The sequence below is a fragment of the Felis catus genome, chromosome X (genome assembly GCF_018350175.1).
Source record: "Felis catus isolate Fca126 chromosome X, F.catus_Fca126_mat1.0, whole genome shotgun sequence".
Classification (NCBI taxonomy): Eukaryota; Metazoa; Chordata; class Mammalia; order Carnivora; family Felidae; genus Felis; species Felis catus.
In genome coordinates this window covers 60,690,141-60,978,498 of record NC_058386.1, presented here as the reverse complement: position 1 = coordinate 60,978,498, position 288,358 = coordinate 60,690,141, and the positions used below count along the sequence as shown (strand labels likewise).

Sequence of the window (288,358 nt, the reverse complement as noted above, 5' to 3'; positions counted from 1 at the left end):
GAGCCGTCAGCCCAGAGCCCGACGCGGGGCTCGAACCCACGGACCGCGAGATCGTGACCTGGCTGAAGTCGGACGCTTAACCGACTGCACCACCCAGGCGCCCCTCCATGTATTTTTTTAAAATTTCTTCCTTTATTTCCTGGCTGACCCATTCACTGTTTAGTAGAATGTTGTGCAACCTCCATAATTTGTGGTCTTTCCATTTTTTTTCTTGTTGTTGATCAAGTTTCATAGCATTGTGGTCAGAAAATATGCATGGTATGATCTCAATCTCTGTACTTGTTGAGGCCTGTTTGGTGACCTTGTATGTGATCTATTCTGAGAATGTCCCATGTGCACTTGAAAAAAAATGTGTATTCTGTTTTAGGATGGAATGTTCTGAATATATCTGTTAAGTTTATCTGGTTCAGTGTGTCACTCAAAGCCACTGTTTCTTGTTGATTTTCTGCTTATATGATCTGTCCATTGATGTAAGTGGGAAGTTACACTCCCCTACTATTACTGTATTATTGTCAATGAGTTACTTTATGTTTATTATTGTTTTATATATTTGGGTGTCTCAAGTTGAGTGCATAAAAATTTGCAATTATTAGATCTTCTTGGATTGTCCCTTTTATTATCATATAGTGCCCTTCTTCATCTTGTTACAGTTTTTGTTTTAAAGTCTACTTTGTCTGATATAAGTATTGCTACTCTGGCTTTCTTTTGATGTCCATTTCCATGATAAATATTTCTCCATCCCCTCACTTTCAATCCGCAGGTGTCTTTATGTATAAAATGAATCTCTTGTAGGCAACAGATAGATGGCTCTCGTTTTTTTTAATCCATTCTGACACCCTGTGTCTTTTGATTGAAGTGTTTAGTCCATTTACAATGAGAGTAATTATTGATATATATGTATTTAGTGCTATCTTAGTACTTGTTTTGTGTTGTTTCTGAACCTTTCTCTACTCCTTTCTGGTTTTTGTCACTTTTGGTCTTTATTTCTCACTCAAAGAGTTCCCTTTAAAATTTCTTGCAGGGCTGGTTTAGTGGTCACAAACGCCTTTAGTTTTTGTCTGGGAAACTCCGTATCTCTCCTTCTATTCTGAATGATAGCCTTGCTGGATAGAGTATTCTTGGCTGAGATTGTTCTCTTTCAGCACTTTGTCTATATCTTGCCACTCTCTTTTGACCTGAAATGTTTCTGTTAAGAAATCTGCAGCTAGCCTCATGGATCTTCCCTTGTAAGTTAGGGACATTTTTTTTTTTGCCAGCCTTTCATTTTTATAGATGAAAAAATGTGGGCTCAAGAGAGGTAATTTACCTATAGTCACACAGTAATGTTCACCATTGTATTTCCAGTAACTAGCACAATGTAGACTCTTAATAAGTATTTGCTGTATGCATATCTAAATAAAGGAATAAGAGAATGATAAAGCTTAGAGAAACAAGGACTTCTCATCCTGAGTCCTACATTTTCTCACTTTTGCATGGCCTCCTCATATTTTGCAGAACAAGAGTAAGTGTTCTTCTATTATAGCACTAAATATTTAGATTATTCATAATAAATAACTTTTTGGCAATTTGAAGCTCATCCTCCTCTGTTATCTGAATGAAGACACGGAGTATACCCCACTACTTTCGAGTGTGTGTGTGTGTTTTACTTGTTTTCTTTTTTTTAATTTTACTTTTTATTTTAAAAAATTTACATCCAAATTAGTTAGCATATAGTGAAACAATGAATTCAGGAGTAGATTCCTTAATGCCCCTTACCCATTTAGCCCATAGCCCCTCCCACAACCCTTCCAGCAACCCTCAGTTTGTTCTCCATATTTACGAGTCTCTTCTGTTTTGTCCCCCTCCCTATTTTTATATTATTTTTGTTCTCCTTCCCTTATGTTCATCTGTTTTGTCTCTTAAAGTCCTCATATGAGTGAAGTCATATGATTTTTGTCTTTCTCTGACTGACTAATTTCATTTAGCATAATACCCTCCAGTTCCATTCGCGTAGTTGCGAATGGCAAGATTTCATTCTTTTTAATTGCCGAGTAACACTCCATTGTATATATACTACTTCTTCTTTATCCATTCATCCATCGATGGACATTTGGGCTCTTTTTATTTTGATGAGGTCCCAATAGTTCATTTTTGCTTTTGTTTCCCTTGCCTCCAGAGACGTGTTGAGTAAGAAGTTTCTGTGACCAAGATCAGAGAAGCTTTTGCCTGCTTTCTCCTTGAGGATTTTGATGGCTTACTGTCTTACATTGAGGTCTTTCATCCATTTTGAGTTTATTTTTGCATATGGTGTAAGAAAGTGGTCCAGGTTCATTCTTCATCATGTCGCTGTCCACTTTTCCCAGCACCACTTGCTTCAGAGACTGTCTTTATTCCATTGGCTGTTCTTTCCTGCTTTGTCAAAGATTAGTTGGCCATAAGTTTGTGGGTCCATTTCTGGGTTCTCTATTCTGTTCCACTGATCTGAGTGTCTGTTCTTGTGCCAGTACCATAATGCCTTGATGATTACAGCTTTGTAGCATAGCTTGAAGTCCGGGATTGTGATGCCTCCTGCTTTGATTTTCTTTTTCAAGATTGCTTTGGCTATTCGGAGTCTTTTCTGGTTCCAAACAAATTACTGGGAATTCAGTCTGCAGACCCTGCCAAGTCTGTCTATACTTAAGATTCCATCTCCAGTAAATTCTAATGCAATGCCTTTAAGATATTTCCAGGGACTAAGATTTGAAGTGAACAAAAATGTAATAAATGAATCATAGTTAACAGTACTAAATAGAGAAGATTTTACTTAACATTTTCTACGTATAATCTTGGGAAGGAGAGGAGTTTAAACTAGAGGAGATTAGAGTGGGGATTAGAAAACCTACATTACAGTCCTCTTTCTACTATTTGTTGTTGAGGGACTTTGGAAATATGACTTTATTGCATACTCTGGATAATGTCTATCTCTTTGTACCTGAATAAATGACATAAGAGGGTGAAACTATATGTGAAAATATATTGAATTCCTTAATATAAAAAGTTGAATGTCACAGCTAGCCTTAAGAATAAAGCTGTCTTGAATGGCTAAATTTAACAACTCACAAAACAACAGATGTTGGCAAGCATGCAGAGATAGGGGAACCCTCTTAGACTGTTGGTTGGAATGGAAACTGGTACAGCCACTCTGGAAAACAGTATGGAAATTTCTCAAAAAGTTAAAAGTAAAACTACCCTCTGACCCAGCAATTGCACTACTAGATGTTTTTAATTTTTTTAAAATATTTATTTATTTTTGAGAAAGAGACAGAGTGCAAGCAGGGGAGGGGCAGAGAGAGAGGAAGACACAGAATCCAAAGCAGTCTTTGGCTCTGAACTGTCAGCACAGAGCCCAACGTTGGGCCGAACACGTGAACTGCGAGATCATGATCTGAGCAGAAGTCAGATGCTCAATCAGCTGAGCCACCCAGGCGCCCCTGCACTACTAGGTATTTATCCAAAAGATACAAAAATACTGATTCAAAGGGACACATACACCCCAATGTTTATAACATCACAATCAACAATAGCCAATAGTGTGTATATATTGCACACACACACACACACACACACACACACTGGAATAATACTTGGCCATCAAAAACAATGAATTCTTGCCATTTGCAACAATGTGGATGTAACTAGAGTCTATTATGCTAACACCTAAGTCAAAGAAAATCAAATATCACATGATTGCACTCATATGTGAAATTTAAGAAACAAAACAGATGAACATAGGGAGAAGGAAGGAAAAATAAAATAAGATAAAAACACAGAGGGAGGCAGACCATAAGAGAGTCTTAAATATAGAAAACAAACAGAGTTGCTGGAGGGAGGGTGGGTGGGGGGATGGGCCCAATGGGTAATGTCCATTAAGGAGGGCACTTGTGATGAGCACTTGGTGTTAAATGTAAGTGATGAATCACTAAATTCTACTCCTGAAACCAATACTACACTATATGTTAACTAACTTGAATTTAAATAACATCTTGGAAGAAAAAAAGAATAAAGTGGTCTTTTATTTTCCAATCCAACATACCCCATTTATACTCATTCACACATTTTGAGAACTGTTAAAATAAACAAAGTGAACACCTGAAACTGATATGACACTATATGTTAAGTAGCTGGAATTTAAATAAAAACTTAGCAAGAATAACTAAATAATGTGTAACATTTAAGGCATGTTACAATCCATGGACTCTAACAATAAAGTCAGGTGGTCCAATAAAAAAAAAACATGGATTTTTTTTTATTACCTCTACTAAGGCACCAGTTATCCTTCTAGTTAGTTACTCAAGCTTGTACTCATTGTGATTTTTTTCCTTATCTATGTCATACTAGACTGTAAGCTCCTAAATAGCAGTGACCAAATTGCCCACTTTTGTATCTCCCACAGCATCTATTAAGGCCCTTGCATAAGGTTTAGTAAATGTGTATTAAATGAAAATAGATTCTTAGTGTAACATTGGTGGTAGAGCTTCTCACCTTTTAATTCTTGTAGTAGCCTTTGAGTTCACCTTCAGTGAACAAATAAAGCTCTGAACAGATTTTTCTATTCCTGTAATTCTCTTTCCAGCTTGTTCTCCCTATTACTCAGTCATCAGACTTTGACTCTTAAATATAGAGAACAACTGAGGGTTGCTGGAGGGGTTGTGGGTGAGGAATGGGCTAAATGGGCAAGGGGCTTTAAGGAAGACACTTGTTGGGATGAGCATTGATTGTTATATGTAGGGATGAATAATCACTGGATTCTACTCCTGAAATCATTATTGCACGATATGATAACTAACTTGGATGTAAATTAAAAAAAAAGAAAAAATAAGAAAAAGAAGTCATCAGACTTTTATTATCATAGATTGAGCTAAGAATGTGCACTAAAATGATATTTGGCCTTTGTAGTGAAAAATTATTATTAAGAAGTGAGCCGAAGTTTAGACATGTGTCTTAGGAAGATAACTCCAATAATATTGGGGGATGGTGGTAAAATGCACTGGTAAGGAGATGAAAGCACTTCTTGAGTTTCCCTTGAAACTTTTATCTTACATTTGTAAACAGTGAGACCACTTTGGAGACTAACATGGTACTTTAGGGAAAAATGATGGGGAACTGAACTAGGGAAGTAGCAGTGGGGTTGGGGAGAAGTGGGGAAACTCAAGAGAGATTCTGGAGCTAGAATAACCAGGACTTAGTGGCATTTTAGATGTAGGAAGTGAAGGAGAGAGAAGAGTATCAAGGATTCTGACCTTGAGCAGGTGAATGGTCCAGTTATTCACTGAGATAGATAACTCAGGAGGAGGAGCTAGTTTAGGGTGGTGAAGGAAAAAAGATGAATTCCCTTTCAAACATGTTATAACTGTGCTGATGGAAAACATCCAAGGAGGTAGTACCATTTACCTGCTTGTACAAAATACTCATTTTAAACTATCACAGGTGTATGACTATCTAATCTTCAACTTTAAAATGTTGTAAACTTTCTAAGTTTTCTTGTGTCTTCCAGTGTCTTACAGTCCATAGAGTCAGGAAGATACTTTTCATATGTTACCCCAAATTACTCTGATGTATTTTAAACCTATTCCCTACCTACTGTTGCTAGAATCCAAGAACAGATGCTCTGTCATCCTCCTTATAGTCTCTTTTCACATTTTCAAAGAAATCCAAATACATGCATACACGAAATCCTGTCCATCCCTCTGTAAAACATCCATGATCATTCTGTTAGGAAATTATTTCTTCATCTCTGAAATTTCATAGTCATGTGTACCATTAACATGACACTAAACCACTGTTACTTTTATATTTCTATATTTCTTTTTTGTATACGTCTTATCTCCCGTAATAAACTGTAGCCTCTTTGAAGGCAGAAATATGTATCCCCCATAGCATCTGCCATATTTGTGAAAGTTCATTGATCTATAAGATAGCATAGCACAATGCTTTACACATAGTAGGTGCTCAAAAACACTTGTCTAATGAATGATACCCCAACTTCAACCTTCATTTGGTAAAACCAGCCCCATAGAACCTATTTCCTACATGGTATATTCTCACTGCACTCCTTGTTGTCATTAAGCACATTATGACATGGTCATATAAGACCCAGATATTAGACTTTACCCAGAAGACTTTATCAGCAGATATTTAAGCCCTCTTGGTTACAGTTTTTAAATCCAAGAGTGGTGTGTAAATGTCTAATTCAGGTTTCTAAGAGAGTAGAACTTAAATTTTCTCACGAAACTACCTTACAAATGTGCAAGGTGATGGATGTGATGATTGACTAGATGATGGTGGGGATCCTTTCACAGCGTGTGTGTGTGTTTGTGTGTATAATGACAATGTATATTTTAAATATATTAAAATTTTATTTATCAATTGTACCTCATTAAATCTGACAAAAACAAAGGCATTTAAGATAATTAAATAAAGTATAAGGGCACCTAGGTGGCTCAGTTGGTTAAGTGTCCAACTCCTAGTTTCAGCTCAGGTCATGATCTCACAGGTTCATGAGTTTGAGTCCTGCATTAGGCTCTGCTGACAGTGCAGAGTCTCCTTGGGATTCTCTCTCCCTGTCTCTCTGCCCCTCCACCCTCCCCTGTTCACACCATTTCTGTTTCTCTCAAATATAAATAAATAAACTTTAAAAAGAGCACATAGTGTCTTTTCCTAATCAAAACACTTTTCTGGCCTCCCCTTTCATCACTCAGGCAAAACAGAAGCATTTACGAGTTCTGAATATTGTGAACTGGCTGCCTATCAAAGCACTACATTGTGGATAGTTCAATTCACTCTTCTTATTCTCTGCAACTACCCACCCATTAGCTAACAAGTCAAAGCTACAAGCTCCAGTACTCAATTCCCCTACTTCTTTGTCTTGACTGAGAAATGATAGTTCAGTTAGTTATCCATGCCATTCTTTTTATTTTTTGACTCTGCTCAGAAGTCCCTGTTGATACCTACTAAAAGATTTGAAGTAGGTCTTCAAATAAAGAGAAGGGGGAGGGAGTGGTGAAGTGGGATGTATACACCTTGGCCATGGATTTTCTCTCTTAGAAAAAGTAATCTGGGTTTCTTCAGTCTTCACAAATATGTGCATCAAACCAAAAAACTAACCAGTTTTATTTCCTTTACAGTGACCAGCCTTATCTAAACCAGCAGGTCCTTCTAATGAGAGGATCAAAGTTTGAGATCTCTGCATAGTTTTAGTCTTTGAAATAAATTATTTTATTTTATTTTATTTTATTTTATTTTATTTTATTTAAATTCAGTTAGTTAAGATATAGTGTAGTATTGGTTTCAGGAGTAGAATTTAGAATTTAGTGATTCATCACTTACATATAACACCCAGTGCCTTCCTTAATGTCCATTACCCAAGGGGCCCATCTCCCCACCCTCTTTCCCTCCAGCAACCCTTAGTTTGTTCTCTGTATTTTATATTCTCTTATGGTTTGCCTCCTTCTATGATTTATCTTATTGTATTTTTCCTTCCCTTCACCTATGTTCATCTGTTGTGTTTCTTGAATTCCACATCTGAGTGAAATCATGTGATATTTGACTTTCTCTGAAAGACTTATGTTGCTTAACATAATAAACTCTAGTTCCATCCATGTTGTTGCAAATGGCAAGAATTTATTATTTTAGATGTCTGAGTAATATTCCATTGTACATATGTATATATGTACATATATTACATAGGTACATACACTATATATATACATATATTACATATGTACATATACTATATATATATATATATATATATATATATATATATATATATAAGCCACTTCTTTTTCTTTTAAAGGGATGACATTTATTCATTTTCCAAATGTTACACTAAAACCATGTGGAAATGAATGGTTTTAGCAGTTAGAAAAAAAGTACAAATCTGTGATTTGGAGGGGGAAAAGAAGACAACAGAAGTTGTTTCACATTACAGACCTCCCTGCCACACCCCAAAGCCTAATACTTGCTTACCAAGTCAAAAAAGAGACACAGTCGATTCACAAGCTGGAGGTTTGAATTTTAGTAAGACATTTATAAAAACCTAGACAGGGGCAGTGTCCTCCCCAGCCCAGGTGCCACTAGGCACAGCACAAGAGACTAAAAACTCAATGGGGGTGGAGGGGGAGGCTGGACCCTCAGGGTTTGGGAGTGTAGGTACTCCACATCTGGCTTAGGGATTTGGGGAAAAGAGTACACAAAACCTACTTGGAAAAGAATTGGGGAAGAAAACCAGCAATTGCCTTCTGTAGGGGTGGGGACAGGAGAGGTAACGCCAGGGACAGGAGCATTTCACATCACTAACTTAACTTGGGAAACTGCAAGGGACCATCTTCAACTGACCTTAAGAGAAAGGCCAAATGGAGGATGGGAGAATCCACAGGAGGGAAAAGGAGAGGGAACGTGGATGGGAGGGGGCAACAGCCCCTTCCTTTCTTGGCAGAGGAAGGCAGCCAGGGCACCAGGTCCAGGCAGTGACCTCACAGGGACAGCACAATTTTTGCAGCTTAGAGCTCACCTACCTGTCCTCACCCAGCTACTCATTCTGCTCACTGGTGGGTGTAGGGCCACTATCTGGCCCCAAGGGAGTATATGGCTCTGTAGGCCCTGCCTCTTTTTCTGTGTCTCCTCCTTTGGAGGCAACACCAGCCTCTGCCCCTTTGGCCTGGGGCTCCTGGTCCTTTCCTGAGCTGTGCCTTTCTTGCCACAGGCACTGATCTCCCCCTGCTCCTGCTCTTCCTCTTTGGGTGAGGAGTCATGTATCACCCCCACCCTCATTCCCATTTCTCTTGAAGGACAGACCACTCAATTTGAAAGACTTCTTGAAAGAGAATTTCTTCTTCTTCTTGGGGGTCTCCTTGGTGGGGGCATCCCCCTTGACCTTAACGCCCTGGCTAGGGGGTGCTGGCTCAATGGCATCGCCAGTGGCCCCTGGCTGCCTCCTCTATTCCGTTCATGGAGGGCGATTCCCCTTCGCCCTTGGGGGGATAAGTTTCCATTGCTTTTCACGTGGCCATTCTCCTGTCACTTTACCTTAGCAGGGGAAGTGCCAGCTGCCTCCTTGGTGGTCACCTTGCCCCAGGGAGCCTTGGAACTCTGGCCGCCCATGATGGGGGTCTGCTGGGGTCGCCCGGAGCCGTCCCCCCTTCCCCTTGTGCTGCAGTGGATAGTTCAGCCGGGTTGGCCTGGCTGGCAAAGGGGTGACGCTTGCACCTGAGGGGGAAGGGTATGGGGGTGAACAGAGCTTCACCCCCCTTTCCACCTCAGGACCCGCTAGCTGTGCCCACCGACCTGTGCCAGAATCTATACCACATCTACTTTATCCATTCATCATTGATGGACATTTGGGCTTGTTGCATAATTTGGCTATTGGTGATAGCACTGCTATAAACAATGGGGTGTTGTTTTTTGTGTTTTTTTGTATTGTTTGGATAAATACCTAGTAATGCAATTGCTGGGTCATAGGGTAGTCCCATTTTCCATTTTTTGAGGAACCTCCATACTGTTTTCCAGAGTGGCTACACCAGTTTGTATTCCCACCAATAGTGTAAGAAGGTTCCCCTTTCTCCACATCCTTGCCAACATCTGTTGTTTGCTGAGTTGTTAATTTTAGCCATTCTGAGAGGTGTGACGTGGTATCCCATTGTGGTTTTGATTTGTATTTCTCTGCTGATGAGTGATTTTGAGCATCTTTTCATGTGTCTGTTAGTCATCTGGATGTTTTCATGGAAAAGTGTCTATTCATATCCTCTGCCCATTTCTTCACTGGATTATTTGTTTTTGGGGTGTTGAGTTTGATAACGACTTTATAAATTTTGGATGCTATCCCTTTACTTGATATGTCATTTGCAAATATCTTCTCTCATTCCGTTGGTTGCTGTTTAGTTTTGTTGGTTGTTTGCTGTGCAGAAGCTTTTGATTTTGATGAGGTCCCAATGTTCATTTTTATTTTTGTTTCCCTTGCCTCTGTAGACATGTTAAGTAAGAAGTTGCTGCAGCCAAGATCAAAGAGGTTGCTGCCTGTTTTGTCCTGTAGGGCTTTGGTGGTTTCCTATCTTACATTTAGGTCTTTTATCTATTTTGAATTTATTTTTGTGTATGGTATAAAAAAGGGTTCCAGGTTCATTCTTCTGCGTGTCGCTGTCCATTTTCCACAACACCATTTGCTAAAGAGACTGTCTTATTTCCATTGGATAGTCTTTCCTGCTTTGTTGAAGACTAGTTTGCCATACATTTGTGGGTCCATTTTCGGGTTCTCTATTTTATTCTATTGATATATGTGCCTGTTTTTGTGCCAGTACCATACTATCTTGATGATTCCAGGTTTGTAATACAGCTTGAAGTCCGGAATTGTGATGCCTCCAGGTTTGGTTTTCTTTTTCAACATTACTTTGGCTACTCGTGGTCTTTTCTGGTTCCACACAAATTTTAGCATTGTTTTTCTTAGCTCTGTGAAGAGTGCTCATGTCATTTTGATAGGGAGTGCATTCTATATGTATATTGCTTTGGGAAGTATCGACATTTTAACAATATTTGTTTTTTTTAATCCATGAGCATGGAATATTTTTCCATATCTTTGTGTCTTCTTCAATTTCTTTCATAAACATTCTATAGTTTTAAGCATACAGATCTTTTACCTCCTTTAGTTAGGGTTATTCCTAGGTATCTTATGGTTTTTGGTGCAATTGTAAATGGGATTGATTCCTTGATATCTTTTTTTGCTGCTTCATTATTGGTGTATAGTAATGCAACAGATTTCTGAATGTTGATTTTATAACCTGGGACTTTGCTGAATTCATGTATCAGTTCTAGCAGGTTTTGATGGACTCTTTCAGGTTTCCCACGTACAGTATCATGTCATCCATGAAGAGTGAAAGTTTGACTTCTTCCTTGCCAAATTGTATGCCTTTTAGTTCTTTTTGTTGTCTGATAGCTGAAGCTAGGACTTCCAGTTTTATTGTTGAACAACAATGATGAGAGTGGACATCCTTGTCGTGTTCCTGATCTTAGGGGGAACGCTCTCAGTTTTTCCCCATTGTGGATGATATTAGTTGTGGGTTTTTCATATATAGACATTATAATGTTGAGGTATGCTCCTTCTATCCCTACTTCCTTGAGAGTTTTTTTCAAGAAAGAATGCTGTATTTTGTCAAACACTTTTTCTGCATATATTGAGCAGATCATATGGTTTTTATTCTTTCTCTTATTGATGTGGTGTATAACGTTGATTTGCAGATATTGAACCACCCTTGTGACCCAGGAATAAATCTCATTTGATCATGGTGAATAATTTTTTAATGTATTTTTGGATTCAATTTTTTAGTATCTTGTTGAGAATTCTTGCATCCATGTTTAAAAAGAAGTTGGTCCGTCATTCTCCTTTTTAGTGGGGCCTTTGTCTGGTTTTGCAATCAGGGTAGTACGGCCTCATAGAATGAGATTGGAAGTTTTCCTTCCATTTATGTTTTTTGGAATGGTTTCAAAAGAATAGGTATTAACTTTTCTTTAAATATCTGGTAGAATTCCCCTGGGAAGCCATGAGGCTCTGGACTCTTCTTTGTGGGGAGATATTTGATTACTGATTCAATACTTTTCCTGGTTATGTGTCTGTTCAAATTTTCTATTTCTTCCTGTTTTAGTTTTGGTGGTTTATATGTTTCTAAGAATTCATCCATTTCTTCCAGATTGTCCAAATTGTTGGCATATAATTTCTCATAATATTCTCTTATGATTGTTTGTATTTCTGTGGTGTTGGTTGTGATCTCTCCTCTTTCACTAATGATTTTATTTATTTGTGTCCTTTCCTTTTTTTTTATCAATTGGCTAAGGGCTTATCAATTTTGTTAATTCTTTAAAGAAACAGCTCCTAGTTTCACTGATCTGTGTTTTTTTAAAATTTCAATATCATTGATTTCTGCTCTAATCTTTATTATTTCCCTTCTTCCGCTTGTTTTGGGCTTTGTTTGTTGTTCTTTTTCCAGCTCCTTTACGTCTAAGATTAATTTATGTATTTGAGACCTTTCTTCTTTAGGAAGGGCCTGGATTGCTATATGCTTCCTTCTTATGACCACCTGCATCCCAGTCTGCATCCTGGAGTTTTTGGACTGTCATATTTTCATTTTTATTGGCTTTCATGTACCTATTTATTTCCTCTTTAATTTCTTGGTTAACCCATACATTCTTTAGTAGGATGTTCTTTAACTTCCAAGTATTTGTGGTCTTTCCAATTTTTTTTCTTGTCGTTGTTTTCAACTTTCATAGCATTATGGTCCGAAAATATGCATGGCATGATATCAATCTTTTTGTACTTGTTGAGGGCTGATTTGTGACCCATTATCTGATCTATTCTGGAGAATATTTCATGTGCACTTGAGAAGAAAGTGCATTCTGCTGCTCTATGATGAAATGTTCTGAAGATATCTGTAAAGTCCATCTGCTTTGATGTGTTATTCAAAGCCATTGCTTCCTTGTTGATTTTCTGCTTAGATGATCTGTCTATTGCTGTTAGCAGGGTGTTAAAGTCCTTACTATTTTTGTATTATTATCAAAGACTTTTTTATGTTTGTTATTAATTGATTTATATATTTGGGTTCTTCCAAGTTGGGAGCTTAAATATTTACAATTGTTAGATCTTGATGGATAAACCCCTTAATTATTATATAATGCCCTTCTTCATCTCTAGTTACAGTCTTGTTTTTAAATCTTGTTTGTCTGTCAATATACAGGTGACTTTAGGTCTAAAATGAGTCTCTTGTAGGCAGCATATAGATGGATCTTGTTTTTTTATTCATTCTGATATTCTATGTCTTTTGATTGGAGCATTTAGTCCATTTACATTCAGAGTGATTATTGAAAGGTATTAATTTCATGACATTGTGTTGCCTGTAAAGTAGGAGTTTCTGGTGATGTTCTCTGGTCCTTTCTAGTCTTTGTTGCTTTGGGGTTTGTTTTTGTTTGTTTGTTAGTTTTGTTTTTTTGTTTGTTTTCTCCACTCAAAGAATTCCCCTTAATATTTCTTGCAGGGCAGGTTTAGTGGTCATGAACTCCTTTAGTGATTGTTTGTCTGGGAAACTCTTTTATCTCTTCTATTCTGAATGACAGCATTGCTTGACAAAGAATTCTTGGATGCATATTTTTCTGATTCAACACATTGAATATATCCTCCACTCCTTTCTGGTCTGCCGAGTTTCTGTGGACAGATCGACTGTGAACCTGACCTGTCTTCCCTTGTAGGTTAAGGACTTTTTACCCTTTGCTGCTTTCATGATTCTTTCCCTGTGTTTTGTGGATTTGATATTATGGTATGCCTTTGTGACGGTCAGCTTTTGTTGAATTTAATTGGAGTTCTCTGTACTTCTTGAATTTTGATGGCTGTGCCCTTCCGCAGATTAGGGAAGTCTTCAGTTATAATTTGCTCACATAAACTTTCTGTCCCTTTTTATCACTCTTCATCTTCTCGGGACCCTATGATATGAATGTTATTCCTCTTTAGTAAGTTGCTGAATTCTCTAACTCTTGTATCATAATATTTTGCCTTTGTTTCCTTCTCTTCAGGTTCATTAATTTCCATAATTTTATCTTCTATATTACTATTCTATATTCTATATTACTGATGTACTACTGATTCATCCACCATCACCATCATGCCATCCATCCATTTGATATTGCATGTTGGTTATAACATTTAATTTTGGCCTGACTGGGTTTTAGTTCTTTTGTCTGTGCTGAAGGTGATTCTCTGGTGTCTTCTATGCTTTTTTCAACCCAACCTAGTATTCTTTTTTATTTTATTTTATTATCTATTTTTTAAAAAAATTACATAAAAATTAGCATATAGTGAAACAGTGAATTCAGGAGTAGATTCCTTAATGCCCCTTACCCATTTAGCCCATCTCCCCTCCCACAACCCTTCCAGCAACCCTCAGTTTGTTCTCCATATTTACGAGTCTCTTCTGTTTTGTCCCCCTCCCTATTTTTATATTATTTTTGTTCTCCTTCCCTTATGTTCATCTGTTTTGTCTCTTAAAGTCCTCACATGAGTGAAGTCATATGATTTTTGTCTTTCTCTGACTAATTTCACTTAGCATAATACCCTCCAGTTCCATCCGCGTAGTTGCAAATGGCAAGATTTCATTCTTTTTGATTGCTGAGTAATACTCTATTGTATATATATACCACTTCTTCTTTATCCATTCATCCATCGATGGACATTTGGACTCTTTCCATACTTTGGCTATTGTTTATAGTGCTGCTATAAACATAGGGGTGCATGTGTCCCTTTGAAACAGGACACCTGTATCCCGTGGGTAAGTGCCTAGTATGCAATGACTGGGTCGTAGGGTAGTTCTATTTTTAGTTTTTTGAGGAACCTCCATATTGTTTTCCAGAATGGCTGCACCAGCTTCCATTCCCACCAACAATGCAAAAGAGACCCTCTTTCTCCATATCCTCACCAACATCTGTTGTTGCCTGAGTTGTTAATGTTAGCCATTCTAACAGGTGTGAGGTGGTATCTCATTGTGGTTTTGATTTGTATTTCCCTGATGATGAGTGAAGTCGAGCATTTTTTCATGTGTCGGTTGGCCATCTGGATGTCTTCCTTGGAGAAGTGTTTATTCGTGTCTTGTGCCCATTTCTTCACTGGATTATTAGTTTTTTGGGTGTTGAGGTTGATAAGTTATTTATAGATTTTGGATACTAACCCTTTATCTGCTATGTCATTTGCAAATATCTTCTCCCATTCTGTCGGTTGCCTTTTAGTTTTGCTGATTGTTTCCTTTGCTGTGCAGAAGCTTTTTATTTTGATGAGGTCCCAATAATTCATTTTTGCTTTTGTTTCCCTTGCCTCTGGAGACATGTTAAGAAATTGCTGTGACCAAGGTCAAAGAGGTTTTTGCCTGATTTCTCCTTGAGGATTTTGATGGCTTGCTGTCTTACATTGAGATCTTTCATCCATTTTGAGTTTATTTTTGTGTATGGTTTAAGAAAGTGGTCCAGGTTCATTTTTCTGTATGTCGCTGTCCACTTTTCCCAGCACCACTTGCTGCAGAGACTGTGTTTATTCCATTGGATATTCTTTCATGCTTTGTCAAATATTAGTTGGCCATACGTTTGTGGGTCCATTTCTGGGTTCTCTATTCTGTTCCATTGATCTATGTGTCTGGTTTTGGGCCAGTACCATACTGTCTTGATGATTACAGCTTTGTAGTATAGCTTGAAGTCTGGGATTGTGATGCCTCCTGCTGTGTTTTTTTCAAGATTGTCTTGGCTGTTCAGGGTCTTTTCTGGTTCCATACAAATTTTAGGATTATTTGTTCTAGCTCTGTGAAGAATGCTGGTGTTATTTTGATAGGGGTTGCATTGAATATGTAGATTACTTTGGGTAGTATCGACATTTTCACAATATTTATTCTTCCTATCCAGGAGCATGGAATCTTTTTCCATTTTTTTTGTGTCTTCTTCAATTTCTTTCATCATCTTTCTATAGTTTTCAGTGTATAGATTTTTCACCTATTTGGTTAGATTTATTGCTAGTTTTTTATGGTTTTTTGTGCAACTGTAAATGGGACTGATTCCTTGATTTCTCTTTCTGTCGCTTCATTGTTGGTGTATAGGAATGCAACTGATTTCTGTGCATTGATTTTATATCCTGCAAGTTTGCTGAATTCATGAACCAGTTCTAGCAGTTTTTTTGGTGGAATGTTTTGGGTGTTCCATATAGAGTATCATGTCATCTGCAAAGAGTGAAAATATGACCTCCTCCTGGCCAATTTGGATGTCTTTTATTTCTTTGTGTTGTCTGATTGCAGAGGCTAAGACTTCTAATACTATGTTGAATAACAGTGGTGAGAGTGGACATCTCTGTCTTGTTCCTGACCTTAGGGGGAAAGCTCTCAGTTTTTCCCCATTAAGAATGATATTAGTGTTGGGTCATTCATATATAGCTTTTATATCTTGAGGTATTCTCCTTCTATCCCTACTTTCTTGAGGTTTTTATCAGGAAAGGATGCTGTATTTTGTCAAATTCTTTCTCTGCATCTATTGAGAGAATCATACGGTTCTTGTCCTTTCCTTTATTGATGTAGTGAATCACGTTAATTGTTTTGCGGATATTGAACCAGCCCTGCATCCCAGGTATAAATCCCGCTTGGTCATGGTGAATACTTTTTTAAATGTATTTTGGATCCAGTTGGCTAGTATCTTGTGGAGGATTTTTGCATCCATGTTCATCAGGGAAATTGGTCTATAGTTCTCCTTTTTACTGGGGTCTCTGTCTGGTTTTGGAATCAAGGTAATGCTGGCTTCATAGAAAGAGTTTGGAGTATTTCCTTCCATTTCTATTTTTTGGAACACCTTCAAGAGAATAGGAGTTAACTCTTCCTTAAATATTTAATAGAATTCCCCTGGAAAGCCATCTGGCCCTGGACTCTTGTGTTTTGGGAGATTTTTGATTACTAATTCGATTTCCTTACTGGTTATGGGTCTGTTCAAATTTTCTATTTCTTCCTGTTTCAATTTTGGTAGTGTATATGTTTCTAGGAATTCGTCCATTTCTTCCAGATTGCCCATTTTATTGGCATATAATTGCTCATAATATTGTCTTATTATTGTTTTTATTTCTGTTGTGTTGGTTGTGATCTCTCCTCTTTCATTCTTGATTTTATTTGGGTTCTTTCCTTTTTCTTTTTGATCAAACTGGCTAGTGGTTTATCAATTTTGTTAATTCTTTCAAAGAACCAGCTTCTGGTTTCATTGATCTGTTATACTGTTTTTTTTTTTTTTTTTGGTTTTGATAGCATTAATTTCTGCTCTGATCTTTATTATTTCCTGTCTTCTGCTGGTTTTGGGCTTTATTTGCTGTTCTTTTTCCAGTTCCTTTTTCCAGTGCCTTAACGCGTAAGTTTAGGTTGTATATCTGAGTTCTTTCTTCTTTAGGAAGGCCTGGATTGCTATACTTTCCTCTTATGACTGTCTTTGCTGTGTCCCAGAGGTTTTGGGTTGAGGTGTTATCATTTTCATTGACTTCCATATACTTTTTAATTTCCTCTTTAAATACTTGGTTAGCCCATTCATTCTTTGGTAGGATGTTCTTCAGTCTCCAAGTATTTGTTACCTTTCCAAATGTTTTCTTGTGGTTGATTTCGAGTTTCATAGTGTTGTAGTCTGAAAATATGCACGGTATGATCTCAATCTTTTTGTAGTTACTTAGGGCTGATTTGTGTCCCAGTATATGGTATATTCTGGAGAACGTTCCATGTGCACTGAGAAGAATGTGTATTCTGCTGCTTTAGGATGAAATGTTCTGAATATAGCTGTTAAGTCCATCTGGTCCAGTGTGTCATTCAAAACCATTGTTTCCTTGTTGATTTTTTGATTAGATGATCTGTCCATTGCTGTGAGTGGAGTGTTGAAGTCTCTTACTATTATGGTATTACAATCAATGAGTTTGTGATTAATTGATTTATATATTTGGGTGCTGCCACATTTGGCTCATAAATGTTTACAATTGTTAGGTCTTCTTGGTATAGACCCCTTGATTATGATATAATGCCCTTCTGCATTTCTTTATACAGTCTTTATTTTAAAGTCTAGATTGTCTGATATAAGTATGGCTACTCTGGCTTTCTTTGGTTGACCATTAGCATGATAGATGGTTCTCCATCCCCTTATTTTCAATCTGAAGGTGTCTTTAGGTCTAAAGTGGTTCTCTTGTAAGCAGCATATAGATGGATCTTGTTTTCTTCTCCATTCTGTTACCCTATGTATTTTGATTGGAGCATTGAGTCCATTGATGTTTAAAGTGAGTACTGAAATATAAGAATTTATTGCCATTCTGATGCTTGTAGAGTCGGAATTTCTGGTGGTGTTCTCTGGGGATTTCTAATCTTTTGTTGCTTTTGGTTTATATATATATATTTTTTTTTTTTCATCTTTTCTCCCCTCAGAGAGTCCCCTTTAAAATTTTTTTCAGGGCTGGCTTAGTGGTCACAAACTCCTTTAAGTTTTGTTTGGGAAACTTTTTATCTCTCCTATTTTGAATGACAGCCTTGCTGGATAAAGAATTCTTGGCTGCATATTTTTCTGATTCAGTACACTGAATATATCCCACCACTCCTTTCTGGCCTGCCAAGTTTCTGTGGATTGGTCTGCTGCAAACCTGATCTGTCTTCCCTTGTAGGTTAGGGACTTTTTTTCCCTTGCTGCTTTCATGATTCTCTTCTTGCCTGAGTATTTTGTGAATTTGACTATGATATGCCTTGTTGATGGTTGGTTTTGTTGAATCTAAAGGGGGCCCTCTGTGCTTCCTGGATTTTCTGTGTCTTTCCCCAGGTTAGGAAAGTTTTCTGGTAGGATTTGGTCACATAACCCTTCTACCCCTATTTCTCTCTCTTCCTTTTCTGGAACCCCTATTATTCTGATGTTGTTCCTTTTTAATGAGTCACTGATTTCTCTAATTCTTAAATCGTGCTCTTTTACCTTAATCTCCCTCTTTTTTTCTGCTTTGTTATTCTCTATAATTTGTCCTCTATATGGCTGAATCTCTGTTCTGCCTACTCCATCCTTGCCACCACTGCATCCATCCATGATTGCAGCTCAGTTATAGCATTTTTAATTTCATTCTGGCTATTTTTTAGTTCTTTTATCTATGCATAAAGGGATTCTAATCTATTTTCGACTCCAGCTAGTATTCTTATTATCATGATTTTAAATTCTGGTTCACACATCTTGCTTGTATCTGTGTTGGCTAAATCCCTGGCTGTCTTTTCTTTGTGCTCTTACTTTTGGGGTGAATTGATTTGTTTTGTCATTTTGAGGCAAGAAAAAGACTTAATGAGGTAGGAAAATTGAAAGAAAAAATTAAAATTAAAGAAATATTGAAATTAAATATTAAAAAGACACACACACACAAATCGAATAGATGATGCTAGATCCTAGGTGTGTTTTGGTCTGGGTCTTGAGAGTGGTTTGACAGATTAGGAAAAAAAAGGTGGGGGGAAGGAAATCGTTTGAGAATTTGAAAAAATGAATACACTGAAGTAGACTAAAATGAGATGATGGGGGTAAAATGGAATTTGAAAAAATTTACACAACATAAAGAATGCAGTAGAAAAAAATAAAAATATTTTTACTAAAAATTAAAATAAATGAATTTTGTCATTTTCTGTATTTAAGAAAAAAGAAATGAAAAAGAGAAAAAAAGATTTAAAAAAAGAAAAAATCATTTGAAATTTGAAGAAGTGAATACACTGTAGTAGACTAAAATAAAACGATGGAAGTAAAAAATAGAATTTGAAAACATTTACATAACAGCAAAAAATATGGTAATAAAAATTAAAGAAAAATATTTTTAATAGAAATTGAAGGTAAAAATGAAATTTTTCTCTTTCTGCACTGAACAAAAAGAAACGAAAAAGAGAAAAAAAAGAAAAGAAAGAAAGAAAAAAAGGAAATTGAGAATTTGAAAAGGTGAGTACACTGAAGTAGACTAAAATGATGGACGTAAAGTAGAATTTGAAAAAATTTACACAAAAGTAAAAAGTATAGTAATAAAAATTAAAGAAAGATATTTTTAATAAAAATTGAGAAAATAAAAATGATTTTTTTTCTCTTTCTGTATTCAAGAAAAAGAATTGTAACAGAGAAAAAGGAAAAAGAAAAAAAAAAGAAAGAAAAGTGAATAGATGAACCTGCTAACAGATTGAAGTAGGACTGAAATTGCTTCATTTTCCCCTAGAAGTCAGTCTATGTAGCTCTTTATAGTTCATAAATTAAGCCGGTGGTGAAACTTGTGTTCTTGAAGAGCAAAGTTGGCCCAGTTGGGCGGGGCTCAGTGTAACAGCTCCGCTCTCCACTAGATGGCATTGCTAGCCTACTGGGGTGGATTGTTGTGGGGCTCAAAGGTGTGTATGTGCATGTGCGGGAGCAGTGAAAATGGTGCCACCCAGCCACGCAGTCTGTTCTCCTGGATCAACAATCATGCACCTGTCCTCTGTCTTCAGCTCTTGTCCACTCCCCACTTCTTCACTCTCCATGACCAGGCCCCAGGGAGCACCTCTCTCCCAAGTCTTGTCTCAGATGCGGCCGTTTTCCCTGGCCCCTACTTCCATGGGACTGTGGCTTTGACCCGTTCCACCCCTCTGCAGGAGGGTCTCACCAAGCAATGGCCAAATGAGCAATGGCCAAATATCGGCTGCATCCAGGTATGCCTGCTGGACCCTGTTGTTGCTGGTGCCCTGAGACTGTGGCCAGGTGCCAGCTCGTCCCAGAAAATGTTTGTGAGACAGTGTAGCAGCAGCATCTCAGGGATCATGGAAAATCACAACACACACCTGGCACCAGGCTTCACCCTTAATGACCTCATCCCAGCACCAGCGAATGTGGCCACCTTCTGGGGTCTGCTGGGACCAGGTGGCTTCAATAGTCTCTACCAAATGTCCTTCCAGCAACCGTTTTTCCCTGTGTGGCCGAGAACCTCCCAGACCCCACTCTGTCCCTGGAGATTCGCCCTTCCCACTAGAGCACCTCAAAGTATCGAGCTGCGGAGTTGCAGCCTTTGTGCTCCCCTTGTTTACAGTCTTAATGGAATTTAAACCCTCTCCTTTCTCCTTTCTCCCTTTTTAGTTTAGTTCCTGCGGCTGTTTCCAATTTTCCACTTTCTCTCCAGGTGCTTTTGGGAAGGGTTGATTTTCCCGTATTCTCCCCCCTCCTTAGTCTCCATCCTCTCTCTGCCCTCAAAAGTGGTTCCCTACCTTTTGGGGCTTCTTGCTCCCCAAGTTCAGCTCTCCATGCTGCATACCTGCTGAATTCTGTGGTTCAGGTTTTGCAGATTGTTGTGTTAATCCTCCAAGCAGTTTTCTAGGTGTGTAGGATGGTTCATTGTTGGTCTGGCTCCCCAAGCTAGTATTCTTATAATTGTGGTTTTAAATTCTAGTTGCGACATCTTACTTATATCTATGTTGATTAAAATCCCTGGCCATCACTTCTCCTGTTCTTTCTTTTGGGGTGAATTCCTCCATTTAGTCATTTTGGAGGAAGAAAAAAAATTAACACAATTAAAAAAATTAAAATTAAAAATTTTTAAACAAAACAAAATCAGATAAAGGAGGATAGATCATAGGTTTGTTTTGATCTGCTTGTTAAGAGAAGCTTGATAGAAGAGCAAGTAGAATTAAAAAAAGAAATTTAAAATTAAAAAATTTTAAATAATGGAGTAGAATAAATTAAACAAAATAAAATAGAATTAAAAAAATTCCTCTTTATCCAGGAAAGAAAAATAAAAGAAAAAAAAACAGGATAAACAAAAAAGCAAGGAAAATAAACAACCTAACAAAAAGAAACCCAAATGAAGCTAGATCCAGTTTGTCCTAGAGCTGAAAGTTTGTAGCCATCTATGATCCATAGACTAAGCAGGTGGAAGGGATTTGTTCTGGTACTCTGGGGAAGAAACTTGCTGCTCTATTTCTCAGGCCAATTTGCCCTAGGGGAGATGTGCTTGGAGGGCATAGGTGGATGGGGTTTGGTGTAAAGGCTCTGTTTTCCACTTGGTGGCACTGCTTAGCTCACTGGGGTTGATCAGTCAGGTTGGCTAGAGGTGAAAATTACTTCACTCTGCTCTCTAGTCTTCAAAGAAGGCATTTCGTGCCCTCACAGGCTCATGATCAATCACTCTTCCTTTGCCTCAGACTTTAGTCTGCTCCCTGCATTTACCCTGTGTCCAAGTTGTCTGTGTCCAATTGCCAGGTGGAGATTCCCTGCAGAGTTTTATTGTTATGGGCTGTGTTTCAAAACCCTATACTTCAGAAACCCACCCGCAGCTGGGACCCATACTGATCCTCTGGGGGAGGGTCTCATTGATCAATGGCCAGGTACCAACTTGTCCCAGAAAATGTTCATGCAACCTCGAAGCAGCAGAGACTCAGAATTCATGGTAAATTGCAACACACAGCCAGTGCCAGGTTTTGCTGCCCTTAGCCAGTGTCTTTGTTCCCATACCAGTAAACATGGCAGATCTCTGGGGCCTGCCAGGACTTTTGTCAGCAGAGAGGCCCTATTGCCTTTACCAAATGCACTCCAAGCTGGAGAACCACTTCTTCCTTCCCATGCAGCACGGGGGCGCCTCAGACTGATGCCCACTGCTGGGTATTTGCCCTACTTTCTCACTGGAACACCACCAGGCACTGAGGTCCAAACTTCAGACTCTGTGTTCTACTATTTATAAAAACAAAACCAAAAACAAAAACAAGACAAAACACTGGTGTTATTGAAACCTCTCCTTTTTCCCCATCATTGGTTTTGGGGAACAGATTTCTTGTCCATTCCCCTGCGAGTGTTTACACTTTCTGTTTCTCTCCAGCTACTTTCTTTTTTTTTAATTGCAGCTTTTATTATTACTAACATTATTTTTTTTTGACTTTTTAAAAATATAATTTATTGTCAAATTGGCTTACATACAACACCCACTGCTCATCCCAACAAGTGCCCTCCTCAATGTCCATCACCCACTTTCCCCTCTCTCCCACCCCCCATCAACCCTCAGTTCTCTGTATTTAAGAGTCTTTTATGGTTTGCCTTTTTCCCTCTTTGTAACTATTTTTTTCCTCTTACCTTCCCCCATGGTCTTCTGTTAAGTTTTTCAAGATCCACATATGACTCAGCAATAGCACTCCTCGGAATTTACCCAAGGGATGCAGGAGTGCTGATGCATAGGGGCACATGTACCCCTATGTTTATAGCAGTGCTTTCAACAATAGCCAAATTATGGAAAGAGTCTCCAGCTACTTTCAAAGGGAATGCTTTTCTTGTGTGATCCCAACACACTGCATTCTCCCCCCTTTCTCTTTCTCTCTCTGTCCTCTCCATGAAAACAGCTCCCTACCCTCTGTGGCACCATGGCTTTTCTCTCTCCCAGTTCACCTCTCCGTACCATGTACTTGCCAAGATCTCTCTCAAATTATGCATATTGCTGTGTTAACCCTCAGATTAATTTACTAGGTGTTCATAATGGTTTGATGTAGATCTAGTTGTGTTTCAAGGATGAGACAAACTCAGGATGCCCATACTACTCTGCCATCTTAACTCCTCTTGCAGTTTCACTTTTGGTGGTTTCAGTTACACTTAGTCAACTGTGGTCTGGAAGCAGATGATCCTACTTCTGACACATCAGAAAGTCAGTAGTTGTCTAATGCACTTTGTCACAATGCCTACATATTCACTTCATCTCACCATGTAGGTATTTAATCATCTCACATCATCACAAGGAGTACAGTACAATATTTTGAAAGTGAGAGAGATCACATTCACATAACTTTTTTATAGTATATTGTTATAATTGTTCCATTTTATTATTAGTTATTGTTGATAATCTCTCATTGTGTCTAATTTGTAAATTATACTTTATCATAGGTATGTATGTGTAAGAAAAAAATAGTATATATAGGGTTCAGTACTATCTACAGTTTCAGGCATCCACTGGGGGTTTTAGCACATATCCCCCATGGATAAGGGCACACTACTATATTCTGCTGTTTTATGAAGTGTTCCATATGTGTATGTGTCTGTTAGGTCTAGTTGGTTTATAGTGTTGCTTAAGTCCCCTATAAGCATACCTTATTTTATTGTACTTTGCTTTACTGTGTTTCATAGATATCAAGGTCTTCTTACAAATTGAAAGTCTGTGGCAACCCTTCATCAAACAAATCTATTAGCACCATTTTCCAACAACATTTTCTCACTTTGTGTCTCTGTGTCACATTTTAGTAATTCTCACAATATTTCAAACTTTTTCATTATTATTATATTTGTTATGGTGGTCTGTGGTTAGTTATTGACTTGCTGAAAGCTCAGATAGTGATTAGCATTTTTAAGCAATGAGGTATTTTTTCATTAAGATATGTACATATTTTAGAAATAATGCTATTGCACAGTTGATAGACCACAGTATAGTGTAAACATAACTTTTATATGCACTGGGAAACCAAAAAATAAACTTGACTCACTTTATTGTGATATTTACTTTATTGTGGTGGTCTGGAACCAAACTCACAATATTTCCAAAGTATGCCTGTATTTACTTATTATGCTATGTCTAGTTGTTCTATCCATTGTCGAATGTGGAGTATTAAAGTCTTCAACAACTATTGTAGAAATGTTTATTTTTCCCTTCAATTGTGTCAATTTTTGGTTCATATATTTAAGGTCTCTTTTTTTAGATGTATGTATATTTATAATTGTTGTATCTACTTGATTAATAGATTGATCTTTCATCATCATATATTATCCTTCTTTGTCTCCTGTAACAGTTTTTCACTTAAAGTCTATTTTATCTGATATCACTAAGGCCACCCCAGATCTCTTTTGGTTACTATTTGCCTAAGATACCTTTTTCTGTTTTTTTTTTCTACTTTAAACCTATTCGTATCTTTGGACCTAAAGTGAGTTTCTTGTAGGCAGCATATATTTGGCTCATGTTTCTTCATTCCCTCTTCCAATCTCTCTTTTAAACTAGGAAGTTTAATTTATTGATATTTAAAGTGGCTACTGATAAGGAAAGACGTACTTCAGCCATGTTTTTATTTGTTTTCTGTGTGTTAATACCTTTTTTATTCCTTAATTTCAACATTACTGCCTTATTTTGTGTTCAATTAATTTTTATGTTGTAATGTTTTATTCTCTTCTCTTTTCCTTTTCTGTACTTTTAAAGCTTTTAATGGTTACCATGAGGATTCCAATTAAAATCTTAAATTTATAGCAATCTACTTTGAATTAATACCAACGTTATACAGTCTTATACAAAATTCTCCTTCTATACGGCTTTTCCCCTCTCCATTTATTTTGTTATTGTGATAAATTACACTATAAAGTTTATGGTTAACATTAAATTACACTATAAAGTTTATGCTTAACATTATGTTATCCTCATTAACTTTGATTTATGATTATTGTTTTATGCATTTTCTTTTCAATCATATAGGGAAAAAATTCAGTTTTAACTGAAGTATAATGCCCACACTCAAATCTTGGATAGCGTGTCTATATCCTAAATAGCACCTTGCACATTCAAGGCACTGTTAAGTAACATAGTGTCCTCATCTAGAATAGAGTTGTCAGAACTCTAAATTCTTAGCACATTTCATATTGGTCTTAATAGCTTGTTTAGATTTTCTGAAAGTACTAAAGTTGTGTTCCTGACCTTTCTGTCATAGAAAATTATATTTGCATAGCTTCTTGGGATACGTGACCAACTTATCCAACACAGGTTGAGTGCAATGAGCTTAAGGGTTCATGTCATCCCATCATGGTTCATGGCCATGTGTTCATGGCACATCAATTGAGAAGTTAGGCTATGCTTCATTCAGCCTCCATTCTGGATGGAGAATCACTCACTCAAGGGAGATTTAAAAAATGTAGTATGTCATGTTGTAGGTAAGATTATAAAATGTTCCCCCAAGATTTCCTTCTCACTGGTGTGTATGCCCTGCATAATCCCCAGCACTGTGAAGATGATGCATTTTATGCTTATGATTAGGTTATGTCCTGTGGCACAGTTGATCTTAAAATAGGGAGATTATGTAGTGGGATTATCCTAATCACATGAATAATTTAAAAGAGTTTTAAATTATAAAGAGTTTTCTCCAAAGAGGAAGTCAGAAAGATAAACTCCAGGTGGTCTTGAATAAAGCAAACACCAATTTTGTGAGCTGCCATTGGAGAGGGACAGCCTGTAGTAGCAGAGCATTCTTCAGCCAACAGCTAGCAGGAAAATAGACTTCTACAGTTGCAAGGAAATGAACTTTCCAACAACCTGAATGAGCTTGGAAGCAAATTCTTCACTAGAGTCTCCAAAAAAGAATGAAGTCCGGCCAACACCATAATTTTAGCTTTGTGAGACTCTGAGCAGAGAACACTGCTGCACCATGTCTGAACTTCGATAGAACTGTGAGTTAATAAATGGATGTTGTTTTCAGCAGCCACGTTTATGGCAATTTGTTACACAGCCATAGAAAACCCATATATTTCTTTTCCCTGATGAATTCAGATTTACAGAGAAGACCATCTTAGAGACAAATGTGTGAGATCATTCACTTTAACTCTGTGTGCTGCTCTGGTTACTTTCTGGGAGTTTGTAATAAGATAATTTAACAAGGCTTTATGCTACTACTATTTTACTGCTATCAGAATCTCATCTGAAGGATAAGAATATTACTGAATCATTTACCAATCAATTGTGGATAAAATGTTAGATGGGAAACTGTAACTGAGTGGATGACTATATACTGTTGGGGGGTGTGAATACTTGCTGGAAGAAAGGAAAAGATGGAATAACCATCCTGTGAGTAACAGGAAATACATTGATACCTACCATGTAGACTTGGAGGGTGAGTCAAGGGGTCTGGGAAGTTGTATTAGCCAATACCTCGAGAATGAAGCACAGTATTTAGGGAAACAAAATAAGGCATGGGATATGGCTTAAGCGTCTTATAAGCAAATTAACTAGTGTGAAATTAGAAACAAGTTCTTCAAAATTTTGTGTGTGTGTGTGTGTGTGCTGTACTTCTTTATTTTCCTTGTGTTCTTCCTTCGCATTTTTTCAAATCTTTTAAAAATTTCAGCCTTTTGCAACTGTGCTAAGAGAAACCAAGGAAAGAAGAAGTTGTTCACACTTTTGCCAGATATTTAATGAGAAAATAGTGTTCAACTGGAGGCCAAGCATGGTGGTTGGAGCTGGAAGACAAGCTTCAGGAGAGTATTTCCTCATAGAAGCTACTTCAGAGAGATTAAAATTTAGTTCAAATTGAATGCTCCTTGGGGATGCCTAACTGGCTCAGTAGGAAGATCATAAAACTCTTGATCAGGGTCATGGCTTTAAGCCCCATATTGGGTGTAGAGATTACTAAAATTAATTAATTAATTAATTAATTAATTAAAAAATTGAACATTCCTGATATGACTGACTATAAAAAAGTAGTACAAGGGAGCTTCTTTCTTGTGATAATACAGTTTTGTATTTTGATGGGGGTGGTAGTTACATGTGATAAAACTTCATCAAAAAATACCCAAATGAATATATGAATGCATATAAAATCTGATGAAATCTGAATAAGGTCTATGGTTTACATAATAGTATATTACCAATGTCAATTTCCTGGTTTTTATAATGTACTACGGTCATATAAAATATTATCATTGTGGAAATCTGGGTAAAGAGTACATGGAAATTATTACTTTTGCAATTTCTCATGTGCCTTCATTTATTTCAAATTTAAAACTGTTTAATTGAAAAACAGAACTGAACACCCTTAGATTTCTGGCACCTTACCAGAAATTACTTCCTGAAATTGCTATCCTGATCCAGACTATGGATCATGGGAAAGAGATTTTATGAAGTGTTAACAACCATGAGACACCTGCTAAACCCTGGCCCCACAACAGAATCACAAAACACCTGGAAATTAGAGGCTCTGCCTCAGGCTTCTCTGTCAATATCAGGGCTGTAAACATATTCTGAAGAAATACCAACCATGTCTCTCAATCCTCTAACTCACTCTCCACCTTCCATCCCTAAACCAGCTCTCCTATGGGAATTAATACCCAAAAGTGAGAGGCAGAAGATGCTAAGGAAAGGTCAATAACATTGTTACTGAGCTGATTGCAAGAAAAACCCTCAGGCCTCTGATTTACATGTCATGCACCACATGACTTTGCTTATTGTCACCTCTCTTCTAATCATCAATGTGACTTAATAATATGAGGCACTGTCCCAAAGGCTAGTGCTTGACAGAGAAACAATGAAAGACTCAAAGAGCAAAGGCTCTGTCTGCACTAAGCAGCTGTTCATCAAGGCTACATCCTTCCTGAGAGAATTCAGGCTCCTAACATGTTAGCTTCCTGTTTTACCATAAGAACGCACCAGTTTTTGTAGATGTCTTCATTTTCTTCCGTCTTCTCTCCCTTTATATATTTTTGTAAAAATCCATCCTTGCTCTTCTTCAAAATCCAGGCTCAAAGAGCCTCAATGACCACATCATTCACCCTGGCTTAAAGCAAAGGGAAATGACAATTTTTAAACGAGGACAGAAGTGATATAATATATAAGAACGTTTTGTCTAGGCTAGTACTGGTGTAAGGTAGTTTTTAAAAAAAAGCTTGAGTTCTAAACTTAACCAGATGGAAATGTGCCTGCTGAGAATTGGACCTAATTCAGAAAAGGTTGTTAGCCAATAGACAAACTAATTTAGACCAGCATATGCCAAAAATGGTCAATCAAGTTGTCCCAAGTGTGACTCCCCCATAGCAGATGCCACTGTCTCTCTGAAGGCTTTCGAGTGTCATCTTTTAACATGGAGGTGGGTTTTTATGTGTACACATAGACATAAATAAAACCTTGGCCTGTAGCTACTCTTCGTTTTATTGCATTATGACCCTACCACTCTATCAGCAAAGAGCATTAGCTCTCTTTTAGGAATTTTAAATGAACACAGATTTTTCAAATCAAACAGAAGCTATGAACATACACAATCCAAGCAAATGTCTTCACTTGTATCTTTTCATGTTCCTCTATTGTAAAAACAACAGAAATCTGAAACTGTACTTGTCCATACTGTCATCACCTAATAAAAGTCAGTCTTTTCATTTTCCCATATTACTTTTCATTCCTTGCCATTTTGTTTATCCAATTTTGACATTTTAACTTTTCTTTAATATAAACTAAAAATGAAAACTTTCCCTCCTAAAAATAGGCACACACTGGAAGGGCTCTGCTTTCCCAAACCTGGACAATAAAGGGATACCCAAAATGCAATAATGACCTTTTTGGTACTTATTGGTTCAAGAAGCCCTTTCATATCCATTGTCTCATTACATTCTTATGACAAACTTGCAAGGCAGGTAGGACTCTAGAAACTGACAAAAGGTAGGTTCTCTTGTCAGTCCTTCTCCCTGACTAAACCAGAATACAAGCTTCCAAGGTAGGCCAGTGCAAAGAGCTTCAGAAGCATAGAGGAGGTTGAGGCCATTTCTAAGTGAGGTAAATGACATTTGAGCAGAGTACTAAAAGGGGGGTAACATTTGGATCTGGAGAGAGGCCAAAGGACAGAATAGAAGGAAACACAGCCAAGACAACAAATTAGGAAAGCATGTAACATATTCAGCAAGCTGTTTGCTGGAGTACAAGATACATAAAGACAAATCATAGGAAACAAGGCTGAAGAGATAGGTGACAGCCAGATCATGGAGGGCCTTGAATGCCATATTTAAAAGTTTCATTTGTTTTCAGTAGATGAAATGTTTTTTTGAAGTAAAGTATGCCAAGGATTCCTTGTGTTATTTAGGTTCTGTTGCTCTCTAATCAAGTGACCTTGGGCAAGTTAACCTCTCTGTGCTTCAGTTTCCTCATTTGTAAAATGGGTATAATAGCAATTCCTAGTCCAGAGAATAACTGTAAAGATTAAGTGAGATAATGCATGTAAAGCACTTAGGACAGTGCCTGGCACAAAGGAAGCATTCTGTAAATTCTAGATGTTATTATTGTAACAATTCATCATCATAATCAGGCTCTGTTTCCTCAACTGTAAAACGAGATAATTGGACTATTTAATTTCTAAATCCCCTTGACATCTTCAACACTATTATCATCATCTTCTTGCTCCCTCCTATACTTGTTATAGGGATGGTGAGAATTTAGGCTTTTTATAAAGAGAGAGAGGTTAGAAGTGATCACGAGGCCCTTACATATTTCATCCAGATGAGTAAACAGCAAGTGGTTAGGAGAGAACCTGCAGGCTTCCTTTGGGATAATCACAACTCCTCTGTGATAAAGAACATAATCAGTTTGGATGAGAAGTCCCAATAATCGTTAGATCCCCTGGGTTGAAGAAGACCAGCTTCCTCTCAAAAACAAAACAACTATCCAACCCACAGGCACACAATTATGTAGATTATTATGCACTTTCACATTTGAGGCTCACATCAACTCTCTGAGATTATCACTATCTTTATTTCTAGACTATGAGAAAATAAATGTATAGAGAAAGGAATGACTCTCCCAAGGTCACACAGCTGGTTAGTGGTAGAGTCAGCACTCAAACCCAGGTCTACAATATTGTCTTTGTCCTTACCACTACAGATCACCATCTCCACTACATCAATTAGAGATCTAGAAACCTGTTAATTTGCCCAATTTCATTCAAAGAGGTGGACTGAGCCTTCCAGAGAAAATGGCAGCCCATTTGGCTCTCTGTGGAAATACCAATAACAATTTGTAACACCAGCACTTTGTGGGAAAGCAATTGAAACAATTACAAAAGAAAAATGAGATCTTTGACTTATATGAGAAATTTCTGCCCTTCCTCATCTGTATGGAAAATTGAAGGTGGACCTAAGCTCTGTTTTCATTGAGAACAAGTAGATGGTAACAAGATTCTGGACCTTTAGTTAAGATACATGGACTAATGATTTAAATGAATAAAGAATCTGCTATGTCAAGAGATAATGTTTCAAGATATTAAGAGAAATTGACCACAATTTGTGTTAATCTGTTTGCACTAAGCACATTGGGCCTTGCATTAAAGTTGTGTTTTCTTACCTCATCTACTGCAAAGTAAGCTCCTCATGAGCAAAGAGTGCATCTTTCTTATCTGGGTCCTTGTGGTAGGAATTTGCCTTAGACTTTGAATATTATAGACACTAGATAAATAACTACTTGTTCAGTGAATCAATCCGTTCTTTCATTGGTTATAAACTAAGCCAATGATTCTCATCCTGTTATTTATTTTTGTGAAGTGAAATGGAAAAGCTATCTTGTATTCTCCCATAATGAAAAGTCATAGAATGAAATTAAGTTTGTAAATCTAAGTGAACAGCTAAAATCACTAGCAACCTTCATTAGTCAACACGTGTGATCTTTAAAAGTTACAATAGTTAGTACCAGAAAGATGGTGGGGTAGGAGGACCCTAAGTTTACCTTGCCCCATATTAACAACTATTTATCTGTATGTACATGCTAATTGTTAAAAAGATATGTGCAGGGATAATGCCATATAAATGATACAATAATAATAAAAAGTTGACTTAAAAAACAACTAGTTATCACTCATATCTGAGTCAGTAAACTTGAAAGCAATCTGAAGACTGCCAGAATAAACCCCACAAATAAATGTAAAGAAGAAGCCACATCAGAGAGGTTAGGAAAATCAGAAACTGTGGTCGGGAGCTGCCCACGGGAGGGAGGGAGGTGTGGCCACGGAGAGGGAAAAGCACCAGGGAGCCCACACAGGGAAATGAATCCCCATAACATCTGGCCTTGAAAACTGGAGGGGCTCAATTCCATGAGTTTGTATAACCAGCAGAGGTACTTGGAGCCTGGAGCTTTACAAGTCGGCTAACTCAGCATTGAGTGATAGCAGGGTCAGTCCCTTAAAGAAAGAAGAGGCCATAGAGAGGAAACATACAATTGACAGTTTGCACAATGCCTGGGGCAAATGGGAAGGAGATCTGTTTATAAGGATTTCAGAGCCTGTTGGGGGACTTCTTCAGGAACCAGGAGCTGGCAGGCACTATTTTCCTCCCACTGCCCCCCAACATAAACACAGAGTCATCTGTGGGAAGGTGGCACTGCACAGACATTTCCTACCTAACCTGCTAGCAGTGTGCCCAGACCATGAGTTCTCCCAAGGACTTGCCACTCTAACCTGTTGGCCTTGGCCCAGAGCTCAGCACCAATTTAACCCTGAGCAGGCCTCACACAGCTGCCACCTCTGTACTGTGATCCAGTGGCCATCACAATTCAGGGGATCCAGCCTAGAACTAAGAGCCCAGCTCAAATTTTGCTAATGCCATGTGGATCCCATACCCTCACCTTGCACACAAACACTGCACACCCCCAGCTGCCATTGTGCTCCACAACCAGAGACAACCTGTGTTCCTGTCTGCTGCCATAGACCTTGTCCCTGGCCACTGCTGCTAACCCATGCCATGCCACACCACCAGCCATTGCCATACTTTGGGGAGATCTGGGCTAGGATTAGGAGCTCAGTGCATATTTTGCTAACATGCTCTTCCCAACCACAAGTCCCTACTTGCCACCTCACTCTGCACCAAGCATCTGCACTCACAGACACTATGTGCCACACCTAGCCACTATGTGCCTCTGGCTACTAGGGCAGCCTCCCTCCTTGCCCTCAGCCACTGAAGCTAATGCACTCCACACCCCCTGGCCCCCGCCATGCTTTCAGGAATCCAGCTAGGGCTAGCAGCTTAGTGAAAATTTTGCTAACACCTCTGCCCTGCCCCTGAGCCCTCCTTCTGCCATGATCCCTCACAGCTGGTATGATTTGGCCTAACACCACAGAGAGAAAGCATAGTCACCACAACAGTCAGAGAATCAGTGCAGATGTCTGTACTTAAAGGAAAAGTGACTCAGACAAAATAGCAGGACATAACACACATAGGAGACTCCCTGAAGTGTTAGTTTCTGGTGAATAGGGGACACTCCATTGCAGGGCACTACAGGGCCTTTTCTTCATAGAGCCACTCTCGATTTTCAAAATCAGAAGACATAGCTGACTTTCCTAAAACACAGAAACAGACACAGAGAGGTAGACAAAATGAAGAGACAGAGGAATTTGTCTCAAATGAAAGAACATAACAAAATCACAGCAGGAGATCTAAGCCAAACAAAGTAGTATGCTTGATAGAGAATTTAAAGTCATGATCATAAAAATACTCACTGGACTTCAGAAAAGGATGAAAGATGTTGATGAGATACTTGGCAAAGAGATAAAAAATAACATGTCAGAAATGAAGAACTCAACAAAATTAAAAATACAATAGATGGTATAAATAGTAGGCTACAGGAAGCAGAGGAACATACCAGTGACATAGAGAATAGAGTATTGAAAAGCAATCAAGCAGAACAGGTGAGAGACAAATACTTCATAGTGAGAATAGATTTAGAGAACTCAGTGACTCAATCAAGCATAATAACATTTGCATTATAGGGTTCTCAGAAGGAGAAGAGGGAGAAGGTGGGGCAGAAAATATATTTGAAGAAATAATAGCTGAAAACTTCTCTAATGTGGGGAAAGGAACAAGGATCCAGATTCAGGAAACAGAGATTCCCCCAACAAACCCAACCTAGAGGTGTCCACACCAAAACACATAATAATTAAGATGGCAAAAAAAAAATAGTGATAAACAAAAAGTGTTAAAGGTTGCAAAAGAAAAGAAGACAGTGACACACAAAGGAAATGCCATAAGGCTATAAGGATATTTCAGCAGAAACATTGTAGGCCAGAAGGGAGTGGCATGATATATTCAAAATGCTGAAAGGCAAAAATCTGCAGCCAAGAATACCCTATCCAGCAAGGCTAAAATTCAGAATAGAAAGAGAGATAGAGTTTCTCAGATAAACAAACTAAAGGGGTCCATGACCACTAAACCAGCTTTATAAGAAATATTAAAGGGGACTCTTTGAGTAGAAAGGAAAGACCACACTTGAGAGTATAAAAGATAAAAAAAAAATACAAAAGCAGTAAAAATAAGTATTTCTGTAAAAATAAGTCCAGGGATTCATATAATAAAAAGATGCAAAATAACATACCAATTATCTCAAACATGGAAGGGAGAGCAGTAAAGAATGAATTCAACATTAAGTGACCATCAGCTTAATATAGATTGTTATATGCAGAAGATGGAATTTAAGAAACAAAACATATGAACATGGTGGAGAAGGAAGAGAGAGGCAAACCATATAATAGACTCTTAAATATAAACAGACTGAGGGTTGTTGGAGGGGACGTAGGTGGAGGGATGAGTTAAATGGGTGATGGTTATTAGGGCGAGCACTTGTGATGAGCACTGCATGTTGTATGTAAGTGATGAATCACTAAATTCTACTCCTGAAATTACACTATATGTTAACTAACTGGAATTTACATAGAAACTTGAAACAAACAAAACCGGAATGGTAACCACAAATCAAAAAAAAAAAAAAAAAAACAGTAATAGATATGCAAAAACTAAAGAGTAAGGAACCCAAATATATCATTAAAGAATAACAACAAACCATGAAAGAAAGAATGGAAAGGATCATAGAAAAGCTACAAAAAAAGCTACAAAATAAGAAATAAAATGACAATAAATACATATCGATAATCACTTTGAATGTAAATGGACTAAATACTCCAATGAAAAGACATAGGGTGCCAGAGTGAATTAAAAAAAAAAAAGACCTATCCATATGCTGCAAACAAGAGACGCATTTCAGACCTAAAAATACAGTCAGATTGAAAGTCAAGGTATGGAGCAATATTTACCATAAATACGGATGTCAAAAGTAGCAATACTTATATAGAATGAAATAGACTTTAAAACAAACACTGTATGTAACAAAAGATAAAAAAGGACACTATATAAAATAAAGGGGGGTGCCTGGGTAGCTCTGTCAGTTAATAGTCTGACTCTTGATTTTGGCTCAGGGCATGATCTCATGGTTCATGGTCTCAAGCCCCACGTTGGGCTCTGTGCTGACAGTGTGGAGTCTGCTTAGTATTCTCTCTATCCATGTCTCTCTGCTCCTCCCCCACTCACTCATGTGCACTCTAAAAATAAATAAACTCAAAAAAATAAAGGGACAATCAGACAAGAAGATCTAACAATTGTAAATGTATATGCATGCAACATGAGAGCACCTAAATACATGAAACAGATAATAACAAACATAAAGGAACTAATCGATAATAATACAATAATAGTAGGGGACTTTAACACGCCACTTACATCAATGGGCAGATCTTCTAAATAGAACATCAAAAAAGAAACAGTAGCTTTGAATGACACACTGGACCAGATGGTTTTAACAGATATGTTCAGAACATTCCATCCTAAAACAGCAGAATACACATTCTTTTCAAGTGCACATGGAGCATTCTACAGAATAGATTACATATAAGGCCACAAAACCAGCCTCAACAAATTCAAAAATATCGAAGTTATATCATGCATCTTTTATGACCACAATGCTATCAAACTAGAAGTCAACCACAAGAAAAAACCTGGAAAGACCACAAATACATGGAAGTTAAATAACATGCTGCTAAACAGTGAGTGGGTCAACGAAGAAATTAAAGAAGAATTCAAAAAGTACATGGAAACAAATAAAAATGAAACAGTGGTTCAAAACCTTTGGGAGGCAGAAAAAATGGTTCTAAGAGGGGAATTTATACCATTATAGGCCTATCTCAAGAGCAAGAAAAATCTCAAACAACCTAACTGTACACTTAAAGGAGATAAAAAAAACAATAAAGAAAACTCCAAAACAGCAGAAAAATGAAATGATAAAGATTAATATGACAGCAGAGCAGGAGGACCTTAAGCACACCTCATCCCAAGAATACAATTAGATAACTATAAAATCATCCTAAATACTCCAGAAATTTACTTGAAGACTGGCAGAACGAACTCCACAACTTATAAGGTAGAGAAGATGCCACATTGAAGAAAGTAAGAAGCATGGAGAAGCAGTTTGGAAGAGAAACAAATCATGGCCACTGTAGTGGGGAAGGAACCACAGTTGCAGAGAATGAGAGACAGACTAGCACACAGGGACCCCACACAGGGAAGACGAACCCCCATAGCAATTGGTTTGGAGGGTGAGATGGGCTGAATGTCCTGAGTTTGTACAACCAATGGGGCTTATATCCTGGAGTTTAAAGGTCAGTGGGCTTGGCTCAGAGAGAGCCTAGAGAGCATTGCACTGCTCTTAGAGAGAAAGCAAGGCAAACAGCCTGCAGACATACAGTGTGGAAACAGAAATCTGAAGAATGTCTGGAGTACACAGTGGGGAGGTTTTTTTTTTTTTTTTCTGTCCTTGGAGAGTGTTCCAAAGAGGCAGCATTCATGAAGATACCCCTTCCAGAACAAAGAAACTGGCTTGCACCATCTCCTTCCCTTGCCTATTAGTATGTACAGGACCACATGTGGGAACCAGTGAAGCATGGACACTGGATACCTAACTTGCTTACGCCCAGCTCTGCCTTTGCACTCTGGAGGAAACATATTTCCCAGTTACCCTTCTCAGTGTTGCGGGCTTCCTACCCCAGAAGACCAGCTCAAATCTCAGCCCACACTGTGTCTTCTAACCTGAGAATTTTTCAGGGCCTCCATTACAGTGGCAGTGGTGACAGGTCTCATTTCACAAGCAGACCAGAGCATGCATAGCTAAAATTGGCCGTTTACTGGCCAGGGACCAAATATTGCCCATTACAGGCAAAGAGAGCATCTGCAGATGAATAGCCTGAAGGATAAAGTGTCCAGGACACAACAGCAGAGTACATGCAGCACATATTTGAGACACTCCCTGAAGTGACAGACCCTTGGGAACAGGGGACACTACACTGCAAGGCACTACTGTACCTATTCTTTGTAAGGCAATACCTTCAAGAGCAGAAGACATAGCTGATTTTTCTAACACAGAGAAGCAGGAACAGAGACTTAGACGAAATGAGACAACAGAGGAAATTGTCCCGGATGAAAGAACAAGACAGTGCCGTGGCCAGAGATATAAGTGAGACAGATATAAGTAACATTTCTGATACAGGATTTAAAGAAATAATCATAAAGATACTTGCTGAACTTGAGGAAGAATGGAAGGCAAGAGTGAGACCATTAACATAAAGATAAGGAATAACGGGAATTTGCACAGGCACTCCCCCCGACCCACAGAAGCCAGGCTTGCAAGCTCAGTCTACAAGCAGCCAGGTCTTGGGAAAGGCTTACTAAGGCCCGTGAACCTAGTTTTGTACCAGGAAGGATGAGGCGCAGGAGGGATAGGGGGACAGAGGACACCCGTCTGGCGGCCGACCGAAGGTTAGAGGCGGTGCAGCCTCAGGTGGGGCTAAGAAATGGAACCATCTCGTTTTCAGCGAAAGACACAGATCAAGGTTCAAATCCAGACTTCAGGAAGGCCTTTTCCATCTGGAAAGTGAAGGGGGACTCTCCCTTTACTCTGCAGGAATAAAAGAATTTAAGAATGTGAAAAAAAAAAAGATAAGGAATAACACAGTAGAGAAAAAGAGTTCAAAAATGAAATCAGAAACATGCTTGATAGAATGGACAGGAGGCTAAGAAGCAGAGGAGCAAATCAATGACCTAGAAGACAAAAATGATGGAAAGTAATCAAGCTGAACAAAAGAGAAAAAAAGAATTATACAAAACAAGAATAGACTTAGACAACTCAATGACTCCATCAAATGTAATAAAATTTGTATTATAGGAGTCCAAGAAGGAGAGAAAAAAGGGCAGAACTTTTATTTGAGGAGATAATAGCTGAAAACTTTCCTAATCTGTGGAAAGAAAAAATTCCAGGTGCTAGAGGCACACACAACTCCCATCAAAATCAGCAAAAGCAGGCCAACACCAACATATATTGTAATCAAATTTGCAAAATATAGAGTAAGAAAAAAATCTTAAAAGCAGCAAGACAAAAAAGTCACTTATTTATAATGAAAACACATAAGGGTAGTTGGAGATTTGTCAACAGAAACTTGGCAGACCAAAAGGGAGTGGCATGATACATTCAAAGTGCTGAATGGGAAACATCTACAGTCAAGAATCTTCTATACATCAAGGTGGTCATTGAGAATAAAGGAGAGATAAAGAGTTTTCCAGACTAACAAACTAAAGGAGTTCATGACCACTAAACTAGCTCTGCAAGAAATATTAAAAGGGACTCTTTGAGTGGACAGGAGAAACCAAAAGTGACAGTAGAGAGGTAGGAAACCCAAAAGCAGTAGAAATGAACATTTCTGTAAAATGGAAAAATGTAGTAATAAAGAAAAAAAATTAGAGCAGCAAGACAAAAGAAGACAGTTACATACAAAGGAACCCCATAAGGCTATCAGCAGATTTTTCAGCAGAAACCTGGCAAGCCAGAAGGGAGTATCATGATACATTCAAAATGATGAAGGAGAAAATTCTGCACCCAAAAATATTCTATCTAGCAAGGCTAACATTCTGAATAGAAGGACAGATAAAGAATTTCCCAGACAAACAAAATTAAAGGAGCTCATGACCACTAATCCAGCTCTAGAGGAAATATTAAAGGGGACTCAGTGAGTGAAAAGGAAAGACCAAAAGTGACAGTATGAAGGTAGGAAACACAAAAGAAGTATAAATAAATATTTCTGTAAACAATTAGTCAAGAGACTCACAAAATAAAATGATGTAAAATGTCACAACATATACCTAAAACGTGGGGAGGAAAGGAGTAAAGAATAGGTTCAAACATAAATGACCATCAACTTAATATAGACTGCTATATGTAGATGTTACATACAAAACTAACGGTAACCACAAGTCAAAAACCACTAAAAATATGCAAAGAATAAAGAGAAAGAAATCAAAATATACGACTATAGAAACCCAACAAACCATGAAAAAGACAAAGACAAGAAAGGATAGAGAAAATCTTCAGAAAAAAACATAAAACAAGTAATAAAATGGCAATAAACACACACACATAAATATGTATATATATACACACACACATATATGTATTTATATGTATATATATACACACATACATGTATATGTGTATATATACACACACACATGTGTATATATGTATATATATAATTACTTTGAATGTAAATGCCCTAAATGCTTAAATCAAAAGACATAGGGTGACTGAGTGGATTAAAAACAAGACCTATCCATATGGTACCTACAAGAAATTCGTTTTAGACCCAAAGACACCTGCAGATTGAAAGTAAGGGTATGGAGAAATATTTACCATAAAAACCATGTCAAAAAAAGCCAGAATAGCAAAATTTATATCAGAAAAACTAGACTTTAAAATGAATACTGTAATGAGAAACAAAAAAGGACAATATATAATAATAAAACGGACACACAACAAGAAGATCTAACAATTGTAAATATTTACACACCCAACATGAGAGCACCCAAATACATAAAAAGATAATAACAAACATGAAAGAACTATTTTATAACAATGCGATAATAGTAGGGGACTTTAACAGTCCACTTACATCAATAGACAGATCTAAATAGAACATCAACAAGGAAACAGTTGCTTTCAATGACACACTAGACCAGATGGTTTTAACAGATATATTCAGAACATTCCATCTTTAAAAGAGCAGAATACACATTATTTTCAATGCACATGGAGCAGTCTCCAGAATAGATCACATATAAGGCCACAAAACCAGCCTCAACAAACTCAAAAATATTGAAGTTATATCATACATCTTTTCTGACCACAATGCTATCAAACTAGAAGTGAACCACAAGAAAAAAATCTGGAAAGAACACAGATACATGGAGGCTAAATAACATGCTACTAAACAGTGAATGGGTCAACCAAGAAATTAAAGAAAAATTGAAAAAGTACATGGGGGAACAAATAAAAATGAAAACACAATGGTCCAAAACCTTTGGGATACAGAAAAAGTGGTTCTAAGAGGGAAGCTTATACCGATACAGACCTCTCTCAAGAGTAAGAAAAATCTCAGGTACACAGCCTAACCTTACAGCTAAAGGAAATAGAAAAAGAACAACAAACGAAACCTAAAAGCAGAAGGAAGGAGATAATAAAGATAAGAGCAGAAATAAATGATATAGAAACTGAAAAACACAATAGAACAGATTAATAAAACCAGGTGCTCGTTCTTTGAAAAAAAATCAATAAAATTGATAAACTTATATCCAGACTTATCAAGAAAAAAGAGAAAGGACTCCAATGAATAAAAGTACAAATGAGAGAGGAGGAATAACAACCAGCACCACAGAAACACAATTATAAGAGAATAGTATGAGAAACTGTATGTCAACAAATTGGACAATATAGAAGAAATGTATTAATTCTCAGAAACATATAAATGACCAAATTGAAATAAAAAGAAATAGCAAATTTGAATAGACCAATAACCAGCAATGAAATTGAGTCAGTAATAAAAAATCTCCCCCTTCCCCACAAAAGTCTAGGTCCAAATGGCTTCACGGGTGAATTGTACCAAACATTTAAGGAAGAGTTAATACCCATTATTCTCAAACTGTTCCAAAAAATGGAAAACTTCCAAATTCATTATATGAAGTCAGAATTGTTTGGATACCAAAACTGGATAAAGATACCACTAAAATAGAGAACTACAGGCCAATATGCTTGATGAACAGAGATGCAAAACTGCTCAAGAAAATACTAGCAAGTTGAATTGAACAATACATTAAAAAATCATTCACCATGATCAAGTGGGATTTAATCTGGGTTTCAAGGGTGTTTCAATATTCATTAATCAATGTGATACACCACATCAATAAGAGAAAGGATAAGAACCATATGACTATTTCAATAGATGCCAAAAAAGTATTTGACAAAGTACAACATGCATTCATGATGAAAATCCTCAACAAAATGGAAGGAACACACCTCAACATAAGAAAGGCTATATATGAAAAACCCACAGCTAACATCATCCTCATTGGGGAAAACTTGAGAGATTTTCCCCTAAGGTCAGGAACAAGGCAATGAAGTCCACTCTTACACCACTTCTATTCAACATAGTACTGGGAGTCCTAGTCACAGCAATCAGACAGCAAAAAGAAATAAAAGTCATCCAAATCAGTAGTGAAGAAGCAAAACTTTCACTATTTGCAGATGACATGTTACTATATATAGAAAATCCAAAGGACTACACACAAAACTGCCAGTACATGAATTCAGTAAAGTCATAGGATACAAAATCAAATAACAGAAATCTGTTGCACTTCTATACACTAATAATGAAGCAGCAGAAAGAGAAAATAAAAAAATCAATGCCATTTACAATTGCACCAAAACCCGTAAGATACCTAGGAATGAATCTAGCCAAAGAGGTAAAAGATATGTATTCTGCGAATTATAAAACAATGATGAAAGAAATTGAAGATGACACAGAGAAATGGGAACACATTACATGCTGATGAATTGGAAGAAAAAATATTGTTAAAATGTCTATACTGTCCAAGTAATCTTCACATTTAGTGCAATCCCCAACAAAATACCAACAGTATTTTTCACGGAGCTAGAGTAAGCAATTCTGAAATTTGTATGGAACCGCTGAAGACTCCCAATAGCCAAAGCAACCTGGAAAAAGAAAAGCAGAGCTGGAGGCATCACAATTCTGGTCTTCAACTTATATTACAAAGCTGTAGTGATGAAAGCAGTATGGTACTGGCACAAAAATAGACACATAAGTTAATAGAACAGAATAGAAAACCCAGAAATGAATCCACAACTATATGGTCAATTAATCTTTGACAAAGCAGGGAAGAATATCCAATGGGAAAAGGACAGTCTCTTGAATAACTGGTGTTGAGAAAACTGGACAGCCACATGCAAAAGAAAGAAACTGGACCACTTTGTTACACCATACATGAAAATGAATTCAAAATGGATTAAAGACCTAAGTGTGAGACCTCACACAGTAAAAATCCTAGAAGAGAACACCAGGAGTAACCTATTTGACCTCAGCTGTAGCAACTTTTTTTATATAAAGGTCCCCTGAGGCAAGTGAAACAAAAGCAAAAATGAACTGTTGGGACTACATCAAAATAAAAAGCTTCTGCACTGGGAAGGAAACAAAAAAAGTGAAAGGCAACCTACAGAATGGAAGAAGATATGTCATATCCACTGAAGGGTTAGTATCCAAAATACATAAAGATCTTATAGAACTCAACATCCAAAAAGCAAATAACCCAATTAAAAGGTGGGTAGAAGGCATAAACTGAAATTTCTTCAAAGAAGACATCCAGATGGCCAACAGTCACATGAAAGATGCTCATCATTACTTATCATCAGGGAAATGAAAATCAAAACTTCAATGACATATCATTTCACACCTGTCAGAATGGCTAAAATAAAAAACACAAGAAACAACAGGTGTTGTTGAAGATGTGGAAAAATGGGAACCCTCTTGCACTGTTGTTGGGAAAGCAAACTGGTGCAGCCACTGTGGAAAAGAGTATGGAACTACCTCAAAAAGTCAAAAATAGAACTATCCTACAATCCAGTAATTGGGTTACTGGGTATTTACCCAAAGAATACAGTAACACTAATTCAAAGGGATACATGCACCCCTATGTTTATAACAGCATTATTTACAATAGCCAAATTATGGAACAAGCCCAGCTGTCCACGGACAGATGAATGGATAAAGAAGATGTGGTATATACATACAATGTAATTATATATATATATATATATATATATATATATATATATGTATACACACACACACTGTAATATTATTCAGTCATAAAAAGAATGAAATCTGGCCATGTGCAATGACATGGATGGGGTTAGAGAGTATAATTCTAAGCAAAATAAGTTAGTCAAGGAAAGACAAATACCATATGATTTAACTCATATGTGGAATTTAAGAAACAAATGAGCAAATATATTCTCCCATTCTGTTGGTTGCTTTTAGTTTTGATGATTGTTTACTTTGCTGAAAGGGTTAGTATCCAAAATCTATAGAGAACTTATCAAACTCAACACCAAAAAAACAAATAATCCAGTGAAGAAATGGGCAAGAGACATGAATAGACACTTCTCCAAAGAAGACATCCAGATGGCCAACCAACACATGAAAAAATGCACAACATCACTCATCATCAGGAAAATACAAATCAAAACCACAATGAGATGTCACCTCACACCTGTCAGAATGGCTAACATTAACAACTCAGGCAACAAGAGATGTTGGCGATGATGCGGAGAAAGAGGATCTCTTTTGCGTTGGTGGTGGGAATGCAAGCTGGTGAAGCCACTCTGGAAAACCACTCTTGGGCTCAGGTCTGGAAAACAGTATGGAGGTTCCTCAAAAAACTAAAAATAGAACTACCCTATGATACAGCAATTGCACTACTAGGTATTTATCCAAGGGATACAGGTGTGCTGTTTCGAAGGGACACATGCACCCCCATGTTTATAGCAGCACTATTGACAATAGCCAAAGTATGGGAAGAGCCCAAATGTCCATCGATGGATGAATGGATAAAGAAGATGTGGTATATATATATATACAATGAAGTATCACTGGGCAATCAAAAAGAATGAAATCGTGCCATTTGCAACTACGTATATGGAACTGGAGGCTATTTATGCTAAGTGAAAATAGTCAGAGAAAGACAAATATCATATGACTTCACTCATATGAGGACTTTAAGAGACAAAACAGATGAACATAAGGGAAGGGAAACAAAAATAATATAAAAACAGGGAAGGGGACAAAACATAAGAGACTCTGAAATATTGAGAACAAACAGAGGGTTACTGGGAGGGCGGATGGGGTAAATGGGTAAGGGGCATTAAGGAATCTACTCCTGAAATCATTGTTGCACTATATGCTAACTAATTTGGATGTAAATTAAAAAAAATAAAATTAATTAAAAAATAAACAAATGAACCTTCATAAGCTTTTTACGTGCAATGAGAAAGAATGAAATATGGCCCTTTGTAGCAACGTGGATGGAACTGGAGAGTGTTATGTTAAGTGAAATAAGTCATACAGGGAAAGACAGATACCATATGTTTTCACTCTTATGTGGATCCTGAGAAACCTAACAGAAGTCTATGGGGGAGGGGAAGAAAAAAAAAGAGGTTAGAGAGGGAGAGAGCCAAAGCATAAGAGACTCTTAAAAACTGAGAACAAACTGAGGGTTGATGGGGGGTGGGAGGGAGGGGAGGGTGGGTGATAGGTATTGAGGAGGGCACCTTTTGGGATGAGCACTGGGTGTTGTATGGAAACCAATTTGACAATAAATTTCATATTAAAAAAATAAATGAGCAAAGCGTAAAAAGAGAGAGAGGCAAACCAAGAAACAGACTATAAACTATAGAGAACAAACTGATGCTTGTCAGAGGGGAGGAGGGTCAGGGGATGGGTTAAGGGGAGGAGAGTCAGGGGATGGATGAAATTGGCGATGGGGATTAAGGAGTACACATGTTGTGATGAGTACTGGGTGATGTATGGAATCGTTGAATCAGTATACTATACAACTGAAACTAATATAGCACTATATGTTAACTCTAGTGGAATTAAAACGTAAAAATTAAAAAAAAATAAAATCACTTATATCTTTAAAAGATAAATAAAAGTTACAGTAGCCAGGTTTGGAAGAAGCCAAGTGTCCATCAATAGATGAATGGATAAGGAGATGTTATATACATCCATAATATATATGTTATACAAAAAGAATGAGATCATGACATTTCCAACAAAATGCATAGACCTAGAAGTGAAATATGTTAGGCTGAGAAAGACAAATACCATGTGATTTCACTCACATGGGGAATTTTTAAAAACAAATAACAAACAAAAAGCAGAATCAGATCTACAAATATGGAAAGCAAACTGATGGTTGCCAGAGGGGAGGGGAATGGAGGGATGAACAAAATGAATGAAGGGTAGTGGAAGATCCTGAAGGCTTCCAGTTATGGAATGAATAACTCACAGGAATGAAAAGCACAGCATAGGGAATATAGTCAATGATATTGTAGTAGTGTTATATGGTGACAGATTGTAGTCACACTTGTAAGCATAGCATTACATATAGAGAAGTTGAATCACTACGTTGCACACCTGAAATTAATGTAACATCGTGTGTCAACTATATTGAAAAACAAACAAACAAATAATAAAAATTCCTAGTCTTTTATGTAAAGACCAAATCAAAGTTTCATGGAGAAGTTAAAAAGCAATTAAGATATTTTTTAATCGAGGTGTGCCTGGGTGGCTCAGTTGGTTAAGTGTCCAACTTAGGCTCAGGTCATGATCCCATGGTTCATAGGTTTGAGCCCCACGTCAGGCTCTGTGCTGAAAGCTTAGAGCCTGGAGCTGCTTTGGTTTCTGTGTCTCCTTCTCTCTCTGCCCCTCCTCCACTCGTGCTCTGTTTCTTTCTCTCTCTCTCTCTCTGAAAAGTAAACATGAAAATGATATTTGTAATTGAAAAACTCTACGTAGTGCAAAATTCAAGCAACTCTAGATGTTCATTTGTAGGCTGCACTCTAATAATAACAACCATTATTGATCACTTAGAAGAATGTTATCTCACTAATACTTATTAGAATGTATTTTGTATCTGGTAAAACTGAACTTCAGGTAGTTCAAGATGCTTGCCCATGGTCACCAGGGATCTAAAACCCCAAAACCAAAACTGACTGATACTAGTCAGTGACCTTGACTACTTATGTTATATTCCTCTCAAATCCTTGCTAGAGATTTTCTACATGTGAGGGAAAGCCATCATGTGGGAAAATTGGTCCTAAAAGAAATAATGAGATAAAGAATGATCTTTAAAGAAAAATGTATTCTGATTGTATCAAAAGAGATAACTTTAAATTATAAGCAGTTAAAAAATTATTGATTAAATAGAAACCAGTTGTTTGTTACTTTATTTTCTTTTTTAAATATGAAATTTATTGTCAAATTTGTTTCCATACAACACACAGTGCTCATCCCAACAGGTGCCCTCCTCAATACCCATCACTCACCCTCCCCTCCTTCCCACCCCTCATCAACCCTCAGTTTATTCTCAGTTTTTAAGAGTCTCTTATGGTTTGGCTCCCTCCCTCTCTAACTTTTTTTTTCCTTTCCCTCCCCCATGGTCTTCTGTTAAGTTTCTCACAACGGAACGGGAAAAGTTGTTTGTTATTTTAAAAGGACACTTACTAAAGGTAATTACTTACTGATTTTATGTTTATTTTTCCGGTGCAGGGTACTATTTGTACTTTTTGATTTGTATTGAGAATTGTTAATACTTTTCCAGAAAATGAACTCACCCTCCCCTTAACTGTCATTTTAAAAGAGTTATTGCATTCTTTTTTTAAATGTTTATTTAATTTTGAGAGAGAGAGACACACAGAGTATGAGTTGGGGAGGGGCAGAATCCGAAACAGGATCCAGGCTCTGAGCTGTCAGCACAGAGCCCAATGCGGGGCTCACTAACTGTGAGATCACTACCTGAGCCAAAGCCACCCAGGTTCCCCAAGAGTTCTTGCATTCTTGAGTGTGTGCTTTTTAATTTATCATTTGGTCCCAATTCTTCCCATTATGGAAGGCTGTTGAAAATGTGATTTTATAGGGATTGCATTAAATCTGTAAATTTCTTTGGGTAGTATGGACATTTTAAAAATATATGTTCTTCCAATCTATGATAATAGAACACCTTTCCATTTCTTTGGGTCATCTTCAATTTCTTTTATCAATGTTTTATAGTTTTCAGAGTACAGATCTTTCACCTCCTTGATTAAGTTTATTCCCAGGTATTTTATTCTTTTTGATGCAATTATAAATGGGATTGTTTTCTTAATTTCTTTTTCTGCTACTTCATTATTAGTGTATAGAAATTCAACAGATTTCTGTATATTAATTTTTTATCCTGCAACTTTACTGAATTTATTTATCAGTTCTAGCCATTTTTTTTGGAGTTCTTGGGGTTTTCTATATATAGTATCATGTCATTTGCAAATAGTGGAAGTTTTACTACTTTCTTACCAATTTGAATTCTCTTATTTTTTTCTTGTTTGATTGCTGTGGCTAGGACTTCCAGTACTATGTTGAATAAAAGTGGTAAGTATGTATGTACATCCTTGTCCTTGTTCCTGATCTTAAAGGAAAAGCTCTCAGATTTTCACCAAAAAGTATGATGTTGGCTGTGGGTTTTTCATATATGGCCTTTATAATGTTGAGGTATGCTCCCCCAGATCTATTATGTTGAAAGTTATCATGAATGAATGTTATACTTTGTCAAATGCTTTTTCTGCATCTAGTTAGATGATCATATGTTTTTTTATCCTTTCTCTTGTTGATGTGATGTATCATGTTGATAGATATGACAATATTGAATCACACTTTCATCCTTGGAATAAATCCCACTTGATCATGGTGAATGATTTTTTAAATGTATTGTTGGATTAGATATACTCATATTTTTTGAGGATTTTTACACCTATGTTCATCAGAGATATTGGCCTACAGTTTTATTTTTTGTAGTGACTTTATCTGGTTTTGGTATCAGGGTAATGCTGGTGGGAATGTCAATTGATGCAGCCTGTGGAAAATAGTATTGAGATTCCTCAAAAAATTAAAAGTAGAATTACCAAATAATCCAGTAATTCTACTACTGGATATTTACCCAAAGAAAATAAAATCACTAATTTGAAAAGATATGTTTATTGCAGCATGAGTACAGTTTCCAAGGTATAGAAGCAATCCAAATATACATCCATAGATGAATGGATTAAAAAGGTGTACACACACACACACACACACACACACGTGCGTGCTCACAATGGAATATTACTCAGCCATAAAAAATGGAAATCTTGCCATTTGCAATAACATGTATGGAGCTAGAGTGTATAATGCTAAGTGAAATATGTAACTCAGAGAAAGACAAATACCATCTGATTTCACTCATATGTGGAATTAAAGAAACAAAACAAATTAACAAGCAAGGAAATTGAGAAACAAACAGACTTTTAAATACAGAGAACAAATTGGTGGTTGCTCGATGGGAGGTTGGGGGGATGGGTGAAATAGATAAAGGTGATTAAGAGTACATTTATATTGATGAGTACTGAGAAAGGGATAGAATTGTTGGATCACTGTATTGTACACCTGAAACTTATGTAACACTATGTTAATTGCACCTCAATTAAAAAAAAAGAAAAGAAAATGTGATTTGATTCACAAATGTGCTTTGTCGTAAGGAAGATTTTATTTAAAGTAAATATACTTAAATCAAAAGTAAGGAAGACTTGATTTTATAGAACCATGAAATATTGGCATTGGAAGGGAAACTAGAGGTCGCTGAGAACAACTCTGTATCTGACTCATGAATCAAATTATTAACTACAACATCTCTGACATTTTTCTTGGAAAAGTATTTTCTTACTGTTTGCTGTAGCCTTAATGCAGGTTCTTAAACTCAGCATAGATTCAGGTTTAATTTTAGAAGTTACATTCTAACACACTTTAGAGCAGTGTATCATTTTTTCACTCTTTTCAGATTAATTCTGCATCTATATGAGGAAACTAAATAATCATTTTTTTAATTTGCCAAAACAAATTAAAGTAGGTGCTTGTGGGGTCATTGGAAGGCAAATAATTTACTACTCAGCATGGATATTGTTAAGTTATTTTTGGCCAAACTATTTTTAAAAAGAATTAAGATGTTTTATTTTAACAAAAACAACCAACTCATTCTGGAATATTTTCCTTTGCTAAACCATATATATTTATTTTAACAAAACATGAATATGAACTCTCAAATTATTTACTTAGTGATATGTCTGTCTATTTAACTATAATTTTAAATAAAAATCAAATCCCTTTCCATCCATAAAAAATTTTATGTAAAGAACTTAGTTTTCATTCTCAACTTTCTATTTGTGCGCTTGAAAGATTAATATTATTTTTTATATTTTTCAAAATTCTTCTCAAAAATGAAAATGTCTAATGGGAGAAAATAATCCTTCTTTACCTGTATAAGAAGCTTTCTGGTATTAAAACCCAGATCCATCACTGTGAACATCTGAATTCAGGTATTTACGAGCTTTCTATTCATTTGCCTATGTGACTTTGCTGAAAGCCTTAACAGTAAGACTGTATCATTGAAGGATTGATCATTGACAAATATTTTTTGAGTGCCTTCTTTGTACCCAGTGCTGTGCTAGAGGCTCAGGACATAAGATAATTCCAACCCAGATCCAATCCCTACCATTGAATTCAATTGGGGAGCCAGAGATATTAAAAAAGCAATTATAATGCAATGTGCTATCACAGAGGATTGTACACAACATAGAGAACAAATTGACTACCTCTGCCTTAGGAAATCAAGGAAGTCTTCACAAAAGAACTGACTTATGAGTTCAACTGATACGTAAGTAGGAATTCTCCAAGCAGAGATAGTGGGAAGATCATTCCAAGCACAGGGAATAAGACGTACAAAAGCATGGAAGTATGAAGAAGCATGGTATACTAGGAAAAAAAATTTTAAAGGTTAATATGCCTGGAGGGTACATGTGTGGTAATTAAGTGGTAGGATATGAGATTCAAAGGATGCACTAGATGTAGTTTGCGAAGAACACTGAATGCTAAAGATGTAAGGATGCTTTTCCTGTCAGCAGTGAAATATTATTAATGGTTTTCAACAAGGAAATGATAGGATGAGTTTTGTAATTTTCAAGAAGATCACACCAGCTGTGATATGAAAGATTAAATAGGGTGAACAGGACTTAAAGTAGTGAAAATGGTTATGTTTCTACAGTAGTCCAGAATAAGGGCTTGACCTAGAAGAGTGGCAGGAGAAAAAGGGAAGGGAACATACCCAATAGAGATTTCTGAGGTAGAATGGATATGGATAAGGGAGAGAAAGGAGACAAGGATGACTCAGATTTCCAGGGTACAGGGTGGAATTGTAGGGATGGTAGCAAGTTCAGTTTGAAATGCCTGTAGGATAGCTATGTAGAGAGGGCATGTTCTGTATTTATTTAGTTCAGAAATATATTCCAGATAATGTCATGGCCGATATTGGCTAGAAATTTATATCAGATTCTGTCTTTTAGTTTTGGCTAGGACCAATCATTGATACTTTTCTGAGAGAGAGCGCCACATGTTCTAGTGTGAAGGTACTTTGTAAGCCTTTGCGACTTGTTGATTTGCTAAGAAAACTTTTCTAAGCTGTTTTACTATCATTTTACTATCATTTCTATTTCACATGAATCTCAGAATGCACATAGATTGGTTTTTCCAGTGCCTATTGGATAAGTACCTGTTTTCTAGCCCAGGCCTTGTGCTAGATGCTGGGGCTACCAGGATGACTGAGATTTAGTTTCAGCCCCTTCAATTCTCAGGGCCTGATGAGAAATATATAGAAGCCTTTCTGGTATTCCCTCAAACATTAAGTCAATTCCCTGTTCTTCTGGAGTTTAGCCCAAATTTAGGAGAAGGTGGGTAAGTTTTGAAAAGAAGAGATGATTGTCTTTCTAACTTAAGGTCATATTAACATGAAATTCTCACAGAAACTTCAACTTCATCAGCCTTTGCTTTACAATTTTACCACAAGAAATGGACTATTGGTTTGTACTTAGAAATGTTTGTGTCATATGCCAACAAATTGGACAACCTGGAAGAAATGGACAAATTCCTAAACACCCACACTCTTTCAAAACTCAATCAGGAGGAAATAGAAAGCTTGAACAGACCCATAACCAGCGAAGAAATTGAATTGGTTATCAAAAATCTCCCAACAAATAAGAGTCCAGGACCAGATGGCTTCCCAGGGGAGTTCTACCAGACATTTAAAGCAGAGATAATACCTATCCTTCTCAAGCTATTCCAAGAAATAGAAGGGGAAGGAAACTTCCAGACTCATTCTATGAAGCCAGTATTACTTTGATTCCTAAACCAGACAGAGACCCAGTAAAAAAAGAGAACTACAGGCCAATATCCCTGATGAATATGGATGCAAAAATTCTCAATAAGATACTAGCATAATCGAATTAACGGCATATAAAAAGAATTATTCACCATGGCCAAGTGGGATTCATTCCTGGGATGCAGGGCTGGTTCAACATTGGCAAATCAATCAACGTGATACATCACATTAACAAAAAAAAAGAGAAGAACCATATGATCCTGTCAATCGATGCAGAAAAGGCCTTTGACAAAATCCAGCACCATTTCTTAATAAAAACCCTTGAGAAAGTCGGGATAGAAGGAACATACTTAAAGATCATAAAAGCCATTTATGAAAAGCCCACAGCTAACATCATCCTCAACGGGGAAAAACTGAGAGCTTTTTCCCTGAGATCAGGAACATGACAGGGATGCCCACTCTCACCGCTGTTGTTTAACATAGTGCTGGAAGTTCTAGCATCAGCAATCAGACAATAAAACGAAATCAAAGGCATCAAAATTGGCAAAGATGAAGTCAAGCTTTCGCTTTTTGCAGATGACATGATATTATACATGGAAAATCCGATAGACTCCACCAAAAGTCTGCTAGAACTGGTACATGAATTTAGCAAAGTTGCAGGATACAAAATCAATGTACAGAAATCAGTTGCATTCTTTTTTTTTAATATATGAAATTGATTGTCAAATTGGTTTCCATACAACACCCAGTGCTCATCCCAAAAGGTGCCCTCCTCAATACCCATCACCCCCCCTCCCCTCCTTCCCACCCCCCATCAACCATCAGTTTGTTCTCAGTTTTTAACAGTCTCTTATGCTTTGGCTCTCTCCTACTCTAACCTCTTTTTTTTTCTTCCCCTCCCCCATGGGTTTCTGTTAAGTTTCTCAGGATCCACATAAGAGTGAAAATATATGGCATCTGTCTTTCTCTGTATGGCTTATTTCACTTAGCATCACACTCTCCAGTTCCATCCACGTTGCTACAAAGGGCCATATTTCGTTCTTTCTCATTGCCATGTAGTACTCCATTGTGTATATAAACCACAATTTCTTTATCCATTCATCAGCTGATGGACATTTAGGCTCTTTCCACAATTTGGCTATTGTTGAGAGTGCTGCTATAAACATTGGGGTACAAGTGGCCCTATGCATCAGTACTCCTGTATCCCTTGGATAAATTCCTAGCAGTGCTATTGCTGGTCATAGGGTAGGTCTATTTTTAATTTTTTGAGGAACCTCCACACTGTTTTCCAGAGCGGCTGCACCAGTTTGCATTCCCAACAGTGCAAGAGGGTTCCCATTTCTCCACATCCTCTCCAGCATCTATAGTCTCCTGATTTGTTCATTTTGGCCACTCTGATGGCCTGAGGTGATATCTGAGTGTGGTTTTGATTTGTATTTCCCTGATGAGGAGCGACGTTGAGCATCTTTTCATGTGCCTGTTGGCCATCCGGATGTCTTCTTTAGAGAAGTGTTTATTCATATTTTCTGCCCATTTCTTCACTGGGTTATTTGTTTTTCGGGTGTGGAGTTTGGTGAGCTCTTTATAGATTTTGGATACTAGCCCTTAGTATGATATGTCATTTGCAAATATCTTTTCCCATTCCGTTGGTTGCCTTTTAGTTTTGTTGGTGTTTCCTTTGCTGTGCAGGAGCTTTTTATCTTCATAAGGTCCCAGTAATTCATTTTTGCTTTTAATTCCCTTGCCTTTGGGGATGTGTCAAGTAAGAGATTGCTACGGCTGAGGTCAGAGAGGTCTTTTCCTGCTTTCTCCTCTAGGGTTTTTGATGGTTTCCTGTCTCACCTTCAGGTCCTTTATCCATTTTGAGTTTATTTTTGTGAATGGTGTGAGAAAGTGGTCTAGTTTCAACCTTCTGCATGTTGCTGTCCAGTTCTCCCAGCACCACTTGTTAAAGGACTGTCTTTTTTCCATTGGATGTTCTTTCCTGCTTTGTCAAAGATGAGTTGGCCATACATTTGTGGGTCTAGTTCTGGGGTTTCTATTTTATTCCATTGGCCTATGCGTCTGTTTTTGTGCCAATACCATGCTGTCTTGATGACAGCTTTGTAGTAGAGGCTAAAGTCTGGGATTGTGATGCCTCCTGCTTTGGCCTTCTTCTTCAAAATTACTTTGGCTATTCGGGGCCTTTTGTGGTTCCATATGAATTTTAGAATTGCTTGTTCTAGCTTCGAGAAGAATGCTGGTGCAATTTTGATTGGGATTGCATTGAATGTGTAGTTAACTTTGGGTAGTATTGACATTTTGACAATATTTATTCTTCCAATCCATATGCAGGGAATGTCTATCCATTTCTTTAAATCTTCTTCAATTACCTTCATAAGCTTTCTATAGTTTTCAGCATACAGATCTTTTACATCTTTGGTTAGATTGATTCCTAGGTATTTTATGCTTCTTGGTGCAATTGTGAATGGGATCAGTTTCTTTATTTGTCTTTCTGTTGCTTCATTGTTAGTGTATAAGAATGCAACTGATTTCTGTACATTGATTTTGTATCCTGCAACTTTGCTAAATTCATGTACCAGTTCTAGCAGACTTTTGGTGGAGTCTATCGGATTTTCCATGTATAATATCATGTCATCTGCAAAAAGCGAAAGCTTGACTTCATCTTTGCCAATTTTGATGCCTTTGATTTCGTTTTATTGTCTGATTGCTGATGCTAGAACTTCCAGCACTATGTTAAACAACAGCGGTGAGAGTGGGCATCCCTGTCATGTTCCTGATCTCAGGGAAAAAGCTCTCAGTTTTTCCCCGTTGAGGATGATGTTAGCTGTGGGCTTTTCATAAATGGCTTTTATGATCTTTAAGTATGTTCCTTCTATCCCGACTTTCTCAAGGGTTTTTATTAAGAAATGGTGCTGGATTTTGTCAAAGGCCTTTTCTGCATCGATTGACAGGATCATATGGTTCTTATCTTTTCTTTTATTAATGTGATGTATCATGTTGATTGGTTTGCGACTGTTGAACCAGCCCTGCATCCCACGAATGAATCCCACTTGATCATGGTGAATCATTCTTTTATATGCCATTGAATTCGATTATGCTAGTATCTTATTGAGAATTTTTGCATCCATATTCATCAGGGATATTGGCCTGTAGTTTTCTTTTTTTACTGGGTGTCTGTCTGGTTTAGGAATCAAAGTAATACTGGCTTCATAGAATGAGTCTGGAAGTTTCCTTCCCTTTCTATTTCTTGGAATAGCTTGAGAAGGATAGGTATTATCTCTGCTTTAAATGTCTGGTAGAACTCCCCTGGGAAGCCATCTGGTCCTGGACTCTTATTTGTTGGGAGATTTTTGATAACCGATTCAATTTCTTCGCTGGTTATGGGTCTGTTCAAGCTTTCTATTTCCTCCTGATTGAGTTTTGGAAGAGTGTGGGTGTTCAGGAATTTGTTGATTTCTTCCAGGTTGTCCAGTTTGTTGGCATATAATTTTTCATAGTATTCCCTGATAATTGTTTGTATCTCTGATGGATTGGTTGTAATAATTCCATTTTCATTCATGATTTTATCTATTTGGGTCATCTCCCTTTTCTTTTTGAGAAGCCTGGCTAGAGGTTTGTCAATTTTGTTTATTTTTTCAAAAAACCAACTCTTGGTTTCGTTGATCTGCTCTACAGTTTTTTTTAGATTCTATATTGTTTATTTCTGCTCTGATCTTTATTATTTCTCTTCTTCTGCTGGGTTTAGGCTGCCTTTGCTATTCTGCTTCTAGTTCCTTTAGGTGTTCTGTTAGATTTTGTATTTGGGATTTTTCTTGTTTCTTGAGATAGGCCTGGATTGCAATGTATTTTCCTCTCAGGACTGCCTTCGCTGCGTCCCAAAGTGTTTGGATTGTTGTATTTTCATTTTCGTTCGTTTCCATATATATTATAATTTCTTCTCTAATTGCTTGGTTGAGCCACTCATTCTCTCCATACTTTTGGAGGTTTTCCAGACTTTTTCCTGTGGTTGATTTCAAGCTTCATAGCATTGTGGTCTGAAAGTATGCATGGTATGATTTCAATTCTTGTATACTTATGAAGGGCTGTTTTGTGACCCAGTATATGATCTATCTTGGAGAATGTTCCATGTGCACTCGAGAAGAAAGTATATTCTGTTGCTTTGGGATGCAGATTTGTAAATATATCTGTCAAGTCCATCTGATCCAATGTCTCATTCAGGGCCCTTGTTTCTTTTTTTTTTAAATTTTTTTTTTTTTCAACGTTTATTTATTTTTGGGACAGAGAGAGACAGAGCATGAACGGGGGAGGGGCAGAGAGAGGGAGACACAGAATCGGAAACAGGCTCCAGGCTCTGAGCCATCAGCCCAGAGCCTGACGCGGGGCTCGAACCCACGGACCGCGAGATCGTGACCTGGCTGAAGTCGGACGCTTAACCGACTGCGCCACCCAGGCGCCCCAAGGGCCCTTGTTTCTTTATTGACCGTGCGTCTAGATGATCTATCCATTTCTGTAAGGGGAGTGTTAAAGTCCCCTGCAATTACCACATTCTTATCAATAAGGTTGCTTATGTTTGTGAATAAATATTTTATATATTTGGGGGCTCTGGTTTTCGGCGCATAGACATTTATAATTGTTAGCTCTTCCTGATGGATAGACCCTGCAATTATTATATAATGCCCTTCTTCATCTCTTGTTACAGCCTTTAATTTAAAGTCTAGTTTGTCTGATATAAGTATGGCTACTCCAGCTTTCTTTTGGCCTCCAGTAGCATGATAAATAGTTCTCCATCCCCTCACTCTCAATCTAAAGGTGTCCTCAGATCTAAAATGAGTCTCTTGTAGACAGCAAATAGATGGGTCTTGTTTTTTTTATCCATTCTGATACCCTATGTCTTTTGGTTGGTGCATTTAATCCATTTACATTCAGTGTTATTATAGAGAGATACGGGTTTAGAGTCATTGTGATGTCTGTATGTTTTATGCTTGTAGCGATGTCTCTGGTACTTTGTCTCACAGGATACCCCTTAGGATCTCTTGTAGGGCTGGTTTAGTGGTGACAAATTCCTTCAGTTTTTGTTTGTTTGGGAAGACCTTTATCTCTCCTTCTATTCTAAATGACAGACTTGCTGGATAAAGGATTCTCGGCTGCATAATTTTTCTGTTTAATACATTGAAGACCTCGTGCCAATCCTTTCTGGCCTGCCAAGTTTCAAAAGAGAGATCAGTCACGAGTCTTATAGGTCTACCTTTATAAGTTAGGGCACATTTATCCCTTTCTGCTTTCAGAATTTTCTCTTTATCCTTGTATTTTGCCAGTTTGACTATGATATGTCATGCAGAAGATTGATTCAAGTTACGTCTGAAGGGAGTTCTCTGTGCCTCTTGGATTTCAATGCCTTTTTCCTTCCCCAGTTCAAGGAAGTTCTCAGGTATTATTTCTTCAAGTACCCCTTCAGCACCTTTCCCTCTCTCTTCCTCCTCTGGAATACCAATTATGCGTAGATTATTTCTTTTTAGTGTATCACTTAGTTCTCTAATTTTCCCCTCATTCTCCTGGATTTTTTTATCTCTCTTTTTCTCAGCTTCCTCTTTTTCCATAACTTTATCTTCTAGTTCACCTATTCTCTCCTCTGCCTCTTCAATCCGAGCCATCGTTGTTTCCATTTTGTTTTGCATTTCGTTTATTCAGCTCCTCCTGACTGTTCCTGAGTCCCTTGATCTCTGTAGCAAGACATTCTCTGCTGTCCTGTATACTGTTTTCAAGCCCAGCGATTAATTTTATGACTATTATTCTAAATTCACTTTCTGTTATATTATTTAAATCCTTTTTGATCAGTTCCTTAGCTGTTGTTATTTCCTGGAGATTCTTCTGAGGGGAATTCTTCCTTTTGGTCATTTTGGATAGTCCCTGGAGTGGTGCGGACCTGCAGGGCACTTCCCCTGTGCTGTGGTGTATAACTGGAGCTGGTGGGTTGAGTCTCAGTCAGACCTGACGTGTGCCCCCAGCCCACCGGTGGGGCCACAGTCAGACTGGTGTGTGCCTTCTCTTCCCCTCTCCTAGGGGCAAGATTCACTGTGGGGTGGCGTGGCAGGCTGGGCTACTTGCACACTGCTAGGCTTGTGGAGCTGGGGATCTGGCGTATTAGCTGGCGTGGGTAGGCAAGGTGCAGGGGGGGCAGGAGGGGCAGGCTTAGCTCGCTTCTCCTTACGTGATCCACTTCAGGAGGGGCCCTGTGGCAGCGGGAGGGAGTCAGACCCGCTGCTGGAGGGGTGGCTCTGCAGAAGCACCATGTTGGGTGTTTGCGCTGAGCAAGCAAGTTCCCTGGCAGGAACTGGTTCCCTTTGGGATTTTGGCTGCGGGGTGGGCGAGGGAGATGGCGCTGGTGAGCGCCTTTGTTCCCCGCCAAACTGAGCTCTGTCGTCAGGGGGCTCAGCAGCTCTCCCTCCCTTTGTCCTCCAGCCTTCCCGCTTTCCGAGCAGAGCTGTTAACTTATGACCTCCCAGATGCTAAGCAAGTCCCGCTTGCTGTCGGAACACACTCCATCTGGCCCCTCCGCTTTTGCAAGCCAGACTAGGGGCTATGCTTGGCTGACGGGCCGCCCCTCCGCCCAGGCTCCCTCCTGCCAGTCCATGGAGCTAGTACTGCCTCGCCGCCCTTCCTACCCTCTTCCGTGGGCCTTTCATCTGTGCTTGGCTCCGGAGACTCCGTTCTGCTAGTTTCTGATGGTTTTCTGGGTCAGTTAGGCAGGTGTAGGCGAAATCTAAGTGATCAGCAGGATGCGCAGTGAGCCCAGCGTCCTCCTAAGCAGCCATCTTCCGGTCCCCTCTGGGTGAACAGAATTTTAATTACTATGGCTAAAATACCAAGGTCATTAAAGCACTTAATTTTTACCAAATTGATTACATATGTTTTCTCACATGTGTACTTTATTTATTTTTCTTTTTGTGTGAATAATGGAAAACCTCAAAACAAAGAGGGCTTCATGAATGTGCGTGCTGAAGCGTGACTTAGGTATTGTACTTGTTCTTATACAAAGTAGTATCTCTTTTTTTCCTTTCTTTATAAAAATAATATTGAGTTTTGCATATTTTTATTTTTTTCTTGGAGTTTTTATTTAATCTCATTTGATGCAAAAAATGCCTTTCGCAAAACCTAATACCTTTTCATGTTAAAAAAAAAACTCAAGAAACTAGGAATAGGAGGGAACTTCCTCAATGTGTTAAAAAACCATATATAAAAAAATCCACAGCTAACATTATATTCAATTATGCAAGACTATAAGCTTTTCTCCTAAGATCAGAAACAAGACAAGAATGCCCATATCCACTATTTCTTTTCAACATTGTATTGGGAGTGCTAAGAAAAGCATTTAGATGAAAGAAAGAAAGAGAAGAAAGAAAGAAAGAAAGAGAAAGAAGCAAGCATCAAAATTGGAAAGGAAAAAGTAACACTATTCCTATTGATAGATGACATGATCTTATATCTCAAAAACCCTCAAAAATCCACAAAAAAACCCTATTGAGTTAATAAACAAATTCAGCAAAGTTACAGGATACAAAATCAAGCACAAAATCACTAATATTTCTATACCATAGCAATGAGCAATCCAAAAATGAAATTAGGAAAACAATTCCATTTATAATAGCATCAAAAATAATAACATAATTAGGAATATATCTAAAAATAGAAGAATAAAACTTATATACTAAAAACTACTAAAATTGTTATAAGAAATTTTATTTTATTTTTTTTAACGTTTATTTATTTTTGAGACAGAGAGAGACAGAGCATGAACAGGGGAGGGGCAGAGAGAGGGAGACACAGAATCTGAAACAGGCTCCAGGCTCTGAGCTGTCAGCACAGTGCCCGACGCGGGGCTCAAACTCACGGACCGTGAGATCATGACCTGAGCCGAAGTCGGATGTTTAACCGACCAAGCCACCCAGGTGCCTCAATTATAAGAAATTTTAAAAGACCTAAAAAAATAAAAAGACATCCCCTGTTTCTAGATTGAAAGACTTAATATTGCTAAAATGACAATACTCCCACATTGATCTACAAGTCCCTACAAAAATCCCAGCTGAATTACTTTTCTTTCTTTCTTTCTTTCTTTCTTTCTTTCTTTCTCCAAATTTTAATTTAAATTCCAGTTAGTTGACACACAGTGCAATATTAGTTTCAGGTGTAGAATTTAGTGATTCATCAACATCCAGTGCTCATTAGAACAAGCGCCCTCCTTAATACCCATAAAGATAGAATGGGTTAAATAAACCCATACCCCTGCCCACCTCCCCTCTGGTGACCATCAGTTCTCTATAGTTTAAGGTCTGTTTATTGGTTTGCCTTTCATTTTCCCCCATTATGTTCATTGCTTTATTTCTTAAATTCTACATATGAGTAAAAACCATATGGTGTTTGTCTTTCTCTGACTGATTTCGCTTAGCATAATACATTCTACCTCCATCCACATCATTGAAAATGGCAAGATTCCATTCTTTATATGGGTAATATTGCACACACACACATATATATATATATATATATATATCTCACATCTTTATCCATTCATTAGTCGATGGACATTTGGGCTCTTTCCATAGTTTGGCTATAGTTGTTCATGCTTGTATAAACATCAGTATGATTGGGGTGCCTGGGTGGCTTGGTGGGTTAAGCGTCCGACTTTGGCTCAGGTCATGATTTCAGTGTCCATGAGTTCGAGCCCCGCGTCGGGCTCTGTGCTGACAGCTCAGAGCCTGGAGCCTGTTTCAGATTCTGTGTCTCCCTCTCTCTCTGCCCTCCCCTGTTCATGCTCTGTCTCTCTCTGTCTCAAAAATAAACGTTTAAAAAAAATAAATAAACATCAGTATGATTGTATCCTTTTGAAACTGTATTTTTGTATTCTTTGGGTAAATACCTAGTAATGCAATCCCTGGATCATAGAATAGTTCTATTTTTAACTTTTTTAAGAACTTCCATACTGTTTTCTAGAGTGGCTGCCCCAGTTTTCTTTTCCACCAGAAATGCAAGAGGGTTCCCCATTCTCCGCATTCTCACTAAAATTGGTTGTTTCCTGAGTTGTTGATTTTAGCGATTCTGACTGACATAAGGTGATATCTCATTGTAGTTTTGATTTGCATTTCCCTGATGACGAATGATGTTGAAATTTTCATGTGTCTGTTAGCCATCTGGATGTTATCTTTGGAAAAATGTCTATTAATGTCTTCTGCCCATTTTGTAACTGGATTATTTATTTTTGGGTGTTGAATTTTATAAGTTCTTTATATATTTTGGATACTAACCCTTTATCTGATATGTCATTCCAAGTATCTTTTCTTAGTGTACAGGCTACCTTTTAGTTTTGTTAGTTGTTTCCTTTCTTGTGAAGAAGCTATTTATTTTGATGATATCCCTATGGTTTATTTTTGCTTTTGTTTCCCTTTCCTCAGGAGACAAATCTAGTAATGTTTCTATGGCCGATGTCAAGGAAATTACTGCCTATGTTCTCGTCCAGGATTTTGATGGTTTCCGTCTCACAATTAGGTCTTTCATCCATTTTGAATTAATTTTTGTGTATGGTGTAAGAAAGTGGTACAGTTTTATTCTTTTGCATGTTCCTATCCAGTTTTCCCAGCACCATTTGTTGAAAAGGCTTTTTTCCATTGGATATTCTTTCCTGCTTTGTCCAAAATTAATTGCGTTTATAGCTGTAGGCTCATTTTTAGGTTTTCTATTGTGCTCCATTGATCTATGTGTCTGTTTCTGTACCAGTACTTTACTGTCTTGATCACTACAGCTTTGTAATATAACTTGTGTCTGGAATTGTGATGCCTCCAGCTTCATTTTTCTTCTTCAAGATTGTTTTCACAATTCTTGGTCTTTTGTGGTTCCATACAAATTTTAGGATTGTTTGTTCTAGCTCTGTGAAAAGTGCTGGTGGTATTTTGATAGGGTTTGCATTACATGTGTAGATTGTTTGGGTAGTATAGATATTTCAACAATATTTGTTCTTTCAGCTCATGAGCATGAAATATTTTCCTATTTCTTTGTGTTATCTTCAGTTTCTTTCATTAGTGTTTTGTAGTTTTCAGAGTATAGATCTTTTATCTCGCAGCTGAATTCCTTACAAAATTGACAAGCTGGTCATAAAACTCATATGGAAGTTCAATGGATGAAGAATAACCATAACATTCTTTAAAGAGAACAAAGTTGGAGGATTCACACTTCCCAATCTAAAAACATACTGAAAAAGTATATTGATCAAGACTATGGTGTTGGTTTAAGCATAGAAATATATATCAGTTCAATACAATTGAGTGTCCAAAAAAACCATACATTTATATTCACTTGCTTTTCAACAAGTATGCCAAGACAATGCAATGGGGTAGAGGAAGAATAATGTTTTCAACCTATGGTACTGGAACAACTGGATATCTATCTGCCAAAGACCTAAGTTGGACACATACCTCACACCCCATAAAAATATTAAGTCAATGTTGGTCAGAGACCCAAAAGTAAGTGCTAAAATTATAAAACTCTTAGATGAAAACAATTGGTGATTTATATGGGGGCTGACAACATTGACGCCATCTTTGGCCCTCAATCTTATTCATGCTTGTGCAATGATATCCCTTGGGGCTATGTGTTTTAGGCCCCTTGGAGGTTGATGTATGTCTTGGAGTGGAATATGGGAAAGCTTGTTTTGACCTTCCCTAAAAAAGGTGCTACTTTTGGGGCGCCTGGGTGGCTCAGTTGGTTGAGTGGCCGACTTCAGCTCAGGTCATGATCTCGCGGTCTGTGAGTTTGAGCCCCACGTCAGGCTCTGTGCTGGCCGCTCAGAGCCTGGAGCCTGCTTTGGATTCTGTGTCTCTCTCTCTCTCTGCTCCTCCCCTGCTTGTGCTCTATCTCTGTCTCTCAAAAATAAATAAATGTTAAAAAATTAAAAAAAAGAAGGTGCCACTTTATATAACTAGTAGAGATAGCTGGTGCACAGATGGCACCACTTTATTTTTCTTTTCTTTCAATATATGAAGTTTATGGTCAAATTGGTTTCCATACAACACCCAGTGCTCATCCCAAAGGGTGCCCTCCTCAATACCCATCACCCACCCTCCCCTCCCTCCCACCCCCCATCAACCCTCAGTTTGTTCTCAGTTTTTAACAGTCTCTTATGCTTTGGTTCTCTTCCACTCTAACCTCTTTTTTTTTCCTTCCCCTCCCCCATGGGTTTCTGTTAAGTTTCCCAGGATCCACATAAGACTGAAAACATACGGTATCTGTCTTTCTCTGTATGGCTTATTTCACTTAGCATCACACTCTCCAGTTCCATCCACGTTGCTACAAAGGGCCATATTTCATTCTTTCTCATTGCCACGTAGTACTCCATTGTGTATATAAACCACAATTTTTTTATCCATTCATCAGTTGATGGACATTTAGGCTCTTTCCATAATTTGGCTATTGTTGAGAGTGCTGCTATAAACATTGGGGTACAAGTGCCCCTATGCATCAGTACTCCTGTATCCCTTGGATAAATTCCTAGCAGTGCTATTGCTGGGTCATAAGGTAGGTCTATTTTTAATTTTCTGAGGAACCTCCACACTGTTTTCCAGAGTGGCTGCACCAATTTGCATTCCCACCAACAGTGCAAGAGGGTTCCCGTTTCTCTACATCCTCTCCAGCATCTATAGTCTCCTGATTTGTTCATTTTGGCGACTCTGACTGGCGTGAGGTGATATCTGAGTGTGGTTTTGATTTGTATTTCCCTGATGAGGAGCAACGTTGAGCATCTTTTCATGTGGCACCACTTTAGATAACTCTCCTTTCACCTCACCCCAGTACCCCTCACTCTATAAAAGCTGTAGATTAAAATCCAGACTGGGGGGAGAATAGCTGTGTGGCACTTGGATCCTTTGTTTGCCCATCTCCCCAGTCAGTATGTTACCCTGAATAAAACTGTGTAAACAATATGGAGTAGCTTCCTTCATTTTTCTGTTGTAAAGTGCCTTCTGCGTCTAGAGGATACTTTTCTGTCCCTCAGTCACCTTTGAACATGTCCTTGGATTAGACGTCAGTATGTGAGATATGACATAAAAAGCACAGGTGATGAAAGAAAAATAGATAGTTGGACTTCATCAAAATTAAAATCTTTGTGCTTCAAAAAATATTAAGAAAGTAAAATGATAACCCAATGATTGGGAGAAAATATTTGCAAGCCGCATTTTTACCAATTGACTTTTACATGGACTATATAGAGAACTCTTACAACTCAATAATAAAAGACATATAACTCAATTAAAAATGGGAAAAGAACCTGAATATACTTTTTTCCCCAAAGAAGATATACAAATTGCCAATAAGCACATTAAAGTTTGCTCAAATCATTAGGTAAATGCAAATAAAGACCACAATGGTATACCATCACACACCCCATAGGAAGACATAACAAGTGTTGGTGAGAATGTAGAAAAATTGAAAATCTCATACATTGTTGGTGGGAATGTAAAATAGTACAGTTTCTTTGGAAAACAGTCTGGCAGTCACTCCAAAGATAAAACATAGAATTTCTACATAACCCAGAAATCCCACCCTTAGGCATATACACAGGAAAATGAAAACAAAAACTTGTATAGTAATGTTCATAGCAGCATTATTTATAGTAGCCAAAAAAATGGAAACAATCCAAATGTCCACCAGTTGATGAATGGATAAATAATATATGGTATATCTATACAATGGAATATGATTTATCAATAAAAAAGAATGAAATTTTGATGTGAGGTACAACATGGATGAACCTTGAAAACATTATAGTAAGTAAAAGAAAGAAGTCACAATGTTGTATGACTCATTTAGTTATATAAAGTATTCAGAATAGGTAAATCTATAGAGCCAGAAAATAGTGGTTGCCTGGGTTTAGGGAGGTTGGAGGAAATGGAAGGTTACTGCTAATGGGTACAAGGTTTCTTGTTTCTTTTATGGGTAATGACAATGTTCTAAAATTGATTACACAACTCTGTCAATATACCAAAACCATTGAGGTGAGTCTGGGAAGATGGTGGAGTATGAGGATCTTAAGCTTACCTCATGGCATGGATACAACTAGATAACACTCACATCTGTGTGAACAGTCCAAAAAATGACCCAAAGACTAGAAGAACAAACTCCATAATTAAAGGTAGAGAAGAAACCAGACTGAGGAATGTAGAAAGGACAGAAATACAGTTCTGGAGTGCAGGAAACTGTGGCCATCTTAAGTCTGGAGTGAGCCAGGGGCATGGTGAAGGGTGAGAAACAGACTATCACACTGGGAAGCCTACACAGGGAAGATAAATCCCCATAACATTTGGCTTTAAAAGCAAGAGGGGCCAAATTTTGTGAGTTCTTACAACCAACAGGATTTAAAGCCTGGAATTTGAAAAATCAGTGGGCTTGGCTCTAGGAGAGCCAAGAGGGCATTAGGAAGTTGAGTACCCTCCCTTAACAAGACAGCATGCCAAATAGCCCATGCAGATACAGCATGGATACAGCATTCAGGAAAAGCCCTGGGGCACAAGGGAGGGAAAATTATTTATTAATCTCAGACTATGGCCTGGAGAGGCAGAGATCCCAGGAAGACCCCTCCAGGAACAAAGGATGTGACAGAGGCACCATCTCCCTACCCTACTCCCCAGCATAAGCACAAGGCCACCTGCAGGAACTAGTGCAGTGCCAACACTTGCTTACACCATGCCCTGCCCCCACTGGCTTCAGTGGATCTACTCTTTCCAGTTACTCTTGCCTCAGTCTTGTTGCTGCAGTTTCCCTCCCCTAGAAGATCATCTCAAATCCCACCAACACTGTTTCTTCCCACCCAGAGCTTCAGTTTCAGAGGCAGTGGTAGCAGGTCTCATTATGCAGGCAAGCCATCACACACCTTGTTAAAATGTGCCACACCCAGCTGGGGACCAAACACTGCCCACAAACAGGCAAAGAAAGCCTCTGCAGATGCCTGGGCTGAAGGAAAAATTGGCCAGGACAAAACAGCAGGGCACATGCAACACACATAGGAGAGATTCCCTGAAGTACCAGGCCCTGGGGAACAGGAAGCACTGCACTGCAGGGCACTACAGAACTTATTCCTCATAAAGCCATTACCTTCAAGAGCAAGAGACATAGCTGGATTTCTTAACAGAGAGAAACAGACATAAAGAATTAGACAAAATGAAGAGACAGAGGGATGTGTCCCGAGTGAAAGAACAGGACAAAAACCACAGCAAGAGATCTAAGTGAAATGTATGTGAGTAATATGCCTGAGAGATCATTTAAAGAGATGATCATAAGGATACTCACTGGATATGAGAAAAGTGGAGGACATCAATGAGACCCTTAACAAAGAGATGAAAAAGAACCAAGGAGAGATAAAAAACACAATAAATGAAATTTAAAATACACTTGATAGAATAAATAGCATGCTAGAGGAAGCCCAGGAATGAATTAATGACCTGGAAGACAGAGTAATGGAAAGTAATCAAACTGAGCAAATGAAAGAAAGGGATTATACAAAATGAGAATAGACTTAAGGAACTCAGTGACTCCATCAAGTGTAATAACATTCACATTACAGGGATCCTAGAAGAAGAAGACAGAGGAAAGGGAGAATAAAATTTATTTGAAGAAATAATGGCTGAAAACTGTCCTAATCTAGGAAAGGAAACAGATATTCAGAGCTCAGAGTCACAGAGATATCCCAACAAAATCAACCCAAGGAGGTCTACACCAAGACACACAGTAATTAAAATGGCAAAAAGTAGGGATAAGGAAAAATTTTTTAAAGCAGCAATAAAAAAGACAGTTACATACAAGGAAACTCCATAAAGCAATCATGGGATTTTTCAGCAGAAACATTGCAGGCCAGAAAGGAGCAGTAAGATATATTCAAAGTGCTGAAAGTCAAAACTCTGCAGCCAATAATACCCTATCGGGCAAGTCTATTATTCAAAGTAGGAGAGATAAGAATTTTTCAGACAAAAAACATACTAAAGGAGCTCATGACCACTAAACCAGCCCTAAAAGAAATATTAAAGGGGACTTTATGAGTAAAAAGGAAAGACCATAATTGGTATGAAAATTAGGAAACACAAAAACAATACAAATAAGTATATCTGTAAAAATCAGTCAAGAGATTAAAAAAATAAAATGCTGTAAAATATGACACCATATACCTAAAATGTGGGGATGAGAGTAATAAAGAGTGGGTTCAAACTTAAGGAATCATCAACTGACTATAGACTACTATATGCAGAAGGTATTATGGACAAACCTAATGGTAACCACAAACCAAAAACCAGCAATAGATATGCAAATAATAAAAAGAAAGGAATCCAAGTATATAAATAAAGAATGCCAACAAACCATGAAAGAAGGCAAGAGAAGAAAGGAAACCACAAAACAAGTAGCAAAATGGCAATAAATAATACCTGTCAATAACTACCATGAAATAAATGGACTAAATGCTCCAGTCAAAATACATAAGGTGACAGAGAGGAAAAAAAAGACCCATCCATATGTTGCATACAAGAGTCTCATTTCAAGAAATTTTTATGTCCAACATGGGGCAAAAACTCACAATCAAGAGATCAAGAGTCACATGCTCTACTGACTGAGCCAGCCAGGCACCTCTAGAGACTCATTTCAGATCTAAATCCACCTGCAAGTTGAAAGTAAGGGGATAGAGAAATATTTATCATGAAAGTAAATGTGAAAAGAAAGCCAGGATAGTAACACTTATATCTGATAAAACAGACATTAAAACAAATACTGTAACAAGAGACAAGGAAGGACACCATGTGATAATAAAGCAGGCAAACCAACAAGAATACATAACGATTGTAAATATTTATGCACTCAGTGGGAGTACCCAAATACATAAAACAATTAATAACAAACATAAGGAAACTAATTGATACTAATACAAAAATGGTAGGGAACTCTAACACCCAACTTACATCAATGGACAAATCAACCAAACAGAAAATGAACAAGGAGACAGTTGCTTTGAATGACACACTGGACCAGGTGGAATTTCAGAACATTCCATCCTAAAACATCAGAATACATATTCTTTTCAAATGCACATGAACGTTCTCTAGAATAGAGCACACATTAAGCCACAAAATGAGCCTCAATAAATTCAAAAAGATCAAAGTCATACCATGGGTCTTTATGATCACAACACTATGAAGCTAGAAATCAAACATGAGAAAAAAAAATCTGGAAAGACCACAAATAATGGAAGCTAAATAACATGCTACTACAAAATGAATGGGTCAACAAAGAAATAAAAAAGTACATAGAAACAAAAATGAAAACACAATTGCCCAAAATCTTTGGGATGCAGCAAAGGTGATTCTAAGAGGGAAGTTTATAGCAATACAGGTCTACTTCAAGAGGCAAGAAAAAGCTCAAATAAACAACCTATCCTTACACCTAAAGGACCTAGAAAAATAATAAGAAACAAAACCTAAAACGAGAAGAAGATGGAAATCATAAAGATTAGGACAGAAATCCAATGAAATAGAAACTAAAGAAACAATAGAACAGATCATTGAAACCAGAAGCTTATTCTTTGAAAAGTTCAGCAAAAGTGACAAATCTGTAGCTAGACTTATTGAGACAGGGAGAGAGAGGAGGGAGAGGGAGAGAGAGAACTCAAAGAAAATCACAAATGAGAGAGGAGAAATAACAACCAACACCACAGAAATACAAACAATTGTAACAGAATATTATGAAAAAGTATATGCCAACAAATTAGACAACCTACAAGAAATGGATAAATTCCTAGAAGCATAAATTACCAAAGCTGAAGCAAGTAGAAATAGAAAATTTGAACACACCTATTACCAGCAATGAAATTTAGTCAATAATCAAAAATCTCCCAACAAAGAAAAGTCCAGGACCAGATGACTTCACAGGTCCATTCTACCAAACATTTAAAGAAGAGTTAATATCTATACTTCTCAAACTATTCCAAAAAATAAAAAGGAAAGGAAAACTCACAAATTCATCCTATAAAGCCAGAATTGCCCTGATACCAAAACTAGATAAAGACATCACAAATTCCTGATGAACATAGATGCAAAATCCTCAATAAAATACTAGCAAACCAAGTCCAACAGTACATTAAAGAAATCACTCACGAATAAGTGGGATTTATTTCTGGGTTGCAAGAGTGGTTCAATATTCACAAATCAATCAATGTAATACATCACATCAAAAAGGGAATGGATAAAAACCATATGATCATCTCAATAGATGTAGAAAAAGCATTTGACAAAGTACAGCATCCATTCATGATAAAAACCCTTAACATGAGGGAGCAAACCTCAACATAATAAAGGCCTTATATGAAAAACACACAGTGAACATCATACTCAATGAGGAAAAACTTAGAGCTTTTCCTCCAAGGTGAGGAATGAGACAGGGATGTCCACTCACAACTTTTATTCAAAATAGTAATGGAAGTCTATCTACAGCAATTGGAAAACAAAAAGAAATAAAAGGCATCCAAATTGATAAAGAAGAAGTAAAACTCATTATTTGCAGATGCCGTAATGCTATATATACAAAACCCTAAAGACATCACCAAAAAACTAATTGGACTGATAAATGAATTCAATAAAATTGCAGGATACAAATTCATTGTACAGAAATCTGTTGCATTTTAATACACTAATGATGAAGCAGCAGAAAGATAAATTAAGAAAAAAAGTCCTTTTACAGTTGTACCAAAATAATGAAATACCTAGGAATAAACCTAACCAAAGGAGTGAAAGACCTGTACTCTGAAAACTATAAAACATTGTTGAAGAAATTGAAGATCACACAAAGAAATGGAAAGGCATTCCATGATTACAGATTGGAAGAACAAATATTGTTAAAATGTATATACTACCCAAAACAAGATACACATTTAATGCAATCCCTATCAAAATACCAACAACATTTTTCACAGTAATAAAACAAACAATCCTAAAATTTGTATGGAACCATAAAAGACCCTGAATAGCCAAAGTAATCTTGTAAAAGAAAAAACAAAACTGGAGGGATCACAATTCCAGTCTTTAATTTATATTACAAAGCTGTTGTAATCAAAATGGTATGGTAATGATACAAAAACAGACAAATAGATCAATGGAACAGACTAGAAAACCCAGAAATACACCCACAGTTATATGGTCAATTAATCTTCGACAAAGGAGGAAAGAATATACAATGTGAAAAATAAAGTGTCTTCAACAAATAGTGTTGGGAAAACCTGACAGCTACACGCAAAAGAATGAAACTTTGTTACACCATACACAAAAATAAATTCAAAATAGATTAAAGACTTAAATGTGAGACATAAAACCATAAAAATCCTAGAAGAGAACACAGGCAGTATGTTTCTAATATGAGCTGTACCAACATTTTTCTAGATATGTCTCCTGAGGCAAGGGAAATAAAGCAGAAGTAAACTATTGAGACTACATCAAAACAAAAAGCTTCTGCACAGCAAAGGAAACAATCAACAAAACTAAAATGTAACCAACTAAATGGAAGAAGATATTTGCAAGTGACATATCCAATAAAGGGTTAGTATCCAAAATGTATAAAAAACTAATATAATTCAACACCCCAGCAACAAATAATCCAATTTACAAAATGGACAGGAAACTTGAACAGACATATCTTCAAGGAATACATGATCATGGCCAACAGACACATGAATAGATGCTCAACATCAGTCATCATGAAGGAAATGCAAATCAAAAGTACAGTGAGATATTACCTCTCTCCTGTCAGAATGGCTAAAATAAAAAACACAAGAAACAATAGGTGTTGGTGAGGATGTGGAGAAAAAGGAACTCTTGTACACTGTTGGTGGGAATGCAAACTGGTGCAGCCACTCTGGAAAACACTGTGGATGTTCCTCAAGCAGTTAAAAATAGAACTAAACTATGACCTAGTAATTGCACAACGGGATATTTGTCCCCAAAATACAAGAACACTAATTCAAAGGGACACATGCACCCCTATGTTTATTGCAGCATTATCTACAATAGCCACATTATGGAAGCAGTCCAAGTATATATTGATACATGAATGGATAAAGAAGAAGTGGTATATATATACAATGGAATATTACTCAGTCATTAAAACGAATGAAATCTTTCCATTTACAACAACATGGATGGAGCTAGACAGTATAATGCTAAATGAAATAAGTCAGTCAGAGACAAATACCATATTATTTCCCTCATTATGTGGAATTTAAGAAAGAAAAAAAAATGAACAAAGGAAAAAAAGAGAGTAAAGCAAACTAAGAAACAGACTTAACTATAGAGAACAAACTGATGGTTGCCAGAGCGGAAGGGTTGGAGGGATGGGTTAAATAGGTGATGGGGATTAAGGAGTGCACTTGTCATGATGAGCACCTGGTGATGTATGGAATTGTTGAATCACTATATTGTATATCTGACACTAACATAACACTGTATGTTAGTTATACTGGAATTAAAATTAAAAATAAAATCATTGAATTGTACACTTTAAAATAGTGAAATGTTTGCTATATATATTATGTCTCAGCTAAGCTTCTTTAAATATATAAAAAAATAAACTATAACCAGTTGAAAGCATGGGGAGAGAGAGATGTGATGATGCTGAAAATTGCTGGAGTGACTGGGGCACCCGAGGCAGGTGATAACAGGACAGGGAATATCCTAGAGTTGGCAAAATAAATGCTATAAAGTAATTCCATAAAGTAAATTCATGGGCAGGGACTAGAATAGTGTAAACTAATTATGTCCAAGTGTTGCCAGGCAATGTGCTTACAAACACAGTCCTCTCAGTGGAATCTTGTTTTCCACCATTTTCTTTTTCCTATGGTACATACCTGAAGAACTCTGGTATTCCGGAGCTGCTATAGCCACTTCTGCCACTGGTGCCACCACTGCTACCACTGCTGGTGTACAACTAGCCATGGTGCTAGCACCAGGAGTTGATGTATGTTAAGGGCCTTATTTTCTGCACCATGTACCTTCCTTCTTTGAGCCAGTATATGCCTCCACTTTTGGGCTACATTTAACAAGAAAGTTCCCAAAGCAGGGCTGCCTTATGTTTCTTATATCTGATCTGTTTTTGGCAAAAGAGCTGTCACTGTTTTTCCTCCTGTCACACACTTTAAAAATCAGATCTTGAGTGTCCCAAGATCTGGGCCAAAGAACACGCTAAGTAGTAGACACTGCAACCAGAGCTCTATTCAGTTTTACCTTTCTCTCTCATGCTATTGATCCAGGCTTGTGGACGTCCATTCTTTTTTTCCTTCAGCTGAATTCTTTTTCAGAAGACTTATCAATCTCTCATCAAAATAGATCCCTAAAGAGATTACCCCATCAGTCCTCTATATATGTTGAATCCTATGCTAAAGGATATGTGCTTAAGCTAAGACCTCTGCTCCATCCCATAAATGGTACAACTTTTATTCAATAATTCATACATTATTTCCTAAACACCTATTATGTGCCAGGTTCTATTCTAGATACTGAGGATATAATGGTGAACACAATGCAATCCCTGTTCTCATGAAGCTTCTGTCTGGAGGGGAATAGAAAATAAACAAAACATTATATAAATTGTTCTTTAATTGCATTTGTGACCTATAGGAAAAATATAGGCTGCTGTGACAAGATTTGATAGTAGGATCCAAACAACACAAAGGTGGCAGGAAAGTATACTTGAGGTAATGATATTTCTATTGCATCCTGGAGCCTGTGGAGGAGTTAATCAGGTGAAGGAGTTTGAAGAAGGGAGATGAGCTTTGCAGACAAAGGGAGCAACATTCATCATTCATCCATCTGTCCATTCCTTTATTCATTCATTCAGCAAGTATTTATTGAACACCTACCATGTATGAGGCATTGTTACAGGTGCTGAGGATTCAATAGTATAGGAAAAGCCACCAAATAAAATATGTGTTATCATGTTGCCTACATTCTAATAGAACAGAGAACAAAAATAAACAACACAAATATGTAAAATAATTAGTATATTAGATGGGAAATGCTATGGAGATCAAAAAGCAATGAAGCATGGGACATCTGGCTTGCTCAGTCAGTAGAGCATACAACTCTTGATCTCTAGGTCATTAGTTTAAGCCCCATGTTGGGTGTAGAGCTTACTTAAAAATCATTTTAGGGGCTCCTGGGTGGTTCAGTCAGTTAATCGTCTGACTTCAGCTCAGGTCATGACCTCCCAGTTTGTGGGTTTGAGAACTACATGGGCTCCAGAGCCTGGAGCCTGTTTCGGATTCTGTGTCTCCCTCTCTCTGCCCCTCTACCCCTCATGCTCTGTCTCTCTCTCAAAAATAAATAACCATTAATTTTTTTTTTTAAAAAAGAAGCAATGCAGCATGACTGGGAGTGCTTTGAATAAGTATTGGGGAAGGAGGTGGATGCAGATCTAAGGTAGGGAGGTTCCTACTACTTTCCAGAGGCTGAAAGTAGGCAAGCATGGCTGTGAGATGAAGAGTGAATGCTTATACTGCATTCTTCTATTTATATGGCATTTTGTTTTCATGTACAATTCATACACTGCCCAGTGTTGTCTAGTCCTTGCCAACACAGCATAATTGACCCTTATTCACCAAAAGCTCTTGATTCAGTGTGTTTTGGGGACAGTTTCCATGGGGACATATCTTTAACTTTATAATGGATAATTAGAGAATTAGGATTCTCTTTAGAGAAATATGTTTTTAGTCAACTTTGCTGGGTTGCAAACGCATTTGTGGAAATTAATATTTTAGAGCTTTAAATTTTAGCTGATTAGGCCATACACACTTGAAAGCACGTTGGCAGAATGACCAAATGTGCAAACCAAGATAATTCTGACTTCTGGGGAGGACAATATTCAGACTTTTGCAAAGCAGGGAAGTGGTGGGTCTGGCTTTCACAGGTGATATGTAGTTGAATGTTTAGAAGTCAGGTCTCCTCTAATACATAATCAAGTCAAAGTCCATCAGCATGTTTGTGTAGAATGAGTCTAAACTGCATTTCTAGAATGAGTTTCTGACACATTTGACACATTGCATGGCATTAAAAAAACACTGAGAAATAATGTAGGTATTGGGGTTCAAGGTGGAGAGAAATGGAGACTTTATGCTGGTAAGCAAATACACCTTTTAGTCTGGGCTTTGTCACTTACTACCTATAGACAAGTCACTTACTACCTTTGAACAAGGCTGAACCTCAGTTTTACCATTGTAAAATTAGAATGGGAATATATCTTTCACAGGATGCTGTGAGAAATAAATGAGATGATGAATGTGGAAAGTATTTTAGGATAGCAATAGCTAATTTTTATTGAGGTATTAGTATCTGCCAGGAACAATTTTAAGCATCTGACATATATTAACTCATTTGATACTCACAACAACCTGAGGAAATTGGTATTATTATTATTTTTCCAACTTTACAGTTGGGGAAACTGGAGCTCAAAAATGTTAATTGATTTACTCAAGGTCACACAGAAAACCAGGATTAAAACTCCGGAAGCCATGCTCCTAACTTTCATACTATACTTCCTGGGTAGCAATTAAAAGACTGATGGAGTTAATTACTCAGAAGGAGGATATGAAATCTGGCTATTAAATAGCAGAAATAGGGTTCAAACCTTGGTCCATCTACAAAGTCTGTGCTTTTTTCACCGTGCAACCTCCTGACAGCACATAATAATAGTAGCTAGAATTTGTTGACTGCCTATTTACCAAGCACTTTATGCCTACCTAATTTTAATAAGATAAATAACCCTACAATGTAGATATTATCCTCATCTGACAGGTGAGGAAAATGAGCGTCAGAGTCCAAAGTCCCACCACTCAGAGTTTTAATCTACATCTGCTTCACACCAGAAATTATATCAACTGTACCTTGCTATTATTGTCGCAAAGTGTAAAGGGTACATCTGGTCATTTTCAGCACATGACAAGAAGCATCAGCTGTATGCTTTGGGTAATTCAATTGATATTATTTTATATGAGGATGGTGCCAATTAAACTAACTCCTACAGGGCACCTTTTGGGATGAGCACTGGGTGTTGTATGGAAACCAATTTGACAATAAATTTCATATATTAAAAAAAATAAACTAACTCCTACAACATCCATCACCTAATTTAAGGTGGCATATCTGCTTATTTCTGATATCTCCTTCCCTTCTAGCTTTTTCTCTCCCTTGAATCTTTCCCTCCTTGTCTTCTTTTTCCTTCCTCCCTACTCTCTTTTTTTCTCTTCCTGTTTCCTCCTCCAACCCTTTCCCCATCTTTAGGGCCATTTGGGTTCAGGCAGGGAGACATGAGGGCATCTTCTGTGAGATAAGTTGTCTTCAGGGTTACACCAACCCTGGAACTGAAACATTAATAGGGAAAAGCCTGGAAATTGGCCCAGCCTCATCAGATTTTTGATGAATACGTTGACTAAGCCAGGCTCAAAAAAGAACCGACTGAGGGGTGCCTGCGTAGTTCAGTTGGTTAAGCGTCCAAATTTGGCTCAGGTCATGATCTCACAGTTTGTGGGTTTGAGCCCCACATCGGATTCTCTGCTGTCAGCACAGAGCCCGCTTCAGATCTTCTGTCTGTCTCCCTCTCTCTCTGCCCCTCCCCTGTTCATGCTCTGTCTCTCCCTCTCACAAAAATAAACAAACATTACAAAAAAAAACCCATTCTTTGTAGACATTCATTAGGAACATTCATCTATGGGGCCATGGCTGGTCAAAAAGTATACATAAAAACATCAGATCATTCACTTAGACAATTTATTCTTCAAATGTAAGTGCTTATCACTGTCTGAAGAATAGACAAAGAGAGGGAAGTAAGTTCCCTGCCTTCAAGGAATTTAGAAGTTCTAAGTTCATCGTGGGAGCAGACACATGCTCAAATAGTTATAATACATGGAGATAAGTGCTTTAATAGAGAATTATACTAGGTGTCATAAGAACCCAGAGTAAACAGCCAATTATTTTTTGGGGGAAGAAGGAAGAGTCAGGGAAGGTTTCAATAAGGAGGTGGCATTTAAGTTAGACCTTGACAGGTGAGCACCAGAGAAGGAGGGAAGGACATGCCAGGAAGAACAAAAAACTTGTGCAAAGGCATGGAAGCGTGAAACAACATGCAGCTTCTGGGCACAGCAAGTAGTTCAGTATTTCTGGTAAGTATTCAACTTCATGACTTATCAACTATGTGACTGGGCTAAGTCACCTGCCCCTCTTGGCTTATTTCCTCCCCTATTAAATGGTAAGAATAAAATAATCATTTTATACACACTATGTATCAAATGAAATGGTTAACGTGGAATTCTGGCATCATGTGGAGGTATGAATTTAGTAATTCTTTTCAATATTTAAAGGCTATGTTAAAGTAGATGTGAAGTAACTTCATAAATTATAAAGCACCATACATGTGTGCACTGGTAATACTATAAATCTTATGGACCAAAACTACAGCACTGCAGGAAAGCTAAAGAGTTTAGTTTTCAGCCACCTGGCTCCAGTCCCTCCCTTGGTTAGTTTGGTGCAAGGATTCCTCCCTCCATCTGCTCATCCCCCATAGCTACTTTTTACATTAGTTTATGTGGGAGAATATGTGAGCAAGACGATTTTCCTGTACCCACTCCCCATCCTATTCTTAGCTCCTTATCTTTTTGTCTCTGGGCCTCAAAAGGGAACATATATCCTTCAATTTTCCCCTCCTTACTCCACTCTCCCCTACTTCATTCCAGGAGTTTCAGGAAACCTTTAACATTCATATTTTTCAAGAATTTTAATTCCAACATCTGGGACCCTGGATTGTCATTTCCAAAATCCTATTCACAATGTCTCCCATGGTGGGTGGGTAGTGTGTGTCTAAAAGACATCATCAAATAGACCTGGTGGTCTACCTTAACCTCTTAGGACTTCAATATGAAGAATTGAGTTACTTTCGTGTTTAAAGTGTTGGTGGTTAGAATGTGGAAATTAGACATGTTTTATTTTGATCCATGAAATGGGCAGGGTATATGTTCCCTGGGTAATTAGTAATGTATCATAGGAAACCCAAAGAAAATAGATGTTTCCAAAAAAAATGGCAAGCTTTCCTGGCTGAGTCATGGTTCTAAGTTCTATTTAGGCAATGGACTCTCGGACCTATCCTTAGCAATATTTCATTAGTCATACCTGTCTGCAGATGATTATATCTGGCTCCATAAATGTCATATGTGTGTATGTTTCCTTTCTGGATAGACCCTACACTTATAAAGGGCACTACCTATATCTTGTCTATTTATGGATCTCTGTGTCATGCCCTAGCTTAATGTGTGGCCCATAAGCGCTCGGTTAATTAAATGAATTAATTAATAAATGATAAAAAATTTGCTAAGGGAAACAGGATAGCTTGACTTGGGAATTCTCAAGAAATCCTTGCTGTTTGAACTATAATACTACAGGGAGTTACAATTTCCTCTTGGTGATAGGGGAACCAATACTTTCTCAGAGACAGGCACTTATTCTATCTACATCATAACTCTGATGGTTAGGTAGTACGTTGTTGCCCCCAGCCTACCTTCCACAGCTACTTCCCTTTATCCTGGAAGTGAAAGGCAAATCAACTGTTTTGAAATTTCAACAATAACTAACTGAATGCCTAATATATGTCACGCCCTGGGATAAGCAACAGGTTACACAGAGATGAATAAGACACAGTCCCTGGCATTGAAGAATATGCCCTCTTATCAGAGAGACAGACTTGTATTCACACACTTATAATATAGAAAACAGAATGCACTGTGTAAATTCAAAAGAAAGTGATATTAATTCAGTCTTGGAGGCTGTAGTGGATTGAATGGTGGCCTCCCAAAATATATGTCCAAGTTCTAATGTCTGGTATCTGTGAATGTAAATTTATCTGGAAAAGGGGCTTTTGCAGATGTAATTAAGTAATGGACCTCAAAATGACATCATCCTGGATTAACCAGATAAGATCTAAATCCAATGACAAGTGTCCATATAAGAAGATGAATAATGGATGGGCACCTGAATGGCTCAGTTGGTTAAGTGTCTGACTCTTTTTTTTTTTTTAATTTTTTTTCAACGTTTTTTATTTATTTTTTTGGGACAGAGAGAGACAGAGCATGAACGGGGGAGGGGCAGAGAGAGAGGGAGACACGGAATCAGAAACAGGCTCCAGGCTCCGAGCCATCAGCCCAGAGCCTGACGTGGGGCTCGAACTCACGGACCGCGAGATGGTGACCTGGCTGAAGTCGGACGCTTAACCGACTGCACCACCCAGGCGCCCCTAAGTGTCTGACTCTTGAGTTTGGCTCAGGTCATGATCTCAAGGTTTGTGAGATCAAGCCTTGCATGGGGCTCTGCATTGACAGTGTGGGGCCTGCTTGGGATTCTCTCCGTCCCTCCCTCTCTCTGCCCTTCCCCTGATTCTCTCTCTCTCTCTCTCTCTCTCTCTCTCTCTCAAAACAAATAAATAAACTTTACAAAAAGAAGATGAACAATAGAGATACGGTCAAGAAGGTCATGTGAAGATGGAGGCAGAAATATTAGTTATGCTGTTACAAGCCAAGAAATATCAGGAGCTACCAGAAGTTGGAAGAGGCAAGGAAGGATCCTCTCCTAGAGCCCTGAGGGGAGCATGGCCCAACTGACACCTTGATTTCAGACTTCTGGGCTCCAGAACTGGGAAAAAATAAATGTATGTTGTTTTAAGCCATCAAGTTTATGGTAATTTGTTGCAACAATCCTAGGGAAATAATACAGGAAGATTAAAGAAAGACCTTAGAAAGGATATGACACTTTAACTAGACTTTATTTATTTTTTTTTAATTTTTTTTCAACGTTTATTTATTTTTGCGACAGAGAGAGACAGAGCATGAACGGGGGAGGGGCAGAGAGAGAGGGAGACACAGAATCGCAAACAGGCTCCAGGCTCTGAGCCATCAGCCCAGAGCCTGACGCGGGGCTCGAACTCCCGGACCGCGAGATCGTGACCTGGCTGAAGTCGGACGTTTAACCGACTGTGCCACCCAGGCGCCCCGACACTTTAACTAGACTTTAAAGGAAGAAGGATTTTGAGGTGCAAAGGAGCTCAGGCTGAGGGCACAGCATGAGCAAAGACATGGAGATATAAAATGGAGAGTGTCCATGTGTTTGGAGTGCCAGCTATGTAGAGCAGTAAAGGTATTTGGACTGTTTCATGATTATTAGTTTAGGGATTTAGACATTTTGTTATTCAGAGTTTAGGGAGCCATTGAAGATTTTGAAGGTTTGAAGTAACAAGAGAGAATGCCCTGTTATTTAACAAAGCTGAGGGCACACATTGACTGCTAAGAACAAATAGCCACAGTGGGTAGTGTGTTGATTCCATTTTCTAGATGCCAATGGACTGGTTTGTGTGTAGCCAAAAAAAAAGTGCTCAGGGAGTATTTGTGTTAGATGAATGGGAACATCTCTTTTCTTGACTTGTTCTGCATTTACTCTTTTTTTTTTAAGTAGGCTCCATAACATAGGGAACATACCCATGAACTTGAGATCAAGACCCTAGCCTAGATCAAGAGTCAGATGCTCAAAGAACTGAACCACCCAGGTGCCCCCACCCTTTACTCCTTTGAAACAAATCCTCCATACTGTGCAGGATCTGCTTAGAGGCTGCATAATCTCTAGAGCAATGTTCTTGGGGATTTGGCATGATTGCCTATATGGTTGGACCTAAAGAAGCTAGTTCAGGGAAAGACAGGCCTTGAACCCAGCCAGAGATTTTGTTTCCTTTCTAAAGTAATTTTCTTTCACTCTCCTTTTAGTTTTATTATTTTTCTAAGGTCTGAGCCAGTCATTACTCTCCACATTATACTATCACCATCACCATCATCACCACCATTATCAAAATTAACAGCAGGGGCAGCAGCTATTAACAGGGCAAAAGGAGAATATCATGGGAACTGTTAATGTAGATAGAAGAAATTTCACAATTTCCCCATCAATAACTTAGGAAGCTTCCTGCAGAAAGGGAGATTTTAGAAACTTCTGGAGTACATGCACAGACATATTTATTATATGCCGCTATATTCCAAGTCTTTTGTCAGGTGTTTTTATACACCTTAACTCATGAATTTCTCACAAGTTCTCTGTGAGGTAGAGATTATTATTATTATTATTAGCCTCTTTTTACAGATGAGATTATGGCTTTGAGAAAACTCAGTAAACCACCCAGGACCACATCAGTAAGGGACAGAACCCAAGGTCATGTGATTCCAAGTCCAGTGTTCTTTTTACTACAGTACAGCTTACCCTGCTTACCTCTACTTGGGTTGGTGGGGGCGTAAGATGAGGTACACTCTTGAGGTATTGAATTTTATATGAAGAGGAGTCTTTTAAGGTCCTTTCCTTAAAGGAAAAGAAATAACAATGTTCAAGAAACTCTGGACCAGATGTTTCGAGGGCTAGTTGAGCTTGATCTGTCTGGGTCTCCTCACTCTAGGACTACTGTTCAAACCATGAGACTACATTGCAATTTCCAACAGTGTACATTTGATAGTTTTAATACATACCTCCCACACTGAATAAGACTTGTGAGTCTGTGCCTGAGAAAGCTCACACTGCAGGGAATTCTGGGTGGTGCTTAAGCCAGGGAAACCCAAAACCCATATTCAAGACACTATCCACCTAATGGCAGTGCCATCTGGGCACCCAGCTGCATGATGGAGAGGTGAATTTCACTGTGAGATCTGGTTAAAGAAGTCTGCTGATCTCTGTCCAAGGTCCTTCCCTGAGTCTGGACACACTTCCTCATGGCCCATGTTTCCACTCTTATCTTGCTCAGGACCTTCTCAGTGCCGCCATGCCACAAACATTTGGCCTGTGGCTTCATCTAGGGCTTCTCCAGTGGCCCTTGGCAACTGAGGATGGAAATTATTTTCTCCAGACCTCAATTCCCTAGCTTCGATTCACTCATCCTGTCTTAACATGTTTCAAAGGCTCACCCTGAGAGAGAAAGTGCTCAGTGACAGAAGCTGTTTCTGCCTAGGCTGGCTTTGAACACAACAAAGGCACATGAGCATGCTGGGAAAGTTGGATCAGGATGCCCCAGACACTCTTGATTGGAACCAACACTTTGTTCATTTTACCTCAATTGGTGGTCTCAGCTGTTGCAACTCAGCTCTACCACCACAGGTAGTGAGTAGTCATGACTTCAACCAACAAATTTTGTTTGTTTGTTTTAAGGCTTAAGGAAGCAGGCTTCAAGGGGGGGGATTTGCAGTGGGACATTGTCTTTAAATACATTGCCATGACAAAACAGCATGATGTATGTGAAAGTTCATAATTCATATATGTTCCTCATTGCTATTATCTGAACCCAAAGATACAGTGCCTCATCTAGCTAGCTAGCTAGTATGTGGCCATGACCTGAATTTTCCACATTTCTAAAGTTGAGAGCAAGAATCCAAAGATAAAATATCCTAGAGTTCCAAAACTTCCCAGTATGGCCCCATTCAACCCATCCAAATTTGGAAACTGGAGTGATCCCTGGCTCAAGCCACATTATATATGTCACTAATTCTCAACTACATTGCTCACCATACTGTGTCATACTCAGCTCATACTCTTCCCCATGCTCAATATACTCTTCTCCTCACTGCCTATCATAGTTATATTTCTCCCTCTGGCCCACCACACCTGGTGCATGCCAGGGCACCCCAAATTCCTTTGGTCTGCTAAGCAAAGTGTCTCTGAATTATTCTCACCTCTCACTGAGCCCTAATTATGCACAGCCTGGATATTGCTTTCCTGTGTTTCCATCCCTAGGCTAATATACTATAGGGTCCTTTTAGGTAATAATATGCCTTTAATTGTCTCTGTTTTCTCCTCCTGAGACCTAATACAGGGCCCTAGTCAAACACTAGCTAAATAATTCATAGAATGAGGATTTCCCTTGCCCCTCTTAGGGCTGATGAATGAAAAAAATTAAATACCTTTCTATTGTCAAGAGGGAGAGAGCTATGGTTTTCTAATGACATTTAGGACAAAGAAGGGTAACTTGTTGGTTCCATTTTATTTAATGGGAGCCCTCAATGTTCTGGGTGCTGCCCCTGAAATAAGAGAAACAACAATGCTGGTTTCAAATCTGGATCCCCTGAGTTCTTTTGGGCCATTATTTGGAATTCACCAAGGAAAGGTGCCATAAAGTCCCAGCCAGGTGTGATTATGACCATTGTTACATAGTCTCTGGACACAATAGTGGTACATTATGTGAAAAACAATATGGTAGTTTCTTTCCTTGTATACATTCATGATACTGTGATAATGTGACTCTGTCATTTACCTTGTTTCCCGGTTTGAAATAAGTAGAGCATAAATTTGAGCTGAAAAATATGCTATATCTGTCCTCAACATTATAAAAAGAAACTCCTTGGGTCCATCTCCAGGATGGCAACATCTCTTATGTCCCCCAAATATCCAGACACTATCGTTCCCTTCACTGAGAACAGGCTGAATTTTGGGACTCTTAGGAAGTATGGAAGGCTGAAAACCACAATGCCCTTGACACTTGGTTGGTATCTGAAAGGCTGTGGCCATTTTGGATACCAGTTCCGGAGGCTAAGAATTATCCAGAAATGTAAAATGGAAGTAATGGAGGAGTTAAAAGTTTTCTTCAAAGAGAAACTCCAGAAAATATTCTTTAAACTTTGTTATCAAGCTTTAATAGCTTATGAATAAAGAGATTATTCTCTCAATTCCCCCCATGGAAAAACTGAGGGTCAGAAAGTTTCAGTGATTTGCTACATATCACAAGTTTGCCAATGGAAAAATTAAGACCAAACCCCAAGGTTCTAGGTCGTAGTCTCATAGGCTTTCATTACCCTAATTTGCCCCAATGGACATGCTATAATGGACTGTTAAATAGCAGGGACCAATTGTTCCCAAATGGCACCTTCTTGCATTGAGGCCTCACAGTGATTCCTGTGATCTATCTTACAGGGAGAATAATTATAGAAAAGATCTTTTGTTACTGTTTTAGTCAATAAAATCCCAGGGAAAGGGATGGTGTTGGCCAAGACAGCTATCTTGACCTGAGTTTACTGTAGACAAAGCAAAGAATGTAGTGAAAATCTGATCATTGCCTTTATGTTGAGTGCCTCTGTTGTGCTAGGTACTGTGCTTAGACATGGGCACCAAAGCTAAATGTACCTGCTCTCCTCAACAAGATACTAGCCAACTGGATCCAAAAATACATTAAAAGAATTATTCACCATGACCAAGTGGGATTTATACCTGGGATGCAGAGAGCTGGTTCAACATCCTCAAAACAATCAACGTGATACATCACATCAATAAAAGAAAGGACAAGAACTACATGATCCTCTCAATAGATGCAGAGAAAGCATTTGACAAAATACAACATCTTTTCTTGATAAAAACTGTCAAGAAAGTAGGGATAGGAGGATCATATCTCAAGATCATAAAAGCCATATATAAAAGACCCACCGCTAATATCATCCTCAATGGGGAAAAACTGAGAGCTTTCCCCCTAAGGTCAGGAACAAGACAGGGATGTCTACTCTCATAACTGTATTGGAAACCTTAGCCTCAACAATCAGACAACACAAAGGAATAAACGTCATCCAAGTTGGCCAGGAGGAGGTCAAACTTTCACTCTTCGCAGATGACATGATACTCTATATGGAACACCCAAAAGATTCCACCAAAAAACTGCTAGAACTGATCCATGAATTCAGCAAAGTAACAGCAAATCAATGCACAGAAATCAGTTCCATTCCTATACACCAACAATGAAGCAACAGAAAGAGAAATCAAGGAATCAATCCCATTTACAACTGCACCAAAAACCATAAAATACCTAGGAATAAATCTAACCAAAGAGGTGAAAAATCTATACACTGAAAGCTATAGAAAGCTTATCAAAGAAATTGAAGAAGACACACAAAAAAAAATGGGAAAATATTCCATGCTCCTGGATAGGAAGAACAAACATTGTCAAAATGTCAATACTACTCAAAGCAATCTACATATTCAATGCAATCCTTATCAAAATAACACCAGCATTTTTCACAGAGATAGAACAAACAATCCTAAAATTTGTATGGAACCAGAAAAGACCCCAAATAGCCAAAGCAATCTTGAAAAAGAAAACCAAAGCAGGAGGCATCACAATCCCAGACTTCAAGCTATATTACAAAGCTGTAATCGTCAAGGCAGTATGGTACTGGCACAAAAAGAGACACTCAGATCAATGCAACACAATAGAGAACCCAGAAATGCACCCACAAACGTATGGCAAACTAATCTTTGACAAAGCAGGAAAGAATATCCAATGGAATAAAAACAGTTTCTTCAACAAGTGGTGCTGGGAAATTTGGACAGCGACATGCTGAAGAACGAACCTGGACCACTTTCTTACACCATACACAAAAATAAACTCAAAATGGATGAAAGACCTCAATGTAAGACAGGAAGCCATTAAAATCCTTGCGGAGAAAGCAGCCAAAACCTCTCTGACCTTGGCCGCAGCAACTTCTTACTCAACACATCTCTGGAGGCAAGGGAAACAAAAGCAAAAATGAACTATTGGGACCTCATCAAATAAAAAAGCTTCTGCACAGCGAAGGAAACAATCGGCAAAACTAAAAGGCAACCAACAAAATGGGAGAAGATATTTGCAAACGACATATCAGATAAAGGGTTAGTATCCAAAATCTATAAAGAACTTAGCCTCTGGAACTGGTATCCAAAATGGCCACAGCCTTTCAGATACCAACCAAGTATCAAGGGCATTGTGGTTTTCAGCCTTCCATACTTCCTAAGAGTCCCACAATTCAGCCTGTTCTCAGTGAAGGGAGCAATAGTGTCTGGAAATTTGGGGGGCATAAGAGAAGCTGCCATCCTGGAGATGGATCCAGGAGATGGGTGGCTCAGTTGGTTGAGCGTCCGACTTCAGCTCAGGTCATGATCTCACAGTTCGTGGGTTCGAGCCCCGCATCGGGCTCTGTGTTGACAGCTCGGAGCCTGGAGCCTGCTTGGGATTCTGTGTCTCCCTCTCTCTCTGACCCTTCCCCGCTCATTTTCTGTCTCTCTCTGTCTCTCAAAAATGAATAAACGTTACAAAAAAATTAAAAAAAATAAAGCAGGCAAAAACCTCTTTGACCTCGGTTGCAGCAACTTCTCAGTCAACACATCTCTGGAGGCAAGAGAAACAAAAACAAAAATGAACTATTGGGATCTCATCAAAATAAAAACTTCTGCACACCAAAGAAACACTCAACAAAACTAAAAGGCAACCGACAGAATGGGAGAAGATATTTGCAAATGACATATCAGATAAAGGGTTAGTATCCAAAATCTATAAAGAACTTATCAAACTCAACACCCAAAAAACAAATAATCCAGTGAAGAAATGGGCAAAAGACATGAATAGACACTTCTCCAAAGAAGACATCCAGATGACCAACTGACACATGAAAAAATGCTCAACATCACTCATCATCAGGGAAATGCAAATCAAAACCACAATGAGATACCACCTTACACCTGTCAGAATGGCTAACATTAACAACTCACGCAACAACAGATGTTGGCGAGGATGTAGAGAAAGAGGGTCTCTTTTGCATTGTTGGTGGGAATGCAAGCTGGTGCAGCCACTCTGGAAAATAGTATGGAGGTTCCTCAAAAAACTGAAAATAGAGCTACACTACGACCCAGCAATTGCACTACTAGGTATTTATCCAAGGGATACAGGTGTGTTGTTTCGAAGGGACACATGCACCCCCATGTTTATAGCAGCACTATTGACAATAGCCAAAGTATGGGAAAAGCCCAAATGTCCATCGATGGATGAATGGATAAAGAAGATGTGGTGTATATATACAATGGAGTATCACTGAGCAATCAAAAAGAATGAAATCTTGCCATTTGCAATTACGTGGATGGAACTAGAGGGTATTATGCTAAGTGAAATTAGTCAGATAAAGACAAATATCATATGACTCACTCATAGGACTTTGAGACAAAACAGATGAACATAAGGGAAGGGAAACAAAAATAATATAAAAACAGGGAGGGGGACAAAACATAAGAGACTCTTAAATATAGAGAACAAACAGAGGGTTGCTGGAGGGGTTGTGGGAGGGGGGATGGGCTAAATGGGTAAGGGGCATTAAGGAATCTACTCTTGAAATCATTGTTGCACTATATTCTAAATAACTTGGATGTAAATTAAAAAATAAATTAATTAAAAAAAAGTTCCTGCTCTCAAGTGAAATCAATATCTTGAAGAGATATCTGCACGTCTGTGTTCATTGCGGCAGTAATAACCAAGGTATGGAAACAACTTAAGTATCTGTAGATGGATAAATGGATAAATAAAATATTACACACACAGATGGAGAGAGAGAGAGACATATTATTCAGTTTTAAAAAGAAGGGAATATTGCCATTCGTGACATGCATAAAGCTAGAAGATACTATAGGGTAATAAAATAGACACAGAAAGATGAATACTGCATGATCTCACTTATGTGTAGAATGTGAAAAAGTGGAATTCATAAAAACAGAATAGGATGGTGTTTGCTGTCAGCTTGGGGTAGGGCAAAAGGGGAGCTATTGGTCAAAGGGTATAAAGTTTCAGTTATGCAGGATGAGTATGTTTGGAAGATCTAAAGTACAGCATGGTAACTATAGTTAAAAGTACTGTATTTTACTTGAAATTTGCTAAGAGAAATTATCTTAAGATAATATATAACTATGTGAGATCATGGATGTGTAATTAGCTTGATGATGGTATCCATTTCAAAATGTATACATATATCAAAACGTCACAATGTACACCTTAAATATAAACAAAATTTTTTTGTAAATTAAAAAGTACCTGCTCTCCTCCCTTTAAGTGAGTAGTCTAGAAGGGGAATAATATACATAAGTAGACAGTGTTAGTATCATATGCTTGGTGTGGTAATTAAGGTAAACCCAGGTTGTAATAGGAGAAGAGAGGAAGACACCTAGGCTAGACTACAGGTAGAGATAGGCCCTCAAAAGTTTTCCTGAAGTGACTACAACTAACAACAGTGCCTTGCCCATTGAACGCCCTCAATAAAAGTTATCTATTATTACTATGGCAGTAGACCATATTCCTACCCTCAAGGAACTCACAGTCTAGCATGGAGAAAGTACCAACACCTAACTATAATAATATGTAATTTGTGCTCAATAGTCTGTTGGAGAAAACAAGAACAGATAATAGCTCACATTCAATGAATGTTACCTGTTCATCAAGCACTGTTCAAAGGATATCATATATATTCCTTCATTTAGTTCCCACAACAACCCTATGTTTAATTCCATTTCCTCAATTATAGATGAGTGCTAAGTAGTCACATGTAAGGTGCTAAGTAGTCACATGTAAGGGAAAAAACTGCAGCCCCTGATACATGAAATCTGGCTTGGCACTCACAGGTAGGCCATGTTGTTTCCCTGCTGGACATAAACAATCTCACAAAATACCAACATCAGACAAGGTTACTCTGAGAACATGATAAATAGAGACAAAACAAGGACACCTCATAATGTAATCTAAGCACAAACAGAAACAAGGTCACTATACCATGCACAAAATCTTTTCCCTACTTGGGTATACCCTTCTTATAGGTAATATTTATTAAGATGCCCAATCATAAAAAGAATTCAAGGAATCCATCCCATTTACAATTGCATCAAAACCAATAAGATACCTAGGAATAATCCTAGTCAAAGACATAAAAGATGCGTACTCTGAAAACTATAGAACACTTATGAAAGAAATTGAAGAGGACACAAATAAATGGGAAGACATTTCATGCTAATGGATTGGAACAACAAATATTGTTAAAATGTCTATACTACCTAAAGCAATCTACATGTGTAAGGCTATCCCTATCAAAATATCACCAGCATTTTTCACAGAGCCAGAACAAACAATCTTAAAATTTGTATGGAACCACAATAAACCCCAAATAGCCAAACAATCCTGAAAAAGAAAAGCAAAACTGGAGGCATCACGATTTTGGACTTCAAGCTATATTATAAAGCTGTTGGATCAAGACAGTATGGTACTGACACAAAAACAGACACATAAATCAGGGGAACAAATAGAAAACCCAAAAAAGAACCCACAACTATTTGGTCAACTAACCTTCAACAAAGCAGGAAAGAATATTCAATGGAAAAAAGACAGTCTTTTCAGCAAATGGTGCTGGGAAAACTGGACAGCAACATGCAGTAGAAGGAAACTGGATCACTTTATTACACCATACACAAAAATAAATTCAAAATGGATATAAGACTTAAATGTGGTTGAGAACATCATCAAAATCCTTCAACCTCGGCTGTAGCAACCTCTTACTAGACATGTCTCTAGAGGCAAGGGAAACAAAAGCTTCATCAAGATAAAAAGCTTCTGCACAGCAGAGGAAACAATCAACAAAACTAAAAGGCAGACTATGGAATGGGAGAAGATATTTACAAATGACATATCTGATAAAGAATCTACACAGATCAATAAAGAACTTATAAAATGAAACACCCAGAAAACAAATAATCCAGTTACAAAATGGGGAGAAGATATGAATAAACATTTTTCCAAAACCATCCAGATGGCTAACGGGCACATGAAAAGATGCTCAGCATCAGCTATCACCAGGGAAATACAAATTAAAACCATGATGAGATACCACCTCACATCTGTCAGAATGGCTAAAATTAACAACACAGGAAACAACAGATGTTGGCAAAGGATGTGGATAAAAGGGAGCCCTCTTACACTCTTGGTGGGAATGCAAACTGGTGCAGCCACTCTGGAAAACAGTATTGCGTTCTTCAAAAAGTTAAAAATAGAACTACCCTATGACTCAGCAAATGCACTACTAGGTATTTACCCAAAGGATACAAAAATACATATTTGAAGGGGTACATGCACCCTGATGTTTATAGCAATATAATCAACAATATCCAAACCATAGAAAAAGTGCAAATGTCCATCGACTGATGAATGGATAAAGAAGATGTGGTATATATACAATGGAATATTACTCAGTCATCAAAAAGATTGAAATCTCGTCATTCACAATGATGTGGTTGGAACTAGTGTATTATGCTAAGCCAAATAAGCCATTCAGAGAAAGAAAAATAACATATGATTTCACTCATATGTGGAATTTAAGAAACAAAACATATGAACATATGGGGAAAAAAAGAAAGAAGGATACAAACTAAAAGGGACTTAACTATAGAGAATAAACCAAGGGTTTCTGAAGGGGAGGTAGGTGGGGGGGGTGGGTTAAATGGGTGATGGGCATTAAGGAGGGCACTTGTTATGATGAGCACTGGGTGTTATATATAAGTGATGAATCACTGAATTCTACTCCTGAAACCAAGATTCCATTATATGTTAACTAACTATAATTTAAATAAAAATTTGAAAAAAAAAGATTCCCAATCATAGAATTGCCCTTGCTTGCTGACAACATTTAATACAGCATGAATCTCTACTTTCTAAGACTCTCCCCTAAATTACCCAACCAAAGCCCAAAGCCTAGATTCCTTTCTACCATCCTTTTACTATGACACCCCATGTCCTTATTGTATTTGTCTGCTAGGGCTGCCATAACAAAATACCACAGGATGAGTGGCTTCAACAACAGAGATTTATATATTTTCTCACAGTTCTGGAAGCTAGAAGTCCAATATAAAGGTATTGGTACATGCAGTTTCTCCTCCAACTTCTCTCTTTGGCTTGCAGATGGCTGCCTTTTCACTGTGTCCTCACATGGTCTTTTCTCTGTTTGCATATGCCGCTGGTGTCTCTTTATGTGTACATATTTTCTCTTCTTATGAAAGAACATAAGTCAGATTGAATTTGGGCCCATCGTAATTACCTCATTTTAACTTAATCACCTCTTCAAAAGTCCTACCTTCATATACAGTCACATTCTGAGGTATTGGAGGTTAGAGCTTCAAGATATGAATTTGAGAGGGGAAACAGTTCAACCCCTAATATCTCTGATGTACATTCTCCCTCACTGTAACAAGTAATAAACCTAACTTTTTCAACTGAGGGTGTGTACCCGGTAGTCTTTGGATGGGGAGCATTGACACAAATTATAACTGGTAACTAATAAGCAACTAACTTAAAATTTTTTAATGTTTATTTTTGAGAAAGGAGAGAGAGAGAGAGCGCGCGATCAGGGGAGGGACAGAGAGAGGGGGGACAGAGGATTCGAAGCAGGCGCCCCTAAGTGACTAACTTTAAGAAAGAAGAATAGTGTACTTCATTAATATAGGTGAAAACAATGCTTTCCAACAATGGGAAAAGAGCAATTCATTGTAGCACTTGAGATCCATCCAATACCATGGTGTAGCATTTCACATGTTGAATATTATTTGTTTGTTTTTGTTTTTGAGGGCAGAAGCCAAATCCTTTTTTTCTTCATATTTATCCCAGTGCCTGAAAGAAGCAAATGTATTTGCATAGTGCTTGATAAATAAGATGCAAGATAAAGGTTTTGTTTCTTTTCTCAAGTTGTCTGTATCTAACTTCTTTGTGACTCAATTTTCTCACTTGTAAAATGGGAGTAATAAAATTGTTAGGATTAAGTAAAATAATTTGCACAGTATCTGGCACATAGTAACGACTCAGTGAGTGTCAATTATCTAAGGATGGGCTATTATTTATGGATGAGTTTCATAGATATGAAATGAGAGGGGGGGAGAGGATAAGAATGTTCCAGGGAGGCGGAATGGCAGAAACCAAGGCATGGAGATGACAAATTATAAAAAGGCCCTCAATGCCCAGCCACTTTACTGCTCAGCAATGAAAGACCCATGGAGAGTGCATGAAACTTGATAAGGAAACCCATATTTTGTTGACAGTGGGATATCTACAACATTTGCCTCTTGTACTTTGTTAGGGACAGAGAAATCTCCGTCCCCCCTCCCCCCCTCCAACCTGTGCTGTTTCTGGAGAGGGGTTGTGTCACAGGCCATAGAAACTCTGTTGAGGGTAACAGTGAGAAGTTGCACACATCCAGTCTCAAAGCCTGAGCAGTGGCAGCAAAATGAGGCTGCAGCTGTGGCAGTAGACAAACCTGAAATCGGGCCCTGACTGACTGGTGAGGCTGTGCTTTAGCAATGGGCTGCTGCAACAAGTGCACACAAAGTAGCTTAGTTTTACCCCTTCTGTTCTAGCACCAACATTTCCCTCTCTTGCCCTGGCTCCTAGTGGTGATGGTTCAGAGGCTCAGGCCCAGCTTTACATCCAGGGTTCCAGAGTGCTAAATAGTCCCTTCTAAAGTTGCTCTACAATCCTTTGCCATTTCCTGTTGGGTTCCCAGGAATTCTGAAGGGTAATGATCACCTAAGGGATTTCTCAACGACCGCAGTCAGGTAGATTACTCTTCCTTCCTGGGGCTTATTCATGTTCCCTTCTCTCCTTTATTCCAGAAAACGCCCTTCTCCAATTCTCTGGGGAATGGCCCTTCATCCAATCCTTCATGACCCACCCCCCTGGGGGCCTAGGCTCTGAAGTTAAGGGTAGGTAGAGATTGAATGGTTAGATGCTTGGTGGAGGAAGCCATTGGACTCTTCTTCCCCAAACTTCAGAGCGCCCCTCTCTGTACACATAACTGCTCTAAAAGATGTGGGAGAGTGGTGTCCAGCTGTGAGTATGCCTAGGGAAGAACTCGCCACGGGCGCGGTGCACTAGGCTAGCTGCAAGAATGTGAGTGGGGGGCGGGGTGGGGTGGGGAAGGGGGGTGCGCGCCCTTTATGACAGGTGGCCGCGCAGTGCGCGCTCCCGGGCGCCTGAGGGGAGGGAGGGACAGACGGACAGAGTGGGAGGGGGGTACATGGGGAAGGGACCGTAGACAAGGTAGAGAGAGCAGGATGGAAAGGGAAGGCTGTGGTGGGGAAGGGAGATGGGGGTAGAACGCAGCCAGCAAGAACAACCGTTTTGGAGGAAACAATAGCAGGGGCAATAGCGATGGTGGCAGCTGAGGCAGTCCCACTCTGGGCACCTTTCTGAATGGGCAGAGGCATCTCAGGGAGAAGAGGAGACCAGGCAGCGCCCGCCAAGGCTCTGAGAAAAGCAGCGGAGGGAGGGGAAGGAGGAGGAGGAGGAGGAGAAAGGGGAGGAGGAGGGGGGACGAGGCAGGGGGAGAACCCGGGAAGGAAAACCAGTAGCATCAGCATCAGCATCAGCAGCCGCCACCGCCACACCAGTAGCAGTAGCAGTAGCGGCAGTAGCAGCATTTAGCAATAGCTTTAACGACTACAGCGACAGTAGCAGCCGCCCTCCTTCTCTCTCCCTCCCGCGGACCGCCGCAGCCACCGCACTGAGAGGGCTCCAGCGCCGCACGCGCAGCCGGCTGCTGAGATAGTCCCGGCCGGAGCGAGCGGTGGTACACCCGAAACACAGACCCCGGGAGCAGCCCATAGTCACTGAGGCGCTGAGTTTCAGGGCCAGAGCCTGACAGCTCTGACTCCATCTAGCACCGCGGCGGCGGCGGCGGCGGTGGCGCCTGAGGGACACAGGCGCGTTCACCTGGCGGGCCTGGCGCATGGAGCTGAGGCAGAGGCGGCGGCGGCGGCGGCAGCAGTAGCAGCGGCGGCGGCGACGGCGGCGGCTAGAGCAGCTGCGGCGACAGCGACAGCCCTGCCTTGACTGCGACCGCGCTAGTTCCAGCGCCCGCTGCCTGAGCCCGCCAGCGACTTGCGCCTCTTCAGGCGGCCTGTGAGGTGAGTACCAGCGTTGCCATCCAGCTCCCTGGCCTTCTCGCAGGCTCCCTGGCTGGCTCGAGGTGGAGGTGGCAAGGGGTGGAACGAATTGGGAGCAGCCGAGCCAAAAGAGGAGGAAGGGAAAACGGAAGGGAGGACCTCTGTGTGAGAATGGCGTACATGTGTGTGTTTGTATACGAGGGAGCGAGGCAGCAAGGGCGAGAGATCTCGGCCAACCCTGACAGGCACTGCAATCTAGGAAAGGCCTCTGTGCTCGCGCCGGGAGAGGGGGGAGGGGAAGCGAGCGGGCCAGAGCCGTGGCGCTCGCACGCACGCAGCCGGGCATCGGAGACTGCAGTGTGCCGTCTTCTTTCGGGCTGGTGCCGAAGAGATCCTGGCCAGGAAACTGGCACCAAGACCACACGCTTCCGTGCGAGCGGGAAAACCCACGCGGCGGCCGCGACTGGGAGCTAGGGCCAAAGCGGCAGAGGTGCGAAGTACGGTCGCCAGCGCCCCCTACACGCTTGGGGCTCCCCTGCCAACCACAGAGCGCTCCCCAGCACACACCGCCCGACCAAGGGCCGCGGGCGGGCTTATGTTGGGGGTCCTAAAGAGCCTCGCCTAGCTTGTCACCTTTGCAAACATTGGCCCTCGGCCCCTTCCCGCTTTCGCTGGCAATCGAATTGACACTATCCTGCGCGGCTTCTGGTGCTTCGCTCTGCCGCGCCCCTCTGCATAGGTCCGCTTGGGTCTGGCACACCCGGTGGGGCGGGAGGCCGCGAGCCTGAGTGAGGAGCCGGCCCGCTCTGGGAAAGTATGGAAATCGCGCCGCTGAGTTGGCGCCGTTCTGCTGAGGAATCCAGTGGTTTCAGCATGACTGCTTCTCTGTCTGATTCGTGAGGGACCGAATCACTCGCGCAAGGTTTCCAATCTTTTTCGAAGTTAAAAAAAAAAAATTGGCCTCTCCATCTCAACATCGACATACTTGATTTTTTTGTCGAGCTTCTGATTGCGTTTTGGAATCAGTAGGTTTCATATTTTGCTTTTGGGTTTTGGCTCCCAGCATATTGTTGAATTCTGTGCACAGCATAGTACTTAGCTATGTGGCCTTTTCCTAACGTTCCATTTTCTAGACTCTTATCTGAAGAGACATGATTTGTGTGTAGGGCTGCTAGGGCTGTTTTTTAAAAGCATCAAAAGCCTGTCAACCAGTCATTTGAATATCTCCACGGTTGTTTTTGGTGGAGGAGCAGAGTGTTCAGATAGTTCCTGAAATATTTTGTTTGGTGAGAAAAGGTGTTCCAATAGTCTTCTCTGAACTATAGAAACAGTTTAGGTTTCAGGGGACGAATATGCCTTACATCTTTTACAAATAGGGTGCCATAACCAAACATTTTATTTACAGCAGTGACGTTCTCATGACTGAGGAGAATTTACACTTATTTAAAATATATTTTTAGAAGGGAACAGAAAAGCCCTAAGTAACTGTCATTTTACATATTAACAGGGAAACTGGCTAATCAAATAAAACTGGCTGAGTGTCTGAAACTATCCCAGTGAAATATGTGGCTGTGAATATAATTAACCATCTGTCTAGTGAGCAATTTAAATTTGGGCTGGTACATTTTTATTACAGTGTCTAATTTCTGGAAGACTTGTACATTTTACCCAACAGTAACAACAAAAACGTATTTGCTTACTAGGTCAAAGACTTACTTGTGTGGTGGTGGGATTTCCCTTCCTCCCCGCCCCCCCCCCCCCCCCATCTTTCTTAAAGTCTTCACACTCCTTGATCTGGGAGGTCAAAATGAGCCTCTTGCTTTTCCAAATGGTATATTTCAATAGAAGAACTCAAACTGGTAGCTAGTGATTAGACATTTTTGTTTCTCAGAAATACCTTCCAATATTTTACCTTCCACAGAATCTAGAAAGATTGCATGCATTTGAGTTGAACAAAATATAATTTTTATGCACATGTGTTCAGATGGAGTAGGGTGATTCAACAAAATTTAAGACTTGAAATTTGACTCTATTTACTTCCTTTTATTCTAATTACACACTTGCTGTCCCCTAGCTGTCCCAGCCACCTTCCACACTTCACAAATACACACTCACACACATAAAATCATGTCCTTTTGTCCTTAAAGCCAGTTTCTTAGGTTAACAGTATTCAGATCTGTGATTTTAACAATATGTTGAGAAACTGTTTTTTTTTTTTTTTTTTTTTTTTTGGAAATCAAGAGTGTAAAATAGAATAACATGAAAGGACATTGTACATATTTAAAAATTTTTCCCTATGATGTGATTTTAACTAGAAATTTGTTACTAGGAAAAAAAGGAATAGATTTTGGGTGGAGATGAAATGGCCCTAGGAAGATTAAATTTAAAATAGCTGTTGTTAACAGAACAGAATAAAAATGAACCACTGATTGATTGTGCAGTGGACTAGAGAAAGTCATTTAAAGGAAAATACTTTTAAAACAAATATTTGGCTAAATAATAGCTTTGATTAATGGGTAACAATTATGTAAGCACATGGTAGAATTTGACATCTGTCAAGTCTGTTAAATAAATCAACCTGTTCAGTGAATAAATCTTTGATGCATCAATGCTTTTTAAAACACACAAGCGCACATGCACACGCAAACCTATAACACCCTGTTGTCAAAGTCAAACAAGAGCAGAACACTGTCACTTTTTCTCTGTTTCACTGCCTCTTTTCTCTCTTTTTCATTTTTTCACGATCTTCTGATTATCTGTAAAGTACCCAGTGAGCAGAGAACTTAAGATATGATGGTGTTGCCTTAGTAGTGGGAGAAAAGAGATGAGGAAAATGATAGTGCTGGAATTTAAACACTCAAAAACGAGCTCATGGATTTCTGACACAATCACCATGGAGGTCTCGGTTTTTCCAAAGTATTTACTTAACCAAGTGGGACTAGCTTAACCAAAAAGCATTCACTAATTACAGTTTCTCTGCTCCTAAGTCCAGTTCTAATGAACACTTTTTTTGGTCTAAATCCCTTTGTAAGGGGAGAGGAGATTTTAACTGGCCTTTGTTTGTTACCTTATCTTTAAACTTATTTGTCTGGTGACACATACATGATTAAGTGTTCTTGCTTGTAGTTGGCAAAAGGAGAGAAGAACCAAAGTGGATGATAGGCAAGAAAAATGATAAAATAAGGAGTAGGTCATCTGGCTTCTCTGCTTTTCCCATATTAAAGATTTCAGTGACAATAGCCAGACTTTCAGGATCCTATAAGTCTTCTTTAACATATAAAAATCACTTTAGAAACTTCCTTTATCTCTACCGCCCAACTTAAAAGTATACAATCAATCACTCCTCACAATCATAGTGCAGCTCTTTCTGCCCACGGGCCCTGTCCCTGTGCTTTAATAAAAACAACTTTGCACGGGAAAAAGAAAGATTTCAAGTTTGAACACTTTAATTTTTTTCTTTATTTTTCCCCTTTACCTCCTATGAAAAGTTGCCCATCAACTAGCTCTCCCACTAACAGGTTCTCCACCATAAAGTACCCTTTAAAACCATGGGGCCATAGGAGTTGGACATAAAGAACTGGCACTGCTCTTTATGCCACTTTTCCAGGGCTGCTTGAAAACAAAACAAAGGGCACTGAATCAGAGACTGCATCACTTGGCCCTACCTTTAATTTCAGGCAGAGGGCAATATTCCTTTCCCAAGCAACACTGGTCTTGTGCATCAATAAGCATATCACAACCTTGGAGAAATCTGGTCTGGGATGGTGTCAGCCTGGAGAATGGAGGGTAGAGGGGAGAAGCTGCCTTATACTGATGGTAGCACATTTCCCAGGCAAGCTACAGGTAAGGGGTGCTCTTTGTCTCTCTTCCCCTCAGTCCTTCATTGCCCACGGGTGATTCACAGGCCTCTGCTAGGGAGTGTGCTCTTTTTGGCCTCTTTTTATGTAGATAAACCCTATGACCTGATGTCTTTCCCTCCCTTGTTCTCTGGTTGTAAAAGGACTGAAGTCTTCAAGACCAACTACTATGCACATAATTTTTACTTTTCTAAAAGGGACTTCAATGGGTCATCTTACCCAGTAAGATTATTTTGATATAAACAATTATCTACTATTTTTGTCAAACACCCTCAGACCGCATTTAAAAAGTTATACCTTTCTCCTTTAGTAGCCCATTTCAAGTATTACATAACTGCTTAAGCAAGGAGGTACTCCTAATATTTAACCTCAGAGGGTTTAGAGATTAGAGACCAAGATTATACCATGGGCCTGACTGCAAGAGTAATGAGAAGCCATACTCCATTGAGAAAAGGCACAGAGATTCATTTTCTTTGGGGCAAGTTAAACCATCTCCTCTATGGAGGACTTTAAGCAGGGTGGCCATATATTATAGTTTATACCTCTTGTCCCAACATACTTATTTTACCCACAAAAGCATCCCAGTTTGGACAAAAAATTCTATGGTCATCCTAACTATAAGCTACCTTTAAATCAAACATACAAAGAGGTGCAATCTGCATGCTGGAGCATGGCTATTCTTACTTTCATGAAAGACTGGTGATAGGTAATAAACTTAAAGCATATCAGGAAGTATTTGGGTTTGTTAGAAAGATCATCCTTACCAGGGCTGTTGTAAGACAAAAGAGGGTGGTACCAATGGAAGTGTGAAGTCATCTTTTTCAAATATGTTTTGAGAATTGCACACTTTTCTGTCTGTCATGAATAGTTTGCATGTGGTCTTTCCAAATATAAATATATAAATTTTATCCATATCTATATGTATATGTCATATATAGATATTATATATATTTCCATTTGCTTTTTCTGTAATGGACAAGATGGCCTTTTAAACTACTTTTCAGCTCTAAATATCTCTGATTGGCTTTCATTGATCTAGGGCAGGGGTCAAAAGAAACTGTGGTCCACAGGTCAAATCTGGCCTGCTATGGAAAAAGAAATAATGCAAACAAGAAGAAAATGTGGAGCTATTTAGAGTTGCTTTTGCAAATGTTTTCAAACTTCCCTTTAGTAATTGAGCTTTACTTAGGCCAGTGTTAAAATGGGTCCACATTTCCTGAACATGTACCTATCAGCTGATATTTAGGGTTTGGGAGATTGTCCAGAACCTGGTGGAGTATCTGGGTGATGATCCCAAAAGTAAAATCCACATGTGAATTTGTTTGTTTGAGTCAAAACATTAATAGTATCTTTTGTTTCCTGACTATTTCAGTAACCTAAATTTCGTGGTGCTACTAAATTCTTTCTGGCCTCCTTCCCAATATTTGCCATATTATTCCAAACATGCATGTGATTTATTAACCTAGAGACCAGGTCTGAGTAACCTGCTTGAACAGAGACCTTCTGTCTCTTTAGTTACTAAGTAACTGGAACACATTCTAAAGACATGCCTTACTAAGTAAAGGAGCAGAAAAAGTGGGCCATCACCACCTAGCTTAGTGGTTCGTGACCCTTATTTTTGGCATGAAACCCTATGAAAATTCAATGAATGTCAAGGAGACTGTCTTCAGAAAAGTGCACATTTACATATATGATACTTGCATACATTTTTAGGAAGTCCAGCCATACATTCTGACTTAAAAACCTCTGCACTAGCCTTTTCTTAGTTGTTATAAGAATTCCTCAATAATTCCTGTTGCATGACTGTTATGGTCATGGTAGCTTGAAATGGAAGACATGAAAATTATTCTTTCAAGAAAGCCTGTTATTAATATACTTATGGTCCACAGCTCTCAGCTACTGTTACAAGCATTTTCCTGATTAGCCATCACGGGTATTTTTTTATTGTGAAAAAGAAATTACCTAGCACTCACTTTGACTTACTATTCTCGCTAAAAACAAGTCAAGGACAGTGTCTCCAAATCCTTGATTTGTCAACATTCAGAATCTTTTTTTTTTATTTTTTTTCAACATTTATTTATTTTTGGGACAGAGAGAGACAGAGCATGAACGGGGGAGGGGCAGAGAGAGAGGGAGACACAGAATCGGAAACAAGCTCCAGGCTCTGAGCCATCAGCCCAGAGCCCGATGTGGGGCTCGAACTCACGGACCGCGAGATCGTGACCTGGCTGAAGTCGGACGCTTAACCGACTGCGCCACCCAGGCGCCCCAACATTCAGAATCTTAACAATGTCTGTTCAACACTCTCCACAAATTCATTATTAATATATAAAATATATTCCATAAAGGCTCATGCATATTTGCCTACCCCCATCATCTCTCTTTCCTCTATCTCTCTTTGTATATTTATCTTAGCCAATGGACCTGATGTTGATTGTTAGGTGGAATCAGAGAAGAAGGTGGTATCCAGATATCCTTATGAGGATACCTGGTACTTATGGGCCTTTTGCATTATTAACTCTACTGGAGATCTAACGTATATTAAAGTCATAGCTTCTTAAGCTCTCCAAACAAGAATATATGCCACATCTGTGCCTTGCAGTTGGGGTGGTAGGAATAGGTGGTATTCCTATCCAGAAATGAATGTTTATTGCTTGTCTCTGCTTCTTATCTTAGCAGTTTGGAGTATGGCAGAGCATTAGGGCTAATAGAATACTAAATTTGGGTCATTAATCATCATATCTATTTTAATTAAGCAAACATTTATTGAGCACCTACTATGTGCTAAGCACTGAAATACTGGGGACAGAGAAAATATTAAAACAGATTCTCCTGTCTTATAGGAAATTAGCTTTGTTCCTAGTTGAGTCTTTTTGTCATCTGTATTAATTTATCCCATCATTTTTCTAATTTGGTGCATTTTTCTATTATTTATATATTATCTCATTAGAAAATAAGTGTAGATGCCCTGTTTTTTTTAACACAGCAAATAAATTCATTGCAAACAGATATTATCTGTAGCTAGTTTGAGGCAAGATTTCCAGCCTTCATGGCACAAATGCTTCTGTTCTTATTTCCTCATTGACTTAGCAGGCCTTATTTAATAGGGAGTAACATGCCTCTTTTCCCTGCAATTCTGAAGCAAGATTTCTATCATTGCTATCATTGGTGATGTGGAGTTGCAAATGGCATTAGCCATGATGTATAAACTATTAAGGTTATAGTACATAGTTATTGACTTTTGAATCATGAGTGACTTGAATTGAGTGTACTCTGCAAAAGCCCATTATCCATCTTTGAGTGAATGAACTTTTAACCACTAGTTGGTGGTTGTATTTGTTTGCTATGGCTGCTGTAACAAATTACCAAAAACTTAGTAGTTTATAAACAACATTAATTTATTTTCCCATAGTTACAGAGGTCAGGAATCTGAAAAAGGTCTCATTGGGCTAAAATCAAGGTGTGGACAGGGCTGTATTTTTTTCTGGAAGTTCTAGGAGAGAGTTTTTTCCTCTATTTTTCCAGCTTCTAGAGTGTGCCTACATTTCTTGGCTCATGAGGCCCCTCCATCCTCAAAGTCAACAATGGTAGGTTGACTCCTTACATTGCATTCCTTCAATCTTGCTTTCATTGTCACATGTCCTTCTCTGACTCTCATGCTTCTGTCTCCCTCTTCCACTTTTAAAGACCTCTGTAATTACATTAGGGCTACCTGGATGGATAAAACAATAATTTCCTCATCTCAGGGTTGGTCGATATGCAAACTTAATTCCATCTGCAATCTTAATTCCCCTTGTGACATATAACTTAACATATTTCCAGGTTCTAGAAGTAGGATATGGACTAGTTTGGAGGATCATTACTCTGCTTACCACAGTGACTTGATTTTTTTTCTTTTCCTTTTGTAATAATTGTAGATTCACAGGATGTCATAAGGACAGAGAAGTCTTATATACTTTTCACCCTGTTCCCCCAGTGGTTACATCTTACATATACATGTATAGTAAAAGATCAAAATCATGAACTAGACACTGGAACAATGGGTGTGTGTAGTTCTGTGTCATTTTATCACATGTGTAGATTTGTGTAACCACTGCTACAATCAAAATAAAGTACTTTTCCATCACCACAAAAGATCTTTCTTGTGCTATCCATTTATTTACCTTGTAGTCGCACTCACGTCCCTCACCCCTACTATCCCTAACCCCTGACAATCATTAATCTTTTTTTCTATATCTATAATTTTGTCATTTCAAAAATATTATATAAATGGAGTCAGAGAGTATGTTACTTTTTCAGGTTGGCTTTTTTATTCAGCATAATTCTCTTGAGATCTATCCAAGTTGTTTTGTGTATAAACAGTACATTCCTTTTTACCACTGAACAGTATTCCATGGTATGAATTATCACAGTTTGTTTAACACTTACCTTTTGAGGAATATTGTGGTTGTCTCCAGTTTTTGGCTCTTACAAATAAAGCTGTACAGGTTAGTGTACAGGTTTTTGTGTAAACATAAGTTTTCATTTCTCAGGAGACAACTGAGAGTTTTCTCTCAGCCCAGAGTGTGGTTGCTGAATCATATGATAAGTGTGTGTTTAGTTTTTTAAGAAACTTCAGAATTATCTTCCAGAGTGCCTGTACATAACTTATCACAATCTACTAGTATCAACATTTTACCTGTTTGACTAAACTTTACCTTTTATCCTCCTTTACTTATAATATTGTTGAATTAAAGACTTCCTCTGCATATATTTAGAACTACATCAGACAGTGTTACAGTTTTTGTTTCAACTGTCAAACATAATTGAGAAAACTCAACAGGAGAAGCAAAGTTAATTGTATTTACTCTTACTTTGGCTTTTTCTGTTGTTCTTCCTTCTTTCCTGAGGTTCCATGATTCCTTCTTTTATATTTTCTTTCCATTTAGAGAACTTCCTTTAGCTATTCTTTTAGTGCAGGTTTGTCGGCAACAAATTCTCTTAGTTTTCCTCTATCTGAAAATTTCTTAATTTTCCCTTTATTCCTAAAAGATATTTTCACAGGATGTAGAATTCTGAGTTTACAGCTCTTTTGATTTCATCACTTGAAAAAGTTGTGCCACTGCCTTCTGGCCTCCATGGGTTCTGATGAGAAATCATTCAAATTGGTTTTCCCTTGGAGGTAAGGCATCATTTCTTTCTCACTGCTTTCAAGATCCTTTTTTCCACATGTCTTTAGAGTTTTCAGGAGTTTGACTATGCTCTGTTGTGACATAGATTTCTTTGGGTTCATCCAGTTTGAAATACTCCCAGCTTCTTGAATCTATAGGTGTATGTGTTATGCCAGATTTGGGAAGTTTTCAGCCATTATTCATTTCAATACCTTTTCTGTCCTGCCTTCATATGTTTTGTTGTTCCAGGCCCCTCTGATGACAGGAAAGTTAGATATTTTTTATAGTCTCACAGGTCCCTGAGGCCCTGTTCATTTTTTTCAGATTGTTTTCCTCTGTCGTTCAGATGAATAATTTCTATTATTCTATCTTCACGTTGGCTAATTCTTTCCACAGTCCTCTCCATTCTGTTATAGAGCCCATCTTTTGAGAATTTTTTTTTATTTCAGCTATTTTATTTTTCATTTTTAAAATTTCTACTTGGTTATTCCATGTATCTTCTGTTTCTTTGCTGAGACTTTTTTTTTTAATTATCAAGTTAGTTAACATACAGTGTAGTCTTGGCCTCAGGAATAGAACCCAGTGATTCATCACTTACATATGACACCCAGTCCTCATCCCAACAAGTGCCCTCCTGAAAGCCCATCACCCATTTAACCCATCCCTACCCCCATGAACTCACAGTTTGTTCTTTGTGTTTAAGAGAGTCTTATAGTTTGCCTCCCTCTCTGTTTTTATATTATTTTTCCTACCCTTCCCCAATGTTCACCTGTTAAGTTTCTCAAAGTCTACATATGAGTGAAATCATATGAAAACTGTCTTTCTCTGACTGACTTACTTCGCTTAGCCTAATACACTGTAGTTCCATTCACGTTGCTGCAAATGACAAGATTTCATTCTTTCTCATTGCTGAGTAGTATTCCAGTGTGTGTGTGTGTGTGTGTGTGTGTGTGTGTATGCCACATCTTAATCCATTCATCAGTTGATGGACATTTGGGCTCTTTCCATAATTTGGCATAATTTGGTTGATTGCTCTGCTATAAACATTGGAGTATATGTGTCTCTTCCAATCAGTATTTTTGGATCCTTTGGATAAATACCTAGTAGTGCAATTGCTGGGTAATAAGGTAGTTCTATTTTTAATTTTTTGAGGAATCTCCACACTGTTTTCCAGAGTGGCTACACCAGTTTCCATTTCCACCACCAGTACAATAGGGTTCCCTTTTCTCCACATCCTCTCCAACATGTGTTGTTTCCTGAGTTGTTAATTATAGCCATTTTGACGGGTGTAAGGTGGTATCTCATTGTGGTTTTGATTTATATTTCTCTGATGATGAGTGATGTTGAGCATCTTTTCATGTGTCTGTTAGCTATCTGGATGTCTTCTTTGGAAAAATGCTTATTCATGTCTTCTGCCCATTTCTTCACTGGATTATATGTTTTTTGGGTGTTGAGTTTGGTAAGTTCTTTATAGATTTTGGCTATTAAGCTTTTATATGATATGTCATTTGCAAATATCTTCTCCTATTCTGCAGGTTGCCTTTTAGTTTTTTGGATTGTTTCCTTTGCTGTATCTTTGCTGAGACTTTATTTTTTGTTTCAAGAGAGTAATTGATCATTGAAGCATTTTTATTGTGGCTACTTTAAAATGTTTGTGAGATAATTCTAATGCCTCTGCCATTTTGGCAGAGATGAGTGCTAGGGAGATATGGGCCGCAGGGAACCTACCTGGACAGTATGGACCCAGCAGAGTTGGTAGAAACTGTATCATAGTATTAACCAAATTTTTTCCTCTTGACTCTTGTAAGAGAGATGGAGTGACATGCTGCAGATTCCTGTACCACTCCATTTGGTTAAAGAGACAGTATCCCCTATTGGGGAGAAGTTAGTCTATTCATAGCAACAAACTCACTCCATCTCCATGATTGAAATTACCATTGATTGAGGAAATATTAACAGGAAAGAGCAGATTATGAAAAGGGTATTCATTCCATTTTGTTTTTAGAATCTAGGGGTTATCTGGCATCTTTGTGGCCCCAGTGCTCTGATCCTTGAGGCTTCCAGCCTGCTCAGGCAAGTGGGAAGCATTTGTGAAAGAGCTCTGTCCTTCACAGAGGTCCATGTTGACTTTTTGGCGCTTTTTGTCCAAGGCTCAGAAAATCAGTAGACCGTGTTACACAGCTTCTTTGTGCGCTGGCATAACAGTTGCTTTCTCAAAGCCTTCTTTCCTTACACTTATAAGGGTGTCCTCAGTGTAGATTCAGTGTTTTTGATCTCCCCTTGGGGCAGTTCAGTAACATTTTCTTTACTGGCTCTCTGTTTGTGTGTACATCTCTGTGTGCTTGTTTTTTTTTTTTTTAATTTTTTTAACGTTTATTTATTTTTGAGACAGAGAGAGACAGAGCATGAACGGGGGAGGGGCAGAGAGAGAGGGAGACACAGAATCAGAAGCAGGCTCCAGGCTCCGAGCCATTAGCCCAGAGCCCGACGCGGGGCTGGAACTCACGGACCGCGAGATCGTGACCTGAGTTGAAGTCGGACGCTTAACCGACTGAGCCACCCAGGCACCCCTCTGTGTGCTTGTTTTTATGGGCTGCCTATCTACTGTACCCCTTGGGAAGGAAAGAGCTATGCTCACTGCTTATTGAAGGTGTGTTGTATGTATGGTACAAAAGTCACACTGCTTTTTCCTATAGCAAATCCTAAATGTGCAAAGCTGTAGCCTTGACATGTTAAGATGTTTCATAAATGACCTAGTCAAATCCATTTGGCTAAATAGATGAAAGGAAGGGGAATTGTGCCAGTGCTACAATGAGGTTTTCATATTTATGTGGTTTGACTTAAAGCTAAACAAAAACACATACACATCTGAAGAGGAAGCAATTTGAAAGTTGCATGGTAAAGAGAAAGGTAAACATGCTCTATAACCCAAGGCCAATGTGTTAAACCCTAGGCTAGCTCACCTAGATCCTTATGTATGTGTGTTTGTGGGGAAGAGGTGAGTGTACCTGGTCTCTTACTCAAAGATATGGAAATGATATGGTGGGAGCAACCAAAATCTAATTTGCCACTTTTTCTCTCAAGAAGGATCCAAATATGCTATTTAATTTTGAAGACAATGGTCACCAGTTAAGCAGAGAAGCCAAAGGATCAGGATACTGCTATATAGATCTGGGAAGAGAACTTGGAATCAACCTTCCTTGCCACTGACTTCACCCTTTTCCTATAAGCCACTGTGGGTTTTTTTTTTTTTTTGCCCTATTTCAAAAATCCTTTGGTTGCTACATATATCTGTATATTTAGCACCTGAATAAATGTAAAGACCCATTTATTTACTGTTCAGATAAGGTGGTGATGTCATGATATTGCTGACCCCAATGATTCATGATTCATCAAGGCCAAGTTCCTTCTAACCAACCAATGAAATATGCTAAGGAACAGGTAGGTGGACTAAACTCTCCTTTTGATTTTCACCTCTACATTCTACCATTAGGTATGACTTTGATATCTTCCAGCATGGAGTCCCATTGGCTAATGGAAGCCCAAAGTGGATGCAGCTAATGTCAGGAATAAGGGTCCTTTATTTTCTGAAAATCCAGTTTATTAGACTGAAAAATCCACAGAACTGCCTCAGGCATCCAGGCCATATACTAGACAAGAGCATCCTCAAGTTACTATTTTAAATGAAAAGTCATTTGGCATAATATGGACTTAAAGGAAAAGTGTGATCCTAGCTCTTTATTTTGCCTTTAGTCCTTTTGGACTTCCTCAGCCTTTTTCTGATCTGTGTAGCTCTCACTCCGTTCCCAACAACCCTCTAAGAAGCCCTTTATAATGAGCTTATCCCTGCTCCATGTCATTTACTTATAGCACTGAAATGCTGGGTGTCACAGGGCATAAGATATCATTGGTCACATGGGCCAAGAAGAGAGTGCAAGGGGTCCAGCTGTTTTCAGACCCTCAGGTAGAAGGGATGCTCAAGCAGTTGGGACAGTCTGAGGTGGGAGAGGCTGCAGTGAACAATAAGGCAGTGAGCTGCTGTCTGGGCTTGTTGCTGAGATGGCCAGCTGAAGGAGACAAATGTGTATTTAATAGTCCTGTGGAAGTGAAAACTCAGACTGACGTGTCTTCTTTCAAGAGACTAAATTACATTAGGGGAGTATAGGCACTAATACTGCCAATAATAACACCTTATAATTCGATAGCCCCTCTCTTCTAGAGAATTTAAAGGGCTCCAATGTTGATTTTCTTTTGGCCTCACAAACAACCTCATGGACTTAGGAAAGGTAAATATTGAAGACCGTGTATGACAAGCTGCTTCCCCTCCCTGGACCTCAGAGTTTTTAAACTATGAATTGAGGGCTTGGTTGAGAGTTGATCGCTAAGGTATTTTCCCACAGTAAGAGATTTCCATGATACTAATGTTTCCAGGTGGGGGAATTGAGTCTCAGGTACTTTGCATTGAGTTGCTCAAAGTCACACTGTAAATCAGGGACAGAATGATCATTACAGGCCAAGCTCTGATCCCTTCCCTTAGATTGCTCTACCAGTGGTCTTTTTGAACAGTGAGATAAGGAGGATTCTGGTTTCTGAACTTGTGAAGCCTGTGCTTACTCATTCCATTTAACAGTTTCTCCTACATGACCACCTTTCCAATGTAACCCACACGCCCCCTCACTTATCAGCAGGACCTTTAACCTTCCCCTTGATGTTGCCTGGGGTCATAACTTGTTTCACTGTAGCGGCTTTCCCGGCATATGGTGTGGCTGGATGCAAGGTCATTGCTACCCTTAGAGAGCAAAGTCTGGAACCGACACTTCAGTTACATCAGCTGAGAGAGGTTATGGCTCCTGGGTGTGGCAGATGGTCAGGGTGAAGAGCCATTTAAAAACATCATATTGTGAAGTGCCCACAAAAAGCAAGGAGGGTTTGGGGAAAAGGGCTGACAAAGGGGCCATGGGGAAAATCAAGAGACATTGAGTTGATAAAAGCAAATGGATTAAATCGTCTTTCAGTATGAAGCAAAGAACCAAGATGACTGAGATTTCTTCAGAGTTGGAGGATAAAATAACATTTCTGACTGTGACAGGGATTTATCTTGGGGGAGGCCAGTAGGGGAAAAAGGAAAGCTTTATCTTCAGCATGTTCAGCTTTTTTAGTAAGACATTTCGTTTAAGAAGTGTTGTGAACTGAGTACTGTGAGGCAGTAAATTCAGAGAGCCACATTCCCCATATGATTCCTGGAAACCAGTAAGAATTTGGCTCAAGAAGTGATGGCAGAAGGTGATTTGTGGTGTTGTAACAGTCGCCTTGGAAGCTGAGATGGAAAATTTGTCCCTGAAAGGCTAAGCGATTGGAGGAGACTCACTGGAAGTTTCTGTCCAGAGAAAAAAATCACTGAAACGCAGTGGGGTTTTAAATATATGGTGGAGGATGGAGGCTGGAACACTCAGGAGTTCCCATTTTGTAAATCGTTTGTAATTCGTTAAGTCTTTGGTTTATGATCTAAAATAAGAATTTGTTAGTTACTTTTGGAAAAAATCTAATCCTAGTGACACCCCTCTTTCATTTTTCTTTGTCCTGTTACTTTTTTCTCTTTTCTCTTTCCATTTTCCAAGTTTTGCAATTAAAATCACTCGTCATTTATCAAAAGAATCCCTGAACATTTCACAGATTTTGAAAAATATAAATCTAATCTTTTGTCTTTAATGATGACATGTTATTTTGAGTAATTAGAAAAAGTACTGAAAAACACTAAGAATCAATAAAATAAAAAACACACTTAGATTTCTACTCAGAATTGACAAACCTAACTTTTTTTTATTGTGGTAAGAACAGCTAACTTATCTACCCACTTAACAAATTTTTAAGTGTACAATACAGTATTTAACTATAGGCACAGTGTTAAACAGTGGATCTCTAGAACTTACTCTGTTGAATAATATTACCATTTTTAAAGTTTATTTTGTTTTTTATCTTTATTGAAATATAATTGACAAATAAAATTGTAAGATTTTTTTGTTCAAGTGTACTTGACATACAATATTATATTAGTTTCAGGTGTACAACATAGTGATTTAACATTTGTATATATTATGAGGTGATCATCACAATAAATCTAGCTACCATCTGTCACCATACAAAGTCATTACATATTATTAACTATACTCTCTATACTTTACATTGTATCCCCATGTCCTACTTATTTTATAACTGGACTTTTATACCTCTTAACCCCCCTCCTCTATTTTGCACATCCCTACACCTTCCCCTCTGGCAACCACCAGATTGTTCTCTGTTACCATTTTTAACATCAAGTTTGCTTTAGATTTTTTTCTAGTGGGAAAATAAAATGTTACAGATAAGTCAAATTTTGGCCCTATTTCCAGCCCCATTCCTCTCTATCTATTCCCAGAGGCAAAGATGAATTTGGTATGCATTCTTCCATTTAATTCATATATATATGTGTATGTGTGTGTACTTAATATATTATATAGACTATATATGTGAATATATAGTCTATATATAAATAAATATATATAATTTTTCTGTGTTCTTAATTTACATAAGTAATACCTTAATGTATGTGTCATTCTGGAGTGTGTGCCTTTTGTTCATTCAACATCTTATTTGGGGTTGTATTTCATTATCCTTTTTACATTTCCTTTTCCACTCTAACCATGCTCTGGAGCCAATGACATGTACATTACTTTTTCATTATAAAATAGTATATAATCACATTATAGGAAAATTGGAAAATTCTACCAATAGCTCTTAGGACCAGAGAGGCCTAAGTCCTACTGTAGACTTTACTTTGCAAAGACTGTAGGCAGCTCAACCAGCCCAGTGATTTTTGCCATAAAATATTCAAGAGCAAAATTGGAGGGGTATCTAAGGATACCTTCTTTTCAGTCTCCTACCCCATTTCATGTGAGTAACAGAGGCCCAGAGAAGGTAAATGACTTAGCAAGGGCACACTTCCATTTAACATTGTACTTGAGACTCTTGGCTCCTTCTCCTGTATGTGAAACCTTTCCATGTTCAAAAAAGGAAAAGAGAGAAAAAAGAAACCTAAAGCTGTATTTTTCTCATCATAAAAATAATTCATTTTATAATATGAAAACAGGGAGGGGGACAAAACTGAGGAGACTAATAAATATGGAGAACAAACTGAGGGTTGCTGGAGCGGTGGTGGGAGGGGGGATGGGCTAAATGGGCAAGGGGCATTAAGGAATCTACTCCTGAAATCATTGCTTCACTATATGCTAATTTGGATGTAAATTTTAAAAAATAAAAAATAAAGTTAAAAAATAATTCATTTTAATAAAGTGTGGGAAAAACAGAAGGGTAGAAAAATGAAGTAATCACGTACTGCCCATTTTAATATTTTGATCAAATCTTTTTCCTGTATATTTTTATGTAGTTGTATCTATCTTGGTTTTCTTTCACTTAACATTATAATGTCATTTTGCACAGTTTTCAAAAGGCAGATTTCTACATTGGAATATTTTTTAAGGCACAACTTTGCTATTTAGTCATTAAAATAGCACAAGCAGGGATTTGTGTAGAGAAGGAAATGAGGACTGTGGTATATATCCCCAGCAAGTTTGTTCCTGTCCTTTGACCAGATCTTGTTCTAAAAGACAAAACAACAACAAAAATTTAGATTGATATTTCCACAATTCCTGCTCCTGAAGTATTCATTCAGAATAGTTAGATTATGCTCTGAAATAGCTTGGGGTGTGACCAAGGGATGCCCTAATAGACTCCTCCACCTCCAAACAGAGGTTAATAGGTGCTGTTAAAGCCCACAAGGATCCAATTCTGGAGCTGATTAGCTCAAAGAAACCAACTCTGAGGAAAAGACAGTGGTTGTTTTCCCTGGTCATTGGGGTGGGATGGGGTGTGTAATTTTTCCGGAACTGGAGCACAAAGAGGATGACAGTCTTTAAAACTTCTTCAGCATTTACTGTGTGAGAGAGAGGCATCTGTCCTTAACAAACCACACCATTTCTATACACATACATACACAATTATCATTTGGTGAGTACAATTTTGGTTGTATTTATTGTAATACACACAAAACTGCATCAACTATCAAGACCTGCTGAGACAGAGGTGATGGTTTATCATTCTAGACAGTTGAATGTGTTTGAAACAACGAAGCACTGAGAGATTAAGCCAGTCGCTCAAGCAAAAAAGCACCATGCTGAAATTAAAAAAAATGAAAGCACTGTTATTCTTGGTCTTGGGTCTTGAAAGACAGACCTTAGCCCACTGAAGCTCGCTGCGCTTCTGCTTTAATCAGTTTAATTCTTTGCTAGCTGGCCCTTGCTGCCTTTGATTCTCTTTGCATTGGCCAAATGTTTATTTGCAGTTGTTCAGAAGCGTTGGACAGTTTCAACTTTTCAGTTACGAGCTCTATTCTTTTACACAGGACTGTAAAGCTAGGGGTCATGCCAGTGGCTAGCTGCATCTCTGCCCTAAGCTTACTGGGAGCTGTGTGTGTGTGTGTGTGCGTGCGCGTGTGTTCATTTGCATGTGCCTGTATGTCTATGAATTAGTGAGAACTGTAGGATTGGGAATATTTAAGATTTTAAATTGAAATAATTTTAAAAATCCCTGTAAAAAGAACCCTCCCCCCTGCCAAAAGATTTTATTTTTAAGGATGCTTATTTCTGCAGTTGATTGAAGTTTAGAAATAGGCAGGATAAGGCTCAGTAAACATGCATTTCACTGGGACATAAGGTGCTCTTGTTTCCAGGCCATAGAAGCCAATGTTGGAACAAGTCCCAGCTGTGTTTAAGCCCTAGATTCAAGTTTCAATTCAAGGGAGCTTCTTTCCACACCCTTTTCCCGTACCCCCAGCAAAAGCTGCTGAGCCAAAGCTGCCTTTAACAAGGAGTGGCTTTAGACACATAGTAGCATTTCCCCTTCAAAGTGGGCAGACAACTTCTTTGTGGGAGTGTTAACCTGCCACACCTATCAAAGGCTTTGGGAAATGTAAAGTGGCACTTATTGCATCTAGACTACAAAGAACTTGCCTGCATGCTGACCTGCTTGGCCCTAGGAAACCTTGCAATTTTTTTTGCCTATCCAAAGGCCCCCACTTAACCAATAAGTTCTGAATGTGTGGGTGTAGGGAGCATAAGGGGACTGCAAAAAACTTATAACTGTCCTCAGACTCAGGGAGGGTGGCAGACCAAGAATTCCATTTTTCATCTTTTCCAGTGTCTTGGGTAAGTGAACATTGCAGTTCTCACTGGAAAAGACAAGGGAGGCAAGTAGATGAGGAAGCCCAAAAGAGTTGCAAGGGAACTCAGCCATGGATCTGCTGGATCAGTGCTTCCCAGTGTTTTCATACCCTTCCAAACCCTTCTGATATCTTTTTTATAAGGTCCAGGGCTTCTATGAGTTTTTCTTCTTCTTCTTCTTTTCTTTCTTCTGAAAAAAAACTGCATTTATTAAATAATATCTCCTCCATGTTCATGCACGTGCACACACGTGTGCATCAGACCTTCTGATCAGCATGGATAACCAATGATATTGTGCTTGGTTGCTGTAACTCAGGGAAAAACAAAGAAACTTGACATTTAGATAATTGGGGCATCTGTATGATAGTTAAGTACTCTGTTTTCTTTAAAGTTTGAAATCCTGAAAGTGACTTAAGGATCCGAATGATTACCTTTGTGGTCGGTTAAGAGGACCAGAGACCTCAGGCTGGGAAGCACTGATCTGCTTAACTCTTACCCCCTCCATTTTTGGGTTAGCAAATAAGGTTTTTGGCCAAATAGAAAGTTAATCTTTGAGCTGGGATTAAAACTCACCTCATTAGGGGCCAGTTTGCATTCTTTTACTTGGCTTTCTTTGTGACACTTTTGGCCTATAACTTTGATTCATCTATGATCAAATTTTTTTGTAAATTTCATGAAGGGCACTTTTGATCAAAATCTGTATTAGTCAGAATTCTCCAGAGAAATAGATAGCTAGCTAGATTATATATATATATATATATATATATATATATATATATATAGATTATATTATATATATATATATATATATATGAAATAATTGGTTTACATGATTATGGAGGCTGAGAAGTCCCATTAAATGCTGTCTGAAAGCTAGATACCCAGGAAAGCTATTGGTATACTTCCAGTCTGAAACCAAGGCCTGAGAACTAGGAGAGCCAATTGTGTAAGTTCCAGTCCTAGGGCAGAAAAGGACCAATGTCCCAGCTTAGTCAGGCAGAGACAGACTTTACCTTAAAGGCACACAGTATGGTTTGGAATTGCCTTGAGATTTGACACATGTCCTCAGTTTCTGGAAGGGATATTAAAGGAGCTCGCTCATTCCATTTATCTGAAGCTCAGTTGTTCATAGATACAGTATACTTAAAGACTACCTACTAAGTTTGAGACACTATAGCTGGGAGGAGGGAGGTGGTAGGAATAATAATGTGTTAGGTGAGTAAAATAGCCCTTATTTCAGGGAAACTGTTTTATTAGGGGAGAAATATGTGCACAGGACTGTTTCTAAGGCAACATGGAAGATAGTGCATGCCTCTGGGGGTTGTAAATTGCATATGTAATACTTTGTTCACCAGGATTCCCTGGAAATAAAAGGTGTATAATGGAACGAAGTAAACCAGCGACTGTACTATTTCTAACTGTCTGCTAGAAGAAAAGTGTTGTAAGTTGTGCTTCGCTGGTGCTTTGTGCAGCAAATCACAACAAAATTTAGAAGCACTACCTTCATGCTATTGTATGCTTATCAGTTAAGTCTCACATTGACTCTTGGCCACAAATGTTTTCTGCCACCTGGTCATAACTAGATCATCAGTAAACTATTTTTATCTGATACATTAATCACCTTTTCTAGATTAACTTGCCTAGATATATACATGGACAAGCAACTACCTCCAAAGGCAGTCCATGCCACAACACCATTCTTCTAATTTAATTTTATTATTTTAATTGTGCTAAAATACACATAACATTTAATTTGCCATCGTAACTATTTTTAAATGTACAGTTCCGTCAAATTAAGTACATTCACATTGTTATGCATCATCACCACCATCTATCTCTGGAACTCTTTTCATCTTCTAAAACTAAAACTCTGTACTCATTAAATAATAACTTCCAATTTCCCCCCTCCCTTCAGCCCCTGGCAGCCACCATTTTACTTTCTGTCTTTATGAATTTGACTATTCTAGGTTCCTCTAGTCCTTTTGTAACTGGCTTATTTCACCTAGCATAAAGTCCTCAAGGTTCATCCATGTTGTACCATGTGTCAGAATTTCCTTTTTTAGGGCTGAATAATACTCCCTCGTATGTATATATTATATTTTGTTCATCCATTCATCTGTTAATAGATACTTGCTTCCACCTTTGGGCTATCATGAAAAATGTTGCTATGAACAAATATTTCTTCAAGACCCTGCTTTCAAATCTTTTGGATATATACCCAGAAGTGAAATTTTGAGATCATATGATAATTCTATTTTTAATTTTTTGAGGAGCTATTTTCCATAGCAGCTGCACCATTTTACATTCCCACGAACAGTTGTTCAAGGGTTTCAAGTTATCTACATTCTTGCCAAAATTTGTTGTTTTCTTTTTTTTCGAAAATAATAGCTATCTTAATGTTTGTGCAGTGGTATCTCACTGTGGTTTTAATGTCTATTTCCTGGGGTGCCTGTGTGGCTCAGTTGGTTGAGCATCCGACTCTTGATTTTGGCTTAGATCATGGGATCCAGCCCCGTGTTGAGCTCCACACTGAGCATGGAGTCTGCTTAAAATTCTCTCTTTCTCCCTCTGCCCCTCTCTCATGCTCTCTCTCTCTAAAAAATAAGAGAAATATATTCATTGCCCTAACAGTTAGTGGTGTTGAGCATCTTTTCATGTGCTTATTGCCATTAAAAAAATCTTTTTTGGAGAAATGCCTATTTAAGGTTTTTGCTCATTTTTTAATTGGATTATTTATTTTTTTTGTTGCTGAGTTATAGAAATTCTTCATATATTTTGTATAACAATCCCTTTTCTGATATATGATTTGCAAATATTTTCTCCCATTCCATGGATTGCCTTTTCAATTTGTTGATAGTATGAACTTTTCCCCTATGTTTTCTTCTAAGAGTTTTATAGTTTTAGCTTTTACATTTAGGTCTTTGATTCATTTTGAGTTAATTTTTGTATATGGTGTGAGGAAAGGGTCCAGCTTCATTCTTTTGCATGTGGATATCCCATTTTCTCAACACTATTTATTGAAAAGAGTGTCCCTTTCCCATTGAATGGTCTTAGAAACCTTGTTGAAAATTAGTTGACCATTGGGGAGCCTGGGTGGCCCCAATGACCTGGGTGGCTCAGTCAGTTAAACGTCTGACCCTGGATTTTGGCTCACGTCATGATCTCATGGTTTGTGAGTTCAAACGCCACATCAAGCTCTGCACTGACAGTGCGGAGGCTGCTTGGGATACTCTCTGTCTCTCCCTCTCTTTGCTCCTTCCCTGCTCATGCTCTGGTGTACTCTCTTTCTAAATAAATGAAAAAATAAATAAATAAACAAACTTTAAGAAAAGAAAATTACTTGATTATTAATTTGAAGGTTTATTTCTGGGCTCTATTCTGTTCCATTCGTATATGTGTCTGTCCTTATGCCAGTACCATAATGTTTTTATTACTGTAGCTTTGAAATATGTTATGAAATCAGAAAGTATGATGCCTCCAACTTTGTTCTTCTTTTCAAAATTGTTTTGGTTATTTGAGGTCCCTTGAGATTCCATATGAATTTTAGGATGGATTCTATTTCTGCAGAAACTGTCATTGGGTTTTTTTGTATGCACTGAATTGAATCTTTGGGTGGTATTGAAATTTTAACAATATTAAGTCTTCCAATCCATAAACGTGAATGTCTTTTTATTTATTGGTGTTTTATTTAATTTCTTTCAGCAACATTTAGTAGTTTTCAGTGTACAAGCCTGCCTTTAACTTTCTTGTTTTAAGTTTATTCCTAAACATTTTATTCTTTTTGATGCTAATGTAAATAGAATAGTTTTCTTTATTCTTTTGGGTTGTTAATTGTTAGTGTATAGAAACACAACTGATATTTGTGTGCTGGTTTTGTATCCTGCAACTTTGCTTAATTTGTTTATCCTAACAGTTTTTTGTGGAATCTTTAGGGTTTTCTATGTATAAGGTCATGCCATCTGTGAATAGAGATAAATTTCTTCTTTATTTCCAATTTGAATGCTTTTTATTTCTTTTCAGAAAGCCTACTCTTAAATTGAGCCAAAATGTGTTTTCTTGAAGCTTTACCTGTTTTTTTAATAAGCTTTTTATTTTAGAACAGTTTTAGATGTACAGAAACACTGTGACGATAGTAATAGAGAGTTCCCATATACCCTGCATACAGTTTCCTCTGTTATTAATATCTTCTATTACTATGATATGTTCATCACAACTAACAAACTACTATTCCTCTAATGTTTTTTTCCAGGACCCCATCCAGGATACCACATTACATTTAGTCATCATGTCTCTTTAGCTACTCTTGACTTTGACAGTTTTGAGGATTAGTGGTCAGGTATTTTGTAGAATGTCCCTCATTTTGGATTTGTCTGATATTTTTATAATTATTAGACTAGAGTGATGTATTTTAGGGTGGAAGACCAGAGAGGTAAAGTGCTATTCCCATCATGTCATGCCATGAGTACATACTATCGGCATGACTTATTACTGTTGATGTTGACTGTGATGACCTGGCTGAAGTGTGTTTGTCAGGTTTCTTCAGTGTAAAGTTACTTTTTAAAATTTCCATAATGTGTTCTTTGGAAGGAATTACTTTGAGCAACACACATTTTAAAGACTGGGGAATTATGTACCATCTCCTGGAGAATGGAGTATCTACATATATTATTTGGAATTCTTGTGCACTGGAGATGTGCCTGTTCTCTCTCATTTATTTATTCAATCATTTATTTATATCAGTATGGGCTCATGGATTTTTACTAAGTTTTTAATTTTAATTCCAGTATTGTTAATGTACAGTGTTATATTAGTTCCAGGTGTACAATATAGTGATTCAAAAATTGTATACATTACTCAGTGCTCATTATGATAAGTGTACTCTTTAGACCCCATCACTATTTAACCCATTCCTCAACCCACCTCTCTTCTGGTAACCATCAGTTTGTTCTCTATAGTTAAGAGTTTCTTGGTTTGTCTCTTCCTCTCTTTTTTGTTATTTGCTTATTTGTTTTGTTTCTTAAATTTCACATATGAGTGAAATCATAGGGTATTTGTCTTTCGCTGACTGACTTATTTCACTTAGCATCATACTCTCTAGCTCCATCCATGTTGTTGCAAATGGAAACATTTCATTCTTTTTTATGGCTGAATAATATTGTATGTATGCACCACTCCTTTATCCATTCATCTATTGATGGACACTTGGGCTACTTCCATAATTTGGCTATTGTAAATAATGTTGCAATAAACATAGGAGTGTATGCATCCCTTTGAATTAGTGTTTTTGTATTCTTTGGGTAAATACCCAGCAGTGCGATTGCTGGGTCATAGGGTAGTTCTATTTTTAACTCTTTGAGGAACCTCCATACTGTTTTCCAGAGTGGCTGCACCAATTTGCATTCCTACCAACAGTGCAAGAGGGTTCCCCTTTCTCCACATCCTTGCCAACACCTGCTGTTTCTTGTGTTGTTGATTTTAGCCATTCTAACAGGTGTTGGGTGATACCTCATTGTAGTTTTGATTTGCATTTCCCTGATAGATTTTTATTTTAAACTTCGGGTTGTAGTCCAATACTACTTAATTTTGTTTCTCAAATTGTTCCAGCTTTGGCCATTGGGAGCTTTTTCAATTGGTTCTTGTGTCCCTTTGACATGTTTCCATTATTGTGGGTCAATTTTGTTTTCTTTTGAGTCTGGTTGATTTTTGTTCTGCCTTCACACACACACACACACACACACACACACACACACACACATCTCTGTTATATGTAACAACACTTCAGATTTCTGAAAACAGCCATGATTACCCCATGTAGTCTTCTCCAAACTAAACATTTCCCACACATTCCTTCAGACACTCCTGCCTGTAACAGATCTATTGACTTCTTCTCTCCTTGTTGCTTTCTTCTGGAAACATTCCATTTTGTCAGTTACTTGAACTACCTCCTTCCACTCTCTTTACCCTCCATTACGTTGTTTTATAAATTTTGAGAGAAATCAAAAGTAGTTTCACTTCTGGAAACTATTTGTGATAGTACTTAGTACATAAGCTTTATCACTGAATGAATAAATAATCCTGTATTAGAATGAAGACTGCTAGGAGAAATATAATGCTTCTGCTTTGTGCAGAGCTTAATATTTTTCAAAGTGACTTAGGAACTTATTTCTTTGACCCTTCTAACCCTTTTGTAAGGCAGATAGGGCAAGTAGTGGTATGCTCGGAAAATGAAGGCTCAGAGAAAGTGCCTTGTCAAAAGTCACCATATAAGTTAGTTGGAACTGGGTTCTCCTATTATTCTGGTAACCTTTATATTTTGCTTAAACTTTGACTGTGTAGGCTAATATTTGTCAGACCTTCAACTTAATCAGAATTGCCAGTACATTTGCATACGGGCTGAACTTAGCCTCCTGTTATAAAATGAGATATAAAATGTAAGTCTGAAATGCAAACATTTATAAAATGTTTTTAAAAATAAAATTCATATTTGTGTGCTTGTAGATAGATATCAATTCAGTGGTCAAGCCAGAACCTAGAAAGCATATGGTTAGCTTTGGGAATAGAAGTGTGAACAGAACAAAAACAAATGTTTTCTAATTGTCCTTGCTTGCTGCGAATATTAGGCAGCTAGCTTTGTGTCTTTTTTTTTAACCACTTACCACATTCTAATGGAAAGGTGCTGAGGTGCAGCTAGTCCCAATGTATAATTTATACAGATAATTTTATACAGATAAATTATCCCAGATAATTTATACAGTAATATTTTGTCACAGATACACACCCCGGTGCCCAGTCCCTGCTCTTCTGTTTTGGAGGTTGCAGAGTATGTACTAGGAGACTTGGCAAATGGCACCAAGTTTTATTACTGGGATGTCTCTGTTTTTTTATAACCAGGGCAAGAAGATAGTAACAGCCTTGTCATATGGGCTAGTACTGAGGTGTGGAGAAAATAAAAGAGCTGGAAAAGTTTTCTCCCTTTCTACCTTATCACTCCCTCAATATTAAAACCAGTTGGTACAAACCAGAAACTGTAGTGTATACAGAATATTTGAGATCACAATTCTTGGGGGTGAATGGTTGCCACACTCAAAAAGCCTGTTGCCTTCAAGGAGTTATCAGTTGAAAAGAAAGAGCAAGCTGTCTATGGCGCCACCTACTGGTGTGGGTCGGATGGAAAAGGTAATTTATTTGAAAGGAGGTGGGAGGTTTGGTTGGCAAATAGGGCTGAATTTTGGGGCTGAGGGAGGGGAATTATCAATAGAAAGAGGAGGGCAGCAAAGAGATGAGAACTAGACATTACAACTATAGTAACAAAGTATAGGGAGGATTTAGTGGGTGTAGACACAAATCCCTACTCCAAAGTGGAGGTTGATAAAGATCTCTTAGCTTTCATATTTTATGGATCTCTGAGATGGAGGATTGATAGAAGAACCTGGGAAGCACGACTAAGAAGTAGTTGAATCTTCTATAGAGAAAAAGGAGATTGGGATGGGCTTTTAATTATTTGAACCTATGAGCTTTGTTTCTTTGCAGCCTGAAAGAGGTTCTGAAGTACATTGAGTAAGGAATGTGAATTCTGCAGATATAATATCTTTTTTAATGGAGGAAAGACTAAGCCTTTTGGAAACTTGAACTTTTTAATCCTCCTTTACCCCCCAAAATATTAATAATTGTAAATTCAATCAACATGCTCCTTCCCTAGATAGGGATAGAGGGCTATCCCTCTGACCTAATTAAGGGCAGAGCCAGGTAATGAATTGAAGTCCAAATGGCCCTGACTAATCCTGGTAATTGAGCAGCTTTTGAGTAAATTTAGGATAAAAAATGTCTGCAAAAGGTCTGATGAGCTCAAAATGAGACTTTGAGGAAAAGCTTCCACACCATCCACAGATATTTTCTGATTATGTATTCATGGGCACTGAATATTTTTTAAATCTTCTAACTTATCTGAACCCAGTCTTTCTATCTCCATCTTGGGGGCCAGATATCCTCATTCTCTCATCTCTTCTCTGGCCCATGTTTGTTGAATGCACAAGATTAAGTAAAATAATGTTGCACACAAAATAAAATGACTTGGTTGGCTATGACTTTAAGGCCAGGCATAAGATAGTCTATACAGGTCTTAGCTCCCTCTTCAGATGAACTCTTCAAGTCTTTTTAAAAACGTGAGAGGGAGAAACAAGAAAGCTTTGAGATTCTAATTCTTATATTTTCTCTGCAGCCTTAGGACTTAGAACTAGGTGGCGAAGATTGATACTCAACTAAAAAAAAAAAAAAGACAAAGTCCCTTTTCCTCCTTGTGCCTTAGCTTCTAGAATAAAATGAGACACATTCAGTTTTCTATTATCTGAAGTCATCTGCTTTGGAGATTATTCATACTTTTGTTTTTTTATGCTTCAGCTGTTCAGTGTCACTTCTTTACTTCTTCTCTCTCTCTCTCTCTCTCTCTCTCTATATATATATATATATATATATATATTTCTGATCCTACTTGAAGAGTGGTTGCAAGGCTTAAGCATGCAGAAGGAAACAAAATTGTGGGGGCAAGAATCAGTCAATTTTCTCGTATTCTCATTCTTTCATACCTAGGTCATCATCTTTAGTTTTAAAAAAGTAACTGTCTAGCTCCTCCTCCTTGCTCACTCCCTCTCCCATACATACATATTCTCTTTCCCCCCTCTCTCTGCGTCATCCTCTTCTCTTCCCCTCTCTCCCTCTTTGGCAAGTCCAGTGAACAGACTAGTCTGACACCTCAAAAATACTCTAATTCCAAGAAAGAAACTAAATTTTGCCTCTGACATTTCATTCCCCCTGTGGTTTTAATTAGGTGTAAATTCTCCTATGCTTCATTTGAAACATGCCTCAGGATCTTAGGGAAATGGTAGGCAGATGGGGTATTAATGCAGGGTGACGTTTCTCACTTCACAGTGCCCATGCAACATTTATTGTCATTAAAATAGTGCCATTTAAATGGGGTGGCTGATGTTGGGAAATGAATGCAAAGTTGATCATTGTTCTATGGATCTGAGCTTTGATGAAGTAGCTGAATAAAGGCAGCACTTCAACTCTGCTTATGCAATATGTATCTGTGTATCATTCAATAGTGAAACCCTAGAGACTCTGACAGGAGGACAAAGCCTCTAAGGTTCAGTTATGGTGGTGAGGATAAAAATATCTGCTTTTCTTATTTTACCAGGCTATGGGGAAAATGGCAATTATACTATGTGTACAGCAGCCTGAGTGCCTAAAAAGAAAAATGTACATGTTTTATTAGCTATGTGTAAGATCTTTGGTTAATTCTTCAGAGCCCTGTAGAATTCCGGAAGCCCTGTCACTAATTTCTCTTTTCCCTCTTTAGGTTTTTGTTTTCCCCTAGAGCCCAGGTTAAAGAGAAATTGATTCCTGTCTATCTTCTGTTTAGCTTTTGTCCCTCCGCATTGAAGCTTTGAATTTGACAAACCTCTTTGGGTCCGTATGGCTCCCCATTAATGTTTAGGCTTAAACATTGAACAATCTCACAGAACTAATTACATTTTATCACCTATGGCAAAGTCAACTAATTTTGCTTCATAGAATTTCCAAGAGAAAAAAATATTTAAGATGGTAAAACCTCCCTTAAAATATATCATGAAAGTATTGCTGACCCTGGGAAAATGTTTTGTACAGCCTGGGGACCTACAGTTTTTTTGTGCTGTACTCTTTATGACTTCAATCCAGGTTGAGTTGTGAAAAGGTGAAAGGGACAGGAGCCATTTTGGAGAAGTAGAATAGACTAAATCAAATATCTAAAGAACATAGCTTGATTAATTCAAAACTGAAGTCTTAGGCTCCCCAGTCTCATGCTCCACAGCAAAAATTTCTCCATGGCCAGAGGCCTAAGCATTTGTCTCCAAATCTCATACTCCTTCCTGGACAGATTCATCAAGTCAAACCTTGGGTTTGCTTGAGTTTTTTTCCCTGCATCATCCCCTAATTTAAATTAAGCTTAAAAATGAGAGCCATTAAATAGTAAAACAAACAAACACACAACAATAACAAAACATTATGTCCTGGCCCTCAGAGGTCAATTTAATGTGATTAGCAGCATAACATTTCGCAAAAGCTTTTGCTGGAGGATTACCAGAAACAGCATCATTCAATATGTTGCCACATGCTGCCATTCTTCCACTTTGGCATTATTTATTGATTGTAGCTGAAGCACAATACGTGTACCTATTAAGCCTTTTCGCTTCCTTTCAGCTTTTCCTGAGTAAAAGCGGAACTGTACCATTATTGTTAAACCATTCTCAAGGCCAGAAAACCTCTTGAATATTGTTTACATCCCTGGTTACAAAGGCAAGTACTGAGGTGGAGCTGCTATGCCTGCTTTGATTCATTTCAAGGGTAACACTTATGCACGTGTGTGTGTGTGTGTGTGTGTGTGTGTGTGTGTGTGTCTGTGTGTGTGTTCGTTCATGCAGGAAAGAGGAGTAAGTGGAGAAAGAAGTTTAAGGGAGGAGAGGGCCTGTAAAGAAAAACAACTTTCAATGAATTGAAACTGCATAATGAAAAGGTTCTGAAATTTAATTACAAAAAAATGACTGTGTTTTTTCTCTCACCTCCTCCTCTCCTACTTCCCTCCTCCCCACCCCCCCAAAAGCACTGAAGTAAAATGAGACTTTCAGATCAAATCTACACACCCACTCTAGGTCTGTTTTGAGAAAGGGTTTTTTCCCCCCTTATTTATTTTGTGGCAGTGACAGAATGGGTACTGCAAGATGTAGTTACGGTGTGGAGTCTTGTCACTGTTTGGCTTAGTTCCCCTCCACTGTGCTGCTCTCTGGTCTGACAAGCAGGGTCAAAGCTTCAAAAACTTGCTGTGGCCACATTTCTCACCACCTCTTGTGGTTTCACACTTGGCCATTCACTATTCAGTCACTGTCCCTCTGACATATGGCCTGAAAAGAGTTGGAAGTTTAGTTTCCAAGTTTGGAAATGCTTAAGTATTGCATTGGAGTGTGGGCTTGTCCTTGTGGCTTCAGGTTCTGTTGAGTACTTTTGGAAAAAAAATAAAATGTCTTTTTAACCTAGTAATCAGGGATATGTTTGTGAACATGTACATAATTCAAATAATGTATTTTGGAACATGCCCACATTATTTAATATTGGAGTTTCTCTTTTTTAATTTTTGTCTAGGACTCTTTAGAGTGCCTATACCTGATTTCTTTAATGTGTTTTCAGGTTAGCTGTCATTTTCCAACTGCTCAAAATGTAGCTTCTGGATTTTCTTTCTCCTGGCTTCTCTTCTCTTCTACTTTGTGTTTTCTCTTCAAAGTAAAATTGCACTTAATTTATAAGGGTAAATGGATATTCAGTTTTAATACTGTCTGTGAAAGCCTGTCTCCTATACCTGCTCTCTGTTAGGAATATCTTCCTCACATGCAACACAAACCTCTCCCATAGTTGGTTGAGAGAAACATGTAGCTCTAGGATAAAAGTCATAAAACAGGATCAGGGTCATCAGATATACAACCAAGCTGGAGACAGAGGCCCATGGGACAAGAGCCGGAATGTGTAGTGTAGTGAGCTACGGGGTGGAAGAAGAAACTAAGTACAAGTTTGGTGGAGAAAGATAGCGAAACTGGGTCAGGAAGAACCTGAAGCAGGAAGATAGAAGCTAAAGCAGACTCAGAAGTGTGTTTTTGGTTATGACTGTTTACTGAACACACTTTGTTGCTCACTCTTCTTACTAAGTTATCCTTCAGCTGACTCTGAGATGTACACAATGTAGATATTTCTATTTCTTTAATGAATTTATCACTTTCACAGTCTTTTTAACCTCTCTCTTTTTCGTGGCCTTAGGAGCCCAGAACTAGATGTGTTGCCGCAGGAAGAATTTGATCCGTGTTCTGGGAAGATAGATTTACTATTCTGTCTTATATTTGTAACATACAACCACATATACACTCAGCAATCACCATACTGACCCATTTTCTTTTCTTTTCTTTTTAATTTTATTTTTTAAATTTACATCCAAATTAGCATATAGTGCAACAGTGATTTCAGGAGTAGATTCCTTAATGCCCCTTACCCATTTAACCCCCCCAAACAACCCCTCCAGTAACCCTCTGTTTGTTCTCCATATTTAAGAGTCTCTTATGTTTTGTCCCCTTCCCTGTTTTTACATTATTTTTGTTTCCCTTCCCTTATGTTCATCTGTTCTGTGTCTTCAAGTCCTCATGAGTGAAGTCATATGATATTTGTCTTTCTCTGACTGACTAATTTTGCTTAGCATAATACCCTCTAGTTCCATCCACGTAGTTGCAAATGGCAAGATTTCATTCTTTTCGATTGCCCAGTGGTATTCCATTGTGTGTGTGTGTGTGTGTGTGTGTGTGTGTGTGTGTGTGTATATATATATACGTATATATATATATAACATATATATATACATATATATATATAACATATATATATATAACATATATATATATAACATATATATATATATATATATATATATATATATATATATATATAACATCTTCTTTATCCATTCATCCATCGATGGACATTTAGGCTCTTTCCATACTTTGGCTATTGTCAATAGTGCTGTTATAAACATGGGGGTGCATGTGTCCCTTCAAAACAGCACACCTGTATCCCTTGGATAAATACCTAGTAGTGCAATTGCTGAGTCGTAGGGTAGTTCTATTTTTAGTTTTTTGAGGAACCTCCATACTATTTTTCAGAGTGGCTGTACCAGCTTGCATTCCCACCAACAATGCAAAAGAGATCCTCTTTCTCCACATCCTTGCCAACATCTGTTATTGCCTGAGTTGTTAATGTTAGCCATTCTGACAGGTGTAAGGTGGTATCTCATTGTGGTTTTGATTTGTATTTCCCTGATGATGAGTGATGTTGAACATTTTTTCATGTGTTGGTTGACCATTGGGATGTCTTCTTTGGAGAAGCATCTATTCATGTCTTTTGCCCATTTCTTCACTGGATTATTTGTTTTTTGGGTGTTGAGTTTGATAAGTTCTTTATAGGTTTTGGATACTAACCCTTTATCTGATATGTCATTTGCAAATATCTTCTCCCATTCTGTCGGTTGCCTTTTAGTTTTGCTGATTGTTTCCTTCGCTGTGCAGAAGCTTTTTAGTTTGATGAGGTCCCAATAGTTCATTTTTGCTTTTGTTTCCCTTGCCTCCGTAGACGTGTTGAGTAAGAAGTTGCTGCGGCCAAGGTCAAAGAGGTTTTTGCCCGCTTTCTCCTCAAGGATTTTGATGGCTTCCTGTATTACATTGAGGCCTTTCATCCATTTTGAGTTTATTTTTGTGTATGGTGTAAGAAAGTAGTCCAGGTTCATTCTTCTGCATGTCGCTGTCCAGTTTTCCCAGTACCATTTGCTGAAGAGACTGTCTTTATTCCATTGGCTATTCTTTCCTGCTTCTTCAAAGATTAGTTGGCCATACATTTGTGGGTCCATTTCTGGGTTCTCTATTCTGTTCCATTGATCTGAGTGTCTGTTCTTGTGCCAGTACCATGCCATGTTGATGATTACAGCTTTGTAATATAGCTTGAAGTCTGGGATTGTGATGCCTCCTGCTTTGGTTTTCTTTTTCAAGATTGCTTTGGCTATTCGGGGTCTTTTCTGGTTCCATACAAATTTTAGGATTGTTTGTTCTAGCTCTGTGAAAAATGCTGGTGTTATTTTGATAGATATTGCATTGAATATGTAGATTGCTTTGGGTAGTATTGACATTTTGACAATATTTGTTCTTCCTATCCAGGAGCATGGAATATTTTCCCATTTTTTTGTGTCTTCTTCAATTTCTTTGATAAGCTTTCTATAGTTTTCAGTGTATAGATTTTTCACCTCTTTGGTTAGATTTATTCCTAGATATTGTATCATTTTTGGTCCAATTGTAAATGGGATTGATTCCTTGATTTCTCTTTCTGTTGCTTCATTGTTGGTGTATAGGAATGCAACCGATTTCTGTGCATTGACGTTATATCCTGTAACTTTGCTGAATTCATGGATCAGTTCTAGCAGTTTTTTGGTGGAATCTTTTGGGTTTCCCATATAGAGTATCTTGTCATCTGTGAAATGTGAATGTTTGACCTCTTCCTGGCCAATTTGGATGCCTTTTCTTTGTGTTGTCTGATTGCAGAGACTAAGACTTCCAATACTATGTTGAATAACATTGGCAAGAGTGGACATCCCCTGATTCATTTTCTTTATAGTCCATTCTGATCCTGAATTTCTCTGATCTTAACAGAGAAATAAATAAATAAATAAATAAACAAATAAATAAATGTATCAGGTCAAATATTTTTAGGAAATAATGGATTAAACAAAGTAAAATAATTTATTTACTGTAAGTCTTTCCAGGGTCCTTCTGTTAATATATATTATGAATCTACAAAATGCAATTTTTCCCAAACTCTTTTGCTCTAAATTCCATTTAGTAGCATTCTGAGAAATACTTGGGTTCCAAGGCATACAGTTTGAGAAACACTGTTTTTGAAATTTAGAGGATGTGAAGCTTTTTTTCTCTTTTGTAATGTTTATTTTTTCCTGAAAGAGAGAGAGAGAGAGAGAGAGAGAGAGAGAGAGAGAGAGCGCATGTACAAAGTGGAGGAGGGGCAGCGAGAGGGAGACAGAGGACCTGAAGGTGAGCTCTGTGCTGACAGCAGAGAGCCTGATATGGGGCCCAAACTCACAATCTGTGAGATCATGACCTGAGCTGAAATCAGATGCTTAACCAATTGAGCCACCCAGGCGCCCAAGGACTTGAAGCTTTTAGATCAAATGTTTCCTTTATAATTTTGGTTTTCATGCCCATTTGGCCTTTGCCACTTCTATGCTTCAACAAAAGAAAACCTTTTGTCGTCTGATATTATTACTTGGTATCCATCCATCTTACTGTGGTTTTTATTTTCAAAACCTAACAAGTTGCTTTCTCATCCCATTCCATTCTTTCCTACCTTTCCAATTTGGCCTGGGGAATTTAAATATCCTATCCTGCCCCTCACAGCCTATTTCTTGTTATTAGTTTTACAGACATGGACATTAATGGAAATAATAAGAACCTTGTAATTACAAGGCTCTCAGAGCACCTGAAGAGTATTATTATGCTGTGAAGAAATGAGTGTGCATCATGGTCAACATGAGGGGAGTTTCACCAAGGGTATTGGGCTCCTCTGGGGTTGTAGGTACAGTGCACACATGCAAGGGCACAGAATCAGATGCCAACATTTGCCTGGGATTGGCTCTTTGTATGTCTGTCTTGTTTCTTACTATCAATTCCCAGACTCCATAAGCCTCAATTCTTGTGGATTAGGCATTAGGGGCCGCTGTCAGCTTTGGGAAAAATCTGGCCAAAAGTGTCTATAAGCTGCCTAAAGAAGCGCTCTTGAGGTCTGAAGATGGATTACTTTCTTTTAGGTTTACCTGAGAGGAAAATTCAGGGGTGGGTGGCTCTTGTGATGGTTTCCTAGACTTTTCTCCAACAGTTTTATGTGTAAGAAGATATTGTCATACACCCAGCCACTGCAGTTGTGAACATGTGGGATCCAAGAAGAGAGCAGTGCACATGAGAGGAAGGGATGTAGCCATTTGGAGTGTGGAAGGGATGCCTGAGCATCTGGGTATGTGTTTGTGGTTTTATATTTGGGCCTCAATTCAAAGCCCCTTCATTCTTGTGATAAATAATTTCCTATCTACTCCTAATTTTTATTGACTAATGGTGATTAACCTTTTTAATTTTGACATTATAGATAATAAATGAGGCTCTTTCTTTTAGGCTTTACCACAGTGCTTGTGCTTGAGTAAAAACAAAGACTGGAGTAACAGTTCCTTCAGTGCATTCAATGTGGCCCTGAAGGAATTACAAACTCTTATAAAACCTCTACTTATATTATGCAGAATATTAAGTTTTATAATGTACGAGTGGGGCTCTGGGAGTTACCAAATGTAACCAAGGGCAAGTGTTGATAAACTCCTGGAAACCTGGCCCTTTTCTGTTTTTTCCTTCACTCTTAGGCCTTCCTCATTATGTCAGATGAAATTCATAGGTGGCAGGAACTATGCTGAGCTTTGAGTTCTGTTGCTGGTGGAAGAAGGAGTTAAGTCTGTGACCTTCCTTGGAAGGTTACGTTTGATTTCTTCCTCTTTGCTGTTCCCTCTGAGTTTGTGTGGGATTTATGCATTGGGAAGTGGAAAGTGTTTATCCGCAAAGGGTATAAGATAAGATGATGTGGAAATAAAAACTCTGCCATTTGAAATAAATGCATTTAAGTTCCTAAAGGTTGAGTTTAAGCCTAGCAGCCATTAGCAAATATGATATAGTTTGATTGTGAATACCTATGAATTTATACGTGCACACATAATGTTGGAAATATTTTCTTGGTATGTTAATTAGAGAATGTATTTGAATATCAATATATGATTATTTCTCCATTATCCATGGCAAAGAAGAAAAGAAAGGGTTGCAAATAATCCCAAGTATCAGATGATTTTAAAATCTTTTCTGTTGAGTTTTAAAGTTAATTATTATGAGAGGCGCCTGGGTGGCTCAGTCGGTTGAGTGTCCAACTTCGGCTTAGGTCATTATCTCACAGCTCATGAGTTTGAGACCCGTATCAGGCTCTGTGCTGACAGTTCAGAGCCTGGAGCCTGCTTCGGATTCTGTGTCTCCCTCTCTCTCTGCCCCTAACCCACTCACATTCTGTCTCTGTCTCTCTCAAAAATAAATAACATTAAAAAAATTTTTAAGTTATTATGATTTTTAAAAATGAATTTCACCTACATGTGTCAAGAGACTATGGAAAATCATAATGGGATTAAAAATAAAAAATAATACACATGGAGAATTACTTTTGAATAACAAATAGTTCAATTATGTAGTCTATAAATATTATGACCAGTGTTCAGCAATGGCTCAGTATCAAACTACTCTTCTAAAGTGCAATACCTTCTTGAAATGGGAGTGCTCTTTACTAGGTGTGCTTTGTATAGCTTTCCTGAAATTTACTTTCCAGTTGTTTTCACACACTAAATACGACAGGCTTGGTCTTTAAATGATAAATAATTGTCTAAATATCTTAACATTTTTCCTTTGTTTTCTCTTTACTTTTTTCACACTAGCCTTTTTTCTCCCATTTCATAACATCATCTAAATAAAATAATTCCTGATGAATTTGTCATAGATATATGTGTCTAGGTGTAGATGCCTTTGAGTCTGTTCTATTAGAATTTGGAGCTTTTTGTATTGTTGATTAATGTTTCTTATCAAATTTGGAAAGATTTTGGGCACTATTTCTTCAGATATTCTTTCTGCCCCTTTTTTTCCCTCTTCTCCATTTGGAGCACCCATCATGTGTATGTTGGTGTATTTGATGTTATCCCACAGGTCTGTAAAGCTTTGCTCAATTTTCTTCATGTTTTTGTTTTCTCCTTAGACTTGTTAATCTAACTTAACCTATCTTCAAGTTCGTTGATTCTCTCTTATGCCTGCTAAAATGTGCAGTTTTGCCATTCTAGTGAATTTTTCACTTCAGTTTTGTACTTTTCAACTCCATAACTTCTATATGTTTTATTTTTCTAATTTATATGTTCTTAATTGATATTCTCTATTTGGTCAGACATTTTTTTCATAATTTTCTTTAGTTCTTTAGATATGATTCCCTTTAGTTCATGAAAATATTTTTAATAGCTAGATTAAGGTCTAAAAATAGGCTCAACATTTGGGCTATCTCAGAGACAGTTTCTAGTGATTGCATTTTTTCCTGTGTATGAGACATACTTTTTGACTTTTTATATATTTGGTAATGTTTTTACTGGAAACTGGATATTTGAAGTAATACAGTGTGGCATATCTGGAAATAAGATCCTCTGCTACCTCCACAAGGTTTGTTATTGTTGATTTTCTGAACTAATTTGGTAGAGTCTGTATTCTTTGTCATATATGGCCACTGAAGTCTCTGCTGGACTAGCTTAATGGTCAGCTAATGATTAGACAGCAATTTCCTTAAACACCTGGAATCAATAAATCTCCCAGTCTTTGCCAAGGAGCTCTGTGTGCATGTTGGGGCCATGTCCTCAACACTCAAGCAGTTAGTTGACAACTTTACCTTAGCTTTCACTTCCTGCTTGTGTAAAACCTCAGAATCAGCCAGAAGGGAAAGCTTAGATCCTTCTCAAGTATTTTCTGAGCATGTACATAGCCCTGGGCATGAGTACAGCACTATATAGGCATTTGGCCATCGAGGTTCCCAGGAATATGTCAGAGCTTTTCAAATCCTTATACATATTTCCCCCAGCTTTCCTTTTAAGCTTTTTGGTTAGCCTGTTGTTTGCCCCATCTGTTGTTTACTGTCTCTGACAGCCATGATGTGAAACAATTGCCACTGATTGTTTTCAACAAATGCCATTGTGGGAAAGGCTGTTTGCACTGGGAGAGCTCCCAGTCAGGTCAAATAAAGGTAAGGCTTGTAATTGGTATATTCCGGGGTACCACCAGACAAATCAAATAATGACAGTTCGTTGAAACTGAGGCTTCAAAGAAGCTCCAACTCCATTCTGCTGCCACTAGTGACTACTAGATTTTGCTGTGATTGTGGGATATTGGTTTTTAAGGCTAATTCAGAGTTGGGGAAGAGAGACAGGAATAGGGAAAGTTAAAAAACCAGCAAAGTTCACTGTTCTTACTGAAATACAACTATTTTTCTTGAATAAATACTCCCTGGATTGATGCAGACCTTTAATCTTAATTCTGGCAGTGTCTGCCAGTGGTCTCATTGGGTTGATGAAGGAGAGGATTTTCTGACGTCTTTACTCCACCATTCCTGCTAATGTCACTCTGAATTCTTAGACATAGAATTTGACTTTTCTGGTGTTGGTGGAGAGATGGGATAGTCCTTTTAGTCGGACCATTTTTTAACTTTTTATTTGAGAATAATTTGAAGTTTCCAGGAAGTTTGCAAAAATAATACAAAGAATATCTGCATACCTTTCACCCAGATTCATATATTGTTAATAATTGGTCCCATTTATCATTTTTTCTCATGTGTGTGTATATATATGTAAAAACTTTTTCCTGAGCCATTTGAGAATAAGTTGCATATATTATGGCCCCTTAACCTAACAACCTTTTTTTACTTTACTTTTTAGTTTTTATTTCCAAAGAATAAGAAAATTATCTTAAATAGTCACAGTACAGTTATCAAATTCAGTATATTTAACATTGGGGTAATACTTTATCTTCTGTATTCCTATTTTGCCAATTGACCCAATAATGTTCATAGCATTTTTTTCTCCAATGTACAATCCTTTCTAGAATCATGTACTACATTCAGTTGTTATGTCTTTTTAGTCTCCTAAATGTATCCCCCTATTTGCTTATAAGTTTACAAGAGAGGAGAGTCATAGTAATTTGTCTAGAAATAATATTTCAGTAGATCAACTTAAATAGTGGCTTAGGAAACTGTCTTCATTTCTCCTTAATTCTAAAACCTTCAACCCCAGGTCCATAAAGAGTTGTAAGGTAGAAAAAGGGGGAGATATTTAGCCTTCTGAATTCATGTATGTGATGAGAGTACTCCTAGATATTGGCATTCTCCTGTCTCTCCTTTAGTTTAATGTCTCAAACCCATCTCCTTCCCCTACTGACTGCTATTCCTTTGATACCTAACATGTAACAGATATTTGTTTGGGTTTAATTTGTCACAAGATACATGATTAAGCAGCAGCATAAGAGAGCTGTGGACCACAGTGAGCATTCCTGACAAGAGATCTTATTAATTAAATTTTTCATGAAAGACTCCAGGCTCACCAGCAAAGGTCTTATTTTTTCAACCCAAAATGGAGCAGGCATTTCCCAAACAGACTTCATCTATGCATTTGACTGTGATAATCAAATAGTGTTATAAAGTGCGATAGCTTTCTTTTAAAAAAAATTGTCATGATGCGAAAGTCTACACCTTAGCATAGAAGTTTCTGCCTTCACTCTTGGCACCTTAATTATTTTCTTGAATATTTTACACCATTACCTCCCAAATATTAATTTGAAGTAGTTATTTTCTAGTGGTCATTAAACCTTTTCCCAATGTTGTGTAACCTAGTCGTCCCAGTGTTTTTTTTTCCACCCTTTATTGTCTTCCCCCCAGTATGCCACATATTTATTGCCTGAAGCCAATGACTGCCTTGAGGCATTCTAGAGGCTTGCACTATCTACTTTCTTATATTACCATAGCCTGCCTGTCCCTCCCTAAAATGTTTGTTTGTATGTTTTATAAAATGTGAAATGATTTGTTTTTGTATTTTTACATTTACTTTAATTTACAATTTTTATAATATACTCAAAGAACATTTTGAAGTCAATTGCATTTTTTATTGAAGTATAGCTGTCATACAATATTATAGTAGTTTCAGGTGTACAACAGTGATTTGACAAGTCTATACATTATGCCTTGCTCACAAGTGTAGCTACCATCTCTCATGATACACAACTATTACAATACCATTGACTATATTCCCTTTTCTGAAACTTTTATCCTTGTGACTTATTCATTCTGTAACTGGAAGCCAGTATCCCCCATCCCCCTTCACCTATTTACCCATCCTCCACTCTCCTCCCCTCTGGCAACAATTAGTTTGTTTTCTGTATTTATGAATCTGTTCCTGCTTTTAGTTTACTCATTTGTTTTGTTTTTTAGATTCCACATATATGTGAAATCAAATGGTATTTGTCTTTCTCTGTCTGACTTCTTTCATTTAGCATAATACCCTCCAGGTCTATCTCCACGTTGTTACAAATAACAAGATCTCTTTCTTTTTTGTGGCTTATCCATTCTTCTATTGATGGACCCTCAGGTTGCTTCCATATACTAGCTATTGTAAATAATGCTGCAATAAACATAGGGGTGCATGTATCATTTCAAATTAGTGTTTTTGTTCTCTTTGGATAAATAGTAGAATTATTGATCACATGGTCTTTCTTTCTTAATTTCTTTCTTTCTTTCTTTCTTTCTTTCTTTCTTTCTTTCTTGGAACCTCCATACTGTTTTCTACAGTGGCTGCACCAATTTACATTCCCACTAACAGTGCACAAGGGCTCCTTTCCACATCTTTGCCAACATTTGTTATTTCTTGTATTTTTAATTTTAGCCATTCTGACAGGTGTAAGGTGATATCTCATTATGGATTTGACTTGCATTTCCCTGATGATTTATGATGTTGAACATATTTTCATGTATCTGTCATCTGTATGTATTCTTTGGAAAAATATCTATTCAGGTCCCCAGGCCATTTTTTAATTGGATTATTTTGGCATTGAGCTGTATAATTTATATGTTTTGGATATTAACTCCTTATCAGATACATCATTTGTGAATACGTTCTCCCCATTAAGTAGGTTGCTTTTTGCTTTGTTGGTGGTTTCTTTCACTATGCAAAAGCTTTTTATTTTGTTGTATTCTCAATATTTTATTTTTGCTTTTGTTTAAGGAGACATGTCTATTAAAATGTTGCTAAGGCAATGTCAAAGACATTACTGCCTATGTTTTCTTCTAGGATTTTTATAGTTTCAGGTCTCACATTTAGATCTTTAATCGATTTTGATATTTTTTATGGTGTGAGAAAGTGGGCCAGTTTCATTCTTTTGCATGTAGCTGTCCAGTCTTCTCAACACTATTTTTTGAAGAGACTGTCTTTTCCCCATTGTATATTCTTGCCTCCTTTGTCATAGATTAATTGACCACATGGATGCAGATTTATTTCTTGGTTCTCTATCCTGTTTCATTGATCTATGTGTCTGTTTTTGTGCCACTACCACACAGTTTTGGTTACTATAACTTTGTAGTATATCTTGAATTCTGGGTTTGTGAGACCTCCAACTTGGTTTTTCCTTCTCAATATTACTTGGCTATTGGAGGTCTTCTGTGATTCCATACAAATTTCAGTATTGTTTGTTTTAGTTTTTTGAAAAATGCTATTGATATTTTTATTCTCCTTACATTATTTTAATCATTAAAGTCTATTTAAAATTGGTCCATTTTTTGTTTTAAAGGGCCTTTTTAAATTGACTTTTAGTCTTTACCTAATTTTAGTTCATTCCTAAAAATTTGCTATGTAACAGAATGCTGTAGTTTGAACTTAGTGTTTCTCAACACTGTATCCATTGTACTTTAGAGATCTAAGGGGTTAGATGCTTTAATTTGAAACCTTCTATTTTTATAACACTTCTAAATGGTTAAACGTAAGGAATCCTGCCTTTAGATGACTTGTTCTTCATTGATAATTTTCTCGCCCTTTTCTTCCTGTTTCCCTCACCTCCATTCTGTTATCCACATGTGGGGACTTCTCATCTTCTATGTTTACTTATTGAAATCTTCACCCTTCTTATCCTATTAACCAAATTATACATTACAAAGGCAGAGACCTGTTTTATTGATTTTGAAATCTTACATACACTAAACAATAGTGCTTTGATACAATAGGTTCTAAATGTTGAATATCTGAATATTGAATAACCAAATTATATTGAAAAACTGAACTATGCTTCCATGAAACTTTCTTTGGTAATGCAGACAATGTTGCTTTTGTTTTTTTTTTAAATTTCTATAGCCCTTTTACCTCTCAAGGTATTGTATCACAAGCTATTTAGATTTAGCTATTTATGTATATATGTATATATATATATATATATATATATATATATACATAAATTTTTCTGAGCTCCTAAACCTATAAAGGTTAAAAATTCTTCTGGATTGAGTCTTTATTAAAATTATAAAATTTTTATAGCAAATATATCTCGATGAAATAGAACTTTTTTCGGTTAGTCGCTATACCTATGGATTAATATTAATTGTTGTCGGAATATGACAGGTTTAATACCAGTTTTTTATGTCTTTGTATTTTTAGTACATAAGTGATTATAAGTTGTTCATGGGAATTGAAGTTTTCTTTATCAGTGTTACCCAACTCTTTGAACTTCTTTCAAGTTATTTCACACAAATTATAATGATCTATTATCAAAAATTGCTTTAATTATATATAAGCTTAAAATTCTTTAATTTTGTTCGAAGTAAAAAAGTAGATGCTATTTGCCTGGCAAAATATGCTTTATCCAGTTAACAGAATAGTTGACTTTCTCAACAGCTACAATAATATTTGGAATTATTCCTTTCTGTAATGCCCTGGAGACTTTTGTACCTGAAACTTCTCACATATTAAGATTCAAAATAAGTAAGAAGCATGTATTTCTTTAGTAAAGATAAGGAAGGGTCATGGTGAAAAGGGACTCCTTAACCACAGATTCTTTCTCAGGCAGTTCAGATTAAGGAAAGAATACATATGGGAGTTGAAGATCTTCAAATGAATTCTCTTGAAACTATCTTGCCTCCTTATCCACTGACAAATCTTCATGGTACAGGCCACAATTCTAAGACCACTGTTATATAGCATTTAGCGCATTCCTGTATTTGCTAAGTACTCCAAAATGAGTAAATAATGCTTATATTTATCAAAACTTTGGAATGGCAGTGTTACTACTAGAATCCATGGGTTGGTGAGACATCATCCTCAAGGTGTGTTGAAGACACCCCACCTTCATCCCAAACTAATGAGAATATCACTGGTTTTTTTTCTTTTTTGAGAGAGAGAGAGAGAGAGAGAGAAGGGCAGAGGGAGAGAGAGAGAATCTTAAGCAGGCTCCATGCTCAGCATGGAGCCCAATATCGGGCTCGATCTCACAACTATAAGATCATGAGCTGAGCTGAAATCAAGAGTCACATGCTTAACTGACTGAGCCACACAGGCACCCCAGAATATCACTGTTTTTAAAGATATCTTTAGATATCTTGTTTTCCATACTTATGCTTAGCATCTTCCACTCTCAAGATAATCTCTCATTGAAAATCTATAGCTTTATAGGCTTATATTTATTGTTTTAAACATTAGTGACACTGTAAGTTGTACCATCTTATTATTATTTTTAGTAATCTCTATGCTCAAAGTGGGGCTTGAACTCATTACTCTGAGACCAAGAGCTGCATGCTCTACTGACTGAGCCAGCCAGGCACCCTAAATTGTACTATTTTTGTAGGCACATGTGGCTGAAAATATGAAATTTGTACCCATTTGCATATTTAACTAATATCCTTATAGTCTTTGTGAGCATATTAATAATTACTATTTTTTAAATATTTATTTTTTATCAAGACCTCCTTATTAGTTTTTCAACTATTCTGAACTTTTTAAGTAGGTGTTAATAAGTATCTTTATTTTTTAATCATTGATTCTTATAACAGACTTGATGATGGCCCTAAAAATATCTGTCAATGCCCTAATCCCCAGTATTTATGAAAGTTATCTTATTTGAGGTGAAAAAAAAAAAAGAAGTCTTTGTGGGTGTAATTAAGTTAAGGACCTCAAAATGAAGAGATCACCTTGGATGATGTGGGTGGTCCTTAAATGCCATCACATTTATCTTATAAGAAATAAGCAAGGGAAAAAACACAGGTACACAGAAGAAAAGAGACATGTAGAGGAGAAAGCAGCATGAATATAGAGCAGAGAAAGATGCAGCCACAAGCCAAGAATTGGCAGTAGCTACCAGAAGCTGCAAGGAATGAATTTTCCCCTAGAGCCTTCAGAGGAGTGTGCCTTGGTGATACCTTGATTTTAGACTTCTGGTGTCTTGAACTGTGAGAGAATACATTACTGTTCTTTTATGCCACTACATTTGTCACAATTTGTTACAGCAGTCACAGGCAACTAATACGATTATTTTTTTAATGTTTTTAATTTTGAGAGAGAGAGAGAGACAGACAGAGAGAGAGAGAGAGAGAGAGAGAGAGAGAGAGAGAGAAAGGGGCAGAGAAAGGGAGAGAGAGAACCCCAAGCAGGCCCTGCACTGTCAGCACAGAGCCCGACATGGGGCTTGATCCCACAAACTGTAAGATCATGACCTGAGCTGAAATCAAGAATTCCACACTTAACTGACTGAGCCACCCAGGCACCCCAAAACTAATATAATTATTAATCTACTTCAACTCCACAGTATTTTGAGGACATGGGTCAAATTGATATTAAGTATCTGGCTTCTTTGTTAGCTGGCTTGAATTTGGTTTGTTTATCATGGAGGAATAGGTCATTTATGTTAATTACTTGCCCAACCAGTAGTTTTGCTTTCTTGATTTTTTAAATAAATAAGGACACATATTTTTGACCACAGGAGAAAAATCAAGCATAGATAATAGTCATAACCTTTGAATGTTATTCAACAGGAAGGACTATTGTCTGTGGGAATGCAGTTTAAAATTGGTAAATAAGCAGTCCAGACCAGACATGAGCTGTATCAATGATTATAAGGCAAAAAAATAATTCAGTCTTAGGACTGAACTCTTAACTGAACTGCCTGACCATTTAGTTGATTGAAGAGCCATTTAATGTGTGAAATAAATATAATACGCTCAGCAAATGTCTTACACATAGTATGTACTCAAATTTTAATTTTTATACTGTTATTATTACTGCCATCAATTGTCTTGTGACATTGAGTTGACATAGTTACCATTTAAGAGCTATGAAGAGGGTGTTACAGACTGTGCATACTGCCACCTTGAAAATGACTTTGCCAACAAGCACTTGTAGTTGAGGTGGAGAGACAAGGTATATGAACTGTGATCATAAAGTAATAATTTACTTTAAAAAACCAGCAGTTATGTATGTAAGTGCATATTGCCCATTCCAAATCGGTCACTTTAGGAAACATACTATTCTCACAAAATTGCCATTGCTTAAGGGTGGTTTTGGCATTCCTTCATTGAGATTGTCTCCAGAGACTGCAGCAAGTTGCTTAGAATCTACTTTGGCCTGGCAGGTCTTTTATCCTTTGAGGTTGGGGCAGCTTTATCATTTGGAACCAAGTTCAAGTTTTCTAGGGTGACTTCTTTGAAGTAGAACACATATGTATGCATGCACTTGGATTTGTTTTCTAAACACAAATTTGTTTCACTACTTTATGGGCACACCCTATATAACATCAGCACTGAAATGGGACATTTTGAATATTCTAATTCCATCGCTCCTTACCCCTCATCCCCCTTCATAGGATCCTTGCCTCCAGCGGTTCTGATGAAGAGAGCTGATTGCTTTGTAAGACACACTATTCCATTGTTACTCAGTTATATTGTTAGACAAGCCTCCAGTAGTTAAATGAGACAAGATGTGGACATGTGCCCGATTTAGTACATGGAACATAGTAAGTACATGATAAATGTTTATAACTTACTCATGTAGTCATCAAATGTACTTCCTGCAAACTCTACTTTCTGGAACAATAAAGGTTAATTCTTAATTCTTCTACATGACAAAGCTTCAGTTATTTAAAAATGTATTTACTTAATGTGTTCCTGAAACATCTCTTCTGCAGGCCAAACACCCTCAGGTCCTTCTGTCATCCTCACATATGAGAATTTCTAAACAGGATACAATTGAAACAATTGGGTAATAGTACTGGATAGTGTATAATAAGGGAGAAATGAATGGTACAGAGAGCTAGTAAAATAGTCCATAAGTAGTGGGATGCCTGGGAGGCTCAGTTGGTTAAGCTCCAACTCTTGATTTCAGTTCAGGTCATGATCTCACGGTTTGTGAGATGCAGCCCCACATCGGGCTCTGCACTGACAGCGTGGAGCCTGCTTGGAATTCTCTCTCCTTTTTCTGCTCCCCCCCCCCCCCGCCTCTCTCTGTCAAAATAAATATGTAAACATTTTTTTAAAAAATATTCTGTAAGTGGGATATCCATAGGCCAGATTGGTCTTGGAAAGGTTTTGTGATGGAGATAGAACTTAGACTGGGCTTTAAAATTCAAGTAAAATTTGGACAGGATGAAAACAGAATGGAGTATATCTGTTAAGTGAGGTAAAGGAGCTTTTGACTGAGCCTTGTACAGATATGAGTATGAATATTATTTGTTCTATCTGCCTGGAAAGGGGGGATTTGTTTTAAAGGGTATGAAGATCTTACTCAACACACCTCTGGAGGCAAGGGAAACAAAAGCAAAAATGAACTACTGGAACCTCATCAAAATAAAAAGCTTCTGCACGGCAAAGGAAACAATCAGAAAAACTAAAATGCAATCGACATAATGGGAGAAGGTATTTGCAAATGACATATCAGATAAAGGGTTAGTATCTAAAATCCATAAAGAATTTATCAAACTCAACACCCCAAAAAACAAATAATCCAGTGAAGAAATGGGCAAAAGACATGAATAGATAAATTTTCCAAGAAAGACATCCAGATGGCCAACCAACACATGAAAAAATGCTCAACTTCCGTCATCATCAGGGAAATACAAATCAAAACCACAATGAGACAGCACCTCACACCTGTCAGAATGGCTAACATTAACAAGTCAGGCAACAACAGATGTTGGCGAGGATGTGGAGAAAGACGATCTTTTTTGCATTTTTGGTGGGAATGCAAGCTGGTGCAGCCACTCTGGAAAACAGTATGGAGGTTCCTCAAAAAATTAAAAATAGAACTCCCTACGACCCATCAATTGCACTACTAGGTATTTGTCCAAGGGATACAGGTGTGTTGTTTCGAAGGGACACATGTACCCCAATGTTTATAGCAGCACTACCAAAAAGAGCCAAAGTATGGAAAGAGCCCAAATGTCCATCGATGGATGAATGGATAAAGATGAAGTGGTATATATATATATGTGTATATATATATATATACACACACACACACACACACACACATATATATATATATATGCAATGGAGTATTACTCGGCAATCAAAATCACCTTTTCATGAGGTGATTGAACTGCGTGGATGGAACTGGAGGGTATTATGCTAAGCAAAATTAGTCAGAGAAAGACAAAAATCATATGACTTCACTCATATGAGGACTTGAAGAGACAAAACAGATGAACATAAAGGAAGGGAAACAAAAATAATATAAAAACAGGGAGGAGGACAAAACATAAGAGACTCTTGAATATGGAGAACAAACTTAGGGTTGCTGGAGGGGTTGTGGGAGGGGGGTGGGCTAAATGGGTAAGGGGCATTAAGGAATCTACTCCTGAAATCATTGTTGCACTATATGCTAATTTGTATGTAAATAAAAAAAAATAAAATTAAAGAGTATGGAGGAGATAGTAGTAGATATAATTAAAGATGATTTCATCCCTTAAGGCTTTGCCCTTTAGCCAGCAGCTGTAGCAATCCAGGGTGGCTATGAGGAGAATCAGTGGTTTTTGAGCAGAACCTGTAGCTTTGGGAAAGCAGATGTTAATTACAATGGTGCTAATTGTTTTTATTTGAAATTTCTTGTAGCAGGTTTTCTGAAAACACATTAAGTAAGGATTATGTGAGTAACTAAATTGCTGCCAGTAAAGCATCTACTACTTAAGTAGAAAGACTCAGTTGCATAATCAAATGAGCTTGGTGCCTCTTCTGTTATACTGCTCTTAGGAGCTGATAATTAGAAATGTTTTGAGAGAGAGGATTAAAATTAGAGTTTAAGGAGTCTGGTGTGTAGGTTCTTTATCCCCCTTTTGATTTTTATTGTTTATTTTTAAGACAAATTTTAACTTTTAGGAAGGAAGGCTCAATTTTTTTTCAGTGGTCAAACAAATATTGTGCATTTGAATTCTTGAATTACATTGCAAATGAGTTTGTGTGACATTGGAATAGCACTGTGTTTATGAAACAGTAGAACTTGATTCACTTGTTACTTGCATAGTCATATAGGCCCATATACTTAGCATTTTCACTTTTCCTCCCTCTTTTCTCACTGCCTCCTTCATTCTCCATTCCCCACCAATATACCTTGAGCTCTTAATCTATATCTGTTGTATCATGATTGAATCTCTTGATTGGGATTTCTAGCCCTCACTGAAAATGAAGACATAGAATGTAAGTTATTTGAAATGTCTCAATTGAGACTCTGTCTGTTGGTGTGTGTGTGTGTGTGTGTGTGTGTGTGTGTGTGTAAACAGAACTATTTTTGTTTATTTTTGATATTTGTGTATCCTTGCAGGAGACTGTCCATTTCCCGAAACGAAGAAACAAGGCATAGCATATTAATGGTAGAACAAGGGCCTCTGTTGGCCTCTATTTTATACTATAGGGAAAATTATAATTCGATCGTCCTTATTTAGCATAGCTTCTATTTCTGTATGTAATGCCTCCCCGTCCGTACCAATTACTGAGTAATGCACATAGTAGATAATTAAATAAGGTCAAATTTAGCGATCCTAATTTCTGTGGCCAGGGGGAATTTAAGCACTTAATAGTTAACAAGTGATATATGTAGATGACCATTAACTATCTTTACAAATAGGTACTCTAGTAGGGTTTGTTTGATTTGTTTGTTTGTCTGTCTATACCCATCACTGTATCTGCCAACCACTAACCAATCAGGGAAAGCCCTGGCTCCCATTTAAGTAATTTATGTCCAACTGATTTTGCTGAAAAGAATGGTGGTAGATGTATTACTAGATACAGTTAAGGTAATATAGCAATCTCTTATGTATGTATTCCTTCCTACCTCACCTTGTACATAGGAAGCATTATAAAAATGCTCAGTGAATTACTGAGTTGAATCAGAGATCTAATAACTCTCAAATCAGCGCAACACCTCTTCCAAAATGTTTTGGAGCTCTGGTATAGTTACAATCAAAGGAATAGAGAGGGTCTGTTATTTTGGTTTAGATGAGTAACCAAGACTTGGTAGCTCAGTTAAAAAGAAATCAGACACAGAGAAAGACAGATACCATATGGTTTCACTCTTATGTGGATCCTGAGAAGCTTAACAGAAGACCATGGGGGAGGGGAAGGAAAAAAAAGAGGTTAGAGAGGGAGGGAGCCAAAACATAAGAGACTCTTAAAAACTGAGAACAAACTGAGGGTTGATGGGGGGTGGGAGGGAGGGCAGGATGGGTGATGGGTATTGAAGAGGGCACCTGTTGAAATGAGTACTGGGTGTTGTATGCAAACCAATTTGACAATAAATTAAATATTTTTTTTTAAAAAGAAATCAGACAGGTCATCTGTGGACTAGAAATCTCCTCAGTCTTTCCTCTCTAGCCCCCCTGTATTAGGTGTTCATGAGGCTTGCCAGGGGAGTTGAGGAGGTTTACTGCAAGCAACTATTCTTTGTTCTCTTGAGGTAAGTGGTGTAGGGAGGAAGGAAGCTTAGAAGGTGGGGGGAAGTATTGAAACCCAAAACAAGACCCATTAGTTTTGTAAGCTTTCATTAATGATAATAATTTGAAATCGTAGGTTAAGCAATGGCAAATGCTACAGAGTTATAAATAGTTACAAGGCTCACCCAAGTGATGTGGTCCAAAAAAGAGTCTGGAACTAGGATAGTTCTTTTAGATCTCTAGTAGAGGACTCAAAGGGTCATTCTTAAGTAGGCACTGGGTACCTACTGTGTGAAAAGTTCTGTGGGGGGGGGTGCAGAGATAATCAAGATCCCATCATCTTGCCACCACCTAGTTTTTAGTTTGGTAGGTGAAGAGGAATAAAGAACAATGCAAGGGAAATTATGTTAACTATTCTAAATGGTATGAGGTGCTGAGAAGTGAACAGTGATTTGTAAATAACTCTGAGATTATCACAGGGTAGGGAATACATGTTTTTCCTCCCAGGATAACTATTTTTAATGCAACTGGACTTAGTTAATAGTGACAATAGACTGCACTCCTTTGAGAAAAGAAGGATAATTTCTATCTTAGGGATTGAACAGGTTACTAGAATTTTGTCACAAAACTATACAGAAGAGTTAAAGTCATATTTGTTTATCTTATACATATTTGTAGGTTTTCATTAGATTTTTGCCATTCCATGTTCTCTTCATACCATAATGATATATGATTATGATACTAAATGATGTATGAGAACCCTGTTTTCTTTATTTTTTTAATATATGAAATTTATTGTCAAATTGGTTTCCATACAACACCCAGTGCTCATCCCAAAAGGTGCCCTCCTCAATACCCATAAACCACCCTCTCCTCCTTCCCACCCCCCATCAACCCTCCGTTTGTTCTCAGTTTTTAACAGTCTCTTATGCTTTGGCTCTCTCCCACTCTAACCTCTTTTTTTTTTCTTTTTTCCTCCCCCTCCCCCATGGGTTCCTGTTAAGTTTCTCAGGATCCACATAAGAGTGAAACCATATGGTATCTGTCTTTCTCTGTATGGCTTATTTCACTTAGCATCACACTCTCCAGTTCCATCCACGTTGCTACAAAAGGCCATATTTCATTTTTTCTCATTGCCACGTAGTATTCCATTGTGTATATAAACCACAATTTCTTTATCCATTCATCAGTTGATGGACATTTAGGCTCTTTCCATAATTTGGCTATTGTTGAGAGTGCTGCTATGAACATTGGGGTACAAGTGGCCCTATGCATCAGTACTCCTGTATCCCTTGGATAAATTCCTAGCAGTGCTATTGCTGGGTCATAGGGTAGGTCTATTTTTAATTTTCTGAGGAACCTCCACACTGCTTTCCAGAGCGGCTGCACCAGTTTGCATTCCCACCAACAGTGCAAGAGGGTTCCCGTTTCTCCACATCCTCTCCAGCATCTATAGTCTCCTGATTTGTTCATTTTGGCCACTCTGACTGGCGTGAGGTGATACCTGAGTGTGGTTTTGATTTGTATTTCCTTGATAAGGAGTGACGCTGAACCTCTTTTCATGTGCCTGTTGGCCATCCGGATGTCTTCTTTAGAGAAGTGTCTATTCATGTTTTCTGCCCATTTCTTCACTGGGTTATTTGTTTTTCGGGTGTGGAGTTTGGTGAGCTCTTTATAGATTTTGGATACTAGCCCTTTGTCCGATATGTCATTTGCGAATATCTTTTCCCATTCCGTTGGTTGCCTTTTAGTTTTGTTGGTTGTTTCCTTTGCTGTGCAGAAGCTTTTTATCTTCATAAGGTCCCAGTAATTCACTTTTGCTTTTAATTCCCTTGCCTTTGGGGATGTGTCGAGTAAGAGATTGCTACGGCTGAGGTCCGAGAGGTCTTTTCCTGCTTTCTCCTCTAAGGTTTTGATGGTTTCCTGTCTCACATTCAGGTCCTTTATCCATTTTGAGTTTATTTTTGTGAATGGTGTGAGAAAGTGGTCTAGTTTCAACCTTCTGCATGTTGCTGTCCAGTTCTCCCAGCACCATTTGTTAAAGAGGCTGTCTTTTTTCCATTGGATGTTCTTTCCTGCTTTGTCAAAGATGAGTTGGCCATACGTTTGTGGGTCTAGTTCTGGGGTTTCTATTCTATTCCATTGGTCTATGTGTCTGTTTTTGTGCCAATACCATGCTGTCTTGATGATGACAGCTTTGTAGTAGAGGCTAATGTCTGGGATTGTGATGCCTCCTGCTTTGGTCTTCTTCTTCAAAATTCCTTTGGCTATTCAGGGCCTTTTGTGGTTCCATATGAATTTTAGGATTGCTTGTTCTAGTTTCGAGAAGAATGCTGGTGCAATTTTGATTGGGATTGCATTGAATGTGTAGATAGCTTTGGATAGTATTGACATTTTGACAATATTTATTCTTCCAATCCATGAGCAGGGAATGTCTTTCCATTTCTTTAAATCTTCTTCAATTTCCTTCATAAGCTTTCTATAGTTCTCAGCATACAGATCCTTTACATCTTTGGTTAGATTGATTCCTAGGTATTTTATGCTTCTTGGTGCAATTGTGAATGGGATCAGTTTCTTTATTTGTCTTTCTGTTGCTTCATTGTTAGTGTATAAGAATGTAACTGATTTCTATACATTGATTTTGTATCCTGCAACTTTGCTGAATTCATGTATCAGTTCTAGCAGACTTTTGGTGGAGTCTATCGGATTTTCTATGTATAATATCATGTCATCTGCAAAAAGCGAAAGCTTGACTTCATCTTTGCCAATTTTGATGCCTTTGATTTCCTTTTGTTGTCTGATTGCTGATGCTAGAACTTCCAGCACTATGTTAAACAACAGCGGTGAGAGTGGGCATCCCTGTCGTGTTCCTGATCTCAGGGAAAAAGCTCTCAGTTTTTCCCCGTTGAGGATGTTGTTAGCTGTGGGCTTTTCATAAATGGCTTTGATGATGTTTAAGTATGTTCCTTCTATCCTGACTTTCTCAAGGGTTTTTATTAAGAAAGGGTGCTGGATTTTGTCAAAGGCCTTTTCTGCATCGATTGACAGGATCATATGGTTCTTCTCTTTTTTTTTTTTTTTTTGTTAATGTGATGTATCACGTTGATTGATTTGCGAATGTTGAACCAGCCCTGCATCCCAGGAATGAATCCCACTTGATCATGGTGAATAATTCTTTTTATATGCCGTTGAATTCGATTTGCTAGTATCTTATTGAGAATTTTTGCATCCATATTCATCAGGAATACTGGCCGGTAGTTCTCTTTTTTTACTGGGTCTCTGTCTGGTTTAGGAATCAAAGTACCCTGTTTTCTTTATACCTGGGTGTGGTAGGATGCAGTTTGGTGGGGAGAGCCCTTCAGTTATGGAATGACTGAGAGCTTAAGATAAAATATTAAAAACCCAACAGTTTAAAGAAAAGTAAAGACCCTGGATCAGAGCAAAAGCTGTGTACACTGTCTGAAGCTTTCAAAAGACAGTAATGTATGATTGCCATGTGTTGTTAATAGCACCTATACAAGGAACAGCCCATTGGGAAATTAGCTGATGGAATTGAACAGCTCAATCTTCATTGGGAGCATAATAAAATGTCAATCAAAGATATTGTTGCATATTTTTAAAACTTCCTTTGAAAAACAAATTTAATGTAAAATTACCCCACTTTGATTTTATTGTTTTATTTATTTTTAATTTAATTTGATTTAATTTGTTTTTGAGAGAGAGAGAGCACATGAGGGAGGGGCAGAGGGAGAGTGAGAGAATCTTAAGCAGGCTCCACACCCAGCATGGAGCCTGACTCAGGGCTTGATTCCACCACAGTGAGATCATGACTTGAGCCAAAATCAAGAGTCACATGCTTAACTGACTGAACCACCCAGGGGCCCCTATTTTTTATTTTGTTTTAATTCCAGTATATCTAACAGTATTATATTAGTTTCAGTGTACAATATAGTGATTCAACAATTTCATACATCACCCAGTGCTCATCATAAGTGCCCTCCTTAATTCCCATCACATATTTTACCCATCCCCCACCTCCCCTCTGATGACCATCAATTTGTTCTCTACAGTTATGAGTCTGTTTCTTGGTTTGTCTGTCTCTGTCTCTCTTTTGTTTTCCTTAGCTTGTTTTTATTTTAATATTTATTTATTTTTGAGAGAGAGACAGAGCACAAGCGGGGGAGGAGCAGACAGAGAGGGAGACACAGAATCCGAAGCAGGATCCAGGTTCTGAGCTGTCAGCACAGAGCCTGACTCGGGGCTCGAACTCACGGACTGTGAGATCATGACCTGAGGCAAAGTTGGATGCTCACCCAACTGAGCCACCCAAGAGCCCCTTGTTTTGTTTTTTGAACTCTACATGACTGAAATCATATGGTATTTGTCTCTGACTGACTTATTTAATTTAGCTTTATACTTTCTAGCTCCATGCATGATGCAAATGGCAAGATTTCATTCTTTTTATGGCTGAATAATACCCCATTGTGTGTGTGTGTGTGTGTGTGTGTGTGTACGCGTGTGTATACCACATCTTCTTTATCCATTCATCTCTTGATGGACACTTGGGCTGCTTTCATAACTTGACTATTATAAATAATGCTGCTATAAACATAGGAGTGCTTTCTTTATTTTGAGTATTTTTTTTACTGAAGTATGGTTGACACACAATGTTGTATTAGTTTCAGGTGTTCAGGTGGAATTGTTCTCTTAATTTTATTTTTGGATTGTTCATTGCAAATGTAGAAAAATACAACTGAATTTTTTTGTGTATTCATCTCTGTCCTGCAGTGTTGCCAAACCCATTTATTCTCATAATTTTTAAGAATTTCTTAGCATTAAGTGTATATATATGTATGTGACATACATATATATATATATAGATTATATATACATAGATATTCATATACATAGATATATATATACATAGATTATATATACATAGATATATATAGATTATATATATACATACATAGGCATATATACACGTATATATATATACATAGATTATATATACATAGATATATATACATAGATTATATATATACATACATATACATATATACACGTATATATATACATAGATTATATATACATAGATATATATAGACTATATATATATAGATTATATATATACACGTATATATGTATATATAATGTATATATGTATATATATGTTATACATATGTATTACATATATACATATACATATATATATATAATCTATGAATAGAGATCGCTTTATTTCTTCTTTTCCAATCTAAATACCTTTATTTTTTTCTTACTTGGTTTTTCTGGATAGGAATTCCAATATAATGTTGAATTAAAATGGAATGAGTGAACAGTGTCTTCTTCCTGATCTTAGGGGGAACACATTTAGTCTTTCATCATTAAGTGTGACATTATGTTTTTTGTAGATTTTTTTTCAAGTTGAGGAAATTTTCTTCTATTTCTAATTCATTGAGTGTTTTTATCATAAAAAGGTGATTAGATTTTGTCAGATACTTTTTCTGCATCTATAGAGATAATTTGGTTTTGAACATCTGTTAATATGGTGTATTATATTGGTTGACTTTTGGAGGTTACACAAACCTTGCATTCATAGGATAAATTCCATCTGGTCGTGGTGTATAATTATTATATGTTGCTAACGTTAGTTTGCTGGTATTTTTGTTGAGGATTTTTGTGTCTATATTCATAAGAGATATTCAGACCAATTATTTTTTTAAATGTCTCTCAGTTTGGACTTTCTCATGTGTTTCTAATGGTTAGATACATATTGTCTATCTAATATTTGGCAAGAATACCTCAGAAGTGATATTTTTTCCTTCTCAGTGTATCACATCAGAAGGTACATAATGCCCAATTTGTGTTATTACTAGTGATATTAATTTTTATCGCATAAGTGTTTCTAAAGTTGATCTCTTGAAATTTTACCTGAGATGAGCAGTACTTGAAGATCAGAACAGCAAAGATATAGCTGCATAAATAGAAATTAACCAACCTGTCTTTGACTTTTGGGGAGACAATGATAGCTGAGTTTTAAAAGTGGCTGTCCAAGTTGCTGATTACTGCTGTTTTGTCATATTGGATTGCCTGGAGACAGTCATGATGGACTTTCTGGAGTAGTGGGTATAACTTTTGGGAAATATAGAATAAAGAATGAGAGCTCTGGAATATGGGTGTTTGTGTTCAGATTTTAACTCTGCAATATGTAATTTTGTGACCATGGGTAAATTAATTAAGATTTAATTTTCTGACTTGTGAAAGGGGCTAATAATTATATGTACTTTATAAAGATTTTGTAAGAATAAATGAAATAATAGTCAGTGCTTAGCTTGTAATGAGCGCTCAAATGTTAGCTGTTGATGATATAAAGGTAAAATTATGGCATCTTGCCCACATGCCAATAAAAATAAGCCCATTTTATCTTGCAAATAAGTGTCAAAGACTGCTGTACCCATCCCTGCCCTAACTCTTTCAGTTCCCATCTCTCCCAAGTTTTTATATATATTTTGAAAGTAAGGATGCTTATCTTTTATAAGATACCTTTAAGAAGGATCATCTAGAATTTGAAGACGTCAAGTATAAGGGAGCTCACAAGAAGGTACATAATGAAGCACAAAGATGACTTATGACTAACTTTCAATCATTCTACATTTTATTTATTTATTTATTTATTTATTTTCAACGTTTATTTATTTTTGGGACAGAGAGAGACAGAGCATGAACGGGGGAGGGGCAGAGAGAGAGGGAGACACAGAATCGCAAACAGGCTCCAGGCTCTGAGCCATCAGCCCAGAGCCTGACGCGGGGCTCGAGCTCACAGACCGCGAGATCGTGACCTGGCTGAAGTCGGACGCTTAACCGACTGCGCCACCCAGGCGCCCCAATCATTCTACATTTTATTAACATATTTTGTTTTCCTAATCTTCTGTTGTCGACTCCCACTATTGTCCTTTTAACACCACCACAAGGGAGGAAGTAAAGGAGAAATAATAGGGGAAAATGAAATCAGTCCATCCTGCTACTTTGGTGATAGAGGGGAAAGAAGAATGTTGGAAACGAATGAGTTAAATGAGGTTTTGATGTAGTTTTCATCATTAATGTTCTCTCTGCCCCCTAGCAGCTTAGGATATTGAGAGTTCATTGTAAGAGTAACAGAAAACTAGAAAGTGCTAAAGAAATACCTCATGGTAAAAACAAAGTATTTCTTTCCCTTTCAGGAAACCCTGACACAAAATAAATAAAAATAAAAAATTTATCTTAGTTATAGCATTTTCTAGATTTATTGAGATGTAATTGACATATAATATTGTGTAAGTTAAAGGTGTACAACATGATGATTTGATACACATATATATTGCCAAATGATTGCCACAATAAGGTAAATTAACACATCCATCATCTTACATAATTACCATTTCTTTTTGTGGTGAGAACACTTAAGATCTATCTCCCAGCAACTTTCAAGCATATATACTACAGTATTGTTGACTATAATGTACATGATGTACATTTCCAGAACTGATTCATCTTATGACACTAAGTTTGTACCTTTGACCAATGTCTCCCCATTTTCCCCACCCCACAGCCCCTGGCAACCACCATTCTACTCTTTGTATGAACTTGGCTTTTTTTTAGATTCCACATTAAAATGCCTCATAAAATCTATACAAGGAGAAACTCACCTTATTTTTAAAATTTAGAATGGGATTCAAAGTAAATATCAGAAATAATTTAAGTCTTCTTCACTTTTATGTAATGACCAGTTAAAAGATAAAAGAGAAGAAAGGAGGAGAAGAGAAAGAAGATAATTAATGTTGGGAAAAGAATGGAGGAGGTATAGGAAGAGAAGGCAAAAAGAATCCTTCTTTTAAAAAGCGGTTGCTTTTTACTAAAGCACTGAGAAGGTTAATATTTCTACTGTGTAAGATTACTTAGGACTAAAGAAATTAGGGCTATTATTATTAGGAAAGTGGTGTTGCATGAAAGATTAAAGAAGTAGGATTGTTTACCTTAAAAAGAGAAGGCTGAGAAGAAGTGTCATGATTTCTGTCTTTCTATATCTTAAAGGCTTAAAAGAAAGAGGAATTAGACTTTTATTATATGGCAGAAGCTATATGGAAAAAAAAAGTTTGTTTTGACATAGGTGAGCATGGAATATGGTGACTACTTTTAGGAGGCAGTGGGAGTACTTTTCCTGGAGTACTTAACTGGAGTTACTTCAGCATTGTCTGAAGCTTTATTTTAGGTGACTTTTAAGGTCTTCCTGACCCTGTGGTATGTGGGCTATTAAAGTAATCTGGTGTGTTATTTTTCACTATTCAAAAAAGATTGTGTGGAAAGCTTTGTTGTCTTGTTTGAATTTTCTGGAAGGTAGACCATGATGTTGTATGAACTATGTGATGACTAGCATAGTGTGGGGCTTCTTCAGTAGGAATTAATTCAAAACTTAGGTGACAGCATTGATGTAACAGTAATCTTACATTCTTCTGAGTCCATTGGTAATGGCTAAAGACAAAGAATAAAAATAGCAAATTCATATATTGAAATTCTGTTTAGCTTTCTATTCCCAGCATTAGATATTTGTTTCACTGTGGGCTTTTGCTTAAATTAGAAGTTTAAATAAACATCCCTTGAATCTCTCAACTTCTTTTATTACACACCAGTGAACCAAATACACTTTTATATTCTAATGGTACAAATGAAAACAGAATATGGTGAATAAGAATCAGTAATTTAAATGGGGAAATCATATGTCAAATTGGACTTTAAAATATATAAAATGCAGGGGCACCTGGGTCTCTCAGTCGGTGGAGTATCTGATTCTTGATTTTGGCTCAGGTCATGGTCTTGTGGCTCGTGAGTTCAAGCCCTGAGTCAGGCTCTGTGCTGGCGGTGTGGAGCCTGCTTGAGATTCTTTCTCTTCCTCTCTCTCTCTGCCCTTCCCTGCCTCTCTCTCTCTCTCAAAATAAATAAATAAACTTATAAAAATTTAAAGTGTATAAAATGCATTGTGTAAGAATCTGTACAAAGTATGTTTTAATATGATAATGTTCACAGATTTTACTACATTACCATTTAAGTTGTTGGCAAGAGTTTAATAGGTCTCAGCAGATGCTATACTATCTTAGACCCATTTTATTGCCAAGTCCTCAAGTGCTGGAGAAAAGGAGTTACTTGTGATATGGATGTTTTGCTGTTATCCCTTTAAATAAAAGTAAGAAATTTTAGGGTTAGGTATAGCACATTCAGGAATCTGTTTACTGATGAGGTTTTAAAGAAAGTCTTATCAAGTAATGGGGAATACACTTAAACAGGAGGATCATCAAGAACCATTAAAATGTTAATCTGACTTTTAAAAGCAATGCTTTTATCTCTAAGTGTAAAGAGGGTGTTTACTTATTCATTACCTATTCATTCTAAATAGAATAAGTCATTTGGGAATTAAGAAAGCAGGAACTCATCTTTTCCAATCTATAAAGAAAATGTTTGAATAAATGAGCTACAAAACCAATATTTTAGTTTCTTCTCATATTGACTGGGCTTGAATTTCTTAAAATAAACCCTTATCTTAGATTTGTAAAATTCAAAGATATGTTAACACATAGATAATTTTGCTGTAAATAAAAATGGCATAAATTTTCATTGTTTTGGTGATAAACAATCAAAAAAATGAAGAGACAACCTATGGAATGAGAGAAAATATTTGCAAGCCATATATCTGATAAGGGATTAATATCCAAAATAGATAAGGAACTTACAGGACTCAATAGCAAACAAAACAAAACAAAAAACAAACAAACAATCCAAGTAAAAAATGGACAGAGAAACTGAACATTTTTCTAAAGAATATATATAAATGGTCAACAGGTACATGAAAAGGTGCTCAACATAACTAATCAGCAGAGAAATGCAAATCAAAACCATGAAGAGTTATTTCATACTTGTTAGGATAGTTATCATCAGAAAAAACAAGAGATAACAAGTGTTGGCAAGGAGATAGAGGAAAGGGTACCCATGTGCACTGTTGGTAGGAAAACAGAATGGAAGTTCCTCAAAAAATTAAAAATAGGGGCGCCTGGGTGGCTAAGTTGGTTAAGCATCAGACTTGTGGTTTTGGCTCAAGTCATGATCTCATGGCTTGTGTGATCGAGCACCCAGTCAGGTTCTGTGCTGGTAGTGTGGAGTCTGCTTGTGATTCTCTCTCTCTCCCTCTCTCTCTGCCCCTACCCCACTGGTGCTCTCTCTCACTCTCTCAAAATAAAAATAAATATTTTTTAACTTTAAAATGTGGACTACCAATTGTGATCCAGCAATCCCACTTCTTGATAAAAAAAAAAGAGAGAGAGAGAGAGAGAGAGAAATCAGGGTCTTAAAGGGATATCTGCATTCCCATGTTCATTGCAGCATTATTCACAATTGGCAAGTATGGAAACAACCTAAGTATCAACAGAGGAATGGATAAAGAAGATGTGAGATGTGAGAAGTGTGTGTGTGTGTGTGTGTGTGTGTGTGTGTGTGTGTGTGTGTTATTCAGCCATAAGAAAAGGAAATCCTGCCATTTGGGACAACATGGGGGTATTATGCTAAGTGAAATATATCAGACAAAACCCAATACTGTATGATATCATTTACATGGAATCTAAAAATGCCAGACTTGTGGAAACAGAGAGTAGAATGGTGGTTGTCAGGATCTGGAGGGCAAGGGAAAAGGGGAGATGTTAGCCAAAGGGTAATGTCAATTATCTCTCAATAAAGCTGGAAAATTTTAAAAATAAATTTAAAGAGGAATACACATGTCATTGTGAGCTGGGATAGTTGAATAAAACTTTTTGAAAATGGTAGAACTTGAATAGGATAGTGAAGGAAAACTAGAACTTAAGGAAAATGATGTAGTTCCCTATGTAGTTAATGAATGGTGTTAAGGTACAGAGACAGAAATTGAAATATTTTTGTATGACAGAGCCAGTCATGCAGTAATTTGTTTGGGGGCAAGAATTTATATTAGGGAATAGTGGCAGAGGATGTTGAAACACATTAGGTTCAGATCATGAAGAGCCTTAATACCAGGCTAGGGAGCCATTGTGAGCAGTGGGGAACCACTGATGGTTTTTGAGTAGGGAAATAAGGACATGTGCAAAGAGGATGTTTTTTAAGAGAGTGTTTTGCTAGCAGTGTACAAAATGTTTTAGAGGCAGAGAGGGAGCAGCTAGAAGGCTCTTGCCCTAACCCAACTGTGAGAGAATGGAAGCCTAGCATAAGGTACTACTAGCATTGCAGAAAGATCCAATAGAGATTAGATTTGATAATTCCAATAGATTTAAGGCACAGGAATGGTTCCTAGTCACTCAGATTTGAAACCCTGAAATGATAGTGCCTTTGACAGAAATAAGATAGTGGTCATAATTCCAGACATTTTTCAGTGATCCTGAAAGGATTTGTTTCTGTTAGCTTTCATACATAAAATAAAAAATCATTCAGTTTAATGATGAAGCTGAAAATTAATCTTAAAATGTAAAATATAACTCACTTATTTTATTTTAAATGTTTTTTATTTTAGAGAGATAGTGGGGTAGAGGGGCATAGGGAGAGAGAGAGAGAGAGAGATTGAGAGAGAGAGAGAGAGAGAGAGAATATCTCAAGCAGGCCCCATACTCAGTGTGGAGCTCAACACGGGGCTTGATCCCAAGACCCTGGGATCATAAGTCTGACACTCAACTGACTGAGCTACTCATATGCCCCATAAGTCACTATTTTAATTATATACCTACATATCTTCCAAAAAATAAATATAAACACCACATATGTCTGAGTTGTAAAGAATGTGTATTACGGTTGAATCAAACAAGTATGCATTCTTTATAGAAATATCAATTTACTTTTCTTTATTAGTGATTTAAATCGACATACTTTATTCCACTAATGCAAAGATTTTGTGCCCTCTGGGGGTCTCTCTGGAAGGGCAAGGCAGCTTATTGACAGCAGGGACTGGAACATTGCCAAGCCAGTCCCAGAGCTCAGCCCACTTTGGCTAGAAATTAAAGCCAATAGAAAGTTCTCTGAGGCTCCATGACAACACAAAAAGCAAGAAGTCAATTATATTCAATCTCACATTGTTCTGTAATTCTTTTATATCAATTATATACTCAGTCATGTATTGTTGGCTAATTGGTTTGTGTCAATTACATATTCTTCCTTACATTATTGACAAATTGTTTCACATGCATCAGACACAGTATTCCCATGTAAACTGGAAGCTCCCGAGGGACAGAGACTATGTTTCCCTTTTGTTCCCCCAATGAACAGCATGGTAACTGGCAAATAGCTAAGAGTTGAGTTAGAATAAGGTATATAAGAATATTTGTCTGGATCCATAGTACTATTGTGCATCTCTATAACACTTTAGATTTCACAACAGTACTGTAAAATGTTGATTTATACCAGCAAGATGACTTTATATTCCTATTACAGTTGTTCCCAGAGATACTGGGATCTTTGTATACAATCATGTGGACCCAGACTAGAAAGTAGAAATATATACTTATTTGTAAAATGAGAGGATCTGACTGATTAATAATGTGTTCTGGATTTTTCCACTCAGGCCTGCTAGTTAAATTCACTGAACTCAAAATTTCCCTACCTGCAAAACAGGACAAGAATTCCTACCTTGGCAACTGGTTGTGATGATTAAATACAATAACAGGTAAATATCCTGGAAGTGCCAGTTCCTGGGAGTGATAAGAGGTAACCCATTGCCCATTTTGTTGAGATGTGCTCAGGGATGACAATAAATCTCTTAGATACATCTATTCAAAAATTCTGGTTCTGAGTAGCGGTGTCCATGACCAATACTAGGGTAGTGTTAAGCTCTGAAATGCTGTGATTATAATTTTCATGATCCCTCTTCATGTGTATTGCCATTTATGGCAAACAAAATATTTTCACAACTCTTATCTCCTTTGACCTTCACAACTAAAATAAATGCGTTAAAAGCATTAATTTCTTATTGAGTCCTTAATACATGCTAAATGAATATGTGTGCTCAGTAAAAACACTGAGTACTGGTGATGCATCAGTGAAAATACAGATGAGACAGATGAAAATTCCTACTGTTACGGAACTCACATTCTGGTGGATTGAACTGTGAGTGAAGAAACCTGGCTACTAGTTCTGATGTGGCTATCAACTCACTAGTTGGAAGAGAAATAATGTGTGTGTTTTTCTTTCATATATGCATGTGTTCTTACCTCTAAATGCTTTCACAAGATGTTTATTGTTTCAAATTGATTATTATCTCCAGTAGAATACTGGTTTAATCCTCCCAAATTTTACAAAATTTGTCGTTAGAATGCACAGAGTTGCTCTTGTCTCTGTTTTGTAGCATCTGTGGGCAGCACTTAGTGAAGTGCATTGTCTCAAGAAGGGACCTAAAGACCGTTATTCAGTGTGTTTTTTTCCCAGCATGTTATTTGATACATCTTCCTTTCATTTTGCTTTTTGTTTTGTTTCAGTTTTGAATTTAATTAAAAGTAATGCAGAGGCTCTGTATTGTTAGCTTTCTGTCTTTTGTTTAATTAAGGCTGTGCCATCTAATTATTGCAGCTCCTTAAAGATTCTAAATTGAATAAAATAATTATTTTCCAAGTGTTTTCTCACCTCTGTAGTCTCACATCTTCCATAGGAATTTTGGGCCTGTTAATATGATTGCTGTTTGACAGCAAGAGGAACTAACATATAAAGAAAGTAAATACTCTCTAGGATCAAAAGGCAGTAAGTGTTACTCATAGACTTGTGCTTTGTTTGCTATAGCAGCTTTCTCCAATTCAGACTGCCAGTAAATCCATCACAACAGGAGAGAAGGCTGCAGTTGCGATGAACTTGAAGCCAAAAGACTTGGCCTCTGGTCCTATTCTGCCTCTTTTATGACCTTGAACAAGCAGTTAAGCATTTTGGGATAAATGATGGGATAAATGATAAACTTTTCTAAAACTCTCTTTTTAGATACCTTTCTTTAATCTTACCTTCCTTTTTTTTATTTTTATTTTTTTTTACTCTCAGCTTTTCATCTTTTTCTTATCCTCCTGAAATTAGCTCTGTCTCTTGCAGCCCTGGCTCTGATTTTCTTTAGTTTGCCCCTCATTCTCTAGGTATCATATTGTCCTATGTAATATTTAGTTGATCTGTTCCTTGCATCATCCTTGAATGAAGAGAAAATGAACCTAATTTGGCATCTTTACAAAGGATACAATATCTTAATTCATTGTTTGTCAAATGAATATGAAATATTAAACACAAGATCAAAGATCCAAAATAACTTGCTAAAGATCTGTTTTACTTTAAGGACCTAATGAAGAAGTTTATTTAAATATGTTTTCAAAAAGAGGCTATCAAGTTAAGGAAACGATATATTAAGTTGGTGTGGGGGGATGCATGGATGTGTGTATATAATTGTAATTAAGTTTGGATGTTATTTGTATCTGATGTGTAAAGTGTACGCACCAAAGGAGTTATTGTTAATGAATAATAGTGAGTAGAATAGCTTTTGAAATGTGTTAGTTACTGAGGTTGAATGCTAGAAATACTGATAGCATGAAATGCTACCTCCTAATTACTCCCAGCGTCTAATCTGCCTTCTATCTAATCTTCACTAAATCATAGCATGTTTTTCAGCAAATCATAATTAAATATCTGGTTGAAAGGGGAGGGATTAGTCAAACAACATAAATGTTTTCTTTGAAGCTAGATTTTTCCTTCTCTTATGTTCATATGAGAATATATTACATCCACCCAACCCCCTTATTTTCAGATTTCTTTTGATGCCTGAAAGGCAAGGGCAGGGAGCACAGAAGCTTTCTTCCTACATCACTCAGGAGTTTAGCATCCTGGGACCCTATGGGAAACAAAGGAATCTTGTTACTGTGATATAAGGAGCCAAGAAAGTGGGAAGCTGGCTATATGATGCGCTAATCTCTACTAGTCTGGAGCAGGGTGGGTTCAAAGAATTTAACTAGCCTACAGGCTCAGAGAGATGGCTAAGTAACACCATCTTGCTTAGAGGAATGGATGGCTTTTGCTGACAGCATGTGAACTCAGTCTTACCTTCACTGTTAGTCTTCTCAATCTAGGTAATGTGACAACTGCTACTAGCTAAGGAATGAGCTGTAAGTGAAACCCTGAAGCTCATGGAGGGTTTGGATTTGTCTATAAAATTGTGCTAAATATGTGACTTGTAGTTTTAAAACCAAACACAAGGAAAGCTACCATCAATAAGACCTTGAAAAGGAGACACCTTCCACTTCAAGTAGGATGATTTCTTACACAGTTTTTATGGGAAGGAGCCAGTCCCATGGCACATGGCCTACAGATAGTATATGGAAGGAAATGGAAAATGAAAGGCAAAGTCATACTGAAAGATGACACTGGAAAGGTAAACAATGTCTTGCCTTGGAAGATCTTGAATACCACGCTGAGGAATCTAAAATTTGTTGCTTATATATACAGTTAGAGCAAGTCTTGTTATGATCTGGATTAGAAAGGGATAAAAGTGTAGCCTTGAGGTTTAAATAAACCTAGCTTTGAATTCCTCTTTCTGATACTTACTATGAGATTTTGGCTATGTTGCTGCTTCTTTCATGTGCCTCATTTTTCTCTGTTGTAGAATGTGGATAATAATAATTTCTCTGACATAGTTATTAATATTAAATGTTATAAATATAAAGTGAAATAGTGTACATAAGATTTAGTACCTGGCATGTTATAGGTACTCAATAACTAGTAGCTATTATGAGTAATCTTTGGACCTCCCATTATAGCCCTTTGATTCCAGTTTGGTTATTGAGCTTTGGAAGAAGCAAATGAGGTTGATCTCTGTTTAGCCATTATGTCACTTCCAATTTATAGAGCAGTTGATAACTTCATTTGATCTTCATAATGATTCTTAGAGTTGTTAGGGGGTGCCTGTGTGAGCCAGTTGGTTAAGTGTCTGACTCTTGGTTTCAGCTCAGGTCATCATCTTATGGTTCCAGAGTTCGAGTCCCACATCACACTCTGCACTGACAGTGCAGAGCCTGCTTGGGATTTTCTCTCTCTCTCCCCCTCCCTCCCTCCCTCTCCCTGCCCTTCCTCCTCTCTCTCTCTTTCTTTCAAAATAAACAAACTTAAAAAAATGAAGTTGTCAAGTCCATTTTACATATAAGAAAACTGAAGCCTAGAGGAGAAATGGCTTGCCTAAAGTTGACATAGTAATGTCAGAACTAAGACTAGAACCCAGATATCCTAATGCTAAATTCAATGTCCTTTTCATTGCACCACATCCCCCAAAACTGGAGCTTAGGTTACATTTACTATTATTTATTTCTGGCAAGGCTATGGTAGAACATATTGGGAAGCTTTTAAAGTTACAGCTATATGAATGGCGTGAGATCAAGCAAGAATAGTAATTTACATACTAATGTACATTGTTTATGGTAAACCTACTAGAAAAATCCCATACCCACATCTTTCCCCATTTTGTCCTTGAAATCTAGCAAATATTAAAAATTAATGTAGTCAAAAGACGTCTTATCATTGAAATAAGTTTTCATAATGATAATTTTCTTTAAAAAATCCTAATTTCAAAGGAATGCAGTTTTTAGTTTTCAAGAAAGATTCATTTCATGAATTCCAATCATTATCTTACTCAGTCTAGAGAAGACAACAACATTGAAATTTTCTTTGTTTCTAAAATACCAAAGCAATGTTGATATATTTTCTTTCTCTTGATAGAGCCTACTTTCATAGAGTTATTTTGCAATCCTGTTTATTTTTTAAGTTTTTATTTAAATTCCAGTTAAAGTTAACATATACTGTAATATTCCTTTCAGGTTTACGATATACTGATTCAACACTTCCACACAAAACACGGTGCTCATCACAAGTATACTCCTTAATCCCCATTACCTATTTCATGCATCCCCCACCAACCTCCCCTCTGGTAACCATCAGTTTGTTCTCTAGACATAAGAATCTGTTTCTTGATTTGTCTCTCTCCTTTATTTTTTCCCCTTTGCTGATTTGTTTTGTTTCCAAAATTCCACATTTGAGTGAAATCATATGGTATTTGTCTTTCTCTGACTTATTTTGCTTAGCATAATATTCTTCTAGGTCCAGCCATATCATTACAAATGGCAAGATTTTGTTCTTTTTATCTTTTTATGGCTGAGTAATATTCCATTGCATATATCTATATAAATAAAAATATACATATTTATATATGCATATATATATATATATATTCATTCTTATCCATTCATAAGTCAATAAAAACTTGGACTCATTCCATAATTTGGCTATTGTAGATAATACAGGTATAAACATAGAGGTGCATGTAGCCCTTAGAATTAGTATTTTTGTATTCTTTGGGTAAATACCTATTAGTGCAATTGCTGGATCATAGGGTAGTTCTATTTTCAGCTTTTTGAGGAACCCCCATACTGTTTCCACAGTGACGTCACCAGTTTGCATTCACAGCAACAGTGCAAGAGGGTTCCCCTTTCTCCACATCCTCACAAATGCCTGTTTCTTGTGTTGCTGATTTTATTTTATTATTTTATTTTTTTTATTATATGAAATTTATTGTCAAATTAGTTTCCATACAACACCCAGTGCTCATCCCAAAAGATGCCCTCTTCAATGTCCATCACCTACCCTCCCCTCCCTCCCACCCCCCATCAACTCTCAGTTTGTTTTCAGTTTTTAAGAGTCTCTTATGCTTTGGCTCTCTCTCCCACTCTAACCTCTTTTTTTTCTTTTTTTTTTCCTTCCCCAACCCCCCATGGGTTTCTGTTAAGTTTCTCAGGATCCACATAAGAGTGAAAACATATGGTGTCTGTCTTTCTCTGTATGGCTTATTTCACTTAGCATCACACTCTCCAGTTCCATCCACGTTGCTACAAAGGGCCATATTTCATTCTTTCTCATTGCCACATAGCATTCCATTGTGTATAGGAATTTACCCAAGGGATACAGGAGTACTGATGCATAGGGGCACTTGTACCCCATTGTTTATAGCAGCACTCTCAACAATAGCCAAATTGTGGAAAGAGCCTAAATGTCCATCAACTGATGAATGGATAAATAAATTGTGGTTTATATACACAATTGTGTTGCTGATTTTAGCCATTCTGGCAGGTGTGAGTTGATAGCTCATTGTAGTTTTTTTTTTAAATTTTTTAATCTTTATTCACTTTTGAGAGACAGAGAGAGACAGAGCATGAGCGGGGGAGGGGTGGGGGGGGCACAGAATCTGAAGCAGCCCCAGGCTCTGAGCTGTCAGCACAGAGCCCGATGTGGGGCTCAAACCCACGAACCATGAGATCCTGACCTGAGCCAAAGTCAGACGCTCAACCGACTGAGCCACCCATGTGCCCCTACTCATTGTAGTTTTGATTTGAATTTCCCTGATGATCAGTGATCTTGAGCATATTTTCATATGTCTGTAGGCCATCTGGATGTCTTCTTTGGAAAAATGTCTATTCAGTTTTTCTGCCCATATTTAGTTTATTTGATTTTCAGGTGTTGAGTTTTATAAGTTCTTTATATATTTTGGATACTAACCTTTTATCAAATATGTCCTTTGCAACTACCTTCCCCCATTCCATTGGTTGCCTTTTAATTTTCTTGATTGTTTTCTTCACTGTGCAGAAAAATTATTTTGATGAAACCCCAATGGTTTACTTTTGCTTTTGTTTCCCTTGCCTCAGGAGACCTAACTAAAAAGAAGTTGCAATGGCTGATGTCCAAGAAGTTAATACCTGTGTTCTTTTCTAGGATTTTAATGATTTCCTGTCTCACGTTTAGGTCTTTAATCCATTTTGAATTTATTTTTGTGTATAGTGTAAGAAAGTGGTCCAGTTTCATTTGTTTACATGTTGCTGTCCAGTTTTCCCAACACCATTTGTTGAAGAGACTTTTTCCCTTTGGATATTCCTTCTTGCTTTGTGGAAGATTAATTGACCATGTATTTGTAAATTCAGTTCTGGGATTTCTATTCTGTTCTATCGATCTGTGTGTTTATTTTTGTGTAAATACCATACAGTTTTGATCATTAAAGCTTTTTAATATAACATGAAGTCCAGAATTGTGATGCCTCCATCTTTGCTTTGCTTTTCAAGGTTGCTTTGGCTATTTAGTCTTTTGTGGTTCCATACAAATTTTAGTATTGTTTGTTCTAGCTTTGTGAAAAATGCTGTTAGTATTTTGAGAAGGACTGTATTAAATGCATAAATTGTTTTGAGTAGTATAGACATTTTAACAATATTTATTCTTCCAATATATGAGCATGGAATGTCTTTCCATTTCTTTGTGTCATCTTCAATTCTTCATCAGTGTTTTATACTTTTCAGATTACAGGTCCTTCACCTCTATGGTTAGGTTTAATCCTAGGTATCTTATGGTTTTGGGTGCAAGTGTAAATGGTATTGATTCCTTAATTTCTGTCTTTGCTCCTTCATTGTGGTGTGTAGAAACGCAACATATTTCTGTACGTTGATTTTGTATCTTGCAGCCTGACTCAATTAATGTATCAGTTTTAGCAGTTTTTAGTGGAGTCTTTTGAGTTTTCTATATAGAATATCATGTCATCTGCAAATATTGAAAGTATTACTACTTCCTTGGTGATTTGGGTGCCTTTTATTTCTTTCTGTTGTCTGATTGCTGTGGCCAGGACTTCTAGTACTATGTCAAATAACAGTGGTGAGAGTGGATACCCCTGTCTTATTCCTGACCTTAGAGGAAAAGCTCTCATTTTTTCCTCATTGAGGATGATATTAGTGGTGGTTTTTTTGTAGATGGCCTTTATTATGTTGAGATATGTTCTCTCTAAACATACTTTGTTGTGGTTTTTATCATGAATGGATGTTGTACTTTGTCAAGTGCTTTTTCAGTCCTATCTATTGAAAGGATACTATGGATCTCATCCTTTCTTTTATTAATGTGCTTTATCACATTGATTGATTTATGAACACTTAATCACCCTTGCATTCCAGGAATAAGTCTCACCTGATAGTGTTGAATGATTTTTTTAAGTGTATTGTTGCATTTGGTTTACTGGTATTTTATTGAGAATTTTTTGCATCCATGTTCATCAGGGATATTGGCCTTTTTTGTGCAGTCTTTATCTGGTTTTGGTGTCAGGGTAATGCAGGCCTCATAAAATGAATTTGGAAGTTTTCCTTCCTTTACTATTTTTTGGAATAGTTTGAGAATAATAGGTATTAACTCTTCTTTTAATGTTTGGTAGAATTTGCCTGTGAAGCCATGTGGTCCTGGACCTTTGTTTGTTGGGAGTTTTTTGATTACTGATTCAATTTCTTTGCTGATTATCAGTCTGCTCAAGTTTTCTATTTCTTCCTGTTTCAGTTTTGGTAATTTACATGTTTCTAGGAATTCATCCATTTCTTCAGGTTGTCCAATTTGTTGGCACATAGTTTTCAATAGTACTCTCATATAATTGTTTATTTTTCTGTATTTTTGGTTTTGGTTGTTCTTTCTCCTCTCTCATTTGTGATTTTATTTATTTGTGTCCTTTCTCCTTTCTTTTTGATAAGTCTGGCTAGGAGGTTATCAATTTTATCAATATTTTAAAAGAACCATCTCCAGGATTCATTGTTCTGTTCTGTTGTTTCTTTAGTTTCTATATCATTTATTTCTGCTTTAATCTTTATTATTTCCTTCCTTCTGATGGACTTAGTCTTTGTTTGTTGTCATTTTCCTAGCTTCTTTAGGTATAAGATCAGCTTGTTTATTTGAGATTTTTCTTGCTTCCTAGGTAAGCCTGTATTGCTATATACTTCCCTGTTAGGATTGCTATTTCTGCATCCCAAATGTCTTGGACTGTTGTGTTTTCATTTTCATTTGTTTGTTTCCACTTTTTGAAAGAGAGAGAGAGAAAAAGAGAGAGAGGCGGTAGAGGCAGAGGGAAAGGGAGAAAGAGAATCTTAAGCAGACTCCACGCCAAGCACAGAGCCTGATGCGGGGCCCAATCCCACCCCCATGAGATCATGACCTTAGCCAAAATCAAGAGTCAGACACTTAACCAACTGAGCCACCCAGGCACCCCTGTTTCTATGTTTTTAAATTTCTTCTTTGATATTATGGTTTACCCATTCATTGTTTAGCACCATTGTTGTTTAACTTCCATGTATTTGTGGTTTTCCAGACTTTTTTTTTTGTAGTTGACTTCTGGTTTCATTGCATTTGGTCAGGAGAGGTGCATGGTATGATTTCAGTCTTTTTGTATTTGTTGAGGCCTGTTTTGTGAAATAACATGTGATCCATTCTGCAGAATATTCCATGTGCACTTGAATGTATATTCTGCTGTTTTAGGATGGAATATTCTGTATATATCTGTTAAGTCCATCTAGTCCAGTGTGTCATTCAAAGCCAATGTTTCCTTGTTTATCTTCTGTTTAGATGATCTGTTCATTGATGTAAGTGGGGTGTTAAAGTCCCTACTATTAGTGTGTTATTATCAGTTAGTTCCTTTATATTTGTTACTGTTTCATGTTGACTGCATAAATATTTACAATTGTTAGATTTTCTTGTTGGATTGTCCCCTTTATTATGACATAGTGCTCTTCTTCATCTCTCATTATAGTCTTTGGTTGAAAGTTTAGTTTGTCTTGCTACTCTAGGTTCCTTTTGTCATCCATTTGCATGATAAATGTTTCTCCATCCCCTTACTTTCAATCTGCAGGTGGCTTTAGGTATGAAATTACTCTCTTAGGGCACCTGGGTGGCTCAGTCAGTTGAGCTTCTGAATCTGGAATTTAGCTCGGGTCAGGACCCCTGGGTAGTGAGATCAAACCCTGCGTTGGGCCCCATACTGAGCATGGAGCCTGCTTAAGATTTTCTCTCTTTCCATATTTCCATCTCTTTCTCTTTTTCCATAAAAAAGACAAGTATCTCATTTTATAGAGATGCTGATTACATTTATAAACATACAAAAAATATGTAAATTCTTTTCTTATTTTTTGTTTCTTAAGAATGTATCTTTATGATTTATTCATATATCAATGTATGCATAAATCTCCCTCATACTTATCTATATGAAAGGGAAATCATTCAGATTTTTTGAGAAAAATAAAGTTTAAGTGAAAAATGTGAAAAAAAAAGATTTTCTCTCTTTTCCTCTACCCCTCTCCCCTACTTGCTCTACCTCTCTTCTCTAAAAATAGATAGATGATAGATAGGTAGATAGATAGATAGATAGATAGATACAATCAATCTCTGTAGGCAGCATATAGGTAGGTCTTTTTTTATACATTCTGACACTCTATGTCTTTGGTTGACGCATTTAGTCCATTTACATTCAGAGTAATTTTTGATATCTATTTAGTGCTATTTTATTACTTGTTTTGCCATTGTTTCTGGAGATTTTCTCTGTTCCTTTCTTGCCTTTGTCACTTTGGGTCTTTCCTTTGCACTCAAAGAGTCCCGTCTAATATTCCTTATAGGGCTGATTTAGTGGTCACAAACTCTAATAGTTTATGTCTGGGAAACTGTTTATCTCTCCTTCCATTCTGAATGATAGCCTTGCTGGATAGAGTATTCTTGGCTGTAGATTTTTCAGTTTGGCACTTTGCATATATCATACTACTCCCTTCTGGCTTGCCAAGTTTCTGTTGAGAAATCTCCAACTAGCCTTATGGGTCTTCCCTTACAAGTTAAAGATTTCTTTTGTCTTGGTATCTTTAAGTTTTTTCTTTGTCACTCACTATATTTTGCAAGTTAAATTATAATATATGTTGGTGTTGGTCTGCTTTTGTTGATTTTGACTGGAGTTCTCTGTGCCTCTTCGATATGGATGTCTGTTTCCTTCCCCAGATTAGTGAAGTTTTCAGCTATTATTTCTTCAAATATATTTTCTGCTCCCTTTTCTCTCTCTTTGTCTTCTGGGAGTCCTATAATAAGAATGTTACTACTTTTGATGGAGTCATGAAGTTCCCTAAGTCTATTCTCATGTTCCATAAATCTTCTTTGTTTTTTTTTAGCTTTTATATTTTCAATTATTTTGTCTTCTATATCATTTATGCATTTCTCTGCTTCTTCCAGCTTTTGTCCATTGAATCAAGCCTGTTTCCCATCTCAGTTATTGCATCTTTCATTTCTTACTGATTCTTTTTTAACTCTTTTATCTCTGTGGTAAGGGTCTTCCTGTAGTCCTCCATTCTTTTCTCAAGAGCAGCTAGTATCCTTAGTATTTTTGCTTTAAATTCTCCATCAGTATTTTACTTATATATGTTTTGCTTAGATCTCTAGCTGTGACTTTATCTTATTCTTTCATTTGGGATGGATTCCTCCATGTTGGCATATTTTCTAAGTCTCTGCCTTTTTCTTTGTGTTATATAAGTCCATTATGTTTCCTGTTCTTGAGAGTAATGGCTTTATGAAGAAGAGGTCTTATAGTGTCCAGGGCCTGGTGCTTCAGGGATTGTCTCTGGTGTGTGCTGCATGTGCTCTGCTGTTGTGTTTTCATTGCTCTGTCTTCATTGCTCTGTCCTTCTGGCCTAGTCTTCTGCAGAGGCTTTCTTTACCTGCAGTGGGCAATGTTTAGTTCTTAGCTAAAATGTGATGAGTTTTAACTAGGTGTACTTTGTTCTGATTTTTGAATGAAAACTGATATTACTTCCACTAGAACTGAAGCCCTGAAGAATTCTCTGGCTGGGAGATGTGGTGGGGGCAGGGGTTTCTGCTGGTCTTCTCGGAAAGGGGCCTGATGCATTGGGACTGAGGCAAGCTTGACAGAGAAGAGCAGGTGCACCAGCGTTCAGGGGTGTGGGACTTGGTTTAAACAAATTAGGCAGCCAATGTTGGGGCTGAGCTGCTTCCTTTAGGTGGCCTCATGTTTATCCTGAGGGGTAGAAGAGGAAAATGGCTCTTGCTGGCTCTTTTGTCCCTGGAGAGGTGTCTCCAAGAAGAGTGAATAATCTTCCCCCTGTGTGCCCCAAGCACTCCTGAAATAGTTGTTTCCACACCATCTGCCCCCAGGTTGTTAACCTACCTTGGCTCCAAGAGTAGGGAAGTGCCCTCAGGGCTCTATCCTAGCCAAGCCCACTTACCTTTCAAACTCCAATCTTTAAGCTTTGCTGATTGCAAGAACTCAGGAAAATCAGTCCCTCTCACTTTTCCAGCCAATGGCTTTGGGGAAGTGTTCTCCTTCTTAGTTGTCCTGTGTGCTTCTCTCTCTCCTGCCTTTCTGCATGACCACAGCTCCCTTTCCTCTGCAGTATCAGCAATCTATTTCTCCCCTAAACCACATCTCCATATTTCCTACCTTTTTTGATGTGGCTTCTTCTCTTTCTTCAGTTGTGGAGTTTGTTCTGTCAGTCTTCAGGTTGGTTTCTGAGGTATTTATAATGATTGGATAGTTGTCTAGTTGTGTTCATGGGACAAGACAAGCCTAGGGTCCTACTCCTCTGTCATCTTTATCTCTGTTTTTTCCTTTATTCTATTAATGTGGTATATTATATTGATAGATTTTTGTATGTTAAGCCACCTTTTCATTGCTGGGATAAATCCCACTTCGTCATGGTATATAATCCTTCTAATATGATGCTGGATTCTGTTTGATAGTTTTTTGTAGATGTTTGCATCCATAGTTATAAGAGATACTGGTTTGTAGTTTATTTTTTCTTGTGATGTCTTCATCTGGTTTTGGCCTCGTGGTATGAGTTAGAAAACGTTTCCTCCTCTTGTATATTTTGAAATATTTGAGGATAATTGGTTCTAATTCTTCTTTAAATGTTTTATAGAATTTACCAGTGAAGCTATCTGGTCCTAGACTTTTCCTTGTTAGGAGGGCTTTGATTACTGATTCAATCCTATTACTAGTAATCAGTCTGTTTAGATTTTCTATTTCTACTTGAGTCAGTTTGGATAGTTTGTATCTTTCTAAGAATTTGTCTGTGGAAAAGGTATAAAAATGAAAATAAAAAGCCTGTGCTCTATCACTGTCTAACTGGAGCTTCTGTGTTGACAGAAAACATCCTGGGAAAAAAAGATTTAAAAAATTTTTTAAATCTGTTAAGAAAATTATACAGCTGGACCCAAATGTCCACATTTCTCTGTATGAAAATTATCTAAATATAAGGATAGAAGCAAGACTCTTATCTAAGAAACACCTTTTGCAGAAAACTCCTTTGGCTTCAAAGCTGTAACTTCTGGCACAATCCAGAGTTCCTCAGGATGTCTGTCACACTGACGGTTAGACTTGTTGACTTATTGAGGGATGAATGAAATATAATAGTTGTTGGGTTTAAGCACACCTATGGTGGTGGCAGCAATCGCTTTGTGTTCTTTTCTGAGTGAGAAACACTCCATTATTCTCTGGCAGGTTAACATTTGGAAATCTCCATTGAAGTTTTGGTTTATTTTCTACCTCTATTATTTTAATCTTCCCCTTCCTGCCTTGGCTGTAGAAAGGCTGGAATGGGCTAGGAATACTTTTGCTGGTTTAAATTTTTACAATATGGTGTCTAGCCCTTTAGTTTTGTGGTTGATGTACTGTGTGCAAGTATATACATTTATCACGTGCAGTCATTGTCTTTGAAAGTGAGCATGCATCTTTCTCAGCCATCCCTCTCCTATAAAGCCATTGAAGTGATGCCAAGGTCTGAAGCTAGCACATTCTGGTTCTAGGGAGTCAAGGGTTATTTCCTTGAAGAGTTTGACCTGACAAAGGTGCTTTAAGAGTAGGAAGTGTTACTAGTGCAATTGCCATGAGTGAACCCAACTCTTCCCTGGGAATTAGGCATTACTTGCTTTCAAATATTACCTCCCCATGTCTGATGAATAGAAAGAGTGACATTTTTTGAGAGAGAGAGACAGAGGGAGAGAAAGAATAGTAAGCAAGTTCCATGCCCAGCATGGAGCCTGTCATGGGGCTCAGTCCCATGGCTGTGAGATCATGACCTGAGCCAAAATCAAAAGTCAGATGCTTAACCGACTGAGCCACTCAGGCACCCGTAGAAAGAGTGACATTTTGAAGGCACTTTGGTTTATTTTCAATATGTCCTTGCTTAGCTAGAGTGGTTGAGAAGTGGTGGCTCAGCAAGAAGCAACATGTATCTTAACCATATAAATACAAGTTTTGGTTCATTTTCCCTTTTTTTAAACCCCACCTATATATGGCTTTCACATTGTCCTCGTTTCTTAGAGAACACAAAACTGTGCTCATAAAGGAGGTTTATACCATGCTCAGTTCCATTCTGCTTCTTACTGAATCCATCTTTCTGGGATTGTTGGCAGTTAGAACTCACATGGAGCATTGTACTTTGAGCTTGTGTTGGTAAAGCAGCTGATATTGTTAAGCAAACCCAAGGGAAGTTTTTGGGTTCTGTTCCTGACTCCCACACAGCTAAAAAGGATCCCAGACTAAGTAGATGTGAGAAGGCCTTTGGAGACCATCTGGTTCAATCCCTCATAGTACAGATAAAAAATTCAAGCTAAGAGTTGAAGAAGGAACTCGCTCAAGGTTACAAAGTCAGATAATGGTGGGCCTCTGACCTTCATAAGACAGTTTTAATCCCCAATTGTATATTAAGGAGGAATCTGATAAACATATATGTTTAAACTACTAACTCTGTGTGTGTGTGTGTGTGTGTGTGTGTGTGTGTGAGTATTTCCATATATTCCATATGGTTTAACTTTTATAAAACTATTTTGGATTAATTTTATATTATTTTATTATATAATTTATGTATCTTACTACTAATTCAAGAAGTTAAGCTTGGGTTTTGTGTTGGCAACATTCCAACAGGTAAACTTCTGTCATGATAAACTTTAGGTTACATAACAAGTTTTGGGCTTGGAATAAGGTATGCAGCATCATGTCATTTTTGTGTCCCTTGCTTACTTCACCACAAAGCAGGAGAAGCTTGGAATCTTGATGCCTGGATTCTAATGCCAGTTATCTAGTACTCAACCTCTCTCAGCCTCTTATTCATCATCTGTAAAATAAGGATAATAACACCTACCCATTTACACTCACAGAACTGTTGGGAGATATCAACAGAAGATAATATGAAATATGTTGAAATATTTTATAAATTTAACATCACAAATATGTGAATTATTAATTCAGAACATAAAATGCTACACATCTTCAGTCTTGAAGATAAAATGTTTTCCCTCCATCATAAGAGTTAGATATTTCATTCTTTTTAAAATTTTATTTTTTTAAATTCACATCCAAATTAGTTAGCATATAGTGCAACAATGATTTCAGGAGTAGATTCCTTAATGCCCCTTACCATTTACCCATCCCCCATCCCACAACCTCTCCAGTAACCCTCTGTTTGTTCTCCGTATTTAAGAGTCTCTTACCTTTTGTCCCTATTCCTGTTTTTATATTATTTTTGCCTCCCTTCCCTTGTGTTCATCTGTTCTGTGTCTTAAAGTCCTCATGAGTGAAGTCATATATTTGTCTTTCTCTGACTAATTTCGCTTAGCATAATACCCTCTAGTTCAATCCACGTAGTTGCAAATGGCAAGATTTGCATTGCTGGTGGGAATGCAAGCTGGTGCAGCCACTCTGGAAAACCACTCTTGGGCTCAGGTCTGGAAAACAGTATGCAGGTTCCTCAAAAAATTAAAAATAGAACTACCCTACAACCCAGCAATGGCACTACTAGGTATTTATCCAAGGGATACAGGTATGTGGTTCCAAAGGGACACATACACCCCCATGTTTATAGCAGCACTATCAACAATAGCCAAAATATGGAAAGAGCACAAATGTCCATCCATGGATGAAGAGATAAAGATGTGGCATATGTATAAAATGGAGTATTACTCAGCCACAAACATCTCATTCTTTTTTTAATTTTTTTAATGTTTATTTTATTTTATTTTTTTAATTTTATTTTTTATTTTTTAAAATTTACATCCAAATTATTTAGCATATAGTGAAACAATGATTTCAGGAGTAGATTCTTTAATACCCTTACCCATTAAGCCCATCCCCCTCCCACAACCCCTTCAGCAACCCTAAGTTTGTTCTCCATGTTTATGAGTCTCTTCTGTTTTGTCCTCTTCCCTGTTTTTATATTATTTTTGTTTACCTTCCATTATGTTCATATGTTTTGTCTCTTAAAGTCCTCATATGAGTGAAGTCATATGATTTTTGTCTTTCTCTGACTGACTAATTTCACTTAGCACAATACCCTCCAGTTCTATCCACGTAGGTGCAAATGGCAAGATTTCATTCTTTTTGATTGCTGAGTAATACTCCATTGTATATATATATACCACTTCTTTATCCATTCATCCATCGATGGACATTTGGGCTCTTTCCATACTTTGGCTATTGTTGATAGTGCTGTTATAAACATTGGAGTGCATGTGTCCCTTCGAAACAGCACACCTGTATCCCTTGGATAAATACCTAGTAGTGCAATTGCTGGGTCATAGGGTAGTTCTATTTTTAGCTTTTTGAGGAACCTCCATACTATTTTCCAGAGTGGCTGCACCAACTTTCATTCCCACCAACAATGCAAAAAAAAACCCTCTTTCTCTGCATCCTTGTGAACATCTATTTTTGCCTGACTTGTTAATGTTAGCCTTTCTGACAGGTGTGAGGTGGTATCTCATTGTGGTTTTGATTTGTATTTCCCTGATGATGAGTGATGTTGAGCATTTTTTCATGTGTCAGTTGGCCATCTGGATGTCTTCTTTGGAGAAGCATCTATTCATGTCTTTTGCCCATTTCTTCACTGGATTATTTGTTTTTTGGGTGTTGAGTGTGATAAGTTCTTTATAGATTTTGGATACTAACCCTTTATCTGATGTGTCATTTGCAAATATCTTCTCCCATTCTGTCAGTTGCCTTTTAGTTTTGCTGATTGTTTCCTTCGCTGTGCAGAAGCTTTTTATTTTGATGAGGTCCCAATAGTTCATTTTTGCTTTTGTTTTCCTTGCCTTCAGAGACGTGTTGAGTAAGAAGTTGCTGTGGCCAAGATCAAAGAGGTTTTTGCCCGCTTTCTCCTCAAGGATTTTGATGGCTTCCTGTCTTACATTGAGGTCTTTCATCCATTTTGAGTTTATTTTTGTGTATGGTGTAAGAAAGTGGTCCAGGTTCATTCTTCTGCATGTCGCTGTCCAGTTTTCCCAGTACCATTTGCTGAAGAGACTGTCTTTATTCCATTGGCTATTCTTTCCTGCTTCTTCAAAGATTAGTTGGCCATACATTTGTGGGTCCATTTCTGGGTTCTCTAGTCTGTTACATTGATCTGAGTGTCTGCTCTTGTGCCAGTAACATACTGTCTTGATGATTACAGCTCTGTAGTACAGCTTGAAGTCCAGGATTGTGATGCCTCCTGCTTTGATTTTCTTTTTCAAGACTGCTTTGGCTATTCGGGGTCTTTTCTGGTTCTGTACAAATTTCAGGATTATTTGTTCTAGCTCTGTGAAGAATGCTGGTGTTACTTTGATAGGGATTGCATTGAATATGTAGATTACTTTGGGTAGTATTGACATTTTCACAATATTTATTCTTCCTATCCAGTAGCATGGAATCTTTTTCCATTTTTTGGTGTCTTCTTCATTTTCTTTCATCAGCTTTCTATAGTTTTCAGTGTATAGATTTTTCACCTATTTGGTTAGATTTATTCCTAGTTTTTTATGGTTTTTTTGTGCAACTGTAAATGGGACTGATTCCTTGATTTCTCTTTCTGTTGCTTCATTGTTGGTGTATAGGAATGCAACCGATTTCTGTGCATTGATTTTATATCCTGCAAGTTTGCTGAATTCATGAACCAGTTCTAGAAGTTTTTTTGGTGGAATGTTTTGGGTGTTCCATATAGAGTATCATGTCATCTGCAAAGAGTGAAAGTTTGACCTCCTCCTGGCCAATTCGGATGCCTTTTATTTCTTTGTGTTGTCTGATTGCAGAGGCTAAGACTTCCAATACTATGTTGAATAACAGTGGAGAGAGTGGACATCCTTATCTTGTTCCTGACCTCAGGGGGAAAGTTCTCATTTTTCCCCTTTGAAGATGATATTAGCTTTGGGTTGTTCATATATGGCTTTTATGATCTCAAGGTATGCTCCATCTGTCCCTACTTTTTTGAGGGTTTTTATCAGGAAAGGATGCTGTATTTTGTCAAATTCTTTCTCTGCATCTATTGACAGGATCATATGGTTCTTGTGCTTTCCTTTATTGATGTGATGAATCATGTTAATTGTTTTGCGGATATTGAACCAGCCCTGCATCCCAGGTATAAATTCCGCTTGGTCGTGGTGAATACTTTTTTTAATGTATTTTGGATCCGGTTGGCTAATATCTTCTTGAGGATTTTTGCATCCATGTTCATCAGGGAAATTGGTCTATAGTTCTCCTTTTTACTGGGGTCTCTGGTTTTGGAATCAAGGTAATGCTGGCTTCATAGAAAGAGTTTGGAGGTTTTCCTTCCATTTCTACTTTTTGGAACAGCGTCAAGAGAATAGGTGTTAACTCTTCCTTAAATGTTTCGTAGAATTCCCCTGGAAAGCCATCTGGCCCTGGAGTCTCCTGTTTTGGGAGATTTTTGATTACTAATTCGATTTCCTTACTGGTTATGGGTCTGTTTAAATTTTCTATTTCTTCCTGTTTCAGTTTTGGTAGTGTATATGTTTCTAGAAATTCGTCCATTTCTTCCAGATTGCCCATTTTATTGGCATATAATTGCTCATAATATTCTCTTATTATTGTTTTTATTTCTGTTGTGTTGGTTGTGATCTCTCCTCTTTCATTCTTGATTTTATTTATTTGGGTCCTTTACTTTTTCTTTTTGATCAAACTGGCTAGTGGTTTATCAATTTTGTTAATTCTTTCAAAGAACCAGCTTCTGGTTTCATTGATCTGTTCTACTGTTTTTTTGTTTGTTTGTTTGTTTGTTTTTTGTTTCAATAGCATTAATTTCTGGTCTAATCTTTGTTATTTCCTGTCTTTTGCTGGTTTGGGGTTTTATTTGCTGTTCTTTTTCCAGCTCCTTATGGCATAATGTTAGGTTATATATCTGAGATCTTTCTTCCTTCTTTAGGAAGGCCTGGATTGCTATATACTTTCCTCTTATGACCGCCTTTGCTGCATGCCAGAGGTTTTGGGTTGTAGTGTTATTTTCATTAACTTCCATATACTTTTTAATTTCCTTTTAACTTCTTGGTTAGCCCATTCATTCTTTAGTAGGATGTTCTTCAGTCTCCAAGTATTTGTTACCTTTCCAAATGTTTTCTTGTGGTTAATTTCCAGTTTCATAGCATTGTGGTCTGAAAACATGCATGGTGTGGTCTCGATCTTACTGTACTTACTTAGGGATGATTTGTGTCCCAGTATATGGTGTATTCTGGAGAACGTTCCATGTGCACTGGAGAAGAATGTATATTCTGCTGCTTTAGGATGAAATGTTCTGAATATATCTGTTAAGTCCATCTGGTCCAATGTGTCATTCAAAGCCATTGTTTCTGTCCATTGTTGTGAGTGGGGTGTTGAAGTCTCCTACTATTATGGTATTACTATCAATGAGTTTCTTTATGTTTGTGATTAATTGATTTATATATTTGGGTGCTGTCACATTTGGCACATGAATGTTTACAATTGTTAGGTCTTCCTGGTCTATAGACCCCTTGATTATGATATAATGCCCTTCTACATCCCTTGATACAGTCTTTATTTTAAAGTCTAGATTGTCTGATATAAGTTTGGCTACTCTGGCTTTCTTTTGTTGACCATTAGCATGATAGATGGTTCTCTAGCACCTTATTTTTACTCTGAAGGTGTCTTTACGTCTAAAGTGGGTCTCTTGTAAGCAGCATATAGATAGTTCTTGTTTTCTTATCCATTATGTTACCCTATATCTCTTGATTGGAGAATTGAGTTCATTGATGTTTAGCGTGAGTACTGAAAGATATGAATTTATTGCCATTATGATGTTTGTAGAGTTGGAGTTTCTGGTGATGTTCTCTGGTCCTTTCTAATCTTCTGTTGCTTTTGGCATATATATATATATACATATATATTTTTTTTCATCTTTTCTCCCCTCAGAAAGTCCCCTTTAAAATTTCTTGCAGGGCTGGTTTAGTGGTCACAATCTCCTTTAAGTTTTGTTTGTCTGGGAAACTTTTTATCTCTCCTTCTATTTTGAATTACAGCCTTGCTGGAAAAAGAATTCTTGGCTGCATATTTTTCTGATTCAGCACACTGAATGTATCCTGCCACTCCCTTCTGGCCTGCCACGTTTCTGTGGATTGGTCTGCTGCAAACTTGATCTGTCTTCCATTGTAGGTTAGGGACTTTTTTTCCCTTGCTGCTTTCATGATTCTCTCCTTGCCTAAGTATTTTGTGAATTTGACTATGATATGCCCCTTGATGGTCGGTTTTTGTTGAATCTAATGGGGATCTGCTGTGCTTCCTGGATTTTGATGTCTGTGTCTTTCCCCAGGTTAGGAAAGTTTTCTGCTGTGATTTGTTCACATAACCCTTCTACCACTATTCCCTTCTCTTCCTCTTCTGGGACCCCTATGATTCTGAAATTGTTCCTTTTTAGTGAGTCACTGATTTCTCTAAATCATAAATCATGCTCTTTTGCCTTAATCTCCCTCTTTTTTTTCTGCTTTGTTATTCTCTACAAGTTTGTCCTCCATATCTCTGATTCTCTGTTCTGCCTCAGCCATCCTTGCTGCCGCTGCATCCATCCGTGATTGCAGCTCAGTTATAGCATTTTTAATTTCATTCTGGCTATTTTTTACTTCTTTTATCTCTGCAGAAAGGGATTCTAATCTATTTTCGACTCCAGGTAGTATTCTTATTATCGTGATTCTAAATTCTGGTTCAGACATCTTTCTTGTATCTGTGTTGGTTAAATCCCTGGCTGTCGTTTCTTTGTGCTCTTTCTCTTGGGGTGAATTCCTTCATTTTCTCATTTTGAAGGAAGAAAAGGAATTAATGAGGTAGAAAAATGGAAATAAAAAATTAAAATTAAAAAAATATTGAAATTAAAAATTAAACACACACACACACACACACACAAATCAAATAGATGATGCTAGACCCTAGGTGTGTTTTGGTCTGGGTGTTGAAAGTGGTTTGACAGATTAAAGAAAAAAAACGGGAAGGGGGGAAGGAAATCATTTGAGAATTTGAAAAAATGAATACACTGAAGTAGACTAAAATGAGATGATGGGGGTAAAATACAATTTGAAAAATATACACAAAAGTAAAGAATGTAGTAGAAAAAAATGAAGAAAAATATTTTAATAAAAATTACACTTAGATATGAATTTTTTCATTTTCTGTATTTAAGAGAAAAGAAAAATGAAAAAGAGAAATAGATAAAAAAAGAAAAGAAAAAGCTGAAAATTTGAAAAAGTGAATACACTGTAGTAGACTAAAATGAAATGATGGAAGTAAAGTAGAATTTGAAAAAAATTACACAAAAGTAAAAGTATAGTAATAAAAATTAAAGAAAGATATTTTTAATAAAAATTGAAAATAAAAATGAATTTTTTCTCTCTATTCAAGAAAAAGAAAAAAATTGTAAAAGAGAAAAAGTAAAAAGAAAAAAAAAAGAAAGAAAATTGAATAGGTGAACCTGCTAACAGATTGAAGTAGGACTGAAATTGCTTCATTTTCCCCTAGAAGTCAGTCTATGTAGCTCTTTATAGTCCATAAATTAAGTCGGCAGTGAGACTTGTGTTCTTGAAGAGCCAAGTTGGCTCAGTTGTGCGGGGCTCAGTGTAACAGCTCTGCTCTCCACTATGTGGAGCTGCTTGTCTACTGGGGTGGATTGTTGTGGGGCTCGAAGGTGTGTATGTGCATGCGTGGGAGCAGTGAAAATGGTGCCACCCAGCTACCCAGTCTGTTCTCCTGGATCAGCAATCATGCACCCGTCCTCCATCTTCAGCTCTCGTCCACTCCCCACTTCTTCACTCTCCGTGACCAGGCCCCAGGCAGCACCTCTCTCCAAAGCCTTGTGTCAGATGCGGCTGTTTTCTCCAGCTCCCTACTTCTGAAGGACTGCGGCTTTGACCCATTCCACCCCTCTGCAGGAGGGTCTCACCCATCAATGGCCAAATGAGCAATAGCCAAATATCAACTGCACCCAGGTATGCCTGCTGGACCCTGTTGTTGCTGGTGCCCTGAGACTGCAGCCAGGTGCCAGCCCGTCCCAGAAAATGTTCGCGAGACAGTGTAGCAGCAGCGTCTCAGGGATTATGGAAAATCACAATACACATCTGGCACTAGGCTTCACCCTTAACGACCTAGCCCCAGCACCTGCAAATGTGGCCATTTCTGGGACCAGGTGGCTTCAACAGTCTCTACCAAATGTCCTTCCAGCAGTTGAACCACTTTTCCCCGTGTGGCCCGAGAACCTCCTGGACCCCACTCTGTTCCTGGGGATTCGCCATTCCCTCCAGAGCACCGACAGGTATCGAGCTGCGGAGTTGCAGACTTTGTGCTCCCCTTGTTTACAGTCTTAATGGAATTTAAACCCTCTCCTTTCTCCTTTCTCCCTTTTAATTTAGTCCCTGTGGCTGTTTCCAATTTTCCACTTTCTCTCCAGCTGCTTTTGGGGAGAGATGATTTTCCCATTTTCTCCCCCCCCCCACCCAGTCTCCGTCCTCTCTCCACCCGCAAAAGCGGTTCCCTACCTTTCGGGGCTTCTTGCTACCCAAGTTCAGCTCTCCGAGCCACGTACCTGCTGAATTCTGTGGTTCAGGTTGTGCAGATTGTTGTGTTAATCCTCCAATCAGTTTTCTAGGTGTGTAGGATGGTTCAATGCCGGTCTGGTTGTATTTTATGGATGTGAGACACACAAAAATCTTGTATGCTGTTCCGCTTTCTTGGCTCCTTTCTAATGTTTATCTTATTTTTGAGACAGAAAGAGCATGATCAAGGGAGGGGCAGAGAGAGGGAGACACAGAATCCGAAGCAGGCTCCAGGCTCTGAGCTGTCAGCACAGAGCCTGACATGGGGCTCGAACCCATCAACTGTGAGATCATGACCCGAGCCTAAGTTGGACACTCAACTGACTGAGCCACCCAGGTGCCCCAGCAATAGACATTTCATTCTTAAAGTGACACAGTATTTCTCTTGGAAATTAGTGGGTAGGTAACTTTTTATTTTAGCACTTGTAGAAAATATATTAACTTGACTTCTGATGGAGCTGATTTATTCTTTGCCCTCACAAAATCCACATTATTTCAGTTTATCTTGTAAACACTAGCACATTCAGTAGATACTTAATGATTATTACATGACTATTTGGGGTTTTGATTGGAATTTCTGATTGACTCTGGTGCTCTGGGACCAAGTTATTCCCTTACCTTTGGTGTGTACCAGGGCCCAACAAACCCCAGCCTTAGAGGTGGTTTCATCTTTAGCCTAGAAATTATCTGTAATTTCTCTGACTCAGAGCCTAAAGTAAGATTTGCCTTCTAAGAATGAGGAGTGTGTTCTCTTTACATCAGCACAGAAACCAATAGTCATTAAAGCACTGTCATCATAACTATGGTTAGATTCCTTTAAACCTTGCCTTGGTAGGTCAGCATTCCTCTTTTCCCAAAAAGAGACAAACTGGAGGAAAGAGCATCTATTCATTATAATCTTCTCAGTTTATGTGTCTGCATTTTAAAAAACTATCACCCTCTGGGCTCCCCTGCCTTTCTGAGTCAAAAATAAAAACCCTATGTGTATGTGAAGGCCTGCATATAAGAAGTAGGACTTGAAAGCACCATTAGCATCTGTCTTGTGGCATGTAATATGTGTTGCTCATGATGGAATCAAACAACCATAGGATATTAGCTGACTTGGGAGGTACACATCTGTCCCTTCATTTTACATTGGGAAAACTGAGACCCAGACCAAAAAGCAATAGCTCTAATTTTCTAGGTAAGTTTCACTCTATTACTGGTCACAATGAGTGAATCTTAACAGCAGCCATAGTAGGTATTCATTGGCCAAGTAGAAAAGAGGCTCTGAAATGCCCATGGCTCTGATCTTTATCTTCCTCCAGTGAAAGGGGCATAGCTTAACCAGAAATAGCTAGTGTGATGTAGAGTACTGGAGGGATGGATTGTGTATATGTATGTGTAAACAATCTTGTTTTTAATTACCTACTTACATTTTGCCTCTAAGTTCTGCAGTCCCCTCTCCTGTCAGAACAATTGGGTAAATATGTACTTTTTTGTTAATTTGCAAGTAAAGGCAGAATTAAAGAGTGTTTAGTTTAGGAATCTTGTATGCACATCTGGCTAAGTGTGTATAGTTGTGTATGTGGACAGTTGTTGGATTCAGGTTAATAATAGTCCCTTAAACCTGGAGCTTTATGTTAAGTGTAAATGCTCTACCTTTTGTCTTCCAAAGCGTAGTTTTATTAATGGATATGATATGCTGTGTGCTACTCAATGCCTGAAAATATCTTCATAAGTAATTGAGCTGCCCCATCCTCCCTTCTCCCCAAATATTCCCTTCTATGCATGATAACAAACCAATCTCAATGTGTTTAGCTGTCTCTCAGTGCTTCATCAGAGGTTTTTTTCTCTCTCTGAACAAGCCAAATTCTATCCTTTCACACTGCACAACCACCATACTATTCACATAGGCAAACGTGCATTTTTCTGAGTGATAGAAGTATGTGAAAACTCTCACACGTTGCAATGAAACTGGACTTGCTGATGCCAAACAGAGCAGAAAGACCCTTTAGGAAGCCATTGTCAAGGATAAGATTGATTATTATATAGGTGGGTGTCTGTCCACTCTCCCTGCTCATTGGGAAATTTTGCCTAGCTTGGCAAAAAAACAAAAAACGAACAAACAAACAAAAAGCAAAAAAACCCAAAATACTTAGCCCAGGACCTTGAAATTCACCCATTGATGTTTTTATGTTGGGGATCAACATAAAATCTGCAAATCAAGGTTGCAGCCTAATTCATTCATATGCTTTATTGTTCTCTTTAAAACATATAACATTTTATGCATATAAAATTTAATGAAAGGGGATTCATTTCATAAATTTTCTCTATTATCCTACCATGTCACAATCTTCCATCATTTGCAAAACATATAACTTAGTGAGAGACACAGACTGCACAGATGTATGTGGAGTGTTGAGTGACAAAGCCAGTCCTTTGGGAATTTAGAGCAAGGCAAAGTTATGTTGGCATTATCAAGTCAGATAAGGCTATAAATTATCCCTTCCATTCTTACCCTAGTAATGACAATGAACAAACCGAAAGTCTTTCTCAAATCCCTGTGTACAATTGTATTTTTCAAGGACTAAGTATATTTCTTGGATAAAAGCATGCTTAGTATAACTAGCAATTGTTTACAGTGCAGTTTTTCCTTGGCCATTGCATAGTGTCAGTAGAGCCCTGTATACCCTAGGACAGAAGTGAGGTGTGCAAAGGAGGAATAGGGAGAGATGACCTGAACAAACTTTGCATTATTTTTAATCATACTTCCCCCTTTCTTTTTTTTTTTTTAAATGTGGGCTTCTGGACATACAGTTACGGATTTTCAGGGCTGAAAGAGACATCTGATACCACTTTATTTACCCCTGCAACCTGAACAAAATTTATAGAGGGAGTTTCGTATAGTAGAAAAAGTGTGGGATTTGGCAGGAACTGTGTACTAGTTCCAGCTCAAGCACTAACTCTACTCTTGGGGAAGTCATTTTATCTCCCTGAAGCTCAGCTTCCTTATATGCAAAATGGAGATGATAATGATTATAACATTGTATGACTGTATTGGTGGTTCCTGAGGCCAGGCCCACACTCACTGGTGTGCTAGAAAGACTCACAAGACTTGGAAGTCATAAACAGGCTATGGTTTATTACAGCTAAAGGATAAAAAACAAGACTAATAAAAGAAAAAGGTACATCAGACAGAGGTTGCAGGATACTAGGTGCAAGCTTCCAAGAGTCCTTTATCAATGGAGTCACATAGGATGTGCTTAATCCCCCAGCAATAAACTGCATAAACATGTGCAAAATGTTTTCTGATGGAGAAGCTTGCTTGAGCCTAAAAGCCCAGGATTTTTATTGGGGTAACTACAGTGACTGATTGCAGTTATGGAAACTCCAGATTCCCGAGAAGGAAAACAGATGTTCACCATAAATCACAGTTTTTACACAATCTAGACAAGCTTATACAGTATGGTTCAGGGCCCAAAGCATGCAAAGTGCGCTTATCAGTTAGTAGCATAGGAAACATTTTAAGACTTCAGTTCCCAGGAGCCAGCCAAAGGCCAGTCATACAAGTAGGCCCTTCTGAGAATGTACAAGATTTGAGCAACTCAGGGCTGCTAGGTTAACTCTCTTCTTCACAAATAGGTATTAAATTGTGAATTTGATGTACTGCTTTATCATATATATGATATACACATGTATATATGTCATATATACACACCATATATATATACATATACCTATATACCATATATACATATACCTATATATACACACATGTATATGTCATATATACCCATGTATACATGTATATATCATATATATGATAAATCAGTACATTAAACATATTAAATTATTAAATGTAAATAAATATATATCATAGACATCATATGGTATATATAAGATAAGCAGTACATGTGAAGGATTATTATTATTACAAATGACTAATGAAGGCTAAAGGTGTTTTAGGGTGTGATTGAGAGCAGTCAGAATGGAGATTTGCAAAGCAACCCAACAGAGCAGTGTATGGGAGGCTATCAAAAAAATCTCACTGAGGATTTTATTTTTTTCAATGATGGAGATAATTTTGTTACTGGAACCATTCTGTCCCTCTCAGTTTGACACTGTACTTTCTTAACAGTAACTTTATGTTTGTTTGGGGGTTTTGCATAAGCCAAATTGTTCCACCACCTATAATAGAGTTTTGGAAAGGATGTTACCCTCCCAAGAAGTAAAGAATTGAGCCTGTGGGGAGAGGCATAGACAGGTGCTTCCCAGAAAACCCTGAACCAGGCCCAATAAAAACTATGGCTAATAATATAACTAATACCAACAGTGAATTTGAATTGAATTGAGATGAATTTATGTGAATGTGAATACTGTTGGAATATCAATTTGGGCTAAATACTGGGTTATATGCCCAGCCAAACACTGATTTTTTTTTAATTGCCTTCTAAGGATGAAGAAAAAGACATGGAGAGGAAGCTTAGGCACTGTGCACTAGGTTGGTTTTCTTGTGTGGAGGGGAGCAAGGAGGGTTATCTTGAGAAAGTGCACATACTCATTTCTAAAATTACTAGACACATATACCAAAGGATAGTCTTATTATCTGAGATCAGGTAGTAATGGCAGCCAGTAGATTGGAGATCAGCTTGGAGGAGGGTAGATCTTACAGATGGACAATAAGCCCCCTGATGCAACTTTGGTGGGGGAGCCTGTTAAGAGTATTTAGGCTACTGTCAGCCTCCTCTTCTACTTTATACCCACATAGCTGCTGTACTTCCCTGCCCCCAAACCACCCACGAGTGAAACCTGTGGCAGTTGCCTTTATTCTTCATTTAAGTTAAAATTAGTTCATTTGTCTTTCTGGTATACTCTTTTACCCTTTATCTTTGGGGTATGTGAACCATGTCAGTGGTTCTCCTCAAATTGGCCCTCTGCTGCCAGGATTTCTGAGAATTCTCCAAGGCTCTTTCTAAGCACCCTGCTTCAGGTGCCCTGGAAAGTTTTCATGCACAATTTATTTATTTATTTTTTTTAATTTCCATTTTCTTTTCTTGTTTTTTACAGTCAATATATTTTTTTCATTTTTTTAAATATGAAATTTATTGTCAAATTGGTTTCCATACAATACCCAGTGCTCATGCCAAAAAGTGCCCTCCTCAATACCCATCACCCACCCTCCCCTCCCTCCCACCCCCCATCAACCCTCAGTTTGTTCTCAGATTTTAAGAGTCTCTGATGCTTTGGCTCTCTCCCTCTCTGACCTCTTTTTTTTCTTCCCCTCCCCCATAGACTTCTGTTAGGTTTCTCAGGATCCATATAAGAGTGAAAACATGGTATCTGTCTTTCTCTGTATGACTTATTTCACTTAGCATCACACTCTCCAGTTCCATCCACATTGCTACAAAGGGCCATATTTCATTCTTTCTCATTGCCACGTAGTATTCCATTGTGTATATAAACCACAGTTTCTTTATCAATTCGTCAGTTGATGGACATTTAGACTCTTTCCCTAATTTGGCTATTGTTGAGAGTGCTGCTATAAACATTGGTGTCCAAGTGCCCCTATATATCACTACTCCTGTATCCCTTGGAAAAATTCCTAGCAGTGCTATTGCTGGGTCATAGGGTAGGTCTATTTTTAATTTTTTGAGGAACCTCCACACTGTTTTCCAGAGATACTGCACCAGTTTGCATTCCCACCAACAGTGCAGGAGGGTTCCATTTCTCCACATCCTCTCCAGCATCTGATTTGTTCATTTTAGCTACTCTGACTGGCATGAGGTGATATCTGAGTGTGGTTTTGATGTGTATTTCCCTGATGAGGAGCGATGTTGAGCATCTTTTCATGTGCCTGTTGGCCATCTGGATGTATTCTTTAGAGAAGTGTCTATTCATGCTTTCTGCCCATTTCTTCACTGGGTTATTTGTTTTTCGGGTGTGGAGTTTGGTGAGCTCTTTATAGGTTTTGGATAATATCCCTATGTCCAATATGTCATTTGCAAATATCTTTTCCCATTCCGTTGGTTGCCTTTTAGTTTTGTTGATTATTTCCTTTGCAGTGCAGAAGCTTTTTTATCTTCATGAGGTCCCAATAGTTCATTTTTTCTTTTAATTTCCTTGCCCTTGGGGATGTGTCAAGTAAGAAATTGCTGCAGCTGAGGTCAGAGAGGGTTTTTCCTGCTTTCTCCTCTAGGGTTTTGATGGTTTCCTGTCTCACATTCAGGTCCTTTATCAATTTTGAGTTTATTTTTGTGAATGGTGTAAGAAAGTGGTCTAGTTTCATTCTTTTGTATGTTGCTGTCCAGTTCTCCCAGCACCATTTGTTAAAGAGACTGTCTTTTTTTTCCATTGGATATTCTTTCCTGCTTTGTCAACGATTAGTTAGCCATAATTTTGGGGGTCTAGTTCTGGGGTTTCCATTCTATTCCATTGGTCTATGTGTCTGTTTTTGTGCCAATACCATGCTGTCTTGATGATGACAGCTTTGTAGTAGAGGCTAAACTCTGGGATTGTGATGCCTCCTGCTTTGGTCTTCTTCTTCAAAATTACTTTGGCTATTTGGGGCCTTTTGTGGTTCCATACAAATTTTAGGATTGCTTGTTCTAGCTTCGAGAAGAATGCTGGTGCAGGTTTGATTGGGATTGAATTGATGTGTAGGTAGTTTTGGGTAGTATTGACATTTTAACAATATTTATTCTTCCAATCCATGAGCACACAATGTTTTTCCATTTCTGTATATCTTCACTTTCCTTCATAAGCTTTCTATACTTTTCAGCATACAGATCTTTTACACCTTTGGTTAGGTTTATTCCTAAGTATTTTATGCTTCTTGGTGCAATTGTGAATGGGATTAGTTTCTTTATTTGTCTTTCTGTTGCTTCATTATCAGTGTATAAGAATGCAACTGATTTCTGTACATTGATTTTGTATCCTGCAACTTTGCTGAATTCATGTATCAGTTCTAGCAGACTTTTGGTGGAGTCTGTCGGGTTTTCCATGTACAATGTCATGTCATCTGCAAAAAGTGAAAGCTTAACTTCATCTTTGCCAATTTTGATGCCTTTGATTTCCTTTTGTTGTCTTATTGCTGATGCTAGCACTTCCAACACTATGTGAAACAACAGCAGTGAGAGTGGACATCCCTGTCATGCTCCATATCTCAGGAAGAAAGCTCTCAGGTTTTCCCCGTTGAGGATGATGTTAGCTGTGGGCTTTTCATAAATGGCTTTTATGATGTTTAAGTACGTTCCTTCTATCCCGACTTTCTCGAGGGTTTTTATTAAGAAAGGATGCTGAATTTTGTCAAATGCTTTTTCTGCATCGATTGACAGGATCATATGATTCTTATTTTTTCTTTTATTAATGTGATGTATCACATTGATTGATTTGCGAATGTTGAACCAGCCCTGCAGCCCAGGAATGAATCCCACTTGATCATGGTGAATAATTCTTTTTATAAGCTGTTGAATTCAATTTGCTAGTATCTTGTTGAGAATTTTTGCATCCATATTCATCAGGGATATTGGTCTGTAGTTCTCTTTTTTTACTGGGTCTCTGGTTTAGGAATCAAAGTAATGCTGGCTTCATACAATGAGTCTGGAGGTTTTCCTTCCCTTTCTATTTTTTGGAATACCTTGAAAGGATGGGTATTTCTGCTTTAAATGTCTGGTAGAATTCCCCTGGAAGCCATCTGGTCCTGGACTCTTATTCGTTGGGACATTTTTGATGACTGATTCAATTTCTTCACTGGTTATGGGTCTGTTCAAGCTTTCTATTTCTTCTTGTTTGAGTTTTGGGAGTGTGTGGGTGTTTAGGAATTTTCCATTTCTTTCAGGTTATCCATTTTTGTTGGCATATATTTTTTCATAGAACTTCCTGATAATTGCTTGTATTTCTGAGGGATTGGTTGTAATAATTCCATTTTCATTCATGATTTTATCTATTTGGGTCATCTCCCTTTTCTTTTTGAGAAGCTTGGCTAGATGTTTATCAATTTTGTTTATTTTTTCAAAAAAACAACTCTTGGTTTCATTGGTCTGCTCTACAGGTTTTTTTAGATTCTATATTGTTTATTTCTGCTCTGATCCTTATTATTTCTCTTCTTCTGCTGAGTTTGGCGTGTCTTTGAGGTTCTGCTTCTATTTCCTTTAGGTGTGCTGTTAGATTTTGTATTTGGGATTTTTCTTGTTTCTTGAGATAGGGCTGGATTGCAATGTATTTTCCTCTCAGGACTGCCTTCGCTGCATCCCAAAGCGTTTGGATTGCTATATTTTCATCTTCATTTGTTTCCATATATTTTTTTAATTTCTTCTCTAATTGCCTGGTTGACCCTTTCATTTTTTGTGGAGTGTTCTTTAACCTCCATGCTTTTGGAGGTTTTCCATTCTTTTTCTTGTGGTTGATTTCAAGCTTCATAGCATTGTGGTCTGAAAGTATGCATGGTATGATCTCAATTCTTGTATACTTATGAAGGGATGTTTTTTGACCCAGTATGTGATCTATCTTGGAGAATGTTCCATGTGCACTCGAGAAGAAAGTATATTCTGTTGCTTTGGGATGCAGACTTCTAAATATATCTGTCAAGTCCATCTGATCCAATGTATCATTCAGGGCCCTTGTTTCTTTATTGATCCTGTGTCTAGATGATCTATCTATTGTTGTAAGTGGAGTATTAAAGTCCCCTGCATTTACCACATTCTTATCAATAAGGTTGCTTATGGTTGTGATTAATTGTTTTATATATTTGGGAGCTCCTGTATTCGGCACATAGACATTTACAATTGTTATCTCTTCCTGATGGATAGACCCTGTAATTATTATATAATGCCCTTCATCTCTTCATCTCTTGTTATAGCATTTAATTTAAAGTCTAGTTTGTCTGATATAAGTATGGCTACTCCAGCTTTCTTTTGACTTCCAGTAGCATGATAGATAGTTCTCCATCCCCTCACTTTCAATTTGAAGGTGTCCTCAGGTCTAAAATGAGTCTCTTGTAGACAGCAAATAGATAGGTCTTGTTTTTTTTATCCATCCTGATACCCTATGTCTTTTGGTTGGTGCATTTAGTCCGTTTACATTCAGTGTTATCATAGAAAGATATGAGTTTAGAGTCCTTGTGATGCCTGTAGGTTTCATGCTTGTAGTGATGTCTCTGGTACCTTGTCTCACAGGATCCCCCTTAGGATCTCTTGTAGGGCTAGTTTAGTGGTGATTAATTCCTTCAGTTTTTTGTTTGTTTGGGAAGACGTTTATCTCTCCTTCTATTCTAAATGACAGACTTACTGGATAAAGGATTCTTGGCTGCATATTTTTTCTGTTCATCACATTGAAGATTTCCTGCCATTCATTTCTGGCCTGGCAAATTTCAGTAGATAAATCCATCACTAGTATTATCGGTCTCACTTTATATGTTAGAGCGTGTTTATCCCTAGCTGCTTTGAGAATTTTCTCTTTATCCTTTTTATTTTGCCAGTTTGACTATGATATGTTGTGCAGAAGATCGACTCAAGTTACGTCTGAAGCGAGTTCTCTGTGCCTCTTGTATTTCAATGCCTTTTTCCTTCCCCAGATCAGGGAAGTTCTCAGCTATGATTTGTTCAAGTACACCTTCAGCCCCTTTCTCTCTCTTCCTCTTCTGGAATTCCTATTGTACGGATATTGTTCCATTTGATTGCATCACTTTGTTCTCTAATTCTCTTGAATTTTTTTATCTCTCTTTTTCTTAGCTTCCTCTTTGTCCATCATTTTATCTTCTAATTCACCTATTCTGTCCTCTACCTCTTCAATCCAAGCTGTGGTCGCCTCCATTTTATTTTGCAGCTCATTTATAGCATTTTTAGCTCCTCCTGACTGTTTCTTAGTCCCTTGATCTCTGTAGTAATAGATTCTCTGCTGTCCTCTATACTGTTTTCAAGCCCAGCGTTTAATTTTATGACTATTATTTAAATTCATTTTCTGTTACATTGCTTAAATCGTTTTTGATCAGTTCATTAGCTGTCGCTACTTCCTAGAGTTTCTTTTGAGGAGAGTTCTTCCGTTTCGTCATTTTGTATAGTCCCTGGAGCGGAGTGGAACTGCAGGACTCTTCCTCTGTGCTGTCTGGAGTAACTTGCATTGGTGGGGGGGGGGCGGCAGTCAGACCTGATGTCTGCCCCCAGCCTACTACTGGGGCCACAGACTGGTGTGTACCTTATCTTCCCCTCTCCCAGGGGCAGGACTCACTGTGGAGTGGTGTGTCCCCTATCTGGACTACTTGCACACTGCCAAGCTTGTGGTGCTGCTTCAATGGGATCTGGCGTATTAGCTGGGGTGTATCCGCAAGGTGACCATGGGTGGAAGGGGTAGACTCAGCTCACTTTGCCTTTGGCGGTCCGCTTCTGGAGGGGCCTTATGGCACCAGGAGGAAGGCAGACCCGTCGGAGGGATGGATCCACAGAAGCACAGCGTTGGGTGTTTGTGTGGTGCAAGCAAGTTCCTTGACGGGAACTGGTTCCTTTTGGGATTTTGGCTGGGGGGTGGGCGAGGGAGATGGCGCTGGCAAGCGCCTTTGTTCCCCACCAAGCTGAGCTCTGTTGTCTGGGGCTCAACAACTCTCCCTCCCATTGTCTTCTGGCCCTCCCGCTCTCAGAGCAGAGCTGTTGACTTATAACATTCCAGATGTTAAGTCCCGCTTGCTGTCAGAACATATTCTGTCTGGCCCTCTGCTTTTGCAAGCCAGACTCGGGGGCTCTGCCTTCCTGGGTGGGCTGGCTGCCACTCCACCATTCTGGCTCCCTCCTGCCAGTCTGTGTAGCGTGCACTGCCTCTCCGCCCTTCCTACCCTCTTCTGTGGGCCTCTTGTCTATGCTTGGCTCCAGAGAGTCCATTCTTCTAGTCTTCTGGTGGTTTTCTGGGTTATTTAGGCAGATGTGGGTGGAATCTAAGTGGTCAGCAGGACATGGTGAGCCCAGCGTCCTCCTACACCACCATCTTCCTCTCCTTCATGCACAATTTAATGTAGGATCTTTTGTGTGCTGGTAGAAAAGGGCAGAGAATAGGTAAAGGCCCTGCCATCAAGGGAGCCCATTGCTTCTTCTGAAGTAAAGTATTTGGCAGTTGGACTAAAGAATTAAGGTATTGAAGCACTCCTTGCCCCATCTTATCACTCCTTAGAACATTTTCTTCTAACAACCACAGTTGTTAGCCCTTAACAACTTAGTTACTACTAAGTTACTAAGTTACTTAGTTAACAACTTAGTTACTAGCCCTCACATTTGTATGATATCTTGCACTTTTCCAACACTTTTCTATATATTATCTGGTCGTTAGAACACTTTTGTTCATGCTCCAAGGCCAAGTTCAAATGCTGTTCTCTACAAAGAGAAATTTAATTTTAACTTCCCTGACCTGTTGAGAATCTTCTTTGATGTTTTCTTGGTATTTAACCAGTGTTTCTATTTTTGTTCTAATTATATATAAAATTTATTAGACTATAAAATCCTCAGTAGGAAGATCTAGATAGGATTCATTAACAACTAGCATATATCAGACAAGTAATGAATAGTGGAGTAGAAATAGAGTAGAAAACAAACAACTGCTTGAATCTTAGATAACTTTGCCAAAGTCATTTACTTTCATTACTGGAAGACGTGAACTTGAACTCAAATTTTCCTCCAATTTTATACTACTATTTTAAATTCTCTTCCACACTGCTTCCTTTATCCTGACTTCCTACTGCAGATCACATTTACTCTTCAGGAGGAAGATCAGCAAATTCTTCAATATTATAGGCTTTAAGGAAGAAGTGAACTTTGACACATGGGCATAATTTCACTGGGTGTAATGCAGAGGAGGGTGTTCCAGACAGAGCTAACAGTAAAAGTACATAGGTAGGTGGAAGAGCATGATCTTTGGAGAAATGAAGCCAAGCTTAATCAGGGCACCAGGACTTGTTTGGAGTCAGGTCTTGAAAACCATGCAGAAATGTTAAGATTTGATGTAGTAGGAAATAAGGGCTCATGCAGGCAGCCTCATATGAATGAATGGTCTGTAGTAGGGAAGACTTAAGATTTTCTGGTCTGGTAACTCTTTTGGAGGTTAGGAATGATGGTAGGGACCTAAGTCCCTGAACTTCCTGCCTCCTGGCTTGGTCCGTTATGAATATAAAATATATATTATTAAAATATTCTAACATGCTCAGTGCCTAAAATATTAGTTGCCAAATTTCTAAACCTCAGCTCAGAGAGGACCCTCATGCATGTTTGAAAGAGTTTCAGAATTCTTTATCATGGTAATAAGGATTTTTTCTTGCCTAGGGGCCACTGCCAGCTACTAAAGGCCTCTCTCTGGCACTCTAATTAGAGGAATTTAAATTAAATGAATCTTCTGAGGGCGAGGGTGCCTCCTTAAGCTGCTCTCCCCTCAACCTTTTTGATACCTGGATCTAGCCTTTATTTGGCTCATGGCATTCAAGTTCTTACCTACTATCCATGTTCAAATGTCCATGTCATCTGGTTGGCCCCCTATATTGCAAAGACTTACCAACATTTTTAATAATGTTGATTTATTTTTGAGAGAGAGAAACAGAGTGCAAGCGAGGGAGGGGCAGAGAGAGGGAGACACAGAATCTGAAGCAGGCTCCAAGCTCTGAGCTGTCAGCACAGAGCCTGACACGGGGCTCAGGCCCATGAACCAAGAGATCATGACCTGAGCTGAAGTTGGACGCTTAACCAACTAAGCCACCCAAGCACCCCAAGACTTATCCAGTTTTCAATCTGTCCCTCCCCAGCCTGTCCTTAAGAATAGCAAGTATCAAAAAGCCATTGGCTTCCAGTTACAAAGCTACATCACACTCTTGTAAGAGGGTAAATCTTAATATAAATTTAATGTATGCCAAACCTGAGGGTTCTCTCTCCCTCTTCTCCCCTACTTCTTCTCTCTTCCTCTACTCTTCTTCTGCCTCCTGTCAAGCATATTTCCTATGGTTTGTTGTTTGATATAAATTGCATATTTGACAATGGACAAATATACAAAAATCTTCCTCTCATTTTTTCACACCACTAACCTCCTGGTTCATTTGTCTCTGCAAAAGATCATAGAAACCTCTCCTAATGTTTCTTTCCAATATGCTGTTTATCCTTTATGTGGAGAGCCATGGAACTTCACTAAAGTCTACTTTGTTAATTCTTCCAAAAGACAGCCCCTGAAAGCTAAAGGGAGAAGAAACAGAAGGTGGTAAGTGGAAGCTGGGCCCCTGCAACAGATTTGTGGGAGGCAACGTGGAATAATAGAAGGAGCATAGGTTTGAAGACTGCACTTTAGACTTAGTTTTGCTTTAACTAACAGTTGTCCAAATTTTGCATACATTTCTCACACATTTATGTGTCTTTGGGGTAAGGATTATGGTTAATATTTGTATAATCCAACAGTACATAGCACACAGTTGATGTTCAGTTGAGTCACTAGGGCCCCTACTATGCTGCATCCTCACTTTGCTACCCAGTTTCTCTATACCTTGGGTTTAGATCTTCTTTCTACCACTTTCTAGCTTTGAGGGATTGAGTAGTGTTCTTAACTTCTCTAATTATGAATTTGTTTCACCTTACACAGAAGACATATAATACTTGATTTATAATTTTATTGCACATATCAAATAGAATAACAGATAAAGTGCTTTGGAAAGTGTAAGGTGGTTTTATCATATTAGTCAAGAAATATCAAAAAGCACAAAATTTTATCGCATCTGTGAACCATGCTCCTAACCAGATTATGTTGTTTTGTTCCAGGACCATTTTATAGACTGAGGTTTGCTTAGAATCAGCTTATTTGGACATTTTGATTAAAGTTAACATTAGGAAAGAATAGTGTTTGATACAAAGGCCAATAGCAATTATGTCACTCACATATCGATCATTTTACTTTGGTATCTTGGTGAAATTCAGAAAGTATATCTGTGACTAAAGCAGACTGGTTCTGGTGTAGGAAGTACATTAAAAGCAATTAGTAAAATATAACAAACTTAGATAAAAACCAAATCTACATTTCCCCAGCCATTTCAAAATATTAACTATATAAATCTGTGTTCTAGTTTGCCCAAAGGAAATATTTTTTAGGGAATCAAGCAGCAAAGACTTATTGACCACTTGTTGCATGCCTAGCTCTGTGCCAGGGGCATGGTGGGTCATAGATGTAAAATCCTGAAAGTCTGCTTTCCAGAATCTCAGATTCTGGTTGAGTCCACAAAACATAGAATATAATATGGTTATTTTTTGTGTCTATGGGATGGGCCTTGAAAGGTGGAGTTTAGAGAGGCAACGAAGAAGGCAGGGAGACCTTGACTGTGTTAGGATAGTAAGCATGTTGAGTGCTGTGCATGGTGGTAGGTATGGCTGCTGAGGTATAGTGGAATCAGATTATGGAAGCCCTTGAAAGCCTTGTAGAGGAGACGGGATTTCGTATGATTGGCGTTGATGATTCATTGTGAATTCTGAGCCAGGACACTGATAAAAGAATAGTGTGTTAGGAAGCAATGAGCAGGTTGAATTACAGACAGGCACCTACTAACAAAAAATCACTTGGCTCCTCTTGTAAGACGTGGTAAGCATGGAGAAGGACTATTGAAAACAAGATGTGGCTAAAGAAAAGAGAACAAGGACAGTGGGGGTCAGAAGGTCAGACGACACGACATCTTATTTAATCAGTCAGAACTCTGGCATCTGGTGATTTTGTGAAAAAAAAAAAACGTTTCTGTCAGAAACAAATGTTTAACATTAAATAGTTTATAGGCTTAAAGTGTAGCATGTTCCCTAACAGTAGATTAGCAGATGAAGAAGAATGTATCAATGATATTGAAGACAATGTAATGGAAAGCACCCAAGATGAATCACAAAAAAGAGAAAAAAAAATTGTTTAAAAAAATTTTAATGTGTATTGTTTTTGAGAGAGATAGAGACAGACAGAGAGACAGAGAGAGACAGAGCAAGCAGTGGAGGGGCAGAGAGATAGGGAGACACAGAATCTGAAGCAGGCTCCAGGCTCTGAGCTGTCAGCAAAGCCCAATGTGGGGCTCGAACTCACAAGCTGTGAGATCATGACCTGAGCCGAAGTCGGATGCTCAACCGACTGAGCCACCCAGGTGACCCTATAAGAAAAAAAATTTAATTAGGATAGGGATTTCTGGGGCAACATCAAGCAAACAGACATTCACATTATTGGGGTCCCAGAAGACGAAGAGAAGGGGGCAGAAAACTTATTTGAAGACATAATAGCTGAAAGCTTCTCTAACTTAGTGAAGGAAATAGATGTCCAGATTTAAGAAACACAGTTCCAAACAAGATGAACTCAGAAAGGTCCACACCATGACACACAGTAATTCAAATGTCAAAGTTTTAAGATGAAGAGAGAATTTTAAAAGCAGCAATAGAAAAGCCAAAAGTTACACACAAGGCCACCCTATAAAGCTGTTAGCTCAGTTTTCAGCAGAAACATTGCAGGGCATGACATATTCAAAGTGCTGAAAAGAAAAAAAAATAACAACCAAGAATAATTTACCTGGCAAGATTATCATCCAGAATTAAAGGAGAGATAAAGACTTTAGCAGAAAAACAAAAATTAAAGGAATTTATCACCATTAAACCAGCCTTCTAAGAAATGTTAAAGGGAAAAGAAATGGCCATAATTACACATGAGAACAATATGAATAAAAATAATAAAAAGGTGTAAAATATGATAGCATTTACATATACATAAAAAGTGGAAGAGGGAATAAAAAAGGGTGATTTTTTTAAAAATGTGTTTGACCTTAAATGGCCATTATTTAGTATAGACTGCGATGCACTTAGGATGTTATATATGAACCTTACATTAAAAACAAAACTAAACCTATAATAGTTACAAAAAAATAAATAGAAAACCAAATATAGCACCACAAAAATCACAAAGAAAGGAAGAGAAGAAGAAAGGAACAGAGAAGAACTATAAAAATAACTAGAAAACAATTCGCAAAGTGGCATTAAATACATACATATCAATAATTACTTTATTTATTTTTTTAATGCTTCTGAGCTTTATTTTTTTATATATATGAAATTTATTGACAAATTGGTTTCCATACAACACCCAGTGCTCATCCCAAAAGGTGCCCTCCTCAATACCCATCACCCACCCTCTCCTCCCTCCCACCCCCCATCAACTGAGATCAATAATTACTTTAAATGTAAATTGACTAAATGATGCAATCAAAAATACAAAGTGATGAAATGTATAAAAAACCAATACCCATCTATATCCTGCCTAAAAGACACTCAACACAGATTTAAAGACAAAGACTGAAAGTCAAGGGATGGAAAAAACATTTACTATGCAAATGAAAGTGAAAGAAAAGTCAGACTAACAATACTTATGACAGACAAAATAGATTTTAATACAAAGACTGTAGAGGAGAAGATGTTGGCAGAGTAAGAGGACCCTAGGCTTCCTCCCACAAATACAACTGATAACTATCAAATCACCCTAAATACCCCAGAAATCTATCTGAAGACTTGCAGGAAAAACCCCACAACTAAAGATAGAGAAGAGAGAACATCAAAGGCAGGAAGTGGGGAGATGCAGCTAGGAGAGAAATGGATCATGGATGCTGTGGTGGGGAGAGAGTTATGGTCAAGGGGAAGGGCAAGAGACAAACTAGCACACAGGGGAGCCAACCAAGGAAGATGAATCCCCATAGCAATTGGCTTGGAAAGCAAAAGGAGCTGAATTTCTTGAGTTCTTGCAACCAGTGGGGCTTAAAACCTAGAGTTATTAAAGGTCAGCAGATTTAGCTCAGGGAGAGTCCAGAGGGCATTGAGCTGCTCTTTGAGAGAAGACAGGACCAACAGCTCACAGATATACCTCATGGAAAAGGCGATCTGAAGAATGCCTGCAACACAAAGTGGGGAGGTTATTTGCTTATCTCAGAGTGTGTTCCAGAGAGGCAGTGTTAACAGGGTGACCCCACTGGGAACAAAGGAACTGGCTGGCACCATTTCCCTCCCTTGCTTCTCAGCATAAGCACCGGGCCACCTGCAAGACCTATTGCAACACGGGCGGGCACTAGCTACCTAACTTGCGTAAACCAAGCCCCACACCCCTCCCTGTGCTCTGATGGAACTGCCCTACCCGGTCACACTTGCTTCAGTCCCAGTGCAGTGGGCCCCCTCGCCAAACCCTGCCCAAACCACATCTCCTGATCCAGGAGGCTTGAAAAAATACAGTTCTAACAGCAGTGGCAACAGGTCTCATTTCATAAGCATTCTAGAGCTAACATAGTTAAAACATGCCACATTAAGGCCGGGGAACAAATATTGCCCACAACAGACAAAGAGCACCTGTGCAGTTGACTGGCCTGAATGATAAAGCAACCAGGACACAAAAGCAGAGTGCACACATTTGAGTGCACAAATTTGAGACACTGCCTGAAGGGCCAGGCCCTGGGGAACAGGGGTCATTACATGGTATGGCACTAAGGATCTCTTCTTCATAAGGCCATTACCCTCAAAAACAGGAGGCATAGCTGACTTTCCTAACATAGAGAAAAAGGCACAGAGACTTAGACAAAATGAGAAGACAGAGAAATTTGTCCTAAATGAAAGAACAAGAAAGGCCATAGCCAGAGATCTAAACAAAACAGATATAAGTAACATGCCTGATGGAGAATTTAAAGCATCAGTCATAAGGATACTCACTAGGTTGAGAAAAGAATAGAGGTCATCAGTGAGACCCTACCACAGAGATAAAAAATTTAAAAAAGGAATCAGTCGGAGATGAAGATTGCAATAAATGAGATTGGAAACAGGCTTGATGCAGTGAACACATGGCTGGAAGAAGCAGAGGAATGAATTAGTGATAAAGAAGACAAAATAATGGAAAATACTGAAGCTTAATAAAAGAGACAAAGAAGAATTATGGAACAAGAGAATAGATTTAGGGAACTCAGTGACTCCATCAAAAGTAATAACATTTCTATTATAGGAGTCCCAGAAGAAAAAGAGAGAGAAAAAGGACCACAAAATATATTTGAATAAATAATAGTTAAAACTTTCCCTAATCAAGGGAAAGAAACAGACATATAGATCCAAGAGGAAAAAAGAATGCCAATCAAAATCAACAAAAGCAGGCCAGTGCCGACACATATTGTAATTAAACTTCCAAAATACAGTGACAAACAAAAAGTGTTAAAAGCACCAAGAGAAAATAAGTCCTTAAATTAAAAGGGAAGTCCCATAAGGCTAGCTGGAAATTTCTCAACAGAAATTTGGCAATCCAGAAAGGAGTGTCATGATGTATGCAAAGTGCTGAATGGGAAATATCTGCAGCCAAGAATACTCTATCCAGCAAGGCTATCATTCAGAATGTAAGGAGACATAAAGAGTTTTCAGGACAAACAAAATCTAAAGGAGCTCATGACCACTAAACCAGCCCTGCAAGAAATATTGAAGGGGACTCTTTGAAAGAAAAACCAAAAGTGACAAAAACTAGAAAGGATCAGAGAAAATCTCCAGAAACAACAAAACAAGTAATAAAATGGCACTAAATACATATCTATCAATAATTACTCTGAATGTAAATGGAATAATGTTCCAATCAAAAGACATAGGGTGTCAGAATAGATTAAAAAACACAAGATCCATCTACATGCTCCCTACAAGAGGATAAATTTATACCTAAACACCTGCAGATTGAAAGTGAGTGGATGGAGAAACATTTATCATGCAAGTGTATGTCAAAACAAAGCCAGAGTAGCAATACTTAAATTGGACAAACTAGACTTTAAAACAAAAACTGTAACAAGAGATGGATGAAGGGCATTATATCATAATAAATGGGACAATCCAACAAGAAGATCTACAATTGAAAATATTTATGCACCCAACATGGAAACAACAAACTATATAAAACAATAACAAATATAAAGGAGCTAATTCAAAATAATACAATACTAATAAGGGATTTTAAGACCCCACTTACATCAATGGACAGATCATCTAAACAGAAAATCAACAAGGAAACAATGGTGCTGAATGACACACAGGACCAGATGGACTTAACAGATATACTCAAAACATTCCATCCTAAAACACATTATTCCATCCTAAAACACATTATTTTCAATTGTACATGGGTCATTCTACAGAATAGATCCTGTATTAGGTCACAAAACAGGCCTAAACCAATACAAAAAGATTAAAATCTTACCATGCATCTTTTCTGACCACAACACTCTGAAACTTGAAGTCAACCACAAGAAAAATTTTGGGAATACTGCAAATACATGAAGTTTAAACAACATTCTACTAAAAAATGAATGGGTCAACCAGAAAAATCAAAGAATAAATTAAAAAAATACGTGGAAACAAATGAAAATGAAAACACAACAGTCCACAATCTTAGTGATGCAGCAAAAGGGGTCCTAAGAGAGAAGTATACAGAAAGTAAGAAAAGTCTCAAATAAACAAACTAACCTTACATCTAAAAGACCTAGAAAAAGAACAACAAATGAAGTCTGCAGCCAACAGACGGAAGCAGGTAATTAAGACTAGAACAGAAATAAATGATATAGAAACTAAAAAAGCAATAGAACAGATCAATGAAACCAGGAGCTGGTTCTTTGAAAACATTAATAAAATTGATAAAACCCTAGTCAGATTTATCAAAAAGAAAAGGGAAAGGACCCAAATAAATAAAATCACAAATGGGAGAGGAGAAAGAACAACCAACACCATAGAAATGCAAAGAATGATATAAGAGAATGTTATGAAAAACTATATGCCAACAATTAGACAACCTGGAAGAAATGAATAAATTCCTAGGAACATATAAACTACCAAAACTGAAACAGGAACAAATAGAAAACTTGAACATACTGATAACCAGCAATGAAATTGGATTACTAATAAAAATATCTCCCAACAAACAAAAGTCAAGGTCCACATGGCTTCACAGGTAAATTCTACCAAAAATTAAAAGAAGAGTTAATATCCATTCTTCTCAAACTATTCCAAAAAATATTAAAGAAGGAAAACCCTGATGGGTTTATATCCTGATGGATATAAAAATCCTCAATAAAATACTAGCAAACTGAATGCAACAATACATTAAAAAATCATTCACCACCATCAACTGGGATTTATTCTAGGGTCCATGTGTGGTTCAGTATTTGCAAATCAATCAGTGTGATACACGACATTAATGAAAGAAAGGATAAGAACCATATGATCATTTCAATAGATGCAGAAAAAAACATTTGATAAACTACAACACTGATCCATGATAAAAACCTGCAATAAAGTAGATTTAGAGGGGACATACCTCAACATAATAAAGGCTATTTATGAAAAACTCACAGCTATTACAGTTACCAATGGGAAAAAACGGAAAGCTTTTCCTCTATAGTCAGGAACATGGCAGGGATGTCCACTCTCACCACTGTCATTTAACATAGTATTTGAAGTCCTAGCAACAACAATCAGACAACAAAAAGAAACAAAAGGAATCCAAATAAGCAAGGAAGAAGTCAAACTTTCACTATTTGCAGATGAGATGACACTCTATATAGAAAACCCAAAATACTCCACCAAAAAACTGCTAGAAATTTACAAATTCTAAAAGTCACAAGATATAAAATCAACATACAGAAACCGGTTGCATTTCTATATACCAATAATGAAGCAGCAGAGAGAGAAATTAAGGAATAAGTCCCACTTACAATTGCATAAAAAACAATAAGATATCTAGGAATAAACATAACCAAAGAGATGAAAGACCTGTACTCTGAAAAGTATAAAACACTGATGAAAGAAACTGAAGATGACAGAAAGAAAGGGAATGTTATTCCATACTCATGTATTGGAAGAACAAATATTATTAAAATGTCTATACTACCCAAAGCAATCTATACATTTAATGAAGTCCCTATCAAAATACCACCAGCAGTTCTCCCAGAGCTAGAAGAAGCAATTCTAAAAATTTGCATGGAACTCCCAAATCCTTGAATAGCCAAAGCAATCTTGAACAAAGGAAAATAAAGCTGGAGGTATCACAATTCCAGACTTCATGTTATATTGCAAAACTGTAGTAATCAAGACAGTATGGTAGTGGCACAAAAATTGTGGAACTCACTCAATGGAACAGAATAGAAATCCCAGAAATAGACCCACAACTATATGGTCAATTAATGTTTGAGAAATCAGGAAAGAATATCCAGTGTAAAAAAGCAAGTCTCAACAAATGATGCTAGAAAACTGGACAGTTATATTCAAAGAAATGAAACTGGGGCATTTTGTTATACCATACATAAAAATATATTCAAAATGAATTAAAGACCTAAATGTGAGACAGGAAACCATCAAAATTCTAGAGGAGAATGTAGGCAGTAACCTCTTTGACATTGACCATAGAAACTCCTTGCTAGATATGTCTCCTGATTCAAAGGAAACAAAAGCAAACCAAACTATTGGGACTTCATCAAAATAAATAGCTTCTTCACAGTGAAGGAAGCAATCAACAAAACTAAAAGGAAACCTATGGAATGAAAGAAGGTATTTGCAAATGACATGTCTAGTAAAGGGTTAGTATCCAAAATGTAAAATGGAGTTATAAATTTCAACACCCCAAAGACAAAGAATCCAACTTAAAAATGGGCAGAAGACAGAAAGAGGCATTTCTCCAAAGAGGACATCCAGATGGTCAACAGTTATTTGAAAAGATGTTCCTTATCACTTTCCATCAGAGAAATGCAAATCAAAACTGCATGATACTGCACATATCAGAATGCCTACTAACAACGCAAGGAACAACAGGTATTGGCGATTATGTGGAGAAAACGTACACTCATGCAACGTTGGTGGAAAGGCAAACTGGTGCGGCCACTCTGGAAAGCAGTATGGAGGTTCTTAAAAAGGTAAAAATTGAATTTACTCTATGATGCAGCATAGCACTACTGGGTATTTACCCAAAGAATACAAAAACACTAATTCAAAGGGATACATGTACCCTAATGTTTATAGCAGCATTTCCTAAAATAGCCAAATTATGGAAGCACCCCAGTTGTCCATCTAGAGATGAGTGGATAAAGAAGGTGTGGTATAAAAACCCTAGAGAAGAAAGAAGGAAAAAACCTCTCTGACCTCAGCCGCACTAATTTGTTACTTGACACATCCCCAAAGGCAAGGGAATTAAAAGCAAAAATGAACTATTCGGACCTCATGAAGATAAAAAGCTTCTGCACAGCAAAGGAAATAATCAACAAAACTAAAAGGCAACCAACGGAATGGGAAAAGATATTTGCAAATGACGTATCAAAGGGATAGTATCCAAAATCTATAAAGAGCTCACCAAACTCCACACCCGAAAAACAAATAATCCAGTGAAGAAATGGGCAGAAAACATGAATAGACACTTCTCTAAAGAAGACATCCAGATGGCCAACAGGCACATGAAAAGATGCTCAACGTCACTCCTCATCAGGGAAATACAAATCAAAACCACACTCAGATACCACCTCACGCCAGTCAGAGTGGCTAAAATGAACAAATCAGGAGACTATAGATGATGGAGAGGATGTGGAGAAACAGGAACCCTCTTGCACTGTTGGTGAGAATGCAAACTGGTGCAGCCACTCTGGAAAACAGTGTGCAGGTTCCTCAAAAAATTAAAAATAGACCTACCCTATGACCCAGCAATAGCACTGCTAGGAATTTATCCAAGGGATACAGGAGTACTGATGCATAGGGGCACTTGTACCCCAATGTTTATAGCAGCATTTTCAACAGTAGCCAAATTATGGAAAGAGCCCAAATGTCCATCAGCTGATGAATGGATAAAGAAATTGTGGTTTATATACACAATGGAATACTACGTGGCAATGAGAAAGAATGAAATATGGCCTTTTGTAGCAACGTGGATGGAACTGGAGAGTGTTATGCTGAGTGAAATAAATCATACAGAGAAAGACAGATACCATATGTTTTCACTCTTATGTGGATCCTGAGAAACTTAACAGAAATTCATGGAGGAGGGGAAGGAAAAAAAAAAAAGAGGTTAGAGAGGGAGAGAGCCAAAGCATAAGAGACTGTTAAAAACTGAGAACAAACTGAGGGTTGATGGGGGGGTGGGAGGGAGGGGAGGGTGGGTGATGGATATTGAGGAGGGCACCTTTTGGTATGAGCACTGGGTGTTGTATGGAAACCAATTTGACAATAAATTTCATATAAAAAAAAGAAGGTGTGGTATATATATACAATGGAATACTACACAGCCATACAAAAAGAATGATATCTTGCCATTTGAATATGACATGGATGGATCTAGAGAGTATTATGCTAAGTGAAAGCAGTCAGAGAAAGACAAATAGCATATGATTTCACTCATATGTGAAATTTAAGAAACAAAACAAATGAGCAAAGGGAAAAGAGAGAGAGAGAGGGGAGCAAACCAAGAAACATTCTTAACTATAGAGAACAAACTGATGGTTACTGGAAAGGGGGGCATTGGTAAAATAGATGATGGGTATTAAGGAGTGCACTTGTTGTGATGGGCACTGGGTGTTGTATGGAATTGTTGAATCACAGTATTGTACTCCTGAAGCTAATATTACACTGTATGTTAACTAACTGGAATTTATTTTTTTTTAAGTTTGTTTATTTTGAGAGAGAGAGAGAGGATGAGTAAGATAGGGGTAGAGAGAGGGAGGGAGAGAATTTAAGCAGGCTCTGTGTTGTCAGTGCAGAGCCTGACACGGGGCTTAATCTCACGAACCATGAAATCATGACATGAGTTGAAATCCAGAGTTGGATGCTTAACCAACTAAACCACCCAGGTGTCTATAAATAAAAACATTAAAAATTTTTTGTTAATGTTTCTTTATTTTTAAGAGAGAAAGAGAGAGACAGAGTGCAAGTAGAAGAGGGGCAGAGAGAGGGAGACACAGAATCTGAAGCAGGCTCCAGGCTCTGAGCTGTCAGCACAGAGCCCAACGCGGGGCTCGAACTCATGAGCCCCAAGATCATGACCTGAGACGAAGTCAGATGCTCAACCAACTGAACCACCCAGGCGCCCCATAAAAACTTTTGAGAAAGGAATATAAGGAGAAAAATATAGTGAACAAGGCAAAGAGAAAAACCATATTCTTAATTATAGAGAACACACTGATGGTTACTAGAGGGGAAGGGAAAGGGCATGGGGGAAGGGGTGAAACAGGTGGTGGGGATTAAGGAGTGCACTTGTCATGAAGAGCCCTGAGCACTGTATGGAATTGTTGAATCACTCTATCATATACACCTGAAACTATTATTACACTGTATGTTAGTTAATTGGAATTAAAATAGAAAGTTATGGGTGTGCCTGGGTAGCTCAGTTGGTTAAGTGTCTGACTTCGGCTCAGGTCATGATCTCATGGTTTGTGGATTTGAGCCCTGCGTCGGGCTCTGTGCTGACAGCTCAGAGCCTGGAGCCTGCTCGGATTCTGTGTCTCCGTCTCTCTCTTCCCCACCCCTACTCTCACTTTGTCTCACTCTGTCTCTCAAAAATAAATGAAAAAAAAGTTACAAGTTTTTTGTAACTTTGCCTCCCCAAAGTTGGAGGCATTACACTTGTAGATTTCAAGATATGCTACAAAGTTGTAAAAATCAAAACAATATGGTACTGGTACAAAAATAGACACATAGAACAATGGAAAAGAATATAGAATCCAGAAATAAACCACGGTTATATGGTCAATTAATCCTTGACAAAGGAGGAAAGAATACACAATGGGGAAAAAACAGTCTTTTTAATAAATGGTGCTGGGAAAACTGAAGAGCTACAGGCAGAAGAATGAATTTGGAACACTTTATAACACCATACATAAAAATGAATTGACAATGGATTAAAGATCTAAATGGGAGATATGAAACCATAAAAATCCTAGAAGAGAACACAGGCAGAAATTGCTCTTTAGCAACCTTTTTCTACATATGTCTCCTGAGGCAAGGGAAATAACAGAAAAAATAAACTATTGAGACTATATCAAAATAAAAAGCTTTTGGACATCAAAGGAAACAATCAACAAAACTGGGAGACAACCTACTGAATAGGAGAAAATACTTGCAAATGGCATATCTGATAAAGGGTTAGTATCCAAAATATATAAAGAACTGATACAACTCAGCATGCACACACACACACACACACACACACACACACACACACATCCAATTAAAAATGAGAAGACATGGATAGACATTTCTCTAAAGAAGACATACAGATGGACAACAGACATATGAAAAGATGCTCAACACCACTCATTATCAGGGAAATTGAAATCAAAACTACAAAGAGATATTACCTCACACCTTTCAGATGGCTAAAATAAAAAAAACAAAGAAACAACAAGTGTTGACGAGGATGTGGAGAAAAGAGAACTCTCATGTACTGTTGGTAACCACTATGAATTTGTGTAACCATAAGAAAAACAGTATGAAGATTCTGCAAAAAATTAAATATAGAACTACCATATGATTCAGTAATCACACTACTGGTTATTTACCCAAGAACATGAGAACACTAAATTGAAAGGATATGTGCATCCCATTTTTTTGCAGTGGTTTTTACAACAGCCAAATTATGGAAGCATCCCAAGTGTCCATTGACGAATGGATGAAGGAGAAGTAGTATATATATATTTAATGGAATATTCTTCAGCCCTAAAAAACGAAATATTTCCATTTGCAACAACATGGATGGAGTTAGCGAGTATAATGGTAAGTGAAATGAGTCAGTCAGAGAAAGACAAATACCATAGGATTTCATTCATGTGGAATTTAAGAAACAAAACAAATGAGAAAATGGGAAATGTATATATATATATATATATATATATATATATATATATATATATGTGTGTGTGTGTGTGTGTGTATATGTATATATACACATACATACATAAAGAGAGACAGAGACAGAGACAGAGAAACCAAGAAACAGACACTTAATTATAGAGAACAAACTGATGGTTATTAGAAGGGAGGAAGATGGGGGGGATTGGGTGAAATATGTGATGGGGATTAAGGAGTGCACTTGTCATGATGAGCACTGGGTGATGTGTGAAATTGTGGAACCACTGTATTACACATTTGCAACTAATATGACACTGTGTGTTAACTAACTGGAATTAAAATAAAAACTTAAAAAGGAACAAAACAAAGGGAAAAAACAAAGCACAAACTTTTTTTTAGTAGCCATTTCTGCATTTTGTTTTAATTTTATTTTTTATTTTTTAACAAACTCTTAACTGTAGGGAACAAACAGGTGGTTACCAGAGGGGAGATATGTGGGAGAGGGTTGAAACAGGTGAAGGGGATTAAGAGTACACTTATCTTGATAAGCACTGAGTAATATATGGAATTGCTGAATTACTATATTGTACATCTGAAACTAATATAACACTGTTAACTACACTGGAATTAAAATAAAATAAAAAATAATAATCATAAAAAGTAAACTATTGGGGGTACATGAAAATAAAAAGCTTTTGAATAGCAAAGGAAACCATCAACAAAACAAAAAGACACCCTAATGTTTGGGATAATATATTTTCAAATGATATATCTAATAAGGGATTAATGTCCAAAATAAAGAAGGAACTTACACATCTCAACACCAGAAACAATCTGATTAACAAAGGGGCAGAGGATCTGAATTTATATTTTTCTAAATGGCCATGCAGATGGCCAACAGACATATGAAAAGATGCTCAACATCACCAGTCATCAGGGAAATGCAAATGAAAACCACAATGAGATACCACCGTTCACCTGTCAGAATGGCTAAATCAAAAAGATGAGAAATAAGAATTGTTTGAGATGATGCACAGAAAAAATAAGTTTTATTCACTATTGGTAGAAATGTAAACTGGTATTAGTCATTATGGAAAACAGTACAGAAGTTGCTCAAAAAATTAAAAGTTGAACAACCATACAAAAGAAAACAAAACAAAACAAAAACACTACTTCAAAAAGATATATACACCCCTATGGTTATTGCAGCATTAGTTATATAATGCAAGATATGGAAACAACTTAAGTGTCCACTGATGGTGAATGGATAAGGAATACATGGTGTATGTATGTATGTATGTATGTATATGCAATGGAATACTATGCAGCCATTAATAAGGATGCGATCTTGCCATTTGTGACAACTTAGATGGACCTAGAGGTTTTTATGCTAAGTAATGTAAGTCAGACTGAGAAAGACAAATGCAATATGATTGCACTCATATGCGGAATCTAAAAACAAATGAACAAACAAAAAGCAGAATCAAACCTATAAACAGAGAACAAACTGATAGTTGCCAGAAGGAAGGGGGTGGGGGAGTTAGGCAAAATGGGTGAAGGGGAGTGGGAGATACAGGCTTCCAGTTATGGAATGAGTAAGTCACAGGAATGAAAGATACAGCATAGGGAATATTTTAAATCATATTGTAATAGCGTTGTGTGGTGACTGATGGTAGCTACACTTGTGAGCATAGCATAACATATGGACAAGTTGAACCACTATTTTGTACACCTGAAACTAATATAACATTGTGTGGCAACTATGTTCAATTTTTTTAGGAAAAAAATGTAGTGGATTCCCACAGCCAAATCAATGAATGGTTTCTGCACCTGAGCTGTTGTCAGTAGCAAGCATGCACAAAAATCTCTCTTTAGGCTTTCCCAGAGCTGGTAGGCCTAGTATTTATGTTATTATGGCTGAATTAAAATTACGGCCTCTATTGTCTCTGAGGAGAAATTAAGAAAGTGCCAGAACTGAACAAAACATGAGTGCAAAAAGACTGAAAAGGAAAGGGGAGTTACATAAAGATACGAGAAAATTAGTGAAGTAGTAATTTGTTCTTTTTTAAAAAAATTGAAGTATGGTTGACATGCAGTATTAGTTTTGTGTGTACAACGTAGTGATTCAACAATTATATACATTATGAAATGCTCACCAGAATAAGTGCAGTTACCATCTGTCACCATACACAGTTATTACAATATTATTGACAATATTCCCTATGGTGTATTTACTCAGGAAAGTACTGTTAACTTTACACACACACACACACACACACACACACACACGTATATGTCTCTTTCTTCTATTAAAATTTATGCATGTGACCTGAACATATTGGCCTAGAATGATGGTAATAAAGCTGTGTGACTTTGAGTAAGTTACTTAAACTCTCTGAGAAGCTTTAGTTTTCTCATTTTTAAAACAGTAATGCTAATTCCTCCCTACTTCACATGGCTTTTTAAAGGATTAAATGAAAATCAATATAAAGCTTCTACTACATAGTAAACAATGCATAAATGTTAATACCCTTATCATTAGACATCATGAGGTGATAGGTCAGCTTAGTGTTGGAACTTACTTACATTCATATAAAGGTAGCAAAAGCTTTCCCCAGGTTGCTGTTTAAGTAGTTGCTAATGTTTAGAATTTAACCCAGTTGCATCAACAGCTGCTTAAATAGCAGTCTGACTTTCAGTTCATATATCTGCCTACAATTGGATTGGAGTTATGTTGGGGGGAAAGGTCAGCAGCTAGTAAATCCAATGTATAACTTGTCCCATGGAAATACCTTATTTTTAACCTTAAAAAATTGACTTATTTATTGTAATATAACATAATCCCACTTTCTGTGAATAAAGTGAACCTACTTCTAAGGGTAACATGACTCCAGTTTAACTGGTTAGAAATATAAATCCTTGTATTTCCCCATGAACCTTGACTATGGTGTGACTTCACTTGGCAGGCCTCAAAAGAGAATGAAAGCTATCATATGAGAGGCGTTGACAGTGAGAGCTGTTTATTACCATTCACTTGCAAGAGCTGTCCATGCCACCTGTTCATGCATATCAGGCACATAAACACTCTCCTTTTATTTGCAGTACATGGAGCAATGATGGCATGCTCATATTTTGAGAAAAATTCCCCTTCTGCTTGGATGAATTTTCTTCTTTCTTTAACAGGGCCAGGATTTTATCTAAGGAAGTACAAAGGCCACCAGGCCTTTTCCAGGTAAAGTACTCTACACATCTTGCCCCCTTGCCCTTGATCACATTTATGGTTAAATAAATAAATAAACATGCTTTCAGTATAAATAAATTGTATAGAAAATAACAAAGAAATCACTAAGCTGCAGTTCAGTGTTTAGAAATCATTGGCTCCAGGGTACCACCTAATTCTCCTTAGTAATTTAGTAGATAATACTATGCTGAGCCTGCTGTGGCCACTTGATCGAAATGGAGTCATCAAATCCCATTGACTATCACTCCAAAACATCTGGGTGACAACAGGGTGACCAGAAATTTTAGATAGTGTCAGCAGCTGGAGCAGCTGGATCTGCCACCCTGAGGTGACAGGAGTGAGCCCTAGTATATTCAAACTGGTGGGAAAGGTAAGAAATAGCAACAAACTTTGTCATGTTAACCCACCTGAAAATTTTTCAACTTTCCATACCCATTGATTGGAAAACTCCAGTATCTTAGTCTGTTCTTCATATTTCAAGAATTCAAAAATGCTTGTCTGGCAGAGCTAACTCAGTAATGAGCAAGGCATTAGCAACATGACAGGTTCTAAACTGATTCTATGATGTGTTTGTAAATGGCAACTTTTATTAGATAGTCTCAGTAGGGGTTCTGAATTGTTAATTACTTGATTACATTTTAGACCCTGTCTTTATAATACTGGCTTTTACCCTTTCAAATCCATGCATCCTGGCAAAAGCAAAAACAAAAATACAACACCAATTCAGATAAACTGTAGGGTAGGGCAGAGATGGGAATACCCTATCTGAATGTGGTACAGTTATTTCAGAACTGTTGTAAATATGTTGGGACATTTTGTGAGCAGAAGAGGTGAATGATAGCATGAAACTGGTTGAGACAGAAAAATTGGAAAAATAGGTGGAACAAAAATGAAAATGCAGGAGGGGAATATAAAAACATGGGTTATATAATAATATTCCTCTCCCAAAAAACCTTGTTATAGGTGTCAAGATGCTGCTGCTTGCCCACAGTCCACAGGAAGGTGTAATAATAACTCATTTGATCTAAGTATATTACCATAATTTTATCTAGGTATATATTAAGAGCTAATTAAACTATCTCTGGCACTGTGAAAAGATCAAAATGTGAGCGTGCTGATTTTCTTCATCCCACAACCTCATGATGGCAAATGATAGGAGGCATTTTGGTGTACCTCTCTCTCCTGTGACTCATAAGCTCACTATTCCTGCTTTTTTGCTTGTATCTTGGCCTTTAAATTAGGCTGCTTCCTTAGAACCCTAGTGGTCCTGGAAACTTGGGTTGAGTAAAGAGGTAGCCAGATAAAGGAAGAGTCAGCGATTCTATCACATCATCTTACTCTTAACTTGCTCAAGAAAAGTACCTAAAGTATCCAAAAGCTATTGGGCTGCCTAGGTGACTCAGTCAGTTAAGCATCTGACTCTTGATTTTGGCTCAGGTCATAAGAATATCTTGGGATATTCTCTCTCTCTTTCTCTCTCAAAATAAATAAATAAACAAAATATATAAAGTATCCAAAAGCTATAGAGCATATTTTCAGGTGAGTCTTATTTCTTCAGTAGAAATGTTTTAAGTTGGCACAACAATGTGTTTATGTACCATAAGTGACAACAGAATAGATGATCCTCAGAATACTTATTAAAAACTGTGACTCCTCTAGTCACCAAGGATCTAATTTACTTCAAGGTATCTAATGACCTATTAAACACTCTTATACCATTATTTCTGTCATTTGAGTCCCCAGCAGCACTGTTGAGTAGAAATGTCAGGGATCTTTATTTTACAGGCTCACAGATTAATAAAGTGATAAAGCCATGACTAGAACCCAGAACCCTGATTCCTACTCTAGCATTACTCTAGTCCACAGTTCTGACTCTCATGATTCATTCTGAGTCAACTAATACTAAGGTATTACTTTGATCATGTTACCCACCACCTGTTCAAAATATATTAAAAAAAGGATACCATTCATGATTTCAGGACCCACCCAGCCCCATCTCAACAACTTTATATTATTACTTCCTTGGTATTCGGTTTTCTCATCTGTAATTAGAGGTAATGACACTCCTTTTCTTGACTCACAGTGTGGTAGTTTTCAAGTGTCAGGATGGGTGTGATAGTTTTACTAAACTGGAAAGCCCTCTATAGTCCTGTCACCCTATTCATTTAATCCCTAAACTTTAATTAGAACTAGCAGTGGAAAAATAACATGCATGATTTTCTTAGCTGTGCAAAAATTTGTTCCTTGGTAAGACACTATCGTGTTGTTATTTTTGTTTTGTTCTTTTATTAAAGTTTGACCAGACAGAAATACCTCTTGACTTCAGATGATCTTTAGATTTGGAATATACTACAACCTCTTCTCTCCTTTCCTTACTTTCCTTTCAAGGAATGTTTTATATGAAAAGAGTTCATTGTGTATATAAACCACAATTTCTTTATCCATTCATCAGTTGATGGACATTTAGGCTCTTTCCATACTTTGGCTATTGTTGAGAGTGCTGCTATGAACATTGGGGTACAAGTGCCCCTATGCATCAGTACTCCTGTATCCCTTGGATAAATTCCTAGCAGTGCTATTGCTGGGTCATAGGGTAGGTCTATTTTTAATTTTCTGAGGAACCTCCACACTGCTTTCCAGAGCGGCTGCACCAGTTTGCATTCCCACAAACAGTGCAAGAGGGTTCCCGTTTCTCCACATCCTCTCCAGCATCTATAGTCTCCTGATTTGTTCATTTTGGCCACTCTGACTGGAGTGAGGTGATACCTGAGTGTGGTTTTGATTTGTATTTCCCTGATAAGGAGCGACGCTGAACATCTTTTCATGTGCCTGTTGGCCATCCGGATGTCTTCTTTAGAGAAGTGTCTATTCATGTTTTCTGCCCATTTCTTCACTGGGTTATTTGTTTTTCGGGTGTGGAGTTTGGTGAGCTCTTTATAGATTTTGGACTAGCCCTTTGTCCGATATGTCATTTGCAAATATCTTTTCCCATTCCGTTGGTTGCCTTTTAGTTTTGTTGGTTGTTTCCTTTGCTGTGCAGAAGCTTTTTATCTTCATAAGGTCCCAGTAATTCACTTTTGCTTTTAATTCCCTTGCCTTTGGGGATGTGTCGAGTAAGAGATTGCTATGGCTGAGGTCAGAGAGGTCTTTTCCTGCTTTCTCCTCTAGGGTTTTTGATGGTTTCCTGTCTCACATTCAGGTCCTTAATCTATTTTGAGTTTATTTTTGTGAATGGTGTGAGAAAATGGTCTAGTTTCAACCTTCTGCATGTTGCTGTCCAGTTGTCCCAGCACCATTTGTTAAAGAGACTGTCTTTTTTCCATTGGATGTTCTTTCCTGCCTTGTCAAAGATTAGTTGGCCATGCTTTCGTGGGTCTAGTTCTGGGGTTTCTATTCTATTCCATTGGTCTATGTGTCTGTTTTTGTGCCAATACCATGCTGTCTTGATGATGACAGCTTTGTAGTAGAGGCTAAAGTCTGGGACTGTGATGCCTCCTGCTTTGGTCTTCTTCTTCAAAATTCCTTTGGCTATTCAGGGCCCTTTGTGGTTCCATATGAATTTTAGGATTGCTTGTTCTAGTTTCGAGAAGAATGCTGGTGCAATTTTGATTGGGATTGCATTGAACGTGGAGATAGCTTTCGGGAGTATTGACATTTTGACAATATTTATTCTTCCAATCCATGAGCAGGGAATGTCTTTCCATTTCTTTATATCTTCTTCAATTTCCTTCATAAGCTTTCTATAGTTCTCAGCATACAGATCTTTTACATCTTTGGTTAGATTTATTCCTAGGTATTTTATGCTTCTTGGTGCAATTGTGAACGGGATCAGTTTCTTTATTTGTCTTTCTGTTGCTTCATTGTTAGTGTATAAGAATTCAACTGATTTCTGTACATTGATTTTGTATCCTGCAACTTTGCTGAATTCATGTATCAGTTCTAGCAGACTTTTGGTGGAGTCTATCGGATTTTCTATGTATAATATCATGTCATCTACAAAAAGCGAAAGCTTGACTTCATCTTTGCCAATTTTGATGCCTTCGATTTCCTTTTGTTGTCTGATTGCTGATGCTAGCATTTCCAACACTCTGTGAAACAACAGGGGTGAGAGTGGGCATCCCTGTCGTGTTCCTGATCTCAGGGGAAAAGCTCTCAGTTTTTCCCCCATTGAGGATGATGTTAGCTGTGGGGTTTTCATAAATGGCTTTTATGATCTTTAAGTATGTTCCTTCTATCCCGACTTTCTCAAGCGTTTTTATTAAGAAAGGGTGCGGGGTTTTGTCAAAGGCCTTTTCTGCATCGATTCACAGGATCATATGGTTCTTCTCTTTTTTTTTTTATTAATGTGATGTATCACGTTGATTGATTTACGAATGTTGAACCAGCCCTGCATCCCAGGAATGAATCCCACTTGATCATGGTGAATCATTCTTTTTATATGTTGTTGAATTCGATTTGCTAGTATCTTATTGAGAATTTTTGCATCCATATTCATCAGGGATATTGGCTTGTAGTTCTCTTTTTTTACTGAGTCTCTGTCTGGTTTAGGAATCAAAGTAATACTGGCTTCATAGAATGAGTCTGGAAGTTTTCCTTCCCTTTCTATTTCTTGGAATAGCTTGAGAAGGATAGGTATTGTCTCTGCTTTAAATGTCTGGTAGAACTCCCCTGGGAAGCCATCTGGTCCTGGCTTCTTATTTGTTGGGAGATTTTTGATAACCAATTCAATTTCTTCGCTGGTTATGGGTCTGTTCAGGCTTTCTATTTCCTCCTGATTGAGTTTTGGAAGAGTGTGGGTGTTTAGGAATTTGTCCATTTCTTCCAGGTTGTCCAATTTGTTGGCATATAATTTTTCATAGTATTCCCTGATAATTGTTTGTATCTCTGAGGGATTGGTTGTAATAATTCCATTTTCATTCATGATTTTATCTATTTGGGTCATCTCCCTTTTCTTTTTGAGAAGCCTGGCTAGAGGTTTGTCAATTTTGTTTTTTTTTTTCAAAAAACCAACTCTTGTTTTCGTTGATCTGCTCTACAGTTTTTTTAGATTCTATATTGTTTATTTCTGCTCTGATCTTTATTATTTCTCTTCTTCTGCTGGGTTTAGGCTGCCTTTGCTGTTCTGCTTCTATTTCCTTTAGGTGTGCTGTTCGATTTTGTATTTGGGATTTTTCTTGTTTCTTGAGATAGGCCTGGATTGCAATGTATTTTCCTCTTAGGACTGCCTTCGCTGCATCCCAAAGCTTTTGGATTGTTGTATTTTCATTTTCGTTTGTTTCCATATATTTTTTAATTTCTTCTCTAATTGCCTGGTTGACCCACTCATTCCTTAGTAGGGTGTTCTTTAACCTCCATGCTTTTGGAGGTTTTCCAGACTTTTTTCTGTGGTTGATTTCAAGCTTCATAGCGTTGTGGTCTGAAAGTATGCATGGTATAATTTCAATTCTTGTAAACTTATGAAGGGCTGTTTTTTGACCCAGTATGTGATCTATCTTGGAGAATGTTCCATGTGCACTCGAGAAGAAAGTATATTCTGTTGCTTTGGGATGCAGACTTCTAAAGGTATCTGTCAAGTCCATCTAATCCAATGTCTCATTCAGGGCCCTTGTTTCTTTATTGACCGTGTGTCTAGATGATCTATCCATTTCTGTAAGTGGAGTGTTAAAGTCCCCTGCAGTTACCACATTCTTATCAATAAGGTTGCTTATGTTTATGAGTAATTGTTTTATATATTTGGGGGCCCCGGTATTCGGCGCATAGACATCTATAATTGTTAACTCTTCCTGATGGATAGACCCTGTAATTATTATATAATGCCCTTCTTCATCTCTTGTTACAGCCTTTAATTTAAAGTCTAGTTTGCCTGATGTAAGTATGGCTACTCCAGCTTTCTTTTGGCTTCCAGTAGCATGATAAATAGTACTCCATCCCCTCACTCTCAATCTAAAGGTGTCCTCAGCTCTAAAATGAATCTCTTGTAGATAGCAAATAGATGGGTCTTGTTTTTTTTTATCCATTCTGATATCCTATGTCTTTTGGTTGGTGCATTTAATCCATTTACATTCAGTGTTATTATAGAGAGATACGGGTTTAGAGTCATTGTGATGTCTGTATGTTTTATGCTTGTAGTGATGTCTCTGGGACTTTGTCTCACAGGGTCCCCCTTAGGATCTCTTGTAGGGCTGGTTTAGTGGTGACAAATTCCTTCAGCTTTTGTTTGTTTGGGAAGACCTTTATCTCTCCTTCTCTTCTAAATGACAGACTTGCGGGATAAAGGATTCTCGGCTGCATATTTTATCTGTTCATCACATTGAAGATCTCGTGCCAATCCTTTCTGGCCTGCCAAGTTTCAAAAGAGAGATCAGTCACAAGTCTTATAGGTCTCCCCTTATATGTGAGGGCACGTTTACCCCTTGCTGCTTTCAGAATTTTCTCTTTATCCTTGTATTTTGCCAGTTTCACTATGATATGTTGTGCAGAAGATCGATTCAAGTTACGTCTGAAGGGAGTTCTCTGTGCCTCTTGGATTTCAATGCCTTTTTCCTTCCCCAGTTCAGGGAAGTTCTCAGCTATTATTTCTTCAAGTACCCCTTCAGCACCTTTCCCTCTCTCTTCCTCCTCTGGGATACCAATTATGAGTATATTATTTCTTTTTAGTGTATCACTTAGTTCTCTAATTTTCCCCTCATACTCCTGGATTTTTTTATCTCTCTTTTTCTCAGCTTCCTCTTTTTCCATAACTTTATCTTCTAGTTCACCTATTCTCTCCTCTGCCTCTTCAATACGAGCCGTTGTGGTTTCCATTTTGTTTTGCATTTCGTTTAAAGCGTTTTTCAGCTCCTCGTGACTGTTCTTTAGTCCCTGATTTCTGTAGCAAGAGATTCTCTACTGTCCTCTATACTGTTTTCAAGCCCAGCGATTAATTTTATGACTATTATTCTAAATTCACTTTCTGTTATATTATTTAAATCCTTTTTGATCAGTTCATTAGCTGTTGTTATTTCCTGGAGATTCTTCTGAGGGGAATTCTTCAGTTTGGTCATTTTGGATAGTCCCTGTGGTGGTGCGGACCTGCAGGGCACTTCCCCTGTTCTGTGGTGTATAACTGGAGCTGGTGGGCGGAGCCGCAGTCAGACCTGATGTCTGCCCCCAGCCCACCGCTGGGGCCACAGTCAGACTGCTGTGTGCCTTCTCTCCCCTCTCCTAGGGGCGGGATTCACTGTTTGGTGGCGTGGCCCGTCTGGTGTACTTGCACACTGCCAGGCTTGTGGTGCTGGGGATCTGGCGTATTAGCTGGGGTGGGTAGGCAAGGTGCACGGGGGCAGGAGGGGCAGGCTTAGCTCGCTTCTCCTTAGGTGATCCACTTCAGGAGGGCCCCTGTGGCAGCGGGAGGGAGTCAGTCTGCTGCCGGAGGTTTGGCTCCGAAGAAGCACAGAGTTGGGTGTTTGTGCGGAGCGAGCAAGTTCCGTGGCGGGAACTGGTTCCCTTTGGGATTTTGGCTGGGGGATGGGCGGGGGAGATGGCGCTGGCGAGCACCTTTTTTCCCCACCAAACTGAGCACTGTCATCCGGGGCTCAGCAGCTCTCCCTCCCTTTGTCCTCCAGCCTTCCCGCTTTCGGAGCAGAGCTGTTAACTTATGACCTCCCAGACGTTAAGTGGCGCTTGCTGTCAGAACACAGTCCGTCTGGCCCCTCCGCTTTTGCCAGCCAGACTCGGGGGCTCTGTTTGGCCGGCAGGCTGCCCCTCTGCCCCGGCTCCCTCCCGCCAGTCCGTGGAGCGCGCACAGGCTCGCCGCCCTTCCTACCCTCTTCCGTGGGCCTCTTGTCTGGGCTTGGCTGCAGAGACTCTGTTGTGCTAATCCTCTGGCGGTTTTCTGGGTTATTTAGGCAGGTGTAGGTGGATTCTAAGTAATCATCAGGACGCGCGCTGAGCCCTGCGTCCTCCTATGCCGCCATCTTCTTCCTCTCTTCCTGGATAAGCATTTAAAGAACAGGAGGACAGTGGATACCGGAGGAGCTAAGGAGCTGAGGACTTCAGAATGAAAGCTCATGACATTTTTTTTTCTTTTCCGCAGAAGGTCCTATTTCCTTCATATCTGCAGGGAATAGATGATGCTGGAGATACTACATCAAAGCTTGATTCCTCCTTGTTGCATAGCTGAGTGAGGCAATAAGCAAGACAGAAACTGTCATTGAGTAAAAGAAGCTACCTGGAGCAAGTAGTGGAAATAGAGAATTTTCTGTTTCCCCAAAGAGGGGCTGAAGAGGAAAGATAAAAGAGACTTTGTTATCAACTTTCTGGGGACACAAACCACAGGTTCCTCACCCTGGGTACTCTCTCTTCACCTAAAAACCCAGATGAATTCTGGGTTCTACCCCTTGTCTCTTTTAAGATTTGACAGATTATGCTTGTCAAGGCATGGGGAAAAGATAAGGTACGGTCACCAGGATAGCCCTAGTTGGGAGGGGATAGAAGGTAGGGAATAAAAAGTAGGATTATCTTAGGGTCACGTAAAACCATCCAGTGTGCAGTTATGGGGCAGGTTGGCTGCATGGCAGAGGGCAAAATTTTTCAGTTTATCTCTCCTCTCCACTCAGCAATACTTTGAAGGCACCAAGTAGATTGTAGAAACTTACTATTCTCATTGCTTTTGGTACCACAAAATATCTTAGAGATCAACAGAAAAGATAAAGGAAGGATCAGACTGCTCCATTCATGTAGTTCTCCTGTATCAACCTGTTGAGTAACTCTGAACACTGGTTTCTGTGCACCCTGCCTTGAAGATCCAAGGCAACAAGATTCTGTTTACCCTGCTTTGAAGATTCTAAGATCCTTGGGATTCCACCTCCCAATTTAAAAGTATCCTGTGAAGAACTGTTTAAATGACATTCTGGATTGGGGAAAGAGAAGAATAGAGCTTTCACTTTTGAGGAACCACTATGAGCCAAGTGTTGTATTACTTTATATATATAAACCAGTTAACTCTCAGGGTAATACTATGAGGTAACTATTAACTTTGACATGAGGAAACTGGAACTCAGAGAGTTTATATGATGTCCCCAGCATCAACGATCTAAGTGGCAGAGGTGGGACTAGAAGCCATCCTAGTTAGTTCATTCAATACTAATTAATTTATTTTCCCCATACCTACTTCTACTCATCTCTGAAGGAAGATAGCACTATTTAAGTATTAACTATTATTGTCATTATCACAGTTATTATATCACATACCACTACTGTCTGGAACTGAAGTAGGTGTAGATAGGAAAAGGGAGAAAAAAATGAAACTGATATTTACTAAACTCTGTAATAGGGACTGAGGAGACATATAATAAAAAGTAATTGGTAGCTATTTTTGAACTAAGCCTTATGGTTGATATATGAAATCAAGGATTCCAAACCAACCAATTCTTTTTTTTTTCTTAATTTTTTTAATGTCTATTATTATTTTTTTAATTTTATTTTTTTATTTTTTTAAATTTACATCCAAATTAGATAGCATATAGTGCAACAATGATTTTAGGAGTAGATTCCTTAGTACTTCTTAGCCATTTAGCCCATCCCCCCTCCCAGAATCCCTCCATAACCCTCAGTTTGTTCTCCATATTTATGAGTCTCTTCTGTTTTGTCCCCCTCCCTGTTTTTATATTATTTTTTGTTTCCCCTACCTTATATTCATCTGTTTTGTATCTTAAAGTCTTCATATGAGTGAAGTCATATGATTTTTGTCTTTCTCTGACTAAATTCACTTAGCATAATACCCTCCAGTTCCATCCACGTAGTTGCAAATCGCAAGATTTCATTCTTCTTGATTGCCGAGTAATACTCCACTGTGTGTGTGTGTGTGTGTGTGTATGTGTGTGTGTATGTATATATATATATATATATACATATATATATGTGTTTGTGTGTGTGTGTGTGTGTATATGTGTGTGTGTGTATATATATATATGTGTGTGTGTATATATATATATATATATATACCCCTTCTTCTTTATCCATTCATCCATCGATGGACATTTGGGCTCTTTACATACTTTGGCTATTGTTGATAGTGCTGTTATAAACATGGGGGTGCATGTGTCCCTTTAAAACAGCACACCTGTATCCCGTGGATAAATACCTAGTAATGCAATTGCTGGGTCACAGGGTAGTTCTATTTTTAGTTTTTTGAGGAACCTCCATACTATTTTCCAGAGTGGCAACACCAGCTTGCATTCCAACATTGCAAAAGAGACCCTCTTTCTCTGCATCCTCACCACCATCCGTTGTTGCCTGAGTTGTTAATGTTAGCCATTCTGACAGGTGTAAGGTGGTATCTCATTGTGGTTTTGATTTGTATTTCCCTGATGATGAGTAATGTTGAGCATTTTTTCATGTGTTGGTCGACCATCTGGATGTCTTCTTTGGAGAAGCATCTATTCATGTCTTTTGCCCATTTCTTCACTGGATTATTTGGTTTTTGGGTGTTAAGTACAATAAGTTCTTTATAGATTTTGGGTACTAACCCTTTATCTGATATGTCATTTACAAATATCTTTTCCCATTCTGTCAGTTGCCTTTTAGTTTTGCTGATTGTTTCCTTTGCTGTGCAGAAACTTTTTATTTTGATAAGGTCCCAGTAGTTCATTTTTGCTTTTGTTTCCCTTGCCTCTGGAGACGTGTTGAGTAAGAAGTTGCTGTGGCCAAGATCAAAGAGGTTTTGCCTGCTTTCTCCTCGAGGATTTTGATGGCTTCCTGTCTTACATTGAGGTGTTTTATCCATTTTGAGTTTATTTTTGTGTACGGTGTAAGAAAGTGGTCCAGGTTCATTCTTCGTCATGTCGCTGTCCAGTTTTCCCAGCACCACTTGCTGAAGAGACTGCCTTTATTCCATTGGCTATTCTTTCCTGCTTTGTCAAAGATTAGTTGGCCATATGTTTGTGGGTCCATTTCTGGGTTCTCTATTCTGTTCCATTTATCTGAGTTTCTGCTCTTGTGCCAGTACCATACTGTCTTGATGAATACAGCTTTGTAGTGTAGCTTGAAGTCCAGGATTGTGATGCCTCCTGTTTTGATTTTCTTTTTCAAGATTGCTTTGGCTATTCGGGGTCTTTTCTGGTTCTGTACAAATTTCAGGATTATTTGTTCTAGCTCTGTGAAGAATGCTGGTGTTACTTTGATAGGGATTGCATTGAACATGTAGATTGCTTTGGGTTCTATTGAAATTTTGACAATATTTCTTCTTCCTATCCAGAAGCATGGAATCTTTTTCCATTTTATTTTTTGTGTCTTCTTCATTTTCTTTCATCAGCTTTCTATAGTTTTCAGTGTATAGATTTTTCACCTATTTGGTTAGATTTATTTCTAGGTATTTTATGTTTTTTTGTGCAACTGTAAATGGGATCTATTCCTTGATTTCTCTTTCTGTTGCTTCATTGTTGGTATATAGGAATGCAACCGATTTCTGTGCGTTGATTTTATATCCTGCAACTTTGCCGAATTCATGAATCAATTCTAGCAATTTTTGGTGGAATGTTTTGGGTGTTCCATATAGAGTATGATGTCATCTGCAAAGAGTGAAAGTTTGACCTCCTCCTGGCCAATTTGGATGCTTTTTATTTCTTTGTGTTGTCTGATTGCCGAGGCTGTCTTCCAATACTATGTTGAATAACTGTGGCGAGAGTGGACATCCCTGTCTTCTTCCCGGCCTTAGTGGGAAAGTTCTCAGCTTTTCCCCATTGAGGATGATATTAGCATTGTGTCGTTCATATAAGCTTTTATGATCTCGAGGTATGCTCCTTCTATGCCTACTTTTTTGAGGGTTTTTATCAGGAAAGGATGCTGTATTGTGTCAAATGATTTCTCTGCATCTATTGACAGGATCATATGGTTCTTGTGCTTTCCTTTATTGATGTGATGAATCACGTTAATTGTTTTTGCGGATATTGAACCAGCCCTGCATCCCAGGTATAAATTCCGCTTGGTCGTGGTGAATACTTTTTTAAATGTATTTTGGATCCGGTTAACTAATATCTTCTTGAGGATTTTTGCATCCATGTTCATCAGGGAAATTGGTCTATGGTTCTCCTTTCTAGTGTGGTCTCTGATTTTGGAATCAAGGTTATAATGGCTTCATAGAAAGGGTTCGGAAGTTTTCCTTCCATTTCTATTTTTTGGAACAGTTTCAACAGAATAGGTGTTAACTCTTCCTTAAATGTTTGGTAGAATTCCCCTGGAAAGCCATCTGAACTCTTGTGTTTTGGGAGATTTTTGATTACTAATTCGATTTCCTTACTGGTTATGGGTCTGTTCAAATTTTCTATTTCTTCCTGTTTCAATTTTGGTAGTGTATATGTTTCTAGAAATTTGTCCATTTCTTCCAGATTACCCATTTTATTGGCATATAATTGCTCATAATATTCTCTCATTATTGTTTTTATTTCTGTTGTGTTGGTTGTGATCTCTCCTCTTTCATTCTTGATTTTATTTATTTGGGTCCTTTCCTTTTTTTTCTTGACCAAACTGGCTAGTGGTTTATCAATTTTGTTAATTCTTTCAGAGAACCAGCTTCTGGTCATCGATCTGTTCTACTGTTTTTTTGGTTTCAATAGCATCAATTTCTGCTCTAATCTTTATTATTTCCTGTATTCTGCTGGTTTTGGGTTTTATTTGCTGTTCTTTTTCCAGATCCTTAAGGCATAAGGTTAGGTTGTGTATCTGAGATCTTTTTACCTTCTTTAGGAAGGCCTGGATTGCTATATACTTTCCTCTTATGACAGCCTTTGCTGCATCCCAGAGGTTTGGGGTTGTGGTGTTATCATTTTCATTGACTTCCAGATACTTTTTAATTTCCTCTTTAACTGCTTGCTTAGCCCATTCATTCTTTAGTAGGATATTCTTCAGTGTCCAAGTATTTGTTAACTTTCCAAATGTTTTCTTGTGGTTGATTTCTATTTTAATAGCATTGTGGTCTGAAAATATGCACGTTATGATCTCAATCTTACTGTATTTACTTAGGGCTGATTTGTGTCCCAATATATGGTCCATTCTGGAGAACATTCCATGTGCACTGGAGAAGAATGTATATTCTGCTGTTTTAGGATGAAATATTCTGAATATATCTGTGAAGACCATCTTCACATCTTCACTTCTGGTCCAGTGTGTCATTCAAAGCCATTGTTTCCTTGTTGATTTTTTGATTGGATGATATGTCCATTGCTGTGAGTGGGGTGTTGGAAGTCTCCTACTATTATGGTATTACTATCAATGAGTTTCTTTATGTTTGTGATTAATTGATTTATATATTTGGGCACCTCCACATTTGGTGCATAAATGTTTACAATTGTTAGGTCTTCTTGGTGGATAGACCCTTTGATTATGATATAATGCCCTTCTACATTTCTTGATACAGTATTTTAAAATCTTGATTGTCTGATATAAGTATGGCTACTCTGGCTTTCTTTTGTTGACTATTAGCATGATAGATGGTTCACCATCTCCTTATTTTCAATCTGAAGGTGTCTTTGGGTCTATAGGGGGTCTCTTGTAAGCAGCATATAGATGGATCTTCTTTTCTTATCCATTCTGTTACCCTATGTCTTTTGATTGGAGCATTGAGTCCATTGACGTTTAGCATGAGTAGTGAAAGATATGACTTTATTGCCATTATGATGCTTGTAGAGTTAGGGTTTCTGGTGGTGTTCTCTTGTCTTTTCTACTCTTTGTGGTTTTTGATATATTTTTTTTTCATTTTTTTCTCCCGTCAGAGAGTCCCCCTTAAAATTTCTTCCAGGGCTGCTTTAGTGGTCACAGTCTCCATTAATTTTTGTTTGGGAAACTTTTTATCTCTCCTTCTATTTTGAATGACAGCCTTGCTGGAAAAAGAATTCTTGGCTGCATATTTTTCTGATTCAGCACACTGAATGTATCCTGCCACTCCCTTCTGGCCTGCCACGTTTCTGTGGTTTGGTCTGCTGCAAACTTGATCTGTCTTCCCTTGTAGGTTAGGGACTTTTTTTTCCCTTGCTGCTTTCATGATTTTCTCCTTGCCTGAGTATTTTGTGAATTTGACTATGATATGCCCCTTGATGGTTGGTTTTTGTTGAATCTAATGGAGATTCTCTGTGCTTCCTGGATTTTGATATCTGTGTCTTTCCCCAGGTTAGGAAAGTTTTCTGCTGATTTGTTCACATAACCCTTCTACCACTATTTCCTTCTCTTCCTCTTCTGGGACCCCTATGATTCTGAAGTTGTTCCTTTTTAGTGAGTCACTGATTTCTCTAAATCGTAAATTGTGCTCTTTTGCCTTAATCTCCCTCTTTTTTTCTGCTTCGTTATTCTCTATAAGTTTGTCCTCCATATCGCTGATTCTCTGTTCTGCCTCATCCATCCTTGCTGCCGCTGCATCCATCCGTGATTGCAGCTCAGTTATAGCATTTTTAATTTCATTCTGGCTATTTTTTACTTCTTTTATCTCTGCAGAAAGGGATTCTAATCTATTTTCGACTCCAGCTAGTATTCTTATTATCGTGATTCTAAATTCTGGTTCAGACATCTTGCTTGTATCTGTGTTGGTTAAATCCCTGGCTGTCATTTCTTCGTGCTCTTATTTTGGGGTGAATTCCTGCTGAATTCTGTGGTTCAGGTTGTACAGATTGTTGTGTTAATCCTCCAGTCAGTTTTCTAGGTGTGTAGGATGGTTGAGTGTTGGTCTGGCTGTATTTCATGGATGCAAGACACACAAAAAACTCCCATGCTGTTCCACCATCTTGGCTCCTCCCTAATGTTTATTATTTTTGAGAGAGAGAGAGAGAGAGAGAGAGAGAGTAGGGGAGGGGCAGAGAGAGAGGGAAACACAGAACCAGAAGCAGGCTTCAGGTTCTGAGCTGTCAGCACAGAGCCTGACGTGCAGCTCAAATTCACGAACTGCGAGATCATGACCTGAGCTGAAGTTGGAAGCTTAACTGACAGAGCCACCCAGGGACCCCTTTCTTTATCATTTCTAAGGAAGCTGTTAGTGTCTTCATAGCTTTGGCATTTTATTTTCACTTTAATTATCAGGGTATGCTTCACTTAACTGGAACTATGACGGGTTCACTGCATGTTGTTTTCCTTCTTCAAACTGATTGTAATTGAGTCTGAGCTAAAAGGGAAACATGAGAGTACAGCAGCTAATAAAATTCAGCAAAGTGGAATCATGTCACTGGGCTTTCCATCTCTGGGTAGAGCCCTGGAGAAAAGTGGCAGAGCCATCCTGGAGAAATCACTTTTATTTTTCAGTTTGGGAGGGGAGGTAGTGCCAAGATGCTAAAGGCAAAAACCCTCATTTACTTAGGCCAATTTACATGACTCTCAAAGGCTTTGAAAAAGCTGTCATGACTGTGGCTGAGAAAAAATTATGTATAGGTTCTATGATATTTTTTTAACTACAGCATTCCTTCAGTGACCAAAGCCCTTTGTTCCTGAGAAAAATCCCTCCATCCTTATAAAAACATGCCTCAACATGGCTTGAGTCCATGAGCAGGCCATGTACCTTGTTGCTATGTTACTTGGTGTCACAGTGTGGGAATGTCTTCTGTTATTCTTTTTCTCACACACACGGCTGGGTAGCTTGAGTAGGATATAATTTTATTAGTTTTGTTGTATGTTCTTTTGCATCTTTCTAAAAGCTCCTTGAATTTGTTTCAGATTTGTACAACTGATTTTCTTGTTGTCACATTGAATTATAAACTATTAGAATTAGAGTAGTCTAATCCAGCTTCACCTTCCAGTGCTTAAATTTGTTCTTTATTGTTGCCTGTTGTCCGGCCTTTGCTAGTGGCAAGGAGCTCACTTTTTTCCCTGTGCTTCTCCCTGGGGAGCCATTTCAACTTTGGACATCTCTGTTTATTCATATGTTGAGCTACAGTCTTCCTACCTCAAGTAACTTCCCATTGTGGTCTAACTAAACAAGTTTAGCTTCACTTTTTTGTATTAGCTTTTCAAGTATTTGAAGACAAAAAACACATTTCTTGAATTTTCTTCCCTGAGTTTAATACCAGGTTTGAGTCCCCCTGTCCTGGACATTTCCCTCTAAATGAGTTCCAATTTGTCTATATCCCTTATCAAAGTTCATTAGAACATATATTTGTTCTCTTTCTGCTACTTCAAAGACAGCAAGTGTCCCCTATTCAGTTTTTTCTTGTATGTTTGTAGATTAATACATTTTTTAATGTTAGGTCATTAGCACTGACAGATGATTTTAAATAAAACACAAACCCTCACCTTCTCCTTCTGTCCAACCCTCCTCCCTTCCCAGAAGACAAACATTCTAATTTGGTATGACATTATCTGGCCTAACAGTGCCTGGTATATGAAGTGCCTGAAAGGTCATCTTCCATTGTTTCAGCTTTCTGGAGTACTTGAATTAAGTTCAAACTCAGGATGTTTTTGAAATCTTAAATCTCTCTGGGGATGTTTTTCATAATATCTTCAAACTGGATAATGCTGCAATAAATGAAGTATGCTGCACTGGATTAAAAAGTTATTTCCCTTGTGTGTCAAGCAAACAGAGAATGTGATACCTCCCATTAGGCCCTGGATGTTTCTGGCTGTCAGTATGACAATCTTGTCTCCATTAGGTTCCTAAGCCTCCATTGTTCAGTGAAAACTTTAGTCAGAAAACTACCCGTCAAACTGAATCCTGAGTGGCATCAAGGCAATTAAAAGAAGCTATAGGAGGAATCTGAAATAAACAGAAGAAATAATGGAATTTATAAACTAATAACCTGAGTCCAGGTAATCAGAGCCAAAGACCAATGAAAAACTATTATTTGAAATTAAAAATAAAGATGAAACCTCATATAAGACCAGAGCCAAACAAAAAATAGACAATGATCAATAACAGAATTATTCCAGTAAGTTAGAACATTGAAGGATAGCACAAGGGTGTATATTTTAGGAGGTTAAGATACCCTTAGTTAAAAGTGAGGTCACATACTCTGATTACAAGACTTTTGGTTATGATTTTTTTGAAGATTTTCTGTAAAACCAGGAACTTCTGCTAAGAGTTTGGTAAAGTGTGACACCAGGCATCCAGGGTGTCTATCATAATGAAAGCAAATAGGTAATATGTAGTTGGTGCATACCATAGAGAATTATGCAGCAGATAAAAGCAACAGATTAGATATATGCATAGAAGTATGAATGGGTCTTTAAAAACATGATTTATAGTAAAAAAAAAAAGAATGAAGTCTGTAGCATGATACCATTTACACAAATTTTTAAAACATACACATAAAGCAATGCACCTTAAAAAATGTTTAGGGGCGCCTGGGTGGTTCAGTCAGTTAAGTGTACGACTTCAGCTCAGGTCATGATCTCACAGTCCATGATTTCGAGCCCCACATTGGTTTCTGTGGTGACAACTTGAGCGTGGAACCTGCTTCAGATTTTGTGTCTCCCTCTCTCTCTGGCCCTTCCCCTCTCACGCTTTGTCTCTCTCTCTGTCTCTCTCTCTATCTCTCTCTCTCTCAAAAATAAATAAACATTAAAAATTTTTAAAAATAAAAAAAAGGAAGATGGCAGCATAACAGGATGCTGGGCTCACCGCATCCTGCTGATCACTTAGATTCCACCCACACCTGCCTAAATAACACAGAAAACCGCCAGAAGACTAGCAGAATGGATTCTCCGGAGCCAAGTGTAGATGGGAGGCCCACGGAAGAGGGTAGGAAGGGCAGAGAGGGTGTGCACTACTCGCACTGGTGGGAGGGAGCCGGGGTGGAGGGGCAGCCCACCAGCAAAGCAGAGCCCCCGAGTCTGGCTTGCAAAAGCAGAGGGGACAGATGGAGTGTGTTCTGACAGCAAGCGGGACTTAACATCTGGAAGGTTATAAGTTAACAGCTCTGCTCGGAGAGCATGAGGTCTGGAGGACAACGGGAGGGAGAGTTGTTGAGCCCCGGAAACAGAGCTCAGCTTGGCGGGGAACAAAGGCACTCACCAGTGCCATCTCCCTCACCCATCCCCCAGCCAAAATCCCAAAGGGAACCAGTTCCTGTCAGAGAACTTGCTTGCACTGCACAAACACCCAAAGCTGTGCTTCTGCGGATCCATCCCTCCAGCGGAGGGTCTGACTCCCTCCCAGTGCCACAGGGCCCCTGCTGAAGCGGATCACCTAAGGAAAAGCGAGATGAGCCTGCCCCTCCCGCCTGTGTGCACCTTGCCGATCCACCCCAGCTAATACGCCAGATCCCCAGCACCACAAGCCTGGCAGTGTGCAAGTAGCCCAGACGGGCCACGCCACCCCACAGTGAATCCCGCCTCTAGGAGAGGGGAAGAGAAGGCACACACCAGTCGGAATGTGACCCCAACAGTGGGCTTGGGGCAGACATCAGGTCTGACTGCAGCCCCACTCACCAACGCAAGTTATTCAAGACAGCACAGGAGAAGTGACCTGCAGTACCACACCACTCCAGGGACTATCCAAAATGATGAAACAAAAGAATTCCCCTCAAAAGAATCTCCAGGAAATAGCGACAGCTAATGAACTGATCAAAAACGATTTAAACAATATAACAGAAAGTGCATTTAGAATAATGTCATAAAATTAATCGCTGGGCTTGAAAAGAGTATAGAGGACAGCAGAGACTCTATTGCTACAGAGATCAAGGGACTAAGGAACAGCCAGGAAGAGCTAAAAAAAATGCTATTAATGAGCTGCAAAATAAAATGGAGATGACCACAGCTCGGATTGAAGAGGCAGAGGAGAGAATAGGTGAACTAGAAGATAAAATTATGGAAAAAGAAGAAGCTGAGAAAAAGAGAGATAAAAAAATCCAGGAGCATGAGGGGAAAATTAGAGAACTAAGTGATGCACTAAAGAGAAATAATCTACACATAATTAGTATACCAGAGGAGGAAGAGAGAAGGAAAGGTGCTGAAAGTGTACTTGAAGAAATAATAGCTGAGAACTTCCCTGATCTGGGGAAGGAAAAAGGCATTGAAATCCAAGAGACACAGAGAACTCCCTTCAGATGTATCTTGAATTGATCTTCTGCACGACCTATCATAGTGAAACTGGCAAAATACAAGGATAAAGAGAAAATTCTGAAAGCAGCTACGGATAAACATGCTCTAACATATAAAGGGAGACCAATAAGACTTGTGACAGATCTCTCTACTGAAATTTGGCAGGCCAGAAAGGAATGGCAGGAAATCTTCAATGTGATGAACAGAAAAAATATGCAGCCAAGAATCCTTTATCCAGCAAATCCGTCATTTAGAACAGAAGGAGAGATAAATGTCTTCCCAAACAAACAAAAACTGAAGGAATTCATCACCACTAAACCAGCCCTACAAGAGATCCTAAGGGGGATCCTGTGAGACAAAGTACCAGAAACATCGCTACAAGCATGAAAGCTACAGACATCACAATGACTTTAAAACCATATCTTTCAAAAAAACACTGAACGTAAATGGACCAAATGCACAAACCAAAAGATAGGGTATCAGAATGGATTAAAAAAAACAAGACCCATCTATTTGTTGTCTACAAGAGACTCATTTTAGACCTGAGGACACCTTCAGATTGAAAGTGAGAGGATGGAGAACCATTTATCATGCTACTGGAAGTCAAAAGAAAGCTGGAGTAGCCATTCTTATATCAGAGAAACCAGACTTTAAATTAAAGGCTGTAACAAGAGATGAAGAAGGGCATTATATAATAATTACAGTGTCTACCCCTCAGGAAGAACTAACAATTATCAATGTCTATGCACCGAATACCGGAGCCCCCAAATATATAAAACAATTATTCACAAACATAAGCAACCTTATTGATGAGAATGTGGTAATTGCAGGGGACTTTAATACCCCACTTACAACAATGGATAGATCATCTAGATATGGTCAATAAAGAAAAAAGGGCCCTGAGAGATAGATTGGATCAGATGGACTTGACAGATATATTTAGAAGTCTGCATCCCAAAGCAACAGAATATACTTTCTTCTCGAGTGCACATGGAACATTCTCCAAGATAGATCACATACTGGGTCAAAAAACAGCCCTTCATAAGTATACAAGAATTGAGATCATACCATGCATATTTTCGGACCACAATGCTATGAAGCTTGAAATCGACCACAGGAAAAGTCTGGAAAACCTCCAAAAGCATGGAGGTTAAAGAACACCCTCCTAAAGAATGAATGGGTCAACCAGGCAATTAGAGAAGAAATTAAAAAATATATGGAAACAAACGAAAAAGAAAAGACAACAATCCAAACGCTTTGGGATACAGTGAAGGCAGTCCTGAGAGGAAAATACATTGCAATCCAGCCCTATCTCAAGAAACAAGAAAAATCCCAAATACAAAATCTAACAGCACACCTAAAGGAACTAGAAGCAGAACAGCAAAGACACCCTAAACCCAGCAGAAGAAGAGAAATAATAAAGATCAGAGCAGAAATAAACAATATAGAATCTAAAAAAACTGTAGAGCAGATCAATGAAACCAAGAGTTGGTTTTTTGAAAAAATAAACACAATTCATAAACCTCTAGCCAGGCTTCTCAAAAAGAAAAGGGAGATGACCCAAATAAATAAAATCATGAATGAAAATGGAATTATTACAACCAATCCCTCAGAAATACAAGCAATTATCAGGGAATACTATGAAAAATTATATGCCAAAAAGCTGGACAACCTGAAAGAAATGGACAAATTCCAAAACACCCACACACTTCCAAAACTCAATAGAAATTGAAAGAATAGAAATAGAAAGGTTGAACAGACCCATAAGCAGTGAAGAAATTGAATCAGTTATCAAAAATCTCCCAACAAATAAGAGTCCAGGACCAGATGGCTTCCCATGGGAGTTCTACCAGACGTTTAAAGCAGAGATAATACCTATCCTTCTCAAGCTATTCCAAAAAATAGAAACGGAAGGAAAACTTACAGACTCATACTATGAATCCAGTATTACTTCGATTCCTAAACCAGACAGAGACCCAGTAAAAAAAGAGAACTACAGGCCAATATCCCTGATGAATATGGATGCAAAAATCTCAACAAGATACTAGCAAATGGAATTCAACAGCATTTAAAAAGAATGATTCACCATGATCAAGTGGGATTCATTCCTGGGATGCAGGCCTGGTTCAGAATTCTCAAATCAATCAACATGATACCTCACATTAATAAAAAAAAGAACCATATGATCCTGTCAATGGATGCAGAAAAAACATTTGACAAAATTCAGCATCCTTTCTTAAAAAAACCCTGAGAAAGTCGGGATAGAAGGAACATACTTAAACATCATCAGAACGATTTATGAACAGCCCACAGCTAACATCATCCTCAATGGGGAAAAACTGAGAGCTTTTTCCCTGAGATCAGGAACATGAAAAGGATGTCCATTCTCGCTGCTGTTGTTTAACACAGTGTTGGAAGTTCTAGCATCAGCAATCAGACAACAAAAGGAAATCAAAGGCACCAAAATTGGCAAAGATGAAGTTAAGCTTTCACTTTTTGCAGATGACATGGTATTATACATGGAAAATCCGATAGACTCCACCAAAAGTCTGCTAGAACTGATACATGAATTCAGCAAAGTTGCAGGATACAAAATCAATGTAAAGAAATCAGTTGTGTTCTTATACACTAATAATGAAGCAGTGGAAAGACAAATAAAGAAACTGATACCATTCACAATTGCACCAAGAATTATAAAATACCTAGGACTAAACCTAATCAAGGATGTAAAAGATGTGTATGCTGAAACCTATAGAAAGCTTATGAAGGAAATTGAAGAAGATATAAAGAAATGGAAAAATATTGCATGCTTATGGAGTGGAAGAATAAATATTGTTAAAATGTCAATAATACCCAAAGCAATCTACACATTCAATGCCATCCCAATCAAAATTGCACCAGCATTCTTCTCGAAGCTAGAACAAGCAATCCTAAAATTCATATGGAACCACAAAAGGCCCCGAATAGCCAAAGGAATTTTGAAGAAGAAGACCAAGCACGAGGTATCACAATCCCAGACTTTAGCCTCTACTACAAAGCTGTCATCATCAAGACAGCATGGTATTGGCACAAAAACAGACACATAGACCAATGGAATAGAATAGAAACCCCACAACTAGACCCACAAACGTATGGCCAACTAATCTTTGACAAAGCAGGAAAGAATATCCAATGGAAAAAAAAGACAGTCTCTTTAACAAATGGTGCTGGGAGAACTGGACAGCAACATGCAGAAGGATGAAACTAGACCAGTTACTTACACCATTCACAAAAATAAACTCAAAATGGATGAAGGACCTGAATGTGAGACAGGAAACCATCAAATACCTAGAGGAGAAAGCAGGAAAAGACCTCTCTGACCTCAGCCGCAGCAATTTCTTACTTGACACATCCCCAAAGGCAAGGGAATTAAAAGCAAAAATGAACTATTGGGACCTCATGAAGATAAAAATCTTCTGCACAGCAAAGGAAACAACCAACAAAAATAAAAGGCAACGAACGGAATGGGAAAAGATATTTGCAAATGACATATCAGACAAGGGGATAGTATCCAAAATCTATAAAGAGCTCACCAAACTCCACACCTGAGAAACAAATAACCCAGTGAAGAAATGGGCAGAAAGCATGAACTGACACTTCTCTAAAGAAGACATCCGGATGGCCAACAGGCACATGAAAAGATGCTCAACGTCGCTCCTCATCAGGGAAATACAAGTCAAAACCACACTCAGATATCACCTCACGCCAGTCAGAGTGGCCAAAATGAACAAATCAGGAGACTATAGATGCTGGAGAGGATGTGGAGAAACGGGAACCCTCTTGCACTGTTTGTGGGAATGCAAATTGGTGCAGCCGCTCTGGAAAACAGTGTGGAGGTTCCTCAGAAAATTAAAAATAGACCTACCCTATGACCCAGCAGTAGCACTGCTAGGAATTTACCCAAGGGATACAGGAGTACTGATGCATAGGGGCACTTGTACCCCAGTGTTTATAGCAGCACTCTCAACAATAGCCAAATTATGGAAAGAGCTTAAATGCCCATCAACTGATGAATGGATAAGCAAATTGTGGTTTATATACACAATGGAGTACATGTGGCAATGAGTAAGAATGAAATATGGCCCTTTGTAGCAACGTGGATGGAACTGGAGAGTGTGATGGTAAGTGAAATAAGCCATACAGAGAAGGACAGATACCATATGGTTTCACTCTTATGTGGATCCTGAGAAACTTAACACAATCCCATGGGGGAGGGGAAGAAAAAAAAAGAGGTTAGAGTGGGAGAGAGCCAAAGCATAAGAGACTCTTAAAAACTGAGGACAAACTGAGGGTTGATAGGGGGTGGGAGGGAGGGGAGGGGAGGTGATGGGTATTGAATAGGGCAACTTTTGGGATGAGCACTGGGTGTTGTACGGAAACCCATTTGACAATAAATTTCATATATTAGAAAAATAAAATTAAATAAAATTGTAAAAATAAATAAAAATTTAAAAAGCCAAAAATGAAAAACAAAGTTTATGTATTTATTTTGAGAGAGAGAGAGAGTGCACATACGCAAGCAGGGGAGGGACAGAGAAAAGGAGAGAGAGAATACCAAGCAGGCTCTGCACTATCAGCATAGGGCCTGATGTAGGACTGGACCACTTGAACTGTGAGATCATGATCTGAGCCAAAATCAAGAGTTGGACACTTAACTAGCTGAGGCACACAAGCACCCCAAAACAATATTCCTTTTAAAAGAACACATACAGATTCTTCAAGATGGTGGAGTAGGAGGACGCTGGGCTCACCGCGCATCCTGCTGATCACTTAGATTCCACCTACACCTGCCTAAATAACCCAGAAAACCGCCAGAGGATTAGCAGAACGGAGTCTCCGGAGCCAAGCGCAGACGAGAGGCCCACGGAAGAGGTGTGCTGCAACTTTTGTGCTGGATTTCTGAACTTTCACAAAGGCTCTGCAGGGGGAGGTTTGCAAGATGGTGGCTTAGGAGGATGCTGGGCTCACCGCACGTCCTGCTGATCACTTAGATTCCACCTACACCTGCCTAAATAACCCAGAAAACCGCCAGAGGATTAGCAGAACGGAGTCGCCGGAGCCAAACGCAGACGAGAGGCCCACGGAAGAGGGTAGGAAGGGCGGCGAGGCGGTGCGCGCTCCACGGACTGGCGGGAGGTAGCCGGGGCGGAGGGATGGCTTGCCGGCCAAGCAGAGCCCCCGAGTCTGGCTGGCAAAAGCGGAGGGGCCTGACGGACTGTGTTCCGACAGCAAGCGCCACTTAGCGTCTGGGAGGTCATAAGTTAACAGCTCTGCTCCGAAAGCGGGAAGGCTGGAGGACAAAGGGAGGGAGAGCTGCTGAGCCCCCTGATGACAGAGCTCAGTTTGGTGGGGAACAAAGGCGCTCGCCAGCGCCATCTCCCCCGCCCATCCCCCAGCCAAAATCCCAAAGAGAACCAGTTCCCGCCAGGGAACTTGCTCGCGCCGAGCAAACACCCAACTCTGTGCTGCTGCAGAGCCAAACCTCCGGCAGCGGATCTGACTCCCTCCCGCTGCCACAGGGCCCCTCCTGAAGTGGATCACCTAAGGAGAAGCGATCTAAGCCTGCCCCTCCTGCCCCTGTGCACCTTGCCTACCCACCCCAGCTAATACGCCAGATCCCCAGCATCACAAGCCTGGCAGTGTGCAAGTAGCCCAGACGGGCCACACCACCCCACAGTGAATCCACCCCTAGGAGAGGGGAAGAGAAGGCACACACCAGTCTGACTGTGGCCCCAGTGGTGGGCTGGGGGCAGACATCAGGTCGGACTGCGGCCCCGCCCACCAACTCCAGTTATACACCACAGCACAGGGGAAGTGACCTGCAGGTCCTCACCACGCCAGGGACTATCCAAAATGACCAAGTGGAAGAATTCCCCTCAGAAGAATCTCCAGGAAATAACAACAGCTAATGAGCTGATCCAAAAGGATTTCAATAATATAACAGAAAGTGAATTTAGAATAATAGTCATAAAATTAATCGCTGGGCTTGAAAACAGTATACAGGACAGCAGAGAATCTCTTGCTACAGAGATCAAGGGACTAAGGAGCAGTCATGAGGAGCTGAAAAACGCTTTAAACGAAATGCATAACAAAATGGAAACCACCACAGCTCGGCTTGAAGAGGCAGAGGAGAGAATAGGTGAACTAGAAGATAAAGTTATGGAAAAAGAGGAAGCTGAGAAAAAGAGAGATAAAAAAATCCAGGAGTATGAGGGGAAAATTAGAGAACTAAGTGATACACTAAAAAGAAATAATATACTCATAATTGGTATCCCAGAGGAGGAAGAGAGAGGGAAAGGTGCTGAAGGGGTACTTGAAGAAATAATAGCTGAGAACTTCCCTGAACTGGGGAAGGAAAAAGGCGTTGAAATCCAAGAGGCACAGAGAACTCCTTTCAGACGTAACTTGAATCGATCTTCTGCACAACATATCATAGTGAAACTGGCAAAATACAAGGATAAAGAGAAAATTCTGAAAGCAGCAAGGGGTAAACGTGCCCTCACATATAAAGGGAGACCTATAAGACTTGTGACTGATCTCTCTTTTGAAACTTGGCAGGCCAGAAAGGATTGGCACGAGATATTCAATGTGATGAACAGATAAAATATGCAGCCAAGAATCCTTTATCCAGCAAGTCTGTCATTTAGAAAAGAAGGAGAGATAAAGGTCTTCCCAAACAAACAAAAGCTGAAGGAATTTGTCACCACTAAACCAGCCCTACAAGAGGTCCTAAGGGGGACCCTGTGAGACAAAGTCCCAGAGACATCACTACAAGCATAAAACATACAGACATCACAATGACTCTAAACCCATATCTTTCTATAATAACACTGAATGTAAATGGATTAAATGCACCAACCAAAAGACATAGGGTATCAGAATGGATAAAAAAACAAGACCCATCTATTTGCTGTCTACAAGAGACTCATTTTAGAGCTGAGGATACCTTTAGATTGAGAGTGAGGGGATGGAGTACTATTTATCATGCTACTGGAAGCCAAAAGAAAGCTGGAGTTGTCATACTTATATCAGACAAACTAGACCTTAAATTAAAGGCTGTAACAAGAGATGAAGAAGGACATTATATAATAGTTACAGGGTCTATCCATCAGGAAGAGCTAACAATTATAAATGTCTATGCACCGAATACCGGAGCCCCCAAATATATAAAACAATTACTCATAAACATAAGCAACCTTATTGATAAGAATGTGGTAACTGCAGGGGACTTTAACACCCCACTTACAGAAATGGATAGATCATCTAGACACACGGTCAATAAAGAAACAAGGGCCCTGAATGAGACATTGGATCAGATGGACTTGACAGATATATTTAGAACTCTACATCCCAAAGCAACAGAATATACTTTCTTCTCGAGTGCACATGGAACATTCTCCAAGATAGATCATATACTGGGTCACAAAACAGCCCTTCATAAGTTTACAAGAATTGAAATTATACCATGCAGACTTTCAGACCACAATGCTATGAAGCTTGAAATCAACCACAGAAAAAAGTCTGGAAAACCTCCAAAAACATGGAGGTTAAAGAACATCCTACTAAGGAATGAGTGGGTCAACCAGGCAATTAGAGAAGAAATTAAAAAATATATGGAAACAAACGAAAATGAAAATACAACAATCCAAATGCTTTGGGACGCAGCGAAGGCAGTCCTGAGAGGAAAATACATTGCAAACCAGCCCTATCTCAAGAAACAAGAAAAATCCCAAATACAAAATCTAACAGCACACCTAAAGGAAATAGAAGCAGAATGGCAAAGGCAGCCTAAACCCAGCAGAAGAAGAGAAATAATAAAGATCAGAGCAGAAATAAACAATATAGAATCTAAAAAAACTGTAGAGCAGATCAACGAAACCAAGAGTTGGTTTTTTGAAAAAAAAAACAAAATTGACAAACCTCTAGCCAGGCTTCTCAAAAAGAAAAGGGAGATGACCCAAATAGATAAAATCATGAATGAAAATGGAATTATTACAACCAATCCCTCAGAGATACAAACAATTATCAGGGAATACTATGAAAAATTATATGCCAACAAATTGGACAACCTGGAAGAAATGGACAAATTCCTGAACACCCACACTCTTCCAAAACTCAATCAGGAGGAAATAGAAAGCTTGAACAGACCCATAACCAGCGAAGAAATTGAATCGGTTATCAAAAATCTCCCAACAAATAAGAGTCCAGGACCAGATGGCTTCCCAGGGGAGTTCTACCAGACGTTTAAAGCAGAGATAATACCTATCCTTCTCAAGCTATTCCAAAAAATAGAAAGGGAAGGAAAACTTCCAGACTCATTCTATGCAGCCAGTATTCCTTTGATTCCTAAACCAGACAGAGACCCAGTAAAAAAAGAGAACTACAGGCCAATATCCCTGATGAATATGGATGCAAAAATTCTCAAGAAGATACTAGCAAATCGAATTCAACGGCATATAAAAAGAATTATTCACCATGATCAAGTGGGATTCATTCGTGGGATGCAGGGCTGGTTCAACATTCGCAAATCAATCAACGTGACACATCACATTAACAAAAAAAAAGAGAAGAACCATATGATCCTGTCAATCGATGCAGAAAAGGCCTTTGACAAAATCCAGCACCCTTTCTTAATAAAAACCCTTGAGAAAGTTGGGATAGAAGGAACATACTTAAAGATCATAAAAGCCATTTATGAAAAGCCCACAGCTAACATCATCCTCAACGGGGAAAAACTGAGAGCTTTTTCCCTGAGATCAGGAACACGACAAGGATGCCCACTCTCACCGCTGCTGTTTAACATAGTGCTGGAAGTTCTAGCATCAGCAATCAGACAACAAAAGGAAATCAAAGGCACCAAAATTGGCAAAGATGAAGTCAAGCTTTCGCTTTTTGCAGATGACATGATATTATACATGGAAAATCCGATAGACTCCACCAAAAGTCTGCTAGAACTGATACAGGAATTCAGCAATGTTGCAGGATACAAAATCAATGTACAGAAATCAGTTGCATTCTTATACACTAACAATGAAGCAACAGAAAGACAAATAAAGAAACTGATCCCATTCACAATTGCACCAAGAAGCATAAAATACCTAGGAATCAATCTAACCAAAGATGTAAAGGATCTGTATGCTGAAAACTATAGAAAGCTTATAAAGGAAATTGAAGAAGATTTAAAGAAATGGAAAGACATTCCCTGCTCATGGATTGGAAGAATAAATATTGTCAAAATGTCAATACTACCCAAAGCTATCTACACATTCAATGCAATCCCAATCAAAATTGCACCAGCATTCTTCTCGAAACTAGACCAAGCAATCCTAAAATTCATATGGAACCACAAAAGGCCCCGAATAGCCAAAGGAATTTTGAAGAAGAAGACCAAAGCAGGAGGCATCACAATCCCAGACTTTAGCCTCTACTACAAAGCTGTCATCATCAAGACAGCATGGTATTGGCACAAAAACAGACACATAGACCAATGGAATAGAATAGAAACCCCAGAACTAGACCCACAAACGTATGGCCAACTCATCTTTGACAAAGCAGGAAAGAACATCCAATGGAAAAAAGACAGCCTCTTTAACAAATGGTGCTGGGAGAACTGGACAGCAACATGCAGAAGGTTGAAACTAGACCACTTTCTCACAACATTCACAAAAATAAACTCAAAATGGATAAAGGACCTAAATGTGAGACAGGAAACCATCAAAACCTTAGAGGAGAAAGCAGGAAAAGACCTCTCTGACGTCAGCCATAGCAATCTCTTACTCGACACATCCCCAAAGGCAAGGGAATTAAAAGCAAAAGTGAATTACTGGGACCTTATGAAGATAAAAAGCTTCTGCACAGCAAAGGAAACAACCAACAAAACTAAAAGGCAACCAACGGAATGGGAAAAGATATTTGCAAAGGACATATCGGACAAAGGGCTAGTATCCAAAATCTATAAAGAGCTCACCAAACTCCACACCCGAAAAACAAATAACCCAGTGAAGAAATGGGCAGAAAACATGAATAGACACTTCTATAAAGAAGACATCCGGATGGCCAACAGGCACATGAAAAGATGTTCAGCGTCGCTCCTTATCAGGGAAATACAAATGAAAACCACACTCAGGTATCACCTCAGGCCAGAGTGGCCAAAATGAACAAATCAGGAGACTATAGATGCTGGAGAGGATGTGGAGAAACGGGAACCCTCTTGCACTGTTGGTGGGAATGCAGATTGGTGCAGCTGCTCTGGAAAGCAGTGTGGAAGTTCCTCAGAAAATTAAAAATAGACCTACCCTATGACCCAGCAATAGCACTGCTAGGAATTTATCCAAGGGATACAGGAGTACTGATGCATAGGGCCACTTGTACCCCAATGTTCATAGCAGCACTCTCAACAATAGCCAAATTATGGAAAGAGCCTAAATGTCCATCAACTGATGAATGGATAAAGAAATTGTGGTTTATATACACAATGGAATACTACGTGGCAATGAGAAAAAATGAAATATGGCCTTTTGTAGCAACGTGGATGGAACTGGAGAGTGTGATGCTAAGTGAAATAAGCCATACAGAGAAAGACAGATACCATATGATTTCACGCTTATGTGGATCCTGAGAAACTTAACAGGAACCCATGGGGGAGGGGAAGGAAAAAAAAAAAGAGGTTAGAGTGGGAAAGAGCCAAAGCATAAGAGACTGTTAAAAACTGAGAACAAACGGAGGGTTGATGGGGGGTGGGAGGGAAGAGAGGGTGGGTGATGGGTATTGAGGAGGGCACCTTTTGGGATGAGCACTGGGTGTTGTATGGAAACCAATTTGTCAATAAATTTCATATGTAAAAAAAATAAAATAAAATGAAAATATATAGAAAAAAAAGAACACATACAAAAAAGATACGCATTCACCACATTAGTATAGTTACCTGTGAAAGAATGTAAGAATAAATGGGAATGAGTGAATAATGGAAGAAAGAAGCTTTGGTTTGATTACTGATGAATTGAAGAATATGTTAATCTTGTGTACATGAGACCAATAAGATAAATAAAATGCTAGGCCGTCCTGTACAAATAAGAAAAGTGACTAGATCACTGGAAATAAGAATAATAGTGCTATCTAGTAGAACTTTCTTTGATAATAAAAATGTTCTATGTCTATGCTGTACAATATGGTAACCACTAGCCATGTGTGATTACTTATCACTTGAATATGACTAGTGTGACAAGGAACTGATATTTTAATTTACTTATATTTAAATTTAAATAACTATGTGTTACTAATGGCTACTGTAGTGGACAGTGCAGGTTAGAGGTTGAAAGCGAGCCCAGATATTGGCACAGAAAAGGTAAATAGATGCTGTAGTTGCAGATAACACTCCTTCTAAAAAACACTCAACCCTGCTTGTAGATGAGAAGATAGCAAAGGAACCTAAGGAAACCAGGATCAGTAGGAAAGAACCATACTCATTCTTGCCTTCTTCAGGACTTGTTTTGCCCACCAGTAGATGAATCTCCAGAAGCCTGAGAAGTTCTTCCCAACTGTGTACTTGGCTGCTGGAATTGGCAAGAGCCTTTCAGAGCCTACTGCTGCTGTTTAGCAAATGTGGGCTTTGGAATTGCACATGCAATTTGTGTTTCCTATGTAAACCTCAATGAACAGAGGACCTCAGAATGCCATCTGTATGGCTTGGGGCATTAGCCAGGTTGGCTTGAGATGGGTGCTAGGGAATATGCCCCAGCGGGCTATTTCAGAGACTCTGGTATTACAAGGACTTTTTTCCTCAGTTTGCTATGGGTGACAATAATAACTGCCAGGAGCCAGAGTAGAGAGATAATAGTAATAGATGATTGCTACATTATTGTAGAACTCTAAATTGAATGACATTTTACCTATTCTTAGACTCAGCCTCTCTTCTGATGTCTCCCCATCTTGTACCCCTATCATTTCCCTTGTTTTTGGGTAGTCATTCTTGGTCCCATGTAAAAAATTAAAGGAGTATGAGAAAAATTCTTCTGATGGGAGGGGGGTGCATGGCTTTATGAATGTATGGAATTGGGTTCCTGAGTGATTTTTTGGGGTTATTGGAATTTTCCTTCCTGTGTTGAATAAAACTTCTATAGCAGTCAAAACTATGTATTTTTTTAAAAAAAATTTTAATGTTTATTTTTGACAGAGAGAGAGAGAGACAGAGCATGAGTGGGGGAGGGGCAGAGAGAGAGGGAAACACAGAATCCGAAGCAGGCTCCAGGCTCTGAGCTGTCAGCACACAGCCCGACGCGGCACTCAAATTCACACACCGTGAGATCATGACCTGAGCCCAAGTCGGATGCTCAACCGACCGAGCCACCCAGGTGGCCCAAAACTATGTATTTTTATAAACAAACTCATTTTAAAGTAGCTTTCTTTACATATAAGTAGCTACACAAAAAGATACTTTGGTGGAGTCCATTTACTTTTGGAGAATGTCTTGGCCATCTGACCTTTGGTAATGGCAAATCCCCTGGTGTAAAAAGGTCCAGGCATCTACAAGCTTATCATTTTGACAGTAACTGCCAAACTCTACTGCAAGCATATCTGAAAAAGGAGTGTGATGAAGGTGGGGTGATATCTGAAACAGTAGTCTTACCACCTGTTAGCAGCTATGTATTTAATAGGAACAAGCCCAGAGTTGAGTGGGAAGTTGCACTTGTCTTCATGGAGTGATCAAAGATGGATTCAGTTTTATTAAGCCTTTGACATATGGATTAGAGGGATTTTTCTTTGATAAAAGAAACCCCAGTTACACTAATTGGAAGACCTATTCTGGGGGCTTCTGAGGCTAGAATAATTTGAAACTAAAATCAAAATACAGAAATAAATATTTGAGCCAATCAAAGACTGAGAGATACCTGCTATGCCAAGTATACTCGTACCTCTCCTAAACTATAAGTGCCTTGGCTGTAGAGCTTGTTTTTCTCATTTCTCTTCTCCTCATGGCATAGTCTAACATATAAAACAGAAATAGTAAACATACATTCACACTCTTGTGACAGTTTCAGCCTTCCACCCAGCTGTTTGTACTAATCTCCATGTAGCCGGGGGTGGGGGGTTAGGAACTAGGGTACTCAACTAAGCCCCATCAGTGTTAAACTTCGCTTTTCTTCACTGCTTAGAGTAGAGGACGGGTGCCTCTCTTCAAATATAGCCTTGTAAAAGGCTTGTTGAGAAAGCCTTGGAACTATCTCTGAAATTAGAAAAGAAAGTCAGGGGTTTTATGAATGATGAAACTGAGACCCCTCATTATCTGTAATACCTAGCTCAGCAGCCCATGGAGAGATTCTAGCAAGACCAAGATTGATTGCAAATTCTTGGGCCAGGCTAGAAGTATCACTTTTGCTCATGGGATGTTTTGTATTTGGGTATGTGTTGTCTTTAATTTACTTATAGATGATTCTTGTCTACTTACCTAAAAATAGCTGATTAATTAGAAAATGAGTAAATATATCTGTAATTCTTTAGGGGTTCTAAATACATATATTAATTAATTTGATGTTTATTTCTTTATATTCTTGTTTTCTGCTTTGAGGGTAGAATGAAGTAAGGGATAAGTAAACAACTATAGAAGAAAACTGCTATGATCACTTGGGACTTTTTCAGAAAATTTTTACTCATCATGGTATCCCCAGTCCCTCAACCCCAATTCAGAATTTTGAGTGGTATTTCAACTAGGCATTATTAAATTGTTGAATTTATTTAGCATGTTCAGATAAAATGAAATTCCAGCTCTGCTTGTCTTCCAACTCTGGTTCAGTATGAAGCATCCTGCTTCCAAAATAGAATAATAAAGGTACTTTGATTTATTGAGTGTACATAAACACATTGTGTGTGTGTGTGTGTGTGTGTGTGAGAGAGAGAGAGAGAGAGAGAGAGAGAGAGAGAGAGAGAGAATGGGAGAAGATGGTGTTTGGACTGGTATGCCTCAGGGTGACAACACAGAGCTCTAGAATCCAGAGTCTAGAAGAGCTGTGCCTCCATCCCGGGTAGATTTGGGGTTTGGCCTTTTCTCCACTCCCTTTCACCCCCACCTTGGGATAAGCAAAGACATTTCTCCTATTTGTGACAGCATTTCCTCCAATACAGACAAACAAAAAGTTAGTAGTGCTCTAATTAGTGGTTATTTTTATTTACAAATTATATTTCTCCTGATATGTAACTTGGTACCATGGGGTTATTTCCAAATATGTATGTATTACCAACTCACTGTGTGACATTGGGCAAGTAGATTCTCCTTTGGGGGACTTGGTTACCCCACTTGTAAAGTGGGGAGTTTGGGATTAGACTATCTTCTAAGATCCTTTTAACTCTGTGATTCAGTGATTATATTTCTGAAAAGAATCTAGTAGCATTTTTAAAATGCAAATTAACAGGATAGATTAGTAGTAAGAAAAGAGATTAGAAACCACATGGAAAAAATCAAAGGATAATTCAGCCTACAATTATTGCACTCAAGCATTAAATGTAACTATGCTGCCTGTTAATGAAGGCACTCAGTGATTAGGATACAGTCCTTGTATAAACCCATTCTCACAAAGTGCCAGGCTACAGTGGCATGCTCCTTCTAAGGACTCACCATCTGTACACACCAATGGGTGTTCTAGGTTGGTGTCTCTGTGCTTACTGTGCTATTATACTGCCCATTTAGATCTGGTGACAAGAAGAAAGAGACTCTTTTTGGAAATATCCATTCTTTACCTGACAGTGATTGGACTTATCTATCACTTGTTCTTCGGACTCGAGAGAGAAAACAAGCAGGAGAAGTCCTGAAAATAAAAATTTGCAAAGGCAAAGGGGGCTCAGATGTTCCCATAAAGGGAAGCTACCTGTGGTCTAAAAGTTTAGAAATTAGGGGTACCTGGGTGGCTCAGTTGGTTAAGCGTCTGACTCTTGGTTTTGGTTCAGGTCATGATCTCACCGTTTGTGGGATCAAGCCCTGTGTTGGGCTCCATGCTCTCAGTGCAGAGCCTGCTTGGGATTCTCTCTCCCTCTCTCTCTGCCCCTCCCCAACTCGTGCTCTCACTCTCTCAAAATAAAAAAATAAACTTTTAAAACATTAAAAACAATTGGGGCACCTGGGTGGCTCAGTCAGTTAAGCGTCTGACTTTGGCTCAGGTCATGATCTCACTGTTTGTGAGTTCAAGCCCCGCATTGGGCTCTGTGCTGACAGCTCGGAGCCTGGAGCCTGCTTTGGATTCTGTGTCTCCTTCTCTCTCTACCCCTCTCCAGCTCACACTCTGTCCGTCTCTCTCTCTCAAAAATAAAATAAACAAACAAACAAATAAATAAATAAATAAACATTAAAAATTAAAAAATAAAAGTTTATAAATTAAGACTAGTAGAGAGGTTGGCTATTCATGACTTGGGTGCATGAGTACATCTGCTTGTTTCTACCCCTACTTCAAGTCTTATTGAATATTCGGGTTTTATGTCATTGGCATATTCAACATAGACAATAGTTTCTTAATGATTTATGGTCTTATGTACTTGCTCTTTTTGGAAATCACTTTAGAGTGATGTCACAAAGGATGGTGCAGATAAGAACACTAAGTGAAGGGAAAACAAAAAGTGGAAGAAGGGACACTCAAACACTGAGCCGCTGATTAGGACAAAAATGCGCCAAAGAAGCCCTCACCCCAGATTGGTAGCTGCCAAAACTGAAGCCATGTGGAATATATAGAGCCCTGTTACCAGCAGCAGCACCCTATTTGCTTCCTATGATAGGATTGGGGTAGGAATGTACAAAAATCAGAGGAATACAGGAAGGATCATGAGATGGAAGACAGTAAAGAGTTCCCTCAAATGTACATCTTAGGCTCATCTCAGAATCACATAAAAATTAAATAAGAACTAATTTTTCTTGCACATGTAATTTCAGTCTTTTTAAATTTTTTTTTTTATTTTAGAGAGAGAGAGAGCACACAGGCAGGGGAGAGAGGAAGAGAGGAAGGGAGAGGGAGGGTAGGAGAATATGAAGCGGGCTTCATGCTCAGCCCAGAGCCCAATGTGGGGCTCAATCCCACAACCCTAGGATCATGACCTGAGACAAAATTGCATACTTAACTGACTGAGCCACCCAGGCACCCCTGTAATTTCAATCTTAAAAAAGATTAAATAAATTATAATTTTTAAAATCTAGACAAGCCCTTAGATATATAATCTCCCTTATTGTATAGCTAATAAAATTTAGGACCAGAGAGGGGAAGGAGAGACACCCAACTAGTAAGTGGTTATACTCCATCCATTATATTATATGAACTCTTCTGTAAGAGTTTATTTGTGCATATCTTTTGAATTTTGAATCTTTATAATAAGAGATGGAATAGATTTATACTTTACTTTTGAGATATATACAATTCTTTATACTTTACTTTTGAGATATATAAAATTCTTTAGTTTAACTGTGATAATATCTTTTTCATGCCTCTCTCACCCTTAATATTTTTAAAGTTACAAGGCTCCTCATTTAAGCATGTTTTCTGTACTTAAAAGCATCATACCTCAATATTTCTAAAGTAGTATTTTGAAATCCTGGAAAGTATTAGAAAATGGAATTAGCCAAGCAGCATTATGGATAAGAATGTGCTCTCTGAACTATTGCTGATTCTGTCATCCATGATACTGACTGAAGTTGAACTGGGAAAAGTCAGACTAGACAGAGGTTGCATAGGTTAGCCTGGAAACCTTCTCTGGACCTGTTCGCTACAGCAGTCCCATCTCTGTGCTCCATTTCAGTCCCTAACTAAACTTGTCAATTCCCCATCTATAACAACTTCTGGTCAGTTGTCTCCTTTGCAGTATGACAGCTAAGATCCTTGTCAAATTCATTATCCATGTTGGACCTGATGATTATTCCTTACCTTGTTTTCTTCTCATGAAGATCTTGGCATCCTTATTTCTGAGGCTACTCTGGCCTGGAATCAAACAATCTCTAGTGCTCCTTTTATTAACTCCTGGACCTCTCCTTTCTCTGTATATACTGACTCCTGCCCAATTCTCACCTGCCACTTCTAAATTATTTTCCACTCACCTGCCACTTCTAAATTATTTTCCAAACACACCCCTGCAGTTCTACTCAAATCTAACATCTCCTTTCCATTCCTATTTCCTCCTTCTTAATTCTAATCTTCTTGACTTCTTACAGCTGAACATTGTCTCCTAACCTATTTCCCTACCTCTGGTTTTTCCACTTTCACTGGTCCTAATGTCCTACTCAAAACCATTCAGTGTCTTCCTGAATTAAGATTCAGGTGGCCTCCACAGTGTAGCTCTTTTCAGCCATATCCTCTTGTGTGTACCTGATATTTCAGCCAAATGTTCCCCGAATTCTCCCCCTAGCTTTTCCTATGATTCAACATTATTGTTTAATCAACTTTTGCATGATACATACCATGTTCTAAGCACTATGTGTGAGCTACGCCCTGCGGAGGTGAAGGGAGCTTAGTCTATTGAGGGAATCAGATATAAAGAGGTAATGCTTATGTAAGGTGATAGACACAAAGGGGATCAATGTTATTTGGGAATGCAGAGAAGAGACTAATTTTGTTTGGGTGGGGCGAATCAAGGGAGGTGTCAAGAAAAAGTTGAGTAGGGAATAGAAGAGGGAGGTGAAAGGGAGACTTGAAGGGGGAGGAATGGGAAAGGGTGTGGGAGGCGTTCCAGACAGAGGGAATATCAAGTACAAGATGCCTGGAAGCAAAAAATGCTCTAGCATATTAAGGAGGCAGACCTGGCTAGAATATTTGGAAGTATAGGGAAAGATAAACAGAATGAAAGGAAAATACAATTTGAGAAGTTGAAGATTGATTGAGAAGGGTGTTGTATGCAAGTCAAAACAAATATTTAGGGCAAGTTGTCAGACCTATAATTCTGTAGCAGTTGTTTAGAGGACAGACTAGAGTGGGGAGATACTCCTGGCATCTCATGAAGATCCTTCAGCCTGGAATGCCTTTCCTCTATACTTCTCCATCCTCACCTCCTGAAAGACCATCCAAGAAGGTCCACCTCAAATGCTGCTGCTACTGGTAAAGCCTTCCCTGATCTCCCTCCTCTCTAGAGGTGGATTAGATCTATTCATTTGGAACTCCCATAGAAATGTTTTGCTTCTCTTTCAGCATACTATACATTTATTAGAAAATTTTTATGGCTTATTTACCCCCAATAGACTCTTAGCACTGTAAGAACATGGATCTAGTTTCATTCACCTGTCTTTTCCACGGCAGTGCCTGGTACACTACCATTACTACCTGTGGTGCCTAGTCAATTTGTTGAATTTATTTAAACTGGTATCCTAAAGATCAGCACTACTCAAACCCCAAAGGTTATTTTGTCTTTATTATTTTCTTGCCTTGATTTTTCCTTTTTTAGTTGGAAACGCCAAGAACAGCTCTTCAACACAAATGCTAGGGTAGGTCACTTAGACTCTGAGACCTGAGGCTTAAAGGCCTTTGGGGAAAAACATAGCAGCCTACTGTGACAGTATATATGAACCCTTTACAGGCCAACTGAGGGGAAAGGCAGGTGAGAGGGGTTGCTTTTCCAGTTTAATTGAGCATTTCCTTGCTTTAAAATACCTATCTCCATGCTAATGTTACTTCAATACCATTACAATGATGATTTACCATGATCAGCAAAGCAATTTGTCATACATAATTCCAAAAGTGCTAATCAATTTTAGCTCAAAATAGGTTTTTAAAACCCCACAAAATTTGTTGTCCTAAAATGCTGATCAGTCGGTAAAAGCTAAAGCAAGCCAAGAACTGTTTGTATTACAACCATACAAAATTAAAATCCCTCTCCCAAATCATTTTTATAAGCAGCCAAGATATAAATAAAAATGTGAGAAAATATATGCCTTTGGGTTGTCTCGCTTAGAGCTGAGCTTTGAAAAGACATAGGAAAGGACCACAGGATTATCTATTCAGGGTTTAGCCTTCTAATTCTGCAGAACAAAGGCCCAAATAATTTATAATCATTACATTAATATCTATAATACTTAGTTTGACCTGTTGAAAAAAAATGTGAATCTAATAGAGCCAACCTTACAAGATAATTATAAGTACAAAATGAGATAATTTCAGTAACTTGGGGGGTATTCATGCATTCTCTTACTTTCCCCTTCCCAACTCAATAAGCTCTTATACCCATCTCCATTTCTCCTTTACTTTTTGCTAAAATGTATTTCTTCTATTCTCAACCCTTTAAGATTCCCTTTAATTTAGGGGTGCCTGGGTGGCTCAGTTGGTTCGGTGACCGACTTCAGCCCAGGTCATTATCTCACAGTTTGCCAGTTCAAGCCCTGCGTCGGGCTCTGTGCTGACAGCTCAGAACCTGGAGCCTACTTCAGATTCTGTGTCTTCCCCTCTCTCTACCCCTCCCCTGCTCATGCTCTGTGTCTCTCAATAATAAATAAATGTTTAAAATTTTTTTTTAAAAAAGATACCCTTTAATTTAGAGCCATAAATCCTGGGTGCTTGATCTGGTTTTCTATTAGAGGAAAATTATGTGCTTTTTTATGTTTATTTTTTTTTAATTTTATATATGAAATTTATTGTCAAATTGGTTTCCATACAACACCCAGTGCTCATCCCAAAAGGTGCCCTCCTCAATACCCATCACCCACCCTCTCCGCCCTCCCATCCCCCATCAACCCTCAGTTTGTTCTCAGTTTTTAACAGTCTCTTATGCTTTGGCTCTCTCCCACTCTAACCTCTTTTTTTTTTTTCCTTCCCCTCCCCCATGGGTTCCTGTTAAGTTTCTCAGGATCCACATAAGAGTGAAACCATATGGTATCTGTCTTTCTCTGTATGGCTTATTTCACTTAGCATCACACTCTCCAGTTCCATCCACGTTGCTACAAAAGGCCATATTTCATTTTTTCTCATTGCCACGTAGTATTCCATTGTGTATATAAACCACAATTTCTTTATCCATTCATCAGTTGATGGACATTTAGGCTCTTTCCATAATTTGGCTATTGTTGAGAGTACTGCTATGAACATTGGGGTACAAGTGGCCCTATGCATCAGTACTCCTGTATCCCTTGGATAAATTCCTAGCAGTGCTATTGCTGGGTCATAGGGTAGGTCTATTTTTAATTTTCTGAGGAACCTCCACACTGCTTTCCAGAGCGGCTGCACCAATTTGCATTCCCATCAACAGTGCAACAGGGTTCCCGTTTCTCCACATCCTCTCCAGCATCTATAGTCTCCTGATTTGTTCATTTTGGCCACTCTAACTGGCATGAGGTGATACCTGAGTGTGGTTTTCATTTGTATTTCCCTGATAAGGAGCGACGCTGAACATCTTTTCATGTGCCTGTTGGCCATCCGGATGTCTTCTTTAGAGAAGTGTCTATTCATGTTTTCTGCCCATTTCTTCACTGGGTTATTTGTTTTTCGGGTGTGGAGTTTGGTGAGCTCTTTATAGATTTTGGATACTAGCCCTTTGTCCGATATGTCCTTTGCAAATATCTTTTCCCATTCCTTTGGTTGCCTTTTAGTGTTGTTGGTTGTTTCCTTTGCTGTGCAGAAGCTTTTTATCTTCATAAGGTCCCAGTAATTCACTTTTGCTTTTAAATTCCCTTGCCTTTGGGGATGTGTCGAGTAAGAGATTGCTACGGCTGAGGTCAGAGAGGTCTTTTCCTGCTTTCTCCTCTAAGGTTTTGATGGTTTCCTGTCTCACATTCAGGTCCTTTATCCATTTTGAGTTTATTTTTGTGAATGTTGTGATAAAGTGGTCTAGTTTCAACCTTCTGCATGTTGCTGTCCAGTTCTCCCAGCACCATTTGTTAAAGAGGCTGTCTTTTTTCCATTGGATATTCTTTCCTGCTTTGTCAAAGATGAGTTGGCCATACGTTTGTGGGTCTAGTTCTGGGGTTTCTATTCTATTCCATTGGTCTATGTGTCTGTTTTTGTGCCAATACCATGCTGTCTTGATGATGACAGCTTTGTAGTAGAGGCTAAAGTCTGGGATTGTGATGCCTCCTGCTTTGGTCTTCTTCTTCAAAATTCCTTTGGCTATTCGGGGCCTTTTGTGGTTCCATATGAATTTTAGGATTGCTTGTTCTAGCTTCGAGAAGAATGCTGGTGCAATTTTGATTGGGATTGCATTGAATGTGTAGATAGCTTTGGGTAGTATTGACATTTTGACAATATTTATTCTTCCAATCCATGAGCAGGGAATGTCTTTCCATTTCTTTAAATCTTCTTCAATTACCTTCATAAGCTTTCTATAGTTTTCAGCATACATATCCTTTACATCTTTGGTTAGGTTTATTCCTAGGTATTTTATGCTTCTTGGTGCAATTGTGAATGGGATCAGTTTCTTTATTTGTCTTTCTGTTGCTTCATTGTTAGTGTATAAGAATGCAACTGATTTCTGTACATTGATTTTGTATCCTGCAACTTTGCTGAATTCATGTATCAGTTCTAGCAGACTTTTGGTGGAGTCTATCGGATTTTCCATGTATAATATCATGTCATCTGCAAAAAGCGAAAGCTTGACTTCATCTTTGCCAATTTTGATGCCTTTGATTTATGTTTATTTATTTTGAGAGAGAGAGAGAGGGAGGGAAGGAGGAAGGGAATGAGAGAGACAGAGACAGACAGAGACAGACAGACAGACAGACAGACAGGAGAAGGGCAGAGAGAAAGGGAGAGAGAGAATCCCAAGCAGTCTCTGCGCTTAGCACAGAGGCTGACTTGGGCTCGATCTCACGAACTGTGAGATCATGGCCTGAGCCAAAATCAAGAGTTGGATGTTTAACCACCTGAGCTACCCAGGTGCCCCAAGGAAAATTATGTTCTTACAATAATAACATCCCAGAATAAAGTTACAATGACATTAATATGTCCCCTGACATAGTGTCCTTGTCTTGTGTGACATTGTATAATTCTTCATATTTAAGTATATTGCTCCTGCATATACTTTATGGTACATTAATTTTTACTAATAATTATTACTTGTCTGAAGCAGCTGTTCTTTATTTTATTACCTGAAAGAACGTGGAAGTATATAGATCAATAACATGTGGAAATTTGTATTTCTACATCTTTGTTTTGGCCAGGGGTCAGAGGTGGTAAGAATTATAGAGAAAGCATTTTATGTTTTAAGAAAAAATACTTGGTCTCTTGGTCAGGAGACTTGAGGTTTTTTCACAGATCTGCCATTAGGTTTTTTTGAGACCTTATTTTCTTTTTCTGTGCATTGGTCTTCCTGGTGATAAAAATGGACTTCCTTGTAATTAGCCTTAGGCATAAGGGACAAGAACATACTAAATTATTGAAACCTACAAATAATTTGACCTTTATGAAGTCCCTGCCAAGATGGAGTTAGTTAGGCGGTGGTTAAAAAAGAGTAAAATGATACCTGAAGTTCAGTTGAGTTTCTTAAAAAGAAAGTTGCACAGAGAAATCCATCATGGCAGTATGATTCCACATGACCCATATGATTCTCTCTGAAGCAGAAGCTAAACCATCTGATCTGTTTATTCATTTCTACCACAAATGAGCCCTTCTTGCCAAGGGGTGGGGACTTTGACATTGTTAGCTTCTCCTCTCCACTTATTTTTTTTATTATTTTATTATTTTTTACAATTTTTAATGTTTATTTATTATTGAGAGACAGAGCACGAGCATAGGAGGGGCAGAGAGAGGAGGAGACACAGAATCCGAAGCAGGCTCCAGGCTCTGAGCTGTCAGCACAGAGCCTGACCCGGGGCTTGAGCCCACAAACCACAAGATCATGACCTAAGCCAAAGACAGACACTGAACCGACTGAGCCACCCAGGTGCCCATTCTCTCCACTTTTTAGAAATCTCCAGCCCTTCTTTTTGTGTAAATACAACAAGTAAGCATATCTTTCTTTTTCTCTGGCACCTGTGGTTTATTGGCTACTCTCAAATCAGGCCTTGTGTAAGTAGAAAGTTAGGCAATTCTGATATATAAATGTTAGGGGAAACTCAGGGCCATCTAACGTTTTTAAAACTAGATGATTGCCTAATACGGACTTCTTATTTTACAGATAAGGAAATAGGTAAAATAGTATAGAGACTGAATCATGTAAAACTCTGCTTACTGCTTCTTGTTCCCTCAATGCTTGTCCTACCTTTTATAGTATATCCATGTGGTAGGATAAATGAATATACACTTGAGATTTTTGTAATAGCTGCTTGGCCATCAGCAGTCTGTGCTTTTTAATAAAGGGATGGATACTTGGCTGAGAAGAAGGTCTAGGAAAAGGGGGGTTGTGAAAAAAGGATTTATAGATTTTCTGATAGCATATGGTAGATAACTCCATCTCAGATGGCCTTGTCTTCTACTGTTTTGCATATACCTACCACCCAAGTAGGCGGGCAGGAGATAATGGACTATAGATATGTATTCTATGCCCTAAAATAGATGATGTAGGGACTTTTCAGAAATTTAAGCTCTTCTTTGTAGTAACATTTTAAAATCCTGCTGGGCTTTGAGGAATATTTGTCATTAACAGAGTTAAGATCATGAAAGTTGAGAAACCAAGAAAAGAATTCTTTACCTTTTTCCATCCTTAGCAGTCAAATTTTAAGGCAGAGAGAGAGAAAATCTGAGTGTGATATATATGTGTGTGTGTGTATGAATTGCCTTGTTTTTGAAGAACTTTAGATCTTCTGAGGTGGAAATGAGGCAAACAAAAATAAAGCCAAACTTTACATGCATGCATTCTTTCTCTCATGTTACTCTGGACTCTACTTTGCATCCTTTCTAACTGTATGGCCATGATTAGGTTAAATATATTCCTATCTGGAAGAAGGCATAAGTCTGCCTGCTTCAGATTTCTATTATAAATAGTATGGTGGCCTACAGGGGATAGAAGGATCTAGGGTATAAACTATGAAACAAAAAACAACAGTGGTGATGAAGCCAGTCTGGAAACAGATAAATTACAGTGAGCCTTTTAAGATATCTCTAGCTGAAATAACCTTAAAACAGAGAAACATATATTTAATGACTAACATTATATATTTGAAATGTGCAGGTTGGACAGCATTTGGACTTGGAATGAAAAAATAAGAGGTTACATTCATGGATAACCAACAAGATAAGGCTGTTGTTGCCTCAGCCAATGGAGAAAACACTCTGATTAATGGGGTCAAAGAAAATGGTAAGAGAATTTAATTATAGTATATACTACCTCTCCTAGTGGTCCTTTGGTGTTACTACACCAAATAAATTTTTAGTATCTACAAAATTGGAGCAGGTTAAGTCTAGGGTGCCTTTGAGATTGATATTAATCCTAAATTTTATTCCACCAGATTTCTAACTGGGCTAGAAGGGTCTCCAAGAGCTATTTAATCCAACCACTGTGCTCTTGCAAATCATCTCTGTCAGATGAATAAGTTCCTCAAAATTCCTAGTGAATTAAGCTTGGAACATCTAGATTCAGAGGAGCTGCTAGAACAGAGGTCTGATTGATAGGACTAAGCTTTATAGATTGAAACCATAAATATCCCATCTGAGCATTTTCCCACCCTGGAAGCCTTAACTTTCCAATTGATCAAGCAGTCCAATTATTTCCCAGTTTCTGAGGAGAGAGCTCTGTGTCTAAAGAAAAAGCTGAATCTAAAGAAATACTATTTTTCACTTTCATGAATGTTCAATATAAAATCAGCGTTGTTCTTTAACTTTGTAGTTTCTAGTTCTAAAGCTAGAGAAGCTGAACCTTAGTTTATATAAGATCAAGTACCAGAAACTGATCTAGGGAAAGAGTGGTCTAATGAGTAGTGGTCTAAGACCTTTAACTTTATTTCTGTCATTTCTTTCCCTTTTCTCCAGATTCAGAGGACCAAGATGTGGCAATGAAGTCATTTGCAGCTCTAGAAGCTGCTGCACCAATCCAGCCTATACCAGTGGTTCAAAAAGAGACCCTAATGTATCCCAGGGGTCTCCTGCCTCTGCCTTCTAAGAAACCCTGTATGCAGAGCCCCCCATCTCCTTTGGGCCTAATTGAAGCACCTGAGCATGCTGCTAATAGTGCTTCTGTGAATGCCATCTCCCTTACATCTGGTGTTACAAAAGGCCTGCATACATGGTCACTGCCCAGTGAATGTGAGAAAGCTCCATTTGCCATAATGGAGCCTGCAGGCATGTCAGCTCTGAATGGGGACTGCCTCATGCAGCCAAGTCGGACTTGTTTGGGCTGCTTCATGGAATCAAAGGATGCAGTGGATCCTGAGCCAGGGATCAGTCTGAAAGTTGGTGATCTAAATAAGGATTATGAAACCTGTGCAGTCTCTGATATAGGGATTCAGTGTATTAATGCTGGAGAAAGCATGAAATATGGAGAGCAGCTGCTTTCAGACCAGCTCCTAGGCTTCCCCCTGCACAAATCAAGGGCAGGGGAAAAACGAGAAGCTGAGAAATCTGACATTGACTTGGAGGATCCAGCTCAGAAAAGTTATTATGAGGCATTACTGTTAGACAAGTGTAATACAGAAGAGGCTTTGCTGGCAAATTCCAATCAAGATTGGGGTTACTTTGAGACTTTCATTAGTGAGAGTAAGATTGAACTGCTTGACCTCTGTTCCAAAAATGAGCTGTCCGTCAACTTATTCTCGGAAGAAGATGTGGATAACTACATGTTTGATGATGATGAGTCAACACTGGGCAGTGATGTCTGTTCCTTGAAAATTCGATATGAGTCCTTCCAGGACAATGTTCGAGACAAGACCACCCTTCTAATGCAGGAGGATGCCCAATTCAACTTTTTTCCCAGTGTCTTTACTACTTGCCCCAAACGGGAGTCTAAGAGTGGGGTTTTGAAGCAGAACAGCGATCTTTCCCAATTCAAGGTTCCTGATGTGAACATCATCTGGGGGGAGGAGGATAAAAACTTGGACAAGAAGAAAGGCAAAGAAGAGGGACAGGAAGACAAGGGTGTAGAGAAAAAAGATGAAAAGGATAATGGAGAAAAATTTGCCTTAAATAAACCATGCAGTGGGACTGAAGTGGAGCAATTTAAGAATCCAAAGCAGGGTCATCTTGCTAATTCCTTGGAGGCATCAGGGAATTTCAGTGATGACAGTTCCTTCATTGAGGTCTCTTATGATGCCATGGGGGAGATCAAGGACTGTAGCCGCTATATGGCTCGGGACACTAATTCTGGCAACTCCTCCTCCCAGCAGAACTATGGTCTACGAGCCAAGAGAAAAGTCAGGTACAGTGAAGATTATCTATATGACGTTGACTCACTAGAGGGTGAAAAAGTAAATGAGAGGAAGGAATGGTTGCCAGGTGGTTCCAAAGAGGAAGATGATGATGAATGGTGTCCCAAAAAGAGAAGAAAAGTAACCCGTAAGGAGCCCCCTGTTATTATCAAATATATCATCATCAATCGCTTTAAAGGTGAGAAGAACATGCTGGTGAAGTTGGGTAGGGTAGATTCCAGTGAGACAACAGTGAATTTGAGTGAAAATCAGCTCAACAAATATGCCAAGCTTGCCCCCTTGAAGGGCTTCTGGCAAAAGAAGAAAAAACAGAGAAATAGCAACATTGACTCCAACAAGACACCCTTATGCCAAAAACAAAACTTTGAACCAGGTAGCTTTGAGGTGTCATTCCTGCCACCTGCTCGCAAACGAAAATCTAAACTTGGCAACAGGCACAGGATTCAAAGAATCCCATCTGTGGAAACTTCAGCAAGTGGTAAGCAAATTTCATTCTGCAGTGATCAGAGGCAAGCTTGTACTCGTAAAGAAGATGGATCCATGAAAGGTACACTAAAGTCAGCACCTCTGGCTGTCCCCAGCTGTGCAAATGGATCACATCTAAATGACATTACAGGCCCTGACTCAGTGAAAGTCAAAGCCCAAGATGCAGGATTTAAGGGGCCAGAGAGGAAAGTGCTCAACAAAATCAAATTTAAAAGTGAAGCCAGGTTAAAATCCAAGAAAATCAAAGCTGGTCAAGAAAGCAAGTCAGTTGTTCAAATGAGCCCTCTTTTGGAAGATCAATCATCTACACCTAATTTAAAGAATGAAGCTATTCCTGGGACTTCAAACAGTTCTCATCTATCTGAATTTCATGAGGCAAAGGTTGCCAAGAATTCTACTTTCTTACCAACCACCTGCTCTTCTGAAATGCCTCTATCATCTGCTAATGTTGCCACCAGTATACCCGTTATCCCTGGAGGGTATCTGCAGACATTGTTAGATGCTTCTGACTTGTCAAATAATACTGGTATATCATACTTTGCTCACCATTCTCCAGAGCAAAATGAAAGCAGCCTCACTCAAACAGAAAAATCATTTGTGCCTCTTCAGCCTGCCCAGGACTGTGTGCTTTCCTCACCCTCTGAGTCTGAGCTACAGCAGTCATCCCAAAACTTCAAAATGGAATCAAACAACTATGGAAATGTGTGGCCCAACAAACCTACTTCTGGCCCCCAGGAATTCATGGCTGAAGTCTCAAGGGAGATAGCTCCAACACAATCTAATGAATTTGGAGTCTCCCAAGTAGTCTCCATGGAAAATAACCTCACATCTACAACATACAATCGAATCTGCCTCAGTAGTGGTGGCAGTAATTGCAACAAGGTCCTATATGCCTCTGTACAAGACACTCAGCTCCCATCTGATGACTCTTATCAATTATGTCACTTTAATAATGGAGAGATATGCTTTCCTTTCCAGCAGGGCCCAGCCAATATGGATGATGATCGGCTCTTTAGCTTTGATTCAATGGCCCAACTCTCTGTCAACTCAAGCAATTATTGTTCCTTAAGCTTGAAGTCCTGTGAAAAGGATGGTGATGATGATATTACTGATGACTTCCTGGCCCATTGCAGCCCCAAGCTGGTTATCCAGCAGAGCATTGATGAGATAACACCATTAAAGGAGTCCACTGACCTCCTGGATATCTCCAACTTCACTCCTGACAAATTCCGCCACTCTTCTCTCTCAGAAGTGTCCCCACCTGACACCCCCAGCCTTTCCCCTCAAATTACCAGATGTGAGAGTATTAAGACACTAGGAACACTGAAGGGGTTTCAAGAGGGTGTCCCAGGACCATTGGGCAACATGGAGAAAATCAAGTGGGACTGCAGTACCCTTTCACGGCAGGTCCAAGTGGATGATGGATTTACTTTAAATAACCATCAGTTTCAGTTCCATATGTTCAATGATGAGGATTCTGTCAGTCTTCTCCAAAAAACCCCTTGCTTATCAGCATTTAATGATCCATCTGGTCAAATGAGTACTAACAACAAAGTGTCAAAATCAAGAAAGAAAAGTTCACCCAGCAAGAGTGGGGCTCTGAACCAAAGCTCTTCTCAGAAAAACACCAGGAAAAAATCTCTCAAATCCAACAACAAAGGAATTGAAAAGCCACCTGGAAAAACCTCCCGCCAGGCCCCTAAGTCAACAAAGAAAGGGAAATACATGGCTGCAATCAATGGGGAGAAAATGCAAGTTGGCATTGGCCGTGGAGGAGGCCAAATCAACAACATATCCTCCACAGGAAAGACATTGACCGAATGTATCCAACACGGTGGCCCTGTGGCCTCTATGAAGATGCCAACTCAAAAGGGACTTTCTGGAGATTGGGCTCTGGGGAAGGAGAGTAACCCAGGATGGAGCGACATGAACATGAGCACGAACACCAATAGCCTCCTTGATGATGACCAACGGGAATTTCAAGAGCCTTCCTATATCTTGTCTAACATTGCCTCTGGTATGGCAGATGTGCAGAGGTTCATGATGGCCTCCATAGAGCCCCTTTGGGAACCCATGGAACACCATGGAGACCCCAACATATTCTACTCCCCTGAGTCCAATAGTCTAAAATTAAAAACCCTTAAAATATTGGCTGGGACACCACAGGAATCTAAGAAAAAGGTCAACAGTGGGTCCCCAGGAGGCACTAAGAATCACAGGTCCATCAAGGGTGTGAGTAAAAGCAATGGGAAAGCAACAATAGGTGATCCTGGTCGTGCAAACATGCATGGTTATGAGGACTCTCGCTCTGCCTTCTTTGATAAAAAGTGTAATAACCTGAGCACTTTAGGCAATAATGGACCGACACACAAAAAGTTATATCGTCACAAATCCAGCTCCAAGGCCCTGAGAGATGAGAAGTGTAAGGGAAAGTGCGTGGAGCGAGAACAGGTCCACAAGGATGAGGCTGGGACAGCTTCTTTTGAAAAACTGAGGTAATACTGCACCAAAATGGCTGAGATGATGTACCCTTAGCTTTCCTACTACCTGCTAAGCCCACAGTCCCTCATTTTTTCCCTCTTGAAAGCAAAAGTTTGCATGAAAGAAACTGTCACATTCCCTTCTTTTTCAAATTAAAAAGAAAAACGTGCATGAAAATCCCTATACCTTTAAGCCACACAAAAGATTGGGCAATTTTGTTGTGGCTTAGCTAGGGATAAACTCTAACAAGTCTACTTTTTCTGCTATTCTGCATTGGTTTTTACTAATTGAGAAAATAGAACTAAAATATGCTCTTGAGTGATTTTGGAAGGGAAGGGCTTTGCAGTAAAAAAAAAAAAAAGTTTTGAACAACAGAATCAAAAAGTCATATAGACAAAAGGTCAAGATCATTTAAGCAAAAAGAGCATAATTTTGGGGGAAAAAACAGTCTCATTGTGTGGCAATTAGGAGTGCTTTCTAGTGCCCCCTGCTATTTGTATCTATCTATCTCTGCATTATACAGCATTTAGTATGATGTAAACAAATTTAGATGGTATGATCCCTTTGTGGGACATACACTAAAGCTAACTAAGGTGGCATAAATTGTTTGGTTTTTCTGCAGGGATTCCGACTACAATCTCCTAAAAGCAGAAACAGCATTTTGGGTTTTACCTGTGTTTGAAGAAGAAACTCACATTTTCCAGAAAGACATTTGATGTTTGTGTTTTATTTCTTTCAAAATATGCCTTGTGGTATGTATGTTGACATGTAAGTGCTTAAAGAAGAGATTTTTGAAGTGTGGGAATAAGTATTTGGAAGCAAACTTTAATCTGATGTTCTATGTAAAAGACTTCAAAAAGTCATACAGTTGCACAAGTAGTTTATGCACTATTTACCCAAGGGAAAAAAAAGGAAAACATTGTGCCAAACTACAAACAAGTGACTGTATTGTATATATTTTTACTTCTATATCAACATTTGTTTGTATTTGGGGAGCTTGTCCCTCTTGATTTACTAGAAACATTCCAGTGATTCTTGCTATTAACCACCCCCACTTATGTGGATAGCACCTATAGATCACAGTGGAAAAAATGTTGTGTTACACAATTTACCAAAACTTAAAGGATACTGTTTGAAATGTGCCAAATTTTCTTACCTCATCTCACAGATTCACCCCACAGTTTAAATCTCATTAATGAATTTAAATATATATATATATGTGTGTGTGTGTGTGTGTGTGTATACACACACACACACACACATATATATATGCACATACATTATTTTGAAATTTTAAACTCTACTGTCCTGTGTGGAAACATGAGCAATTAAATAAGGCACAATAAAGTTTTGTTTGTTCCATCGTCTAATGGTTAAATTGTTGGAAAAGTCTGGAAGTCATAACAGCTAAGTCCATCAGGGACCTAATATATGCATTTACAGAACCTTTTACAAGGAAACAAAACAGCTGCTTTAAAGTTTGTTTTCTAAAAGCAAAATCTGTAGCTGAAAATTATTTAAAGTGCAAAGTTATATTGCTGATACTTTATATCTCAGTTTTATATATTTTATAATAGTCTGGGATAAATTATAAAATAGCTATAAAATCAACACTAACGATAAATGAAGTACATAGATTGCTTTTATTTAAGTACTTTCATAAATGTTCATAAATGTGCACTCATATCAAGGCTTTAGTGTTCTTTAAGTGTTTAATCTTGCAATGCCAATGTCATTTAAAGAAAATGTTAAGGCATCTCAGTTCAACTCCTATGAGTTACGTACATATATTAGATAAGCTGAGCAATTTGTGGTAACAACTAATCAGGGCCATATATACTGAGTCTGAGGGGGACTAGTATTTGATGCCAAACACTAAACTTAAATTTCAATTTTTTATATAAATTTTTGAAATCACATTTTTATTTAGCCCTTCCCCCTTTGGTCTTTAATTTCACAGCCCCAACATCCCTCACGACTAGCTTTTTCTTCCCCTTTATTCACCACTTGACTTCTAACATTTGATCTATTTTCCTTGCACAGTTGAAGGCCTATGTGTCTGATGACTGATGCATTATGGCACAGATGAGATAATGGATGTAAAAGCGCTTTGTAGATCGTAAAGTGCTATACAGATATAGGGGATTAATATTATTAATGTTGTTGGTTGTTGTTGTTGTTACTCTTACTATTCTTACTAATACTGTTACTAACCTATTGTGAATATATAGGCTGTGGGTGGGAGGGTGGAGAATAAGTGGGTGGGGGAAGGGGAGATTTAAAAAAAAAAACAAAGGAAGATGTTTCAAAAGGAAACATTTAAGCAAAATATAAACCTACCTAGTCATTGCCACCTAAATATATTCACAAACAGAGAAGCAACATTTGAAAGTAGTCAGAGAGAAATGGAAGGAAGCCTGTCACATATATAAGTATACACACTTCCCAGTCCTTGATTCCTTTCACCAGCCTGCTCTACTACTTACAGCTAGGTAGTAAAATGAACAAGCCTGTGTTCTTGATGGTGTGATTGTGTGTGTCTATGGGGATGAGTGGGTGAGGAGCATTTTGTGAGGCTGCTTCAGGCCTGTTCCTAGGTTTTGATGCTCTGTGTGCAGTGAGTCTTAGACAATTACTTAGTGGAAAGGCACCAGATGAAACATGTCTCCTACTCTACAGCTGCCATCCAGAAGGGAAAATAATCAAACCGGAACACTTTCTTCTATTTCTCCACTCTGATAGCTAGCTGTTTATACTTAATGCTATGGCTGGTTCTTAGGAACTAGTTTTTGTTTTGTTTTTGTTTTTGTTTTTGTTTGTTCTGCTTTGCCGCTAAATTTTGGTTTGGAATCTCTATCTGTATTATGATCCCCAAGACTCCAGACCTCAAAATCACTTACAGGAATGGAGTACTCTCTATGTAACCAAAAGGTGGCAATTAAAGAAGAAATAAATAAAATGTTCCATGGGTACAATGTGTTTATAAAATAAATATGGGAACAGTTGTCCCAGTTTTTCTCAGTATCAGTTCAGCTTTGGAAAATGGGGTAGGGGTGGGATAGAAGGACAGCCTGAAATTTTGGAAAGAGTTTCCTTGTCATAACTTGCTATTATGAGTCCTTTGGAATGGATACTCTTTTAGTTGCTCCTATGGAGCCCATTAGGGGCCAATTCTAGGGCATGGTTCATCCCTTTCTCCGAAGAGAATTGACATTTTAAAGTACCGTTTTTACTGACTGAAGAGAACTGACATTTTAAAGTACCATTTTTAATGGCCTACAGTGCATTATATGTTTTTAACACATATATTAGTGACTTGTAATCAATCATTTTGTACTAACACATAACAAGAAACTCAGTTTTATTAATGAGCAATAGGACAAAGCAGAAGATGCTTATTCTCTTAATTTCACTTAATATCCTCTCAGTACATTATGTGCTGAGCTCTTCAGTTTTTATGGCTTTTTTGGTCCTGTCACTGCTCACAATTTTTTTTTCTTCCTGTCACAACATAGTAGGCCTGAATTTTGGAGATCCCTTATTCGACCATCTGCCTTAGTGGAGTGAGGACCACTGATACAAAAATAGTGTCTTGCCCTGTCACTGATAATTCAAGTCAGATGTATGAAATTTTCCTTGGTCTGAAATTCCTGATTGTCACTTCCTTCTAGACTCTCCTCTCTGATTCTTATTACTGCCTCCTCAACATAATCCCATTTAATCTTTACTTTCCTGGAAATGGTGTTCTCCATTATTCTTTCTATCTAATTTCAGTCCTTGGTCTTAGAATTTTTCTTATTTTATAATCTTATATTCCACCTACTGAAAGTGTCAGAGTTTAAGAACCTTAGCCAGGCTACTTCTGGAATTTCAGAGGGCAATCTTCTCAATCTTAATACCTTTAATTGTCTTGACCACTTTCAAATCTAATTTTAAATACACACACACACACACACACACACACACGCACACAGAATTATATCACATGACTGAGGAAAGTTGGAAACGCCTTTTCCTTGAAGGTAAAAATCTCTCTGATCCCCTTTCAGTCCTGGTTAGGTGCTAGACTATGTGGAGCAAGGTGCTGAAACAGTAGCCTTGACCAAGATTCTTCGAGACTTTGGGGGTTATGTTTGGGCTGTGATAACTTGCTTAAACCAGTGGCCTCTCCAGCGTCTCATATACCAGCTTCCTCACATATGCTGCTTCCTCTCAGCTTTCTCTTCTGACTTCTTGTTATTCTGTGCAATTATGTGTTAAGGCCTTACCTTATCCTAAATCTTTTCAAACCTCCTGCACTACCTTGATCATCACTTCTTTAGCCATCTCCCTGAAGTCTTTGGTGCTAGGTGGGCTTTTGTGACAACTTTCACCTTCTCTGACCTTTTTCCTTGCTGAGAAGCATCTGTGTGTGTGCAGGGGGGAGGGAGGGGAAGGGAGGGGATTAAGCATGTGTGTAAGAGAGAGAAGCATAAAGGATGCTTCAAAAGCTGTAAACAGCTCTGGATAGCACCCTATGTCCTGTTATGTGAGGTTTTGCAGTTCTAGTGAATTTCTGTTTTACTGGGTCCTAATGAGCATTTACTCCCTAAAGGAGAAAGACCACATCCAAGGACCTCTTAACCAAGCTTGCTCTTACCAAGCTGAGTCAGTCTGATGCAGATCTGCCATATCTTCAATTTACAGATGCTCTCAGAACAGTTCCAAGAATTGAAGAGAGCTGAGTTTCTTCCCCAAAGAGGAGAATGGAGCACTAGCTAGTCCTAACTAGTGCTATAACTGTGTTTGTTTTCTCCTGGATTTTTAAGAAGTTATCTAATTACAGGTGATTTTTTTTTATTTAGGATTTTTCAATGATTGCTTATTATAGGAATATGTCCTTTTTATGAAATAAAACTAATATGAGATTTACTTTCTAATCATAAAATTCACGAAGCCCACCATTATGTTTAGAAACACTTTACTAAAACACTTTAGTAACTAGGGATAAATAAGTATCTTGTCAACACAATGTAGGCCAGGAATTTTTGTAAGTTTCTCAAGGACCCAAATAAAGAAGAAACAATTTTAGCTGGACTGTTTAACTTGGGAAACACTGTCATCAACTTGAAGGTCCTCAGCCAGCATGGGATTATTTTGATGGCAGTACACAGGCTACCCTGTAAGGTACATTTTACTCAGAGCATTAAACAGTAGCTACATTCATGAAACAGAGTTCCCATTGCAGCTATGTGATACTTGAGATGTACTCTTGGTTTCAGAATCATAACTAAGAGATGAAACATTGGAGAAGGACAATGTAAAAGAAAGAGGCTTAGTACAAAGCTTACGGTGTGAATGAGGCTTTAAAAAATCAGTATCTAGGTAAATAAAAAAGAAACACTCAATATAAAATGGAAAGAATGTCTATCCATCTGTCAGGCTCAGTGGTTTCTGAGTGTTCGACATCCCCTTCAAAAGGAAGAAAGATGTTTAAATCATTCTGCCTCTTTCAGAGAAACCTGGTTTTATAGTACAAAAGGAAAGGCTAAGAATGAAAACTGGAAGAGGCCTTTTGTTTTTTACTCCCAGTGAGGAGGGTAGAAAGCTTAAAATGCTCTACTGGGATACCTGTAGCACTGACTAGAGTTTGCTGCCTACAGAGTTTTGAATGTACTAGTCCTTAATTTAATTTCCATAAAACTGAATGCACCTCTTTAGTAAATTACTGATTTATGGTGCTAAAGAAACTATTGTCTCCATTTTCTCCTCTCCCAAGCCCTTTAAACATTTAAGAAAATTTAAAATAAACATGTTAGAGGCCCTTTTTATGAATGTAACCTAAGTTTTTGTTTGACATATGACACTGCAACTTTAAAATGTTAGGAAATTGTTTGCCTTTTTTTCTTTCAGAGTTAAGCTTTATAAATAATCTGTAGAGTCAATTGAGGTATAAAGCTTAAGGATCACTCTTAAGACGCCTACAAAATCTTGTATATTTTTAAGTGTGCCAATTTGTAACATATTTTGTAAGTGTATATTTTTCTTAGAAAAGTGCTGTGAAGTGTCTGTATGTGAGAGTTTTCCTTTTTCTGCACCACTGGGTGCTAATAAAAGGATATTTACTTCAAAGTTTCTGGTTTTAGAAACCATAATACAAAGAAAAAATACACTTTTGTTGGGAATTTTGTAACACAAAACATGTTGTGAAAGAGTGTAGTGATCTTGTGCAAATGAAAATGAACATTTGTGAGCTTCTTGCTGTTTTATAGATTTTCTTGTAAATTATTCTTGTAACACCTCTGGTTTTGTTGTTCTTGTTGAAAAGGTTTTAAATATTTGTGACTGAGTGTATGGTGAAACTGTCATAATGTACCTAGCTGAGTTTTGTTATTGTTTATGGAATAAATAAAAAGAAAAGTTTAAAAAATACTGCTTTGGAATCGTATGTAATAGAAATCAAACCATTTCTAAATAAATTCTATGTCCCAAATAAAAAGTTCTTCATTGCCTAGAAATTGATGGAGCTAGAGAGTATTATGCTAAGTAAGTCCATCAAAGACATATACCATATGATTTCACTCATATGTGGAATTTAAGAAACAAAACAAATGAACAAAGGGGGAAAAGAGAGAGAGGCAAACCAAGAAACGGACTCTTAACTATAGATAACAAACTGATGGTTACCAGAGGTTAGGTGGGTGGGGAGATGGGTTAAATAGGTGATGGGGATTAAGGAGCACACTTGTGATGAACACCGGGTGATGTATGGAAGTATTGAATCACTGTATTGTACACCTGAAACTAATATTACACTGTATGTTAAATAACTGGAATTTAAATAAAAACTTAAAAAAAGTTCTTTGTTGTCTAGAGCAGTGTTTCTCAAACTATCCGTGGTGAAGGACCAATTTTTTTTTCTCCATCCATCACAGACTGATACTAGTATAAAACAAAATAGGAATAAATTTCTTTAAAATTGAAATGGAGAAAAAGATATACAAAATAAAAACTCTAATGTGTTTGATTCAAAATGTAAAATTACATTTCAAAGCAAACATAACAGGGAAAATTGCAAAGATTTAGTACCCTATTTGAGACAAGTCCACTGATCAATGTCAAACTGCCATAGAAAGCTCTAACCATGCTTTGAGTAACACTTTGAGTAGGAGCAACAGCATTACTATCATCTGGAAACTTGTTAGGAATGCTGTATTCCAAGTCCTACACCAATTCTACTGAATCAGAATCTGAATTTTAACAAGATTCCTAGATGATTTATATACATGTTAAGGTTTGAGAAACACTGGGCTAGAGATTTTTGCAGGAGATTCTTCTGCCCCCAAATTGGGGAATCATTTTCTAGTGTGTCCTGCCTTCAAAGACCTTAGAAAAATTGGTGTCCTTGTTTTGTGGTCCAGATGGATTCTTTAGAGATGTAGTCCTCTCAAAGTGTTAAAGCTGTTTATTGAAAATGATAAATGCTAATTTTCTTGGCACCCCAAAAATTTCAGATTTTTTATAATTCCCTACAATTCCTATGTCATTTTACTTACCACACATCCAAAGACCCTGTCTCCTTTAATCAGGACTTCCTCAAGCTCTATACCCACTGTGCTCAGTATTTTAATATTGGCTGTGTCTAGAAAAACTAGACTTTGCTCCCAAGTGCCCAGATCATGTGATCCACCCATCAGAGCCTGGAGCCCTGACTAACCATAGGAAGGCCATTGTAGCACACACAACTCAAGAGCCACTTCTTGGTTTTAAATATCACTACTCAAAGAAATTGAAAAATGTGTATGAGGGAACAACCCTCTATTCTCACTGGATGATCTCATTCACTTCTACCATGTCAACTACCTCCTAGATTTTTGCAAATCTCTCCTGAGTTCCTAGCCTATATTTCCAGCTATAGGCTGGCTATCGCCACTTGGACGTTCTACGAATTCCTCAGACTTAGCTATTCAAGATAGTTTCATAAACCTTTTACCCTCTGAGTATGCTTTAGCTCAGTGAATTATGCTGCCATTCATCCAATCAGTGACCCAAGCCAGAGAGCAATGTTCACCAGCGACTCCTTTATCTCCATCCTCACATTCAATTGGTTACTCTTAATTCTCCTGCCTTTCTATCCCCAGTGGCACTGCCTTAATTTAACCTTCATGGTATTTCACATGGATTATTGCAAAATTGTCTTAATTCAGTGATTACCAGACTTAGATTTCATACCTGGATATTTTCAAGTAAGGAGAAAAAAAATAGAGTCTCTACAGAGCTGCCAACTTTTTATTTTGTTCAATAAAGTCACTTTTAAATCTATGAAAAACTATTATCAATTCATAGAAGATCATTTTAACACCAAAATACAATGAGGCAGTGCTTTATTAAATATACACTACGCTCTCTTTTTCTCTTCATCATGGACCATAAGAGACTGAAACCAATCTCTCAACCCCTTACTTTAAAGAGTAAAAAGAAATTTTGAGTTTCAGTGCTAAAGGAGTAGGGGAGGATAAAGAATGAGGGGCAAAACAGTTAAAGCCCCCAGAATTGGACCCCTCTAATGTTGTGAAGCTTTATTTTTCCCAATTTCAATGAATTCCCTATGTGATGAAGATTAAAAGTGTATATTCGTCACTCTGTGCATGATTCAAAAGTGTATTCTGGTGAACATTGCCCTAGAGAAAGATTTTTCTTGAACTAAACTAAAATAGCAGGGTTGGAGTAGTTGAGTGGTTCCATTTTTTTCCCAGTAGGTTTACATCCTTTTTTTTCTTTTTTGGCCAAAGTTGAGAAAGTACCAGGGCTTAGGGGGAAGAGGGTAGGTCCTTTGACTAAAGACATTTGATCTGGGGTGCCTGGGTGGCTCAGTCAGTTAAGCATCCGACTCTTGATTTCAGCTCATGTCATGATTGGTTTCAGTCAGTTATGGTCCATTCATGGTTTGTGAGTTCGAACCCAGTGTTGGGCTCTGTGCTGGCAGTGCAGAGCCTGCTTGAGATTCTCTCTCCCTCTCTCTCTACCCTTCCCTGCTTGCTCTCTCTCTCAAAATAAATAAATAAATTTTTAAAAAATTTAAAGACATTTGATCTGTCTTGGAGTTGAGCTTTTGATGGACTTAGTTTAGGGGAGGAGTGATTATGACACTGTTTTAATACAGTATTCTATTTAAAGTACTTGGATTTGTGGTTATTAAACTTTTCAGGCTACATACCACTTGGATAATCTAATGAAATCAATAGGCCTTTTCCTCAGGAAAATTAACATACTCAAATTTTTTCATAAAATCTCCAAAGACTCACAGATTAGGAATTTCTCTATGAAGGGCATCAATTTCCCAAAACGTCATCCCCACATTATAATGGGGTTTCTTAGTATATCTCCTCTTCTCCACTGACCCCAGATAATATTATCATTTATTTATTGCCTACTATTTGCCAGGCATTTCACATGAATTATAATTTCTCACAACAAACCTGCAAGACAGGTAACTTTCCTATTCTACATTTAAGTAAATTGGGACACAGACAGGTGAAATAAACTTTCTCAAGATACACAACAGTTCTCAAAGATCTTCACTACAGCTGACCTCCATGCTTGCCCCATCATAAGCCCATGCCTCCAACTCAAGACATTTATTTCTAGCATAAACAATATTGTCTATAACACTTCAAAAATATGATGATAAGTTTCAATAAATGAATATTTTTTACTCAATAAATATTTGACTCTGTATCAGGTATTGTGCTAGATGCTAAGAAAACAATAAATAAATAAATGTAAAGCACATGACTTTCCTTTTATGAGCCCACAGATAAAACATAGAGGTACAATTTAATAATTGAAATAGAAAAACACTCACTGACCAATTTAAGTTGAATAATCACATGTAAAGTAACTAATGATTTGCTGTTCTTAAGCACTTGAGAAGAAAAAATCCTCCATCCATTGTTATAGAGGAACTAATATCACAAAATATCACTCCCAGTAACCAATATCTCACCTTCTACCTTTCCCTTATTTTGGAATCAGAGTTGAGTGTGAGCCTAGATCCACCACTTACCAGCTATGTGATTTGGGACAAATTATAAGTATATTTGTACCCCAGAGTCTCTGCCCAAAAAAAACCTAGTATAACAAGACTATTGCTCCCATAGTCTTAATTTTTAATATCATACTTGTGAACTCTTGGCACCAAGTGGGCAGTTGGGTAATACTTAGGACTATTGTTTAACAGATGTGAAGAGCATTTTCCTAATAGCTCCTAGTCTGATTCCTTAGAAATGACTCCAGCTTGCTACCCTGAAATGTTTGTTTTTTTATTAGGCTACAAACTAAGGAAATGAGTAAAATTGTAGCACAAAGAGCCTTTGATCTTTATTTGGAGAAAGATGTCATTTTAAAGATAAAATTAAGAGTCATTACATTTAACATATAATAATATGTTTAATAATTGCATGTAAAAGATATAATTATATGGATAATAGTTTCTTCATTAGATTTAATTTATTATTAGTGGCAGAGTGAGATAGTTAAAAAGTTCTAAGTTATTAATCAAGATACCTGGGTTCTATTCCTGGCTTTGCCACTAAATTGGTTGTAAGAACTTGGACAAGTCATTTCCCTTCTGGGTCTCAATTTCCCCATCTGGAAAATAGCTTAGCATTTAAGAGCATGGAGTGTGATGTAGACTGCCTGGGATTAAATTCAAGTTTATCCTCTAGTTAACAATAAGACCTACCTCAATTTCTCCATGAATAAAATGAGAATAATTATGATACCTATCTCAAAGTACTTGAGGGAGAATTAGGTGAGATAATACATAAAAAAAAACATTTAAAATAATGGCTGGTACATATATAAAATGCTCAATAAATATTAGCTATTATTATATTGGAGGAACCTTCCTTTAAATTTAAAACCCATGATTCAATGTATCATCTGGGCTGCTGTTACAAAAGTAGAAATTACTGAATTAACTATGGACATATGTTCATGAATCAATTCATTAATTCAACAAACTATTATTTAGCACCTACTATGTGCCAGGAACTGTGCTGGGTACTGAGAATGTCATAGTAAGCAAAATGGGACTTTGACTCTCTCCTCATAAAACATATATTATTCCAAAAAAAATCACTTGGATAGTGAACATATATTTTAAAACTGAAATAAAAACTCTGAAAGAAAGGAATATACTTTTTTGTGAGAATCACTGACAAAAACCTTGACTCAATACTGGGACTGACACCCTAAGGATGAGTAGGATTTACCTAGTTCAAAAGGAAGATGGAGGTGAGAACAGGGCACATCCCAGAAGTGCTACATGAAAAGGTCGTTTGGCAAGAAGAAGATGGAAATAGAAGACTTCCAGTGTAGCTAGAAAACAGTAGAGAGATGAAGTCAAAAGGCAATGCTCCATGTGTTCCAATTTGGTCGCATTTTACAGAAATTCTAATTAGGCAAACTTCAGATTGTACAATACAAAAAATTGAGAGTTTGACTACGTGCAACTTTTTTAATAGTTCAGATAAAAACTTTATTAGAAAAAGCATAATTAATTTCAAAATGGACAGGTATGTGAAAAATAGGCTGTTATGTCATTGCCACATTTCAGTACCATTTTAGACATTAAATGGAAATGCCTTCCATCATGTGTAAGAATTATAACAACTTTGAATTATGCTAAGCCTCTCACAAACACACTCACATAAAATGCAGAGAGACCTCACTTATCTTTGGTTTTGAGTTAATCTCACTGGACCTAATTTGCATCCTCTCAAAGTTGGCCCTCGAAGTGCCCTCCTAGCTCAGGCATTGTTTCTAACTTTAAAATGCATAAATATTTATGTACAATAACTTATATCCGTCCAACTTAATATATAAAACTATGTTGAATCTTACAATATTTAAAATATGCATCTGTTTCTATATATTTTCTCAAAGAGTTCTGGAAAAAAAATAAAACTATCACTTTGCATTTTACAAGAGAATTACTCAAATAACAACTTGATCACTAGGGCCCTCAAAAATTTGAGTGTTGAGGATTGACTTTGCCTCAGATTCTTAGAAAACAAACACATATTCCTTTATATGTAAAATTTAAATTTAAAGGAGAAAACATATTCTCACTATATAAGTTCATGTTATGCAGCTACGAGTTTGCAGATATCAAAAGATCTTTTTACCACTTCAAATTTAAACTGCTTACAAATAGTTTTAAAGTATTAAAATTACTCATTGAGGAGGATATCAGCTGTGGGTTTTTCCTAGATGGACTTTATTATGTTAAGGTATGTTTACTCCATCACTACTTTGATGATGATTTTTATCATAAATAGATGTACTTGGTCAATTGCTTTTTCTGCATCTATTGAAATGACCATATGATTTTTACCCTTTCTTTTATCAATGTGATGCATCACACTGATTTGTGACTTTGGAGCCACCCTTGCATCCCAGGAATAAATCCCACTTGATCATGGTGAATGATTTTTTTTACTGTATTGTTGCATTCAGTTTGCTAGTATTTTATTGAGGATTTTGCATCCATGTTCATCAGGGATATTGGCTTATAGTTCCCCTTTTTAGTGGTGTCCCATATGGTTTTGGTATCAGGCTAATGCTGGCCTCATAGAATGAATTGGGAAGTTTTCTTTCCTTTTCTGGTTTTTGGAATAGTGTGAGAAGAATATTAACTCTTCTTTAAATGTTTGGTAGAATTACCCTGTGATGCCATCTGGCCTTGGACTTTGTTGGGAGATTCTTGATTACTAATTAAAGTTTTTTCTGGTTATTAGTGTGTTCAGGTTTTCTATTTCTTCCTGTTTCAGTGTTTATAGTTTATATGTTTCTAGGAATTTATCCATTTCTTCCACGTTGTCCTGGAAGACAAATGTAGGCATATAGTTTTTCATAATATTCTCTTATAATTGATTGTATTTCTGTGCTGTTGGTTGTTATTTCTCCTCTGTCATTGGTAATTTATTTATTTGGGTCCTTTAACTTTTCTTTGTGTAAGTCTGCCTAGAGGTTTATTAATGCTATTAATGTTTTCAAAGAACAAGCTCTTGACTTCATTGATCAGTTCTACTGTTTTCAGTTTCTATATTGTTATTATTTCCCTTTCTCTGCTGTCTTTAGGCTTCATTTATCGTTTTTTTTTCTAGCTCCTTTATTTTCTTTTTTATATATGAAATTTATTGACCAATTGGTTTCCATACAACACCCAGTGCTCACCCCAAAAGGTGCCCTCCTCAATACCCATCACCCACCCTCTCCTCCCTCCCACCCCCCATCAACCCTCACTTTGTTCTCAGTTTTTAACAGTCTCTTATGCTTTGGCTCTCTCCCACTCTAACCTCTTTTTTTTTTTCCTTCCCCTCCCCCATGGGTTCCTGTTAAGTTTCTCAGGATCCACATAAGAGTGAAACCATATGGTATCTGTCTTTCTCTGTATGGCTTATTTCACTTAGCATCACACTCTCCAGTTCCATCCACGTTGCTACAAAAGGCCATATTTCATTTTTTCTCATTGCCACGTAGTATTCCATTGTGTATATAAACCACAATTTCTTTATCCATTCATCAGTTGATGGACATTTAGGCTCTTTCCATAATTTGGCTATTGTTGAGAGTGCTGCTATGAACATTGGGGTACAAGTGGCCCTATGCATCAGTACTCCTGTATCCCTTGGATAAATTCCTAGCAGTGCTATTGCTGGGTCATAGGGTAGGTCTATTTTTAATTTTCTGAGGAACCTCCACACTGCTTTCCAGAGCGGCTGCACCAATTTGCATTCCCACAAACAGTGCAAGAGGGTTCCCGTTTCTCCACATCCTCTCCAGCATCTATAGTCTCCTGATTTGTTCATTTTGGCCACTCTGACTGGCGTGAGGTGATACCTGAGTGTGGTTTTCATTTGTATTTCCCTGATAAGGAGCGACGCTGAACATCTTTTCATGTGCCTGTTGGCCATCCGGATGTCTTCTTTAGAGAAGTGTCTATTCATGTTTTCTGCCCATTTCTTCACTGGGTTATTTGTTTTTCGGGTGTGGAGTTTGGTGAGCTCTTTATAGATTTTGGATACTAGCCCTTTGTCCGATATGTCATTTGCGAATATCTTTTCCCATTCCGTTGGTTGCCTTTTAGTTTTGTTGGTTGTTTCCTTTGCTGTGCAGAAGCTTTTTATCTTCAGAAGGTCCCAGTAATTCACTTTTGCTTTTAATTCCCTTGCCTTTGGGGATGTGTCGAGTAAGAGATTGCTATCTAGCTCCTTTAGATGTAAGGTTAAGTTGAGATTTTCCTTGCTTCTTGAGTTGGACCTGTATTGTTATATATTTTCCTCTTAGGACTGCTTTTGCTGCATCCCAAAGGTTTTGGATCATTGTGTTTTCATTTTCAATTGTTTCATGTATTTTTGTATATTATTCTTTGATTTTTTTGGTTGACCCATTCATTATTTAGGAGCATGTTGTTTAGCCTCCATATATTTGTGGCCTTTCCAAATGTTTTCTCATAGTTGACTCCCAGTTTCATAGCATTATGGTCAGAAAAGGTGCATGGTATGAACTCAATCTGTTTGTATTTGTTCAGGCCTGTTATGTAAACTAATAGGTGATCTATTCTGGAGAATATTCCATGTGTGCTTGAAAAGAATGTGTATTCTGAGAGGGGTGCTAAAATTATTGTGTAGTAGGAGGACCCTAGGCTTGTCTTATCCCTTAAACACAACTAAATAACTCTCAAATCATTCTGAATACCCAAGAAATCAACCTGAAGACTGACAGAACAAATTGCAATACTAGAGGAAGAGAAGAGGCCACAACAAGAAAGGTAGGAAGTTTGGAGACATTGTTTGAGGAAGAAAGAGATTATGTCTGCTGTGGAGGGAAGGGGACCCTGGCTGCAGAGAAAAGTGAGAGAGAGTAAAACACACGGGGATACACACAAGGAGAACACTTCCTCAAAACCATTAGCTGGAGAAATAAGAGGTTCAGCTTTTTGTGAGTTTTTGTAACCAGTGGGGCTCAAAGACTTGAGTTTCATTTTATTTTATTTTTGGAAAGAGAGGAAGAAAGCGAGCATGGGACGGGCAGAGAGAGAGAGGGAGAGATAGAATCTTAAGCGGGCTCCACACCCAGCACAGAGCCCAATGTGGGGCTTGATCCCATCACCATGAGATCCTAACTTGAGCCAAAATTAAAGGTTGAGTGCTTAAGGGACTAAGCCACGCAAGTGCCCCAAAGACTTGAGTTTTAAAGGTCAGCAGGCTTAGCTGGGATAGAGCCCTACTCCTGGAGAGAAAGCAGGCAAACAATCCTGGGGCCAGTGGTGTGATCGGAGGATCATCTAAGGCACATGGAGAGAAACTTTTCACTCTTCTTGGGGCACATTTATAAGAGGTAGAGTTCACAGAGATGTCTCTCTGGGAACAGAAAAGCCATTGGGCACCATTTCCCTTCCTTGCCCTTTGGCATAAGCACAGAGACACCTGCTGAGGGTAGCTAACCTGGACACTGCCTGTTTAGCCTGCTTTGTTCCAAATCACATGCCCTTGTGCTCTGGTGCAACTGTCTTTCTCAGGCAAAGCTGCATCTGTCCCACTGCAATGAGACACTACCCCCAGAAAACCAGCACAAACACAGCAGGCAAGCAACTCAGAGACTGTACTAAAACAGCAACCTGAAAAATACCTGGAATGCACAAGGAGATATTATTTGCTTTTCTGGTAGTGCTTCCCTTAGAGCAGCAAACACAGAGACTCCTCTTCAGGGAAAAAGGAGCTTGTTTGTGCCATTTACCTCCCCCATCTCAGAATAAGCACAAACCCACCTGCAGTAACTAGCACAGCACTGACACTGGCTGCCTGACCTGTTAACACCAAGTCCCCTCCCCCCCACCTCATGCTCTGCTAGCATGGCTTTTCTCAGGCAAGTGTGCCTCAGTCCCTGCACAGGAGGCCTCTTCCCCAGAAGTCAAGTGGAAACCCACACACACATCATGTCTACTGACCAAAGGGTACTGCAAGGATTCAGTTCTAGTGGTAGTAACATCCGGTTTCATTTAACAAGCACACCAGAGCACACATAGTTAAAACTCTTCACACTCTGGCCAAGGTCCAAACACTGCCCACTGCAGGCAATGAGAGCCTTTGCAGACTACTGGCCTGAAAGATAAAGCAACCAAAACATAGCAGCAGATTGCACACATTACACATCAGAGACACTCCCCTAATTTCAAGGCCCTTGGCTCTATATGACCTCTTCTTCACAAAGCCATTACTCTGAGAAGCAGGAAACAACAGGCTTTTCTAACACAGAGAAGAAGACGGAGACTTAGACAAAATGCTAAGACTGGGAAATTCATCCCAAAAGAAAGAACAAGAAAAGGTTATAGCAGGAGATATAATCAAAACAGATATAAGTAATATGCCTGATGGAGAATTTAAAGCAACAATCATAAAGATAATTTCTGGGCTTGAGAAAAGCATCAAAGACATCAGGGAGACACTGCAGAGACAAAAGACTTAAAACACAAGCAGAAATGAAAAAAATGCAATAACTGAGAATTGAAATAGACTGGATATAATGACCACAAGATTGGAAGAAGGTGAGGAATGAATAAGTGATACAGGCAATAGAATAATGGAAAATAATGAAGCTGAACAAAAGAGAGAAGGAAGAATTATTGAACACAAAAATAGACTTAAGGAACTCAGTGACTCCATCAAACATGATATAATTCATATCATAGGAATCCCAGAGGAAGAAGAGAGAAAAGGGGGCAGAAAATTTATTTGAGGAATTAATAGCTGAAAATTTCCCTAATCTGGAGAAGGAAACAGACATCCAGATCCAGGAATCATAGAGAACTCCTATCAAAATAAAAGCAGGCCAACACCAAGGCATATTGTAGTTAAAATTGAAAATATAGTGACAAAGAAAAAAATCTTAAAAGCAGAAAGACAAAAGAAGTCTATCTTACAAGGGAAGACCATAATACTAGCTGGGGATTTCTAAACAGAAATTTGGCAAGCTAGAAGGGAGTGGCATGCTATATTCGATGGGCTGAATGGGAAAAATATGCAGCCAAGAATAATCTATCCAGAAAAGCTATCATTCATAAAAGAAGGAGAGATAGAGCTTCCTAGTCAAACAAAAACTAAAGAAGTTCTTGAACACTAAACAAGCCCTGCAAGAAATATTAAACGTGACTCCTTGTATAGGAAGGAAAGACCAAATGTGACAAACACTAGAAAGGAAAAGAGAACATCACCAGAAGCAATGACAAAACAACTAAAATGGCAATAAACACATATCTATAAAGAATTACTCTGAATGAAGTGCCTGCTTGGCTCAGTCAGTTAGGCCTCCAACTCTTGACTTCAGCTGAGGTCATGATCTCATGGTTTACAGGATCAAGCCCCATATAAGGCTGCATGCTGAAAGCATGGAGCCTTCTTGGGATTTTCTCTCTCCCTTTCTCTCTCTTTCCCTCTCTCTTTATCTCTCTTTCTCTCAAATTAAATAAAAAATATTAAAAAAAAGAATTATTCTGAATGTAACTGGACTAAACACTCCAATTGAAAGACATAGGGTGTCAGAATGGGTGAAAAAACAAGACCCATCTATATTCTGCCTACAAGAGACTCATTTTAGACCTAAAGACACCTTTAGACCAAGAAATTGAAAATAGGGATATGGAGAAACATTTATCATGCAAATAGACATCAAAAGAAAGCCAGACTAACAATAATTATCAGACAAACCAGATTTTAAACCTAAGATGGTAACAAGAGATGAAGAAAGGCATTATATCATAATAAAGGGGACAATCGAACAAGAAGATCTAGCAATTGCAAATATTTATGCACCCAGCATGAAAGCACCCAAATACATAAAACTATTAATAATAAACATAAAGCAACTCATAATAATACAATAATAGTAGGGGACTTTAACACCCCACTTACAACAATGGAGAGATCATCTAAGCAGAAATCAGCAACGAAACAAGGTTTTGAATGACACACTGGACCAGATGGACTTAACAGATATATTCAGAACATTTCATCCTGAAGCAATAGGATACACATTCTTCTCAAGTGCTCTATTCTTCAGAATAGGTCACATATTAAGTCACAAACCAGGATTCAACAAGTAAAAAAAATTGAGATCATACCATGCACCTTTTCTGACTACAACGCTATGAAAATGGAAGTCAACCACAAGAAAAATTTGGAAAGACCAAAAATACATAGAGGTTAAAAAACATGCCACTAGGGGCACCTGGGTGGTGCAGTCAGTTGGGGGTCCAACTTCGGCTCAGGTCATGATCTCGCTGTTCCTGAGTTCAAGCCCTGTATTGGGCTCTGTGCTGACAGCTCAGATCTTGGAGCGTGTTTTGAATTCTGTGTCTCCCTCTCTCTCTGCCCCACCCCCACTTGTGCTCTGACTCTCAAAAATAAAATAAACATTAATAAAAAATATACCATTAAACAATGAATGGGTCAACAAGGAAATCAAAGAAGAAATAAAAAGCCATGGAAACAAATGAAAATGAAAACACAATGGTCCAAAACTTTTGGGATGCAGTAAAACACAGGTAGTAACCTCTTTGACGCTGGTTATAGTAACTGCTTACTAGATATGTCTTCTGAGGCAAGGGAAATAAAAGCAAAAATAAACTATTTGTGACTGTATCAAAATAAAAAGCTTCTGCACAGCAAAGGAAACAATCAACAAAACTAAAAGGCAACTACAGAATGGAAGGAGATATTTGCAAATGACATATCTGATAAAGGGTTAGTATCCAAAATAAATAAAGAACTTATAAAACTCAAAACCCCAAAAATGAATAATCCAGTTAATAAGTGGTCAGAAGACCTGAATAGACATTTTTCCAAAGAAGACACACAGATGGATAACGCACAGGAAAAGATGCTCAACATCACTCACCATCAGGGAAATACAAACCAAAACTATAATGAGATATCACCTCATGCCTGTGAGAATGGCTTAAACTCAACAACACAAGGAACAACAGGTGTTGGCAGGGATGTGGAGAAAGGGGAACACTTCTGCACAGCTGGTGGGAATGCAAACTGATGTAACCACTGTGTAAAACAGTATGGAGGTCCCTCAATAAGTTAAAAATAGAACTACACTATGATCCAGCAATTGCACTAGTAGGAATTTACCCAAAGATACAAAAATACTAATTCAAAAGGATACATGCAACCTGATGTTTATAGCAGCATTATCTATAACAGCCAAATTATGGGAAGAACCCAAGTGTCCATTGATGAATGGATGAAGAAGAGGTGGTATGTATATACAAAGGAATATTACTCAGCTATGAAAAAGAATGAAATCTTGTCATTTGAAATGACATGGATGGAGCTAGAGTATTATTCTAAACTAAATAAGCCAGTCAGAGGAAAACAAATCCCATATGATTTCACTCATGTGTGGAATTTAAGAAACAAAACAAATGAGCCAAGGAACAAAAAGAGAAAGAGAGGCAAACTATAGAGAACAAACTGATATTTACCAGAGATGGGTGGGGAAATGGGTTGAATAGGTGATGGAGATTAAGGAGTGCACTTGTGATGATTAACCAGTGTTGTACAAAAGTGTTGAATCACTATATTGTACACCATGAAACTAATATTACACTGTATCTTAAGTGACTGGAATTCATTTGTTCTTGGTGTTTGTGAGTCTGTTTCTGTTTGGTTTTGTTTGTTCATTTGTTTTTATTTTTAGATTCCACATATAAGTGAAACCATATGATATTTGTATTTCTCTAACTTGTTTCACTTATTGTACCCTCTAGGTACATTCATGTTGTAAATGGCAAAACTTTAGTCTTTTTTATGGCTGAATAATATTTGTGTGTGTGTGTGTGTGTGTGTGTGTGTGTGTGTGTGTGTGTCCTTTTAATGTATTGAATTCAGCTTGTTAATTTTTTGTTGAGGATTTTTACATCTATGTTCAATAGGGATATAGGTACACATTTTTTTTATTTTGTAGGGTTTTTGTTTAAGTATCAGTCATGCTAGTCTTGTGGAATGTGTTTGGAAGCATTCCCTTCTCTTCAGTGTTTTGGAGTCGTTTGAAAAGGATATGTATTAACTCTTCTTTAAATGTTTGGTAGAACTCACCAGTGAAGCTGTCTATTCCTGGGCTTTTGTTTGCTGTGACTTTTTTTGATTAATGATTTAATTTCATTACTAGTAATTGATCAATTCAGATTTTCTATTACTTCCTGATTGAGTCTTGGAAGATTGTATATTTCTAGTAATTTACCCATTTCTTCTAGGTTGCCCAGTTTGTTGGCATATAATTGTTCTAGTGTTGTCTTATGGTCCTTTGTATTTCTGTGGTATTGGTTGTAACTTCCACTCTTTCATTTCTAATTTTATTTGAGTACTCTTTTTTCTTTTCTTTTTGGTGAGTCTGACTAAAGGTTTATAGATTTTGTTTGTCTTTTCAAAGAAGCAGCTCTTGGTTTTATTGATATTTTCTATTTATTTTTTAGTCTATTTCATTTATTTCCACTCTGATTCTCATTATTTTTCTGTTCTTTAATTTTGGGATTTTTTTTTCTTTTTCTAGTTCCTTTAGGTATAAAGTTAGATTGTTTATTTCAGATTATTCTTTTTTCTTGAAATGGGCCTGTATTGCTATAAACTTCCCTCTTAAAACTGCTTAAGACTCCATCCCATATATTTTAAATGTTATTAATTAATTAATTATGTATTTATTTTTGGGAGAGAGAGAGAGAGAGAGAGAGAGAGAGAGAGAGAGAGAGAGATACAGGCAGAGAGAGAAGGAGAGAGAATCCCCAAACAGGCTCCTCATTGTCAGTGAAGAGCCTGATGTGAGGCTTGAACCCATGAACCGTGAGATCATAACCTGAGCCAAAACCAAGAGTCGGATGCTTAACTGACTGAGCCACCCAGGCGCCCCTCAAAATGTTATAATTTAATTCTCATTTGTCTTGAGGTACTTTTTTACTTCCTCTTTGATTTCCTTGTTGACCCATTGTTTGTTTAGCAGTATGTTTCTGAGTCTTCATATGTTTGTGTTCTTTCCGTTTTTCTTCTTGTAATTATTTTTAATTTTATACCATTGTGGTCAGAAAAGATGTTTGATATAATTTCATTCTTCTTAAATTTATTCAGAATTATATTTTATAGCCTAACATTTAATATATACTGGAGAGTGCTCCATGTGTACTTGAGAAGAATGTATATTCTGTTTTGGAGTGGATTCTATATATATCTATAAAGTGTGTATAATCTATTATGTTGTTTAAGGCCACTGTTTCATTTTCTGTCTGGATGATTTATCCATTAATGTAAGTGTTGTGTTAAAGTCCCCTACTATTATTGTATTACTGTCATTTTCTCCCTTTATGTGTATTAATATTTGCTTTATATATTTCAGCCCTGCAATGTTGATATATAAATGTTTACAAGTGCTGTAGCTTCTTGTTGGATTGATCCCTTTGTCATCATGTAATACCCTTGGTTCAGCACCTCTTTTAAAATTTATTTTCTCTGCTCTATGTATTGCTACCCCAGTCTTCATTTCATTTCCATTTGCATGGAATATCTATTTCCAACCTTTCACTTTCAATCCATGTGTGCCTTCACATGTGAACTGAGTCTCTTGTAGACAGCATACAGATGATTTTATTTTTTGTCCACTCAGCTACTCTATGTTTTTTGATTGCAGAATTTAATCCATTTACATTTATTTTATTTTATTTTATTTTTTACATTTATTTACTTTTGAGAGACAGAGAGAGACAGAGTACAAGTTGGGGGAGGGGCAGAGAGAGAAGGAGACATAGAATCCGAAGCAGGCTCCAGGCTCTGAGCCATCAGCACAGAGCCCGATGCGGGGCTCAAACTCACAAACCATGGATCAGGACCTGAGCTGAAGTTGGACACTTAACCGACTGAGCCACCCAGGCGTCCCAATCCATTTACATTTAAAGTAACTCTTGATAGGTATGTATTGATTGACATTTTGTTAGTTTGTTTTCTGGTTGTTTTGCAGTCCTCTGGCTTTTCTTTTGCTCTCTTGTGATTTTGTGACTTTTTTTAGTGTTATGTTTGAATTCATTTCTCTTTATTTCTTTTTTGCGTATCTTTTATAGGATTTTTGTTTGTGTTTATCATGAGGTTTGTAACAACATATGTATATAGCAGTTTATTTTAAGTTGGTGGTCACTTAAGTTTGAATGCATTCTCTTCCCTCCCAAGTTTTATGCTTTTAATGTCATATTTTTCATCTTTTTATTTTCTGTATCCCTTAACTAATTATCGTAGATATAATTGATTTTACTACTTTTATCTTTTAACTTTTATACTAGCTTTAGAGAAGTGGTTGATCCACTACCTTACTAACTGCTTACATTTACCACTGATATTTTTTCATATATTTTCTTACTTCTAGTTATGGAAATAACTTTTGCACTTAGAGAAGTCCTTCAATATATCTTATAAGGGCAGTTTGGTGGCGATGAACTATTTTAGTTTTTGCTTCTCTGGAAAACTCTTTATCTCCCTTTCAATTCTGAATGATAACCTTGATAAATAGCAAATCCTCAGTTGTAAGTTTTTCCCTTCAGCACTTTTTATATATCAAGCCACTCCCTTCTGGCATGCAAAGTTTTGCTGAAAAAATCAGCTGAATGTCTTATGTGAGTTCTCATATATGTAACTAATTTCTTTTGTTGCTTTTAAGATTCACTCTTTTCTAAATTTTAGACTTTTCAATTATAATGTGTCTTAATGTGGATTTCCTGGGGTTCATCTTGCTTGGGACTCTCTGGGATTCCTGGACCTGGGTGCCTGTTTCTTTCCCCAAGATTAAGGAAATTTTCAGCTATTATTTCTTCAAATAAATTTTCTGCCCCTTTCTCTCTTCTACTGGGACCCCTTTCATGCATATGTTTTATGCTTGATATTGTCCTAGAGCTCCTTTAAACTATACTTTTTAATAAAAATTATTTTTTCTTTTTATTGTTCAGTTTGGGTGATTTTCACTACCCTGCCTCCTACATTGCTGATCTGTTCTGCATCATCTAATCTGCTATTTATGCCCTCTGGTGTATTTTTCATTTCTGTTGTATTCTTCAGCTCTGATTGGTAATTTTTTACATTTCTAATCTTTTTGTTAAAGTTCTCACTGTATTCATCCATTTTTCTCCCAAGTTTGATAAGTATCTTTATGAACATTGCTTTGAACTCTTTATTGGATAGATTGTTTATCTCCATTTTCATTTAGCTCTTTTTCTGAGATTTTTCCTTGTTCTTTCATTTAGAACATATTTCTCTGTTTCCTCATTTTGTCCAACTCTCTATGTTTGTATCTATCTGTTAGGTAGTTCAACTACATCTCATGGTCTTTAAGGAATGAGCTTATATAGGAGATGTACTGTGAGTCCCAGAAGCACAATCTCCCTTGGTTCCCAGAGTCAGATGTTCCAGAGTTGTCCCCTGTGTGGATTTGATGTGCCCTACTGTTGTGGTGGGTCCATGACTGCTGTGGGCACATTGATGGGTGGGAGTGACCCCCAGTCTGTCTGGCTTCAAGGCCTGGCTGCAACTTCTGTGGATGCTTTGGTGGGCAGAGTTATCACCATGTTCACTGCAAGCAAGGCTCAGATGAGGTGCAGGATTGTGTGGGACTCTCACTGGTTCATATAAACTCATGTTAGCAGCCTAGAGGGAGAATTCCAAAATGTTGCCCACCAGCACCAGGATCTACATGGGAGAACAAGACAGCAAAGATGGCTGTCACCAGTCTCAATCCCTGAGGCAAGGTCCAGCTGCCTCCTGCCTTGGAGGTGCTCCAAGATTAGTAACTAAGTCTCCTTCGCCTATGCATGAGTCTATTTACTTTTTCACATGGTATTTTGGGGCTGTTTTCCAGGTTGAGGGAGCCTGCACATGAGCGTTTTAAGAGAATGTTTTCCTTTTCCTACAGCCAGAGTTTTCCTGAATGCCTTCCCTGTTGTTTTTCAAATCCAGGTATCTCCTCCAGGGCTTGTCTCTCCTGTACGGGATATAAGGGTTGGGGTTACTAGAGAAAAAATTTTGCCGATTGGGGACATCTTAACCAAGGGTTCAAACATTGCAGTACTATTATTAGGACAAGCTGACATTATAATGTGCCTCCTGATGAGATACAACATAAAGTACACACTAGTACCTATGAAGTATTCTTGCCAAAAAAGTTTATCCTAATCTATTTTCTATCTGAGAATTATCCCATGTAATAAAATACCACAATTTGTTTATCTGTTCCTCTATTAACAGTTAAACATTAACAGTTTCTAGCGTTTGATTGTTATGAATAAATATTCTTTTTTGGACATATCCTTTTTCTTTAATACAGTAGCATAATTTGGAAACCATAGCTTATTTCCTGATTTTTTCATTCTGTCCCTTTTATGGCTAAAGACTGAGTTTTGGTGGGTGAGGATTAAGTGTTAGTAGGTGGTACATTATGTTGCTCTTTACCTTATTCTGAATTATATTCACTGTAAAAGGTAGTGTAATGTGACTCACTTATAGACATATACGGCGTGTGTGCCATGCTTCTAAGGCCTTCGTTCCTCTACAAGTTCCTGAATTTGTTCTGGTAATCCCTTAGGCAGACTCTAATCCTGGTTGTAGATTTCAAAGACCCGAAGGGTGATAGACTTTATTGTAAACCAGATCAAAAAGTGTGACAGCTATAAACACATGGGGACTATGGCTACTTGTAAGATTGGGGTAGCAGAAAAAGACAATGAAATAAATTATCACAAATCCAAAAGAGAAAATATAGCAAAAAAATTAGTGTACTAAAAAAAGACTGTGGCAGTATTGCTTGGCCTTGAGAATCCACTTGGCACAGCAACAGCTTTAGGACTTTGGCAGCAGGCAAAGAAACTACAGTATGTTTTAAATGAACACGGAACCACAGCCCAAGAGACCATTTTGGCTTTAGAAATGTCATAAAGCAGGGGTGCCTGGGTGGCTAAGTCGGTTAGGCTTCCCACTTCAGTTCAGGTCATGATCGCATGGTTCGTGAGTTCGAACCCCATGAGTTCAAGCCCCGTGAGTTTGAGCCCTGTGAGTTGGAGCTCTGTATTGGGTTCTGTACTGACAGCTCAGAGCCTGGAACCTGCTTTGGATTCTGTGTCTCCCTCTCTCTCTACCCCTCCCCCGCTCATGCTCTGTCTCTCTCTGTCTCTCAAAAATAAATAAATGTTAATTTTTTTAATTTAAAGAAATGTCAGAAGGAAAACCAGAGGATTATCAAGAAATAAAGGTAGAGAAGGCTTAATATCTTAGAGGCCAAATTCAGCTTACATTAAAAGTTAAAGAAGAAGGAGCCCCAAAGATGTCCCTAAGCCTAAAAACTGTTTGATATGAGACTAGGAAAAGAAGGATATATTTTCCGTTATTAAGTCAAGGAAGATAACTCAGATCTAAGAGATTCAACAGAAAAGGAAAAATACGAGAATAAACTAGAATGACCTCCCATCACCCCACCCCCTCCTGCCAGGGAACCCAGATCCAGAAAACCATTTAGGTGCCCTCTGAAAACTGCAAAGTGTAATCAACAACAGCAGATTACAATCTTTTTGATGACTTATCATAAAATATTCAGAAAAAATTCAAGAGAACAAGATCATGATGAGCAGTGTAGGATACTTCAAGAATTATTTAGTGTGTTTCAGGTGACACAGTACTTGTCATTGGAGAATCAGGTATGGCCTGGACCCGGAGGGAAGATGCTCATGGCACTTAGGGAGTTAGGATTCCAAGGAAAGGGGAGAAAATATTAAATCACCAAAGTAGGATCTCAATATATATGGGTCTGGTCTGCATTAGATAATTGAATGATGCGAAAATACCTCCTGGAAGAAATTCCCTTATTCTTCACAGGGATGTAAAAGTGGGCAAGGAGGTTTTATTTGACCATCAGATACTTTCTGTAGACCTATAACTTTTTTCTTTACAGTTTTCACCATGGGAGGGATCCCATAAGGCAAAACCTAAAGAAGTATGTTTGGAAAACAAAAAGAAAGGAAAAAGGACAAAAGACACTATGACCCAACAAGATAGTATGACCCTACACATGCTAGAGAGGACACAGGACATTAAGAAATAAATAAGGGAAAAACAGAAGGAAATGGAAGAACTGGAGGGAAAGCAAGGTTTCAGGAAAGAAGACATGGCTGAAGACATACTGGTGCTCACTGAGGGGCACAACTTTTGGAAGCATCAACAGCAGCTTCAGTTCAGGGATTTGTTGAGGGTGCTTTACTTGTTGAGTCATTTGTGAGGACAAGGGGTGAACCTTTTCTAAAAGGCAGGTTTTTGTAGTCATAAGGAACCTAGAGTGGACAGCAACAACAGCATCAACTGTGGTACAAAACAAAACCCTTAAGAGTGGTTGTTAAGCCAAGTGAGAATGGAAAAAAAAAAAGATTACAACTGCCTCACCTCCACTCCCTCCCTCAAGGAGGACCTCGTAATATGATTGGCTCAGATCCCTTGAGCCATGTTTGCTAGTGTATTTGGGTTGGTCACTATGGGTTAAAAGATTATATACTGCAGATGGCTTTCTCTTTCATGTTTTTCTGTCATTTGAGAAATTAAAACACTAAGCCAGAGTCTCCTGCATGACCAGCCATTTTGTTTTCTTGCCTCCTTCACTTGATATTTCAGGTACTTAATAGTTCTTACCAATTCAGTGGTCATTTACTAATAAGATTGGGGCTTGGCAGGAAAAGGTGAAGCCAATTTTGGACCTTCAGCCTAAGTTATATACTAAAAGCCAGCTTTTAATTTTTTTTTAATTTTTAATTCCAGTAATCATAAAGTAGTGTTTTAATTCCTATCTATCCTTGTCCCTTACATGTATGACTCCTTTGTGGCTCTTATCATAGGAGAGGTAATGAGGTTAAGTCAAAATATGACTATTCCTCAGTCCCTGTCCATAACACCAAATTACTATGATCAAAAACCTTACCCCAGCTTTTAACAGTCAGGACTTGTGGGATCAGGGCTTATAGTACTAGCCATATCCATTAGGATATGATCAAGTAACAGACTATAAATGAGGCAAAATGTGGCTAGTCCCTGGAAACACTGTCACTGATAAACTATTTTCTGATTTCTAATTAAAACTTGCCGTAGAACCTATTTAATCCTTAGTGCATTCATTTTATGACCATTTAGTATCTACCTTGAAAAGTCCCCACATCAGTGAAATATCCCTGTGGAAATGAAGTTAGCTTCTTATTGCTAAGCTGATCAATAGGGGATGGAGGAACAGAGTTGATTTCTCAGTAATGAAATAGCCTCTCTTTGCTATGTCTACTGTTTCTTGTGTCCTCTTCTTGGGGATATGATAGGTGATTTATTTCTTTATATAGGCTTTCTGTATTCCCAAATATTCTATAATGTCTCAAGAATCAGGAAATTAAAAAAAACCCAGAAAATCCTATAAATTGAAGGGATTTAATTAGGAGAGAGAAAAAGATCTTTACCCATAATTCCAGTCTGATCTTAGAAATCAAAGCCATAGCCCTTGAGGGAGAATTGTCAATACTGAAATGCTATAATTAAGAATGATACCCATCATAATAAATGATAAATAATATACTATTTGCATATTTCACATTTTTAGATCACCATATTCCTAAATTGTTTTTTATTTTTTGTAAAACAATCAGTTGCTATCTCAACTATCTCTGAAAGAAAAAACTAATTATTAGATTTTTATCTTAGTATCCCTCAGTCTTGGTTGCCCTTTCCACAGGTGATGGGACTTAAAAAAAGTTATCTTCAATTATCCTGTGTGCTCCTAAGGCAAAACATGGTCGTTAAAAGGTTGATGAAAGATCCCAGATACTGGTAGGGTAGAAGGCCCTGATAATGTCAGGGTGTAAAATAGGAATAATATCTTCCCATAACAGAGCAAGACTAAGTCATACTCCAAAAAGAGTTTTGACATCCAGGAGTAAAAGTTGAATTTGTTATTATCTGTTCTTATGAACATGGAGCAGACTACATCTTTAGCTGATATCAGAAAGAACAATACCTAATCTAAGTTTGGAGGTCCTCGTTACTGTGGATAAAGAATCTGTTAGCCTTCATTGCATCCCTAGAAGATAGAGTCTCTGGGTGTATTCAGAATTCTTACACTGAGCTTTTGTCTTTCACCAAGTAAAGATGAAGCAGCCCTCACTCTCATCATTGAAGGTAAGAAGATCTCTCTGGTTTGCATGAGGGCCTGTGATATGGTCTTCCCTGTTTTTTTAATTAACTTAACCAAATTTTTATGTCTATAGTTCAATGAGCATTGAGAAATATATACATACATCCATGTAACTTTCACCCCAATCAAGAAATAGAATATTTCTATCACTCTAAAATATTCCTTCATGCTTCTTATCCAACTCCCAGCCCCAGGAAGCCACCAATCTGTTTTCAGTCATAATTGGTTAGTTTTATCTTTTCTAGAATTCTGATAAGTGCAATCATGCAGTATTTACTGTTTTGTGTCTGGATTTTTAAACTAAGCATGATTGTTTCAGATTCATCCATGTGGTGTTGTTTTATTTCCATCCAAGTTGTTATATGTATCAATATTTGTGCTTTGTAAGAAAAGGTTTGTTAAAGTATTATTTATATATGATGAAATAGATTAACTGTGATACATTCATTTGTTGGAATACTGTACAACAATAAAAAGGAACGAACTAGGAAGAGAGAGGATTTGCCAAGTTCCTCACTCCACCATTCTGAAATTCTAACTCCTTCCATTTCATTATTTTATATTGCTGTATATTTCATTTTTGTATGTGTATGGTGTGAGGTAGAGGTCATGGTTTGCTTTTTCCCCATACAGATATCCAGTTGTCCAGCACTATTTATTGAAAACACTATCAGCTCTCCATTAAATTTCCTTTGTATTTTTGTGAAAAATCAAATGAAAAAAAACATTTGCAAATCACATATTTAATAAAGAATATGTAGATAACTTTTTAAACTCAACAGTGAGAAAACAAAGAACCCTATATTCTAATGGACAAGAGACTTAAATAGATGCTTCACCAAAAAAGATATACAGTTGGCAAACACAAGTGTAATGCCCCCGATTTCGAATCAGAGAGACCACCAAGGAGCTGATACCAATGCAAACGCACGAGGGTTTATTTGTAAGCTCGAGCTTGGGCCCAAGTATACCCAACACAGCGGAGCAGGGACTTGGACCCCTAGGTTAAGAGGCGTAGCAGTTTTATAGGGGCCAGTTGCCAATGAGATTGTAACACACACAGAAAGTTGCATAGTCATGTCAGTCCACACGCAGGTGGCCAATTGAATTACAATTTACCCTATAGTAACTGTTTGAACTAGCCTATCACTCTGGTCAGAATTGGTGCACAAGTTTGGCGGCCAAAAGGCGGGGTTTACATTCTTTGGCGGTTAGGGGTTCTGCATTCCTATATGAGCTGGTTTCCAGTAAGGGTGCGCTCAGTGGCTTGACTAGGGTGGGGGAGTGTCTTAAGCAATAAGTAGGTCATGTGGGGGTTATACATGAGATGGTGGGTGTAGCACAAAATGGAGTTAGTCTTGCTCTGCTTGTCCAGGGGTAGGGGATTTTTGTTAAATTCCTTGGGTCCCACACCAGAAAAGATGTTCAACATTACAAGCCATTAGTAAAATCTAAATTAAGACCACAGAGGGGCACCTAGGTGGCTTAGACAGCTAAGTGTCCAACTCTTGATTTTGGCTCCAGTCATGATGTCACAGTTTGTGAGTTTGAGCCCCACATCGGGCTCTGGGCTGACAAGTGCATGGAGCCTGCTTGGTATTCTGTCTCTCTCTCTCTCTCTCTCTGCCCCTCCCCGGCTTATTCTGTCTATCTCTGTCAAAATAAATAAAAATAAACTTAAAAAAAAGATTACATAAAATGTACAAATGACTATAAGGCACATGTAAACATTAATCAGTTATCAGAGAAATACAAATAAAATTCACTACATATCTACCAGGTGGCTAAAATAAAAAAAAAATTATAATGTTGAATGCTGGTAAGAATGCAGAGAATATTGATAAATGTTAAATGCTGGTGAGGATGCATCAACTTAAAATCTCTCCTATATTGGTGATGGGAATGTAAAATGGTACAGCCACTTTGGAAAATATTCTGAAAGTTTTGTAAAGTATTAAACAGAGATTACTTCCAGAATGGAAGCATGAAATTTTACATGATCCCTCTTCTCAGCAAAACAACCATAACTGGTGAAAATTACTTAAAAAAAAACTAACCATTTAAAGTCTCTGGAAATTTTTCTAAGGGTATAGCAAATGAAGAGAGATTTATTCGAAAAAACCTACTAAATCTTGGTAAAAGCAGTGAGAATCTAAGCTCAGTGACATAAGCTCCATTGTGGGCAAGTAAATCTAAGAATATGGGTTTTCTTCCCAAGAGGGGAAGGTAACTAGCATTTCTCATTTCCCCCAGATTCATATTGCAGCTCTATTACAACCAAACATGGTTGAGAGGATGGGGCTTCTTTCCCGCAACAAGACTTAACCAATAGTAGAAGCTCTAACCTAGGCGTGGCAGGCCAAAAACACTTGTCCCCTATCACCCTCACCCCAGCTGACTTATAGGATATTTTCCAAAGCAAGAGAGGCAAGGCACGCTCTACTTATAAAGCAAGTGTGCCACTCTGATACAGGCCACTGTTCCCAACCTTAGCTCTGGGGCAGTGACACAGAGAATTTGTTCAAGGAAAGTCATAAGAATAGTGAACTCTGAAACTTTCCCAAAGGGAACTGCCTTTATTTGGAACACAGTGAGGTTAAGTTCAAGCCAAAGGGTGCTCTTGAAACACTGGAGATTTTTGTAGTAAGCAACTAAGAGGCTAGCAGCTTCATGAGAACATACTAAGCTAACTATAGGCCAATTTATTAGAGAGACTGAGGGAAAGAGACAGCTAAGAAAAGCCCTCTTGGAGTCAGAGCAAAACTCAAAAGCTGGCCTCAAAAACTACCTCTGCAAAGGGGTCCAAGTTTAATTGGATCAGACTGAAGAGCAATTTATGCCACAGGGCATTGTTGAAAAGAGTAGAGCAATTAGCCAGCAATTACGGTGCCTAACTGCTCTCAGTGCTACCAACAAAGACAGACAGCTTAACAGAGAAATCAGGGAAAGGGACAAAAGGAGCTCTTCAAAAACCACTGTCATTTCAGAGTGAGTGCTTACATGCCTAAAACTGTGCCTTCTGAGGAATGACATTAGGTCTGCACATTACAGGGGAAATAGACTTTACTAAAATATAGTACATTTATACCACTAAACAAACAAAAAAAAGACAAAAAATACTAACAATAAACCCTGGGAGATGGAGGATCAGTAGAGTTGCTATATTATCTAAAATATCCAGCTTAAAATATAATTATATATTATAAATTTAAAAAACAGGCAAGTTTAACTTATACACAAGAAAAGAAGCAGAAACCAAAACTGCCAGTGAGAGGGGCTTGGTGTTAGATTTGGGACACAAAGATTGCAGATTTACTATTATTTTATTTTATTGCTCTCTTTATGAGCTAAAATTTTTTTATTTTTTATTTTTTTAATATGAAATTTATTGTCAAATTTGTTTCCATACAACACCCAGTGCTCATCCCAAAAGGTGCCCTCCTCAATACCCAACACCCACCCTCCCCTCCTTCCCACCCCCCCATCAACCCTCAGATTATTCTGTTTTTAAGAGTCTCATGTTTTGGCTCCCTCCCTAACCTTTTTTTTTTCCTTCCCCTCCCCCATGGGTTTCTCTTAAGTTTCTCAGGATCCACATAAGAATGAAAACATATGGTATTTGTCTTTCTCTGTATGACTTATTTCACTTAGCATAACACTCTCCAGTTCCATCCACATTGCTACAAAAGGCCATATTTCATTCTTTCTCATTGCCACATAGTATTCCATTGTGTATTTAAACCACAATTTCTTTATCCATTCATCAGTTGATGGACATTTAGGTTCTTTCTATTTAGGCTATTGTTGAAAGTGCTGCCATAAACATTGGGGTACAAGTGCCCCTATGCATCAGCACTCCTATATTCCTTGGGTAAATTCCTAGCAGTGCTATTGCTGGATCATAGGTTAGGTCTATTTTTAATTTTCTGAGGAACCTCCACACTGTTTTCCAGAGTGGCAGCACCAGTTTGCATTCCCACCAACAGTGCAAGAGGGGTCCTGTTTCTCCACATCCTCTCCAGCATCTATAGTCTCCTGATTTGTTCATTTTAGCCACTCTGACTGGCGTAAGGTGGTATCTGAGTGTGGTTGCAGATTTACTATTACAATAAATATGTTCCAAGAACTAGAGGAATTAGTATCCAAAATATATAAAGAACTTATAAAACTCGACACCCAAAAACTGAATAATCCAATTTAAAAATGGGCAGAGGACATGAATAAATATTTTTTTCCAAAGAAGACATCCAGATGGCCAACAGACACAGGAAAAGATGTGCAATATCACTCATCATCAGGCAAATACAAATCAAAACTATAATGAGATATCACCTCACACCTGTCAGAATGGCTAAAATGCACAACACAAGAAACAACAGGTGTTTGTGAGGATGCAGAGAAAGGGGAACCCTTCTGCACTGTTGGTAGGAATGTAAACTTGTGTGTAGCCACTGTGGAAAACAGTATGGAGAACAGTATGGAGGTTCTTCAAAAAGTTAAAAATAGAACTACCCTATGATCCAGTAATTGCACTAATAAGTATGTGCCCAAAGAATACAAAAATACTAATTTGAAGGAATACATGTGCCCTGATGTTTATGCAGCATTATCAACAATAGCCAAATTATGGAAAGATCCCAAATATCCATGGATTGCTAAGTAGATAAAGAATATGTGTGTGTGTGTATATGTACATATACACACACACACATATATATGTACATATATATGTATGTATATGTGTGTGTATGTATATATATATGTGTGTGTTACATACAGTGAAATATTACACAGCCATCAAAAGAATGAAACCTTGTCATTTGCAATGGCATGGCTGGAGTTAGAAGAGTGTTATGCTAAGTGAAATAAGTCAGTCAAAGAAAGACAAATATCATATGATTTCACTCATATGTGGAGTTTAAGAAACAAAACAAATGAGCAAAGAGACAAAAAAAGAGATAGATGCAAATCAAGAAACAGACTCTTAAATATAGAGAGCAAACAGAGGGTTACTGGAAGGGAGGTGTGTGGGAGGATGAGCAAAATAGGTGATGGGGATTAAGGAGTGCACTTGTGATGAGCACCAGGTGCTGTATAGAATCACTAAATTGTACACCTAAAATTGATATTACCCTGTATGTGAACTAACTGGACTTTAAATAGATTTCTTTTAAAAAAGCTAGACAAAACCTTGCTTAATGAATTAAAGGAAAGGATGATGACAATGTCTCAATAAAAAGAAAAATCAATACAAAGAGAAATCATTTTTAAAAATCAAAATTCTGGATTTTAAAAGTACAATAATAAAAATGAAAAATTCACTAAAGAGGCTCTAGTAGATTTGAAAGATTATATAGTTAACTGGAAGAAGAAAGAATTTGTGAACTTGAAGATAGATTAATAGAGATTATGCAATCTTAAGAATAAAGAGAGAAAAGAATACAGAAATGTAAATACAGCTTCAGGGACGTGTACAACGACATTAAGTGTGCCAACATATGAATGAGAGAGAAAAGCAGCATAAAAAATATTCAAAAATAATGGAGAGCAGAAGGATGATATATTCAAAATGCTGAAAGAAAAAAAATCCTGTCAATCAAAAATTGTATATCCAGAAAATCTATCTTGTAAGAATGAGGCAAAATGAAGACATTTCCAAATAAGCAGAAACAAAGAATAAGTAGTCAGCAGATCTGCTGTACAAGAAATATTAAAGGAAGATCTTCAGATTGGCAGCAAATGACCTCAGACAAAATTAACTGGTCTAAAATCTCCTGTGAATATATATACAGATATCCTCAACCAAAAACTAGCAATCTGAATCCAGCAATATATAGAAAGGGTTATATACCACAACCAAACAGGATTTAGCCCAAGAATGCAAGTTTGTTTTATTTATTTTTAAATAATTTACATTTATTTTTGAGAGACAGAGAGAAACAGAGCACAAGTGGGGGAGGGGTAGTGAGAGAATGAGATACAGAATTCAAAGCAGGCTCCAGGCTCTGAGCTGTCAGCACAGAACCTGATGCGGGGCTTTAACTCACAAACCATGAGATCTTGACCGGAGCTGAAGTTGGGTGCTTAACTGACTGAGCCACCCAGGTACCCCAAGTTTGTTTTAAATACAAAAATTAGTCGGGGCACCTGGGTGTTTTGGTCAGTTGAGTATCTGACTCTTGATTTCAGCTCAGGTTATGATCCCAGGGTTGTTGGATTGAACCCCACATTGGGCTCTGTGATGAGCGTGGACCCTTCTTCAGATTCACTCTCTCTCTCTCTCTCTCTCTCTCTCTCTCTCTGTCTCTCTCTCTCTCTGTCTGTCTCTCTCTCCCCCTCTGCCCCTCTCCACCACTCATGCTCTCTCTAAAAAAAATTGAAAATTAAATATAAAAATTAGTCAATGTAATACACCATATTAATATATTAATTTATTAATAGAAAAAGGACAAAAACTACATGATCCATTCAAGGGATGTTGAGGGGTGCCTGGGTGGCTCAGTCGGTTGGGCATCTGACTTCGGCTCAGATCATGGCAGCTCAGAGCCTGGAGCTCAGGTCTATGCTGACAGCTTAGAGCCTGGAGCCTGCTTTGGATTCTGTGCCTCCCTCTCTCTCTGCCCCTCCCCCGCTCATTCTCTCTCTCTCTCTCTCTCTCTCTCTCTCTCTCAGAAATAAATTAACATTAAAAATTTTAAAAAGAGAGATGTTGAAAAGCATTTGACAAAATCTAATACCCTTTCATGATAAAAACATTCAACTCATTAGAAATGGAAGGGAGATTCCTCAGTATGATAGAGAATATCTACAAAAAAACCCATAAGTGTCATCATATGTAATAGTGAAAAAATGAAAGCTGTCCTCCTAATGTCAAGAACAAGACAAGGATGTCCCTCTCATCACCTCTATACAACACTACAAAGTTCTATCCAGGGCTATTTGGCAAGAAAATGAAATAAAAGACACGTAGATTTAAAAGGAAGAAGTAAAACTAATCCTGTTTGCAAATGACACAATTTGTACATAGTAAATACTAAAGAATTTTCAAAAAAACTACTAGAGCTAATAAATGTGTTTAGCAGCACTATAGGATTCAAGATTAATATACAAAAACCATTGTACTTGTCTACATATAAAACAAACAATCTGAAAATGAAATTAAGAAAATTCCTGTTACAATAGTATTAAAATGAATAAAATACTTAGGAAGAAATTTAACAAAAAATTCAAGATTTATATAATGAAAACTACAAAATGTTGTGGAAAGAAATTAAAGAAGATCTAAATGTAGAAAGATGCCCAATGTTCCTGGATGAAAACACTTAAATATTAAGATGGCAATGCTTCCCAAGTTGACTATGTATTCAACACAATCCCCATCAAAATCCCAGACTGTTTCTTTGCAGAAATTTACAGCTTGATCCTAAAATGCATGTAGATAGTCCAGAGATTCAGAACACCCAAATTAATCTTGAAAAAAGAACAAAACAGAAAGACTCACACTTCCTAATTTCAAAACTTGCTACAAAGCTACAGTAGTGTAATCAAGATAGTGTGGTCCTAGCATACAGGTAAACATATAGATCAATGGCATAGAATTGAATATCCACATAAAAACCTTCAAATTTATGGTCAGTTGATTTTTGACAAGAGGAGCAGTAGAATTCAATGGGGAAAATATGTCTTTTCAACAAATAAACTGGGACCATTAGATGTCCACATGCAAAAGAATAAAGTTACATCCTTTCCTCAGATCATACACAGAATAAACGCAAAATGTATGAAATACCTAGATTTAAGAACTAAAATCATAAAGCCCTTAGAAAAAAATATAGAAGTAAATTTTTATGGCCTTGAGTTTGACAAAAGTTTCTTAGATATGGTACCAAAAACACAGACAACAAAAGACAGAATAGATAAGTTGCACTTCAAAATGAAAAAGTTTTGTGCTTCAGGGATGCCTGGGTGGCTCAGTCAGTTGAGCAGCTGACTTTGGCTCAGGTCATGATCTCACGGTTCCCGAATTCAAGCCCCATATCAGTCTCTCTGCTGTCAGCACAGAGCCTGCTTCAGAACCTCTGCCCCCCTCCTCTACCCCACCCCTGCTTGGGCTCTCTTCTCCCTCTGAAAAATAAATAAACATTTTTTAAAAACTTGTGCTTCCAAGGACACTTTTTAGAACATGAAAAAACAACCCAGGTAATGGGATAAAATATTTGCAAATCATATATCTGATGAGGAGCTGTACCCAGAATGTATAAAGGAACTCATAAATCAACAATAAAATGATAAATAACTCAGTTAAAAAACAGGAAAATAATCTGAATAGATATTTCCCCAAAGAATATAAATACCTAATAAGCATGTGAAAAGATGTTCAACAT

General features: G+C 38.0%; 1 protein-coding gene and 1 pseudogene across 1 annotated transcript; one reads left to right on the top strand and one right to left on the bottom strand.

The window, feature by feature from the left end:
* Nucleotides 1-8,548: 8,548 nt before the first annotated feature.
* LOC101082296 lies at nucleotides 8,549-9,120 on the bottom strand (annotated as a pseudogene).
* Nucleotides 9,121-91,168: 82,048 nt separating this feature from the next.
* On the top strand, nucleotides 91,169-253,921 carry NEXMIF (neurite extension and migration factor). Its single transcript, XM_004000643.5, has 4 exons — nucleotides 91,169-91,283; nucleotides 246,536-246,661; nucleotides 247,333-251,704; nucleotides 252,313-253,921. Exons 2-4 carry the CDS (start codon nucleotides 246,583-246,585, stop codon nucleotides 252,404-252,406), a joined length of 4,545 nt encoding a protein of 1,514 aa, XP_004000692.1. The 5' UTR covers nucleotides 91,169-91,283; nucleotides 246,536-246,582; the 3' UTR covers nucleotides 252,407-253,921.
* The last annotated feature ends 34,437 nt before the right edge of the window (nucleotides 253,922-288,358 follow it).

Bases quoted from the DNA above. Each gene is read 5' to 3' on its own strand.
- NEXMIF (XM_004000643.5), top strand. From the start codon at position 246,583: ATGGATAACCAACAAGATAAGGCTGTTGTTGCCTCAGCCAATGGAGAA. The intron at 246,662-247,332 runs GTAAGAGAATTT...CCTTTTCTCCAG, and splicing joins TAATGGGGTCAAAGAAAATG to ATTCAGAGGACCAAGATGTG. The intron at 251,705-252,312 runs GTAATACTGCAC...GTTTTTCTGCAG, and splicing joins GCTTCTTTTGAAAAACTGAG to GGATTCCGACTACAATCTCC.